The sequence below is a fragment of the Hyla sarda genome, chromosome 10, assembly GCF_029499605.1.
Source record: "Hyla sarda isolate aHylSar1 chromosome 10, aHylSar1.hap1, whole genome shotgun sequence".
NCBI lineage: Eukaryota > Metazoa > Chordata > Amphibia > Anura > Hylidae > Hyla > Hyla sarda.
The window spans coordinates 57,715,267-58,003,624 of NC_079198.1; the positions used below are offsets into that span (position 1 = coordinate 57,715,267).

A 288,358-nucleotide genomic window follows, 5' to 3' on the forward strand; every position below is an offset into this window, starting at 1 on the left:
CACCTTTCTGGATATACTCCAGAATGTAAGACTCTAGAACCGACTGCTTGACTGGGGGAAGAACTCTTGTTTGCACATACCGGGAAGGAGGAATTGATACAAGATCTATTGAATAACCAACTGAAATTATTCTCAGGACCCAAGGATCCTGAATAAGTAGAGTCCAAGCATCTAAAAAATGATGTAGGCGACCGCCTACAGGAATATGGGGGGCAGGATGGGAAACTGGAGAGGTCAACCCGGCAGGGAACCCAGAGCTTCCTAGAAGCCCATAGTCAGAGTCTTCTCTCCTTGGGACCACGGGAGCGCTTACCGCCCCGGCGTTGATTACCCCACTCCTTCTGGGGTCTAGGTTGGGCAGTTGATCTGTCCCCAAAACGCCTGCCCCGACCGCGAAAGGACTGCTGAGGAAGGGACTTTCCCTTCTTGTCAGACAGGCCCTCCATTATGCGGTCCAACTCTTTACCAAACAAAATGCCGGGTTCATAGGGCATACTACAAAGAGTATGCTTGGAGGAGTTGTCAGCCTTCCACGGCTTTAACCAGAGAGGACGACGTCCGGCGGAAGACAAGGCCATAGTTTTAGAAGCCAGTTTTAGCTGCTGTATAGCAGCATCGCAAAGAAAATCCATGGCCAGATTGGCCGTTTTGAAGGAGGCCAAAATTTCGTCTCTAGGGACCCCCTGGTCTAAATCCGCCTGAATGGAGGAGAGGCGAGTCTTCAGGAAGTTTGCCACTTCTGAACTGGCAATAGAGACTGAAGCTGAGGCAGCTGCTGTCGAGTACGAGCGCCTAAAAGCGCAATCAGCTTTTCTGTCCATTGGATCCTGGAGGGAAGACCCATCCTCTGAAGGAACCAAGGTTCTCTTGGACATTTTAGCAACAGCAATGTCCACTTTGGGAACAGAGCCCCATGAGGCCAGCTGATCTTCCCTAATGGGAAACATGGTCTTGAAACGTTTGGACAAGACCGGGCCTTTTTCAGGCTTTTTCCATTCTGTCTTAAGTACAGACAATAGGGTCTCGTCCGCTTTAAAGGCCCTAGGCCCCCTAGAGGCGGAGGAGGAAGCTTCCCCGGGATCAACATCCTGGTCCCCCGACCTGATGGATCTCAAAAGTCGCTGGGTTTTTTCCAGCGGAAAAAAATAAGGGATGGTCTCTTCCTCATCGGAAGAGGATGATGTAGGATCTTCTTTATCCGGTCCCATAGATACATCCATTCTAGGAGGAGAGGCTGGTCTGGGACGTTTCTGAGCAACAGCTTGCTTTAATTCCTCAATGGATGCATGCATAGCAGACATATTCGTGGAAACCCACACATACATATCTTGCACAGTAGGTTCCGCCAGATGGGAGGGTAGAGTCTTGGCCCTACAAGGTGGACATCTAGAAAATTCATAAGAATCTTCTAGCGGAACCCTACAATCATGGCAAGCGAGGTGTTTCCGCTTGGAGGTCCTTTTTCCAGGACCTTCACGGTCAGCGGAGCCTTCCGTAGACATAATCTGAGGAAGATATTGATATTACTATTAAGCAAGCTCAGAGAAAAAAAGATTCATAAAATCTAAAGCAAAGAAGACTACCAAAAAGCAGCAAAAGCGCGAGTGAAAAATAAGTCACAGTACTTTCCGCAGGGACAGTACAGGCCTAAGGTCACAATCTCAAAGACAGATACGTGGACAAGCCAAAGCATCTGGACTCAAAGAGACTGAGCTGCACTCTGGAAGGGATTAAATACCCTTCAAAATTGGCGCCTAAAGGAAGCTCCGCCCACTAGGGCGGAGCAACCTGAAAATAGTTTATTCTAATAAGAAAATGTAATTATCTAAAAAGTGACTGGAAGAGAGAAAACCCCCCGCCTGGGGAAACAATCTCTACATAGGAAAAGTTGTTCTTTCCTCTCATGCCCCCCTTTTTTTTTTTTTTTTTGAAAAGAAAAAAGGAGGGGAAGTGATGTAAGACGCCGCTGACGTTACTTCCGCCGGCCCGAGATGCGGGGCTTAGCCGCACATAGAGAGCCGGGCCGGTGGGCGGAACCTCAGAGCCAGGTCGGCATCAGAGGGAAAGCAAAGGAGAGAGCCTGCCCGAAGGTGAGCAGAGCTAACTATAGATTTATTCCCCACAGCCGCAGAAGGCTGTTCAAGGGGAGCCAGTAACTGGCAGTGAAAAAAAAGAGAGAACACCTCCTAAGCACGGAGGGTCACCATCTGTCCCACTGTCCGGGAGGACAGAAAAAAACACAAGGGGACAGAGGGTGACCCCTCCTTTATACAGGGTATAGTGGGTGTGGTTTGCTAATTAGTTTATTAATCAATAAAAATTCCATCTGTCCTACCAGTTCGCGGGGGGTAGAATACCCCATCTGTGCTACTGGTTAGGACGTAAGGGAAACAGGTTTTACTTACAAGATGGGTGAAGTCAGTGATTTACAAAGTGATATAACTTTTGCTTCTGCATTTAAAACACAATACTTTTTCTACATGGGACTTCTCCTTTAACTTCATGTAGCAGAATTTACAAGCTGAATTTATTTTCTGGATTCTGCATGGAAATACTGCAGTATGAACATAGCCTAAGGCCATGTTTGCACGACAGCATTTCCGGGTGGAATCCGGCAGAAAAATTCCATTTGGAAATTCCTTTGCAGGATGGGATGGGATTCTGCTTCACCATGCACATGACGGAATTTCGGCGGGAAACATTTACTATGGAAATTCAAATTCCAGACTGCGCAGAAGGAAGAAACATCTTTGGAATCTGTGAGCAGATGCATTGCTGGCTATGACTATCATCGCATTTAGAGCTTTTTATTTTTTGCTTACGCTGGGTGCACAAAATGTCACACATGCACTTTTTTTTGCAACTTTTGTGGGTACACAAAAAGTACCAAACAGCCTTACCTAATCAACTTTTAGTTTTCCCTTTGCAGGGTTCACACATTTATTAAGTAAGAATGTCACACATGGGCATGAAAAAAACTCAAAAAACTTGTAGACCTAGTTTACAAAACTGCCTTTGGAGAGCGATGTGAGTTTTTGTTCAGAAAAGTCGCAAAGGAGAGGAGTGAGTGACAGCTGCAGTCCACAAGATTGTATGCATCCAATGCTTTAGCTACAGCTGGAGCTCAATGGAGCTCAATAAATTAGTAGTGCTACAAAAAGTTAGTGATGCTCCAGGCTTAAATGCATGGTTCTCCTTAACGTGCAGGGTTTTACAATGGCTTTCTACTTGGCCGCCCTATTGGATAAATACATCTAACCACATATTTTCTTGATATTTTGCTTCTAAACCCCCACCCCAAAAAAAATAAAAATAATTTGCTGCAGTCAAAGAAAGGCCTTTGCCGAATACTATTGATTCTGATACACTTGCTCCCCACCTCTGCTTCACCAACAGCCTGGGGATGTTTACCCATGAGGCCACCTCAAAGTTTTAGAAACCCTGCATTGGAACATTACAGTTTTAGTGACTCCCTTACATATTGCTGTTATTCCAGTTTGGTACCATGACACTATTAAAGGGGTACTCCACTGCTCAGCGTTTGGAACAAACTGTTCCGAACGGTGGAGCCGGATGTCACGCCCCCTCCCATAGACTTGCATTGAGGGGGCGGGGTGTGACATCATGAGGGGGTGGGATTATGACGTCACACGCTCCCAGCGCCAGCTCCAGCGTTCAGAACAGTTTATTCCAAACGCTGAGCAGCGGAGTACCCCTTTAACCGAATACAGCAGATATATCCTGTTGGAGGTCTTCTGGCAGATGTATACGCTTGGAGAATTTCCTGATGTATACTGCTAACACCTCTGACAGTAGCATAGGTTTTAAAAAAAAAAACATTTGTATGTATATGTGTATGGACGCCTTTGTACAGAAAAGCCCAGTAGACTACGTTTTCCTTTTATGACAAAATTACACTCTTTTGGCATCCATTGTGTCTATAAGACCCTATGGAAATGTCTTGCTAAATGTTTTAAATGCATCAGATACAAGTATGTCCTTATATTATATCACATTTATTACTATAGGTATTTATAACTCCTGGTTTGACCATGTGAAAGGATGGATGTAAATAAAGGACAATAGCAACTTTTTATTTTCATTCTGGGGTAATATGATAAAACTAATATAATAAAATGAATGTTGTCACAGATTTGGACAGTATATTCTCTCCTTTAGCCTGTTTAATGTTAAAGGGGTACTCTGGTGGAAAACAAATGTTTTCTAAAAAAAAAAAAAAAAAACTGGTATCAGAAAGTTAAAAGATTTTTAAATTACTAAGATTTAACCTCTTAAGGATGTAGGGTGTACCTGTACGCCCTACGCCCGATCCCGATGTTTAAAACGGGGTCACGCCGTGACCCCACATCACACCGAGTCGGCCCTGGGCTAATAGCGTGCGACACTGATCGCCGCATCTGAAAGTGAAAGTAAACGCTTCCCGACAGCTCAGTTAGGCTGCTCAGGACATCGCGATAAAATCGCAATGTCCCAATTGGCTAGGACACAAGCGGAGGTCTCCTTACCTGTCTCCGTGGTGTCCAATCGGGGTTTGATTGCTCCAAGCTTGAGCTACAGGCTTGAGCAATCGAGCCCCTATCTCGCTGATCCATGCAAAGCTATGGCTTTGCAGGGATCAACATAAGTGATCAGTGTGTGCAGTGTTATAGGTCCCTATGGGAGCTATAACACTGCAAAAAAAAAGTGAAAAAAAAAGTTAACAAAGATCATTTAACCCCTTCCCTAATAAAAGTTTGAATCACCCCCCCTTTTCCCATAAAAAAAACAAAACTGTGTAAATAAAAATAAACATATGTGGTATCGCCACGTGCAGAAATGTCCAAACTATAAAAATATATTGTTAATTAAATCGCACGTGGCGTATGCGCAAAAAAATTCCAAAGTCCAAAATAGCGTATTTTTGGTCACTTTTTATATCATGAAAAAATGAATAAAAAGCGATCACAAAGTCCGATCAATACAATCATGGTACCGATAAATACTTCAGATCACGGTGCAAAAAATTAGTCCTCATACCGGCCCGTATGCGGAAAAATAAAAAAGTTATAGGGGTTAGAAGTTGAGAATTATTAACATATACATTTTCCTGCATGTAGTTATGATTTTTTTCCGAAGTACGACAAAATTCGCACTATATAAGTAGGGTATCATTTTAACCGCATGGACCTACAGAATACAGCTAAGGTATTATTTTTACCGAAAAATGCACTGCGTAGAAACGGAAGCCCCCAAAAGTTACAAAATGGCATTTTTTCTTCAATTTTGTCGCACAATGAATTTTTTCCCGTTGCGTCCTTAACCCCTTAAGGACTCAGGGTTTTTCCGTTTTTGCACTTTCGTTTTTTCCTCCTTACCTTTTAAAAATCATAACCCTTTCAATTTTCCACCTAAAAATCCATATTATGGCTTATTTTTTGCGTAGCCAATTCTACTTTGCAGTGACATTAGTCATTTTACCCAAAAATGCACAGCAAAACGGAAAAAAAAATCATTGTGCGACAAAATCGAAAAAAAAACGCCATTTTGTAACTTTTGGGGGCTTTCGTTTCTACGCAGTGCATATTTCGGTAAAAATTACACCTTATCATTATTCTGTAGGTCCATACGATTAAAATGATACCCTACTTATATAGGTTTGATTTTGTCGCACTTCTGGAAAAAATCATAACTACATGCAGGAAAATTTATACGTTTAAAAATGTAATCTTCTGACCCCTATAACTTTTTTATTTTTCCACGTACAGGGTGGTATGAGGACTCATTTTTTGCGCCGTGATCTGAAGTTTTTATTGGTATGATTTTTGTTTTGATCGGACTTTTTGATCACTTTTTATTCATTTTTTAATGGTATAAAAAGTGACCAAAATACGCTTTTTTGGACTTTGGAATTTTTTTGCGCGTACGCCATTGACCGTACGGCTTAATTAATGATATATTTTTATAGTTCGGACATTTACGCACGCGGCGATACCACATATGTTTATTTTTTATTTTTTTTACACTGTTTTATTTTTTTTATGGGAAAAGGGGGGTGATTCAAACTTTTATTAGGGAAGGGGTTAAATGACCTTTATTAACACTTTTTTTTTACATTTTTTTTGCAGTGTTATAGGTCCCATAGGGACCTATAACACTGCACACACTGATCTCCTATGCTGATCACTGGCGTGCATTAACACGCCTGTGATCAGCATTATCGGCGCTTGACTGCTCCTGCCTGGATCTCAGGCACGGAGCAGTCATTCGTCGATCGGACACCGAGGAGGCAGGTAAGGGCCCTCCCGGTGTCCGATCAGCTGTTCGGGACGCCGCGATTTCACCGCGGCGGTCCCGAACAGCCCGACTGAGCAGCCGGGTCACTTTCACTTTCACTTTAGAAGCGGCGGTCAGCTTTGACCGCCGCTTCTAAAGGGTTAATGCCGCACATCGCCGCGATCGGCGATGTGTGGTATTAGCCGCGGGTCCCGGCCGTTGATTAGCGCCGGGACCGACGCGATATGATGCGGGATCGCGGCGCGATCCCGCTTCATATCGCGGGAGCCGGCGCAGGACGTAAATATACGTCCTGCGTCGTTAAGGGGTTAAGGGGTTAAAAATCTTTTTCCTTCCAGTACTTAGCTGCTGTATGCCCCACAGGAAGTTGTGTAGTTCTTTCCAGTCTGACCACAATGCTCTTTTCTGCTCTGCCCATGTCAGGAACTGTCCAATGTAGGAGAAAATCCCATAGCAAACCTCTCCTGCCCTGGATAAGTGTGGAGCTCTGCTCCGTGCCGGATTACAGCCATCACCCCCCCCCCCTCCCATAGACATTAATGGAGGCGGGCGTGACAACCACAGCTGCCCGAATTCTAGCACAGCTGACATTCTGAAAATAAAATAACTATGGTGAGCCAGGTTGGAGATTGTGGCAAGGTTTTGGGTTTGGGTAGGGCGGCTGCAGGGATAAGATGTCTATGGGCGGAGTACCGATCATCAGTGTAACCTGTTGGTATGACAGGTATTGCAGGTACCACTGATTATAAAACCTACCCCCGATCCATGGTCTTATTAGCCTGCCACCTTCCGCTGGATAATCTTCTTTAATCCAGCGGCAGACTTGGTGCACGTCAGGAGCAAGCTGACTTCACCACTGCAAGCAGGCTTGGGGAAGCAACAGCAGTGATGTCAGCATGCTTCTGCTGAAAACCGAGTCTGTCACCACTTTACAAATGATAACAGATGAACGGTACCACGGATCAGGGGTAGGTAAGTATCATTATAATCAGTGTCACCTGCATTACCTGCCTGTACCAACGGGTTAGTGTGAGTGACACTGATGATAGTTTCTCTTTAACTTCTACACTCTACCCACCCCATCGTTAATTATGCGGTAGTGTGCAGTCCTACTGTATATGGACCTTTGTATTATTTGATGAAAGGATGAGTAAAGCCCACAATACATGTTTTATACATGTTTTATAAAATCTACACATGCAATTAATAGTTAAAGTAGTTATGGATACACCTATAATGCTAAGAAGGCTAATATAGGAATCAGGAGTCAACACTTGAGGGTTCTACTTCTAATGCAAAGCCACTAGCTGAGTATTTTATGGGTTATCTAGCACATGAAGAAATACAATTTGGCATGTTTGCCATTAAATAATGTGATAAACTGCACTTAAATGGAACAAACTGGAATGCCCAATCAACGCAAAAAGGGGGCACCAAACACTTAATTATGGAGGTGACAATGTTTAAAGCAAAAAGATACTCAGATAAAAATCAGAAGTGTTCATTGTTCACACTGTTCACATTGTGCTGACACTGTCATTATTCCTATTAAATACTTCTTTGCCACAAGAGAGTACAAAAATGTGAACACAAATGGCAGTATTACAGAAAATATTGAGTGTCTACAAAAAGCATCCAAATGTGAGCCATTCAATTAGACCCTACGGGGTACCAGAACTCATTCTGTAGATCCATTAGGTCTCCTTTTGCTGTATATCTGTAATGAAACATCAATTATGCTTCACATACCGTTGTGTAGGGCAGGGAAGAGTGAGCCCTAAACTGATCCTTATCCACTTCTTACTTGCTCAACCACCCTATTGGTGGCTAACAACTGGGCACCGGTCCCTTCCTAGCTACAGTGCAACCTGTAGATAAAGAAAAAAGGAGAAAAGGCCCAAAGAGGCGCCTAGTGCATTACCCTAGGAAGAGAGTAGCACCCCACAAAAAGTGGGGGTAAGTCGGGGGTCTGATAGGTGGCCGCTCACCTGGAGCATATATTGCATACGCATATAGTCTCAAATTGAGGTGGTGATGTGGGAGTCCGTGCAGGCCCGCAGGTCTCAGGATGGCTCCAAAGGAAATCCTGGGAGTGAACTGATACAGCAAGGGAAAAACAACCTTTAGCCAGGCGCTCAGAGATCCAAATGATGTCACAACCAAATCTTGGAAGTGAGTGAAGGTTAAAGCTTTATTGGTAGATAACAACAACGCGTTTCGGGGTTAGCATACCCCTTCTTCAGATTAACAGATTAGTACAATACAGTAAAACAGAAGGCTTTTTATACACATGGCAATTGAAAACAAAATGGTGGCAGGATCACAGAGTCAGAGTGGTAAGTACTGAGAAAACATTTATGGAATCCAGTATATGGATATTGAGTGCTTTAATTGGCTTTAACATTGGTTACCTATCAATAGGGGACCAGTAATTCCCAATAAAAGAAGGAATAGTGTGCTTAATTTTTATATATTCAGCACGGGTTTTATTTCTCTGTCCGGTTCAAAGACCGGAAAGAGGCTTGATACGCATTCTGCGGCGGCATCGCTCTGCGCTCCACAATAAACATTGATCGCGTGTCTCCGCTCTGTTAGTAAACAGAGCAGAGATGCAGCGTGTGTGGAACCAGGGACGCTTCGCTAGGGAGCGGGTCTCTGGAGTGTTACAGAGCGAGTGCGCGGCTTTGCACTGCTCTGTTTGTGTGTGGCTGGAGAAAAGCAAAGGAGAAGCAAAAATGGTTTATCCTTTGAGATAAACAGTTAGATGCATAGTTATTACTGGGAGGATTGTGGTGTCTTGAATGAAGTGCGTTATTTAATAAGCAAATGTAATAAATAAATAAAGTGAAAGTAAAATTAGGCTGTCAGGGCACATAGGATAGCAATGATAAACCACATTCAAACCGTACAATAACACATCACCTGCAAATTCACTCTATTCCTTCAAACATCCCACAAGATCTATTGGCACTCATAGAAGACAAACCATCCCCACCCATGCTACCCTCTGGACATTTTGATTCTATAACAGAGCTATCCTCAGAAGATTCTCTTCTTACCATTCATGACGCCATCTCCCCAACTACCAACTAACTATCTGATTACCAATTTTACACTCCCCTAACAACCAACATTCCTCCCGATCATTCATTCAATACAATTGATACCACAGTTTTTTTATGCCTTCCTCCGACCATTGCATCCCCCTTTCAGCCAAACCAAACTCTAACTACGACAGAACAAATTCACATAGCCCCTGCTCTAAAAACAAAAATGAAAAGAAAAAAATCAGAAAGAGAGGATGTAGAAGTGGACAAGCCCAGAGAGAAAGAAGAAAAAAGAAAAAGAATATCGCCACCAAATCCACAGATCTAAATGCAGTCAAAATTTCAATTTATCTTCCCATTCCCTGTCGCCTACAGAAAGTATAGTATTAAAAAGAGGCCTGTCGTTTTGCCCTACCAATAATTCAAACGAATTTCAACTTTTTCTTGACCTACACACATTCAATAGAAAACTTACAATCAAGCGCCATTTCAATATGGCAGATCATCCAACAAATTCATCAGATCCCGCCAATCCCGTTCCCCCTTCTGATCCCACAGATTCCCCTCTTCCCACCATTAACCCCTCCGACCCACCCCCCTTCCATACCAATCTACGACCTAAATCTAGATTTTACCCCCTCCACCATAGGGGTAACTACATTGACACTTTTTTCACATTGGTAGCCAAAGACTTTGAGCAACTAAAATCACAATACACCAATTCTAATCTCTCTGGCAAAGAAAAATATGCCCTAAAACAATTGTCTACCAATGATAATATAGTTATTAAGCCCACTGACAAAGGGGGCGGAATTGTTATTTTAAACAGAGATTACATTACTGAGGCTTCGAAACAACTAGCAGACACCATTTTTTTTATAAAGAATTATCTTTTAATCCCACCATCAAGTTCAGTGCTGAACTGAAAAATTTAGTCACTTTCTACTTTGACAGAGACATTCTTAAAAAACAAGAAATGGAATATATTTTAACTCCTTGGGGACGGAGCCCATTATGACCCTAAGGACGGAGCATTTTTTGCAAACCTGACCCCTGTCACTTTAAGCATTAATAACTCTGGGATGCTTTTACTAACAAATTTGATTCCAAGATTGCCTACTTTATATTAGTGGAAATTTTTGTCGATACTTGCATCATTTCTTGGTGAAAAATTCAAAAATTTCATGAAAAATGTGAAAATTTTGCATTTTTCTAACTTTGAAGCTCTCTGCTTGTAAGGAAAATAGACATTCCAAATAAATTATATATTGATTCACATATACAATATGTCTACTTTCTGTTTCCATCATAAAGTTGACATGTTTTTACTTTTGGAAAACATCAGAGGGCTTCAAAGTTCAGCAGCAATTTTCCAATTTTTCGCAAAATTTTCAAAATCAGAATTTTTCAGGGACCAGTTCAGGTTTGAAGTGGATTTGAAGGGTCTTCTGGTTAGAAATATTCAAAATATTCAAAGTATTCAAAATGACATTCAGTAAGTGTGTTAACCCTTTAGGTGTTTCACAGGAATAGCAGCAAAGTGAAGGAGAAAATTCAAAATCTTCATTTTTTACACTCGCATGTTCTTATAGACCCAGTTTTTGAATTTTTACAAGGGGTAAAAGGAAATCCTCTCAAAATTTGTAACCCAATTTCTCTCGAGTAAGAAAATACCTCATATGTGTATGTCAAGTGTTCGGCGGGTGCACTAGAGGGCTCAGAAGCGAAGGAGCAACAATGGGATTTTGGGGAGTGAGTTTTTCTGAAACGGTTTTTGGGGGGCATGTCCCATTTAGGAAGCCCCTATGGTGCCAGGATAGCAACCCCCCCCCCCACATCGCACACTATTATGGAAACTGCACCCCTCAAGGGGTACGGTGAGCCTTAACACCCCACAGGTGTTTGACAACTTTTTGTTAAAGTCGGATGTGTAAATGAAAAAAAATAAATTCACAAAAATGCAGGTTTTTCCCCAAATTTTACTTTTTTACAAGGGGTAATAGGAGAAAATGCCCCCCAAAATTTGTAACCCCATTTCTTCTGAGTATGGAAATACCCCATGTTTGGACGTCAAGTGCACTGCGAGCGAACTACAATGCTCAGAAGAGAAGGAGCGTCATTGAGCTTTTAGAGAGATAAATTGTTTGGAATGGAAGTCGGGGGCCATGTGCATTTACAAAGCCCCCCGTGGTGCCAGAACAGTGGACCCCCCCACTTGCGACCCCATTTTGGAAACTACACCCCTCACGGAATGTAATAAGGGGTACAGTGAGCATTTATACCTTACTGGCATTTGACAGATCTTTGGAACAGTGGGCTGTGCAAACAAAAAAATTTAATTTTTAATTTTCACGGATCACTGTTCCAAAAATCTGTCAGACACCTGTGGGGCATAAATGCTCACTGTACCCCTTGTTACATTCCATGAGGGGTGAAGTTTCCAAAATGGGGTCACATGTGGGTATTTATTTTTTTGGGTTTATGTCAGAACCGCTGTAAAATCAGCCACCCCTGTGCAAATCACCAATTTAGGCCTCAAATGTACATGGTGCACTCTCACTCCTGAGCCTTGTTGTGCGCTCGCAGAGCATTTTACGTCCACATATGGGGTACTTCCGTACTCAGGAGAAATTGCGTAAAAAATTTTGGGGGTCTTTTTTTCCTTTTACCTCTTGTGAAAATAAAAAGTAAAGGGCAACACCAGCATGTTAGTGTAAATTAATTTTTTTACACTAACAGGGTGGTGTAGACCCCAACTTTTCCTTTTCATAAGGGGTAAAAGGAGAAAAATCCCCCCAAAATTTGTAGTGCAATTTCTCTCGAGTACGGAAATACCCCATATGTGTCCCTAAACTGCTTCCTTGAAATACGACAGGGCTCCGAAGTGAGAGAGCACCATGCGCATTTGTGGACTAAATTAGGGATTGCATAGGGGTGGACATAGGGGTATTCTCAAACAGGGTGCCTCCAGCTGTTGCTAAACTCCCAGCATGCCTGGACAGTCAGTGGCTGTCCAGAAATGCGTGGAGTTGTTGTATTGCAACAGCTGGAGGCTCCTTTTTGGAAACACTGCCATACAATAAGCTTTACATTTTTATTGGGGGGGGGGGGGGGAGTGTAAGGGGATGTATATGTAGTGTTTTACTCTTTATTAGGTGTTAGTGTAGTGTTTTTAGGGTACATTCGCACTGGCGGGTTACGGTGAGTTTCCCGCTAGTAATTTGCGCTGCGGCGAAAAGTTTGCCGCAGCTCATACTTGAAGCAGGAAACTTACTGTAAACCCGCCCGTGTGAATGTACCCTGTACGTTCACATGGAGGGGGGGCAAATCTCCAGCTGTTTCAAAACTACAACTCCCAGCATGTACTGACAGACCGTGCATGCTGGGAGTTGTAGTTTTGCAACAGCTGGAGGTACACTGGTTGGAAAACCTTCAGTTAGGTTCTGTTACCTAACTCAGTATTTTCCAACCAGTGTGCCTCCAGCTGTTGCAAAACTACAACTCCCAGCATGCACGGTCTGTCAGTACATGCTGGGAGTTGTAGTTTTGCAACAGCTGGAGGCACACTGGTTGGAAAACCTTCAGTTAGGTTCTGTTACCTACTTCAGTATTTTCTAACCAGTGTGCCTCCAGCTGTGGCAAAACTACAACTCCCAGCATGCACGGTCTGTCAGTACATGCTGGGAGTTGTAGTTTTGCAACAGCTGAAGGCACACTGGTTGGAAAACCTTCAACTAGGTTCTGTTACCTAACTCAGTATTTTCCAACCAGTGTGCCTCCAGCTGTTGCAAAACTACAACTCCCAGCATGCACGGTCTGTCAGTACACGCTGGGAGTTGTAGTTTTGCAACAGCTGGAGGCACACTGGTTGGAAAACCTTCAGTTAGGTTCTATAACCTAACTCAGTATTTTCCAACCAGTGTGCCTCCAGCTGTTGCAAAACTACAATTCCCAGCATGTACTGATCACAGAAGGGCATGCTGGGAGATGTAGTTATGCAACAGCTGGAGGTACGCAACTACAACTCCCAACATGCCGAGACAGCTGTTTGCAGTTTTGCATCATCTGGAGTGCTACAATTTAGAGACCACTGAACAGTGATCTCCAAACTGTGGACCTACAGATGTTGCAAAACTACAACTCCCAGCATGCCCAGACAGCAAACAGCTGTGTGGGCATGCTAGGAGTTGTAGTTTTGGAAGATCTAGAGGGCAGTATAGAGATCACTGTGCAGTGCTCTCTAAACTGTAGACCTCAAGCTGTTGCAAAACTACAAATCCCAGCATGCCCACACAGCAAACAGCTGTCTGGGCATGCTGGGAGTTTTAGTTTTGCAACATCTGGAGGGCTACAGTCTAGAGACCACTATAGTGGTCTCAGACTGTAGCCCTCTAGATGTTGCTAGGCAACTCCAGGCTTCCGTCGCATCCAGGGAGCCGTCCTCTTCTGCCACACGCCACCTGCAGATCTCCGTCGCCGCCCGCCGATCACTCTCGCTCCGCTGCCCCCGGACGGGTAAGTGATCTTCGGCGCCGCTCCTCTTCGTTTTCCCCGTTCTGGCCCGCCTATTGTGGGTGGGCAGGACGGGGAAAACAAAAGTAAACCCCCCCGCCCCCGATCTGCTATTTGTGGTCGCGTCTAGACCACCAATAACAGGGACAGGAGGGGTGGCACCTCTGCCACCTCACTCCTATCGCTAAAGGGGGATCGTGGGTGTCTTAGACACCCACGATTCCCCTTATATTCCGGGTCACCGGGTCACCATAGACCCGTAATGACCCGGAATCGGTGCAAATCACAAGTGGGAATTCACTTGCGATTTGCGCCGATCGCCGACATGGGGGGTCTAATGACCCCCCTGGGCATTTGCACAGGGTGCCTGCTGATAGATATCAGCAGTCGACCCGGTCCGGCAGGGACCGAAATTCCCACAGGCGTATGGATACGCCTTTTGTCCTTAAGTACCAGGACGCAAGGGCGTATGCATACGCCCTTCGTCCCCAACAGGTTAATCCCAGAACCTGCCCTCCCCATTTTTTACTATCCACCTAAAGTACACAAAGACCCAGTTCACCCTCCTGGAAGGCCAATTAAATTCGGTATTAATTCTATTACCTCAAACCTGTCTCATTACATAGATATTGTCCTCCAAAGATACGTCGTCACTCGGGAGTCCTACCTGAAAGATACAACAGATTTCATCTCCTCTATCTTACAATTCAAATGGGAAAAACACTTCATATTTGTAACGATGGACATTTCTTCACTTTATACAATTATTGATCCTCAATTAGGTTTAAATGCCATCTCATTTTATTTGGAAAACGATAAGATCATACCCACTGACCAAAAATCTTTTGTTCTAAAAGGAATAGAGTTTATTTTACACCACAACTATTTTACATTTTTTAAATCGTATTTATTTAGAACAGAGAAGTACCGCAATGGGCACATATTTCGCGCCATGCTTCGCAAATCTGTTTGTAGGGCATTTTGAAGATACTGTAATGTATACCCACCCCCATTTTACTCATTGTATATACTACAAATGCTACATTAATGATATTTTTATTATATGGGATGGTTCACCCTCTGACCTTTTAGAATTTTTTCAATCTCTCAATAATAATGAATGGGGACTTACTTTTACTCATGATTTTTATTCAAACAATGCAGAGTTTTTAGATGTTTGTGTTTTCCATACTGAGGATAATGTTCTTAATACCAGGACTTTTTTTTAGAAGGTGGATAGCAATAGTTATTTAGATTTTAGAAGCTGTCATTACAAGAAATGGCTCCAGAATGTACCGTTCGGCCAATTCAAACGCATCCGCCGTAACTGTACCCTAAAAACAGATTATGTCTCACAGAGCGAACTACTGGCTAACAGATTTCAAGCGAAGAAATATCCGAATAACATTGTAATTTCCGCTAGAATGAGAGCAAACCAACTGACACAGTCTGACTGTCTCTCAAAAAAAAAACACTCACAGTTGACACCTCACAAGAAAGAAAGTGCTATAACTTCATCACCACCTATTCTAGTAACAACAAAGATATTACATCCATACTCGCCGAACATTGGAATATCCTTTTGAATGATCCTTTTTTACAAAAAACCCTGCCCTCAAAACCGAAAATAACCTTCCGACGAGCACGTTCTTTAAAAAACATCCTTGCTCCAAGCAATTTAAAAACTCTACAAAACAAACCCTCCTCCAACTTCCTACAAATAATTGGCTGCTTCAAGTGCATTCATGTACGTTGTAAATGTTGTTCAAATTTAATGCACCTGACAAAAGAATTTCACTCCGAGACCACCAAAGAAGTATTTCCCATCAAATCACACATAACCTGCGAATCCCACTATGTTATATATCTTTTACAATGTACATGCGGCCTACAATACGTAGGCCGCACAACATAATGTTTAAGAAACCAGATCAGTAAACACTGCAGCAATGTGGTGCAATACCAGCTTCATAGTGTGTCGCGCCACGCCTCCATATACCATGAGGGTAATTTTTCAGAATTCAAAGTACTAGCCATTGAACAGATAAACAAGGATGTCCCCCAGCGTTTTAATATGCTCAGACACGGGGGAATTTTGGGATCTTTAAACTACGTACATTACAACCCCTTGGTCTTAATGAATTTATTGAGAGTAACCTATAAACAAGTTTTACTACCGATCTAATATTACCTTTTTATACATACATATTCTATTTTTTTATATATATTTTCCTTTTTATGCATTTATATTTATAATTTATAATATATTGCTATAAGCTATATTATTTATTTCAGATATATATGTGTATATATTTATGTACTATCTGAATCTGTATATGTGCATGTATATATATTTATATATTTAAATACCAACACCTACTGCTACAATTAATGTATTTATCTATGAATTAAGTTATATACCGTATATATCCATATTTATCTATTTTTATATACTAGCCATATTTAACTCTATGTGAACTATGCCCCTTTTAATATTTTTACATTAATACCCCTCTATAAATTATATATATAGATGGACTATGTTCCCTTTCAATGTGCCATTTTCATCATGCCCATAATATCATTGCTATCCTATGTGCCCTGGCACCCTAATTTTACTTTCACTTTATTTATTTATTTATTACATTTGCTTATTAAATAACGCACTTCATTCAAGACACCACAATCCTCCCAGTAATAACTATGCATCTAACTGTTTATCTCCAAGGATAAACCATTTTTGCTTCTCCCTCGCTTTTTTCCAGCCACACACAAACAGAGCAGTGCAAAGCCGCGCACTCGCTCTGTAACACTCCAGAGACCCGCTCCCTAGCGAAGCGTCCCTGGTTACACACACGCCGCATCTCTGCTCTGTTTACTAACAGAGCGGAGACACGCGTTCGATGTTTATTGTAGAGCACACGGCGATGCCGCCGCAGAATGCGTATCAAGCCTCTTTCCGGTTTTTGAAATGGATAGAGAAATAAAACCCGTGCTGAATATATAAAAATTAAGCAAACTATTCTTTCTTTTATTGCAAATTACTGGTCCCCTTATAGGTAACCAATATTAAAGCCAATTAAAGCACTCAATATCCATATACTGGATTCCATAAATGTTTTTTCTGTACTTACCACTCTGACCCTGCCACCATTTTTTTTTTCAATTGCCATGTGTATAAAAAGCCTTCTGTTTTACTGTATTGTACTGATCTATCAATCTGAAGAAGGGGTATGCTAACCCCGAAACGCGTTGTTGTTATCTACCAATAAAGTTTTAACCTTCACTCACTTCCATGATTTGGTTGTTACATCATTTGGATCTCCGAGTGCCTGGCTAAAGGTTGTTTTTCCCTTGCTGTATCAATAACTACAGTGCAGGCAGTTTCATAGTCAACTTAATAAACAAGTACTTTACAGGTCAGGGACAAAGTCAATAAACCAGAATACATAGTAGCACAAAAAAGACATAAACATAGAAACATAGAATGTCGGCAGATAAGAGCCATTTGGCCCATCTAGTCTGCCCAATATTGTACTTGTCCCTACCGTATATGAAGGATAGCCTTATAGCTATATCTTATATGAATGATAGCCTTATGCCTATCCCATGCATGCTTAAACTCCTTCACTGTACTTGCAGCTACCACTTTTGCAGGAAGGCTATTCCATGCATCCACTATTCTCTCGGTAAAGTAATACTTACTTATATTACTTTTAAACCTTTGCCCCTCTAATTGAAAACTATGTCCTCTTGTGGTAGTTTTTCTTCTTTTAAATATCTTCTCCTTGTGTTTATTCCCTTTATGTATTTAAAAGTTTATATCATATCCCCTCTGTTTCGTCTTTCTTCCAAGCTATACACGTTAAGGTCTTTTAACCTTTTTTGATAAGTTTTGTCCTTCAACCCATGGACTAGTTTAGTAGCCCTTCTCTGAACTTTCGCCAAAATATCGCTATTCTTCTGGAGATACGGCCTCCAGTACTGCGCACAATATTCCAAGTGAGGTCTCACTAGTGCTCTGTACAGCAGTATAAGCACTTCCCTCTTTCTACTGCTAATACCTTTCCCTATACACCAAAGCATTCTGAATTTCCCGCTGCCCTATGACATTATCTGCCTACCTTTAAGTCATCTGAAATAATGACCCCTAATTCCATTTCCTCAGATACTGAGGTTAGGACTGTATCACATTCTATACTACTCTGCCCGAGGGTTTTTACGTCCCAGGTACATTATCTTGCACTTATCCACATTAAACTTTAGTTGCCAGAGTTCTGACCATTTCCCTAGTTTACCCAAATCCTTTTCCATTTGGCCTATCCCTTCAGAAATATCAACCCTGTTACAAATCTTTGAGTCCTCAGCAAAAAGACACACGTTCACAATATCACTGATAAAGATATTAAACAAAATGGGTCCCAGTACAGATCCCTGAGGTCCCCACTGGTAACAAGACCTTGCTCTGAATACACTTTATTAATTACAACCCTCTGTTGTCTGTCCCTCAGCCACTGCCTAATCCACTCATCAATATGGGTGTCCAAGCTCAAGGACTGTAGTTGAATGATAAGTCTTCTTTGTGAGACAGTGTCAAAATTCCCAAAGTCTAGGTAAGCGATGTTTACTGCACCTCCAACATCTATTATTTGAGTCACCCTAATCAATAAGACCTGAAGTAAACCCATGTTTTTCATCTTGCATTCTATGGGAATTTAGAGGTTTCACAATCCTATTCTTTAGTAGGGTTTCCATTAATTTCCACACTATTGATGTCAGACTTCCTGGCCTATAGTTGACCGATTCCTCCTTATGAATCGGGACTACATTTGCTAACGTCCAATCTTCTGGGACAACTCCTGTTACCAGTGATTGGTTAAATAAATATGTTCATGGCTTTGCTAGTACACCGCTAATCTCTTTTAGTATCTTTGGGTGTATCTCTTCAGGCCCCTGTGACTTATTTGTCTTAAAGGGGTTATCCAGGCAAAAACTTTTTTATGTATATCAACTGGCTCCAGAAATTTAAACAGATTTGTAAATTACTTCTGTTAAAAAAAATATTAATCCTTTCAGTACTTATGAGCTTCTGAAGTTAAGGTTGTTCTTTTCTGTCTAAGTCCTCTCTGATGACACCTGTCTTGGGAAACGCCCAGTTTAGAAGCAAATACCCATAGCAAACCTCTTCTAAACTGGGCGTTTCCCGAGACAGGTGTCATCAGAGAGGACTTAGACTGAAAACAACAACCTTAACTTCAGAAGCTCGTAAGTACTGAAAGGATTAAGATTTTTTAATGGAAGTAATTCACAAATCTGTTTAACTTTCTGGAGCCAGTTGATATATATATAAAAGTTTTTGCCTGGAATACCCCTTTAACTTTAGAAAACAAGGAGAACCTCTTCCACTGTAAAGACACATTATTCAAATGATTTATTAGTCTTTAACCCTAATGGAGGTCCTTTTCGTCAATTTCCTTCTGTAAAAACTGAACAGAAATATTTATTGAGGCAGTCGGCTAGTCCTTTATCCTCTTCTAAATATCTTCCTTCCTCTGTTTTTAACTTAGTTATTCCTGGTTTAAAATTTCTTTTTTTCTTTTCATCTCTCTCTCTCTCTCTCTCTCTCTCTCTCTCTCTCTCTCTCTCTCTCTCTCTCTCTCTCTCTCTCTCTCTCTCTCTCTCTCTCTCTCTCTATGTATATATATATATATATATATATATATATATATATATATATATATATATGAAGAATGTCGTATCTCCTTTCTTCACTCACTTAGCTAGTTTTCCTTTTGCCTGTGCTTTAGAAGCTCTTATAACTTGCTTGGCCTCTTTCTGCTTAATCTTGTAGATTTACTTATCTTCACTGCTTTTTTAAAAAAATGTAACATAATTACTGAATGGTAGCTTTTAGATTTTATGAATTTGACCATTTCTGAGGAGTATCACAGTGGTCTCTTCCTTTTTTTGCTTTTAGTGACAAGCCTAACACAATTATCTGTTGCCTTTAATAATGCATCTTTAAAGGAATCCCATTTCTCCTGGACTCCATTGAAACTCTCAGTCTGATAGGTAGTCTAATCATAGTATCAGAAATTTGGTATCAGGAAGATAGCGTGCAGACAACAGCCTAAGAACCAACACAAGATAAACAGCAGATATGAAATATGAACAGGACAGGTAAACTAGGAATTATATTTGGTGAGATATATATATAACTCAAGGATATGCAAATACTAGAGTGACAAATATAAATGCACAAAGACTGATAGATCTGAACACGGACCAAGAACAGGCTACATCGAACTAATACAAAACTAGATACAAAATAAACTGACTCCTATGTTAGGGACAAAGCACAGGAAATGGATCCAACCATAGGAGAACCCGGATAACACCACAAACAAAAACTCATGAAGAGACATAAATACCAAATGCAAATAAACTCCAAGCTAGGGGACACATCACTGTGTGAACAGGATCTAACCTTGGAAGAAACTCAAAATCTAAAATACATCTAAACACGGGTACAGATATGAAACAGATACATAAAAGCAGGTGTGAACACACACCAATAGAGAATGCATAACAAGATACTAACAGGATAGACTAAACCCGACCAGGTACACATAGTAACAAGAATATCAGAATATATAACAAGGCTAAAAGCATAACAGGACAGAAAGCCATGGCAAATACAAAGTGCACACACAGACAAGGGGAGACTAAAAATCAGCAGCACTGGATACAAGCTGCGCTAGGATAAAATAGCCTGCCCGCTGAGCTCACTGGCTAGAATCTGTAACTCTTGCCAGACCAGGAAGCATCTAGCACAAACTAGCCGGGTACAGACATTACAATACATTGGTTCCATGCTCCACCTCTAGAGGAGGGATGTACAACTTCCAAGACACAGAAGAAAATGCCCTTGGTGTCCCCTCTATGTACCTCCCAGATGGCTCTGCCCACAGGTGTACATGTTCTGTTCTCTATATTACAGATATGATCCATAATTTACCTTCTATACTACCTCTTGGTCTTGCCAATATATTGAGAATAAAGCAGGTAAGGGGACTGCTTGAAGATACTCCTCGTCCGGCTGTATACTCCAAGCAAACAGGAACAGCAAAATAGGACCGGAGCAGGAGAGGAACATCACAAATAGGATTTACTGTTTTGCCAACTGCAAAGCCAAGGGTGTCATTTACCTTTGCAATTGCACATGTAATTAAACAATATATTGGCAACATGTCAGCCAGCAATATAAAAGTCTTCCAATTATTTTGATCGAGGACAAGAGTGGTGACAGAAGATAATAGATAAACACATGTGGTATCCCGGCACCGGATTGCATCCGTTGCCTTGTGGTGAGGTTCCCAAAGTCAGAGTCCCTAGGTGTAGGTGGGGTCCTCATCCTTAGCTTGCCCCTTCTCACCCCTTTTGTAATTAAAATTATTTAAATTTAATGTGTATATATTTGTATAGTAATTGTACTTACCAAGTTAGTGTCGCGGGACCTGCGGGTCACGTGATGCGTTCCAAAGACTCTATGGTTTCTGTGTATAGGACCTTTGGAGGAAGTCAGGTGTTCACCCATCAGGCTATGTAACGGTGAGTGACAGCTGACCATGGACCAATCCAAAAAGGCCCCGCCCCTGCCCATATAATGGCACGGCGGCTGTGGTTTGCTCTCTTGTTCCTGGGCTGTTGACAGGTGCTGTCATCAGTGAGTTTAGGCCTGAGCCTTGCTGCGACGGCTGATCTTTACTAAACTATGAGTGTAATCAATCCCTACGCACTCTGCAAGATCACCGGACCATATCTAACCCCTAAATCCGGATGTATCTTCGCAAATTACCCGAAATTCAGAGACTTATATAAAAAGTCAAGGTCCGCAACAACTGTCAGTCACTGAGGTTTATGGAGACTGTATTAATGAGACTGTTACTGTTCATTGGATGTACCGCAAGTCTTTAAGTAAAGTTTATTCAAGTTCAAGTTCAACTACCTTGTGGACCTTCACATTATATGCATGCACCTATCGTTACTGGGAAGGGCGGAGATAGGCCGGAGAATTACCTCAGTATACTAGCCCTCGGCCTGGCGTCACGAGTGATAGGGTTAACCCCTGATATACTGAAGCAACACCCTGACCACACTACCCCTACCCCAGAGGCCTACCACAAAGCCTTTTTGGCGTTGCACGAACAGGATTCGGGTGTGTGCTTACTACAGTTGCCACTAGGGAAAGTGTACTCCCCCCCAGAAAACAAACTTTATTAATGTGCTGTAATCCGTGTTGTTGTGTACGGGAGCGATGTCCGTGGTGCACCATGCAAGTGGGCCACGAGAAAAGTAAGGGGGGGGCGAAAATTTATATGCAACTAAGATGTGTAAACTGCGCAATGAGTTCATGCTGCGATCCTCTGGAAAAGTGCGCGAAGAAGGCCCGCGCTGCGCCACGCCCCGCCCCTGGGCGTGGCTGTCAAGTTGCTGTGTCACAGCCGAAAGGGAACTTGGAAATACAGGAGTCGTTTCTGGATGGACCGGAAGTTGGGGCTGCACCGCTGAGGTCCTTCCTGCCGTCCGCCATTTTGGGGAAGCCCACTATAAAAGACACCACACAGAGCAACCTCTGCAGTCTGCACAAAGAGCCGGAGAGTACAGATATGGTGGAGAGCAGCGTTCCACGTGGTGAAGATGGCAAAATGGCGCCGGAAGAATGAAAAGTAGAGACACCTGGAGGTGCATCGCCGGTGAGATTGTCCCCTCACCACAGGACTTGGGGATCGGAGGAGTCTACAGTGAGTACCCTGCCAGAGGCGGCCTATTCTTCCTCCTCCAGCCCTGAAGCTAAAGTTCCTCTATCTGATTTGCCAAGTGCACGACCGTGCTCACCAAAATTGCCGCAATGGGTGTTTGGAGATGAGCTGATCGAATATATGCACAAGGTACTTCAACCATTACCTGGGAAGCCATTCCCACCAATCCCAACTGCAGAAAAAGAAAGGGCCCATCAAGAAGCCGAGCTGGCCGAATTGATGGAAAAGCTAAAGGCCCGACATAAAGAACTCTACGCCCCCAAGCACGTGCATTTGCCCCATGAAGAGAAAGTACGGTGGCAAGAAAACAACAAAGAAATGGAGGCATTGTACATCCGTAAATGGGATCACCCCCGAGAAGGGGAGGAGCCATTGGAGAGAAGAAGAGCAACTGTGGCCAAGTTCGACAAGGTCAGAGGTTATGGGACACTCCTCGACTGCCACACTGGGCAGACCATCCTCGTAAACCGGCGAGCAGTACAAAGGCCATATCTTCATAAGAAGTTCTACACCTTGGAGGTGGGTGAGATTGTAGAGTACACCCCCGTCCAGAGCCTTTGTGGAGAATGGGCTGCAGCGGTCACCAGACCAACAGCCCCAACACAGCTTCCCTTACAATATTTTCCGTCAACTGATTGGGAGTCCGATCCCTTCAACTTGAGGCCGAAAAGGTCTGCTTCTAAAGCCTCCACCAGCGTACCCAAGGAGGAGGAGCCTCAACAGCCAAGATCATCTTCTATGTACAGAAAAGAGTCAAGTTCACCATCTTCTGTGCACAGCAAAAAGTCAAGTTCATCATCTTCTGTGTCCCGCCAAGAGCCAAGTCCTGCACAGGATCAGGAAAGTAGGCCAAAGTTGCGGCCACCAAAGTCAGTACCTAGACCCTCTCGGAGCAGTGGGAGTTTGTCTGTCCCCAAGGTACCAACATATGTACCTAGGCCCTCTCGGAGCCATGAGAGTTTGCCTGTTCCTGAGGTACCGACGAAAGGGTCATGGGTCCATCCTAGTTTGGAGATGGTACTCAAGCCCTTTTGCCCCACTTTGATCCTGGCTAGAAAGCCTGTGTCCTCTTCTAATGCTGCCATCCACCACTCCATCCTCACCAATGTGGTGTGGCAAAGCTATTTCTATTCTACACCTGCCCCTGATGTTGGAAGGTATAGGGGAACCAGGAGAGGCACAACAAGAGTAAAGAAGAATATCATCTGAAGAGACATTAAAGTAATGTCAGATTGTTTCTTGTGTTAACCACTTTTATTTTGCAGCAACCAAGTTCAAGAATTGTGCCTAGCAGGACTGTGCTAAGATCGTTTCAGTTTAAAGTTCAGCAATGTAACCACTAAGCTTGTGCCTGACTATTAAGTCAAGAGACTCCTAGCCAGTAGGAGATTCATTAAGGACTGTACCCGACTGAGTTGTGGTTAAGGCCGTGTTTACCTTTCACTTTAATTGGACTCCTAGTGTAGGTGGACTGCTGATCCTTACACACCACTTTGTATATTTCCCTTTAATTGGACTCCTAGTGTAGGTGGACTGCTGATCCTTACACGTCCATTTTATGTATACACCAGCAGCTTCATAAGAACTCTTATGCTAAATGTTGCACTTATCAGGTGAATGCGCCTGAACCCTGTTGGAGTGTTGATGATTGTGTAAATTGTATAATGGATATGTATATGGTTTTTGTACACAGGAAAGTATCCTCGTGTCTGTGTACATAAAAAATAGGTAAGGGTTGTACATAGAAAGATAGTCTAATGTCTATGTACATAAAAAGTGAGTCAGAGTTGTACACAAAATATGTCAGTGTGTTGCACGTGTACACTCAAAACTAAAAACGTAAATGATTCTTGTACATACAAATGTACAAAATGCTAAAGGTGTTTAGTAGTTGCTGAATAGGTGACACCCCGGCTCCTCCGAGGGTAGTATTATTGCTGTCGCCCATTGCTAGCACCTCAACAAAAATAATAGGGAAGATTACCCTTAAAATAGTACTTGCACACATAGTACTCTAGATTAATCACTTAAATGTACTACTTCAATATATTTCAGTACATACACAAAAATAAAATATATCTCACTTAAGAAAACACTTTAGGAATTGTAGCCTATTGTAATTCAATTCCTGCCACTGTTAGGTACACTTCTTCTTCTCTTTCTTTGCGTGTGTGAGATGCTCTACCTGACCAGTAGGTGCTAACAAATGAAACATGTAATTCTTAAAGTAACCTAGGTAGGTTATGGGAAGTGCTCTAGGGGTAAGTAGCATGTAGCCAATAGACCCTAGTAGCCAATCTTACTGTGACCTAGCTTCCGGCTAGCCAGTATACCTTATGTGTACTAACAGGAAACTCATTGTTGGCAAATAAAATGTGTGAGATAATAAAATTGTTTAGTCAGCTTGAAACTAAAGGTATAAAGAGCTGTGCTAATGTTTAGTTAGCCTCATAAGGATGGGTAGAGAGCTAATAAAAAGTCTTAGGAACTAGAAACAAAATGTTAGATAGCTGCCTAATTGTCTAGTAAGCTTTAAAATGTATAGTAAGCTTAATAAAAATGTTTTAGAAGCTAGAAACTAAAGATCTAAATAGCTTCATAATTATTTAGATAGCTTCATAATTGCTTAGATAACTTCATAAGTGTCTTAGAAGCCTTCTTAAATGTCTAGTAGGATTACTAGTCTACAAAATGTTTAAATGCCTAGACAATGTCTAGTAGGTTTAAAAGTACCTAATGTGTATAAAAGTTTGTCAGGATATAGATTCTGTCTAGTTAGAGATCCTGCTTAAGTCTGTCCTAGTTCCTCTTCCTTAGGGGACAGGCATCGGGGGTCGACTTATTTTAAGTAAGGGGGTTTGTGGTGTCCCGGCACCGGATTGCATCCATTGCCTTCTGGTGAGGTCCCCAAAGTCAGAGTCCCTAGGTGTAGGTGGGGTCCTCATCCTTAGCTAGCCCCTTGTCACCCCTTTTGTAATTAAAATTATTGAAATTTAATGTGTATATATTTGTATAGTAAGTGTACTTACCTAGTTAGTGTTGCAGGACATGCGGGTCACGTGATGCGTTCCAAAGACCATATAGTGATCCATGCTCATGATCTTCAAGTTCAGATGGTTTAATAACAATATTGTTACCCTACAGTGTTCTAAAACCTTACACCCTGTTGATAGAGGGGAGATCCTCAATTTCCTGTGTAACTGCTTGGAGAACAAAAAAAAATAAAAAAAATAATTTTCCAGTCCTCAGCCTGCACTTAGGGCTGGTTCACACTACAATTTAGCAATACAGGAACCGGATCTGGCTGGGGGGGAAGCGAAAACAGGTGCTCCCGTATCCCAGCTGGACACGGCCCGTATGTAATGCATTTCAATGAGCCAACCGGAGTCAAACGTTGACTCCAGTCGGCTCATTTTTGCCTCGTATATGGTTCTCTAGCAGGACCTAAAACCGTGTACAGTACAGGAACGCAGAGCAAAAGGAGAGTCAAAGGAAAAGCCAAATCGATAAATCAAGCAGGTGTCCAGTAAGCAGAAGATGTCAGCTAAGGTATAACCTTTTATAGACAATTAACTGATCACTGCTCCTAGCTTATATAGGCAGGTGATCAGGGATACACCTCCCTGATAGGTAGCAGAGCTGAAAACCACACCCAGACGACACAGGTGAGCTTCAAACAGCTCCAGACCAACTAGAATCATTTAACTCTTTGTGTTCGACCAGAGCCAGATGTTACAGTGACATTTGTTGAAGTCTGTTATTAACAATTTTTCGAAGAGTAAATCTACTATATCACACAGTAGAGCTTAGAGATCCTCTATACTACACCACACAGCAGAGCTGGCAGATCCTCTATACTACACCACACAGGAGAGCTGACAGATCCTCTATACTACACCACACAGGAGAGCTGACTGATCTTCTATACTACACCACTCAGGACAGATCCTCTATACTACACCACACAGCAGAGCGGACAGATCCTCTATACTACACCACACAGGAGAGCTGACAGATCCTCTATACTACACCACACAGGAGAGCTGACAGATCCTCTATACTACACCACAAAGGAGAGCTGACAGATCCTCTATACTACACCACACAGTAGAGCTGACAGTTCCTCTATACTACACCAAACAGGAGAGCTGAGAGATCCTCCATACTACACCACACAGGAGTGCTGACAGATCCTCTATACTTCATCACACAGGAGTGCTGACAGATCCTCTATACTTCATCACACAGGAGAGCTGACAGATCCTCTATACTACACCACACAGGAGAGCTGACAGATCCTCTATACTACACCACACAGGAGAGCTGACAGATCCTCTATACTACACCACACAGTAGAGCTGACAGATCCTCTATACTACACCACACCGGAGTGCTGACAGATCCTCTATACTACACCACACAGGAGAGCTGACTGATCCTCTATACTACACCACACAGGAGAGCTGACAGATCCTCTATACTACACCACACAGTAGAGCTGACAGATCCTCTATACTACATCACACAGGAGAGCTGACAGATCCTCTATAATACACCACACAGGAGAGCTGACAGATCCTCTATACTACACCACACAGTAGAGCTGACAGATCCTCTATACTACACCACACAGTAGAGCTGACAGATACTCTATACTACACCACACAGGAGAGCTGAGAGATCCTCTATACTACACCACACAGGAGAGCTGACAGATCCTCTATACTACACCACACAGTAGAGCTGACAGATCCTCTATACTACACCACACTGGAGAGCTGACAGATCCTCTATTCTACACCACACTGGTGAGCTGACAGCTCCTCTATACTACACAACACAGGAGAGCTGACAGATCCTCTATACTACACCACACAGGAGAGCTGACTGATCCTCTATACTACATCACACAGGAGAGCTGACAGATCCTCTATACTACACCACACAGGAGAGCTGACAGATCCTCTATACTACACCACACAGGAGAGCTGACAGATCCTCTATACTACACCACACAGGAGAGCTGACAGATCCTCTATACTACACCACACAGGAAAGCTGACAGATCCTCTATAGTACACAACATAGCAGAGCTGACAGATCCCCTATACTACACCACACATGAGAGCTGACAGATCCTCTATACTACACCACACAGGAGAGCTGACTGATCCTCTATACTACACCACTCAGGACAGATCCTCTATACTACACCACACAGGAGAGCTGACTGATCCTCTATAATACACCACACAGGAGAGCTGACAGATCCTCTATAGTGTTGAGCGGCATAGGCCATATTCGAATTCACGAATATTCATCATATATTCGCGAATATTCGCATATTCGTTATATTCTCGTTTATTTTCGCATATGCGTAAATTCGCGTATGCGAAAATTAACATATGTGAATATTAACATATACAAAATTAGCATATGCGAAAATTCGCATATGCGAAAACTAGCATATGCGCATTTTCGCATATGCGAATTTTCGCACGCCAGTCTCACACAGTAGTATTACAGCCTTCTTTACACCACACAAGCTGGAAGCAGAGAGGGGTGATCACTGTGATGTGTACTGTGAAAAAAAAATAAAAAAATAAAAAAAAACGAATATTCGTAATTACGAATATATAGCGCTATATTCGCGAAATTCGCAAATTCGCGAATATGCGATATTCGCGAATAATATTCGAATTGCGAATATTCGTGAGCAACACTAATCCTCTATACTACACCACACAGGAGAGCTGACTGATCCTCTATACTACACCACTCAGGACAGATCCTCTATACTACACCACACAGGAGAGCTGACAGATCCTCTATACTACATCACACAGGAGAGCTGACAGATGTTCTTTATTATATCACACAGGGGAGCTGACAGATCCTCTATACTACACCACACAGGAGAGCTGACTGATGTTCTTTACTATACCACACAGGGGTGCTGACAGATTGTATCTACTGCACCACATAGCAGAGCTAACAGATTTTTTATGCACTACCACACCTACTGTACAGGAGAGCCAACAGATCATCTACACTAAACCACACAGGGGAGCTGACAGTAACTCTCTAGTACAAGAATAGGAACTCCTGTCATTTGATAGGAGTCCCTGCTCCTGTATGTATTTTCCATGGCATCTTATTCTATCCATAGCTAATGTGGACTTGCTGATTTGGGCTGATGTGTGGTTTACAATTTGAGTGAAGACACTATAAAATGATGATTGCAGAAGACAGAATATAGTTAGAAGGAGAACATAGTGGAGGGAAGACGAAGTAGCAAATCAAACAGAGGGGCAGATAGGTTAGAGAGTGGTCTGAACATAATGGTGGGTGGAGAGGAGTCCTTGTGGGGGAGGTTAAGAGCAGTGGATAACGGGATCCATATGTCACATATAGAGATGAGCGAATCGAAGTTGACGAACCCAAATTCGTTACGAATTTCCTGAAAAATTTGATTTGCAACGAATGCGAATATCGCTGCAATTCGATTGCGCAAATCGCTTCATTAAACTTCATTTTACAGCCCTCCAGGCTTTTGGAGACCTAAAATAGTGGATCCACGTGTGAGTACATGGGGCAGGGGATTACGGGAGGGCGGGAAACAGCGGCGGGAATGAAGGTAGACGAGATGACCCTGAATCACATGTGAGATGCAGCCTATCAGTGTTCACTGACCCCTGTGATCTCACAGCCCTATATAATCGGCAATAAAAACCAACGACCTCCAGACCAGTGGATAGTAGGGCGCTGAGGGACCAGGCAACAGTTGAAGCAATCAGCTTTATTCCCAACATGCAACGCTTTTCCCGCTAGTGCGCTTCATCAGGCATCTATATAATCGACAGCCATCTTGCCTCTCTTCATTTCGTCTATGCACTCAGAGATAGAGAGAACGGGACTGCGTGTGTCCGACTAGCTTATACCACAGCGTTTCACTGCAACTGCTAGTCACATCAGCATTGGGGAAAATCAGGAGTGCAGAGTGCTTTGCTGTTCACACTGAGAAGGATCATTAATAGCTAAACCTCCTATTCACGTTATTGAGCATTGCAGCAGAGAAGGGCAGATAGCTGTCAGCTGCCTCATACAGATCAACAAGCTGCCTGAACTTTATCAACCATCTTACCACCTAATTTTTCTGCGCAATTCAGTATTTTTTTTGCTCCAGAAATAATCTGCTGCTCAGAATTGTGTGACAGAGTTCAATTTACGGTTTAATCCCTGTATTTATTTTTTTTTTTTATTGTGGTGCTGCACTGTTGGGTCCTGCTGCTGGTCACAAATACGTTCTTTTTAAGCGGACTGTAGTGCATTTGTCTGCCCTCATACATGCATAACACATGCCTACATCAAAGCAGTCTACTATTCTGTATCTGTAGCAAGACTAGATACAGGGAAAGTCCTGACTCCTGGCAAAAGTAATCACCTGCGCATATTACTGCCCTCATCAGTGCATACCGCATAGGTACATCCAAGTATTGTACCATTTAGTACCTGTTAATCTGTCAAGGTGCTCCATACTGTCAAAGTCCAAACAATAGTATTCACCTGCTGGTGTTTTACAAAAATACTGAGTTTTTTCTGCGTATAGTTGTGCATATTACTGCCCTCATCAGTGCATGCCGCATAGGTACATCCAAGTATTGTACTATTTAGTACCTTTTAATCTGTCAAGGTGCTCCATACTGTCAAAGTCCAAACAATAGTATTCACCGGCTGGTGTTTTCCAAAAATACTGAGTTTTTTCTGCGTATAGTTGTGCATATTACTGCCCTCATCAGTGCATACCGCATAGGTACATCCAAGTATTGTACTATTTAGTACCTTTTAATCTGTCAAGGTGCTCCATACTGTCAAAGTCCAAACAATAGTATTCACCGGCTGGTGTTTTACAAAAATACTGAGTTTTTTCTGCCTATAGTTGCGCATATTACTACCCTCATCAGTGCATACCGCATACTTACATCCAAGTAGTGTACCATCTTGTACCTGTTAATCTGTAAAGGGCTAACATACTGTGAAAGGACAGCCATAAGTAATCACCTGCTGCTGTTCAAGACAAATACTGTAATACCCTCATAAACGCAATAAGTATGTCAGGCAGAGAAGTGCCAGGACGTGCACAGAGGCCTGAATACTTCAGGCAGAGTTGGCAGCAGACTTGGGGCGAGTGGCAGCAGGAATCGCAGCGAGAGGCCTGAGCTCCCGTTATCAGCCAGCGGTCGTGTTCCGACCAGCAACCCATCTGCCGTTGTCGATTGGTTAACACGCTCATCCACATCATCACAAGTAACATCTGACACCCCCAGTCAACAGTCGGTGGGTTCCTTAGACACAACCCTCAGTTGGCATGGCCCGGGAGCAGTCCCTGTCCTCCCATTGCCTTTGTCCTATGCTGTTCCCTCTCCTAGAGAAGTATCTTATGCTGTGGGTTCTGCTCCACTATTTACTGAGGACGATCTAATAGAGGACAGTCAGCAGCTACTGGACAGCCAAGAAGGGGAGGAGACATGCGCCGCTTGCTCCGCTAGGCGGCCAAGTAGTGATGCGGAGAGTGACGTGGGAGGCGGTGTTGCAAGTGTTCAGGGTCCTGAAGCAGACACTGTTGGGGAACCTGAGGAGGACATCAGTGATGTGCACACACCTGTTGATGATGATGAAGCCGATCGAAATTGGGAGCCGGGTGCAGAAGGGGCTTCATCATCATCAGGAGAAGAGAATTGCAGGTTGCCCTTGAGGCAGCAAGGCGGTAGCACGGTTGGTAGTCAGCGTGGTGGCAGGAGTGGAAATTCAGGAGCCAAACCTGCCCGGGGGAGACCACCTGCTTCGCGGCAGCCTACCTTTCCGGGAGGTAGTGAAACAGGGGTTCCTGGAGACGGTGCCAATAGCATTCAATTAGTGCGGACTGCAGGTTGGAAAATCAGCTACTCGGCGGTGTGGACATTTTTCCTAAGGCATCCGGAGGAGGTTCACGTAGCCACATGCAAGATCTGTCGGCAGAAGGTGAAGCGTGGGCAGGGTCCCAATGTCGGCACCACGGCCCTGTGTCAACACATGCTTTGCCACCATAAAGCGGCCCGGGAGACCCGTGGCTCCGATGTAGTGGTCCAGCCTGATGCATCACCCAGTGGCCATCTGCTCCCTCCTTCATCCAGCCAAGGCTCCACCACCTCAGCCGAAGGGAGCTGTGTGTCAAACCCTCCTTCTGTCACTCCTGCTTCTCCCGCTTTTAGTCAGCCATTCCACCAACAATCCATCGATGAAGCCATGTCCAAGAGACAACAGTATGCGCCCACTCATCCAACGGCGCAGAAGTCCAAGTTGCTGGTGTTGCAGTCCCTCCCTTTTCAAGTGGTGGACTCTGCACCTTTCAGAGAATTGATGGCTTGTGCCGAGCCGAGATGGAGAGTCCCAAGTCGTCCTTTCTTTGCGAAGAAGGCAGTACCAGCCCTGCATAAGTTTGTACAAGAGAAGGTGGGCCAGTCCTTGAGCCTGTCGGTGTGTTCAAAAGTGCACGTCAGCGCCAACGTGTGGAGTTGTAACTAAGGGCAGACACAATACTTGTCTTTTACAGCCCACTGGGTAAATGTGGTTCCTGCACAGCCACAACAGCAATTTGGACAGGTCACACCGCTTCCTCCTCCACGCTCACGCTCTCAGGCAGTTGATCTTGTTACAGTGTGTGACGCCGCCTCCTCATCCTCCACCGTGTCCTCGGCCTCCACTGCACGTCCAAATCTCGGTGACCTTTCATCGTACCATGTGTGTAGGGCACGGCGGTGTCAAGCTGTTCTTCACATGGTTTGCCTTGGCAAACGGAGTCACACAGGGGAGGAACTGCTAAAGTTCATTCGTAAAGAAATCAGAGAATGGCTTACTCCACGAAATCCGGAAATGGGAACCAAGGTGACCGACACTGGGAAGAACATCGTGTCCGCACTGCTAGAATAAAAAATAGAGCAGGAAGCGCTCCCTAGTGCGATACCGTAAGGTGTAAAGGTAAAGCAGAATGTGAATGTGCGCTTACCAAGTCGGGTTGTACTACGTCCAAGTACAACCATGGATAAGAGTGCATAGAGTGTGAAGTTCCAGCAGCCGCTCCACCTTTCACAGACAACAGATCCAGACCAATATCCTCCAAAATGGGCAGAGTCAGGAAGGCGCTTAAAACCGAGGTGAGGGTAAAACTTCTACTTTATTCCCATAATGCAACGCGTTTCGCGGAAGTTCCGCTTCATCAGGCACTGCGACAAGGAAGTGTGAAACATGCACTCTGCATGGCACACGTGTTGAATCTGGTTGTCAAGCACTTCCTCAAGTCTTCACCCCATTTGCAAAACATCCTGAAAATGGCAAGGAAACTGTGCATGCACTTCAGCCACTCGTACACCGCCAAGCACACCTTCCTTGAGCTGCAGCGTCAGAACGGTATCCCACAACATAGTCTTATTTGTGACGTGGCCACATGTTGGAATTCCTGCCTCCATATGTTGGACAGACTATACGAACCAGGAAAAACCATCACCAATTTCTTGATGATCCAAGCAGATAGGAGTACTCCCCTGTGTAACTTCAATGTGAACCAGAGGCAGCACATACGTGACACCTGCCGTTTGCTGAGGCCCTTTGAGGAAGCCACATTATTTGTAAGTCGCCTGGATTATGCCATGAACGACGTAATTCCACTCCTACATTTCCTACAACAAATGATTGAAACCATGGCTGGTCACGGCAATGGAGACTTTGTGCCTACATTTCAAGGCTACATGAGCCCTGTGGGGGCTGAACTGGAGGAGGAGGATGATGAGGGGCAGAGCGGAGCACAGTTTAGGTTGGATGAGATGGCCGGTGTTTCTAGTCATTAGACAGGAGAGGAGGAGCAGGAGCAGCCAGAGGAGCTGGAGGGTTATGAGGAGGGCAGAGACAGAGGAGCCAGACACACCGTGGCAGTATGCAGTGGAGATGGAGGCAGGTAGTCCCTCCGAGTCACTGGTGCAAATGGCACGATGCATGCTCAGTTGCTTACTAGTGACCCCCGAATTGTAAAAATTCGTCAGCAGGATGACTTCTGGATCTCCACTTTATTAGACCCTCGCTACCATAACAGAATGGGGGGCTTTTTTACACCCACTGAGAGGGAGGACAAACTGACCTACTACAGAGAGACTCTACGTAGTCAGTTGGCCGATCGGCCATTTGATCCATCCACTCGCAGGTCTGACTCGGGGGGCCCTCTGCCCTCACCTTCCACTGCCATGGCTGCTGGGGAGTTGAGGGGTGGCAGGAGCAGTACCAGCTCAATCAGCAGCAGCCTGAGTCTACAGTCGCTGATGAGTAGCTTTCTTCACCCGCATAGTGAAGCAACTCATCAGCAGCAGGTAGACATGGAGCAGGACCTGAACCAGCAGGTGGTGGCATACCTTGACATGACCACGCCAACAATCATTGAAGATCCGCTGGACTTCTTGATTTATGGCCGCAACTAGCAGAGTTTGCCCTGGAAGAGCTGTCCTGCCCGGCCAGTAGTGTGCCATCAGAGAGGGTGTTTAGTGCGGCCGGGGCCATAGTCACCCCAAGGCGAACTCCTCTGTCCACTAAAAATGTGGAGAGACTGACGTTTGTCAAGATGAATCAGGAATGGACCAGCCAGGATTTCCAGCTACCAATGCCAGCTGCCTCAGAGTAGATTGACCAATATTCTACACCAACATTTCTTTATTATGGTTGGCTATGAAACCCTCTTGGGTTATCACTTAGGGTTATGAAACCCTCTTTGGTGCTGCCATTGCCTGCTCCTGGCTCATCCTGTTTCTTTCAGGAACTACTTGCCTCACTGATGCTTCTGGCCTTGGCCCTTTAATTTTTGGATGTTTAGCAGTAGCTAAATACATGCTTAATGCAAATTTCAACATTGATCTTTAAATGTAAGGGGTTATGAAACCCTCTTGGGTACTGCGAATGACTGCTCCTGACTCATTCTGTGTCTTTCAGGAACTACTTGCCTCCCTGATGCCTCCGGCCTTGGCTCTTCAATTTTTGGATGTTTAGCAGTAGCTAAATACATGCTTAATGCAAATTTCAACATTGATCTTTAAATGTAAGGGGTTATGAAACCCTCTTGGGTACTGTGAATGCCTGCTCCTGACTCATCCTGTATCATTCAGGAACTACTTGCCTCACTGACGCTTCTGGCCTTGGGCCTTTAATTTTTGGAAGTTTAGCAGTAGCTAATACATGCTTAATGCAAATTTCAACAAATTAAATTCTTTAAATTCTCGGCACTCTTCCAGGGCCTTCTCCTACCCCGCCGGGGCCGATCCGAGGACCTCACTAAACCATCCAATCGGTAGTAGAGACATGCGGTGTGTACAAAGGGCAGGGACTAAATGAACCCGAGCTTATGACCCGCACTTAGTTGTGATTCTTCTTTCCTGGCAAATAATTGCAATCCCTGATCCCTATCGCAAACGGGGTTCAGCGGGTTACCCGCACCTGTCAGTGAAAGATAGACACATGCTGGTCCGTTCAGTGTTTTGCGCGTGCAGCCCTGGACATATGAGGGCATAACACACCTGTTATTGCTCGATCTTGCGATTGATCGTGCAATGTAAGGGGTTATTGAAGCCTCTTGGGTACTGCTGATGCCTACTCCTGACTGCTCCTGTGTCTTTCAGGAACTACTTGACTTCATGATGCTTCTGGGCTTGGGCCTTTAATTTTAGGATTTTTGAAATACATACATACATGCTTAATTTAAATTTCAACATTTATGGTGCAATGTATGGGGTTATTAAACACTCTTGGGTAGTGTTTTTCAAATGTTCTGATAATTAGTAATAAACTTGAATTTTCCAGAATAATAACCATTACACCATTGAACGCTTGTTGCTTGTGATTTTGTAAGTAAAATTTTCAACAACAAAAAAAATACGGAGAGAGATGAACTCTGCTTCTTTATTTCATAAAAAATTCTTTTATAGAAGAATGTCTTTTGGTGGTCCACCGTCCTGCATTATAGAGTCTTCTGGACTCTTGGATATGCGCTTGTTCTTAAACAAAGGTACAAAAACAAAAAATGGCTGGTCAGGGCTATGGAAACGTTGTGCCTACATCTTACGGCCACATGAGCCCTGTGGGTGCTTGTGAGATTAGGTCCTTTGTACCCACACGGCTGGGTCTGGGACACAAATTTCTATTTAAATTTCAAATAAAAAAAATCACACATTTCAATGGTCTCCTTATGCTGCAGCCAACTTCAGGCCGCGTCATTCTGGTAATATATAGAGAGCACCCGCTGTCCTAAATTTTTGTTAAAATTTTTTGTCAAAAATGTTTGTCTTTTTTATTAGGGATTGTGAAGCTTTGGTGCGCACTCATGCATCAGCCAACTCCAGCCTGTGTCATTCGGGCAATATATGGTTTACTGATGCCGCTGCTGGGTCTAGGTCTGGAAATTTCAAATTTTCTCATAGGTAGCACCCGCTATCCAAAAGTCTTCTTCATAAATTTCTACAATTGTGTTTTTTGGGGGGAGATTGTGAAGCCCTGGTGTATACTCATGCATCAGCCAACTCCAGGCTGTGTCATTCAGGCAATATATAGGTAGCACCCGCTGTCCTAAATATTCTTAAAATTTGTTTAAAAATTGTTGTTTTTGCTTCCTGTTACACTCTGTCAGCCCGTTGGTCCTGTGACAGTGTGCTACTCTGCCTCCACATCCTCCACTGTGTCTTAAGGCTCCACTGCCCGGACAAGTCTCAGTGGCCCTTCAGTATACCATATGTGCTGGGCACGGCGGTGTCATGCTGTTCTTCACATGGTTTGCATTGGCGAAAAGTCTTGGAAACAATGGCTGGTCAGGGCAATGGAGACGTTGAGCCTACATCTCACGGCCACATGAGCCCTGTGGGGGCTTGTTGGATTTGGACCTTCGTACCCACACGCTGGGGTCCGGGACACTGAAATAAAAAATATGATCGCGCTGCTGGGCCTGGGTCTGGGAATTTAAAATTTTCTCATAGGTAGCACACGCTATCGAAAAATCTTTTTCAAAAATTTCTAAAATTGTGTTTTGTTTTTTTTTGGGGGGGGGGGGGGGGGATTGTGAAGCCCTGCTGCGTACTCGTGCATCAGCCAACTCCAGGCTGTGTCATTCAGGCAATATATAGTTTACTAATGCCGCTGTGGGGCCTGGGTCTGGGAAATTCGAATTTTCTCATAGGTAGCACGCGCTATCCAAATTCTTTTTCAAAAATGTATAAAATTGTGTTGTTTTTTTGAGGGGGATTGTGAAGCCCTGCTATGTACTCGTGAATCAGCCAACCCCAGGCTGTGTCATTCAGGCATGTGAGGGCTTGTTGGATTTGGTCCTTCGTACCCACACGCTGGGGTCTGGGACACTGAAAGTTTGTTTTAAATTTCAAATCAAAAAATGATGGTGCTGCTGGGCCTGGGTCTGGGAATTTCAAATTTTCTTATAGGTAGCACACGCTATCCAAAATCTTTTTCAAAAATTTCTAAAATTGTGTTGTTTTTTTGGGGGGGGCGGGGGGGTTTGTGAAGCCCTGCTGTGTACTCGTGCATCAGCCAACGCCAGGCTGTGTCATTCAGGCAATATATGGTTTACTGATGCCCCTGTGGGGCCTGGGAATTTCAAATTTTCTCATAGGTAGCACCCACTATCCAAAATCTTTTAAAAAAAAATCTAAAATTGTGTTGTTTTTTGGGGGGAATTTTGAAGCCCTGCTGTGAACTCGTGCATCAGCCAACTCCAGGCTGTGTCATTCAGGCAATATATGGGTTACTGATGCCGCTGTGGGACCTGGGTCTGGGAATAAAAAATTTTCTCATAGGTAGCACCCACTATCCAAAATCTTCGGTTTAAATTTCTTAATTTATCTTTTAATCTTAGGGATTGTGAAGGTCTAGTGCCTACTCATGTTGATGGCAACTCCGGGCTTTGCCATTCATCCACTATATGGTCTCCTCATGCTGCCAACACCTCCACACTGTATCATTCAGCCACTATATGGTGTCCTCATGCTTCAGCCTCATCCAAGCTGTGTCATTCAGCCACTATATGGTGTCCTCATGCTGCCAAAACCTCCACTCTGTGCCATTCAGCCACTATATGGTCTCCTCATGCTGCCAACACCTCCACGCTATGTCATTCAGTCACTACATGGTTTCCTGACACTCATGCCACCACCAGGCTCTGTCATTTTGCTGCTCTGCGGCAGTGATTCTAAAAGCGATGGCGGTAATCTGCATGTTATTCTGAATAAAAGTATTATTTCACTATCCCACCACACTCTATATGCGTTTTAGAACACAGCAAAGTGTTCTATACCCCTATAGAGGCTGTATGTAGGCTAGAAATAGCCTTTTTAATATAGATTCGCGACGAAAAAATTCAGATTGAAACAAACTTTTTCGAAAAATTCGGCCAATCGGCTGAATCGAATTTTTGAAAAGTTCGCTCATCTCTAGTCAGAAACCACTCAATAAATTCCATTGCTGATACGGAGTGTGTAAAAGTAGATGGCAACATAAAGTGTATGTTCACAAATACCAGACGTCTAGCAAGCAAAATGGGGGAGCTTGAGGAGTTGATACTGAAGGAATACATTGATATAGTTGGGGTCACTGAGACATGGTCGACTCCTCACATGACTGGGCTGTCAGTTTATGCTGTTGTGCAAGGATAGGATAAACAGGAAAGGTGGAGGAGTATGTCAATATAGAAAATGTTCTGAAAGTCAGTATGAATGATGCAATAGCATTGGTACAGTGAGCATTTATACCCCACAGGTGTTTGACGAATTTTCGTTAAAGTTGAATGTGAAAAAACATTTTTTTTTTTACAAGAGGTAATAGGAAAAAGGCTCCCTAAAATTTGTAACCCCATTTCTTCTGAGTATGGAAATACCCCATATGTGGATGTAAAGTGCTCTGCGGGTGCACTACAATGCTTAGAAGAAAAGGAGCAAAATAGTTTTTTGGGAGAGAGAATTTGGCTGGAATTGAAGGCCATGTGCGTTTACAAAGCCCCATGGTGTCAGAACAGTGGACCCCACCCCCACATGTGACCTAATTTTGGAAACTACACCCCTCACGGAATGTAATGGAATGTAATAAGGGGTGCAGGAAGCCTTTACACCCCACAGGTGTCCAAAAGATTTTTTGAACAGTGGTCCGTGAAAATAAAAAAATGTAATTCTTCATTTGCACAGCCCACTGTTCCAAAGATCTGTCAAACGCCAGTGGGGTTTAAAGGCTCACTGCACCCCTTATTACATTTCGGGAGGGGTGTAGTTTCCAAAATGGGGTCACATGTGGGGGGAGGTCCACTGTTCTGGCACCATCAGGACTTTGTAAACGCACATGGCCCCCAACTTCCATTCCAACCACATTCTATCTATAAAAGCACAATGGCGCTGCTTTCCTTCTGAGCCCTTTAGTGTACCCGCAGAGCACTTTATATCCACATATGGGGTATGTCTATAGAATGGTACTACGAATTTTGGGGGGATTTTTCTCCTATTACCCATTTTGAAAATGAAAAATGCGGGTTAGCACCAGAATTTTAGTGATAAAAATAAAAATTTTCATTTTCAATTCTAAATTTAGCGAAAATTCATCAAACACCTGTGGGGTGTTAAGGCTCACTGTACCCATTTTTACATTCCTTCAGGGGTGTAATTTCCCAAATAGTGGGCCATGCGGGTTTCTCTACTGTTCTGGCACCTTGGGAGCTTCCTAAATGAGACATGCCCCCCAAAAACCAATCCGCAAAATTTGCTCTCCTAAATCCCATTGTCGCTCCTTCCCTTCCGAGCCTTGTAGTGTGTCAGCAGAGCACTTTACATCCACATATGAGGTATTTCCTTACTTGAGAGAAATTGGATTACAAATTTTGGGGGGCTTTTTCTCCTTTTACTCCTTGTAAAAATGAAAAAAATAAAATAACCACAACTTCCAGCATACATACATTGTAGTTTTGCAACAGCTGAAGGTTTGCTCCCCCCCCCCCCCCAAGTGAATGTACAGGGTACATTCACACGGGCGGGGGTTTACTGCAAGTCTCCCGCTACAAGTTTGAGATGCTGCAAATTTTCCACTGCAGCCCAAACTCCCAGCGGGAAACTCGCTGTGAACCCCTCCTCCCCGCAATGTTTCCTAAAACCACTACACTACCACAAAATAAAGAGTAAAACACTACATATACACTACACCCTTACACTGTTGCCCCCCTTCCCCCAATAAAAATTAAAAACGTCTTGTATGGCAGTCTTTCCAAAACGGAGCCTCCAGCTGTTGCAAAATTACAACTCCCAGTATACCTGGACAGCCATTGACTGTCCAGGCATGTTGGGAGTTTTGCAATAGCTGGAGGCACCCTGTTTTGGGGAAAACTGATGCACAATATTTTTGGTGGAGGAGGCAAGTGTAACGCTTGTATCCAGGTACACCCCTATGAAAATCCCTAATTTAGGCCTCACATGCGCATGGCGCTCTCTCACTTCGGGAGCCCTGTCGTATTTCAAGGCAACAGTTTAGGGCCACATATGGGGTATCTCTGTACTCAAGAGAAATTGTGTTAAAAACTTTTGAGGGGCTTTTTCTCCCCTTATGAAAAGGTAAATTTGGGGTCTACACCAGCATGTTAGTGTAAAAAAAATTAAATTTTTCTTAATAAACTTTTCTTAATAAACTTAATAAACTTTTCATTTTCATAAGAGGTAAAAGAAAAAATGTTGTAACACAATGGGGTTTATTTACTAAGAGTGGAGTGTAGGTTACTTTGTGGGTTTTGATTTCTGACTGGTATTTTACCACGGTATTTACTAAGGTTTCCTTACATTTTGCACTTTTCCCTACGTTTTCCTTTTTTTTACAACTGTTCTGATCTGTCGGGTTTTCCTCAGCTCAAATCCACCACAATTTCTGTGGAAACCATAGTAAATATGTTGGGATTGATCAAATCTGTCGGGTCCACGCCCCTTTTGTTGGGACCATGCCCACTTGACCCCATGGTCACTCCCCTTTTCAGTTTTTTTCTTGTAAAATGGAGGGTTTTGTTTTTTTTGGGTTGCAAATTGTGTCGCAAGGGATGTGCGACACAATTTGGGCGCAAAACCAGACAAAAAAGTCGACATCACGTTAGTAAATAAACCCCAATTTCTTCCAAGTACCCCATATGTGGATGTAAAGTGCTATGCGGGCGCACAACAAGGCTCAGGAGTGATAGCGCACTATGTACATTTGAGGCCTAAACATGTGATTTGCACAAGGGTGGCTGCTGGTTACAGTGGTTCTGACATAAACGCAAAAAAAAAAGTGACCCCATTTTGGAAACTACACCCCTCACGGAATGTAACAAGGGGTGCAGTGAGCATTTACACCACAAAGGTGTCTGACAGATTTTTGGAACAGTGATCCATGAAAATGAAAAATGTAATTTTTCATTTGCACAGCCCACAGTTACAAAGATCTGTCAACCGTCAGTGGGGTGTAAATGCTCACAGCACTCCTTGTCACATTCCATGAGGGGTGTAGCTTCCAAAATGGGGTCACATGTGTGTATGTTTGTGTGTGTGTGGGGGGGGGGGAGGGGGTCCACTGTTCTGGCACCATGGGGGCTTTGTAAACGCACATGGCCCCAGACTTCTATTCCAACCAAATACTCTCTCCAAAATCCCATTCTGAGTATTGTAGTGCACCCACAAAGCACTTTACATCCACATATGGGGTATTTCCTTAATTGAGAGAAATGGGGTTATGTTACTGTAACCCTTGTTACATTCCATGAGGGGTGTAGTTTCCAAAATAGTATGCCATGTGCAATGTTTTTTTCTGTTCTGGCATCATGGGGGCTTCTTAAATGAGACATGCCCCCAAAAACCATTTCAGCAAAATTTGCTTTCCAAAAGCCCAATGTCGCTCCTTCCCTTGTGAGCCCTCTGGTGCACCTGAAAATCACTTTGCATGCACATATGAGATATTTCCTTACTCAAGAGAAATGGGGCTTCAAATCTTGGGGGACATTTTCACCTATTACCCTTTGTAAAAATGAAAAATTTGGTGTAACGCCAGCATTTTAGTGAAAAAAATCTAATTTTTCATTTTCACGTCCAACTTTACTGAAAATTCGTCAATCACCTGTGGGGTGTTAAGGCTCACTGTACCCCTTGTCACGTCCCTTGAGGGGTGTAGTTTCCAAAATATGTGGGTTGTTTAGTGCTGTTCTGGAACCATGGGGGCTTCCTAAATGAAACATGCCCCACAAAAACCTTTTCAGCAAAATTTGCTCTCCAAAATCCCATTGTCGCTCCTTCTCTTCTGAGCCCTCTAGTGCATCCATAAAGCACTTTACATCCCCATATGAGGTATTTCCTTACTCAAGCGAAAATATTTTACAAATTTGGGGGGCTTTTTCTCCTTTTATCCCTTGTAAAAATAAAATAAATATGGGTCTACAAGAACATGTTAGTGTAAAAAATGAAGATTTCGAATTTTCGCCTCCACACTACTGCTATTCCTGTTAAACACCTAAAGGGTTAACAAACTTTCTGAATGTCATTTTGAATATGTTGTGGGGTGTAGTTTTCATAATGGGGATCCATTATGGGGTATTTGTAACATAAAGACCCTCAAATTCACTTAAAAACTGAACTGGTCCCTGAAAAATTCTGATTTTGAAATTTAGGTAAAAAATTGGAAAATTGCTGCTATACTTTGAAGCCCTCCAATGTCTTCAAAAGGTAAAAATTATTATTAATGCTTATAGTGACAGTGGTCAGATGTTCAAAAAATGCTCTCATCCTTAAGGTGAAATGGTCTTGGTTGTAAATGAGAGAGTGGTTGTAAATGATTTGTACTCAGATGGTCCCTGGTTATTAGTGGTGTACCCCAGTGTTCAGTAATGGGCATTCTTTTGATTAAAGTGTACCTGTCATTAGCAAAAGTGTTTTATAAATGTATAAAATGTATAAAATTTGTATATTTTTGTCCCTGCAGCTATATAGCCTTTGTGTCTCTGTGTAGTGTCAGTGGGGTGTGGATGATGTAACAATCAGTTTGTGATGCCAGGGTTACATTAACCAACCACGTTTCAAGGTTAAGACAATTCTCCTGGTACAAGTGCTGGAGACAATGATGACCACAGATGCAGGGTAACAGAAAACGGTCTTTACTTAGGTAGGATAGATGGCAATAGTAGCACTGATAAACATTGCATAATACAAAATGGTAGAATAACACAACAAGAAATACCCTTGAGCAGTGGGCCCAGAACAGATACAATTGTAGTGCCCGAGGCAACATTTACCGGACAGGACAACATCCTGTACTGGGACACATCTGTGAGGAGACCAAATACAGGAAGTGTGGATAGACAAGCAGGGCTTTGTGCAGAGGAAACTCTATGACATGCTCCTGGCTCACATAGCAGGATGATTGACAAGCCAGGAGCCTGAAAAGAGCCCGGCTTGTCTGGCCCTCACTTCCTTTTATTTTTCAGAGACACAAAGACAATAGCTGCAGGAACAGCAATTATTCACTCAAAAAATATACACATTTTGTAACCAATGTATATTACAAATATACCTGTACATATAATGGTATTATTTACATTATATACATATATTTTTTTTGCTAAGGACAGGTACAATTTATCTTATTTATTAATAATATTGAGGATGGGATTAACAGCTCTGTTTCTATCTTTGCAGATGACACCGAGCTTTGTAGCTCAATATGGTTGATAGAAGACGTGCATAAGTTACAAGCCGACTTGGACAGACAATGTCTGGGCATCGATATGGCAAATGAGGTTCAATGTGGATAAATGTAAAGTTATGAATCTGGGTACAAAAAAATCTGCATGCATCCTATGTCTTTAGGGGTGGGGGGTTGAACTGGGAGTCACTGGTAGAGAAGGATCTGGGTGTACTTGTAGATCATAGACTACAGAATAGCATGCAATGTCAGGCTGCTGCTTCTAAGGCTAGCATGATATTGTCCTGTATCAAAAGAAGCATGGACTCATGGGACAGGGACATAATACTCCCCCTTTATAAAGCATTGGTACGGCCTCACCTGGAATATGCTGTTCAGTTTTGGGCACCAGTTCATAAAAGGGACGTTGTGGACAGGCCCGTCGCTACAGGACAGGCAAACAAAGCAATTGCTCGGGGCCCCGAGCTGGCTGGGGGCCCCCGAGCAGGGCCGGTGCTTGCCCGTCCTGTAGCGACGGGGCAATTCCCCCCATCACTATTAAGGACATCCCTGTGTCACGAAAAATATTTTCGGGACACAAGGATGCCTCGGTTACCTCTGTGCTGCCGCTGGCCCCGCGTTAACTTTAAAAACGCAGGGGCCGACGGGAAGTAGCGCACGCAGGGACGTCACTGACGTCCCGTGCATGTGCCCATGGCAACAGAGCGGTGAGGAGGAAGCGCGAGCATGGTAGGTAAGTGACCAGCGGGCAGCAGCAAGTCATCTTTAGTATTCCGACCACCGCTCCGGGGTCACGATCATAGGCTATGGGCCATAGCAGTAGATCGTGACCCCAGAGCGGTGGTCGGAATACTGAAGTGGGGCAGTAAACAGACATACAGCCTACAGCCATACACTGTATATGGCTGAAGGCTGTATGTCTGTGGGGGGGACATACTGCACCTATTGTGGGGGAGCTATACTGCACCTAATGTGGGGGAACTATATACTGCACCTTAGGGGGGGAACTATATACTGCACCTAATGTGGGGGACTATATACTGCACCTAATGTGGGGGATTATGTACTGCACCTAATGTGGGGGACTATGTACTGCACCTAATGTGGGGGAACTATATACTGCCGGAGGAAGCACGCAAGTCGTGCGAAATAGAGCTCGGTCGTCTATCACTGTCCCCCCACCAACCTCTTCCGATGAATATGTGTATGTGAGTATGCTTCAATAAGATACTTTCTGCTGAAATCTGGTGAGTGGCCGATGTCTTCCTTACCTTCTTCTTATGAACATAATTGAATTTGACTATATACATCAGAGCACCGCCACCAGCACCATCTGCTACATCCAGATCCACTACCAGCACAGGCTCCTAGTTCAGATGCTTCACGCAGTGCAGTGTTACCGCTTCTTTGAGAACTGAACTATATACTGCACCTAATGTGGGGGACTATATACTGCACCTAATGTGGGGGAACTATGTACTGCACCTAATGTGGGGGAACTATGTACTGCACCTAATGTGGGGGACTATATACTGCACCTAATGTGGGGAACTATATACTGCACCTAATGTGGGGGACTATGTACTGCACCTAATGTGGGGGAACTATACTGCACCTAATGTGGGGGAACTATACTGCACCTAATGTGGGGAACTATACTGCACGTAATGTGGGGGAACTATACTGCACCTAATGTGGGGGAACTATACTGCACCTAATGTGGGGGAACTATACTGCACCTAATGGGGGGACTATATACTGCACCTAATGTGGGGGGACTATATACTGCACCTAATGTGGGGAACTGTAGTGCACCGAATGTGGGGAACTGTCCTGCACCTAATGTGGGGAACTGTACTGCACCTAATGTGGGGAACTATACTGCACCTAATGTGGGGAGAACTATTCTGCACCTAATGTGGGGGGAACTATACTGCACCTAATGTGGGGGTAACTATATTGCACGTAATGTGGAGGGAACTATACTGCACCTAATTTGGAGAACTATACTGCACGTAATGTGGGGCTATACTGCACCTAATGTGGGGTAACTATACTGCACGTAATGTGGGGGAGCTATACTGCACCTATTGTGGGGAACTATACTTCACCTAATGTGGGGGAGCTATACTGCACCTAATGTGTGGGATCTATACTGCACCTAATGTGGGGGGAACTATACTGCACCTAATGTGGGGGTAACTATACTGCACCAAATGTGGGGGGAACTATACTGCACCTAATGTGGAGAACTATACTGCACGTAATGTGGGGGAGGTATACTGCATGTAATTTGGGGGAGCTATACTGCACCTATTATGGGAACAAAACTGCACCTAATGTGGGGGAGCTATACTGCACCTAAAGTGGGGGAGCTACACTGCACCTAATGTGGGGGAGCTATACTGCACCTAATGTGGGGGAGCTTTACGGCACCTAATGTGGGGGACTATATATTGCACCTAATGTGGGGAACTATATACTGCACCTAATGTGGGGAACTATATACTGCACCTAATGTGGGGAACTATATACTGCACCTAATGTGAGGAACTATATACTGCACCTAATGTGGGGAACTATATACTGTACCTAATGTGGGGGAGCTATACTGCACCTAATGTGGGGGAGCTCTGCTGCACCTAATATGGGGGGAACTGTGCTGCACCTAATGTGGGGGGAACTGTGCTGCACCTAATGTGGGGGGAACTGTGCTGCACCTAATGTGGGGGAACTGTGCTGCACCTAATGTGGGGGAACTGTGCTGCACCTAATGTGGGGGGAACTGGGCTGCACCTAATGTGGGGGCCTCGTATCGACGTTCGCTCACATCACGCTCCCAGAATTCAAGGTCCAGCCCTAGAACGTGACGTGCGTGAACATCAAGGGGGGCTCTATGTCCATTTTGCTCGGGGCCCCCAAATTCCTTCAAACGGCCCTGGTTGTGTAGCTGGAAAGGGTGCAGAGATGTGCAACTAAACTAAGAAGGAGAATGGAACATCTTAGTTATGAGAGAGATGAAATTAATTATGTTTATTTAGTCTTGAGAAGAGACATTTAAAGGGGTACTCCCGTGGAAAGCATTTTTTAAAATCAACTGGTGCCAGAAAGTTAAACAGATTTGTAAATTACTGCTGTTAAAAAAATCTTAATCCTTCCAGTACTTATCAGCTGCTGAATACTACAGAGGAAATTATTTTCTTTTTAGAACACAGAGCTCTCTGCTGACATCTTTGTCCATTTTAAGAACTGTCCAGAGTAGGAGAAAATCCCCATAGCAAACATATGCTGCTCTGGACAGTTCCTAAAATGGACAGAGATGTCAGCAGAGAGCACGGTGGTCATGATGTCAGCAGAGAGCACTGTGTTCCAAAAAGTAAAACAATTCCTCTGTAGTATACATACCCTAAATAGTACTGGAAAGATTAAGATTTTTTAATAGAAGTAATTTAAAAATCTGTTTAACTTTCTGGCACCAGTTGATAAAAAAAAAAAAAAAAAAGAGTTTTCCATGGGAGTACCCCTTTAACCCCTAAAGGACCAGGCCAATTTTCACTGTAGGACCAGAGCATTTTTTGTACATCTGACCACTGTCACTTTAAGCATTAATAACTCTGGGATGCTTTTACCTTGCATTCTGATTCCGAGAAGTTTTTTTCGTGACATATTGTACTTGTACTTGTACTTGTACATATATGTTAGTGGTAAATTTTTGTTGATATTTGCATCATTTCATGGCGAAAAATTCCAAAATTTGATGAAAAAATTGAAAATGTTGCATTTTTCTAACTTTGAAGCTCTCTGCTTGTAAGGACAATAGACATTGCAAATAAATTATATTTTGATTAACAAATACAATATGTCTACTTCATGGTTGCATAATAAAGTTGACATGTTTTTACTTTTGGAAGAGATCAGAGGGCTTAAAAGTTAAGCAGCAATTTCCAATTTTTCACAACATTTTCAAAATCTGAATTTTTCATGGACCAGTTCAGAATTGAAGTGGATTTGAAGAGCCTTCCTATAAGAAATACCCCACAAATGACCCCATTATAAAAACTGAACCCCTCTAAGTATTCAAAATGACATTCAGTAAGTGTGTTAACCCTTTAGGTGTGTCACAGGAATAACAGTAAAATTAAGGAGAAAATTCAAAATCTTCATTTTTTACACTCGCATGTTTTTGTAGACCCAGTTTTTGAAATTTAAAAGTAGGTAAAAGTAGAAAAATCCTCTTAAAATTTGTAACCCAATTTATCTCAAGTAAGGAAATACCTCATATGTGTATGTCAAGTGTTCGTCGGGCGCAGTAGAGGGCTCAGAAGGGAAGAAGCGACAATGGGATTGTGGAGAGTGAGTTTTTCTGAAAAGGTTTTTGGGGGGCATGTCACATTTAGGAAGCCCCAATGGTGCCAGAACAGCAGAACCCCCCCCCCCCACATGGCATACTATTTTGGAAACTACACCCCACAAGGCACGTAACAATGGGTCCAGTGAGCCTTAACACCCCACAGGTGTTTGATAACTTTTCGTTAAAGTCGGATGTGTAAATGAAAAAAAAAATTCTCACTAAAGTGCAGTTTTTTTTCCCAAATGTACCATTTTTTTTTATAAAGGATAATGGGAGAAAACACCCCCCAAAATGTGTAACCCCATCTCTTTGGAGTATGGAAATACCCCATGTTAGGACAGAAAATGCTCTGTGGGGGAACTACAATGCTCAGAAGAGAAGGAGTCACAGTTGGCTTTCGGAAAGCAAATTTTGCTGAAATGGTTTTTGGGGGGCATGTCGCATTTAGGAAGCCCCTATGGTGCCAGAACAGAAAAAAAAAAAAAACACATGGCATACTATTTTGGAAACTACACCCCTCAAGGAACATAACAAGGGGTACAGTGAGCCTTAACACCTCACAGGTACTTCACTACTTCTTGTTAAACTTGGATGTGTAAATAAAAAAAAAAGATTTTTCACAAAATTTTTCCCCAAATTTTACATTTTTACAAGGGGTAATTGGAGAAAATTAGCCCCAAAATTTGTAACCTAATTTCTTCTGAATATGAAAATACCCCATGTGAGGACGTCAAGTGCTCTGCTGGCGCACTACAATGCTCAGAAGAGGAGGAGCGCTATTGAGCTTTTGAAAAGGGAATTTGTTTGAAATGGAAGTCAGGGGCCAAGTTACATAGTTACATAGTTACATAGTTAGTACGGTCGAAAAAAGACATATGTCCATCAAGTTCAACCAGGGAATTAAGGGGTAGGGGTGTGGCGCGATATTGGGGAAGGGATGGGATTTTATATTTCTTCATAAGCATTAATGTTATTTTGTTCCAGGAATGTATCTAATCCTGTTTTAAAGCTGTTAATTGTTCCTGCTGTGACCAGTTTCTGAGGTAGACCGTTCCATAAATTCACAGTCCTCACGGTAAAGAAGGCGTGTCGCCCCTTGAGACTAATCTTTTTCTTCTCCAGACGGAGGGAGTGCCCCCTCGTCCTTTGGGGGGGTTTAACCTGGAACAATTTTTCTCCATATTTTTTGTATGGGCCATTAATATACTTATATACGTTTATCATACACGTTTACAAAGCTCCCCGTGGTGCCAGAACAGTGGACCCCCCCACATGTGACTCCATTTTTGAAACTACACCCTCACAGAATTTAATAAGGGGTGCAGTGAGTATTTACACCCCACTGGCGTCTGAAAGATCTTTGAAACAGTGGACTGTGCAAATGAAAAATTACATTTTTCCTTTTCACAGACCACTGTTCCAAAAATCTGTCAGACACCTGTGGGGCGTAAATGCTCACTGTACCCCTTATTACATTATGTGAGGGGTGTAGTTTCCAAAATGGGGTCACATGTGGGAGGGGTCCATTGTTCTGGCACTATGGGGCTTTGTAAACACACGTGGCCTTCAATTCCGGACAAATGTTCTCTTCAAAATCCCAAATGGTGCTCCTTCTCCTCTGAGCATTGTAGTGCGCCAGCAGAGCACGTTACATCCACATATGGGGAATGTTCTTATTAAGAAGAAGTGGGGCTACAAATTTTGGGTTTTTTTTTTCCTAACACCAGCATTTTAGTGAAAACATTTTTTGTTTTTAATTTTCCCACCCAACTTTAATGAAAATTTGTCAAACACCTGTGGGTTGTTAAGGCTCACTATACCCCTAGTTACGTTCCATTGGGGGTGTAGTTTCCAAAATGGGGTCACGTGTTTTTTTTTTTTTTTTTGCGTTTATGTCAGAACCGCTGTAAAATCAGCCACCCCTGTGCAAATCACCAATTTAGGTCTCAAATGTACATAGTGCGCTCTCACTCCTGAGCCTTGCTGTGCATCCGCAGAGCATTTTACGCCCACATATGAGGTATTTCCATACTCAGGAGAAATTGCGTTACAAATTTTGGGGGTCTTTTTTTCCTATTACCTCTTGTGAAAATGAAAAGTAAAGGGCAACACCAGCATGTTAGTTAATTTTTTTTTTTACACTAACAGGCTGGTGTAGACCACAACTTTTCCTTTTCATAAGGGTTAAAAGGAGAAAAAGCGCCCCAAAATCTGTAGTGCAATTTCTCCCGAGTACGGAAATACCCCATATGTGGCACTAAACTCTTTCCTTGAAATACGACAGGGCACCGAAGTGAGAGCGCGCCATGCACATTTGAGGAATAAATTAGGGATTGCATAGGGATGGACATAGGGGTATTCTACACCAGTGATTCCCAAACAGGGTGCCTCCAGCTGTTGCTAAACTCCCAGCATGCCTGGACAGTCACTGGCTGTCCAGAAATGCTGGGAGTTGTTGTTTTGCAACAGCTGGATGCTCCGTTTTGGAAACACTACCGTACAATACGTTTTTCATTTTTATTGGGGGGGGACAGTGTAAGGGGATGTATATGTAGTTTTTTACCCTTTGCCGCAGCTCATACTTGAAGCAGGAAACTTATTGTAAACCTGCCCGTGTGAATGTACCCTGTACATTCACATGGGGGGGGGGGGGGGGGGACCTACAGCTGTTTCAAAACTACAACTCCCAGCATGTACTGACAGACCATGCATGCTGGGAGTTGTACTTTTGCAACAGCTGGAGGCACACTGGTTGGAAAACCTTCAGTTAGGTTCTGTTACCTAACTCAGAATTTTCCAACCAGAGTGCCTCCAGCTGTTGCAAAACTACAACTCCCAACATGTACTGATCGCCGAAGGTCATGCTGGGAGATGTAGTTATGCAACAGCTGGAGGTACGCAACTACAACTCCCAGCATGCCGAGACAGCTGTTTGCTGTCTGGGCATGCTGGGATTTGCAGTTTTGCAACATCTGGAGGGCTATAGTTTAGATACCACTGCACAGTGATCTCCAAACTGTGGCCCTCCAGATGTTGCAAAACTAGAAATCCCAGCATGCCCAGACAGCAAACTGCTGTGTGGGCATGCTAGGAGTTATAGTTTTGCAACATCTGGAGGGTTACAGTGTAGAGACCACTGTATAATGGTCTCAAACTGTAGCCCTCCAGATGTTGCTAGGCAACTCACTGGCTTCCGTATGATCCAGGGAGCCAGCCGCACGACATCGCCGCTCGCCGATCTCCGACACCGATCGTCGCCCGCAGCCTCGCCCGCAGGGTAAGCGGACGTCAGCGCCGGTCTGCTTCGGTTTCCCCGTTCTGCCCCGCCTATTGTGGGGGGGCAGGACGGGGAAATAAAAAGTTAGCCCCCTGCCCCCGATCTGCTATTGGTGGTCGCGTCTTGACGACAAATAGCAGGGATAGGAGGGGTGGCAACCCTGCCACCTCAATCCTATCCCTTCAAGGGGATCGTGGGTGTCTTGGACAACCACGATCACCCTTATTTTCTGGGTCACCGGGTCACCATAGACCCGTGTGACCCAGAATAACCGCAAATCGCAAGTGTGATTTCACTTGCAATTTGCGCCGATCGCCGACATGGGGGGTCTGATGACCCCCCTGGGCATTTGCGCGGGGTGCCTGCTGATCGATATCAGTAGGCACCCCGGGGACCGAAATTCCCTCGGGCGTACAGGTACGCCCTTGGTCCTTAAGTACCAGGGAGCAAAGGCGTACCTGTACGCCCTTGGTCCTTAAGGGATTAAGGGGAATATGATCAACGTGTATAAGTATATAAATGGCCCATACAAAAAATATGGGGAAAAACTGTTCCAGGTAAAATCCTGCAAAAGACAAGGGGGAAGTCCCTCTATCTGAAGAAGAAAAGGTTTAGTCTCCAGGGGCGACACACATTCTTCTTAACCATAAGAACTGTGAATTTATGGAACTGGTAACAACAGGAACAGTTAAGGGCTTCAAAACAGGGTTAGATACATTCCTAGAACAAAATAACATAAATGCATATGCAGAAATATAGAATTCCCTTCTCTTCATCTCCTTGGTTGAACTTGATAGACATTGTCTTTTTTCCACTATATTATGTTACTGTGTAACTATATGTTTTGTGACAGTGTGGCAAGGAAAGGGTGTATTAAAAGGAAGTCAGACAGTGTAGTCTGGGCTCTCCCCAGAAGACAGCAAGGAGGCTTTTGGAGGGAGGAAGGGGTCCTTGTGAGGAACACACAGCCAGGGCTGTGAGTGACACCTGCAACAGTGAATGGATGGTCTAGGATTTTTGTTTGTTCCTGTCTTATGTTTTTTATTTATCCTGCAACCTGTCTAATAAAGCTGTCGAGGAGCCAGATTTGCAGAAAGGACTTGCTGTTTTGCCGGTTTATTGTGAAGAAACGTGTCATGTGGCTGTGTCTAGGATGATCCCAGAGCTATCCACAGGGTGAAATCCTTACAGTCTTGATATAGTTTATTATAGGTAACCTTTGTGGTTTGCATATATTAGTTTGAGTTAACTGTGTTTACTGATCGATGAGGTATGCAATATCTTTGAATTGGAGTCTCTGCTCCTGTATAGCTCCAAATTAGCTATTTAATCTAAGATGAATCTGCCGGCCAATTCGAGCGGATCCTCCCTAAACAAATTTTGGGTTTTCTTATCTTAATAACTATAGGTTGGGAATTTGTAGCCTAGACACATTTTGGTTGCAGGCTTGAGGGCAGTGCTATTGCAAGTTGTGAATAGGGTAAAACACCTAGTAATTTATTGAGTTGACTCTTTTTGACCATGCTCTTTTGTCTTTTATGAAAAACTAGCTGAGTACCCAGCATTGCTTGGTTTTTCCTACCTAGTCCTTGTGGGGGAGAAAAAGCAATATAGGAGGAAGTACTTGTCCTCATATCTGATCCTCATATCCAAACCTCATATCATGTCCTCATTTCCAGACCTCATATCCCGTCATCATATCCCAATCTCATATCCCTTTCTCATCTCCCGCCCTCATATCCTGTCCTCATCTCCCGACCTCATATCTCATCCTCATAACCTGTCCTCACATCCGTCCTCATATCCCGACCTCATATCCCGCCCTCATATCCTGACCTCATATCCCATCCTCATCTCCTGTCCTCATCTCCCGACCTCATATCTCATCCTCATATCCCGTCCTCATATCCTGTCCTCATCTCCCGACCTCACATGTCATCTTCATATCCTGTCCTCAGGTGGGGCTGAATTGTGATGAAGAGATTGTAGGCCAAAAATAGAAGGAGGTGTGGTTTTGTGAAAGAGGGCGTAACTTTAAAGCCGGACCAATGAACAAATGGGTAGAAAATAAAAGGGGTGTGGCTTAAATGGTGGGTGTGGCTTTGTAATATGGGGTGTGGCATGTAGAAGGGGTGTGGCATGACTGACACACTCACCAGGAGATGCAGAGTGGAGCTTGTGGAGCAAGGTACTGGAAGTCCTATCTACTTGCAAGGAACTTAATACAAAAACCCCATCCTTCACATAAAGGGGTAGGTTAGGGTTAATTTAATTATCAGATATTTTTATTTGACATAAAAGTAACATGTGTACAAAGTTTCATCAAAATATCTCCAGCCATTTGGAAGTTATGCTGGAACATACATTTCCTATAGACTTGCATGGGGCTTTAAACAAAAACCCTGACACTCACAAACGGGGGTGGGTAAGGGTTAATTTATTTATCCTCTGTTTGTAATTGACATATAAGTAACATGCACCAAGTTTTATCGAAATTTGTTTGGAAGTGATGCTGGAACAAACATATATATAGAAAAATGTGGCGACCAGGTGCTACCAAACTTTACTTGATGGCGATAGACTGGGAAGCCACAAGATTATGTTGGCACATCTAGAGTCCATTACTTGTTTGGAGAATGTGCCAAGCCTTGGGGCAGAAAAAGTACTGAAGGAAATATAATGCCTTTCCAAGATTGTTAAGCTAGGTGTGTCAAGTCTAGGAAAACTGTGTGAAAATAGTCTTTCAAGTGAAGTGCTTTGTTCTGAACCTGGATTTTTATGGAATTGTTTTTGGAAATGATTCCCCTACCAGGGCTGGTGCAAGGATTTTTGCCACCCTAGGGAAAAGCAAATTTTGCCACCCCTTGACCACACCCATTGGCTCCACCTATTGACCTGCCCCACTTTAGTACTCAGGTGACACACTGTAACAAACCCCCTCCTCATGTAATCACCTTACTACTGGTGTGGCACACTATAATAAACCCCCTCCTCATGTAATCACCTTACTACTGGGGTGACACACTGTAACAAACCCACTGTTCATGTAATTATCTTACTACTGGGGTGACACACTGTAACAAACACTGTAACAGCAGTCACGCCCCCTCCCATAGGTTTTCATTGAGGGGGCAGAGCATGACTTCACACGGGGGAGGAGCCGTGACATCACGATACTCTGGCCCTGTGATCATGATTCATCAGACCTGGAGCGATGTTTGCTCCGGAGGCTGATGATAGCGGGGGGTTTCATGAAAGATTGTGGGGGTCCCCAGCGGCGGGACCCTCGCCAACAGCCATCTTATCCCCTATCCTTTAAATAGGGGATAAGATGTCTTAGGGCTGGAGTACCCCTTTAATACTGGGATGACACTGAGGTGCAGATTTCTTCACACACAGCACAACAGCAGTGGCTGTGCAGGAATCATGTGACCTCCACTTCAGCTCAGCCCCGCCTCCTCCACAGCATCACCAAGGGTCCTTCAGAAACCAGCTCTCCTATCCTGCATGATGAAGCTCCGCCCCCAACATGTATTTGGTGACATGATGTGACATCTTCTAAGGTCGTTCACCTTTAGCATCCAGTTGGCCTGGCCGGGGGAGCAGGCGGAGGCATAATTCTAGGGTTGGTCCAGTAGGACTGAGCCCTGGATAAAGGTGTCGAGGAGGAGCATGCAGTAGTAGTGCTGCGCTGGCTGCTCTATCTGGCTGTCTGGAGCGCAGCACTATCATATAATAATTACTGTGTATGTGATGTGACTGTGCTGTGCTCCTGACAGCCAGATAGAGGAGCCAGCACAGCACCGCCGCCGGCGATCTCATGCAGGGTCCAGGCAGCCGCCTATTTTGACTATGGTTAGAGTCGGCCATGCCCTCTAGTCCTTCCCACTCCAGTACAGAGTTCTTGTTGACCTATGTTGGATTTATAAGTGCAGTGGTCTCCAAACTGTGGACTGTGAAATGTTGCAAAACCACAACTCCCAGCTTGCCTGGAGATGATGGGAGTTGTAGTTTTGCAACAGTTGGATGGTTCATAGTTTGGAGACCTCTGCATTAGTGGTTCAGTCTGTACTAAAGAAGCAAGAAAACTACATGAGCCTGGTGTGGTTTAGTCACCCATTAGAATTCTGCACGGACATTCCGCAGCAGCAGAGTCCCATTGATATCAATTGGATTCTGCTGCACTCTTCACATGGCAGAATTTCTACACCATGTTTCTGGTGCAGAAAATCAAATTCCGGTGTCTGCAGAAATAGGTTTGTCTATTCTTTCTGCCGAGTCTGCACGGAAATGCATTGCCATCTTTAAGACGGTGCATTTCAGAGCAGTCCTAGTATGTTCTGTCGGGGGAATTTTCCGTGAGGACATGCTCGTGTGTGAACATAGCCTTACTATTTTGATGCTAGAGTGCACAGACTAGGAACGCTTCTTAAGTGGAGTATTTAATTTATAGCACGTGTTATATACTGAAAAGTGCCTGTGCAACTTACCTGCTATTGTTTATTTTGGACTACATGAAGCCAAGTTTGAACTATTAAACCCATGAAGCCTTTGAAGTGTCATTGCCAGCCATGCTCCACATGCAGTATACATAGTAAGATGTTTGTTCACAGGTTATAGTGCAGCCAAGTTATACAGATGAGGCACAGACAGGATTAAATGTTCAAAGGTCATGTTGTCATTTATGATTTTGTTTTTTTTTTGCACAGTATCAAATGTGAGAAGTTGCAAAAGTGACAGAAAGATACACACAATCCAGCACAAGTAATGTCTGTCCATTGTGTTTTACAATAAAATAGTATTTTACTGTTTCTGTCACCGTCAGTTTGTATTAGCCTTTGTTCTAACAAATCTTATGTGCAACTTGTCACAGTAAAGGCCGGGTTCACACGGCAGGATTTCTGCACTGAATTCTTCATGTAATTCTACATAAAAAAATCATGCATGAATATATAGCCAATAAACTTTACTGGGATCCCGCTGACCCATTTACACAGCAGACTTTCTACTGACCCATTTACACAGCAGGCTATAAATTCATGCAGAATTCAGTGCAGAAATTCTGCCATGTAAACCTGGCCTACGGATAGGGGATGAGATGTCTAGGGGCGGAGTACCCCTTTAAAGGGATACTCCCACCCTAGACATCTTATCCCCTATCCAAAGGATAGGGATAAGATGTCTGATCGTGGGGGTCCCGCCGCTGGGGACTTGGCATTATTGCATGCGGCACCCACCTGTTTCTTCACCGGAACCGCTGGAGGGTCTGAGTTGCTACTACGGGAACGGAAGTCCGTGACGTCAGGACTCCGCCCCCATGTAACGCCACGCCCGTCCCCTCAATGCAAGTCTATGGGAGGGGGCGTGACAGCCATCACGCCCCCTCCCATAGACTTGCATTGAGGGGGAGGGCATGACGTCATGAGGGGGCGAGGCTATGACGTCACAATCTCCCGGCGTCGGCTCCAGCCTTTGGAACAGCCTTTGGAGTACCACTTTAACTCCTTAACGACAATGGACGTAAATGTATGTCATGGTGACGTGGTACTTAAAGCACCATGACGTACATTTATGCGCCGCCATGGTCGCGAGCACCGAAGCGGTGCACGCATCATGCGCGTCAGGTCCCAGCTGCTATCAGCAGCCAGGGACCCGTCGGTAATGGCGGACATCCGCGATCGCGCGGATGTCCGCCATTAACCCCTCAGATGCCGTGATCAATACAGATTACGGCATCTGCGGCAGTGCTGTACTTTGAATGGATGATAGGATCGCCCACAGCGCTCCAATCATCCAGCATGGCGGCCGTAGGTCCCCTCACTTGGCTCCGGCCGTCTCCCGGGTCTTCTGCTCTGGTCTGAGATCGAGCAGACCTGAGCAGAAGATCACCGATAATACTGAGCAGTGCTGTGTCCTATACATAGCACTGAACAGTATTAGCAATCAACTAATTGCTATGAATAGTCCCTTATGGGGACATAAAAATTGTAAAAAAGAAAGTAAAAAAATGTAAAATAAAAAAGTAAAACAATTTAAAAAATTCCCTCTCCCAAAAAAAAGTTAAACGTCCGTTTTTCCCATTTTACCCCCCAAAAAGCATAAAAAAATTAATAAATACACATATTTGGTATTGCCGCGTGCATAAAAGTCTGAACTGTTAAAATATATTGTTAATTATCCCATACGGTGAATGGCGTGAACGTAGGTGAATGGCGTAAACGTAAAAAAAAAAATCCAAAGTTGCAGCTTTTTTGTCACATTTTATTAAAAAAAAAAATGTATAAAAAATGTATAAAATGTAAAACCTAAGCAAAAGTGATACTGACAAAAACTACAGATCATGGCGCAAAAAACGAGTCCTCATACCGCCCCATATACGGAAAAATGAGAAAGTTATAGTTGGTCAAAATAGGGCAATTTCAAACACACAAATTTTGTTAAAATGTTTTGAGATTTTTTTTAAGCGGTACAATTATAGAAAAGCATATAAGATGGGTATCATTTTAATCATATTGACCCACAGAATAAAGAAAAAATGTAATTTTTACCGGAAAGTGTACAGCGTGAAAACAAAACCTTTCAAAATTTGCTAAATTGCGGTTTTCTTTTCAATTTTCCCACATAAATAATATTTGTTTGGTTGAGCCGTACATTTTATGGTAAAACAAGTGATGTCATTACAAAGTACAATTGGTGACGCAAAAAACAAGCCCTCATATGGGACTGGGGATGGAAATATAAAAGAGTTATGATTTTTAGAAAGCGATGAGGAAAAAACGAAAATGCAAAAATAAAATTGGTCTGGTCCTTAAAGGGGTACTCCACCCCTCGACATCTTATCCCCTATCCCAAGAATAGGGGTTAAGATGTCAGATCGTGGGGGGCCCACCGCTGGGGATCCCCGGGATCTCGGCTGCAGGACCCACCTGTTGCGGCTTCAGGAAACGCTGGAGGCTTCAGCTCCCGACCACGGTGACGTGAGACTGTGACGTTACAATGCTCCGGCCCCGTGATCGACAGTAATCAGACCCGGGGACTGATTTTAACGGGGGGCAGCGGGACCCCCGCGATCAGGCATCTTATCCCCTATCCTTTGGATAGGTGATATGATGTCTAAGCGCCGGAGTACCCCTTTAAGGCCATAATGGGCCTGGTCCTTAATCCCTTAACGACGAAGGATGGCTGGAACCCGTGGCTAATACAGGACATCACCGATCGCGGTGATGCCCTGTATTGACCCTTCAGACGCGACGATCAAAGCTGACCGCCGAGTCTGAAGCGAAAGTGAAACTATCCAGCCTGCTCAGTCGGGCTGTTCGGGACCGCCGCGGTGAAATCACGGTGTCCCAAACAGCTTACAGGACACCGAGAGGGACCTTACCTGTCTCCACAGTGTCTGATCGGCGAATGACTGCTCTGTGCCTGAGATCCAGGCAGGAACAGTCATGCGCCGATAACACTGTGTGAAAGATCAGTGTATGTAATGTTATAGGCCCCTATGGGAGCTATAACATTGCAAAAAAAAAAAGTGTTAATAAAAATTATTTAACCCCTTCCCTAATAAAAGTTTGAATCACCCCCTTTTTCCCATAAAAAAAAAGTGTAAATAAAAATAAACATATGTGGTATCGCCGCGTGCGAAAATGTCCGAACTATAAAAATAAAATTAATTTTATTAGTTAATTAAACCACACGGTCAATGGCATACACGTAAAAAAATGCCAAAAGTAAAAAAAAAGCTTATATTTGGTCACTTTTTATACCATTAAAACAATTAATAAAAAGTGATCAAAAAGTCATTTCAAAACAAAAATGGTATCGATAAAAACTTCAGATCACAGCGCAAAAAATGAGCCCTCATACCTCCCTGTACGTGGAAAAATAAAAAAGTTATAGGGGTCAAAAGAGGACATTTTTAAACATATAAATTTTCCTGCATGTAGATATGATTTTTTCCAGAAGTAAGACGAAATTAAACCTATATAAGTAGGGTATCATTTTAACCGTATGGACCTACAGAATAATAGTAAGGTGTCATTTTTACTAAAATATGCACTGCATAGAAATGGAAGCCCCCAAAAGTTACAAAATAATGTTTTTTCTTCGATTTTGTCGCACAATGATTTTTTTTTCCGTTTTGATTTTTGGGTAAAATGACTGATGTCACTGCAAAGTAGAATTGGTGATGCAAGAAATAAGCCATAATATGGATTTTTAGGTGGAAAATTGAAAGGGTTATGATTTTTAAAATGTAAGGAGGAAAAAACAAACATGCAAAAACTGAAAAACCCTGCGTCCTTAAGGGGTTAAAGATAGACCATAGTCTAAAAAAAACTGTGGTGCTGTAATCGCAGCCATTTCCAGTTAATATATATATATTTGTGTCTCTTGGTGAAAATATCTTTCATACTACTTCACTGCTCTTTTCTTTCTTGTTTCACGTCTTTTCTTATTTTTCCCCAGTGTGAAATATGATAGTTTTGGAATGTGGTGGCGATCCTTTGGGTTTGTGCCTAGCAGGCTACATAAGTGCTATCAGTTGTGAACAAAACCCCCTGTTTATGGTATGAGAACACTGATCACATGACTGAGTTCTTTCATAGATAAGAGAGAGAAGTGTTTCTCAGAACCAGACGACCTGCTGAACGTAAGTACATGGAACCCTTCAGTAAACGTGTACAGTTAAGTAGATAAGATATAGTAAATATATGTGGTGTTGTTGTGCATAGGATTGTTCAGTGCTATGGAAAATCATTTAGAAAGTATATACCTATCATTGTTTAATTTAGTGCTATAAACAGTTACATATATTCTGGAACTTCTTCACAAAGATGGGGGTTTCTGCAGAATTATGTCACTGAACTATAGTTTATTTTAATGCATAGTCTTTTACAATGTACATGAAGCTGTTTTATTCCCTACTTGATCATTTGAAATGTAATTCTTGTTGGACAATATATATAAAGAATACAACCTTCATGTAGAATAGCAATGCACACTAATGAGAGCAGAATCTGTGCAGTCAGTTGAATGGAAGAGAAGGTGGTAAATATACAGAAATAACAAAAGATGGTATATATATATATATATATATATATATATATATATATATATATATATATATATATATATATATATATGTATACACAGCAATTACAAAAATAAGAAAATCCTTTGTTTGTAAGGAACACAATGAAGTGTATTGAGTATGTTTTATATTTGTTTGAAGGATGTGGCGATGATAAACAAGGATGTCAGGTGAATCTAGATATATAAAACTAAATGTGTATGTATGTTCCAGCTTAACTTTAATAAGGCTGGATATATTTTAATGAAAATGTTACTTAATTGTTAAATTGTAGTATAGATGATGTCCCATGCAAGTCTATGGGACTTCTGGTACATATTCTGATAAGGTTACTTTCAGGCTGCAGAGATTGCCTAGGACTTTTGAAAATTCGGCCACAGGACCAACGTGATGGTAGAGTATGATTTAACTGCCAGGCATTCAGGTGCAGAGAATAGTTATTGCCAGGATGGGAAATGAGGTAGGGATATGAGGATAGAATATAAGGTCAGGATCTCAGAGTTCATTTTTGGAATGTGAGAACTATAAGGCTAACATATTGTGGTAGTTACAAATTAAGACATCGCAGATGCTCATGTTGTACTGTTATGTTGCAAACAAAATCTTTTATTGTATTTGTGACAGGAAAGACCTTTAATATTATCGAATATATTAATTTTAACACATCATACATTGTTTATTTATTTTCCTGTGCAAGTTGTCAGCTGCAATACATCGACTGCACCTCCTTTGGTCTTGTTAAATGGTCTGACATTAATATGAATGTCTGCAATAAGTGTAGATGATGTAGTTGATTTTGGTACAAGGCATAAAAAGAGTTAGCTCATTGTAAAATGAAAATTACCTGGGATTATAGCTGTTTATTATAGAATGCAAAGGTGAATGACAGAATGGAATGCCCATAGACTATAATGGAAAAATTTGATGTGGAGTCTTAACCATTTAACATATGAAATAAATCTTTAGCAAGCATATTGTTTATATTTAGTGGGATTGTTTAAAATTGAGATTTAGAGGGATCATCATTGGTTTCTATAAGATGACAAGGGGAATGACACAATGGAATGCCCATAGACTATAATGGGGAAGCACAATAGGATTTAAAGTATGAACCATTTAACATATCAAATACATTTTAAAGGTTACGGACCCACACACAGGGCAGCAGCCCTGTGTGTGCAGTGAGTTTTGGAGGCGGGGCTGTGCATCAAAGTCACGCAGGCTCGGCCACACCTCCAAAACTCACTGCACACCCAGGGTTGCCACCAGAAAGCCCTATGGGGGAGATTTATCAAGACCTGTGCAAAGGAAAAGTTGTGCAGTTGCCCATAGCAACCAATAGTATTGCTTCTTTCATTTTGCAGAGGCCTTGTTAAAAATGAAAGAAGCGATCTGATTGGTTGCTATGGGCAACTGGGCAATTTTTTGATACATCTCCCCCTATGTGTATGGTGATTGGGGTTTTTGCAGCGTATTTTGCGCAGTTTGAAATAAGCTGCGTAAACGGTATGTGGGACCGTACTCCTAAAATGTATTTGATATTTTAAATGGTTCATACTTTTAATAAAATTTTGCTTCCCATTATAGTCTACAATGTACACAGTAAAGGATAATTTCCTAAATAACACAGATTTACATGCAAATTAGCTCATTTTTTACTTCCCATTATACAGGGTGGGCCATTTATATGGATACACCTTAATAAAATGGGATATTTAAAGCCTCCCATTTTAATTTCCTAAATAACATAGAGTTATGTGGAAATTAGCTCATATTTTGCTTCCCACTATAGTCTATGAGCATTACATTGTGTCATCCCCCTTGTCATTTCATAGTAACCAATTATAATCCTACTAAATCTTAAAGGGGTACTCCGCCCCTAGACATCTTATCCCCTATCCAAAGGATAGGGGATAAGATGTCAGATCGCCGCGGTCCCGCTGTTGGGGATCCCTGGGATCCCCACTGCGGCAGCACGCTCTCATTACAGCACAGAGAGAGTTCGCTTTGCACGTAATGACGGGCAGTACAGGGGCCGGAGCATCGTTACGTCATGGCTCCGCCCCTCGTGACGTCACGGTGCGCCCCTTTCCATACAAGTATATAGGAGGGGGCGTGGCGGTCGTCACGCCCCCTCCCATAGACTTGCAATGTGCTGTAATGAGAGCGCGGTGCCGCAGCGGGGATCCCAGGGCTCCCCAGCAGCGGGACCGTGGCGATCTGACATCTTATCCCCTATCCTTTGGATAGGGGATTAGATGTCTAGGGGGGAGTACCCCTTTAAAATATTTATTTGACATGTTAAATGGTTCAGACTCCACATCAAATTTAGCTTCCCATTATAGTCTATGGGCAATCCATTTTGTTATTCACCTTTTCATTCCAAATTTTTCTTCCCATTATAGTCATTGGGCATTCCATACTGCCATTCTCTTAGTATTCCATAGAAAATAGTTATAATACCAGGTCATTTTCATTTTACAATGTGCTCCTCTACCCGGAGAACACTTGTGGTAAAGTTTAATTTCTGAAATAACATAGATTTACGTGGAAATCAGCTCTTATTTTACTTCACATTATACTCTATGGGCATTCCATTTTGTTATTCCCCTTGTCATTTCATAGAAACCAAATATGATCCCACTCAATCTTAATTTTAAATAATACCACTTAATTTGAAGAGTATACCTGCTAAAGATTTATTTGATATATTAACCCCTTAAGGACCGGGGGTTTTTCCGTTTTTGCATTTTCGTTTTTTGCTCCTGGCCTTTAAAAAATCATAACTCTTTCAATTTTGCACCAAAAAATCCATATGATGGCTTATTTTTTGTGCCACCAATTCTACTTTGTAATGACATCAGTCATTTTGCCCAAAAATCGACGGTGAAACGGGAAAAAAATCATTGTGCGACAAAATTGAAAAAAAACCCCGCTGTTTTGTAACTTTTGGGGGCTTCCGTTTCTACGTAGTACATTTTTCGGTAAAACTGACACCTTATCTTTATTCTGTAGGTCCATACGATTAAAATGATACCCTACTTATATAGGTTTGATTTTGTCGGACTTCTGGAAAAAATCATAACTACATGCAGGAAAATTAAAACGTTTAAAATTGTCATCTTCTGACCCCTATAACTTTTTTATTTTTCCATGTATGAGGGCTAATTTTTTGCGCCATGATCTGAAGTTTTTAACAGCACCATTTTTGCATTGATAGGACTTATTGATCGAATTTTTTTGCGCGCACGCCATTGACCAAGCGATTTAATTAATGATATATTTTTATAATTTGGACATTTCCGCACGCGGTGATACCATATATGTTTATTTTTATTTTATTTACACTGTGTTTTTTTTTTTTATTGGAAAAGGGGGGTGATTCAAACTTTTAATAGGGGAGAAGATAAATGATCTTTATTCACTTTTTTTTTCACTTTTTTTTTTGCAGTGTTATAGGTCCCATAGGGACCTATAACACTGCACACACTGATCTTCATCATTGATCACTGGTTTCTCATAAGAAACCAGTGATCAACAATTCTGCCGCATGATTGCTCATGCCTGGATCTCAGGCACTGAGCAGTCATTCGGCGATCGGACAGCGAGGAGGCAGGAAGGGGCCCTCCCGCTGTCCTGTCAGCTGTTCGGGATGCCGCGATTAGCCGCGGCTATCCCGAACAGCCCGACTGAGCTAGCCGGCCACTTTCACTTTCACTTTTAGCAGCGCGGCTCAGCTCTGGGTTCTCTGGGAGCTAAAGGGTTAATAGCGCGCGGCGCCGCGATCGGCGCTGCACGCTATTAGAGGCGGGTCCCGGCTTCACTATGACGCCGGGCCCGCCATGATATGACGCGGGGTTACTGTGTAACCCCGCGTTATATCAGGAGAGCAGGACCAAGGGCGTACCTGTACGCAATTGGTCCTTAAGGGGTTAAATGGTTCAGACTTTTCATCAAATGTTGCATCCCATTATAGTCTATGGGTATTCCATTCTGTCATTCACCTTTGTATTCTATAATAAACAGGTAATTTTCATTTTACAATGTGCTACTCTCCCTGGAGAACACTTGTGGTAAAGGATAATTTACTAAATAACACAGATTTATGAGCAAATGAGCTCATATTTTACTTCCTATTATACTCTATGGGCATTCCATTCTTTCACTCCCCTTGTCATTTCATAGAAACCAATTATACTCCCACTCAATCTCAATTTTAAATAATCCCACTGAATATGAAGAATATGCCTGCTAAAGATTTATTTGATATGTTAAATGGTTTAGACTCAACATCAAATTTTGCTTCCCATTATAGTCTATGGGCATTACATTTTTTCATTCTGCAGAAAACAGTGATAATTCCACTTAATCTAAATATTAAACAACGTCGCTGAGTTTGGAGAATATGTCTGATAAAGATTTATTTGATATGTGATGTCAAATAGTTTCCGCTCTGGCCCGTTATTCTCTATGGGCATTCCACTTTCCTGTTAAAGTCTATGGGCATTCCATTGTGTAATTCCATTTGTTATGTCCCCCTTGGGAGCCCTGTTGCCGTTCTGAGACTTGTTGTAGTTGAATGAATGAATTCTGGTAGCTATGGTCCTGCTAATATACTGTAGCTTTCTCCGCAGGGGCATAACTTTCCCACTAGTAGCAGTAGGCCTCTCCTCAGTGCACACGACACACAGCACACCTGAGCCAAGCTGTTGCTCAGGAGCCACACTAGAGTGAACTGATTGGACTGAGTACCAGCAGTGGACTGACTAAGGCTAGGTTCAGACTACAGAATCTCTGGGCAGAAAATTTCCGGAGATTCCGAGTGCGACCAGCGCTGACTGAATCAGTTGGCGCTAGGACCGCGCGGACACTGCAGTCTCCAATAGACTGCAATGTGTTCCGCGCGGATTTCCGCCTGAAGAAAGAGCAACGCCATTCTTCAGGCGGAAATTTCCAAGCGGATTTCCGTTCACAAATTCCGCTTCACAAGTTCCGAAGTGTGAATTTGTGAACAGAAAATCATTCACTACACTATACATTTTAGCAAGCGGAATTTCCAGCTGCAATTTCAAAGCGGAATTGCAGGCGGAAATTCCGTAGTCTGAACCTAGCCTAACTCCTTCCCTGTACCTCACTATACAGGGGAGAATTTTGGGGTCTCTTTGGCAGGCAGGGTCACATGGGGTTCACCGCAGAGTTTCATGGGTAACACTCTTAAAGACAAAATAACATGTTAAACATATATACATGAAACAATAACAACATTTATTTAGGAAAAAATATTATTCTTTTATTACAATAAATAAATAAATATTCCATTAACAGAACCTCAGTGGGCCCAACACCTTGTGCTGCCAGGCTGCCCGAGACAGTCCAAAACCACAGGACATCACACTTATACTACTTTATAAATGATAAAGGAATGCTGGTTCATTATACTATAAATGTGGGATGATCTTGTTTTTACTTGTTGCTTGTTTACACTTTGCACATTCATTACTGTTAGATTATTTTCTGAGATAAATGTTTTAACCTTTTGGAATATGACAATTTGTTATTTTTTTAATCATTTTGTATTCAGTCAGTGTGTTCTTTTTAGGCTAAGTTTCCACTTGTTTTTTTCTCTGGCAGTTTTTGGAATACTACCACTGCAGTTTTTAAGCCAAAGCCAGAAGAGAATTCAAAAGAAATAGGACATATAAAGGAAGAACTTACACTTCTCCTCCCTTATTGATCCACTTCTGACTTTGGCTCAAAAACTGCAGTGGCAGTATTCCTAAAACTGCCAGAGAAAAAAAAAGTGGAAACTTAGCCTTACTATGCTTTGTAACACAATTGTAGCAGCTACTTGCATGCATGTGTTTTGTTGCCTAGAAAGTGATTGGCTGACATTCACTTCTTATTCTCACCTTGTTTATGCAAACTACAAACGTGAAAATATGTAAAGATTTGAATCAATACCGTGTTCACACTGTGTGTTTTTGTTGCTTTCTGTTTTGCTTGATGAACGCTCATGTCTTTCAATGAGTTTACCAATCAAACAATTTCATGTAAAAAATGCAACAAAAACACACATTATAAAAACAGCCTAGGGCTGGAATTCCACTGAGGCTTTTTTTTTGCAAAAACGCCATAAAAAACGCCAGTTTTCCCGCACAGCGTTTTTTCAGCAAAAAAAACCCTCCAGCGTCCAGATGTTAGCTGCAAGTCAATAATAAACTGCAAAATGCCAGATCAACCTGGCGTTTTTCAGTTTGGCATTTTTTTAATAGCAGGTAGCATGAAATACATGATCCCGACACACTGTGATTTATCCTGACATGCTCAGGTGTTTTATAGAAAACATAGCTTTAACCCCTTGCGCAAAACACTGGGTTTATACGGCTCTGCGGCACGGACCCGTGGCTAATGTTGGCCATTGCCATTGCGGCAGATCTAACTCTTTAGATATGGCGATCAAAGTTGATCGCCAGGTCTAAAGTGAAAGTAAAAGCTTCCCAGCTGCTCAGTCGGGCTGACCATCGCGGTAAAAACGCGATGTCCCGATCAGCTAGGACGCATCAGGAGGGTGCCTTACCTTCCTCCTGCGCGTCCGATCAGCGATTGATTGCTCCAAGCCTGAAATCCAGGCTTAAGCAATCAACCGCTGATAACACTGATCAATGCATTGCAATGCAAAGGCAGTAATCAGTATATTGAATCAATGTACTGCATGTTATAGTCCCCTATGGGAGCTATAACATTGCAAAAAAAAAAAGGTGAAAAAATAAAAAAAAACATTAATAAAGATGATTTAACCCCTTCCCTAATAAAAGTTTGAATCACCCACCTTTTCCCATTAAAAAAAACTGTGTAAAAAATAAATAAAAATAAACATATGTGGTATCGCCACATGCATAAATGTCCGAACTATAAAACGAACGGTCAATGGCGTACACGCAAAATAATTCCAAAGTCCTAAATAGCGTATTTTTTGTCACTTTTATACCATTAAAAAATAAATAAAAAGTGATCAGAATGTCCAATCAAAACAAAAATGATATTGATAAAAACTTCAGATCACGGCACAAAAAATGATCCCCCATACAAACCGGTACGTGGAAAAATAAAAAAGTTATAGGGGTCAGAAGAAGACAATTTTAAACGTGTAAATTTTCCTGGATGTAGTTATGATTATGATTTTTTTCAGAAGTAATACAAAATCAAACCTATATAAGTAGGGTATCATTTTAATTATATGGACCTACAGAATAAAGATAAGATGTCATTTTTACCGAAAAATGTACTGCGTAGAAACGGAAGCCCCCAAAATTTACAAAATGGCATTTTTTCTTCCATTTTGTCACACAATGATTTTATCTTCCATTTCGCCATAGATTTTTGGGTAAAATGACTGATGTCATTACAAAGTAGAATTGGTGGCACAACAAATAAGCCATCAAATGGATATTTAGGTCCAAAATTGAAAGGGTTATGATTTTTTAGATGTAAGGAGGAAAAACGAGAGTGCAATAACGGAAAACGCTATGTCGTTAAGGGGTTAAAATGCCATCAGGAATGGGGAATCAGTAATGTGAAGCAGACCCTGCTCTCTGCCCTGCCAGCCCTGAGTGACGGGTCTCTTTATATGCATATTGAAAGAGACACAGCACTCAGAGCCAATGGGTCAGAGATCAGTCGCGGAGAACCACACCAAAGACTACTTGCTCCAGTCCTGGCGGATTTTTTATACTTCTGTGAAAAGAATGACCATTTCAGAATAAATCAAAGTATAGTGTCAGGATTGTGCACTGTGTCTCATGCTGCTGTATGACAGACAGATGCCAACGGGTGAAGATTGTATTGGAAATCTCCACCAACTATGAGCTGAGGCGATTTCTGGGACAGTCACATGGGGCAGCCTCACATGTGTTAGTTTTATCGAGATGTGTGCACCTCTTGATAAATCCAGTGAAATCCTGCCCTGGCGAGAGATTGATTTACAGTCTTGAAGAATTCCCCCCTTCGTGTTTATTTGTGCAGAACATAAAAATTTAGCAAAGTTGTATTAGAGTTGACTTGAATGAATGTAAATCCAATCTGATAAATAACTGGATATTTAACCCCTTAACGACAATGGACATAAATGTACGTCATGGTGACGTGATACTTAGCGCACCATGACGTACATTTACGCGCCGCCATGATCGCGAGCACTGGAGCGGTGCTCGCATCATGCCCGGCAGGTCCCGGCTGCTATCAATACAGATCACGGCATCTGCGGCAGTGCGGTACTTTGAATGGATGATCGGATCGCCCGCAGCGCTGCCGCGGAGATCCGATCATCCAGCATGGCAGCCGGAGGTCCCCTCACCTGGCTCCTGCCGTCTCCCGGGGTCTTTTGCTCTGGTCTGAGATCGAGCAGACCAGAGCAGAAGATCATTGATAATACTGATCAGTGCTATGTCCTATACATAGCACTGAACAGTATTAGCAATCAACTGATTGCTATGAATAGTCCCCTATGGGGACATAAAAAGTGTAAAAAAAAACAGTAAAAAAAATTTTTGTAAAAAAATGTGAAAACTCCCCTCCCCCAATAAGAAAGTAAAATGGTAAAACTTCAGTTTTTCCCATTTTACCCCCAAAAAAGCGTAAAAAAAAAATTTATACACATATTTGGTATCGTCGCGTGCGTAAAGGTTTGAAATATTAAAATATATTGTAAATTATCCCGTACGGTGAACGGCGTAAACCTAAAACATTTTTTAAAAAGTCCAAAGTTGCAGCTTTTTTATTCCAAAAAAAATGTATAAAAAAATTTATAAAATGTAAAACCTAAGCAAAAATGATACTGATAAAAACTACAGATCATGGCATAATATTTGTTTGGCTGCGCCATACATTTTATGGTAAAATAAGTGATGACTCAAAAAACAAGCCCTCATATGGGTCTGTGGATGGGAAATATAAGAGTTATGATATTTTTGAAGGCGAGGAGGAAAAAACGAAAATGCAAAAATAAAATTGGTCTGGTCCTTAAAGGGGTACTCCACCCCTAGACATCTTATCCCCTATCCCAAGGATAGGGGATGAGATGTCAGATCGCGGGGGTCCCATCGCTGGGGACCCCCGGGATCTCGGCTGCAGGACCCACCTGTTGCGGCTTCAGGAAACGCTGGAGGCTTCAGCTCCCGACAACGGTGACGTGAGACCGTAATGTCACAATGCTCCGGCCCCGTGATCGACAGTAATCAGACCCAGAGCGAACACGCTCCGGGGACTGATTTTAACGGGGGGCGGCGGGACCCCCGCGATCAGGCACCTTATCCCCTATCCTTTGGATAGGTGATATAATGTCTAAACGCCGGAGTACCCCTTTAAGGCCATAATGGGCCTGGTCCTTAACCCCTCAACGACGAAGGATGGCTGGGACCCGTGGCTAATACAGGACATCACCAATCGCGGTGATGCCCTGTATTAACCCTTCAGACGCGACGATCAAAGCTGACCACCGAGTCTGAAGCGAAAGTGAAACTGTCCAGCCTGCTCAGTCGGGCTGTTCGGGACCGCCGCGGTGAAATTGCGGTGTCCCAAACAGCTTACAGGACACCGGGAGGGACCATACCTGCCTCCACAGTGTCCGATCGGCGAATGACTGCTCTGTGAATGACCGATCGGCGAATGACTGCTCCTTTGGATAGGGGATATGATGTCTAAGCACCGGAGTACCCCTTTAAGGCCATAATGGGCCTGGTTCTTAACCCTTAACGACGAAGATGTATATTTACGTCCTCCACCGGCTCCCGCCATATGCCGCGGGGTCAAAATAGGGCAATTTCAAACATACTAATTTTGTTAAAATGGTTTGAGATTTTTTTTTAAGCAGTACAATTATAGAAAAGCATGGGTATCATTTTAATCATACAGAATAAAGAAAACATGTCATTTTTACCAGAAAAATGTACAGCGTGAAAACAAAACCTTCCAAAATTTGCTAAATTGCTGTTTTCTTTTCAATGTTCCCACATAAATAATATTTGTTTGCTTGCGCCGTACATTTTATGGTAAAATAAGTGATGTAATTACAAAGTACCATTGGTGCCGCAAAAAAACAAGCCCTCATATGGGTCTGTGGATGGAAATATAAGAGAGTTATGATTTTTAGAAGGCAAGGAGGAAAAAACGAAAATGCAGAAATAAAATTGGTCTGGTCCTTAAGGGGTTAAATAAAAAAAAATTATAATATATATATATATATATATATATATATATATATATATATAAGGAATGAAGCAGCACTCTCAAGCGGAAACCAATCTGTGGGTGCGGGCAAGCTCGGGGACCCCGATCCTGGGTCCAAAATTCACAGAAAAAAAGAAGGCAGCTGCAGCACACCAGAGTATTCAAAAATGAAAAATGTGTTTTATTCCAGCTAAAACATAAAACAACGTTTCTGTGGTCTCACACCACCTTTCATAGTGAATAGCCAATGTTTAACCTCTTCAGGACATAGGCGTATGGATACGCCCTGCATTCCGAGTCCTTAAGGACCGAGGGAGTATCCATACGCCCGTGGGAATTCCGGTCCCCACCGCTAGCCGGTTGGGCACCGGAGCCGGATGCCAGCTGAAATCGTTCAGCAGGCATCCCAGCATATCGCCCAGGGGGGGTCATTATGCCCCCACATGTTGGCGATCGCCGCAGATCGCTGGACATTTCAGTCCAGCGATCTGTGGCGATTCCGGGTCAATCGGGTCTCTAGTGACCCGGTGACCCGGAATTACTGGCTGTTCGGGGCCGTCTCTGATGGCCCCGAACAGCCAGAGCCTGCAGGGGTGAGGTGGCACTGGTGCCACCTCACGATCGCCCTGATTCGTCGGCCGGATTACTGGCCGACCAATCAGGGCGCCTGCTGCGGGTGTCACTCCCACACCCGCTCCGCCCCTCTTCCGGAGGACGTGAGCGGGTGCGGGACGTGCACCCCGGGTGCTGGGGACCCCGATCCCCGGTGTCAATGTTGGGATCGGGGCCCCAGGAGCAGCGGCGGTGGTGGCGACGACGAGGGACTGACCTCATGCGGCTGGATCGTTGGAGGTGAGTGACAGCCTCCTGCTGTTGCTTAGCAGGAGGCAGACCACCACAACTCCCAGCATTCCCTTATGGGCATGCTGGGACTTATGGTTTTGCAACAGCTGTAGGCACATTTTTTTTATGGAAAAGTGTACCTTCAGCTGTTGTATAACTACAACTCCCTGCTTGCACAAACAGCTAAAGTGCATGCTGGGAGTTGTAGTGGTGCACTACAACTCCCAGCATGCCCGTTGGCTGTCGGTGACTGCTGAGAGTTGTAGTTTTGCAACAGCTGAAGGCACACTGGTTGTGAAACTTAGAGTTTTTTTTTTACCTAACTCAGTGTTTCACGACCGGTGTGCCTCCAGCTGTTGCAAACTCCAACTCTCAGCAGTCAATGTACACCATGCACCGTACATGCTGGGAGTTGTAGTTTTGCAACAGCTGGAGGCACACTGGTTGCGAAACACTGAGTTAGGTCACAAACTCAGTGATACATAACCAGTGTGCCTACAGCTGTTGCAAAACTAAAACTCTCAGCATGTACAGTCTGTCAGGGCATGCTGGGAGTTGTAGTTTTGGATGTCCCCCCCCCATGTGAATGTACAGGGTACACTCACATGGGCGGAGGATTACAGTAAGTATCTGGCTGCAAGTTTGAGCTGCCGCAAATTTTCGGCCGCAGCTCAAACTGCCAGCGAGAAACTACTGTGAACCCCCGCCCGTGCGACTGTACCCTAAAAACACTACACTACACTAACAAAAAATAAAATAAAAAGTAAAAAACACTACATATACACATACCCCTACACAGCCCCCCTCCCCAATAAAAATGAAAGCGTCTGGTTCGCCACTGTTTCCAAAACGGAGCCTCCAGCTGTTGCAAAACAACAACTCCCTGTATTGTCGGACAGCCGTTGACTGTCCGGGCATGCTGGGAGTTTTGCAACAGCTGGAGGCACCCTGTTTGGGAATCACTGGCGTAGAATACCCCTATTTCCACCCCTATGCAAGTCCCCAACTTAGGCCTCAAATGCGCATGGCGCTCTCACTTTGGAGCCCTGTCGTATTTCAAGACAACAGTTTAGGGCCACATATAGGGTATCGCCATACACGGGAGAAATTGTGTTACAAATTTTGGGGGGTATTTTCTGCTTTTACCCTTTTTAAAAATGTAAAATTTTTGGGAAAACAAGCATTTTAGGTAAAAAAAAATTTGTTACGTTCCCCGAGGAGTCTAGTTTCCAAAATGGTATGCCATGAGTTTTTTTTTTTTTTGCTGTCCTGGCACCATAGGGGCTTCCTAAATGCGGCATGCCCCCAGAGAAAAATTTGCTTTCAAAAAGCCAAATGTGACTCCTTCTCTTCCGAGACCTGTAGTGCGCCAGCAGAGCACTTTTCACCCCCATATGGGGTGTTTTCTGAATCGGGAGAAATTGGGCTTCAAATTTTTAGGGGTATTTTCTGCTATTACCCTTTTTAAAAATGTAAAATTTTTGGGAAAACAAGCATTTTAGGTAAAATTATTTTTTTTTTTTTTACATTTGCAAAAGTCGGGAAACACCTGTGGGGTATAAAGGCTCACTTTATCCCATGTTACATTCCCCGAGGGGTCTAGTTTCCAAAATGGTATGCCATGTGTTTTTTTTTTTGCTGTTCTGGCACCATAAGGGCTTCCTAAATGCAACATGCCCCCCAAAAACCATTTCAGAAAAACGTGCTCTCCAAAATCCCCTTGTCGCTCCTTCCATTCTGAGCCCTCTACTGTGCCCGCCGAACACTTTACATAGACATATGAGGTATGTGCTTACTCGAGAGAAATTGGACTACAAATAAAATTTTGTCCTTTTACCCCTTGTAAAAATTCTAAAATTGGGTCTACATGAACATGTGAGTGTAAAAAATGAAGATTGTGAATTTTCTCCTTCACTTTGCTGCTACAACAGATACCATCAGCAATACTTCTTTTTTAGGGGTAACCTCCACTTCAAACGAAAACCCACCTGTCAATGTGGCCGCAGACACTGCCGGAGGCACAAAAACTCGTGCCCAGAAGACTCTGAAACCATCACAAGCCAAATTGAGCTTAAAAAAAAAAAGAAATAACTTTTCCTTCATCTACGGTAAATATTTCTTCTGTTCCCTTAACTGTACCCCAATTAGAACTTTTATCCAGAGGACTTAGCTTTTGTCCGAATAACAGAACCGATTGGTTCCAAGTTGAACTGGACTTAATACAATTCTTTCGTAGACTGAAACTAAAAGTCTGTTTTTGTCAGAATCTCATGTCAAATAGTGTTGAGCGGCATAGGCCATATTCGAATTCGCGAATATTCGCGAATATATGGACGAATATTCGTCATATATTCGCGAATATTCGCATATTCGTTATATTCTCGTTTTATTTTCGCATATGCATATATTCACGTATGCGAAAATTAGCATATGTGAATATTAGCAATGACAAAATTAGCGTACGCGCAAATTCGCATATGCGAAAATTAGCATATGCTAATTTTCGCATATGCAAATTTTCGCACGCCAGTCTCACACAGTAGTATTACAGCCTTCTTTACACCACACAAGCTGGAAGCAGAGAGGGGTGATCACTGTGATGTGTACTGTGAAGAAAAAAAAAACGAAAAAAAAAAAAAACGAATATTCGTAATTACGAATATATAGTGCTATATTCGCGAAATTCGCAAATTCGCGAATGTGCGATATTCGCGAATAATATTCGAATTGCGAATATTCGCGAGCAACACTAATGTCAAATAATGTTTTCGTTCCATCTGACAGTACTTCTATTGATATGCACAGGCCCGGAATGGCCTACCGGGATACTGGGAATTATACCGGTGGGCCGCTGGGCCTGGGGCCGGATTAACGTAGGGGCTCCATGAAAATAGGTCCAGCGGGCTCAGGGCCGGTTTTGCCTATAGGGCACCGCTCTGCCTGTAGCCGCAACTGCCCAGCAAAGCTCATATAATATCCCCGTCCCATGTTTGAGGAGCGCGGCAAGCGAAAAGCCACACGCTCCAGCCCAAAACATGCCCTGCTTGCCGCGCTTCTCAAACATGGGACATGTTAATACAGGAGCGGAGCAGGGCTGAGAAACCGCAAATCTCCCTCCCCGCCCCCCGCATCACCCTACCGCCGCGCTCACCATTCTAATTGGCCGGCACTGGAGGACGAGTGACGCCCCTGACGCTGCGCAGGGGGACGTCACTCGTCATCACCGGAGCGCGAGCCCAGCTGTGAGACGTGCTGCTTCCTGCCTGCCCGCTGCCCTGACTGATCTGAGCAGGTGCGACGGGAGGGGGGACGGGACGGGGGATTAGTGGAGTGGGGAGTTAAGTAAGTCGTCGTGGGGTGGGGGGTTAATTAAATCGTACAGGGGTGGGGTGGAGGGGTTAATTAAATCGTACAGGGGTGGGGAGTGTGTTAAGGAAATTGTTCAGGGGGCGGGAGGAAGAGGGTGGTGGGGGGTGTTAATTTCATTAAACCTCCCCTGCCTCCTCATGTAATCTCCTTACTAGTAGGGTGACACACTGTAACAAACCTCCTCATGTAATCTCCTTACTACTGGGGTGACACACTGTAACAAACCTCCTCATGTAATCTCCTTACTACTGGGGTGACACACTGTAACAAACCTCCTCCTCATGTAATCTCCTTACTAGTGGGGTGACACACTGTAACATACCTCCTCCTCATGTAATCTCCTTACTACTAGGAGAGTTGTTGAGTCCCTTTATCTAATGCTATAATGTGTGATACTGTATGCTATACTTGTGTAAGGAGAGGAGGTTTGTTACAGTGTTTCACCCCAGTTCTAAGGAGATTACATGAGGAGGAGGTTTGTTACAGTGTGTCACCCCAGTAGTAAGGAGATTACATGAGGAGGAGGTTTGTTACAGTGTGTCACTTCACTTTCGCCTAGGGCGGCAAAAATCCTTGCACCAGCCCTGAGCGGGCTGCACAGGCGGCCTGCATAGGCCGCCTAACACCGATGTTAAATTTGTTAGCAGAAAAAGAGGGCCGGCCCTGCACTGTCCCAGGCCGGCCCTGCTTCTTACTTACGGCCCTGGGTGGTCGGCTGCCTGGGAGAGGCACTTTGAGCTTCGGCATGGCGCATTGCTGCGCTTAGACGTGAGGTCACGTAACCGTGGGGGTGACGTGACCTCACGTCTAAGCGCAGCAGCACAACGTTGGAGTTCACTGTGCCACCGATCAGTGCGCCCGCCACCCTGGCTGCTCTCTCGTACAGAGCCCCGCTTGTCCTCAGTGTACAGAGCCCCGCTTGTCCTCAGTGCACAGAGCCCCGCTTGTCCTCAGTGCACAGAGCCCCGCTTGTCCTCCGTGCACAGAGCTCCGCTTGTCCTCCGTGCACAGAGCCCCGCTTGTCCTCAGTGCACAGAGCCCCGCTTGTCCTCAGTGCACAGAGGCCCGCTTGTCCTCAGTGCACAGAGGCCCGCTTGTCCTCAGTGCACAGAGGCCCGCTTGTCCTCAGTGCACAGAGCCCCGCTTGTCCTCAGTGCACAGAGCCCCGCTTGTCCTCAGTGCACAGAGCCCCGCTTGTCCTCAGTGCACAGAGCCCCGCTTGTCCTCAGTGCACAGAGCCCCGCTTGTCCTCAGTGCACAGAGCCCCGCTTGTCCTCAGTGCACAGAGCCCCGCTTGTCCTCAGTGCACAGAGCCCCGCTTGTCCTCAGTGCACAGAGCCCCGCTTGTCCTCAGTGCACAGAGCCCCGCTTGTCCTCAGTGTACAGAGCCCTGCTTGTCCTCGGTGTACAGAGCCCTGCTTGTCCTCGGTGTACAGAGCCCTGCTTGTCCTCGGTGTACAGAGCCCTGCTTGTCCTCAGTGACTGCACCTAATGTGGGGAACTGTTCTGCACCTAATGTGGGGAGCTATATTGTACCTAATGTGTGGGAACTGTACTGCACCTAATGTGGAGAGCTATACTGCACCTAATGTGGGGGAACTCTACTGCACCTAATGTGGGGGAACTATACTGCACCTAATGTGGAGAGCTATACTGCACCTAATGTGGGGGAACTCTACTGCACCTAATGTGGGGGGAACTATACTGCACCTAATGTGGAGAGCTATACTGCACCTAATGTGGGGGAACTCTACTGCACCTAATGTGGGGGAACTATACTGCACCTAATGTGGGGGGAACTATACTGCACCTAATGTGGGGGGAACTATACTGCACCTAATATGGGGGGAACTATACTGCACATAATGTGGGGAACTATACTGCACCTAATGTGGGAAACTATACTGCACCTAATGTGGGGGAACTATACTGCCAGCCTAATGTGGGGGAACTATACTGCACCTAATGTGGGGGGGAACTATACTGCACCTAATGGGGGGGAACTATACTGCACCTAATGTGGGGAACTATACTGCACCTAATGGGGGGGAACTATACTGCACCTAATGTGGGGAACTATACTGCACCTAATGTGGAGAGCTATACTGCACCTAATGGGGGGAACTATACTGCACCTAATGTGGGGGAACTATACTGCCAGCCTAATGTGGGGGAACTATACTGCACCTAATGTGGGGGGGGGGGGAACTATACTACACCTAATGTGGGGGGGGGGGGGGGACTATACTGCACCTAATGTGAGGGGAACTATACTCTACCTAATGTGGGGGGGAACTACACTGCACCTAATGTGAGGGGAACTATACTGCACCTAATGTGGGGAAACTAATATGTTTTAAAATGCATGATTTTACCTTTTATGAGCAAGAAAATGACGATGTGCTGGTATAATGACGCAACACTATGGGTCTGGTATGTAATTTTTTCCAGGGCTGGTTTTCACACCCAGTCCGGCCCTGGATATGCAACATGACAGTTTTGTGTTTTCCGATTTTGACTTGAAAACAACTAGTAATTTCACTCCCTCACTACAGTGCAGTGCGATTGACACGTTCTGCAGTCTAGTGAGGCAGGAACTGGCTCAAATCAGAGATACGACCGATACTCACATACACAAAAATCTTACTTTCTCACAACGTGATGCACTGAAAACCCTGAACCATGATCACGATTTGGTGGTTAAACCGGCTGACAAGGGCGGAGCCATCGTGATCATGGATCGGGGACAATATTTACGTGAAGCCGAGCGTCAGCTCAACGATACATCTATGTAGTTTCCATTAAGTAGAGATCCTATTCAAACAATAACAATAAACTGTCCTTGATGATGCACTGGAAACATGCTTGATTGACAAAGTTCTATATGATTATTTACTTGTCACACACCCGATGATTTCTATGTTGTATTTGCTCCCAAAGATCCACAAGTCACTGGTGGATCCCCCAGGCAGGCCCATTGTTTTGAGTCGGGATCCATTACTAGTAATTTGTCGATCTTTGTGGAGCTAATTTTACGTCCCTACGCTGTTCATGCCAGATCGTATCTTTGGGATACGACCGATTTCTTAACAAAGATCGAACAACTCACAATTCCACCTGGTGTCATTATTGCCGTCCTGGACGTTGTCAGCCTGTACACCTCCATCCCCCATGATGGGCGTGTCCAGGCTGTATGTTCCAGTGTGGCCCCGGATTTCACCACGGCGAAAGCCAATTTCATTATTTCTCTCTTGGAATTGGTTTCACGGAACAATTACTTTCTATTCAATGATTGCTTTTACCTCCAGACATCCAGCACCGCCATGGGCACGAACGTGGCGCCCACCTATGCCAACAGGTTCATGGCGGTGCTGGAAGAAACACACGTCTATGTGTCCAATACTCCAGCCTTTTGTTTTCTTGTCTGGAGGGGTGACTCTAAACAATTGGAGAATTTTCACAAATATCTTAATTCCGTAAGTGTCCACATCAAATTTACACTTAACTCCTCCACCACGTCTATCCCTTTCCTTGACACACTAGTTCGGGTGGTGGACGACCATCTCACCACCGAGCTGTATGTCAAGGAGATGGATAGCAATTCAGTTCTTCACTTTGACAGCTTTCATCCACGTCCAATGGTACGCTCGCTCCCAGGCAGCCAAATGCTCCGGGCTCGACGTATCATTGAATCGGTGGACATATTGGATTCCACACTTAACAAAATGGCAGATAATTTTTCTAAACGTGGTTACCCCTCAAAACTTCTACAGTCGGAGAAATCCAGGGTGATGCAATTAGACCGCCACACCCTTTTGCACCCCTCTCCAAAACAAACTTAAGGGACTCTGATTCCATTTGTGTCCACATTTAATTCTCATTCTAAAAAAATTGGTACTACTCTTAATAAATACTGGCATCTACTAAAATCTAGTTTTACTTCCATTCCTGAATTTTATTAGGAACGCCCCTTGTTATCATACAGACATTCACCGAATCTTCGTGATAGCCTGGTTAAAACTGACATTTCACTTAACACTCCCACACAGAGGTATTTGACTGTTTGCAACAAGGGTTCGTATCCATGCTGTCGGTGCGTGAACTGCCGGTACATGATCAAGGGACCAGAGTTCACTCACCCACGGACTGGTAGGAAATTTAAAATATCACATTATCTTACATGCACCTTGGACTTTGTGGTTTACGTCTTGATCTGCCCATGTGATCTCCACATGGAGACCACATGGGACTTCAAGACTAAGATCAACCAGCATCGGTTCAGCATCCGGAGGGGACGCACCAACCTTCCGGTCGTGAAGCACTTCTCGGATGCGGGTCATGGGGAGGAGGATCTTCGTTTTGTACTTGTTGACCATATATATCCCTCCACTCATGCGAGGTGGAGATCGAGTCAGTATACTGAAACGTAGAGAGATCAGATGGATTCACAATTTACAATCTCTAAAACCCAATGGTCAAACGTCGATTTTATTGTAACTTCACAAATTTATAACGCTTGACCTACCAGATGTTCTGTTGGTGTCACCTGAGCAATCGTTTTTCAATGCATGTGAATTCTGACATTTTATTGTAGTGAAAGACATTTAAAAAATATTTCTCTTTGTCTTTTTCTCTTTCTCTCCCTCTTTTCAGGGCTCGAGGGAACCAACAGCAGGACTGAACAGCCTAACATACATTTCAATATGCAATATTGTACTAATATTGCGGTTTTTGTCTTTTTCTCCGTGTCTAAGGGCAACAGGAGCGATATTTTGCTTCATTGGTTAAAGCTGTACACACTTTAACATTCCAGTTCCACATACATGTCCCCTTCTTTTTTCCCCTCCTCTTTTGCTTGCTGATAATATTTGATTTTTGTCCATACATAAACTTATTTTTCTTTCTACATTTTTTTCTTTTTCTCGTTTCTACTACTTAAAATTTTTTTTTACATATTTTCTTTGTTTGTACAAAAAAAAAACTTTTCTCTTTTTTACTCCGTTAAAGTTTTATATCTCTTACTATTTTGTTCTCAGTAGGATCTACTTAAATATATGCTACCAAGATGCAATTCCCACCGAGTGACTGTGTACATGCTAGTAGTGGCAGTCCATACCCCCTGTGGGGGGTGACCTGTACACCCTTGGACCCTTCCACAGTCAATGACCCCCTGGGAAATTCCTCCCGCGTGGTCTCTGACGTCGGGTCTGCTTCCGGTCTCCAATGTGAGTTTGGAGGACAGTTTCCTCGGGGAGGTCAGGACATTCAGTGCCACAAGTATGCCTCTTGCCTGGATGGATCGTGGTTTTGCATCAATAAATACTGATACAATAATATGGCCATGTGAATGATGTGCCTTAGTGAATAACATTCACTGAGATTAAAATATAGATTGCATATCTATGAGCTTTTTTTTTAAAATTTTTTGTATTTTTTTGTATTTTACTACCTTTATTTTGTTATGACTACCTGCTATTTTATTTACTCTTCCTTTTTCATTTACTTTTTTCTACTCCTTGTTTCCTTATCTACATCTTCCATTTCACATCACTCTTCAGTTCTCATTCACACTATCAACATTGTGACATTCATTCTTTCACATCCCCTCCACTGCCCTTACTTAACATGTCCTATTTTATTCATGCACACATTTACGCCTGCGTGCAGACACATACACACTTTCTATCACTTCCGGGTTCGGCCGCTCCGATCACGGGTCCTCTTGACACGTGACCACACTCCGCACCGGATGTTTTTCTCTATACAGCACCACCAAGGTGAGGTTCCCGTGTACACTTTGTTCCCGGTGCATTGCCGTAGAATGAGATTTGCCATAGAATGAGATGGTCCGCCTCCATCACATCCTATTGGCTCACTCTTGTCACGTGACATATTTAAACGTCACGCATCGATGCGCACAAGCAGTGTCAGTTTGGCTATCACAGGGAGAGGATCTCCTCTCCCTGTGATAGCTGAAGCTGCACGGAGCTCTCATTGCCTCTGTGGCCCGACAGAAGTGCACACATTTACGCAGCTCATACGGCTGGCTCATATACATTTACTGTTGATCCACAGGGCTATCGGGATCCCTATGCCCGATGGCGCTGTCATCAGTGTGCGTCCCCGCGAGCGCCCCACGCCCGCAGCTCTACTCCCCGTCCCGTTAACGCTCAGGGAGCGGAGAACAGAAAGTAGAGCATCGGGCGCAGGTTAAGTTATTTGCGTAGTGCTGCGCATGCGCAGTACTACTTTACCTGCGCCCGATGCTCTACTTTCTGTTCTCCGCTCCCTGAGCGTTAGCGGGACGGGGAGTAGAGCTGCGGGCGTGGGGCGCTCGCGGGGACGCACACTGATGACAGTGCCATCGGGCATAGGGATCCCGATAGCGCTGTGGATCGCTCCCTGAGCGTTAACGGGGGGACGGGGAGTAGAGCTGCGGGCGTGGGGTGCTCGCGGGGACGCACACTGATGACAGCGCCATCGGACATCGGGATCCCGATAGCGCTGTGGATCAACAGTAAATGTATATGAGCCAGCCATATGAGCTGCGTAAATGTGTGAGCTTCTGTCGGGCGACAGAGGCCATGAGAGCTCCGTGCAGCTTCAGCTATCACAGGGAGAGGAGATCCTCTCCCTGTGATAGCCAAACTGACACTGCTGTGCGCATCGATGCGTGACGTTTAAATATGTCACGTGACAAGAGTGAGCCAATAGAATGTGATGAAGGCGGACCATCTCATTCTATGGCAAATCTCATTCTACGGCAATGCACCGGTCATATGACTATAGTGGTTCACGCGAGAGTTGGAAGGCCGGGTCCCGTGACTCAGAGATCTACCTTGCTATTGGTTACTCGCTCCTCCCTCCCACATACACGGAAGTACTCCATTTATTTACTACACACATGAGCCCGACATGGCGTGGGCTTTGTTTACTAATACAGGCTGACCAGCCCTGACGCCGTGGTTTTCCCCGCCCTGTAAGTTAATTACATACTATTACCAGCTGCTATAATTATGCATATTTTACTGATTTTTATATCTTTGCACTGTATGGGGACACTTGATTCCCTTATAATGCACTCTGACACTTTGTAACACTATGATGATTTATTTTATGTTTGGAATGCAATGTAATGCATTCTCTAAATCTTAACTATTTGTATTAATTATGTTGTAATTGAACTGATGCTTGTATCACATGTTCATGCCTATTTAAACATTGGCTATTCACTTGCACTATGACTTGAGAAAGGTGGTGTGAGACCACAGAAATGTTGTCTTATGTTTTAGCTGGAATAAAACACATTTTTCATTTTTGAATACTCTGGTGTGCTGCAGCTGCCTATATATATATATATATATATATATATATATATATATATATATATATATATATATATAGTGTTATGGGTGTCTGGGGAATGTACTAGACAACAAAAATAAAATAGCAACAGGAAGTATGGTTGGTGCAAAGCCAAACAGGCATTCTGAATTAGTTCCTGAGAAGTTTAAACAGGGATGGGAAAGAAGGTTTTCAAACTATGCCCATTGTGTGGGATATAAAATAAATAAATCTGAGCTGCAGCATGACTATCCGGCCTGGAAAGCACTCGGGCCCAATGTGTTATACCGCCACTCAGCGAATCCCTCATGTTAGAAGAAGTGATGCTGGATTTTGCCTCTATGGCTGCAGAAGTATTGCCTGTTAGACAAGTGCAATTTGTTTCGTAACGAACACGGAAGAAAACAAATTTTCCCGTTTTTGGATGTTCGTTACGAAAAGAATGCACGAAAAAAATAAATCACAAAATCCCGAAAAAGCATACGAATACGAATATACAGTTAACGAATGCATTCGTTAACTAACGCATAGCAAATATACATGTTAACGAACAACGAATGCATTCATTATTAGTATACCGAATGTCAGGGCCATGCTGCCGGATAGCAGTTGAAGCAGCCCGGCAGGTTCACTCACCTTTCCGCGCTGCTCCGGGCCTTCCTCTGGTGGGTTCTGGGCTGGTCCGAGGCCTTCATACGGGTCTCCCTCTGACGTTGTTATGACGCCATTGCGCACGCCGTCCCATCATCCAATAGGAACGGCGTGCGCAGCGACGTGATGACGTCGCTACGGAGGCCCAGTAAGGCCTTGCGGCAGACAGCGGAGGACCGGAGAAGACCAGGAGAGCCCAGCAGAGCCCAGCGGAGTACCGAAGAGGACTAGGAGAGCCCAGCGGAGGCCCGGGGACACCATCGGGAGCAGCGGGGACAGGTGAGTAGGATTTTACTTTTTTACATTGCATGAATCCCTCAACATACGAATTACAATCGTATGTTGAGGGATCACTAGACATGTACAGAACCAAAAATCTGAATTAACGAATGCATTCGTTGTTTTTAACAAATGCATCCATTTTTTAAACGAATGCATCCGAAAACAAAAAAAACATTTGCGGATGCATCTGAAAACCGAATATGACGAATGCACAGCATTCCGAATATTCACAGAACCGAAAATTTTAAGAAAACAAAAACGAACAAAACGAAAAACAAAATTTTTGGTTCTGCACATGTCTATTGTCTGCCAGGGCAAGGCTAGTACTCAAATTGTCTCTTTAGATACTAATCAATTGTAAACTCTGAGTTGCCATTTTGGAGATGCTCTGACCAAGTCATCAAACCTTCACAGTTTGGCTCATGTCACTCAGTTCTGTACCCTTACCCATTTGTCTTGTTTCTCATAGATCTACTACTTACCTCATAAAACTTGTCTTTACTCACTGTCCCCATTGGGTTTTAAATCAACCTATGGCATTGTAGGAAGAAACTCAAACTCAATGCAAAAACGGAAAATATACTAATTCCATGAATAGGCTGTCCTTGGTTGGTTTTGAACCCGCTACCACACCATTATAGGGTAACAATGCTAATCACTCAGCCACTGTACACAATCATTATGCTGCAATAATGCACGCGCACACCGGCCCTTATTTACAAAGAGTGGAGTGTAGGTTTCTTTGTGGGTTTTAATTCCTTACAATTTATTTCCCACAGTATTTACTAAGGTTTCCCTACATTTTCCACTTTCCCTACACTTTGCTTTTTTTTTTTTACACATGCTCTGATCTGTCGGGTTTTCCTCAGCTCCAATAGACCACATTTTATGTGGAAACCTTAGTAAATATGTTGGGTTTTTGTGAAAATGTCCGGAACACGCCCCTTTTAAGAGACCATGCCCCCTTTCACTGATGGTCACACCCCTTTTTCAGGTTTTCTTAGCAAAATGGAGAGTTAGTCGGGGTTTTTTCAATTCTGGCGCAGAATCTGGCGCACAACCCGACAAAACATGTCGGGTTTTCAATAGTAAATGAGGGCCACCATGTCAGTTTTTTCTGTAAAGGCTGGAATTGGAATTTATGCGCCAGATGTTTCTGCAATGGAAATTCTCCTGTGTGCACGGTGCAGCAAAATCGCATTGAAAAAAATGAAAGTCTGCTGCAACAGAATTTCCGAGCAGAATTTTTTTGCCGAATTCCGCTCATAAATTTCACTGTCTGAACATAGCCTTAAAAGGGAAACTGACATGCTGCTAACCCACACTAAACCCAATACACTGAGTTATGAGGCAGGCAAGTAAAATGATGTTATACTTACTAAAATTGGTCCAGCTGTTTTCTAGATATTGCCCCCATTGCTAGTATGCAAATTAAATATTGACCGCAATGGAGGTGGGAGCCAGCTTGTGGAGCTTCCCTGCCTCTATCCTGCTTGCCACCCTCTGCCCCCCTATACTCTGCGTATCCATTGTACTTCGTTCTCACATTACTAGGACTTAGCCTTAAAATCTTAGTAAATCTGGACTAGTTTTCTGTCCTGTAGATCTGTTTTATCCCAAAAATGAAGAAGTCATGGGGTGGGATTTATCATTGTCTTTAGAGCTATTTTTGTGTGTATATTTGTTTTACAGTTGGTGCATCTCAGGCTCCTTGTTGAGACTTTTTTGTTTGCACTTAAAAAAAAAAAAAAGTGTGCAGACAACTGAGACTTAAAAAAAAAAAGTTTTTAATCAAAAAACACCAAAAAGTCTCATAAATAAACCAGCCCAGACATAACTTAGCTTTTTGGTGTGTGTGTGTGTGTGTAGAGTCAAAGTTCAGGAAATGTGTACCTGCACAAGATTAATCAAATGCCTTGTGGCCATTTAACCTGTTGGGGACGGACGGTGTACAGGTACGCCCTCGCGTCCTGGTATTTAAGGACAGCGGGCGTAGCTGTACGACCTCCGTTTTTCTGATCACCACCGCTCGCCAGGTGGTGATCGGACCAGGATGACTGCTGAGCTCTATTAGAAGGCATCACGTGGCAATTCTTAGGGGGGGGGGGGGGGGGGTCCTGTGACCCTCCCCCATATCGGTGATTGCTGCAAATTGCAGGTCAATTTAGACCGGCTATTTGCAGCGATTCCGGGTCAATCGGGTCACTGGTGACCCGATTGCCCGGAAAATAATAGTGATCGGCTCGGTCAGAGATAGCTCCGACCATGCTAAAGGATAGGAGCGAGGTGGCAGTGGTGCCACCTCCTCCTATCCCCTGCCATAGGTCGGTCAGGACTAACCAACCAATGGCAGTTGGGGGCTGGGGGTTAAAGTTTATTTCCCCCGCTCTGCCCACCGATTGAAGATCCGGGCAGAGCGGGGGGAACAAGTGCGGTGAGGGGGGTGGGCATGGCCCACTTACTGGCGGCGGCAGCATCATGGAGCAGCGGCAGCAGCAGAGACATGCGACAGGAAAGTGTGGCGGTGGGGGAGGCTGCAGTGAAGATCGCTGGTAAGTGATCTTCACTATGGCCTTCTAATAGTTGCAAAACTACAACTCCCAGCATGCTCAGACAGCCAAAGCCAATAGGACAGTCTGGGCATTCTTGTAGTTCTTGTACTCCCAACCTGCACTGGCAGACAAGAGGCATGCTAGGAGTTGTAGTTTTGTAACATCTGGAGGGCTACAGTTTGGAGACCAGTTAGGTCTTCAAACTGTTCTTCTCCAGTTGTTGCATAACTACAACTCCTAGCATGCCTCTTGTCTGCCAGTGCAGGTTGGGAGTTGTAGTTTTGCAACAGCTGGAGGCACAGGGGTTGGAATCACTGAGCTAGAGTCTTTTTCCTAACTCAGTGGTTCCCCACCAATGTGCCTACAGCTGTTGCAAAACTACAACTCCCAGCATGTACAGTCTGTCAGTGCATTCTGGGAATTGTAGTTTAGCAACAGCTGAAGGTTTGCCCTCCCCTCCTCCATGTGAATGTCCAGGTTACATTCACATGGGCAAGAGTTTACAGTGAGTTTTCTTCTACAAGTTTGAGCTGCGGAAAGTTTTCCGCCGCAGCTCAAACCCCCAGCGGAAAACTCACTGTGAACTCCCGCCTGTGTGAATGTACCCTAAAAACACTACACTACACAAAATAAAAAGTAAAACACTACGTATACACCTCATTACACGTCCCCACCCCTTCCCCCCAATAATAATTAAAAATATCTCATGCGGCAGTGTTTCCTAAACTGAGCCTCCAGCTGTTGCAAAACAACAGCTCCCAGTATTGCCGGACTGTACTGGCCGGCTGGGAGTTTTGCAACAGCTGAAGGTACCCTGTTTGGGAAACCCTGCCGTAGGGATTTGGTGGAGACAAGCGCAGGGTCCGCCACTATTGCAAATTCCCAATTTAGGCCTCAAATGCGGATGGCGCTCTCTTACTCCAGAGCCCTGTCCTATTTCAATGCAACAGTTTAGGGCCACATATGGGGTATTTCCATACTCATATTTTTGGGGGATTTTTCTCCTTTTCCCTTTTATGAAAAGGAAAAGTTAGGGGCTACACCTGCAGGTTAGTGTAAAAAAAAAATTTAAACTTACATGCTGGTGTTGCCCCATATTTTTCATTTTCACAAGAGGTGAAAGGAGAAAGAGACCCCCAAATTTTGTAATGCAATTTCTTCCGAGTACGGAAATACCCCATATGTGGACGTAAAATGCTCTGCGGATGCACAACAGGGCTCAGGAGTTAGAGTGCCATGTACATTTGAGGTCTTATTTGGTGATTTGCACAGAGGTGGCTGATGTGATCCCATTTTGGAAACTACACTTTTGAACAGTCATCCTACATTTTTGAACAGTCGTCCGTAAAAATGAAAAACAAATTTTTTTATTTGCACAGCCCACTGTTCCAAAGTTCTGTCAAACGCCAGTGGTGTAAATGCTCACTGCATCCCTTTTTACATTCCATGAGAGGTGTAGTTTCCAAAATGGGATCACATGTGGGGGGGTCCACTGTTCTTGCACCACAGGGGGCTTTGTAAATGCACATGGCCCCCGACATTCCAACCAAATTCTCTCTCCAAAAGCCCAATGGTGCTCCTTCTCTTCTGAGCGTTGTAATTCGCCGGCAGAGCACTTTATATCCACATATGAGGCATTTCCATACTCAGAAGAAATGGGGTTACACATTTTTGGGGACTTTTTCTCCTATTACCCCTTGTGGAAATGAAATTTTTATTTCTTTTTTTTTTTTACAGTTTTGGCATCATGGGGGCATCCTACATGCAACATGCCCCCCAAAATTTGCTCTCCAATAGCCCAATGTTGCTCCTTCCCTTCTGAGCCCTCTAGTGCACCCACAGAGCACTTTACATCCACATATGAGGTATTTCCTTACTTGAGAGAAATGGGGTTATAAATTTTTAATACATTTTTTCCTATTACTCCTGGTGAAAATGAAAAGTTTGGGGTAACACCAGCATTTTAGTGTTAAAAATTTAATTTTTCATTTTCACGTCCCACTTTAATGAAAGTTCCTCAATCACCTGTGGGGTATAAATACTCAATTTACCCCTTGTTACGTTCCTTGAGGGGTATATTTTCCAAAATAGTGTGCCATGTGTGTGTGTGTGTGGGGGGGGGGGGGGTTACTGTTCTGGCATCATGGTGGCTTCCTAAATGCTATATGCCCCAAAAAAACATTTCAGCAAAATTTGCTCTCCAAAATGTCATTGTCGCTTGTTCCCTTCTGAGCCCTCAAGTGCACCCACAGAGCACTTTACATCCACATATGAGGTATTTCCTTCCTCAGGAGAAAATACTTTACAAGTTTTGAGGGGCCTTACTTTTACCCCTTGTAATAATAAAAATAAAAATGGGGCTACAATAACATGTTAGAGTAAAAAATGGACATTTTGATTTTTCTCCTCACCTAAAGGTTTAACAAACTTTTTTGAATGCCATTTTGAATACTTTGAGGGCTTCAGTTTTTATATTGGGGTCCATTATATGGGATTTCCAACAAAAAGACCCTCATATTCACTTCAAAACTTAACTGGTCCCTGAAAAATTTAGATTTTGAAATTTTCGTGAAAAATTGGAAAATTGCTGCTATACTTTGAAGCCCTCTGATGTCTTCAAAAAGTAAAAACATGTTAACTTTATGATGCCAACATAAAGTAGACATATTGTATATGTGAATCAACATGTAATTTATTTGACATGTCCCTTTTCCTTACAAGCAGAGAGCTTCAAAGTTATAAAAATGCTACATTTTCCAATTTTTCCTAAAATGTTTGAATTTTTCACCAAGAAATGATGCAAGTATGAACAAAAATTTACCACCAACATAAAGTAGAACATGTCACGAAAAAAATCACAGAATCAAATTTATAAGTAAAAGCATCCCAGAGTTATTAATGCATAAAGTGATAGAGGTCAGATTTGAAAAAAAAAAGCTCCTGTCCTAAGGGTCATAATGGGCTCCGTCTCCATGGGGTTAATAAATGTGGTGCTCCAAGACATTATCAGTACACAAAAAAAGGTGTGTACAATGATGAGCAAAGTCTGCTTGCTACCTAAGCCGATTAGAGATGAGCGAATTTACAGTAATTTCGATTTGTTACAAACTTCTCGGCTCGGCAGTTGATGACTTATCCTGCGTAAATTAGTTCAGCTTTCAGGTGCTCCCGTGGGCTGGAAAAGGTGGATACAGTCCTAGGAGAATCTTTCCTAGGACTGTATCCACCTTTTCCAGCCCACCGGAGCACCTGAAAGCTGAACTAATTTATGCAGGATAAGTCATCAACTGCCGAGCCGAGAAGTTTGTGACAAATCGAATTTACTGTAAATTCGCTCATCTCTAGAGCCGATCTCTGCCTTCCCCAGATTGTCCTACAGAGCTGCTGCCTGGATCAAGTAACAACAAGCGGCTATAGACTGTGGCTGTTGTTAGTGACTGCAGTACAGAGAAAACAGGGAGCAGAAGGACAGGATTTCCTATGCTCATTTCTACATTATCTGGATGCCATCTACTTTACACATGCCTGGCTGACCTAAGTACAAAGTGCAGATTTAGGAATGGATGGCACAGTAACCTCACTGCAAATAATCTATATATATATGTAAAACTCAATGGGGGGAATTTATCATTGTATATAGAGCCGTTTTGTGTCTATTTTTTTGGCCAAAAATATGCGCAATTTTTTTCTGCGCCTTTTTTTTGCGCAAATTTTGATAGAATTCTTCACCACCTTTTCTACGGTTAAGTTTACCATAGAGCATTTTCTACTGTAGAATCAATTTACTAACTGCATTTTTTTCCCCGCAAACAGCATTTTCTTGCGCAAATATACACCACCTCGGAGAACACGTACCAAAGTGTCTATTTTGGTACAGTAAGGACTGCTACTTCCATCATGGACAGACTCTGCCCATGATGGGAGTTGTAGTCCAGGGGCTGAGGTGCAGTTCACAGCAGGTCATTATCCAGAGATCCGCTGTGATCTGCATTTATTAACTGTTGAAGTCGGCGGTACATGCGGCTACACAGCAATGCCACCGGCTTCTGTATACTTCATAATTCATAATCCCCGCCTCCGGAACACGGGAGCTCTGATTTGTGAAAAGCTATTAACCAATCAGAGCTCCTGTCTACTGGCTGGGATTATGAATTATAAGAACTGTATATAGGAGTCGACGTGAAATGCAGTGTATACGCATGTACCGCCGACTTGTATAGTCAATAAAGGCGAATCAAAGCAGGTCTCTGGAGAATGATCTGCCCCTCTGCCCTTGGACTACTACTCCTATCATGGGACAAAGTCTGTCCCATGATGGGAGTAGTTGTACCGCGTTGCTGCTGAGGTATGGCACTTGCAGATCCCCCGGCTGCGGGACATTTTGAACTTCTACTCCCATCATGGACAGACTCTGCCCATGATGGGAGTTGTAGTCCAGGGGCTGAGGTGCAGATCGCATCGGTCATTCTCCAGAGACCTGCTGCGATCCGCATTTATTAACTGTAAAAGTCGGCGGTACATGCGGCTACATCTCGCTGCCACCGGCTTTTATATACATTGTCATAATTCATAATCCCCGCCGCCAGGAGAGGGGAGCTCTGATTGGTCAATAGTTATCCACCAATCAGAGCTCCCGTCTCCCGGCGGGGATTATGAATTATGACAGTGTATAGAGGAGCCGGTGGCAGTGCAATGTAGACGCATGTACCACAGGATTTTTAATTTAAATGCGGATCACAGCAGATCATTCTGGAGATATGCTGCAATCCGCATTGCATAATGCCATTGATGGTGGATTGCGCAATGGTCCTTCGCGTATTCTGCTGTTTATAAATGGCATTCAGTTAACCCGGCGATGCGCGGCATCGCACAGGTTAACTGGCAGAAGTCTCGCTGTTTCCAGCAGGGGACAACTTCTGCAACACCCCCCAGGACCATCTGTCGATGGTCCTGGTCAGCGATCACTGTGATTGGTCCCCGTGGACCAATCACAGTGAATGAGCTGACTGGGGGGGTAAAGTTCATTTCCCCTGCTCTGCCCGCCGCTAGAAGTCCGGGCAGAGCAGGGGAAGATGATGCCAAGAGCTGCGGCGGGGACCGCGGCACTTACCAAGTACCGGCGCGACAGTGGGGACCAGCGGCAGGCTCAACAGCTGGAGGCAAACGGGTTGGCGGCTGCGGCGGCAGGTCATTGGAGGAGGCGGCGGCGGGATCTGCATAAGAGGCAGCAGTGAAGCTCTTCACTGCTGCTTCTGGTAGTTTCAAAACTACAACTCCAGGCATACCCAGACAGCCTTTGGCTGTCTGGGCATGCTGTGAGTTGTAGTTTTGGAACATCTGGAGGGCTGCAGTTTTGAGACCACTGTGCAGTGGTCTCCAATCTGTGCTCTTCCAGATGTTGCAAGGCTACAACTCTCAGCATGCCCAGACAGTCCAGGCATACTGGGAGTTGTAGTTCTGTAACATCTGTCCCTTCAGATGTTGCCGAACTACAATTCCCAGCAGGCCTTGGCAGTCTGGGCATGCTGAGAGTTGTAGTTTTGCAGCATCTGGAGGTCTACAGTTTGGTCTCCAAACTGTTCTCCAGTTGTTGCAAAACTACAACTCCTTCGGGTGCCTGGGCATGCTGGGAGTTGTAGTTTTGCAACAAGTGGAGGCACACTGGTTGGGAAACATTGTCTGTTTCCTAACTTAGTGTTTCCCTACATATGCGCCTCCAGCTGTTGCAAAACTATAACTCCCAGCATGCACTCACAAACCGTACATGCTGGGAGTTGTAGTTTTTCAACAGCTGGAGGCGCACGGGTTGGGAAACACTGAGTTAAGAAACAAACTCTATGTTTTGCAACCAGTGTGCCTCCAGCTGTTGCTTAACTACAGCCCCCCCATGATGGGAGTTGTAGTTTAGCAACAATCGGAGGCTCCCTGTTTAGGAACACGCTGCATTATGTGCGCTCTTCCCAGGGGATACGTGATTGCAGAGGACTACGTCAGATTCGGTGGACTGCGACGATGACCAACATTTTTTTTAAATTTCAATAAAATGGTTAACAAGGGCTGCGGGGGATGGTTTTTTTTAATAAATTTTTTTTCAATGTGTCCGTGTTTTTTATAATTGAATTTTCAGGGTTAGTAGTGGAAGCTGTCTTCTAGACGGAATCCATTACTATGCCGGGGCTTAGAGATAGCCCCAAAATCAGCTAGCGCTAACCTCCAATTATTACCCCGGTACTCATCACCACAAAGGTGCCGGGAAGAGCCGGTACCAACAGGCCCGGAGCTTAAAAAATGGTGCTCCTGGGCCTAGGCGGTAACAGGCTGGCGTTATTTAGGCTGGGGAGGGCCAGTAACAATGGTCCTCCCCTACCCTGGTAACGTCAGGCTGTTACTGGTTGGTTGGTATCTGGCTGATACAGAAAATAGGGGGAACCCTATGCGTTTTTTTTTTTTTATAAATAACTAAATTTAAAAAAAAAATGTGTGTGGTTCCCTCATTTTTTCAGTATCAGCCAGATACCAACCAAGCAGCAACAGCCTGATGTTACCAGGGTGGGCGAGGACCATTGTTAAACTTAAAATATAGGATAGTTAATTTAACTCTTAACTTCCCCCATTTGTGATGGTAGGGTTTTTTGTTTAAAGTCCCATGCAAATCAATGGGAAATGTATGTTCCGAGATAGGAGGTCGAGATAGGAGGTCGAGAAAGGAGGTCGGGATATGAGGACGAGATATGAGGACGAGATATGGGGTTGGCATATGACAACAATATATGAGGACAGGATATGAAGTCAAAAGCTTCCTCTGTTGATTTTCCTCCACAACAAGGATTAGAAAGGAAAAACCGGGCAACGCCGGGTACTCAGCTAGTATATAATAAAATAGGCTGCATTCACATCTTGTTTTTGCAATACGGTTCCCGTATTAGGTTTTCTTGTAGGTCTCAAACCGGACCGAACTGTATACAACCGTGTACAATCGTATATACCTCTGTATGCAGGGGCGGACACAGACAGCAGAGGGCCCCTGTGCAAAGAATGTGCCTGGCCCCCCCCCCCCCCTCCCCCAGCACTGTGCCCCCTCATGTACATAGACCCCACCGGGGGGCCTCCACTTACCCCGCGCGTGTAGTGTAGCCACTTGCCTTGTCCACCACAGGTGGATGGAACGGCCCACCTGGTGGGCTCCGGGTGGCCCCTGTCCCTCTCAGTGTGCGGCCCAGGCCCCGTGAGTACTCCCCCAGGTCAGCCTGACCCGTATCTAGCTGGGAGGCAGAGGGCAGTGCTCCCCTTTACATTCGCACCCCTGGACTTAGCACGACACTCCTTGGCACCCCCTGGTTCCTTGGCTTCTTATCCTTAGTGATAGAAGTGACTTACAGGCAGGGCCAGACTGGGACAAAAAATAGGCCAAGGCATTTTAAAATAAACAGCCCATTTTTATGGTGGGGGTCTGACTCATGGGACCCCCACCAATCACCTTGGTTCAAGCAGCTCCCCAGATGTTGGAAAGCTGTAACTCCCATCATGTCTGAAGTGACTACAGCTGATGGGACAGTCAGGAGACTACACAATGATATCAGTGACTACAGCTCTGATGGGACAGTTAGGAAAATACACAATGATATCACTGACCTGAGTGACGTCTTCTCTGTTGTCTTTACTTTTCTTCTTCCTCTGGTCCAGACACCAGGATTTCTTCCATCTTCTCTGCAGAGTCTGACACCTGGACATCATTGGTTCCTTCATTTGTCAGTAGATCCTCATCCTCTGTATGATGACAATAATCATTATAACCTTGCCAAATACTGTACCCCCTGAATATAATACTGCCAACCACTGTACCCCCTGAATACTGCCAACCACTGTACCCCTGAATATAATACTGCCAACCACTGTACCCCTGAATATAATACTGCCAACCACTGTACCCCTGAATATAATACTGCCAACCACTGTACCCCTGAACATAATACTGCCAAATACTGTACCCCTGAATATAATACTGCCAAATACTGTACCCCTGAATATAATACTGCCAACCACTGTACCCCTGAATATAATACTGACAACCACTGTACCCCTGAATACTGCCAACCACTGTACCCCTGAATATAATACTGACAACCACTGTACCCCCGAATATAATACTGCCAAATACTGTACCCCTGAATATAATACTGCCAACCACTGTACTCTATCAATATAATACTGCCAACCACGATACACCACTGAATCACCCCATACACCCCACGCACTCCATCCTCAGTCTCCTCATCACCCCATATACCCCACGCAACCCATCCTCAGTCTCCTCATCTCCCCCATACACCCCACACACCCCATCCTCAGTCTCATCCCTCCATACACCCCACACAACCCATCCTCAGTCTAATCATCACCCCCATACACCCCACGCACCCCATCCTCAGTCTCATCACCCCATACACCCCACACAACCCATCCTCAGTCTAATCATCACCCCCATACACCCCACGCACCCCATCCTCAGTCTCATCACCCCATACACCCCACACAACCCATCCTCGGTCTTCTCATCACCCCATACACCCCACACACTCCATCCTCGGTCTCCTCATCACCCCCATATACCCCATCCTCAGTCTCCTCATCACCCCATACACCCCACGCACCCCATCCTCAGTCTCATCACCCCATACACCCCACACAACCCATCCTCGGTCTTCTCATCACCCCATACACCCCACACACTCCATCCTCGGTCTCCTCATCACCCCATGCACTCCATCCTCAGTCTCCTCATCACCCCCATATACCCCATCCTCAGCCTCCTCATCACCCCACGCACCCCATCCTCAGTCTCATCACCCACATACACCCCACGCACCCCATCTTCAGTCTCATCACCCCATACACCCCACACAACCCATCCTCTATCTCCTCATCACCCCATCCTCAGTCTTCTCATCACCCCATACACCCCACACACCCCATCTTCAGTCTCCTCATCACCCCATACACCCCATCTTCAGTCTCCTCATCACCCCACACACCCCATCCTCAGTCTCCTCATCACCCCATACACTCCATCCTCAGTCTCCTCATCACCCCATACACCCCATACACCCCATCCTCAGTCTCCTCATCACCCCATACACTCCATCCTCAGTCTCCTCATCACCCCATACACTCCATCCTCAGTCTCCTCATCACCCCATACACCCCATCCTCAGTCTCCTCATCACCCCATGCACTCCATCCTCAGTCTCCTCATCACCCCATGCACTCCATCCTCAGTCTCCTCATCACCCCATGCACTCCATCCTCAGTCTCCTCATCACCCCATACACCCCACACACTCCATCCTCAGTCTCCTCATCACCCCATGCACTCCATCCTCAGTCTCCTCATCACCCCATACACCCCATCCTCAGTCTCCTCATCACCCCATGCACTCCATCCTCAGTCTCCTCATCACCCCCATACACCCCATCCTCAGTCTCCTCATCACCCCATGCACTCCATCCTCAGTCTCCTCATCACCCCCATACACCCCATCCTCAGTCTCCTCATCACCCCATGCACTCCATCCTCAGTCTCCTCATCACCCCATGCACTCCATCCTCAGTCTCATCACCCCCATACACCCCACGCACTCCATCCTCAGTTTCCTCATCACCCCCATACACCCCACGCACTCCATCCTCAGTTTCCTCATCACCCCCATACACCCCACGCACTCCATCCTCAGTTTCCTCATCACCCCCATACACCCCACGCACTCCATCCTCAGTCTCCTCATCACCCCATGCACTCCATCCTCAGTCTCCTCATCACCCCATGCACTCCATCCTCAGTCTCCTCATCACCCCATGCACTCCATCCTCAGTCTCATCACCCCCATACACCCCACGCACTCCATCCTCAGTCTCCTCATCACCTCATACACCTTAAGCACCTCATCATTATTAAACCCCACCCCCAGTCCTTCTCATCAACATTGAACCCCCTAATCACTACACCCCTGACCCCCCTTCTGGTCCTCCTTATGAACACTACGCTCTGCCAGACCCCAAATCCTTCTTATCATTACACCACCAACCTCTTCAACACCCATCCTGTCCTCTTCTTCATCATTACAATCCCCTCCCCCCACCGCCCTGCACCCGACCGTCACTCTCCTCACCTTATCTGCTCAGTGATGCGGCCGTGTGAGGCGGGAGGGTTTGCTGCTCCTGTCGCTTCTGCCGGGGTCAGAGGACATGACACGTGACGTCAGGGGCTTGGAACAGACGTGCGTGCCTGCGCGGGGCACGTCTGTTCCCATCACCCCCCGCGCCTGTCTGTCTATCCCGGCCGGTTTAAAGGTAAATTACTGCTGTCAGCGGCAGGTCCGGGACCTGTTGCTGCAGCATATAGTATGAAGTACTGGCAGGGGGCCCTGCAGGGGCCCAGACTGTGAGGCCCAGGCTGTGACCTGGGCCACTAGGTGGGCCCCCTAACACGCTGGGCCCCTGTGCAGCCGAACCGGCTGAACAAGTGATATGTCCGCCCCTGTCTGTATGGTTTTAAACCATATACAGTTTGAAAACGGATGTCCGGTTGCATACGGTTTAATATATTTTTGGGGAAAAAAAAAAGATACGGTTTTATGTTTGTCCTTAATTAAAGTTCTTCTTGTTCTATTTTTGGGAAGAACTTTCGGCGTGCACTGTGCAAACTGCAAAACCGTATTGGGCAAACCGGATGGAACCGTACGCAGATATGTAGACACACATACATACAAAATACGTATACGGGTTGTATTCGGTTTTTCACCCGGACATAAAACCATAGTAGACTACGGTTTTGTGTATGGGGAAAAAAAAAAATGGATGAAACTATAAGTGATGCAAAACGTACACAATCGGATGCCACGGTTGGCATACGGTTTTCTATGAAATGTCTATACATACGGTTTGCAATAACGAGATGTGAATGCAGCCATACATGATCATCTGTTATGCTGTAAGTACAGTGACACTATAAAACCACACCCAATGTATTTTGAAGCAGCTCAAGGAGGGGGGCGTATGCTTTTCTTGAAAGTAATAATATTATTCGGTGTTCACATATTCTATTTATTTTTTTGTTAATAGTGTTTTATTGAGTGTGGGTTTTGCAGTGTAATTAGCATTACCAGGCTTAATCTGATTGTTTATGGCAAAGAAAGACTAACGCAAAAATCATGTTTTGCCAGGTGTTGCTCATAAACCCTCAGTTCAAAAAATGTATGAATTTATTTCAGTGTGTTTTGTTTGCTGTTCTCATATAACAAGTATAATTTTTGGGAAGGTTCTTTGATCCTGATTTGATTGCTATATTTAGAGATGGGAGAGATTTGTTTCTTCATAGTATAAAATATTTGGATCACAGGATATTACTTTCCTCTGGATCGGTGCTGTAAGAAGGTAGGTACTACGTGATGAATGGTTCTCTCTTCTGACATTCATGCTTAGTTACAATATTTTTGTTTTGTAGGATATGTGGGTAGCTAATCTATATTCTTCATGTTTGTACTCGATGAAGCATTGCCAGAAGAACAATCTGTGTTTCTGTTTTCTGCCTCAGTAATAACTTTGGATCTTTCACTAATACGATTTGAACTTTGTTCTATACTTTAGTTTGTGTTGAAGTTGAGAGTTATAGGTCGTGTAACACATTTAGACAAAGGTCTCCAGCGAGAGTGCACACATTCCCCCTGCATTTTTTCTGGTTTTGGGGGGGAAAAAAAACAAAGATTCCATAAGGGCTTAAACGCACATCCTTTTCCTGATCCGGGTCCTAAGTAAGTCTGCTTTTATTTCTTTATATGTTATATGTTTATCAGGAAAGAACGGTTTATGTTGCGACAATAGATGCATAAGTAAAAGGAAAACTTAATTGGTTACAGTGCCATGAAAAGTCTACCTGCACTTACTATTCTGCGCAAAAATAAAAACCTAACCATGTGTTGCCTTTTTTGGTGCATTTTTTGCAGTGTTTCTCATGTTGCATATGTAATTCAAAGAAAAGTCACTGAACCCCATGATCTATGAACCGGATGATTTGCGGTAGCAACATTATTAAGAAATAAAATGCTACCAATATGGAAAATGATGTGTGAACATAGCCTTGACCCTTAAATTACACAGCCTGTTTTGGGCTTAAAGGGATACTCTGGTGGAATATATATATATTTTTTTTAAATCAACTGGTGCCAGAATGTTAAACAGATTTCTATTAAAAATTTTTTTACCCTTCGAGTACTTATTAGCAGCTGTATGCTGCAGAGGAAATTCTTTTCTTTTTTAATTTCTTTTTTGTCTTGTTCACTATGCTCTCTGCTGACACCTGATGCCCATATCAGCAACTGTCCAGAGCAGGAGAAAATCCCCATCGCAAATCTATGCTGCTCTGGACAGTTCCTGACACGGACAGAGGTGATAAGTACTAATAAGTACTGAAAGTATTACAATTTTTAAATAGAAGTCATTTACAAATATATTTAACTTTCTGGCACCTGTTCATTTAAAAAAAAAAAAGTTTTCCACCAGAGTACCCCTTTAATACCAGGGCCAATTTTCATTTTTGCATATGTGTCCTTTTAACCCCTTAAGGACCCAGCCCATTTTCCCCTTAAGGTACCGGGCATTTTTTGCACATCTGACCACTGTCACTTTAAGCATTAATAACTTTGATGCTTTTACTTTTCATTTTGATTCTGAGATTGTTTTTTCGTGACAAATTCAACTTTATGTTAGTGGTAAATTTTCATTGTTTCATCATTTCTTGGTTGAAAAATTCCAAAATTAGATGAATGTGAAAATGTTGCATTTTTTTTTACTTTGGAACTTTCTGCTTAGAAGGAAAATGGACATCCCAAATAAATTATATCTTGATTCACATATACAATATATTTAATTTATGTTTGCATCATAAAGTTGACATGTTTTTACTTTTGGAAGACACCAGAGGGTTACAAAGTTCAGCAGCAATTTTCCAATTTATAACAAAATCTGAATTTTTCAGGGACCAGTTCAGTTTTGAAGTGGATTTGAAGGGCCTTCATATTAGAAATACCCCATATATTACCCCATTATAAAAACTGCACCCCTCAAAGTATTCAAAATGACATTCAGAAAGATTTTCATTTTTTTTACACTCGCATGTTCTTGTAGACCCAGTTTTTCAATTTTTACAAGGGGTAAAAGGAGAGAAATCACCCTAAAATTTGTAACCTAATTTCTCTCAAGTAAGGAAATACCTCATAAGTGGATGTAAAGTGCTCTGTGGGTGCACTACAAGGCTCAGAAGGGAAGGAGCAACAATGGGATTTTGGAGAGTGAGTTTTTCTGAAATGGTTTTTGGGGGGCATGTCACATTTAGGAAGCCCCTGCGGTGCCAGCATGGTGCAAAAAAAAAAAACACATGGCATACTATTTTGGAAACTACACCCCTCAAGGAACATAACAAGTGGTACAGTAAACCTAACACCCCACAAGTGTTTGACGACTTTTCGCTAAAGGTGGATGTGTAAATAATCTTTTTTCCACTAAAATGTTGGTGTTTCCCCAAATTTTACACTTTTACAAGGAGAAAATGACCTCCAAAATTCGTCCAACTTTAACGAAAATTCTTCAAACACCTGTGGGGTGTTAATGCTCACTATACCCCTTGTTACGTTCTGTGAAGGGTGTAGTTTCCAAAATGTGGTCACATGGGGTTTTTTCTTTTGGGTTTATGTCAGAACCGCTGTAACGATCAGCCACCCCTGTACAAATCACCTCAAATGTACATGGCTCTCTCACTCCTGAGCCTTGTTGTGCGCCCGCAGAAAATTTTACGTCCACATATGGGGTATTTCCGTACTCAGGAGAATTTGTGTCCTTTTACCTCATGTCCTTTTACCTCATGTGAAAATGAAAAGTATGGGGCAACACCAGCATTTTAGTGTAAAAAATAAAAATTTTATTACAACAACATGCTGGAGTAGACCCCAACTTTACCTTTTCATAAGAGTGAAATGAGAAAAAACCCTCCAAACTTTGTAGTGCAATTTCTCCTGAGTATGGAAATACCCCATGTGGCCCTAAACTGTTGCCTTGAAATATGACAGGGCTCCGAAGTGAGAGAACGCTATGCGCATTTGAGGCCTTAGTTAGGGATTTGCATAGGGGTGGACATATTACACCAGTGATTCCCATACAGGGTGCCTACAGCTGTTGCAAAACTCCCAGCATGCCTGGACAGTCAATGGCTGTCCGGCAATACTGGAATTGTTGTTTTGCAACAGCTGGAGGCTCCGTTTTGGGAACACTGCTGTACCAGACATTTTCATTTTTAATGGGGGGGGGGGGGGGGAGGGGTATTTGTATATGTAGTGTTTCTTTTACTTTTTGTTATGTGTTAGTGTAGTGTAGTGTTTTTAGGGTACATTCACACGGTCAGGGGTTTACAGCGAGTTATCCACTGGGAGTACATTCACATGGGGGGGGGAGGTTATATCCAGCTGTTGCAAAACTACCTTTGGCTGTCCGTGCATGCTGGGGGTTGTAGTTATGCAACAGCTGGAGGCACACTGGTTGCAAAACACTGAAAGTTTGTTACTTTGAGTTTAGTAACAAACTTTGTTTCACAACCAGTGTGCCTCCAGCTGTTGCAAAACTACAACTCCCAGCATGTGCGATTTGTCAATGCATGCTGGGAGTTGTAGTTTTGCAACAGCAGGATGCACACTGGTTGCAAAACACTGAGTTAGGTAACAAACTCTGTTTTCACAACCAGTGTGCCTTCAGCTGTTGCAAAACTACAACTCTCAGCATGCACTGACAGCTGAAGGGCATGCTGAGCGTTGTAGTTTTTGCAACAGCTGGAAGCACACTACTATAGCTCCCAGCATGCCTTTGGCTGTCCATGCATGGTGGGAGCTGCTGCTATGCAACAGCTGGAGACACAATTTTTCATAACTATACAACTAAAACTCCCAGCATGCCCTTTAGGTGTGCATCCTGGGAGTTGTTGCTAGGCAAAAGCAGGAGTCAAACAGCGCTTACCTCCTGCTGTTAGATCCCTCTCCTGAAGACCGCTGGGACCGCCGCCACTGGGGACCAAGTTGCCATTGGGGACCGCAGCCACACCGAACCCCAGGTAAGCCTCCCCACATCTTTCACAGTCCGGCCAACTAATCACACCGATCATGAGGTGGTATTGGTGCCACCTCACTCCTGCTCGGCAAGGGTGATTGGTGCCGACTCGGACTGCACCAATCACCCTTTTTTTCCGGGTCACCGGTGACCCGATTGATCCGGAATTGCTACAAATCGCTGATTTGAATTGACCTGCCAGGCATTTGCTCAGGATGTCTGATGAATGATTTCAGCAGGCATCCCCTTCTGGTCCCCGCCCGGTGCGTGGTAAATAGTGTTGAGTGGCATAGGCCATATTCGAATTCGTGAATATTCACGAATATATGGATGAATATTCGTCATATATTTGCTAAATTCGCATATTCGTAATATTCTCGTTTTATTTTCGCATATGCGAAAATTCGCACGCCAGTCTCACACAGTAGTATTAGAGCCTTCTTTACACCACACAAGCTGGAAGCAGAGAGGGATGATGTGTACTGTGAAAAAAAAAAAAAAAAACGAATATTCGTAATTACGAATATATAGTGCTATATTCGCGAATATTCGCGAATTTGCGAATATGCGATATTCGTGAATAAAATTCGCATTGCGAATATTCGCGAGCAACACTAATGGTAAGGACCCAAATTCCCACGGGTGTACAGGCATGCCCTGGGTCCTTAATTACCAGGGGGCCAGGGCGTACCCGTACGCCCTAGGTCCTTAACCCTTTAACGACGCAGGACGTATATTTACGTCCTGCGCCGTCTCCCGCGATATGAAGCGATATGTGCCCGAGATCCAGGCAGGAGCAGTCAAGCGCCGATAACGCTGATCACAGGCGTGTTAATACACGCCTGTGATCAGGATGAGAGATCAGTGTGTGCAGTGTTATAGGTCCCTATGGGACCTATAACACTGCAAAAAAAAAAAGTAAAAAAAAAGTGTTAATAAAGGTCATTTAATTCCTTCCCTAATAAAAGTTTGAATCACCCCAATTTTGCCATGAAAAAAAATAAAACAGTGTAAATAACAATAAACATATGTGGTATCGCCGCATGCGTAAGTGTCCAAACTATAAAAATATATCATTAATTAAACCGCACGCTCAATGGCGTACACACAAAAAAAATTCCAAAGTCCAAAAAAGCGTATTTTGGTCACTTTTTATACCATTTTTTATATAAAAAATGAATAAAAAGTGATCAAAAAGTCCAATCAAAACCGATAAAAACTTCAAATCACGGCACAAAAAATGAGCCCTCATACCGCCCTGTACGTGGAAAAATAAAAAAAGTTACAGGGGTCAGAAGAGGACATTTTTAAACGTATAAATTTTCCTGCATGTGGTTATGATTTTTTCCAGAATTACGACAAAATCAAACCTATATAAGTAGGGTATCATTTTAACCGTATGGACCTACAGAATAATAAGGTGTCATTTTTACCGAAATATGCACTGGGTAGAAACGGAAGCCCCCAAAAGTTACAAAATTGCGTTTTTTCTTCAATTTTGTCGCACAATGATTTTTTTTTCCGTTTCATCGTGAATTTTTGGGTAAAATGACTGATGTCACTGCAAAGTAGAATTGGTGACGCAAAAAATAAGCCATAATATGGATTTTTTGGTGGAAAATTGAAAGGGTTATGATTTTTAAAAGGTAAGGAGGAAAAAATGAAAGTGCAAAAACGGAAAAACCCTGAGTCCTTAAGGGGTTAAGGGATTAGGAAACATTACTTTTTTATTTTCCCGATCTATTTTTTTTCTTTCAGCAATTAACTCATTTTACCATAAAATGTATGGTGCAAGAAAAATTAATAAATAAAATAAAAAAATTGATTATGGAATCTAAAGGGTTAATGGCAGACATAGCCATTATTGCCAATGCACTTCATTGACTGTTTGCTTATTGTTTTTATGGGACTTTTTGGGATATATATAGATATATATATAGATATAGATATCTATATACATACACACACACACACACACATATACATACAGTCATGGCCGTAAATGTTGTCATCCCTGAAATTTTTCAAGAAAATTAAGTATTTCTCACAGGAAAGGATTGCAGTAACACATGTTTATTCGCTTTGTGTGTATTGGAACTAAACCAAAAAATTTGGGGAAAAAAAGGAAATTTGACATAATGGCCCTCATTTATTATTGCAAACCCGGCATGTTTTGTTGGGTTGTGCGCCAGATTCTGTCGCATTGTGCCAGAAATTCTGTTTGCACCAGAATTTGCACCAGAATTGAAAAAAAAAACGACTAACTCTTAATTTTGCTAAGAAAACTCGAAAAGGTGTTCCCAACATTTTCACAAAAACCCAACATATTTACTAAGGTTTCCACAGAAAATGTGGTGGATTTGAGCTGAGGAAAACCCTACAGATCAGAGCATGTGTAAAAAAAGCAAAGTGTAGGGAAAGTGGAAAATGTAGGGAAACCTTAGTAAATACCGTGGAAAATAAATTAGTAAATGAGGGCCAATGTATGGACAAAATTATAGGCACCCTTTCAAAATTGTTTCAAACATGTGATGCTCCATTAAACTCACCTGAGGCAAGTAACAGGTGTGGGCAATATAAAAATCACACCTGAAAGCAGATAAAAAGGAGAGAAGTTCACTTAGTCTTTGCATTGTGTGTCTGTGTGTGCCACACTAAGCATGGACAACAGAAAGAGGAGAAGAGAACTGTCTGAGGACTTGAGAACCAGAATTGTGAAAAAATATCAACAACCTCAAGGTTACAAGTCCATCTCCAGAGATCTAGATTTGCCTTTGTCCACAGTGCACAACATTATCAAGAAGTTTGCAACCCATGGCACCGTAGCTAATCTACCTGGGTGTGGACGGAAGACAAAATTTTATGAAAATGTGTCAATGCAGGATAGTCTGGATGGTGGATAAGCAGCCCCAAACAAGTTCCAAATATATTCAAGCTGTCCTGCAGGCTCAGGGAGCATCAGTGTCAGTGCAAACTGTCGATATTTAGATGAAATGAAACGCTATGGCAGGAGACCCAGGAGGACCCCCACTGCTGACACAGATATAAAAAAGCAAGACTACATTTTGCCAAAATGAACTTGAGTAGGCAAAAATCCTTCTGGGAAAACATCTTTTGGACAGATAAGACCAAGATAGAGCTTTTTTGGTAAAGAACATCATTCTACTGTTTACCAAAAACGGAATGAGGCCCTACAAAGAAAAGAACACAGTACCTACAGTGAAATATGGTGGAGGTCCAATGATGTTTCGGGGTTGTTTTGCAGCCTCTGGCACTGGGTGCCTTGAATGTGTGCAAGGCATCATGAAATCTGAGGATTACCAATGCATTTCAGGTCGCACTGTACAGCCCAGTGTCAGAAAGCTGGGTTTGCGTCCAAGATCTTGGGTCTTCCAGCAGGACAATGACCCCAAACATAAAGCACCCAGAAATGGTTAGCAACAAAAGCGCTGGAGAGTTCTGAAGTGGCCAGCAATGAGTCCAGATCTAAATCCCATTGAAAACCTGTGGAGAAATCTTAAAATTGCTGTTGGGAAAAGGCGCCCTTCCAATAAGAGAATAAAGAGTGGTCCAGCATTCCGGCTGAGGGGTAAGAAGCTTATTGATGGTTATAGGAAGTGACTGATTTCAGTTATTTTTCCCCAAAGTGTGTGCAACCAAATATTAAGTTAAGAGTGCCAATAATTTTGTCCAGCCCATTTTTGGAGTTTGGTGGTACATTATGTCCAATTTGCTTTTTTCCCTCCCTTTTTTTGTTTATTTCCAATACACACAAAGGGAATAAACAGGTGTATAGCAAAACATGTGTTACTGCAATCCTTTTCTGTGAGAAATACTTCATTTTCTAGAAAAATTTCAGGGGTGTCAACATTTACGGCCATGACTATATATATATATATATATATATATATATATATATATATATATATAGGAAAAGTAGGGTGGGCTGCACCTCAAAGGAGTGTGAAGATAGGTGCACGCAGCGGTTGGTCCCAGGTCCCGGGTCCTTATCGCTAGAAGAACAGATTTGCTGCAGCACACAGAGTAGTGACAAGTGGTTTATTTCATTCCAATTGCTACGTTTCAACCGCACATGCAGCCTTTTTCAAGCACAAGTGAACAGTGACCATAGAACAAGTTATATATGGTGTTCAATAAAACATCAATTACATAATTAAGTGTTACAAATGTATAAAAAAAACTTACAATAAAAGTGTACAGGAGATACAGTACATATGGTATCATAATTAGGTGGGTATATAATATATGTACCCATAAAGTGCATAACAGTGTATATAGAATATACATATAAAGTGCATAATAGGTTAAATAGTGCACCAGGTGAAAAATAATTAATCAAACAAATGCAGGAAGGAGAGTAGGCGGAATCTCGAGGCACTCACCCAATCAGAAAGAAGAACGTATAGATATCCTATAGACATCATCACACCCGCATAAAAAGCGGCGTGGTATAATGTATGTACAGCGGCATTGCGACACAGCAGCAGCGCGCGCTTGTCGCTGTACTTCCGGGAATAGGGCGGCAGCCAATGGGATAACGCCACGTAGGTCCACATGATCAAAAGAAGGATGACGCCCCATAGAGTCACGTGACTAGAGAGATGTTCACGTGACATACACGGACGCGCCTGCGCACAGTAAAGAGAGAAGAGCCTAAATCTAGTAAGTAAACAGGCGCCATCTTGTAAATGGGCAAAAGTAAGGGCAAAATAGAATTACTAAAAAATAAAAAAATAAATAAAATGTGGAGGGATGATATAAGTTATATGTAAAATGAAGGGGGTCAGCGCTATAAATGCAGACATAGTAAAGCAACAGTCATTCCTGCACATAAGCCCAAAATATCCCGTGGGACTAACACTCCCAGCACACCTCGTCATCTACTTACATGGCGACAAATGTGTCACCCGTCGGACCCCCCAAGGTCAACTTAATGTACCGCAGGACAGTCCAACAGGTGGGAGAGAGTACCACACCTGGGACAATAGCAATCTTAAGGGTAGTGCAAATGCAGAATCAGTCACACACACAATAGCGCGTAGACCCAGTAGTTGACTTATCAAGCCAGAGAGTATCTTTATTGGGAACAAGTATTACTCCACATGAAAGGAGAAAAAATAAAAAAATTAGGGAAAAAAAATTAAGAAAAAAAAAAAATTTTAAATTTTTGAAATTTTTTTTTTTTTAAAAATCTTTCAAAAACATTTTTTGTGGCTCAAACACAGGAAAACCATTGGCTGTCGTACATAATCCGGAAGTAATGAGTAAAGAATTACAATATGGTTTTAAACAGAGTGAGGAATACTGGTGGTGTCTTCTTAATCCGTCGACTCTCCATTACTGCAAAATAAAAAGAAATAAAAAAAGTATTAATACAAAGCAAAAAAAAGGTCACATTGTACTGATTCAAATAGAAGGTAGCCGTACTATAATATGACAGGGAGAGTTTATCTAGCATTATAAATGTCATTAGAAACGGTATAATCTACATTGAGGCCAGTTGGACATAAAGATTTTAATTTAAAAATCCATTCCAATTCTTTCCGTTTTAGTTTGCCCACTCGATCACCCCCTCTTTTTAATGGGGGGATGTGGTCGAGTAGGGCAAACTTGAGGTCTCTTTCTGTATGGTGAGCCTCCGTAAAAAATGTCTAGAGACAGGAAGATCAAGTCTCTGCTTTCGTATTGTGTATCTGTGGTGATTGAAGCGTGTCTTAAAGTCCCATTTCGTCTCCCCCACATAGAGGAGGCGACATGGGCACATCAAGACATACACCACAAAGTCTGAAGTACACGTAAGGTAATGGCGCAGTTTAAAAGACTGGTTAGTTGTGGGGTGTACAAAGGTCGGACCCTTGAGCATATGAACACAATTTATTCTGAACAGATAAATATTTCTGGGTAGGTCTACACAAAGATACATCTGATTTCACAAGTTTGTCACGCAAATTACCAGCTCTGCGGTATGAAAGAAGAGGGGGACAATGAAGTTCAGGTATGCCTGGATGACTACGTGTTAGTAATTTCCAGTGTTTGTTGAGAACACTGGAAATGCGGCCTGACATATTTCCAAAGGTGGATACAAAGGCAATGCGTGAAGAGGTATTAAGTAATCTCTTGTCATAAATCAACGAATGTCTATCCATAGTAAGTACTTTCTTTTTACTTTCTTGAAGAAGGGGCAAGGGATAGCCCCTCCTACGAAAGTTGTTAACCATCGTGTTCAAAGTTGGTTCCAAGTCGTCAGTCTCAGACATGATGTGCCTTGCCCGAATCATCTGACTCGTGGGCAAGGACCGCACCATCGATCGAGGGTGGCAACTGGTATAGTGGAGTACAGAGTTAGTATCAGTCGGTTTTACATAGAGACCGGTGGTCAGTCTACCATCCCTAACGTAGACCATTATGTCTAAAAATTGTACATTGGAGGTTGAGGAGGTAAGAGTAAATTTGATATGGGGGGAAATAGAATTCAAATAATCAAAAAAAGCCTGTAACTCAAGATCAGAACCAGTCCAAATCAAAAAAATGTCGTCTATGTATCTCCACCACCCCAGCAAAAAGCTGGAATGGTGGGATACATAGACGAACTGTTCCTCGAGCACGGCCATGTACACGTTGGCATACGTGGGTGCCACATTCGTGCCCATGGCCGTGCCCGAGGTTTGTAAATAATAAACATCATTGAACAAAAAATAGTTGTTGCGTAAAATTAAATTAATCAATGTAATAACAAAATCAACCTTGTGAGGGGATAATACACCAGTGATGGTGGACCTGACTGCCTCCACACCTCCATGACTGATTCTGCATTTGCACTGCCCTTAAGATTGCTATTGTCCCAGGTGTGGTACTCTCTCCCACCTGTTGGACTGTCCTGCGGTACATTAAGTTGACCTGGGGGGGTCCGACGGGTGACACATTTGTCGCCATGTAAGTAGATGACGAGGTGTGCTGGGAGTATTAGTCCCACGGGATATTTTGGGCTTATGTGCAGGAATGACTGTTGCTTTACTATGTCTGCATTTATAGCGCTGACCCCCTTCATTTTACATATAACTTATATCATCCCTCCACATTTTATTTATTTTTTTATTTTTTAGTAATTATATTTTGCCCTTACTTTTGCCCATTTACAAGATGGCGCCTGTTTACTTACTAGATTTAGGCTCTTCTCTCTTTACTGTGCGCAGGCGCGTCCGTGTATGTCACTTGAACATCTCTCTAGTCACGTGACTCTATGGGGCGTCATCCTTCTTTTGATCATGTGGCGTTATCCCATTGGCTGCCGCCCTATTCCCGGAAGTACAGCGACAAGCGCGCGCTGCTGCTGTGTCGCAATGCCGCTGTACATACATTATACCACGCTGCTTTTTATGCGGGTGTGATGATGTCTATAGGATATCTATACGTTCTTCTTTCTGATTGGGTGAGTGCCTCGAGATTCCGCCTACTCTCCTTCCTGCATTTGTTTGATTAATTATTTTTCACCTGGTGCACTATTTAACCTATTATGCACTTTATATGTATATTCTATATACACTGTTATGCACTTTATGGGTACATATATTATATGCCCACCTAATTATGATACCATATGTACTGTATCTCCTGTACACTTTTATTGTAAGTTTTTTTTATACATTTGTAACACTTAATTATGTAATTGATGTTTTATTGAACACCATATATAACTTGTTCTATGGTCACTGTTCACTTGTGCTTGAAAAAGGCCGCATGTGCGGTTGAAACGTAGCAATTGGAATGAAATAAACCACTTGTCACTACTCTGTGTGCTGCAGCAAATCTGTTCTTTATATATATATATATATATGATGTAACCAAACATGCGCAATTCTGACGTTTAGTATTTTTTTTTTACGTTTATTCCATTTACAGAGAGGGATCATAAATGAGATGACAACATGTTAATGACATGTTAATATTCCAGGCAATTCTGCGTGTGGTGATAACAAATAGGTTGTATGTTGTTTTTTTATGTATTTTGATTTGTAAAATCGGAAAAGGAGGCAGATTTTTATGTATTTTCTAAAAACTTTTTTATAATTTTTTGTACTGTACAATGCAAAAAAAATAAAAATAAAAACAGCAACCAGCACTCAGGAGTTCATCAGATGGAACACAACGTCACATGACCTGTATTCACTGTGGAATGCAAACAAAAATATGCGCTCCACAAGAATAGGTTCAAAGTGGATCGAAGGCAAAAAGAGGGGAAATACCAAGGGAAAACTAAAATAATATAGAATTATGCTAATGCACTTACTATACAACATATATTTACCATACATATATTGAATAATATATAAAACAATAAAATATATTGAATAGTGTATGGCTCAAATGTATTTTGCCAACACATCATTAGATATCCAAACAACATTATTTAAAGTAAGTCATTATCAAAAATTATTATAATTATAAATGTACAAATGTAAATAATACATGGTCAGTACTAAAAGGTAACGTGACAAAGTGGCACTAAAAAGTCTGCCCTAAAGTTTCATTTAAACCCTGTGGGGGTAGAGTTCCCATCCTAAATATCCAGAACATTTCCTTGTGGGCTAATAATTTAAAATAAATTTCAATACTCTCTATGGTGTGACATTCAGAACATTAGGGTCCCTATTGTGTTCTTATGGATCTTGGGTAAGAAATAAAAATACGCCATCTCCAGATTCTGATTGATTATAAAATTCCTTTCTGTTTTTAGAATACAAGGGTCTTGTAAGGCTTGGTCAATAAAATGTAATAAATTAAATGTATTATATTCTTTAGTGGGATCCTTCCCAAGTGTACAATAATATTTGCTGTCCAAAAGTATTCTACAGGCTTCTTCATGATAATATTCATAGTCCATAAGAATCAGACCGCCCCCTTGTCTGTTGGTTTAATTACCATGCTCTCATTTTCCATCAAGTTTTTCAGGGTTGCCTTTTGAGCTCTACTGAAATTCCTTTTGTAAACATATTTTTCTTTGCTTAGATTTTTTAACCTCTTCAGGACACAGGGCGTATGGATACGCCCTGCATTCTGAGTCCTTAAGGACCGAGGGCGTATCCATACGCCCGTGGGAAATATGGTCCCCACTGCTAGCCGGTTGGGGACCGGAGCCGGATGCCTGCTGAAATCATTCAGCAGGCACCCCAGCACATCGCCCAGGGGGTCCTGAGACCCCCCATGTAGGCAATCGGAGAAAATTGCATGTCAATTCAGAAATGCGATTTTCTCCAATTCCGGGCTGATCGGGTCTCTGGTGACCCGATCACCCGGAAAATAGGGCTGATCGGAGCTGTCAGCAACAGCCCCGATCAGCCTAAGGGATAGGAGTGAGGTCGCAAAGCTGCGATCCCCTCCTATCCCCTGCCATTACTCAGAACGGAGTTCTGACCAATGGCAGCGCAGGACAGGGGGTTGCCATGGCAACCCCCCGTTCTGCCCGCCCCTGGATGTCGAGGGGATCTGGGAAGAAGATGGAGGCCGTACTTGCAGGAGAAGATGCCTGGGGACCTGGGATCTTCGCTGGAGCCTGCTGGAACAGGTAGGGAATCGACAGTGTGGGGGGGGGGGGGGAATTGAAAGTGAAAGTAAATCGATCTTTACTGTGGCAACCACAAGGAAGGCCAAACTGCAACTCCCAGCATGCCCAGACAGCAAAAGGCTGTCTGGGCATGCTGGGAGTTGTAGTTCCGTAACATCTGTCCCTTCAGATTTAGCAATTTTCATGAAATTTTTGAAAATTGCTGCTCTACTTTAAAGGCCTCAAATTTTTTCAAAAAGCTAAAATATGTCCATTTTATGATGCCAACATAAAGTGGACATATTGTATTTGTGAAGAAAATTTTTTTTTTTTTAAATATCCATTTTCCTTACAAGTAGAGAGCTTCAAAGCTAGAAAAATGCAAAACGTTCAAAATTTTCATGAAATTTTGGGATTTTTCACTAAAAAAGGATGCAATTAATGCCGAAAATTTACCACGAAAATAAAGTAGAATATGTCACGAAAAAAAACAATCTCAGAATCAGAATATTCGGTAAAAGCTTTTTCGCGTTATTAATTCATAAAGTGACGGTGGTCATAATTGCGAAAAAGGGCTCAGTCCTTAAGGGGTTAAAACTGAAAAAATGCTATTATAAAAAGTCTCCACGTACAGGCCCTTGCTCCCTGTAGGGTAGAAGGTAGATCTAGGTTTTAAATCTGTTGTAATTGGGTCTTGTAAAATAGCCTCTGTTAATTCCTCCAAATCCACATATATTATCCATAGCATCCTGATTTGTTATTATGGGGATTTGATTATTTATCCCACCCATTTTCTTAGAGTACCTGTCATCAAAAAAACCTTTGATATTTTGTATATTACTGTATTCCAAACAACTTTCTAATTTCATGTATTTAATTATTATTATTATTTTTTAATTCTATGTGTATTTTCATTTTGAAAACCCACTAGGGTTCTCCCTACATGTCCCAGCCACAAGTCTCTTATAGAGTTCGGACTCATGTAGGCCTGGAGTCCAGGGCCAGACTGGGACCAATAATAGGTCAGTGCATTTTAGACTAAGCAGCCCATTTTAGTCATGGGTGTGGTTATGTGAAGGCGGAGCCACAAAAGTGAGGGGCCAAATGTCAATCATAGTTGGGTATAACAGAGCACATAACGAAAACATTTTTTATATATCTCTATATTGAGACCAATATTACCAATAATACAATTAACAATAATACAAGGAGAAATATTGAGGGGAATTAATCAAGCTATTTAGAACCATTTTCAGTCTAAAGTTGTCACACAAAAAGTCTCAGGTCACTTTCCATGCGACTTTTGCTTTTGATCATATTTGAAAGTGAACCACCATTTGCAGTGCTTTAGACTAGTTTTATGCAGTAGGCACTGATTCATTTTGTGCGACTTTTCTCTAAAAGTTGCAAAAAAGTTGCAGAGGCCTAAACTCATTTACTTTAGCCCTGTAAAGCAGTCTAAGTGGGTACCATGGGCATAGGAGCCGCTAAATTCATCAAGTGGCGTGCGACTTTTGATGAATTTGGCGCAGGAAGGTAACATCAAACGCAACTTTTCTGCTCAAAAATAGTACACATACTAGATAACAATTGATGACTTACCCTAATTATTACCATACATATAACCATAATACTGTTACTGGCCAAATCCTGTATACTGAGACCAGTATTACCAATAATACCAGTATACAAGGAGGAATATTATCACCATACATATTACCATCATACTGTTACTGACCAAATCCTGTATACTGAGACCAATATTACCAATAATACCAGTATACAAGGAGGAATATTATCACCATACATATTATCATCATACTGTTACTGATCAAATCCTGTATAATGAGACCAGTATTACCAATAATACCAGTATACAAGGAGGAATATTATCACCATACATATTACTGTCAATCAGTGTATAGCAGCCATGTCCTGAGTGTCACACTATTCTACAACAAAGTTACACTTTTATCTAATAGTGATACCTCCAAATTGGTGCTCGCTGCAGACTCTCTCACCCTCCTTGTGATTCCTCCAGCAAAATAGTGAATAGTATAAGGGTGTATTCACACCATGTTTTCGCAATACAGTTCCCGTCTCAGGTTTCTGATGAAAAACCGATTACTCAAAACCGGACTAAACTGCATCAAAATGTGTGTACAAATACGGTTTAAAAAATGATGTCCGGTTGCATCCATTTAAAAAAATAAAATAAAAAGTATACGTTTTAAACTTTTCACTCCATTATGAATAACGTTTCACTTGTTTGATTGAAATTCCAAGAAAAAAAACTGTGCAAAGTCAAAAACCGTATGGTGAAAACTGGATGGAACTGTATGCACACGCAGTTCTGTACGGTTCCCATTGACACTGTTAAAAAAAAAGTATACGGTTTAATACAGTTTTTCACCTGGACCAAAAACTGTGGTCTACGGGAAAAAAGCTGACAAAACCTTACAGGATGCAAAACGGACACAACCTGATGCATCTTTTGGCATATGGTTTTCAATGGAGAGTGAATGCATACGGTTTTCAATACGGTTCCATGCGGTTTTTACATTGAACTGTATTGCAAAAACGTGGTGTGAATGCACCCTAATACAGAAAATACCCCGGGTCAGTACAGGATAAGTAATCTAATGTATGTACACAGTGACCCCACCAGCAGAATAGTGAGTGCAGCTCTGGAGTATAATACAGGCTATAAGTCAGGATTAGTACAGGATAAGTAATGTAATGTACGTACACAGTGACTGCACCAGCAGAATAGTGAGTACAGCTCTGGGGTGTACTACAGGATATAACTCAAGATAAGTAATGTAATGTTTGAAAAACAGAGAGGTCTGGAGAAGAACAGAGGGGTCAAGGATGGACAGAGGGGTCTAAAAGAAAACAGAGAGGTCAAGGATGGACAGTGGGGTCTGGTGGAGAACATAGGGGTCTGGAGGTGTCCAGAGAGGTCAGAGTTGGACAAAAGGGTCTGGTAGAGGACAGAGGGGTCACGGATGGACAGAGGGGTCTGGCGAATTACAGAGAGGTCAGGAATGCAAAGAGGGGTCTGGTGGAGTACAGAGGGGTAAAGGGTGGACAGAGGGGTCTGAAGAAGTACAGTAGGGTTTGTGGGGGTGTGGCATGTCACTGGGTAGGGTTTTTTCCCCCAGAATTTTCCCTTTATGTTGTCCTTGCTGTCAGGACCTTACAGTGAGGACAATACAGAGGGAGCAGATAAAACACAACTGCCATTAAAGTTTTTTATTAGCACAGATTAGCATTTTAGTCGAGACCTGCATAATACAGACTCTAGTATTACCCCCTCTGCTTAATACAAACCCCAGTAAGAACCCCCCCATATCGCCGCCCCCCCGCATAATTCATAGACAGACCCCAGAATCACCCTCCCTAGTTGTTCATTCTTCCTTTTGTTCTCCATCTGGCTTGGATCTCAATGAAGAGTTCTCCCAGTTATGACTTGCAGAATCTTACAGACACACATTTTAGGTTCTTTTCCCCAGCACCATCCCCACCTCTATACAAACTTCCCATCAATATTGTCCAGTTTGTGCCCCCATACACACATATTGCCCCCTCATATGCGTGCGCATAGCCTCCATAACCCTTTAAGGACTCAGGTTTTTATTTTTGCACGTTCGTTTTTTCCTCCTACATAGTAACATAGTTCATGAGGTTGAAAAAAGACCAGAGTCCATCAAGTTCAACCTATATCCCTACTGAGTCCCTACTGAGTTGATCCAGGGGAAGGCAAAACCCTCATACTAGAGGTAAAAATTCCTTCCCGACTCCAAATATGGCATTAGAATAGATCCCTGGATCAACCTTCTGTCCCTATAAATCTAGTATACATAACCAGCGATGTTATTACTCTCCAAAAATGCATCCAGACCCGTTTTGAACTCTTTTACAGAGTTCACCATGACCACCTCCTCCGGGAGAGAATTCCACAGTCTCACTGCTCTTACTGTAAAGAACCCCTGTCTGTGCTGGTGTAGAAACATTCTTTCCTCTAAACGTAGAGGATACCCCCTTGTTATAGATACAGTCCTGGGTATAAATAGATCATGGGAGAGATCTCTGTTATACATAGTTATATCTTTCTTGTACACTGGTGTCCAGTACTGTACACAGTATTCTATGTGTGGTCTGACTAGTGATTTGTACAGCGGTAGAATTATTTCCTTGTCATGGGCATCTATGCCCCTATTGATGCCCCCCATGATTTTATTAGCCTTGGCAGCAGCTGCCCGACACTGGTCACTACAGCTAAATTTACTGTTAACTAAGACTCCTAAGTCCTTTTCTATGACAGTCGTCCCAAGTGTTCTCCCATTTAATACATAATCCCAGCCCAGATTTTTCTTCCCCATGTGCATTACCTTACATTTATCAGTGTTGAACCTCATTTGCCACTTCCCAGCCCAAACCTCCAACCTATCCAGATCCATTTGTCCTCTATAGTGTTTACCGCTTTACAGAGTTTAGTATCATCTGCAAAGATTGTTATTTTACTATCCAACCCCTCTACAAGGTCATTAATAAATATATTAAACAGAACAGGACCCAAGACGGACCCCTGTGGTACCCCACTAGTAACAGTCACCCAATCAGAATAAGTACCATTAATAACCACCCTCTGTTTCCTATCACTGACCAGTTACTTACCCACTTACACACATTGTCCCCCAGCCCGATCCTTCTCATTTTATGTACGAACCTTTTATGTGGCACTGTATCAAATGCTTTGGAAAAATCCAGATATACGACATCCAGCAATTCCCCCTGGTCCAGTCTGGAGCTCACCTCCTCATAAAAGCTGATCATGTTAGTTTGACAGGACCGATCCCTCATAAAGCCATGCTGATATGGAGTCATACATTTATTTGTATCAAGATATTCCAAAATAGCGTCTCTTAGAAAACCCTCAAACAATTTACATACAACAGCGGTTAAACTAACAGGTCTATAATTCCCGGAGTCACCTTTTGTTCCCTTTTAAAATATTGGTACCACATTTGCTATGCGCCAGTCCAGGGGAACAGTCCCTGTTGCTATAGAGTCCCGGAATATTAAAAATAGGGCTCTGTCTATAACATTACTTAATTCCTTTAGAACACGGGGGTGAATGCCATCCGGACCTGGTGATTTGTTTGTTTAGATTTTTTGTAGGCGGCACTGTACTTCTTCCTGGGTTAGACAGGTGACCTGTACTGGGGAGTTTACCTTATCTCGCTGTATTTCACCTGGCATTTCATTTTCCTTGGTGAATACAGTGGAGAAGAATTTGTTTAATATATTTGCTTTTTCCTGATCCCCGTTTATAATTTCTTCCTCATCATTTTTTAAGGGGCCCACACTTTCATTTTTGACCTTTTTGCTATTAATATAGTTAAAGAACATTTTGGGGTTAGCTTTACTCTCTTTGGCAATGAGTCTTTCTGTATTTATTTTTGCAGATTTTATCAGTTTTTTTACGTATTTTACATTTTTCTCTATAGCTTTTTAATGCTTCTTCGCTGCTGTCCTGTTTTAGTATTTTAAATGCTTTATTTTTGTAATTTATTGCCCCTTTAATGTTATTATTTATCCATATTGGTTTTCTTTTATTTCTGACCCTCCTCCCCTTCTAAAAGCCATAACGCTTTACATTTTTCACCTACATACCCATCTGAGGCTTGTTTTTTGCACCACCAATTGTACTTTGTAATGACATCAATCATTTCACCACTAAATCTATGGTGAAACAAAAAAATATTTGGGGATGAAAAAAAAAATGATTTTGTAATTTTGGAGGCTTCTGTTTCTACGCAGAGCACTTTTTGGTAACAATGACACATTATCCTTATTCTGTAGGTCCGTACAATTAAAGTGATTCCCAGTACATAAAAGTTTTGTTTTAATTTACTTACCTACTTTACTATTTTATTTTTTACAAAAAAAAAATAATTTTTCCGTATACATGGATGCATATGGGATAATTTATTGCGTATCAATTCTGTAGTTTTTATCAGTACCCTTTTTGTTTTTGAGGGACTTTCTGATTTTCTTCTGGTATATGAAGTGACCAAAAATGCCCAATGCTGGTATTAGTTTTTCTTTTTTTAACGTGTATGCTATTAACCATGCAGTTTAATTAACGTTATATATTAATAGTTTGGACATTTATGCAAGCGTTGATATAACATATGTTTATTTACATTGTTTTAACCTGTTAAAGGAAAACAGTTTCACGTTAACCCCCACTAGCGGGTGAACAGGAGACTGATGCATGGTCTCTGACTTATATACATACCTGCAGTACGGTGCCCGGTCTCTCTGAAAATCTTCTACTGTCTTCTCTGAATTGCGCACTTGAGGCGTGCCACTGGCTGGATTTGGATATTAATGGTTGCTGGTCACGTGAGCACATGTGCCTACTGAGTGCTCAAGTGACCAGCTATCATGAATATTCAAATCCAGCCGGAGGGGCTGCCTCCAGCGTGCAATTAAGAGAAGACAGAAGAGGATCTTCAAAGGGACTAAGCCCCAGACTGCAGGTATGTATATAAGTATGAGTACATGGGAATAAGCAACCGCTCATGGCCAATATATCCGTCACTGGATGGATTAACCCCTTCCCGCTATGGGATGTATGCATACATCCCAGCATCCAACACGTTCGCGCACTGGAACGTATGCGTACCTCTTAGCGATCTCCTGCACTGCCGCGGGTAGCGCAGGAGATCGGCGGCGGGACCCAGCTGTTAATCATAGCCGGAGTCCTGCCACAGCTGCCGGAGCCGCGATCGCGCTGGTCCGGGCAGCATTAACCCCATAGATGCCGTGATCAATCCTGATCACGGCATCTATGGTGTTGACAGGTCTCCCCTTTTCACCAATGGAGGTGCCGCGATACGATCGTTACGTTGGTTGCTATGGCAATAGGAGGTCAGATAATGACCTCCTGTCTGCCTGCTGAGGAAGCCTGTGAGATCCAGCCACATCCAGATGCAGCTGATCGGGTCATACTGTGCTGCAGTGTAAAAATTTTATAAAAAGTTCTTCAATAAAAGTATGAAGTGAAAAAAAAAAAGATCAAAAACACAAATCATGTACATAATAAGTATTGCCATGTCCGTAATGACATGTACTATTAAACTGTAATGTAAAGTATCCCGTACGGTGAACGATGTAAAAAAAAAAAAGCGAAAAATTCGCCAATTTTGGTACAAATAGCAAAGTAAAAAAGATCAAAACGTAGCACGTATTGCAAAAATGATACTAATGAAAAGTACAGCTCATCCCGCAAAAAATATAAAAAACATAGAAAGCTAGATAAAATGGGTATCGCCATAATCGTACTGACCCACAGAATAAATATAACATCACTTTTACTGCACAGTGTAAACCATAAAAAAAAAATTTTTAAATGCCAGAAGTGTTCCAGTTTTTCACAAAAATTGCTGCATGTGTCAGCAAAAATGCACCACTTATATAAAGTACCGTATATGCCGGCGTATAAGACGACTGGGCGTATAAGACGACCCCCAACTTTTACAGTTAAAATATAGAGTTTGGGATATACTTGCCGTATAAGATTACCTCTTCTACCGCGATGTACAGTACCTTATAGTACAGTACCTTATACCCCACATTAGGTCGGCAGCATGTTGCCCCACATTAGGTCGGCAGCATGTTGCCCCACATTAGGTCGGCAGCATGTTGCCCCACATTAGGTCGGCAGCATGTTGCCCCACATTAGGTCGGCAGCTCCCCCCCCCCCACATTAGGTCGGCAGCTCCCCCCCCCCACATTAGGTCGGCAACTCCCCCCCCCACAATAGTAGGCAGCTCTCCCCCCCCCAGAATAGTAGGCAGCTTCCCCCCCCACAATAGTAGGCAGCTCCCCCCCCCCACAATAGTAGGCAGCTCCCCCCCACAATAGTAGGCAGCTCCCCCCCCCACAATAGTAGGCAGCTCTCCCCCCCCCCACAATAGTAGGAACCCCCCCCCCCACAATAGTAGGCAGCTCCCCCCACAGACATACAACTTCCAGCCATATAGAGTGTATGGCTGGAGGCTGTATGTCTGTGTACTGCCCCCCACAGTGTTCCGGTCACCGCTCCTCCGGCCCGGGGTCACAATCTACTGCTATGGCCTATGGACCAGGGACCAGAGGAGAGGTGATCGGAACACTGTAGATGACGCGCCGCCGGTCACTCACCAGGCCCCGGCCGTGCTCGTCCTCCTCCGGTCCTCCTGCGCCTCTATGGTTATACGCACGGGACGTCACTGACGTCCCGTGCGTACAACCATAGAGCGGTGGAGAAGCGCAGGAGGACCGGAGGAGGACGCGCGGCGGGCGGAGAATGGTAAGTGACCTGTGGACATCCTTATGTCCCAAAAAGATTTTAGGAATACTTATGATTATCGTGCCGGCTCCTGTGTGCGGCTGCAGGCGGGGGCCGGCCAGAGCATGTAAAAACTAATTCATGAATACTAAAAACCAGGGTGCCTCCAGCTGTTGTGAAACTACAACTACCAGCATGCCCGGACAGCCTTTGCCGGTCCGGGGATGCTGGGAGTTGTAGTTTCACAACAGCTGGAGGCACCCTGGTTTTTAAATATACAGTTATTAGTTTGTACATGCTCTGGCCGGCCCCCGCATGCAGCCGCACACAGGAGCCGGCACGATAATCGTAAGTATTCCTATGCCGGACCCCAATACCCGGCGTATAAGACGACCCCCGACTTTTCAGAAGAAAATTCGGGGTTAAAAAGTAGTCTTATACGCCGGGATATACGGTACAATATGTCATGAAAAAAGGATATCAGAATCGCTCTGCTCAGAAAAAGCTTCTAAAGTTATTACCATTTTAAGGGACACATGTCAAAAAAAAAAAAAAAAAAAAAAAAGCCTAGTCATTAAGGTAAAAAATTGTTCCGCCCTTAAGGGGAAATCTTGAAGGGAGGGAGGGGGTTGGGTAATACCGTATATATACTCGAGTATAAGCCGAGCTTTTCAGCACAATTTTTCGTGCTGAAACACCCCCCCCCCCCCCCCCCTCGGCTTATACTCGAGTGAACTCTCCGCCCTCAGTGGTCTTCAACCTGCGGACCTCCAGATGTTTCAAAACTACAACTCCCAGCATGCCCGGGCCTTCGTCATCATCCAGCCCCCCCCCCCCCCCTTTAGTTTTGTACTCCCCTCCGCTCGGCGGGATGTTCGGGTGAGCTGGTCCGGGCCATCGGTGCTGCAGGACCGTCCGGTGGGGAGGGATATTCATTCCGGACTGTCCATATTCACCGGGTGGGTCTCTTCTCCGCGCTTTGTGCCTGGCCCCGGAATAATGATGTTGCCTTGATGACAACGCACAGGGACGTTCACGTCTCACCCGAACAGCCCACAGCTCACCCGAACGTCCTGCCGAGCGGAGGTGAGTACAAAACTAAAGGGGGGAGGGGGGCTGGATGATGACGAAGGCCCGGGCAGTGGTCTTCAACCTGCGGACCTCCAGATGTTTCAAAACTACAACTCCCAGCATGCCCGGACAGCCGATGGCTGTACGGGCATGCTGGGAATTGTAGTTTTGGAACATCTGGAGGTCCGCAGGTTGAAGACCACTGTTAAATCAGACATTGACAAGCGGTGATGATGAAGGGGGTGGTGTGGGATGATGACAGGGTAATGATGAAGGGGGGGATGATGATGAAGGGGGGATGATGACGGGGGTCTGGATGATGACAGGGGGGGGGGATGATGTATTTCCCACCCTAGGCTTATAGTCGAGTCAATAACTTTTCCTGGGTTTTTGGGGTGAAATAAGGGGCCTCGGCCTATATTCGGGCCGGCTTATACTCGAGTATATACGGTAGTCCCCATTCATACTGCATTTCTGCAGTATAGGTGTCCGTTGTCATGTCATAAAAGGGATGCCAATGTATACAGTCTCATTCAGAAATGAATCGAGCTGCTACAGAATACATCAGCATCATTTTTTTTGACATGATGCTGACGGATACCTCTAACACTGCGGAAACGCAGTATGAACGGGATGAAGTGTAGGTCACATAGAGAGCATCCGCAGCATATTTCACACCGCGGAATCCCCTGGCAATCACAAGGGCGAGATCACTGCTCAGCGTGTCCGCTCATGACAGCTGACGGGAAATCCACCGCTATGAGTGGACACACAAAGCTACCCAGCCACAGCAGGGAGCTTATTATTGTGACTGCTGACGGGCATCCGCAGCATGTAATATGCTGCGGATGTGCGCCGTGTGATCCTACACAATTATACATTTTTATTTTTCATTATATTTATTTAATAAATGTATTTTTAGTTTTTATTTTGACACTTTTTTACATTATTTTTTTTTACACGTTTACATATTTTTAATATTATTATTTATTTTTTTACACTTTTTTTAATGCTTTGGAATACTTAGAATTCCAAAGCATTGCAGTTATATGCTGCCTGCTAGTTTTACACCGACACGTCCTGACAGGCAATAACCGGGGCAGACCTGGGGGTCCTTGTAAAGACCCCCGGCTGCCCAGGTAACATGCAGTACCCCACGATCATTGCAGGGTGCTACAGGAGAGAGACAGAGGGAGCCCCCTTCCTCTGTCAAAACTCTTTACAGCTCACGGTCGCTTCTGACCGCAGCTGTAAGGGTTTTAATTGCCAGGACCTAAAGTTTTCTTCCCTCCCTCTGTCAAAACACAGCCCGCGGTCACTTCCAACTGCAGCTGTAAGGGTCAAACTGCCGGAACCAAAGTTTACTTTGGTCCTGGAAGTGCGGGAGGGTCCCAGCTGTGTGTTTCAGCTGGGTCCCTGCTGCGATCTCTTAGGTGCACTGGGCAGCACCCACGAGAACCATGGATGTGTTTACTAGTCCTGGTGCAGGAATGTGCATCCTATCTGGACGTGTATACACGTCCATGGTCGTTAAGGTGTTAATTTTTAAAGAGATAGGATTAAATACGTAGAACATTAATGAATCATACTAAGAATATCTGAGTAGGTACAACTACATTACAGAAAATAGTTTTATTTTACAACAATGGTTAGTTCAATATCATATGTTATTACACCAAATGATATAAAGGATGGGACAATCTAATATCTGGATATATTACATGGAGGGGACTTGTATGAACCCTCCAGCCCCTACTAACTAACTAGTAGGACATATTTAAGATATAAAATCTATGGTATTAAATTTGGAGGAAATACTTGTGTACATCTTTAGGTACATTACCATGATTATCTTCTCACTACTTTTAATACATTTGGAGGAATACTTAAATATGTTTCCTTGTGGATATATTTGTATTCTGTCAATTAGATGGTGAATGACTATGCCTTATGTATTATATGTATGCATTAATATGCACAGAACACGCCCCGTTCTCTGCAGTAGAAGGGAGAACTTTCCGCAATTTAGAATTTAACATCTCAAATACAAGATTAGGAAAGATCTTTCACAGTACGTACTAATTGGTATAATTTTCATCCACATTATAAAAGTATCACAATCAAATAAGAACTAGTCCACTGCCAGATATATACGAGACCTCTAACTTACGCCCTTGGTCCAGCTCCCGTGATATAACGCGGGGTTACACGGTAACCCCGCATCATATCACGGCGGGCCCGGTGTCATAGTGAAACCGGGACCCGCCACTAATAGCGCGCGGCACCGATTGCGGCGCCGCGTGGCTAAAAGTGAAAGTAAAATGTGCCGATTTGCTCAGGGAGCTGTTCGGGATCGCTGCGGTAAAATCGCTGCATCCCGAACAGCTATACTTCAGGAGGAAGGTCTCTTACCTTGCTTCCTGAAGTCCGATCGCCGATTGAATGATTCAAGCCTGAGATCCAGGCTTGAGCATTCAATCGCCGAAAACACTGATTGATGCATTACTAAGGAGATGCATCAATCATTGTTAAAGATCAGTACATGCAATGTTATAGCCACCCATAGGGGCTATAATATGGCATAAGAAAAGTGTAAAAAAATCATTAAGCCTTTCAATGATCCCCTTCCCCTAATAAAAGTTTGAATCACCTGGCATTTCCAAGAATAAAAAAAAAAAAAAAAAACTGTGTAAATAAAAAGTAAAAATAAACATATGTGGTATTGCCGCGTGCGGGAATGTCCGAATTATAACAATATACCACTTTTTAAACCGCACGTACAATGGCGTACGCGCAAAAAAATTCAAAAGTCCAAAATAGCGTATTTTTGGTCACTTTTTATATCATGAAAAGATGAATAAAAAGCGATCAAAAAGTCCGATCAATGCAAAAATGGTACCGACAAAAACTTCAGATCACGGGCCCTCATAGCCCCCTGAAAATGGAAAAAAAAAAAGTTATAGGGCTCAGAAAATGACAATTTTAAACGTATACATTTTCCTGCATGTATTTATGATTTTTTTTCAGTAGTAATACAAAATCAAACCTATACAAGTAGGGTATCATTTTAATCGTATGGTAAGATAAGGTGTAATTTTTACAAAAAAATGTACTACCTAGAAATGGAAGCCCCTAAAAGTTACAAAATGGCATTTTTTCTTGAATTTTGTTGCACAATTATTTTTTTTCCCGTTTCGCCGTAGATTTTTGGACAAGATGACTTATGTCATTACAAAGTAGAATTGGTGGCACAAAAAAAAGCCATCATATAGAATTTTAGGGGAAAATTTTATGTTACGATTTTTTTAAGTTAAGGAGGAAAAATAGAAAATGAAAAAACGGAAAAAGCTCCATTCCTTAAGGGGTTAATGGGAAAGAGAAGGAGAAGATGTAATCATAGGACCCTTGTATAGATAGTTACCTTACAGTCATATTGCTGCATCTGAAAGGACCTTTCTGGCTCCTCGTGGCCTCTCAGGTAACTTCCAGGGGAAGGCTTATTGTCCCGTGAGAACTATTATGCCTCATGGCGCTTCCTTGCAGGCGAAGACCATTATTCATGAGAACTTATGCTTGCTTCTGCTCTACCCCTTCTCTTTGGCATGGGGATATTTAGGAGCCGGCTGTTGTGAAGTATGCCCCTAGGTATGAAAACTCTTGACTAATAGGGACATAGACAGCCTCCCTTCGGGGTAGTGACAATCATTCATTCTAGGTGGCACCACAAATCATGCGGGACCATAAGCTGACAACATCAAGTAGTTAAATTTTCACTTAATAAAAATATCAGAAGAGAGGATAATTTGACCTTGGAACAACTATCAACACCATATTGTTTATAGCTAATGTCTGACTATGAAGGGCATTGTAGCTGGGACCTATAGAGAAACCCCAAACAGACCCCCAGACTCTTTGCTTCATTCTGAACTAGTCAGAATGCATGACAATGTAGTAGAGCATTCAGTGGTTCCACTACTTGCGCAAAGTGTTGTATGAAGTGGCGATAATAGCCAGTGAACCCAAGGAGGCTTCGAACCTCCCATATGGTGGTTGGTGTAGGCCAGTTCTTGACTGAAGTCACTTTTTCGGGATCTGGCTGGACTCCTTCCACGCTTACTACATGGCCAAGGTACTGGACTTTAGGCTTTAGCAGAAGGCACTTTGATGGTTTTGATCTTTAGCCCGTGCTGTATCAGTTTGTCAAAGACGTCAGATGCTTTAGGTGTTCTTTATAAGTTTTTGAATAGACAATGACATCGTCTAAGTACAGGAGAATGCTTTGGAAATTCAGATGGTCAAGATGCTGAAAGATAGGCATAGGCCCATTGGAGTTGTGAATGTCGTTTTCTCTTGGTCCTCTGGTGCCATGGTTACCTGCCAATATCTGCTGGTTAGGTCCAGAGTGGAGAAATAAGCAACAGAGCCCAACACTGTGAGTGATTCTCTGTGGCAGGGGGTACGCATCCTTGTGCATAATGTTATTACGTTTGCGGTAGTCCTCGTAGAATCGCATGGTCCCCTCCTTCATCTTGACCAACACGAGTGGTGCAGCCCATGGACTCTGGCTTTCCTGTATCACATCGGCCTCTTTCATTTCAACCAACATTTTCTTCATGTTCTGGTACATGGCTGGTGCCACCGGCCGTATCTCTCCTTGATGGGCAGATTTTCGCCCGTATCAATCCAGTGTTGTATTAGGGAGGTTTTCCCAAAGTTAGTAGGATGTTTGCTGAATGCCTGATGATGTATTTTTGCCACATTAAATACACCATTAACTTGATCCGGAGGAGTGGGAACATCTCCTACGTTAAGTTGCACCCACCAGGGTTCTGGACTGGTCCTGTTTTGATCTCCTGTGGCGGTACTCATTTGCTGCTTGGTGATTAATCACTCCTTTAAGATGTCCTCGGGTTGGAGGAAATAAAGCTGTGCTACAGAGGTGAACTTGCCTAAGATAGAGGGAGCGTGTCATCCAGATTCACAAATCTGACAGGAACACGTCCATTAATGACAGTGACTAAGCTCCTAGCAGCTCTTACAAGTGGGTGGCTCTCTGATTGGATAGGCTCAAGGAGAGCTTGGTAATCCCCGTTGTTCAGACTGGGACAGGCTTTTACACCAAAGTATAGTCTCTGTGTTGGGTTGTAGTACCACCGACCTTGCGTCTTGAATGTGGACTCGACAGATCTCTCCTTTCTTGTTAATGATCTTCTGCTTAGCCTTTAATGCCTTCGGGTCATCTTGCAGGGCCTGTTTGTGAGTGGAAGAAGCAGTGGGGAGAGAAGCACGCAATGCATCCATCATTTTCATGAAACTATTCCTCCTAATATTCATCCCCAAAATTAATTCTGCAGCCCCCTCATCATTTTCATTTGTTACAATTACACCTTTCCCAGCAAACACATTACTTCCCACCTGGACTGTGGGTTTCCAATACCCATGGCAGGGTATAGGTTGCACTTTAGTCGCTAACAGACTGAAATCAACATCAGATGTGGCACACAAATTACCAGAGTCCCAAAGTTGGTAGAACACTCTTGGGGATAGTTGCGACCCTGTGTCCAGCAACGCTTGTAAGGGTACGCCCTTAACAACTACAGTTATCTTGGGGCAGGGTGCGATGTAGTGGGACAGCCCTCGACCTCAGGGGCAGTCCATTTAAAGCACAGCACTGGCTCTTCCAATGGCTGGGTTTCTGACAATAGGTGCAATAGGATCTACTGCTCCCAATATTTTGGTCTGGGGGGGTACGGCAGCTTAGCTGTCTGGGGGCTGGTTCGGCCCTAGGGGGCTGGTCCCTTGACAACAAGGACCCTCTTGAGGATGGGGTAAGCTTCTAAATTGCTTTAATTCATGCTTGATCTTGCCTCATATGCTGGAACACCGTGACTGAGGCGACAGCTTGTGGGGTTTGAGTCAGGGGCGGAGCAGGAGGTCAGGTAGGGCAGGTGTGGCAACAGCTTCTAGGGGTTCCTGACTTGGGGTAGTGGCACTAGTGGCATCCACCAACTCTGATTCTACCACCTAGAAAGCAAGTCTTAAATAAGGGGAATGGGATAACCGAGTTCTGGGCGGCAAGCATTTTTAGTTGGGCCTTGTCCCACTTGGCATATACACGTCTATTAACCAGTCCATCAAGACTTTGTTCCCTCTATCGAGGGGTATCCCATCTAACTTCTGGATAGTGTCAAAAGCATTCTAAAGTTCTACTGCATACACTCTCAGGCTTTCACCTGGCTTCTGTCATCACTCGTAGAATCGCAGGCATACCGCAGGTGGTGCTCATGTTTCAAACAGCCGAGGTAAGAAGATCTGGTCAACAATCTCCTTTGAAGATCTGGTTGACAGTCACCTTGTCCTTTGCAGGCCAGGTACGGAATTCTTTAGTGCTGGTCTCTGTAGCTGACCCACCAATAACTGCACCTGTTGGTTTCAAGGGAAATTGTAGAATTCTGAGATGCTCTGAAACTTTCCTTTAATTCCCACAGGGTGAAAAGATCTCCGCTGTAGGTGGGCAGCCCAGAGTTTCCCATGAAGCCCTGTGTAGGAGCAGCAACTGTAGTAACAGCTAGAATATCTGGGATGCTGGCAGCAGCTGAAGACGTGGCGCTGGTAGCCAGAGCAGATGGTGCACTTGTCACCGGCGGTAGTGTGGCGCTTGTGCCCGGTAATCCACTGGTGCTTGCTTCAGACATACTGGCATTTTTAGATAAGGTACAGAGTTTATGGCTATAGTGGTTTGGGGGTGCTCCTCCTCTGTTCTGCAGGTACTGGGCAGCACTGACTTGTTGACTGACAGCTGCAAGCAATAGCGGGAAACACAGTGACAGTCGCAGAGTTAATGACTGATTCGGGCACCGGAGGCCCTTCACAGCTCTGTGCTCACTGGTTCATCCCAGTAGCAGAACAGTCCCGGAGGGTGATCAGGGCAGCCGCAGGATTTTCAAGATGGCGGCTCCCAGGAATCTTCCTGTAGGGTCCAGCTGTGAAAATCTTCCTCTGTGGAACACAGGGTGGCACTTTTGGCTCCTCCTTGCTCTTAGGAAGGAGGAGTTGCTCCTGGAGGTTGGTGGTGGGTGGAGCCTGGACTTTGGTGTCCTGGATCTCCCATGTGCGCCAATTAACCATTGCAGGTACTGCAGGAACTTTGGTGGTACAGCTCGCACCCAGAATTCACGGATTTGCAGACAATATGGCCGACAATACGCTTTTCTTCTCCCCCTCTTTTTCAATAGCGCCTCTTGCAATAAACACTTCTAAAGACAAAGTTCCGTATAGCAGAAATGGTGCATAAATTGTTGCACGCTCGTGCGCTTTTTACAGTATAGACACATTTCAGACTAGGGGGTTTCACTGTGAATAAGGCACACACTGAAATCCTGTTTGTGATGCCAAAAATGCATGTGGTGACCATGGGGAATTGGACAGACTGTGGCACATGACTCGCGGTGGTTAGATGTATCACTTTGTGACACCAGGGCACCGTTAACCTACACGGTCTGAGGATAGGACAGCTTCTCCTGGGCCAGGTGTGGGATAATAAAAACACTGATGCCAGGTTACGAATAACTGTCTTTACTGAGGCAGGAGTAGTTTATACAATCCTCTCAGTGCAGATTAGAGTGGAGGAGATGCAGAGTAATCCTTTGGAGCCCTGTAGGCTTGCTGTGACTTGTAGTACTTTATACACACTTGGCTTTACTTGTTGCAGGCTTGGGACTTTAGACTTCCTTTTGAGGCCTCCCAGGCTAACTAGGGTTCTGATAGTGTCCAATTAACGGGTATGAACTAGCACTGTGTGGCCCATAAACTCACCTGCTCTTGTGCTCACAGATAGGAATTCCCTACTCCTACTGAGCAGTGAACACTTGCATAATAGTGTGGTCGCTTGATTGAAGATTTTCTTTAGGCTTCCCTTGAATCACCTCACACTCTTGCTGTCTCTTCTCCACACTGCAGCTGACACTGAGCTCTGCACTCCACACTCCTCACTTGGAGTAGACATTGACTTAAAAGGGGTACTCCGGTGGGAAACTTTTTTTTGTTTATGCCAGAAAGTTAAAGGGTTATTCCAGGATTTTTTTTTATTTTATTTGACTATGCTAGAGGGGCTGTAAAGTTAGTGTATTTCATAATATAGTGACAGTACCTGTGTGTGACGGTTTTCTCACAATTCTGTGATTTTCACTCCAATATTTATTTTTACCAGCGTACAAAAATGACTGTTGTCTCAGATTTTTCCCAGGTTGCAATGCGGCTGAGACCTGAGACTCACTAGTCAGCTGATGACAGGGAGCCTGTCTGCTTCAATGGGTGGAGGGATCGCTTGGTGGGAGAGAGATCAATCTGTAACTAATGCAACAGCTGTAGGCACCCTGATTGAAAATCACACTGATTTGTATGGATGCAGCTCATTTATGTTTCAATGGGTGTTGTGGCTGATGTGTGGGAGGGAGGAAGATGGAATTGTGGGATTTGTAGTCAAAAAAAGAAAAGTCAAACAGGAAATACTAGTTCACAAACAGCTAGCCACAGTGTTATGGTAATCTCACAACATAGCCATTTAGCCCCAAGACAAGCGCAGATCCTTCCTAAGCATGTCCATTACTGTCTGCCAGGTACGTACTAAAGTCACCTTATGGGGGTTAACCCCTTTAAACAGATTTGTAAATGAAAAAATCTTAATCCTTCCAGTACTTATTAGCGGCTGTATACTACAGAGGAAATGCTTTTCTTTTTGGATTTCTTTTCTGCCATGACCATCTCTGCTGACACCTCTGTCCATGTCAGGAACTGTTCAGAGCAGGAGAAAATTCTATATCTATGGTGACCCGGTGACCCAGAAAATAAGGGGGATCGGGGTTGTCCAAGACATCCACGATCCCCCTGAAGGGATAGGAGTGAGGTGGCAGGGGTGCCACCCCTCCTATCCCTGCTATTGGTCATCTAGAAGTGATGACCAATAGCAGATCGGGGGCAGGGGGTTAACTTTTGGCTTCCCCGTTCTGCCCACCCACAATAGGCAGGGCAGAACGGGGAAACCGACAGAGGGCCACATATGGGGTATATACCTGCTCGGGAGAAATTGCACTACAAGTTTTGGGGGGGCTTTTTCTCCTTTTACCCATTATGAAAAGGAAAAGTTGGGGTCTACACCAGTCTGTTAGTGTAAAATTTTTGCCCCATATTTTTTATTTTCACAAGAGGTAAAAGGGAAAAAAAAGACCCCCAAAATCTGTAACGCAATTTCTCCTGAGTACGGAAATACCCCATATGTGGGCGTAACATGCTCTGCGGAGGCACAACAAGGCTCAGGAGTGAGAGCGCACCATGTACATTTGAGGCCTAAATTGGTGATTTGCACAGGGGTGGCTGATTTTACAGTGGTTCTGACACAAACGCAAAAAACATAGATACCCACATGTGACCCCATTTTGGAAGCTGCACCCCTAATGGAACGTAACAAGGGGTATAGTGAGCTTTAACACCCCACAGGTGTTTGACGAATTTTCATAAAAGCTGGATTTTCGTAAAATGCTGGTGTTACCCTAAATTTTTCATTTTCACAAGGGAAAATAGGAAAAAAGCCTCCAAAATTTGTAACTCCATTTCTTCTAAGTAAGACCATACCCCATATGTGGATGTAAAGTGATCTGCGGGCGCACTACAATGCTCAGAAGAGAAGGAGTGCCATTGGGATTTTGGTCCACTGTTTTGGCACCACGGGGGGCTTTGTAAACGCATTTGGCCCCTGACTTCCATTCTAAACAAATTCTCTTTCCAAAAGCTCAATGGTGCATCTCCTCTTCTGAGCATTGTAGTTCACCCGCAGAGCACTTGACGTCCACACATGGGGTATTTCCATACTCAGAAGAAATGGGGTTACAAATTTTGGGGGTCATTTTCTTCTAAAATCCCTTATAAAAATTTAAAATTTGGGGGGGAAAAACAGCATTTTAGTGAAAAAATTATTTTCTTCATTTACACATACAACTTTAACAAAAAGTTGTGAAATACCTGTGAGGTGTTAAGGCTCACTGTACCCCTTGTTACGTTCCTTGAGGGGTGTAGTTTCCAAAATTGTATGCCATGTGGTTTTTCTTGCTGTTCTGGCACCATAGGGGCTTCCTAAATGCAACATGCCCCCCTAAAACAATTTCAGCAAAATTTGCTTTCCAAAAGCCAAATGTTACTCCTTCTCTTCTGAGCATTGGGGTGCGTTCACACTGCGGAAACTCGCTCGCTGAATTCCGCAAGCGGAGATTCAGTCTGGCGGCCGCCGCCGCTGGTGCTTCGGCGCTAGGGCCGCAGGGCACTGAGCCGTCACCATTGACGGCTATGCAGTGCTCGCTGACTTCTGTGCAAAGAATGAACATGTCCGGAATTGTCCGCGGAGACCCATTCACACTAATGTTAAGTTCACACCGCGGAATTCTGCTCGCGGGAATTCCGTAGTGTGAACGCACCCTTGTAGTTCGCTCGCAGAGCATTTTACGTTCTAACATGGGGTATTTCCATACTCAGAAGAGATGGAGCTACCTTTATAAAAATTGTAAATTTGGGAAAAAACTGCACTTTAGTGAAATTTTTTTTTTCTCATTTACACATCCGACTTTAATGAAAAGTCGTCACACACCTGTGGGGTGTTAAGGCTCACTGGACCCCTTGTTACATGCCTTGAGGAGTTTAGTTTCCAAAATGGTATGCCATGTGTTTTTTTTTCCTCCTGTTCTGGCACCATAAGGGCTTCCTAAATGTGACATGCCCCCCCAAAAACCATTTCAGAAAAACTCACTCTCCAAAATCCCATTGTTGTTCCTTCCCTTCTGAGCCCTCTACTGTGCCCGCCGAACACTTGACATACACATATGAGGTATTTCCTTACTCGAGAGAAATTGGGTTACAAATTTTGAGAGGATTTTTTTCCTTTTACCCCTTGTAAAAATTCAAAAACTGGATCTACAAGAACATGCAAGTGTAAAAAATGAAGATTTTGAATTTTCTCCTTCACTTTGCTGCTATTCCTGTGAAACACCTAAAGGGTTAACACACTTACTGAATGTCACTTTGAATACTTTGAGGGGTGCAGTTTTTATAATGGGGTCATTTATGGGGTATTTCTAATATGAAGGCCCTTCAAATCCACTTCAAACCTGAACTGGTCCTTGAAAAATTCAGATTTTTTAAATTTCGTGAAAAATTAGAAAATTGTTGCTTAACTTTGAAACCCTCTGATGTCTTCCAATAAGGAAAAACATGTCAACTTTATGATGCAAACAAAGTTGACATATTGTATTTGTGAATCAAAATATATTTTATATGGAATGTCTATTTTCCTTACAAGCAAAGAGCTTCAAAAGTTAGAAAAATGCAAAAGTTTAATTTTTCATAACATTTTGGAACTTTTCACCAAGAAATTAAGTATCGACAAAATTTGGCCACTAACATAAAGTAGAATATGTCACTAAAAAACATTCTCGGAATCAGAATGAAAGGTAAAAAGCATCCCAGAGTTATTAATGCTTAAAGTGAAAATAGTCAGATGTGCAAAAAATGCTCTGGTCCTACAGTGAAAATTGGCCTGGTCCTTAAGGGGTTAAAGGATAAGTCTCATGCATAAAAACGTTTCCCCTATCCAAAGAATAGGGGATAAGTTTAAGATTGCGAGGGGTCCGAGCGCTGGGGCCCTCCGCGATCCCCTGTACGGAGCCCCTGTGCTGTAGCACAATAACCAGGAACGCGTCACGACCCCCTCCCAAAGCGGAGGCCACCATGCCCCCTCCATTGTAGTTATATGGGGGAGCCGATCGGCAACCTTCGGCTCTCCCATAGAGCTTAATGGAGGGGGCGATGAGGCCTCCGCTTCGGGCGGCAGCACAGGGGTTGCCCCTACATTAAGCTCTACAGGAGAGCCGAAGGTTGCCGAATGGCTCTCCCATAAAAATATATGGAGGGGGCGTGACGACCTCCGATCTAAACCTTATCCCCTAACCTTCAGAGAGGGGATACGTTTTTATGCATGAGACTTCTCCTCTAATAACTCCTCCCCCTGCACTATATATGGCCTAGTTAGGGGGGGGGGGGCTCCCATTGGGCAATCAGGGTCACATGGGTACTCTGGATCATACCTCCTTATAGATATTCTTTACAATTCTTAAGGGTACAGTGCAAAACAATATAAACCTCAGCAGCAGGGCCTAGTGCAGGCACCTGAAGCAATGTTTACCTGACAGGACCCACTCCGGTACTGGGACACTAATATATATATATATATATATATATATATATATATATATATATATAGATAGATAGATACAGACAAAGAGTAAGTTATCGCGGTGGGATGGTCCAAGCTTTTTGACCGCCGGTGGAGACAAATTTGCGAGCTAAGTGCCTCACTATTTCATAGTTTCACATGTGCATCTATTACACCATAGCTGTATAGCTCTCCATGTTTTAACTGCATATTCATGTTTCATCTATATCTTTGTGCTGGCAGTGTGCTGCTGCATTCTTCTGTTACTAGATAGATAGATAGATAGATAGATAGATAGATAGATAGATATTGTAGGGAACAGCTCACACGGTGGAGGTCGGCAATGACAATATTCACACAGGCAGTTGGTTTTGAATGTCTCAGAGGATGTGTAAGTGATTTTCAGCACAAAGCACAGTGCAATCAAAACAACAAAAACCTAAGCCTGTGTGGCTCTAACTAAACATACTGAGGGCCTAATGTTTGGCTCCAAGCAAACTCACAAAAGTGTCCATAGAATGAAGTTCAGACCTGGTGGGTTTTAGCTGCAGTCCTGTTTGGGGCTGTTTTCTCCCCTGACTCTCCAGCAATCAGCAGACACCCAACCTCACCTGAGGACACCTTGAAATAGGGAAACCCATAGTGGACTATGGGTGTGGACTGGAACACTCCCACATCCAACCTGTCCTCCAGTCCAGGAAATCCAGCCCATGAAACTTAAAGGGGTTATCCAGGAAAAAACTTTTTTTTATATATCAACTGGCTTCAGAAAGTTAAACAGATTTGTAAATTGCTTCTATTAAAAAAATCTTAATCCTTTCAGTACAACCTTAACTTCAGAAGCTCATAAGTACTGAAAGGATTAAGATTTTTTAATAGAAGTAATTTACAAATCTGTTTAACTTTCTGGAGCCAGTTGATATATATATAAAAAAGTTTTTTCCTGGATAACCCCTTTAACAAGAGAACCGTAGCAGACTATGCTCCGCTAAAGCAGCATATCCTTCCAGATATTCTATATCGTACCTGGCTGAGAAAACCAGGTGAAATATACACCCCATCCACCACTTTCGTGTACACTTTACCTCGTGCATATATATCAGACCCCTAATCACACATGTAAATGAGGGGGGGTGGGGTGTTATCCAAAACAAAAACAGTAGTGTACATCATACTCAAGAGACCGCAATCGGTCATACATATAGTGTAAGAGAGAACAGGCATTTACTTGTGTGATTAGGGGGCTGATATATATGCACAATGTTACACTGTTTACTCTGCTTGAGAAAGGCTCTATTGTCGAGCCGAAACGTTGCCTGCACAGATGTGTGAATAAACCTTCACTATTTTTCACTTACAAGTTGGAGTGCCGCTTCCATTTTCTCTTTATATTTCATGGGAACTGGTCTATTCCCGGAGCTGTACACCCACGGGGATCTGGAATCCAATAACACGGTGCTCCTCCACACCCTTTTTTATACTGTGTGTATATATATATATATATATATATATATATATATATATATATTCCTTTAAATGGGTACAGAAGAGAGGAAATTATTATAGCTGCAAATCAGGGCCCAGTTCCATATTAACCTGTTAAGGACAATGGACGTGCGCATACGTCCTAGCTCCCTGGTACTTAAGGACCAAGGACGTACGCATACGTCATGGAGAATTTCGGTCCCCGCCGCGCGCTGGGCAGGGATCGGACCAGGATGCCTGCTGATATCAATCAGCAGGCACCCGGCGCAAATGCCCAGGGGGGTCATCAGACCCCCCCCATGTCGGAGATTGGCACAAATCGCAAGTGAATTCACACTTGCGATTTGCGCTTATTCCGGGTCATACGGGTCTATGGTGACCCAGAATATAAGGGGGATCGCGGTTGTCTAAGACACCCCTCCTATCTCTGCTATTGGGCGTCAAGACGCGATGACCAATAGCAGATCGGGGGCGGGGGGGTTAACTTTCGCTTTCCCCGTCCTGCCCACCCACAATAGGCGGGGCAGAACGGGGAAACGATAGAGGACCGGCGCCGAAGATCCACTTAGCCATCGGCGATGGCAGCGGGCAGCGATCGTGGTGGCAGCAGGCAGCAGAAGAGGATGGCTATGCGGCTCGCTGGATCCTACGGAAGCCGTTGAGTTGCCTAGCAACATCTGGAGGGCTACAGTCTGAGACCACTATACAGTGGTTCTATACTGTAGCCCTCCAGATGTTGCAAAACTACAACTCTCAGCATGCCCAGACAGCTGTTTGGGCATGCTGGGAATTGTAGTTTTGCAACAGCTGGAGGGCTACAGTTTGGAGATCACTTTGCAGTGATCTCTTAACTATGACCCTCTAGATCTTGCAAAACTACAACTCCTAGCATGCCCAAACAGCTGTTTGCTGTCTGGGCATGCTGGGATTTGTAGTTTTGCAACATCTGGAGTACCACAGTTTGGAGATCACTGTGCAGTGGTCTCTAAACTATAGCCCTCCAGATGTTGCAAAACTGCAAATCCCAGCATGCCCAAACAGCAAACAGCTGTCTTGGCATGCTGGGAGATGTAGTTGCGTACCTCCAGCTGTTGCATAACTAAATCTCCCAGCATGCCCTTCGGCGATCAGTACATGCTGGGAGTTGTAGTTTTGCAACAGCTGGAGGCACACTGGTTGGAAAATACTGAGTTAGGTAACAGAACCTAACTGAAGGTTTTCCAACCAATGTGCCTCCAGCTGTTGCAAAAGTACAACTCCCAGCATGCATGTTCTGTCAGTACATGCTGGGAGTTGTAGTTTTCAAACAGCTGGAGGTTTGCCCCCTCCCCATGTACAGGGTACATTCACACGGGTGGGTTTACAGTAAGTTCCCTGCTTCAAGTTTGGGCTGCGGCAATTTTTCGCCGCAGCGCAAACTCCTAGCGGGAAACTCACCATAACACGCCAGTGCAAATGTACCCTAAAAACACCACACTACACTAACACATAATAAAGGGTAAAACACTATATATACACCCCCTTACACTGTCCCCCACCCCAATAAAAATGAAAAACGTATTGTACGGCAGTGTTTCCAAAACGGAACCTCCAGCTATTGCAAAACAACAACTCCCAGCATTTCCGGACAGCCACTGACTGTCCAGGCATGCTGGGAGTTTAGCAACATCTGGAGGCACCCTGTTTGGGAATCACTGGTGTAGAATACCCCTATGTCCACCCCTATGCAATCCCTATTTTAGTCCTCAAATGCGCATGGCGTTCTCTCACTTCAAGGAAACAGTTTAGGGCCACATATGGGGTATTTCCGTACTCGGGAGAAATTGCACTACAAATTTTGTGGGGCTTTTTCTCCTTTTACCCCTTATGAAAAGGAAAAGTTGGGGTCTACAGCAGCCTGTTAGTGAAAAAAAATTAAAATTTTTACACTAACATGCTGATGTTGCTCCATACTTTATATTTTCACAAGCGGCAAAAGCAAAAAAAGACCCCCAAAATTTGTAACACAATTTCTCCTGAGTACGGAAATACCCCATATGTAGGCATAAAATGTTCTGCGGACGCACAACAAGGCTCAGGAGTGAGAGCGCACCATGTACATTTGAGGCCTAAATTGGTGATTTGCACAGGGGTGGCAGATTTTACAGCGGTTCTGACATAAACACAAAAAAATAAATACCCACATGTGACCCCATTTTGGAAACTGCACCCCTCATGGAACGTAACAAGGGGTATAGTGAGCCTTAACACCCCACAGGTGCTTGAAGAATTTTCATTAAAGTTGGATGGGAAAATGAAAAATATATTTTTTTTCACTAAAATGCTGGAGTTACCCTAAATTTTTCATTTTCACAAGGGAAAATAGGAAAAAGGCCCCCAAAATTTGTAACCCCATTTCTTCTGAGTAAGAAAATATCCCATATGTGGATATAAAGTGCTCTGCTGGCGCACTACAATGCTCAGAAGAGGAGGAGCGCCATTGGGATTTTGGAGAGAGAATATGTCTGAAATTGAAGGGCATGTGTGCTTACAAAGCCCCCATAGTGCCAGAACAATGGACCCCTCCCACATGTGACCCCATTTTAGAAACTACACCCCTCACGTAATGTAATAAGGGGTACAGTGAGCATCTGTGCCCCACAGGTGTCTGACAGATTTTTGGAACTATTCCAAAGATCTGTCAAACGCCAGTGGGGTGTAAATACTCACTGCACCCCTTATTAAATTCTGTGAGGGTTGTAGTTTCCACAATGGGGTCACATGTGGGGGGGGTCCAGTGTTCTGGCACGACGGGGGGCTTTGTAAACACATATGGCCCCTGACTCCCATTCCAAACATATTCACTCTCCGAAAGCTCAATGGCGCTCCTTCTCTTCTGAGCATTGTAGTGTGCCAGCAGAGCACTTGACGTCCACACATGGGGTATTTCCATACTCAGAAGACATGGGGTTACAAATTTTGGGGGTCATTTTCTACTATTACCCCTTGTAAAAATTTTAAATTTGGGGGGAAAAGCAGCATTTTAGTGAAAAAAAAATTCATTTACACATCCAACTTTAACGAAAAGTTGTCAAACACCTGTGGGTTGTTAAGGCTCACTGTACCCCTTGTTATGTTCATTGAGGGGTGTAGTTTCCAAAAGAATATGCCTTGTTAGGTTTTTAATGCTGTCATGCCACCATAGGGGCTTCCTAAGTGTGACATGCCCCCCAAAAACCATTTCAGCAAAATTTGCTTTCCAAAAGCCGTGTGACTCCTTCTCTTCTGAGCATTGTAGTGTACCTGCAGTGCACTTGACATCCACACATGGGGTATTTCCATACTCAGAAGAGATGGGGTTACAAATTTTGGGGGGCATTTTTTATTATTACCCATTGTAAAAATGTAAAATTTTGGGGAAAAGCAGCATTTTAGTGAAAAAAAAATCATTTACACATCCAACTTTAACGAAAAGTCATCAAACACCTGTGGGGTGTTAAGGCTCACTGTACCCCTTGTTACATTCCTTAAGGGGTGTAGTTTCCAAAATAGTATACCATTTGTTTTTTTGGTGTCCTGACACCATAGGGGCTTCCTAAATGTGACATACCCCTAAAAACCATTTCAGAAAAACTCACCTCTCCAAAATCCCAGTGTTGCTCCTTCCCTTCTGAGCCCTCTACTGCGCCCGCAGAACACTTTACATACACATATGAGTTATTTCCTTACTCAAGAGAAATTGGGTTACAAATTTTAGGAAGATTTATCTGTTTTTACCCCTTGTAAAAATTCAAAAACTGGGTCTACAAGAACATGCGAGATTATGAAGATTTTGAATTTTCTCCTTCACTTTGCTGTTATTCCTGTGAAACACCTAAAGGGTTAACACACTTACTAAATGTTATTTGGAATACTTTGAAGGGTGCAGTTTTTATAATGGGGTCATTTATTGGGTATTTCTAATATGAAGGCCCTTCAAATCCACTTCAAACCTGAACTGGTCCCTGAAAAATTCTGATTTTGAAAATTTTGTGAAAAATTGGAAAATTGCTGCTGAACTTTATAACCCTCTGATGTCTTCCAAAAGTAAAAACATGTCAACTTTATGATGCAAACACAAAGTAGACATATTATGTATGTGAATCAACATATAATTTATTTGGAATGTCTATATTCCTGATAAGCAGAGAGCTTCAAAGTTATAAAACTGCTACATTTTCAATTTTTTCATCAAATTTTGGAATTTTTCACCAAGAAATGATGCAAGTATCGATGAAATTTTACCATTAACATAAAGTAAAATATGTCACGAAAAAACAATCTCGGAATCAGAATGAAAGGTAAAAGCATGCCAGAGTTATTAATGCTTAAAGTGATAATGGTCAGATGTGCGAAAAACACTCTGGTCCTTAACCCCTTAAGGACCGGGGGGTTTTCCGTTTTTGCATTTTCGTTTTTTGCTCCTTGCCTTTAAAAAATCATAACTCTTTCAATTTTGCACCTAAAAATCCATATGATGGCTTATTTTTTGTGCCACCAATTCTACTTTGTAATTACGTCAGTCATTTTCCCCAAAAATCTACGGTGAAACGGAAAAAAAAATCATTGTGCAACAAAATTGAAAAAAAAAACACTGTTTTGTAATTTTTGGGGGCTTCCGTTTCTACGTAGTACATTTTTCGGTAAAAATAATTAATTAAATTAAATATAATTAAAATGATACCCTACTTATATAGGTTTGATTTTGTCGTACTTCTGGAAAAAATCATAACTACATGCAGGAAAATTAATACATTTAAAATTGTCATCTTCTGACCCCTATAACTTTTTTATTTTTCCGTGTATGGGGTGGTATGAGGGCTAATTTTTTGCGCCATGATCTGAAATTTTTAACGGTACCATTTTTGCATTGATAGGACTTATTGATCGCTTTTTATTCATTTTTAAATAATTTTTAATTAATTATATATTTTTATAATTCGGACATTTCCGCACGCGGTGATACCATATATGTTTATTTTTATTTACACTGTGTTTTTTTTATGGGAAAAGGGGGGTGATTCAAACTTTTAATAGGGGAGGGGTTAAATGATATTCATTCACTTTTTTTTTCACTTTTTTTTGCAGTGTTATAGGTCCCATAGGGACCTATAACACTGCACACACTGATCTTCATCATTGATCACTGGTTTCTTATAGGAAACCAGTGATCGACGATTCTGCCGCATAACTGCTCATGCCTGGATCTCAGGCACTGAGCAGTCATTTGGCGATCGGACAGCGAGGAGGCAGGTAGGGGCCCTCCCACTGTCCTGTAAGCTGTTCAGGATGCTGCGATTTTGCTGCAGCTATCCCGAACAGCCCACTGAGTTAACCGGCAGCTTTCACGTTCGGTTTTAGCAGCGCGACTCAGCTCTGAGCGCGCGGCTAAAGGGTTAATATCGCGCGGCGCCGCGATCGGCATTGCGCGCTATTAGCGGCGGGTCCCGGCTTCACTATGACGCCGGGCCCGCCATGATATGACGCGGGGTTACCGTGTAACCCCGCGTTATGTCATGGGAGCAGGACCAAGGACGTACCAGTACGTCCTTGGTCCTTAAGGGGTTAAGGCCAAAATGGGCCTGGTCCTTAAGGGGTTAAAGTGTATCTGTCATGACTTTCATGCTGTGTGAACCATGTTCAGTCCCCAATATTTTCTCCCTGCTCCTCCAGCCTTGATTGATAGATCTCTTCCCATACCTAAAGAGATCTATCAATCAAGGCTGGTGCTGGAACAGTATCAACAAATTCATTAAGGAAAAGATTTGCACTGTCAGCAGCAGCGAAACTCCAGGAGTGTGCTCCTGCAAGCTCTGCCGGCATCCTGACCTGTCGCTGTGCGCTGCGCAATGACGAGTGACGTGGTGTTGAGGACTTCACTAGTCAGCGCACAGTGACAGCGCAGGACGCCGACAGTACCGGAGCCTGCAGGAGCGCACCCCAGGAGAGGGAAATATGAAAGCTGGGGATGGGGAGGGAATCGGTCGACGGCGGCAGGACTCTGACCCCGCTGAAGCCGTTGTAGTTACATGATTTAAAGCGGCCGCTTTAAATCATTGAACCACAGCCGCTTTTGCAGGGCCAGAAAGAGTTTATCGGCGTTTAACACGCAGATAGACTTTAAGCTAAAAGTATTACACCAATAAATATGGTATACAAGTTTTCCTGGAATTGTGTCTTGTGTGACTATGGAAATCCTTACCACACAATGCTGTGATAGGTGAATCAAAAGGGGCCAAATGCCTTCCTTGAAAATATAATATAACAAATTATAAATACTAGATTTATTGAGTTAGGACGTTGATCTGAGGAATAATTCTGATCGCCATATTTTGATTGGGGAAAGGAAATTTCTGTCTTATAAAGGTTTTTTGCCTTCCTCTGGATACTTACATTAGAGTTATAGGTTGAATTTAAAGGGGTACTCCGGTGCTTACACATCTTATCCCCTATCCAAAGGATAGGGGATAAGATGCCTGATTGCGGGAGTCCCACAGCTGGGGACGCCCGTGATCATGCACACGGCACCCCGTTTGTAATCAGTCCCCGAAGCGTTTTCGCTCCGGGACTGATTACGGTCGACCGCAGGGCCGGCGGCGTGTGACATCACGCCTCCGCCCCATGTGAAGTCATGCTCCACCCCTCAATGCAAGCCTACGGGAGGGGGCATGATAGCTATCCTTTGGATAGGTGATAAGATATGTAAGCACCGGAGTACCCCTTTAAAGGACTGTTTTTTATTTTTTTTATTTATGAACTATGTAACAAGGTTTTTCTTTTTTGTATATTTCCTTTTAGGTGAAGAAAATGTCTGTTTCTTACGTTCAATACAATGGGATCCTTTTCCCTCAAATGTCAATCTCGGAAGATTTTGCATCTGTGGAAAATGAATTTCAAGTTCGGGATGATGACATCTTTAATGTTACATATCCTAAATCAGGTAAGCTACATTAAGCTCTATCTATACACTTTGCTTATAAAAAATGTAATTTAAAGTTTACCCACAATGGACATTTATCACCTTTGCACAGGATAGATAATACATGTCTGACAAGGCACCATTGCTGGAATCCTTCACAGATCAATTAAACAGGGGTCCTGAGCCCTCCATGCCACCTCACTACACAAATATAGTATGGAGGATTTTGAATGGAGTGGTAGTTGAGTATGCACCCTGCTGCTCAGTTCAATGAGTTCATTGTCTTTAGAGCTATTTTTGTGTGTAGATTTGTCTCACATTTGGCGCAGCGCAGCACCTCAGGCACTTTTTTGCACCTTTTTGATTTATACTTTTTTTTTCAAGTGCGTACAGGTGTACAGAACAGCTGTTAAGGTTAGTCTTATGCAGTGGTAATGAATTTATCAATTCAGACGTTTTGTGAAAAGGCGCAAAACCATCGAAAAGTCTCACCAGCTCAGCTTTGTGAAGAGTGAAATTTCGGAAAAATGTGTACCTCCACAAAATGTATCAAATGTCCTGCGACCATTTAATATATTTGGTACTCCTACACATTGCCAGCACACACAAAAAAAAAAAAGTGTATAAAAATGCTTCACTTACACCTACAATGATGAATGCCTCCATATGTCTGTAGAGCTGACTGAAAAGACTTTGAATAGAGTGGATCCTTGTATGCTTAAGTGCAGCTCTGTTCAACTTTTTCTTTTCCATGCACATGGTTATGACCTGGACAGTCAATCCTCATTATCTTCTGGTTCTTGAATAGCATGTGTCACCCCCTAATGTGTCAGCTAGTTGCTCCCACACTCTTACTGTCTCTCTCAGACTCTACTGGCTCTCCTATATCAACACCTTAGAGGCCTTACTGTGATTGCACGTTTGGTCCTTTAGCTCTACAGGTCCCACCTCTAGAATACAGACACCTCACAGCAGCTAACTCTTGATTTTTCTTCTCCACAGTTTTTCTCAGGCTTTAAAGGGGTACTACCGTGCTGACAACTTATCCTCTATCTAAAGCATAGATAGGCGATCTCGCACGCAGCACCCCGCTCTCATCAGGCCCCGGAGCGAACATCGCTCCGAGTCTGATGACTGCCGATCACGGGGCCGGAGTATTGTGACATCACGGCTCCGCCCCCATGTGATTTCACGCTCTGCCCCCTCAATGTAAGTCTATGGCAGGGGCGAGACAGCTGTCTCGCCCCTGCAATAGACTTGCATTGAGGGGGTGGAGCGTGACATCACACGAGGCGGAGCTGTGACGTCACGATCACCGGACCCGTCATCAGACCCGGAGCGGATGTTCGCTCCGGGGCCTGATGACAGTGGGGTGCTGCGTGCGAGATCGCAGGGGTCCCCAGCGGCGGGACCCCACACGATCAGGCAACTTATCCCCTATCCTTTAGATAGGGCATAAGTTGTCAGCATGGTAGTACCCCTTTCATTACATCACCGCTAGGGTACAGTTAGACAGTGGGGACAAACTGCCAGCAATAACAGTACACAACATGACACCTACATCTATTTAAAGAGGTTTCCCAGGGAAATGTTAGAGTTTAGTATGTGCCTTCCCCTGCATTAAAACAAGAAAAGACATACTAACCTCCCAAGTTGTCCCGGGGGTTGCAGCTGTCAGATCTTCCAGTCAGTACTCCTGTGTTGTTTCTCTTTCTGCTGACATCCTGATTAGCCAGTCACAGAACTGAGTGGGTGAGCAGGACATCACCAGAAGCTGGCAGAAGAGGAGCACAGTGCAGACTGGAGAATCTGATGGCTGCAGTGCTGGAGGAGTGGGGAGGTAAGTATGCAGTCTTTTATAGTTTTAATGCAGGGGTAGGCCTATACTAAAATATAACATTTCACTGGAAAAGTCCCAGTAATAAAACACGTACCACAGAATTCTTTTGCATCAACCATCTGTTTATCTAGAAATCTTTAAAAGTACATACATATATTAAAAATATTCACCCAGGTGTGGTCAGCAGAATATTAAGCAAACACAGGATTCCTTCACTCCGTACAGAGTCTTTCAGTTCCCAGCCATTTCCTCAGCGTTCACCGCTGGCTGAGCATTGTGACCCTGTACTCCAGCACCAGCAGTAACATTTCAAAGGCTTCCTTCTTCTTTGTCAGGTTGCTTGACAAAGAAGGCAGAAGCCTTTGAAAGATTGCCGCTGGTACTCGCGGGAATATAAAGTCACAACGCTCAGCCTGCGGTGAACGCTAAGGAAATGGCTGGGAACTGAAAAACTCTGCGGAGTGAAGAAATCCTGTGTTTGCCTAATGTTCTGCTGTATTCACCTTGGTGAATATTTTTGATATATTTTTGTATTTTTAAAGATTTCTGTATAAAGAGAATATTGGGAGAGAGAATAAATGACAGACCTGTAAAAAAGTTACACCTTGGTGTGAAACTGCAGTGGTAAGGAAAGGGAAGTAGATTTTATCTGCTGCACTCTGACAGGTATCAGATTCCAGGAAGGAAACCGATTTGGATAAGCGAACATACAAGCAAAAAACGTGCCATCGTCCACGGCAGCACAGCTAACTCACAGGAGCTTCGGACCAGTACCCCAACACAGCCTGAGAACTCTCTGGGGAAATGTTGGTGGACCTGAGGAAGGCACTAGCCAGTGCCGAAACACGTCGTCCTTACCGTAAACAATAAATTGTACGTTGTCCTGTGCTGGCCTGAGTCTTTATTTGTGTTCAAGTTTTGAGCAGCGCCTCCAAGACCATTTTTTTCTTGGATAAAGAGAAGGTTGATGCAAAGGAATTCTGTGGTATGTGTCTTATTATTGGAAATGTTTGAGCACTGGAGTTGAGAGCCTCCAGCAGACACGCATACACCCATGCTGTTTTAACATACCCATCTTACATATGTAAATGATTTCCCTGGAAAACCCTTTTAAGGGTTCAACTACTAGCCTCAAGTGATAACTGTATTGATATACTTAATGCTCAATCTCTACGTGCTGAACCTAAGAAGCTAACACCTCACTCACAGACAGCACACAAAAAAAATATCATGCAGCAAGAATCTACAAAATTATATTGGACATAAATACACATCAAAATATATACAAGGACAAACAATTAAAAACACAAAAAAACGCAAATATTTGGGTAACCCTAATACTAGAGGGGGGCAAAAAGTGCACCCCTTTAGCGGGCACCAACCCTGTATGTAGAATAAATGAGTAAATTTCCACTGGTTCTGAGGTAGTAATGCAAACAAGTGTGGTGTCTCTCAAAAAATAATGTAACGATGCAGATACTAAATCATTAAGGATACCCCACAGATGGACAACCTACCCAAAAATAATCCCTATCACAGGTATACGCTGTACTATAAATGCTATGATTCAATAATCACTATAAAAGCACAAAAAGGGAAGTATGGATACAGGTAGAAACGCCACCAGAGATACAAAGAGACAAGTAGAGCACAGTTGGAGAGACAAAAGCAATGGTCATATACTTTTGGTGACAGGGGGGTGCAAGGAATTCTTATCACTTTGTGATGCCAAGGCACCGTTAGCCTACACATGGTCCAAGGTGGAGACAGCTTCTCCTGGGGCAGACATGAGGGTAAGAAACACACCAACTTCTGGTTATGGATAACTGTCTTTTACTGAGCAGGTGCAGATGGTATTACACACAGTACGGAGCAGAGTAGAAGGAGTGCCATGTAACCCTTTGGGAGCTGTAGAGACTGTAGATTTCCCATGCAGACTAGGGTTCTGACAAGGTCCAATTACTATCACTGCCGGAGCTTGACTCACTGCTGTACAGGGGAACACTTGCAGAATGGTGGGGCTGAATTAGGAAGATATTTTCTTAGGCTTCCCTGTAGATTCACCACACATGACTTCCACCACCTTTCCACACTGGAGCTCAGCACTAGTCTGGAGCAAGACTGGGGCAACTCCTCCCCCACTACACTATATACCGAGCAATTTAGGGGTTCCCATTGGACAGACAGGGTCAACTGGTTTACACTGCTTCTCTCTCTCTCTCTTAAAGGCATAGTAAACAGACAACATAATATACAGTGCATATGGAAGATATAATAAAGTGCATGAACATGATCAACATAACAGACACTTTCACAGTGGGCCCAACACATGTGCAGCAGGCATGCCCGAGGAGATCTGCTGCCCACAGGACAGCCTCTGGTGCTGGGACACCACATACTCATCATAGATGGGTGCCCACTCTGAAGCCCCATGCATTTTGTCATCAAACCGGTGACTTCCTCAGTCTCTACATGCTGTCTATGTCTGTCTAGTCTATCTGTGAGTGTTTTTAGCATTTGATAATGGAAGTATTTATGGTTTATTGCAGAATTCTGCCCATTGAGCATTTTAGTCCTGTTGTCAGATATGTTCTTCAGTCTATGTTGTCCTGTTAAGTGTTTGTTGTTTGCGCTTTTTCTGGGTCATCCTGCAAGACTACTACTCCCGTCAGCCCCCAAGACTACTACTCCCAAGACAACTCCCAATAGTGAGTTGTCATTTGTTTTTACTTAGGACATTTGATACAAGTTTGTATGAATTTCACACATGACTGAGGATTGCTCCCACTTTTCTGCCCTACTATAAGTTCTGGGGGTATCCTAATGCTGGGGGCCATTGTTAGGACTCAGAAAAGGTGACTGCTAAAGGAAAAAATGGGTTTTGCACTCTTGTGACCCATCAGCATTATTACAACCACAGCAGGCAGCATTGTTAGGCTGTAGCAGGGGAGTCCCTTTATGTTTAGTAGTATGTGTACTACAACTGCTACAATTTTTCTGCAGTGCATATTTGCCCCCCATTCTGCTGTGTTTGGCAAACTTACTTTTATTCCAGGTCAGTACAGAATTCTTGCTGCAAATTTTTTTAAGTCTTTTAAACCCATTACATCATCCGTTGTATTTTATCTAAATGTTGCAATAATAAAAAGTTGTTATGCAAAAATTTGTCATTATGTTTTTTAATACCAATATGATAGGTACTACATGGATGATTGACATTTTAAGCCTTATCCAAAAGAATGGAGACCCGACATGGACTAAAACTGTACCAAATTGGGATAGGGCACCTTGGATTGAAACCCCTGGCAGTGTTGAAAAGCTGAATCTAAGCAAACAATGCCCACGTCTTATTACCAGTCACTTGCCCATACACATGTTTATGAAATCATTTGAAGGCTCCAAGGCAAAGGTAAATTATTCCCCAACATTTAATAATTCTATAATATAATAAAGTTGATAAATAAAATATTTTAATAATATAATTAATATTGTATATAGCGTGGGTCTCTAACTGGTGGACCAGGTTTGAACTGTGGCCACCTTAGTCCGGACTAGCAAACTGGGCTGGATTATAAGGAGGTCATCCTGGGCCTTCATCTCCAGCTGGTTCAGGGAACTGGCAAAGGGGGCATCCATTATCCCAGCATTTCATTGCATCTGTTTCTTTAAGACATTAATACAATGGAATAGCGTGCTGGCCAAGGTAAAGGAACACATGGCTCTCTGTCTGGTTGCTTGGTGCTTCCACTATGATGCAGATGGTACAAATTGTGCTGGCTTCATCATGCTGCTCTGGCCAGGCCAGATAAGAAGAAGCCAGAGAAGTGGAACAATGAGGGACCAGGACAGGTGAGTATTCTCAGAGGGACATTTTCTCCAACCAGTGGCTCTCCAGTTGTTGCAAAACTGCAACTCCTATCATCCATTCTGTTAGTGGATAAAGGGAGTTGTAGTTTGCAAAAGCTGTTTGGGAAAACATGTTTTAAGGGCACACTCCAGTGGCATGGCTCATTAGGGGTGAACTAGTATTTCATTAGGGGGCACTGTGCCACAGATCATTAGTAACAGTGAACATAGTTCATTAGGACAGACAAGGATCCAAAAATCTCTGGGCAGCATACTGCTGTATTGTTGAAACAGCTGGAAGGAGTTGGAGGAAGGGGGCCTGGGCCAAATGAAGAGGAAAAGGGAAGGTGTCCAACTTCAGTCAGAGAAGACATCGGCCCAGATTTATCAATCTGCCGGAAATCAAAACTGTTTGGTTTTATCCAAAACAACCAATCACATATGTCAAAGGGGTATTCCGGGCAAAAACATCTTGTCCCCTATCGAAAGGATAGGGGATAAGATGTCTGATTGCGGGGGGCTTGCCGCTGGGAACCCTGCGATCTCCCTGCAGCAGCCGCCTGCATTCTATGTGTAGCTGCGTCTGCAGTTTCGGAAACCGCCGGTCTTCCGAGATGGGGACGTGACGTCACGCTACGCCCCCTCCATTCATTTCTATGGGAGGGGGCATAACAGCCACAACGTTCCCTCCCATAGACATGAATGGAGGGGGCGTGGCATGACATCACGTCCCCGTCTCAAAAGCCCGGCGGTTTCAGAAACTGCAGACGCAGCTACGCATAGAATGCGGGCTGCTGCAGGGAAATCGCAGGGGTCCCAGCGGTGGGCTCCCCCGCGATTAGACATCTTATCCCTTATCCTTTCGATAGGGGATAAGATGTTTTTGCCCGGAATACCCCTTTAGCGAGCTCTTGGAAAATAAAAGCTGAACTGTGATTGGTTACTATGGGCAAAACCCTGCAGTATTGATTTGAGATAGATTGGTAAATCTAGGCTATCTCTGTGAGTTACTGGATGTAAATGTTTATTTTGCCCCTGACTGTGTCTGATGAGTTCTGTAGTACCTGTATAATCTGAATGATCTCTGGGGCCTTTCTACTTTTTCTACTACTGTTGATGAGAGTCTCTGTACATAATGTCCATACATGCTCTATAAATCTGATGAACAGGATAACTTTTGGACTTGCTTGAGATAAGATTCACTTGAGTTAAGATTCATTACCTTATGAATATACCTATGACTATAACAAAATGACTTATTCTTATGACAATACCTCTTTCTTTTTTTTCTTTTTAGTAGGTTTAACTATGTACTATGCCCAATTAGTGACTAAGCATATAAGAGACATAGCTGACTATACATCTCTGTCTGACTAGAACATTTCATGATATTGGACTATGACATCACACATTATGAGTTGCAGTACTCATACATTTGATTAGTACTATGGTATATCTGACTATGACTGACATTTGAGTGAATATTAGAGTATTACTGACATGGTATGCATAGTTACGACAATGCTTATACACACTCTTTGACATTATATCACTGTTTATTTTTGTCATTAGACATGACATTATACCACTTTTTATTTCTGCTATTAGACATAACATGATCTACCTGAGGGGACTTAAGAACTGTACAGAACCGTGTTCTGTATCGGGACACCACTCATCTCAGCATAGCCTTAACACTGTTCCTGTGACACTTTCCTTAAAGGGGTACTCTGCCCCTAGACATCTTATCCCCTATCCAAAGGATAGGGGATAAGATGTCTGATCGCAGGGGTTCCGCCACTGCAGCACCCCAGATATCCAGTGCACTGAGCGAACTTCGCTCTGTGCTGGATGACTGGCGATGCAGGGCGGAGGCTCGTGACATCACAGTCATGCCCCACTCGTGACATCACCATCACGCCTCCTCAATGCAAGTCTATGGGAGGGGGCGTAAGGGCTGTGATGTCATGAACTGCACGATCTAAATGAACGCTGGGTGCAGCAGTGGTGGGACCCCCGCGATCAGACATCTTATCCCCTATCCTTTGGATAGGGGATAAGATGTCTAGGGGTGGAATACCCCTTTAAGTAAAAGTAGTTAAATACCACTGGTATATAAAAACCTTTGGAAGCAATTACAGTCTCCAGTCTTCTTTGGTATGATGCCACAAGGCTTGCACACCTAAGAGTTTTCTGTCATTCTTCTCTACAAATCCCCTCTGTCAGGTTGGATGGGGACCATTGGAGACAGCCATTTTCAGGCCTCTCCATAGATGTTTGGCTGGATTAAAGGGAGGGCTCTGGTCACTCAAGGACATTCAGAGAGTTGTCCCTAAGCTTCTCTTGTGTTGTCTTGGTTGTGAGTTTAGGATGAACCTTTGACCCAGGGCACTCTTGATCAGGTTTTTATTAAGAAGATCTATATACTTGCTTCAAGCTCCATTCAGCTTTACCCTCAACCCTTATCTCTCTTTCCCAGTTGCCAGAAAACACCACCACAGCATGATGCTGCCACCACCATGCTTTGCATCTGGTTTTTACCAGACATGATGCTTAGAATTAAGGCTAGAAAGCGAAATTTTGGTTTCATCAGACCAGAGAATCTTCTTTCTTGACTGAGAGTCCTTTATGTGTTATAGCAAAGGGTGTGAACACTATGTCAATATGTCAAAATTATATTAGTAAAACAATTCTGTTTTCATTTTGTCATTATGGGTTGTTGAGTACAGAATGGGATGTGTGGGGGGGGGGGCATGATTTCTTTCTTCTTTTTTTTTTTTTTTAGCACAAGGCCGCAACATGACAAAATTTGAAAAAGTGAAAGGGACTAAAAACTTTCCAAAGGCATTTCACCTCCTATTGAAAGCTACTGTGTATCGCGCTATATAGGTATACAGGGGGATGCATTGCAGCAGCTTCCCATAGTTTTTAATGGGATTCTGCTGCACCATTCACATTGTAGAATTTCTGTGGTAGACATTCTGCCATGGAAATTCTGAATTTCAGTCTCTGAAGAATGAACATGTTCATTGTTTTTGGTGGAATACAGTTTGGAATACATTGCCGTCTATGGGGACCGAAAATGTCTATGCGGTTCTAGAAACTGGCTGCTCTTGTGGATGGAGATGGTCACATCTTGGTTGCTGGAGACAGTAGAACCTAGGTTCCTCCTCCTGTGAAAAATGTGTCTCTAGGAATAAAAAAAAAAAGATATGGCCTTTGGTGTCTTTCTCGATTCACCATATGAGTGACATGAGTCTCCATCTTTCGTCTTAACAGAGATGAAGTTGTGAAGTAAAGGTGTACCACGTGATGTATGTAAGAGATTTGAGTGCCCAAGTTCTGGCTCATGTTAGACACATTTATACTGTAAATGTAAAAGATTTCACACAGTGGGGAACAAAACAACATGAGAAATGTGCCCCACACTATTGAGAAATTCCCCACAGGGTGATACATAAATGAATAGGGAACTATGCAAAATATATATACACGCTGTTGTTGTTTTTTTTTTTTGCATAGTGCCCTAGTCATGTATGTGACACATTGTTATGACAATAGAAGCAGGGATTAGGGTAGGTATGAGTGTAACTTTTTTTCAATGCTGTTTAGCTTCCTAGTTGAAGTGCCTAAAATTAAACCAATAAAAAGAAAGCTCAAGAATCCACAAGGTGCATCCTAAATGTTAAAGGTGTATTCCACCCCAAGACATCTTATCCCCTATACTAAGGATAGGGGATAAGATGTCTGATCACGGGTGTCCAAGCGGCCGGATTCCCCGCTATCCTTAGTATACTAGATAAGATGTCTAGGGACTGAGTACCCCTGTAAGGAAAGTGTTTAAATCAATTAGCACACATGGGTCCTAACAATGGATCCTAATACCCAGATACCCCTAAAACTTATAGAAGGGCAGAATGGTTAGATCCATTATACAAGCTTTTACACAGGTCTGAAGCTTAAAACAAGACAACTCACCATGGTTTTCAGTTGCTGATGGAAGTAGTAGTCCCGCAGGGATTAGTAATTGTCTCCAGAAGGGCTCAGATAAGTGGAACAACAAATACATAACAGGTCAATACAGACTGGAGGAAAAAACAAAAGTGCAAAAACAGAAAAACCCTGAGTCCTTAAGGGGTTAAAATAGCTTTTGATTTCAGTAAATATGCTGCAAACACAACAAATGACAATTTTCAGTTCTTTACAACCTATAAAGTGTTTTGAAACTTACTGAACGTAATAATTTGGGGTACTTGAGGACCGTGCTTGAGAAACACTGTACAGAAAGCTAAAGTAGCAAAGACTAACAAACAATGTTTCCAGCACTTTAGGCTAGCCATTTGGTCTATAACCTAAAACAAGCAGAACAATAACCGGGTAAGGATTAATTACTGCAGTAGAAACTAACCCTGTTGCCAGCAATGATAAAAACACAGAAAGAAAAGAAATGGTGGAACAGGTCCTGCCATACTTGAGAGCACAATAGTTTCTTTGTTAGCATCAGCCAAACATCATCAGAATAGTGCCTTAGGCCAGGGCTCTAAAAAAAAAAAAATCCAGTAAGGTAAGTAAATATATATATATTTTTTTCATATAGGGTCTGATAAATGGAGAATAGCAGCTGTAAAGGATCTCCTAGAGCTCTAAATGGTACAAAGGCGCGCAACTAAACTGATATGGGGCATGGGACACATTAGTTAAAGGGATATTCCGGTTTGATTGCAGGGGTCCCTCCGCTGGGACCCCCGAGATCTCGGTGCAGCCCCCGGCATTCTGTGCCGGGCACTGCCTCAGAGACTGAAATGCGATGTCACGGCCATACCCCTTCGTGATGTCACACCATTCATGTCTATTGGAGGGGGCGTGACTGCAGGACCCCTCTGACCATACATCTTATTCCCTATCCTTTGGATAGGGGATAAGATGTATAAGGCCAGAATACCCTTTTAACCACTTAAGGACCATGGGCGTACAGGTATGCCTTGACGCCCTGGTGCTTAAGGACCAAGGGCATACCTGTATGTCTGTGGGAATTTCGGTCCCCGTCGTGCGCCGGACGAGGACCGGACCGTGATGACTGCTGATATCTATCAGCAGGCATCCCGTGCCAATGACCAGGGGGGTCCTGAGACTTCACCACTGGCGATTTGCGGCTATTCTGGGTCATACGGGTCTCCGGTGACCCGTAAAATAAGGGGATCAGGGTTGTCCAAGACACCCCCGATCCCCCTGAAGGGATAGGAGGGAGGTGGCAGGGGTGCCACCCCTCCTATCCCTGCTATTGGTTGGTCAGAAGCGATCAACCAATAGCAGATAGGGGGCGGGGGGATTAAAGTTCGGTTCCCCTGTTCTGCCCACCTTCAGTAGTCCAGGCAGAACGAGGGAACCGATGGTGACCGGCACCAGAGGTCCACTTACAAGCGGCGGGTGGGGATCGGCGGCAGAGGGTGGCAGAGAACGGCGATGCGGCTCCCTGGTGCAGCGATGACGTGCGGCTCCCTGGTGCGACGAACCTACGGAAGCCGGTGAGTAGTTGCATAGCAACATCTCGAGGGCTTAGAGTTTTGAGACCACTATACAGTGATCTCTAAACCGTAGCCCTCCAGATGTTGCAAAACTACAACTCCCAGCATGCTCAGACAGCTGTTTGCTGTTTGGGCAGGCTGAGATTTACAGTTTTGCAACAGCTGGAGGGCTACAGTTTGGAAATCACTGTGCAGTGGTCTCTATACTGTGGCCCTCTAGATCTTGCAAAACTACAACTCCCAGCATGCCCACACAGCAGTTTGCTGTCTGGGCATGCTGGTATTTGTAGTTTTGCAACATCTGGAGGGCCACAGTTTGGAGATCACTGTGCAATGGTCTCTAAACTGTGCTCCTTCAGATCTTGCAAAACTACAAATCCCAGCATGCCTAAACAGCAAACAGCTGTCTCGGCATGCTGGGAGTTATAGATGCGTACCTCCAGCTGTTGCATAACTACATCTCCCAGCATGCCCTTTGGCGATCAGGACATGCTGGGAGTTGTACTTTTGCAACAGCTGGAGGCACACTGGTTGGAAAATACTGAGTTTGGTAACAGAAACTAACTGAAGGTTTTCCAACCAGTGTGCCTCCAGCTGTTGCAAAAGTACATCTCCCAGCATACACGGTCTGTCAATGCATGCTGGGAGTTGTAGTTTTGCAACAGCTGGAGGTTTGCCCCCCCCCCCCCCCCATGTACATGTACAGGGAACATTACACGGGCGGGTTTACAGTGAGTTTCCTTCTTCAAGTTTGAGCTGCGGCAAATTTTCCGCTGCAGCACAAACTCCTAGCGGGAAACTCACCGTAAACCCCCGCCAGTGCGAATGTACCCTAAAAACACTACATTACACTACACTAAGACATAATAAAGGGTAAAACACTACATATTGTATAGCAGTGTTTCCAAAACAGAGCCTCCAGCTGTTGCAAAACAACAACTCCCTGCATTTTCAGACAGCCACGGACTGTCCATGCATGCTGGGAGTTTAGCAACAGCTTGAGGCACCCTGATTGGGAATCACTGGCATAGAACACCCCTATGTCCACCCCTATGCAATCCCTAATATAGTCCTCAAATGCGCATCGCGCTTTCTCACTTTGTAGCCCTGTCGTATTTCAAGGAAACAGTTTAGGGACACATATGGGGTATTTCCGTACTCGGGAGCAATTGCACAACACATTTTGGGGGTCTTTTTCTCCTTTTACCCCTTATGAAAAGGAAAAACTGGGGTCTACAGCAGCCTGTTAGTGAAAAAAAAAAATTTACACTAAAATGCTGATGTTGCCCCATACTTTTTATTTTCACAATATTTCACAAGAGGTAAAAGGAAAAAAGACCACGTGTGTTTACAAAGCCCCCATAGTGCCAGAACAGTGGTCCCCCCACATGTGACCCCATTTTGGAAACTACACCCCTCACGTAATGTAATAAGGGGTACAGTGAGCATTTACTCCCCACAGGTGTCTGACAGATTTATGAAACAGTGGTTCGTAAAAATGAAAAATTTTATTTTTCATTTTCACAGCCCACTGTTCCAAAGATCTGTCAAACGCCAGTGGGGTGTAAATGCTCACTGCACCCTTATTAAATTCTGTGAGGGGTGTAGTTTCCAAAATGGGGTCACATGTCAGGGGGTCTTTCTGAATGTCATTTTGAATACTTTTTAGGGGTGCAGTTTCCATAATGGGGTCATTTATGGGGTATGTCTAATATGAAGGCCCTTCAAATCCACTTCAAACCTGGTCCCTGAAAATTTCGTGAAAAATTAGAGAATTGCTGCTGAACCTTGAATCCCTCTGAGGTCTTCCTAATGTAAAAACATGTCAACTTTATGATGCAAACACAAAGTAGACATATTGTATATGTGAATTATTATGTAATTTATTTGGTTTATCTATTTTCCTTACAAGCAGAGAGCTTCAAAGTCAGAAAAATGCTAAATTTTCACCAGTTCACAAAGAAATGATGCAAGTATCAACAAAAATTTACTACTAACATAAAGTAGAATACGTCACAAAAAAACATTCTCAGAATCAGAAAGAAAAGTAAAAGCATCCCAGAGTTATTAATGCTTAAAGTGACAATGGTCAGATGTGCAAAAAACGCTCTGGTTCTTAAGATGAAAATGGGCTTGGTCCTTAAGGGGTTAAGAGTAAATAAATTAAAAGAAGGTAATGGCAGACGACGCATTCACCGCATCAGTTGATAAAAAGCCAGTTTATTGAATCCAGGGTCTGAGGAAGCGTACCATAGTACACGCGCAACAGCTGTCACCCATTTGTACTACAAGAGACACGTCATGCACCTTATCTGGATTTCTATCAACTGATGCAGTGAGTGCGATCCTATCTTCTCTACCATTACCTACTTTCTGAACTGTGTTCCTATGTACTGGTACGCACCCCACATCAATATATTCGGTGCAGGAAAGAAGAAACAAATGGCTACTCACTCTCATTCACGGCGGTTTATTTACTAGCGTGAGTGAGCCGGAAGAAGCGTGCAAACGCGAAACGTCGCTCCTGCTGTTACGTGCCTGTCTGTCTTTTGCACCTGTCGTTTTGAAATAAACCACCGTGGATGAGAGTGAGTAGCCGTTTGTTTCTTCTTTCCCGCACGGATTATACAGCTACTGTCTCTATTGAACTGAGCAGCACTCACACAGTCTCTTCACCCAGTTACGGTAGCAGTGCATCATTCTAGGGGTTGTATGTGGATCTCGGTTAGAATCAAGGTGGTTGTGCTGACTTGCTTTTTCTCTTGTTCCACATCAATATATCATTGCTGCTATATTTATTGTACACTGAAAAGGAAAGGCATAACTCATGGCTGGAGTGCCGACCACTGTGACTGTTGCTGCTTTAAATTAAAAGAAGAGTCATAAGAATTGAAGTTTGAAGGGATATGATCAACTTAAGTGTATAAATGGATTGTACAAAAACTGAAAAACTGTTTTAGGTAAAACCCCCTTGTCAGGATCCGGACTGGTATGCGGAGAGGACACGGGTGGTGGATCCTCTGTGTCAGTGAGGTGATGGCGTGGGCCGTACCAGGGGAACAGAATCTAAGGGGTTACTGGTTTTCACCAGAGCCCGCCACAAAGCAGGATGGACTTGCAGCGGCTGGTAACCCCCAGGTCGTTCCACCCGATAGCGACTCAACCTCACTGACAGCTGAGAAAGGCGCGGTACACAAGGACAAGGCAAGAGCAAGGTCGGACATAGCAGAAGGTCTGGGCAGGCAGCAATGGTTCGTAGTCAGGGGCAACGGCAAGGGTCTAGATACACAGGCAATGGAACACACAGAAACGCTTTCTCAGGGCACAAGGCAACAAGATCTGGCAGGGACAGGAAGGGGAAGTGGGTTTATATAGCGTAGGGAGTGTTAGGAACTAATTGGGCCAGGCACCAATTAATGGTGCACTGGCCCATTAAATCTGAGAGACCCGGCGCGCGCGTGCCCTAGAGAGCGGGGCCGCGCGCTCCGGGTCTGAGCAGAAGGACGGGGCCGGTGAGTGACACGGGATGCGACCCGCGGGCGGGCATGTCCCGCCACGGGGATCGCATCCCCGTCGAGGGACACAGAGCAGCGCTCCCGGTCAGACTCGCTGACCGGGGCGCTGCAAGCAGGGAAGTGACGCTGCGAGCGCTCTGGAGGGGAAGCGGGGCCCGGAGCGCTCGGCGTTACACCCCTCAAAAGACAATTGGGCACTCCATTCCCCTGGAGAATTATTTTTTTATGGTCTGGTTTGGGTTGTGAGCTAATTTTGCTCAGAGTCAGCTCTGGGGTCTGAATTATTTAAAGAAATAATCAATAATGAAAACATGTCATTTTTATCGTAAAGTGTACAGCATGAAAATGAAATCTTCCAAAATTAGCAAAATTGCTGAATTTTCTGCTTAAAGTTCAAGTTCTAGCCAAAGCGAACTTTTATCAAAGTTCTGAAGAAACTCTGGCTCTACAGGTTTGATTTCCTTATCTGTGTTTACAAGTACTTAAAGCGCACCTGTCTGATCCTACAAAAAACTGTTATATGTTACTCAGCACCTATTCCTGATCGTGTACATGTAATTTTCATGTATCCCCGATATTTCACAAAAAAATAGCATATTACAGCTGCTTAATGAGGGTGTGTGTCCATCTCTTGCCTGCACTGTAATGACTCCTCCCCCTCACTCACTCTGCTGACTCCCTTGTTGCCTTCAGCTGTGTGCCTACAGCTTTTGCAAAACTACAACTCCCAGCATGCCCAGACATTCTTTGACTGTCCAGGCATGCTTGGAGTTGTAGTTTTGCAACAGCTGGCACATGTTTGGAAAACTCTGTGTTACAGCAGTGTTGCTGCAGGCTATGTTCCTCCTGCAGCCTTGCCAATCAGCCATCTCATGTCCATGACCCTTGGACACGTTCATGCTGCTGTAGGACTCATCAGTGTTCCAGGAGCTATGGGGACCTCCAGTGGTGGGATTTTCAAAGACAGTTTTCTTTAATTAACCCGTTAACAACCACGGATGTAAATGTACACCCTGGCTTGGCGGTACTTCATGCACCAGGACGTACAGTTACATCCTGTGTATGACTGCGAGCATCGGAGCGGTGCTCGAGTCATACACGGCAGTTTCCGGCTGCTATCAGCAGCTGGGGATCCGCCGGTAATGGCCGACATCCGCGATGGCGCAGATGTCTGCCATTAACCCCTCAGATGCCATGATCAGTACAGATCACGGCATCTGCGGCAATGCTCATGTTAAAACGATCTGCCGCAGCGATCTGATCATCTGTAATGGCAGACGGAGGTCCTCTCACCTGCCTCCATCCATCTCCTGGCACCTCCTCCTCTGGTCTGAGATCAAGTAGACCAGAGCAGAAGATCCCCAATAATACTGATTAGTGCTATGCTCTATGCATAGCACTGAACAGTATTAGCAATCAAATGATTGCTATAGATAGTCCCCTATGGGGACATAAAAAGTGTAAAAAAAAGTGAAAAATTTTAAAAATAAAAGTAAAAAAATGAAAAATCCCCTCCCCCAATAAAAAAGAAAATTGTCAGTTTTTACATTTTACCCCCAAAAAGCGTAAATTTTTTTAAATAAACATATTCGGTATCGCCGCGTGCGTAAATGTCTGAACTATCAAAATATAATGTTAATGATCCCATACGGTGAACGGCGTAAACTTAAAAACATCCAAAAATGCAGCTTTTTTTGTCACATTTTATTCCCAAAAAAATTAATAAAAAATTATCTAAAAGTTTTATATATGCAAATGTGGTATCGATAAAAAGTACAGATGATGGCACAAAAATTGAGCCCTCATACCTCCCTATATACGGAAAAATTTAAAAGTTATAGGTGGTCAAATAGGGCAATTTTAGATTACTGATTTTGTACAATAAGTTTTAGATTTTTTTTCAGTGGTACAAAAATATAAAAGTATCTAGCCATGGGTATCGTTTTAATTGTATTGACCCATAGAATAAAGAACACATGTCATTTTTACCGTAAAGTGTACAGTGTGAAAACGAAACTCTCCAAATTGTGCAAAATTGTGGTTTTCATTAAAATTTTGTCCCTAAAAAATTTTTGGGGGGGTTTGCCGTACATTTTATGGTTACAAAGTACAATTGGTCGCGCAAAAAACAAGCCCTTATATGGTTCTGTAGATGTAAATATAAAAGAGTTATGGATTTTAGAAAGCGAGGAGGAAAAAAACGCAAAAAATTAAATTGGCCTGGTCCTTAAAGTTAAATGGGCTTGATCCTTAAGGGGATAAATATGAATTGTTTTTTAAAGAAGTATATTAGAAAAACTATTGTTTTGCCAAGATGTAGAACATTTAAAATGTTTTTTATATCTAACAGTGCCCATTTAAGTATTAGAAGTTTCACCAAAATAATAATTTTTTTTTTTTTTACAGGGATTCCTCAGTGCTTAAAAATTCAGTGCTTAGGAAATCCTGCAAGGTCAACCCTTCAATTATTTCTTGTGTAATGCTGCATTTTCTCTGTCTTGGTAATTTATGTTCAGGGACTTTTCCCCTGATATTATTAATTCTAGAACACTGTATGAATGAGAAAGTGGGTTTAAAGGGGTACTCCAGCCCTGAGACATCTTATCCCCTATCCAAAGAATAGGGGATAAGATGTCTCACCGTGGGGGTCTCGCCACTGGGGACCTCCGCAATCTTGTATTTGCCACCCACCTGTTTGAGCTGCACGCTGCAGTGCCAGCTCACAAACAGCCGGGTGGCGACCGCGAGGCCGGAGTATCATGATGTCACAACTCTGCCCCCATGTGACGTCACCCCCCGCCCCCGATATGCAAGTCTACGGGAGGGGGCGTGACAGCTACGGTGAGACATCTTATCCCCTATCCTTTGGATAGGGGATGAGATGTCTCAGGGCCGGAGTACCCCTTTAAATAGATAACATAAGTCAAAAACTATTATAATAAATATAAACTAAGAAACCAACAGACTGGCAGAGGGGGAGAGAAGATGCTGTCTATGAGGACACACAGAGGGACATAACAGCTGATCAGCAGGATTTCCATTAGTTTTTGTGGCAAATTATAATCAGCCTTGAGCTAAAAAAAGGAGCAGAAGAAAAACAGAAAGTAGACTCCTTATGACTTAGAGGACTCTACTAAGCTGATACAATATTTTATTTTCATACAATTTGATAATTCATGTCATGTTTCAGATGATAAGGATGAACTTTGGGAGAAGGGTTCTTGTAATTTGAATTCCTCTGTAAGAGAAGGGTATAAGAGTGTCTTTCTGGCCTATGATATGTATAATCTGATTATAAGTGAGTTACTGTCTGAACTAAAATACTTTTCCATTTAATATATTTGTTGTTTTTTTTTGTTTTTTTTAAGGTCATTTATACAATCAGAAATCCTAAGGATATTGCAGTATCCCTTTATTATTTTGCCAAAATGAGTGCATTCTACAGAGAACCAGAGAGTATGGATACTTTTATTAAATACTTCTTATCCAAGGACGGTGAGTAGTGAAAGCTAATGCGACATTCCATATGTTTAAATAGTGAATATAAGTCATTAGTTTATCATAATTTATCTCTTCTAGTGCTGTATGGATCCTGGTTCAATCACATCAAGGGATGGCTGGAACTGCAGGGAAAAGACAACTTTATGTTCCAAACCTATGAGGATCTTAAGCTGGTAAATCCTTAATATAAAACAGTTTAGATGAGGAGAAAACAGTCATAAACTAATTTTCCCCTACCTTTTCCTGTGTATTTTCCCCAGGGGGTTTAACTAGGACATTTATAGTATATTCACAGGATATGTCAGATATGTCTGATTAATCCTGTATGAGTACAATCTCTGCAATCCCAACTAGGGGAACTGGTTCTATGGCATCAAGTAGGAAAATAATTGGAGAAAAAAAAGAAAACAAACTATTCAGTCCTGTGCATCCCTGTGCATTCTGGTATTTGGGAGTTACAGAAACAGCTGAGCCAGCAATTCTAAGTCAGTGGCCATCTCACTAGTAAAACCACTGTCATAGGACACCCCCTTTGCCTTATAATTCCTGAGATCTCTATCATTCCAACTGTCAATAATGGGGGAGATTTACCAAAACCTGTCCAGAGGAAAAGTTGCTGAGTTGCCCATAGCAACCAATCAGATCGCTTCTTTCATTTTTCAGAGGCCTTTTCAAAAATGAAAGAAGCGATCTGATTGGTTGCTATGGGCAACTCAGCAACTTTTCCTCTGGACAGGTTTTGATAAATCTCCCCCAATGCTGTTGCTTGTAATCTGTAACCATTCTATCCCTGCAATAAAACTACTCATTGACTTCCTGGTAAGTTTGTGGTAGTGTTGTGCTGTTCATTCTCATTTTCTGATTCAATCTGAGACTATACTTTTTATTACAGTAACTTGGTCATGTGATCACCAAACGGACTCTCCAAACCTTCCAGTGGTTAAAGGGGTACTTCACCAAAGGATAGGGGATAAGATGTCTGATCACAGGGGGTCTCGCCGCTGGGACTGACCCATGATCTCCGTGGAGCACCTGGTGTTCTGAAAGTTATTTTCAGAATGCTGGTTTTGGGCAGCTGTGGTCTTGACATCACGCCCCTTCTCATAGAAATAACACGACCACGGCCGCCCAAACCCAGCATTCTGAAAATAACTTTCACAGAGATTGTGGGGAGGGGTCCCAGTATCCTTTGCTGCACTATACTAACACAAAAAAAAAAATTCTGGAATGCTTCTTTAACCCCTTCCCGCAGAATGGCATATATAAACGCCGGGTTGTGCAGTGCGCTCGCGCATCCCGGCAGCATCGCACGGGTTAACTGGCAGAAGTCCCGCTGTTTCCAGCAGGGGACAACTTCTGCTTCACCCCCAGGACCATCCATTGATGGTCCTGGTCAGCGATCACTGTGATTGGTCCATGTGGACCAATCACAGTGATCTGGGGTGAAAGTTCAGATCCCCCGCACTGCCCGCCCCTGGAAGTCGGGCAGAACGGGGGACGAAGGCTGCAGGGGCTCGCAGGGACCTGCGGCACACGGGGGGAACACGTGGGGACCGGCGGACTTACCTGGCGGGACCGAGGAGCAGCGGCAGGACCGAGGAGCAGCGGCAGGACCGAGGAGCAGCGACGGGACCGGCAGGTAAGTATGTAGTCCTCAGAGGCAGCAGTGAAGATCTTCACTGCTGCTTCTAGGAGTCTGAAAACTACAACTCCCAGCATGCCTAGACAGCCTTTGGCTGTCTGGGCATGCTGGGAGTTGTAGTTTTGCAACATCTGGAGGGCCCCAGTTTGGAGACCATTGTATAATGGTCTCCAATCTGTGCTCTTCCAGCTGTTGCAAAACTACAACTCCCAGCATGCACTGACTGTCCAGGCATGCTGGGAGTTTTAGTTAAGCAACATCTGGCCCTTCAGATGTTGCCGAACTACAACTCCCAGCATGCCCTTCAGCTTTCTGGGCATGCTGGGAGTTGTAGTTTTGCAACAGCTGGAGACACACTGGTTGGGAAACATTGTTTCTAACTCAGTGTTTCCTAACCTGTGTGCCTCCAGCTGTTGCAAAACTATAACTCCCAGCATGCACTAAAAGACCATGCATGCTGGGAGTTGTAGTTTTGCAACATCTGGAGGGCCCCAGTTTGGAGACCATTGTATAATGGTCTCCAATCTGTGCTCTTCCAGCTGTTGCAAAACTACAACTCCCAGTATGCACTGACTGTCCAGGCATGCTGGGAGTTTTAGTTCAGCAACATCTGGCCCTTCAGATGTTGCCGAACTACAACTCCCAGCATGCCCTTCAGCTGTCTGGGCATGCTGGGAGTTGTAGTTTTGCAACAACTGGAGACACACTGGTTGGGAAACATTGTCTGTTTCTAACTCAGTGTTTCCTAACCTGTGTGCCTCCAGCTGTTGCAAAACTATGACTCCCAGCATGCACTAACAGACCATGCTGGTTTGCAACAGCTGATGCAACCCCCCCAAGCCCCCCCCCCCCCGCCCCGCCACCCCCGTGAATGTACAGGGTACATTCACATGGGCGAGGCTTTTACAGTGGGTTTCTCGCATCTTGAGATGCAGCAAATTTTGCGCTGGGAAACTCGCTGTAATCCCCCGCCCATGTGACTGTACCCTAAAAACACTACACTACACGAATACAAAATAAAATAAGAAGTTAAAAACACTACATATACACATACCCCTACACAGCCCCCCTTCCCCAATAAGAACGTCCGGTACACCACTGTTTCCAAAGCAGAGCCTCCAGCTGTTGAAAAACAACAACTCCCAGTATTGTCGGACAGCCGTTGACTGTCCAGGCATGCTGGGAGTTTTGCAACAGCTGGAGGCACCCTGTTTGGGAATCACTGGCGTAGAATACCCCTATGTCCACCCCTATGCAAATCCCTAATTTAGGCCTCAAATGCACATGGTGCTCTCACTTTGGAGCCCTGTCGTATTTCAGGGCAACAGTTTAGGGTCACATATGGGGTATCGCTGTACTCGGGAGAAATTGCATTACAAGGTTTGGGGGGCTTTTTCTTCTTTAACCCTTCATGAAAAGGAAATGTTGGGGTCTACACCAGAATGTTAGTGTAAACATTTTTTATTTTTTACACTAACATGCTGATGTTGCCCTATACTTTACATTTTCACAAGAGGTAAAAGGGAAAAAAGCCCCCCAAAATTTGTAACGCAATTTCTCCCGACTACAGAGATACCCCATATGTTGGCGTAAAGTGCTCTGGGGGCGCACAACAAGGCCCAGAAGGGAGAGCGCACCATGTACATTTGAGGTGATTTGCACAGGGGTGGCTGATTGTTACAGCGGTTTTGACAAACGCAAAAAAAAAAAAAAACCCACATGTGACCCCATTTCGGAAACGACACCCCTCACGGAATGTAATGAGGGGTGCAGTGAGAATTTACCCCCCACAGGTGTCTGACGGATCTTTGGAACAGTGGTCCATGAAAATGAAAACTTGTACAGCCCACTGTTCCAAAGATCTGTCAGACACCAGTGGGGGGCAAATGCTCACTGTACCCCTTGTTACGTTCCTCAAGGGGTCTAGTTTCCAAAATGGTATGCCATGTGTGTTTTTTTTTTGCTGTTCTGGCACCTTAGGGGCTTCCTAAATGCGACATGCTCCCCGAGCAAAATTTGCTCTCAAAAAGCCAAGTATGACTCCTTCTCTTCTGAGCATTGTAGTTCGCCCATAGTGCACTTCAGGTCAACTTATGGGGTACCTCCATACTCAGAAGAGATGGGGTTACAAATTTTGGGGGGTATTTTCTGCTATTAACCCTTGCAAAAAGGTGAAATTAGGGGGGAAACACACATTTTAGTGGAATTATTTTTTTTTTTACATATGCAAAAGTCGTGAAACACCTGTGGGGTAATAAGGCTCACTTTATTCCTTATTACATTCCTCAAGGGGTCTAGTTTCCAAAATGGTATGCCATGTGTTTTTTTTTGCTGTTCTGGCACCATAGGGGCTTCCTAAATGTGACATGCCCCCCGAGCAAAATTTGCTCTCAAAAAGCCAAATATGACTCCTTCTCTTCTGAGCATTGTAGTTCGCCCATAGTGCACTTCAGGTCAACTTATGGGGTACCTCCATACTCAGAAGAGAAGTGGTTACAAATATTGGGGGGTATTTCCTGCTATTAACCCTTGGAAAAATGTGAAATTTGGGGGGAAACACACATTTTAGTGAAAAAAAATTTTTTTTTTACATATGCAAAAGTCGTGAAACACCTTTGGGGTATTAAGGCTCACTTTATTCCTTGTTATGTTCCTCAAGGGGTCTAGTTTCCAAAATGGTATGCCATGTGAGGGTTTTTTGCTGTTCTGGCACCATAAGGGCTTCCTAAATGCAACATGCCCCCCAAAAACCATTTCAGAAAAACGTACTCTCCAAAATCCCCTTGTCGCTCCTTCCCTTCTGAGCCCTCTACTGTGTCTGCCGAACACTTTACATAGACATATGAGGTATGTCCTTACTCGAGAGAAATCAGGCTACAAATATAAGTATACATTTTCTCCTTTTACCCCTTGTAAAAATTCAAAAATTGGGTCTACAAGAACATGCGAGTGTAAAAAATGAAGATTGTGAATTTTCTCCTTCACTTTGCTGCTATTCCTGTGAAACACCTAAAGGGTTAAAATGATGACTGAATGTCATTTTGAATACTTTGGGGGTTGCAGTTTTTATAGTGGGGTCTTTTGTGGGGTATTTCTAATAAGAAGATGCTTCAAATCCACTTCAAACCTGAACTGGTCCCTGAAAAATAGTGAGTTTGAAAATTTTGTGAAAAATTGGAAAATTGCTGCTGAACTTTGAAGCCCTCTGGTGTCTTCCAAAAGTAAAAACTCGTCACTTTTATGATGCAGACATAAAGTAGACATATTGTATATGTGAATAAAAATTTTTTTTATTTGTAATATACATTTTCCTTACAAGCAGAGAGCTTCAAAGTTAGAAAAATGCAAAATTTTCAAATTTTTCATCAAATTTTAGGATTTTTCACAAGGAAAGGATGCAAGTTACCACAAAAATTTACCACCATGTTAAAGTAGAATATGTCACGAAAAAACAATCTCGGAATCAGAATGATAACTAAAAGCATTCCAGAGTTATTAATGTTTAAAGTGACAGTGGTCAGATGTGCAAAAAACGCTCCGGTGCTTAAGGCCAAAATGGGCTTGGTCCTGAAGGGGTTAAGGAACCAAAAATATTTGTCAGCTGTAAATCTTACAATCAAAGTAAGTACATGGATTAAAGACTCGTCTTTAGTAACTATGGGGTGATAAATCAAGACTGTAGCTGAGGAAAAGTTGACCAGTTGCCTATAGGAACCAATCATATTGCTTCTTTTATTTTCAGAAGGTAGAAGAAGTTATCTTATTGGTTGTTATGGACAACCGGTCGACTTTTCCTCTGCACAAGTTTTGATGAATCTCTCCCTTCATACTCAGGCAGCACAGGACAATGAATAGCTTTATTGAGTATTGGGGACAACGCGTTTCGGCATTCACTAATGCCTTCCTCAGCTCCACTTCTCCTCAGAATGTTCCGCAATAATAATGATCAGAGTGGTAGTAATACAACAGGCTGGACTAGATTAAAACAAGAGGTCTATAAAAAATATTGGGCATAAAAACTTTTTGTATAAAAATTATATATAAGAAAAGACAAAGATGGAAACAAAAGGGGTGATCGTTAGATGAATGAAATAAAATGTGCAATAAAATATAAATTATGGGGCAAATAGAATGGACACAAATAAAAATAAAGTTTAAAAATAAAATAACGCAAGTTAAGCTGAATGGAAGATACATAGTTGTTGATGTATATAAAAGCAGCATGATGTCCCAAATGGTTATATACAGTGGGGATCAAAAGTTTGGGCACCCCGAGGAATGATGGAAAAATCTCCAAAAGGCATCAAATTACAGATTAGACATTCTTATAATATGTCAACAAAAGTTAGATTTTATTTCCATCATTTACGCCAAAAAAATGGCGTCTGTAAAAGTTTGATAAAAACGCCAGAATAGAAAACAAAATGCAGGGAAATTCAGTGGTAGTTTTTCAGGCGTTTTTTTTTTTTTTTTTTAAATTGCCCCCAAAAAACGCCATAAGAATAAAAAGTGGAAACTTGGCCTTATACATGAGTTTTGAGACTTATTTCATTGCTGCTTTTCAAAGAACCTGTACAAAACTTTTTTTTTTAAAGTTTGTCAAACCCACCGAACTGAACTTTTGTAAAATTATTTATATACCGGGAATAGAATTATAGAATATGAACCAATCCTTAAAGGTACATAAAAAGAAAATAGATATGAAGCAGAAGAAGAATAGATTATAAACATATCATAGAATAATTAATGAGAATAATTTATGAAATATATATAGATATTGTAGAGATTTGTCGCAGGGTTCTTGTGCAAGACTCAATTATTCAATAATAAGACTAACTAAAATATAATTTCTTTTTACGTACCTTTAAGGACTGGTTCATATTATATAATTCTATTATATAAATAATTTTCCACATATTTTTAGGCCTATTTAGGGTATAGGCAACACCAGTCACCTTGGAAATGTTTTTCCGCTATAGTGAGCTACTATTTTTTCTATTTTGAACCTTTGTAAAGTTCGCTCAACTCTGATTCTAAAGTAACTTGGATATAAGCGCAATTAGAAAACAGAAAGTGACAAACATTTTAAGATAAAATTTCTGTTTGTAAACTATGTCATGCCTTGTTCTCTCTTCCTGTTTTCACTACAGGACCTGCGAGGAAGTGTGGTAAAGCTTTGTAAATTTCTTGGAAAGGAGTTAAAGGACAAAGAAGTGGATTCTGTAGTTGAAAATGTTTCTTTTAATAATATGAAAGAGAACACTATGTCTAATTTCACTCTCCTTCCAGCTGGTTATATGGATCATGAGAAAAGTCCATTTATGAGAAAAGGTAAAACATGTTTTTATCACAATAGGAACCTTATATAATATACTAAAAATCTTAACACTTTCAATTTTGCACCTAAAATGTCATATGATGGCTTATTTTTAGCGGCACCAATTCTACTTTGCAGTGACATTAGTCATTTTACCAAAATTAATTGTGCGACAAAATTGAAGAAAAAAACATAATTTCTTAACTTTTGGGGGCTTTGTGGGCTGTTTATTTTTATTTACACAGTTTTTTTTTTAAATGGGAAAAGGGGGGTGATTCTTACTTTTATTTGGGAAGAGATTAAATCATCTTTATGAACTTTTTGTTCACACTTTTTTTTTTGCAGTGTTATAGCCCCCCCCAGTGGCTAATACAATGCACACAGTGATCTGCTACACAGATCATTGCCTAGCATTGACACGACAAAGATCAGTGTCATTGTCGGTCGATTGCTCAAGCCTGGATTTCAGGCTTGTAGCAATCAATTGCCGATCGGACGTGACGGAGGCAGGTAAGGGGACCTCCACTCGCGTTCTAGCTGATAGGGACATCGCGATTTCACCGCAATGGTCCCGATCAGCCTGACTGAGCTCCCGGGAAGCTTTCACTTTCGACAATCGGTGCTGCACGCTATTAGCCCCCTGGGGCCGACCCGGTATGGCGTGGGGTCACGGTGTGACCCCACGTTATATACCGGGACAGGGGGCAGGGTGTACAGGTATGCCCTGCGTCCTTAAGAGGTTAAGATTTTCATAGAGAAGTAATTTACAAATCAGCTTAACTTTCTGGAGCCAGTTGATTTAAAAAAAATAGTTTTCCACCAGAATACCCCTTTAGGGTACGTTCACACATACAGGATCCTGCGCAGATTTGATGCGCAGGATTTGAAACTGCAGATTAGAAGCTGTGCTCAGTGCATACGTGTGAACAAAATAATCTGGGTGTAATGGTGGAGGAGGAAGAGGAAAATCCAATGTCAGATAACAGGGGAGGAGACAAAGTAAATTCTCCATCATATCTCACTGTTTTAAACCAAGAAAAAGTGCAGTGCCACCTTAGTAACATAAAAACACACAAATCACCGGGCCCAGATGGCATCACTCCCAGGGTTTTGCAGGAATTAAGTACCATGCGAGATAGACCCTTATTCCTAATTTTTTAAGATTCTATAATGTCAGGGATTGTTCCACAGAACTGGTGCTATGCAAATGTGGTACCAATATTCAAAGAGGGGTCAAAAATGGATCCTGGGAATTATAGGCCTGTAAGTTTAACATCTGTGGATAAGATTTTTGAGGGTTTTCTGAGAGATGCTTTTCTGGGATATCTTAATGAAAATAACCTGACACAGCAACAACATGGTTTTATGCAGGATTGGTCCTTTCAGACTAATCTGATCAGCTTCTATGAGGAGATCAGTTATAAATTGGACCGGGGTGAAGCTGTGGATGTTATATATCTGGACTTTTTTAAGGTGTTTAATACTGTGCCACACACAAAAGGTTAGTACATAAAATGAGGATCCTGGGACTAGGGGATAATATATTTAAATGGGTTAGCAACTGGCTCAGTGATAGGAAGCAGAGGGTAAAAACCAATGAAACTTACTCTGGATGGTTGACAGTTACAAGTGGGATACCGCAGGGGTCAGTACTAAGTCCACTTATTTTCTGTATATTTATTAATGACCTTGTAGAGAGATTACAAATTAGAATTTCTAAATTTGCAGATGACACTAAACTGGGTAAGGGGATCACCAGAGGATGATAACATAATATTACAGAAGGATCTGGGGAAGCTGGAGGCTTGGGTACAGTCATAGCAAAAGAAGTTTAATGTGGAGAAATGCAAAGTTATGCACTTAGGCCATGAAAACAAAATGTGTAATTATGTGCTAAGGTAAAACTTCTAAACTTCTACCGGAAAAAAACTTGGGGTTACTGGTGGCTGGTAACCTCAGCTTTAGTGATCAGTGCCTGGCAGTGGCTGCCAAGGCTAATAAAGTCATGGGATGAATCAAGAGGGGGATAGAGGCTTGTGACATAGTTTTAGGGATATAGTTTTGCCTCTGTATAAATCTCAGACCACATATGGAGTATTGTGTCCAATTTGGGCACCTGTTTATAAGAAAGATATGGCTGAACTGGAGAGGGTGCAGAGGAGGGCAACAAAGATAATTGATGGTATAGGAGGATTACAGGACCAAGACAGGTTATCAAGCTTGGGGTTATTTAGTTTGAAGAAAAGCCGTCTTAGGGGCGATCTGATTACAATGTACAAATATATGAATGTACAGTATAGAGATCTTTCTAGTGATCTTTTTATACCTAGGCCGGTAACTATGACAGGGAGGCATCCTCTACTTCAACAGGAAAGAATGTTTCTCCATCATCACAGAGATTCTTTACTGTAAGAGCAATGAGACTTTGGAACTGTCTGCCACATGATGTTGTGATGTCTGAAACACAAAACAATTTCAAAAGGGGCCTGGATGTTTTTCTTGAGAGTGATAACATTAGAGGTTATGGATAGTAGATTTATGGGGATAGAATGTTGATCCAGAGATTTATTCTGATCGCCATATAGGGATTGGGAAGGAATTTTTCCTCTGTAATGGGGCAATTGGCATCAGCCTCATGTTTTTTTTTTTTTTTTTTTGCCTTCCTCTGGATAAACAGAGAAGTGTTTTAGGACTCTTATCTTTTTCAACCTTACAAACTATTCTACTATTGTTGTCTCTTTTGATTCTCCACAGGAATAGTTGGTGACTGGAAAAATCATTTTACGGTGGCTCAAAATGAATATTTTGACAAGATCTATAAGATGAACATGCAAGACTTCAGCGTGAAGTTTCCTTGGGATACAAACACACATTAATGACATGGATTTAGCAGCAGGCATTACAAGAATAAAAAAAATATATAATTCCTATATTGTGATAATAATTGGTTACTATTTATAACTGTTTAAAATCTATCACCTATTAAATCACAGTGAAATAAATACATTTAGCTTTAGAATTAAAGATGGAGAATCAGCCATGTTTATTATTAGGGTGAATCTTAAAAGGATATGCTTAATTTCTTAAATGTACCAATGTACCTGAATGTAATAACTCCCTCCCCATTTTGTTTAGTTTGCAGGCTTGTCATCATCATTAACACCAGAACAATGCTTAGTGTAACCCATTTCTTGCCATACGGCTGTGGTTTCTTTTGTTTTTGCTCACATAACACATTGTAAACCCAGTACATCAATATCCTTCTTCTCCCCACACATGTCATCTGCAATACTGTATCATCCCTTAGCACAGTGTCAGACTTTTCCTTCTAGTGTACTTTGTCCTCCACTATGTCATGGCATAGTGTAGAGAAATAGGTACAGACCTGTGACTGGCCAGAAAAGTAAGGAAAAAAAGTAATTATGTAAGTACTGCTAAAAACTAACCAAGCTCTGGTACTGGCCCTGAAAAAGAGAAAATAAGAAATACTTGTTTTCTATTAAGAAAATTCACTGCGGCTCAATAGCAGCAGTAAGAGCAATAAAATCACATAGACACTAATCTGAAGTGTATTTTTTTTAGACAGTATTTTTATCGAAATGCACGCACAATTTTTAAAAGTTTTTTTACAGACAAATACGCTTTAAATACATAAGAGTTAGATGCAGTTTGTGCATTGATACTACACAGGCAACAGCTGACAGCTGTGGCTCGTGATGGAAGGTTCCTTTTTTATTTTACTTGATAGGGCATGTTTACAAAAATCCCCCCCAAAAAACAGATTTTGTCTATATAAACATGCCTTTTAGCCAAGTTTACCCAGTTTGCAGTGCTGCAAACCTAGACATAGAATAGCAATGGGACGGATACACATGAAGCTACGTGATGAGGTTTGTCATACTATTTAAAATATGGCATCTACTTATATGCAATATGTGCTTATTCCACTATAAATTGCACATATAGCCTGTTCATTATATAGCGGGGCAAAAAAGTATTTAGTTATCCACCAATTGTGCAAGTTCTCCCACTTAAAAAGATGAGAGAGGCCTGTCATTTTCATCATAGGTATACCTCAACTATGAGAGACATAATGAGAAAAAAATCAATAAAATCACATTGTCTGATTTTTAAAGAATTTGTTTGCAAATTATGGTGGAAAATAAGTATTTGGTCAATAAAAAAAGTTCATCTCAATACTTTGTTATATTCCCTTTGTTGGCAATGACAGAGGTCAAATGTTTTCAGTAAATCTTCACAAGGTTTTCACACACTGTTGCTGGTATTTTGGCCCATTCCTCCATGCAGATCTCCTCTAGAGCAGTGATGAACTTTCAACTCCCTCCAAAGGTTTTCTATGGGTTGAGATCTGGAGACAGGCTAGTGTAATCTTCTTCTTGCTCAGTGTAATCTTCCAGCATAAGAAAGTGGGCATTTCCCAGCAGGCATGACATCACTGAAGCCTGGTGGGGGCCACTTCCGCTCTCGCATCGTTGCAGTGCTGTGATGAATAGAAGACATTGAGCTCTGTGCATTTTTCAGTGATGCTCCTGGCATGTTTCAGTGAAGCTCTTTGCAGCTGTCAATCAAGCTCAGTGCAGAGAAACACTTCCTGAGTTTGGACTTCTGCCAGGCTGGGAGGAGACCAAACTCACTGTATTTATTGCGGCAGGGAACAGAACAGAGCAAACTAGTGGCCATTTTTTCTATTACATTTTAAACATATTTATGTTGATCATTTTTAAAGCAAGTGAATGGGAAAGTGTCTGCTAATTACCCAAGGAACACTATACAGGTGACAGGTACTCTTTAAATTAATTGGTGCAAGAAAGTTACTTAAAATACTTTTAAGTTGGTGTATACCCTTAATGACATTGTGTCATTTTTTCCAATATATTTCCAATAATTATTTATGTACAATCAATTTATGTACAATTTTCGTAATAAACTATGACGTTTCTGGGCTTTGCATTTCTGGTGCTGTGTATATGGTGTGTGTGTGCGTATATACATTTTTATAAATATTTTATTATGTATGATACTCTGCTATAATGTACTGTAGTTAGTGCACAGCCTGTATAAAAGTGATTAATGTTGTGTCCCCTCAAAATAACTCTACACAGCCATTTATGTCTCCTCCTTTGCAACTAACAGTAAGTACACCCCTGGGCGAAACGGAAATGTAAAAATTGGGCCCAGAGTGGAGTTCACCATAGCTTTGCAGGTTGCCGCTGGAGTCCTCTTCCACTCCTTTATGTTGACACCATGGAGTTGGTGAATGTTAGAGGCCTTTCATTTAAGAATGCCCTACAGATTTTCAATAGGGTTTAGTACTGGAGACATGCTCCACCAGTCCATTACCCTTACTCTCAGCTTCTTTAGTAAGTCAGTGGTAGTTTTGGAGGTGTATTTGGGGACATTATCATGATCGCATACTGCCCTGTAGCCCAGTCTTCAAAAAAAGGGGATTATGCCCTGCTTTAGTATGTCACAGTACATATTGGCATTCATGGTTCCCTCAATAATATGTACCTCTCCAGTGCCAGCATCACTCATGCAGCCCCAGACAATGACACTTCCACCACTATGCTTGGCTGTAGGCAAGACACATTTGTCTTTGTACTCCTCACCTGGTTGCTTCTCTAATTTCTTGACACCATCTGAACCAAATGAGTTTATCTTGGTCTCATCAGACCTCAGGACATGGTTCCAGTAATCTATGTCCTTAGTCTGCTTGTCTTCAGCAAACTGTTTGGGTTTTTTCTTGTGCATTATCATTAGAAGAGGCTTCTGGGAGGATAGCCATGCAGACCAATTGAATACAGTGTCCGGCGTATTGTTTGAGCACTAACAGGCTGACGCCCCAACCCCTCATCTGCTGCAGAAATGCTGGCAGCACTCATACGTCTTTTTCCCAAAGACAATCTCTGAATATAACACTAGGCACAAGCTCTCAACTTTTTTGGTTTACCACGACGAGGCTGTAGCAGTGTACTTACTTTTGTTGCCAAGGCTTAGATATGATTGCATTAATGACTATGTGTTGATGAGCAAAATTAACCACTGTGATACAGGCTTTGCACTCACTCCTTCATTTCTTCAGTGTTGTCACATAAAAAGATAAAATAAAATATTTACAAAAATGTGAAAGGTGTACTCACTTATGTGAGACATATATTCCAATTGATTTGTTTACAAAAAATATCAATTTTGGCACGATAAGTATCAACCACATTTTCGAAGAGCTTTGTGCTGTGGTTTACACTGTTCATCATTTTATCAGTTTATTGTCTGCTTTACATGATATTTTCAAAGGGGTGAGAGTCCACCACCAGTTTCACACCAGCTTTTTGATAGTGTAGAAATCACAGAAATGGTTGTAGTTTTATGGTTTGTTTGTTTTCTTAGTTTTTTTTTTTTTTTTGGGGGGGGGGGGGGGGTAAGGTGTTATTTAAGTAATCATAAAAAAATAATAATAATAATTATAAAAAAATTTATTAAAATAATTTTTTTTTTTTTCTTGGTCACTGCACCTGCTCTCACATTTACAGTGGGGATCAAAAGTTTGGGAACCCCAGGTAAAAATTTGTATTAATGTGCATAAAGAAGCCAAGGAAAGATGGAAAAATCTCCAAAAGGAATCAAATTACAGATTAGACATTCTTATAATAATATATCAACAAAAGTTAGATTTAATTTCCATCATTTACACTTTCAAAATAACAGAAAACAAAAAAATGCCGTCTGCAAAAGTTTGGGCACCCTGCAGAGTTAATATCTTGTACTGCACCCTTTGGCAAGTGTCACAGCTTGTAAATGCTTTTTGTAGCCAGCCAAGAGTCTTTCAATTCTTGTTTGAGGTATCTTTGCCCATTCTTTCTTACAAAAGTCTTCCAGTTCTTTGAGATTTCTGGGCTGTCTGTCACGCACTGCTCTTTTAAGGTCTATCCATAGATTTTCAATTATGTTGAGGTCAGGAGATTGTAAAGGCCATAGCAAAACCTTCAGTTTATGCCTCTTGATGTAATCCCCCGTGGATTTCGAGGTGTGTTTAGGATCATTATCCATTTGTAGAAGCCATCCTCTCTTTAACTTCAGCTTTTTCACAGATGGCATCAAGTTAGCATCCAAAATTTGCTGAAATGTTATTGAATCAATTTTTCCTTCTACTCGTGAGATGTTCCCTGTGCCACTGGCTGCAATACAACTCCAAAGCATGATTGATCCACCCCCATACTTAACAGTTGGACAGAGGTTCTTTTCATTAAATTTTGTTCCCCTTCTTCTCCAAACGTACCTTTGCTCATTCTGGCCAAAAAGTTAAATTTTAACCTCATCGGTCGACAGAACTTATTTCCAAAATGCATCAGGCTTGTATATATGTTCATTTGCAAAGTTCAAATGCTGGTTTTTGTTGTTGAGGACGTAGAAGAGGTTTTCTTCTGATGACTCTTCCATGAAGACCATATTTTTACAAGTATCTCTTTATAGTGGAATAGTGTACCACAACTCCAGTGTCTGTCAGATCTTTTTGGAGGGATTATGCAGTCAAACGTGGGTTTCGAATTGTTTTTCTCACAATCCTGCGAGCTGTTCTGTCTGATATTTTTCTTGGTTTTCCAGATCTTGCTTTGACTTCCACTGTTCCTGATGACTGCCATTTCTTAATTACATTCCATACAGAGGATATTGACATCTGAAAACGTTTTGCTATCTTCTTATAGCCTTCTCCAGCTTTGTGAGCGTCAACTATTTTCAGTTTCAGATTTCTAGACAACTGCTTAGAAGAACCCATGGTGCTGATTGTTGGGACAAGGTCAGATGAGTCTGGGCATTTAAAACCTTTGAGATTGACATCACCTGGTCTTCCCAGATGATGATTGAGAACAATCCATGACAGGTCTAAGCTTTGCAAAGGGGCAGTGGATGCCATACATTCTGCAGGGTGCCCAAACTTTTGCAGACACCATTTTTTTGTTTTTTTGAAAGTGTAAATGATGGAAATAAAATCTAACTTTTGTTGACATATTATAAGAATGTCTAATCTGTAATTTGATGCCTTTTGGAAATTTTTCCATCTTTCCTTGGCTTCTTTATGCACATTAATACAAATTTTTACCTGGGGTGCCCAAACTTTTGATCCCCACTGTATATGGTCTCCTAATCCTGCCAACACCTCCACACTGTGTCATTCAGAAACTATATGGTCTCCTCATACTTCAGCCTCATCCAAGCTGTGTCATTCAGCCACTATATGGTCTCCTCATGCTGCCAACACCTCCACGCTGTGTCATTCAGCCACGATATGGTCTCCTCATGCTGCCAACACCCCCACGCTGTGTCATTCAGCCACTATATGGTCTCCTCATACTGATGCTACCTCCAGGCTCTGTCATTGTGCCGTTCTGCGGCAGTGATTCTAAAAGCGATGCCGGTAATCTGCATGTCATTCTGAATAACAGTATTATTTCACTACCCCAGCACACTCCATATGCGTGTTAGAACATAGCAAAGTGTTCTACACCCCTATTGAGGCTCTCTGTAGGCCAGAAATAGCCATTTGAAAATAGATTCGCCGCAAATGAATTCGGATCGAAACAAATTTTTGAGAAAAATTCGGCGAAACGGCCTAATCGAATTTTTCAAAAGTTCGCTCATCTCTGGTGATGACACAAGGGGGTGGAGTTGTGACATCACAATACTCTGTGCCCATGGTTGTGACTCTTTAGACAGGGAGCGATCATCGCTCCGTGCACCTGAGACAGGTGGGAGCTGCATGAGAGATTGACATCTTATCCCCTATCCAAAGGATAAGATGTCTTAGGGCCAGAGTCCAGATCCAGAGTCTAGTCTCGGGAGGGGCACTATCAAAGTATTGTGCGGTGGTCAACACGCCCCCTCCTATAGACTTGCATTGAGCGGGCATGGTGTGATGTCACAAGGGGCATGGCTGTGACATCACAACCCGCCCAGCCCACACCCAGAGTTCAGAACAAAATGTTCCGAATGCTGGGGCAGTGGAGTACCCCTTTAAGTACGCAGCATAGTTCCTCCACAGTAGGTAGGCAGCATAGTTCCCCCACAGTAGGTAGACAGCATAGTTCCCCCCACACTAGTTAGGCAGCATAGTTCCCCCACACTAGATAGGCAGCATATTTCCACCAGACTAGGTAGGCAGCATAGCTCCTGCACACTAGGTAGGCAGCATAGTTCCCACACACTAGGTAGGCAGCATAGTTCCCTCACATTAGGTTGGCAGCATAGTTCCCCCCGCCCATTAGGTTGGCAGCATAGCCCTCCTCACATTAGGTTGGCAGCATAGTTCCCCCCACATTAGGTTGGCAGTATAGTTGCCCCCCCCCATTTGGATGGCAGTATAGTTCCCCCCCCCCCACAGTAGGTTAGCAGTATAATTCCCCCACATTAGATTGACAGTATAGTTCCCCCACATTAGGTTGGCAGTATAGTTCCCCCACATTAGATTGGCACTGTATAAAAATGAAAAAAAGACAGAGCTCTCATAGGGCAGTACGTTTGCACCAGATGTAAATATTTAAAGTGAGCGGTATATGCAATAACCACTCACCTTGCCTGGTTGCATTAGGCATGCAGCAACCTGGATTGTCTCGGTGTGGAAGTAACGGTGCAGCCGTCCAGAGATGTCGAGGAGGTGGCAGCCTCACTCGATAGTAGATAATTAGGATAGAAGGGGAAAAAACTCTGGATCCTCGGCGCCACCCGTTGCAATAAACTTCAGAAGTCACTGGTACAATTAAAATTTTCTTTATTCACCTATGTCAGACGCGTTTATCAATGACCTTGGTGCTTATACAGACAATGTAAAATAACAGTTTTATATAATAAAAGATGGACGCCTTAAACGTTGTCAGGTGGTACTTAAGATCTGTCATAGACATGCGTTTATGTAGCGCTGCTAACTGAAGTGTGTGGCTTCCACATCAGTAGTTCATTCATAAAAAAATACTCTAACATAGTAAAACATATGATAATATTAAAAGATACTTTTAGTTTCAATTTCCAGGTGACTACCTACTCTTAGTTCCTAAGATCCAGGAGCAGCTTCTCTATATAATTTTGTTACACTGTTTATGAATGTCGGCATCAACTGAGCTTCCATACCCAGAGCGGCGGCTCTGATGAGCTTGATGTTTTTAGAAAAAGAGGAGGAGGAGGAGCCGGCTCCCGACGGAGCAATACCGATGATAGCGTGTTCTGAGTTACAGCTTTGCTGCACCCGTTTTCAAAGTATAATAGTCTTAGTCTTATTATTAGTGATCTACAAATGAAGATCTGATACACTCCGTGGAGGGACGGCTAGCGTCAGAAGAGGAACGATATCGCTGTGTTTTGATGTCATAAGCCATTGTGCTCTCTTGGAATACATTCTTTATACTTGTTGTATTCCAATGTTCTTAGACATGTTTTTTTCCCATGGGGAAGTTCCCCATTGTTGAGGGCTACAGAGCTGAAAAAGGTCTTAGTTATGGAGTTTTTATGTCGGGGGAAGTCACGGTTGTTGATTGTATAGAGCTTTAGTGCGGTTTTCCTACTCTTGGGGACTGCAGCGCTGCTAAATGTTCAGTTGAAATATGAATTTATTTGTATATTATATGAATGTATGTGGTGTAGTCATGAATGATATGAATGTATGTATATCTGAAATAACAAGTGTAATGAGATGCATTGTCGTGTTAGGTATATAGTATGGGTTTCATTTTGGATATGCGTATATGAGCTATTAAATTTCTATGTTCGATGAGTGTTAGATGTGATTAAGCTGGAAGAAATATAATGAATGTTCATGTGTACTATCATATTATATGCACATATAGGGTGTGGTTATATAAGATTAATGAATGTCAATCTATATGTAAATGAAATATAAAGATTGTGTGACTATGTTGGTGTTGCTACGTAGTGTATATGGTATGGGGTGCATTTATAAACTAATGTGTATATATTATCAATTTATGCGTTTCTATGTTATATATATATATATATATATATATATATATATATATATATATATCTACACATATAAATATATGTATATTAGTATATTGGAATATGTTTCCTAAAATTGAATTGGAGGAATTAAACGGATGTGTTGGCAATTTATTTATACATTATCGATGTTCTCATTTAATCCCAGAGGAGAGAGCGTGTTCATTTTGTAGATCCAAAATGATTCTCTTCTGCATAGGCTGCCAAGCCTATCGTTGTGGTCCTCTGGTATCTGCTCAATTGCAGTGATCTTGAAGTCCTCAAACTCATTGTTATGCTTTTCGGTTGCATGTTTGGATACACTATGTTTTAGGAATTTATGTGTAACATTAAATCGGTGACCGCTCATGCGGTTTCTCAGCGTTTGCGATGTCCGTCCAATATATTGCAACTGACATCCACACTCAATCAGATATATTACATGCGTGGAATTACAATTGAGTCTGTCCTTTATCGTGAATTTTTCACCTGTTTAGTTACTTATGAAAGTTTTTGCGCCATGATTGATATTTCTGCAGAGTTTGCATGTTTTTAGTCCGCACTTGAAACATCCATTTTGATGGAAGTCTCCATTGTTCTTTTTTTGTTGTTGTTTCTCTCCTCTGAGTTGGCTTGGGGCCACCATATTTTTTATTGTTTTTGCTCTTCTATATGTGTATCCTGTTTTTTTTAAAGCTGTTCCTTCAGAATTGGACCTTGTAACATAATTTTCCAGTGTGTTTCCATAATTTTATTTATTTTTTGTTTGTCTGCGGAATAGTCAGTTATGAAGTTGAATTTATATTTTCTGGATTCTTTTTCTCTGTTTCTTGTGTCTCCGGGTTTATCAGAAATTTAGGTTAATGCGTATGCTTTTCTATAAGCATCTTGGACTATTTTTTTTAGGATAGCCTTTCTCCATTAGCCTATTTTTTATAACCTTACTTTGTGACACGAAATCCGTTGTTTTCGTGCAATTTCTCCTAAGTCTGTAGAACTGACCAAAAGGGATGTTCTTCTTCCACTTGTGATAGTGGCAGCTATTATACTCCAACAAACTGTTACAATCAACGCTTTTGAAATAGGTTTTCATGATAATTTCCGACCCTTCTGACATCAATTCCAGATCCAGGTACTCTATAGATTTCGGATTGCGTTTTCCTGATAGCGTTAGATGCCACTCATTCTGATTCAGGTAATTGGTGAAGGCCTCAAATGATTCCCCAGTGCCTACCCAGATAAATAGTAAATCATCTATATATCTTTTGTATAAGAGTATACTATCACTCCATTCGCGTGCATGGTATATAAATTCCTCTTCATATGCTCCCATATATAGATTCGCGAAAGATGGGGCAAAGTGTGTCCCTATAGCTGTGCCAGTTGTTTGTCTGTAGATCTTCCCTTCGAAACTGAAATGGTTATGCGCCAGTATAAATGCTATACTTTCAGTAATGAAGTCCCTTTGTTTCTGTGGCATTTTCTGATGTTTCTCAAGTGTGGATCTTATCACATCTATTCCCTTTTGGTGAGGGATATTGGAAGCCACACACATCAGTTAGCAGCGCTACATCAGCACATGTCTATGACAGATCTTAAGTACCACCTGACACTGTTTAAGGCGTCCATCTTTTATTATATAAAACTGTTATTTTATATCGTCTGTATAAGCACCAAGGCCTTTGAGAAAGAGGTATCCTAAACCTCGAAACGCATCTGACATAGGTGAGTAAAGAAAATTTTAATTGTACCAGTGACTTCTGAAGTTTATTGCAACGAGTGGCGCCGAGGATCCAGAGTTTTTTTCCCCTTCTATCCTGTTCACATTAGGTTGTCAGTATAGTTCCCCCTACATTAGGTTGTCAGTATAGTTCCCCCACATTAGGTTGGCAGTATAGTTTCCCCCACATTAGGTTGGCAGTATAGTTCCCCCACATTAGGTTGACAGTATAGTTCCCCCACATTAGGTTGTGGTTCCCCCACATTAGGTTGGCAGTATAGTTTCCCCCACATTAGGTTGGCAGTATAGTTCCCCCCACATTAGGTTGGCAGTATAGTTCCCCCACATTAGGTTGGCCGTATACTTTCCCTACATTAGGTTGGCAGTATACTTCCCCCACATTAGGTTGGCAGTATAGTTTCCTCCACATTTGGTTAGCAGTATAGTTCCCCCCACATTTGGCAGTGGCCACCCCCCCCCCCCCCCCTAGATCCGCCACTGGCCGGTGTATCCCTTTAAAAACATCTGGAATTAACAGGTACTGTTGTCTCAAAGAAAACAGTAAGTAATGCACTCCAGTGCTATGGCCTACATGCACAATTTCCATGCAAGACTCCATTGCAGAATAAAAAGCATGTTAAAGGGCATTTAAAGTTTGCTGTACAATATTTGGAAAAGCCAATGAAAGACTGGGAGAATATAGTTTTTCAGATGAGAGCAAAATTGAACAGTCTTGATGCCATGATACACACCATGTTTGCAGGAGAAATGGCACTGCACATGACCCTTAAAACACCATACCAATAGTGAATTTTGGAGGTGGGAACATCATGGTGTTGGGCTGCTTTTCAGCAAATGGTACTGACAAACTTTACATAATTGAAAGTAGGATGAATGTGCAACTTTACCAAGACATTCTTGACAAAATCTTCTGCCATTCACCAGGTTGATGGAGATAAAACAAGGGTGGACATTTCAGCAGGACAATGATCCTAAACACACAGCCAAGGAAGCTCTCAAATGTTTTTAAAGAATGAAAAGAAAAGCAAGCTTCTACAATGGCCCAGCCAATCACCTGACTCATGATTCAAAGAAAAGGCTGATGGAACCTTTAACCCCTTAAGGACCCAGCCCAAATATACCTTAAGGACCCGGCCATATTTTGAACATCTGACCACTGTCACTTCAAGCATTAATAACTCTGGGATGCTTTTACCTTTCATTCTGATTCCGAGATTGTTTTTTCGTGACATATTCTACTTTATGTTAGTGGTAAAATTTTGTCGATACTTGCATCATTTCTTAGCAAAAAATTCCAAAATTTGATGAAAAAATTGAAAATTTAGCATTTTTTTTTACTTTGAAGCTCTCTGCTTATAAGGAAAATGGATAGTCCAAATACATTGATTCACATATACATTATGTCTACTTTATGTTTGCATCATAAAGTTTACATGTTTTTACTTTTGGAAGACATCAGAGGGCTTCAAAAGTCAGCAGCAATTTTCAAATTTTTCACTAAATTTTCAAAATCGGATTTTTTCAGGGACCAGTTCAGTTTTGAATTGGATTTGAAGGGCCTTCATATTAGAAATATCCCACAAATGATCCCATTATAAAAACTGCACCCCTCAAAGTATTCAAAATGACATTCAGTAAGTGTGTTAACCCTTTAGGTGTTTCACAGGAATAACAGCAAAGTGAAGGAGAAAATTCAAAATCGTCATTTTTTTTACACTCACTTGTTCTTGTAGACCCAGTTTTTGAATTTTTACAAGTGGTAATAGCAGAAAAAGCCCCTAAAATTTGTAACCCGATTTCTCTCAAGTAAGGAAATACCTCATATGTGTATGTCAAGTGTTCGGCGGGCACAGTAGAGGGCACAGAAGGGAAGGAGCGACAATGGGATTTTGGAGAGTGAATTTTTCTGAAATGGTTTTTGGGGGGCATGTCACATTTAGAAAGCCCCTTTGGTGCCAGAACAGCAGAAAACACCACATGGCATACCATTTTGGAAACTATACCCCTCAAGGCATGTAACAAGGGGTCCAGTTAGCCTTAACACCCCACAGGTGTTTGACAACTTTTCGTTAAAATCGGATGTGTAAATGGAAAAAAAAAATTCACACTAAAATGCAGTTTTTCCCCAAATTTACCATTTTTACAAAGGACAATGGGAAAAAAAGCCCCCCCCTCCCAATTTGTAACCCCCTCTCTTCTGAGTATGGAAATACCCCATGTTAGGACGTAAAATGCTTTGCGGGCGAACTACAATGCTCAGAAGAGAAGGAGTCACATTTGGCTTTTTGAAAGCAACTTTTGCTGAAATGTTTTTTTGGGGGGCATGTCGCATTTAGGAATCCCCTGTGTTGCCAGAACAGCAAAAAATACCCACATGGCATACTATTTTGAAAACTACACCCCTCAAGGAACGTAACAAGGGGTCCGCTGAGCCTTAACACCCCCCAGGTATTTGACGACTTTTCGTTAAAATTGGATGTGTAAATGAAAAAAAAAAATTTTTTTACTAAAATGCAGTTTTCCCCCCAAATTTAACATTTTTACAAGGGCTAATAGGAGAAAATGACCCCCAAAATGTGTAACCTTATTTCTTATGAGTATGGAAATACCCCATGTTAGGACGTAAAATGCTCTGCTGGCAAACTACAATGTTCAGAAGAGGAGGAGCGCTATTGAGCTTTTGGAAAGAGAATTCGTTTGGAATGGTAGTCAGGGGCCATGTGCGTTTACAAAGCCCCCTGTGGTGCCAGAACAGTGGACCCCCCACATGTGACCCCATTTTGGAAACTACACACCTCACAGAATTTAATAAGGGGTGCAGTGAGTATTTACACCCCACAGATCTTTGGAACAGTGGGCTGTGCAAATGAAAAATTTAGTTTTTAATTTTTACGGACCACTGTTCCAAAAATCTGTCAGACACCTGTGGGGCATAAATTCTCAATGTACCCCTTATTACATTACATGAGGGGTGTAGTTTCCAAAATGGGGTCACATGTGGGGGGGGGGGTCCATTGTTCTGGCACTATGGGGGCTTTGTAAACATACATGGCTTTCAATTCCGGACAAATTTTCTCTACAAAATCCCAATGGCGCTCCTTCTCTTCTGAGCATTGTAGTTCGCCCGCAGAGCACTTTAAATTCACATATGGGGTATGTTCTTCCTCAGAAGAGATGGGGTTACAAATTTGGTGGGGCTATTTTTCCTATTTTCCCTTGTGAAAATGAAAAATTTAGGGTAACACCAGTATTTTAGTGAAAAAATATAATTTTTTTCATTTTCCCATCCAACTTTAATGAAAATTCGTCAAACACCTGTGGGGTGTTCAGGCTCACTATACCCCTTGTCACGTTCGGTGAGGGGTGTAGTTTCCATAGTTTCCAAAATGGGGTCACACATGGATATTTTTTTTTTTGCGTTTGTCAGAACCGCTGTAAAATCAGCCACCCCTGTGCAAATCACCAATTTAAGCCTCAAATGTACATGGTGCGCTCTCATTTCTGAGCCTTGTTGTGCATCCGCAGAGCATTTTACGCCCACATCTGGGGTATTTGCATACTCAGGAGAAATTGCGTTACAAATTTTGGGGGTCTTTTTTTTCCTTTTACAGCTTGTGGAAATAAAAAGTATGGGGCAACACCAGCATGTTAGTGTAATTTTTTTTATTTTTTTACACTAACAGGCTGGTGTAGCCCCCAACTTTTCCTTTTTACAAGCGGTAAAAGAAAAAAAAGACCCCCAAAATTTGTAGTGCAATTTCTCCTGAGTGCGGCGATACCCCATATATGGCCCTAAACTGTTTCCTTGAAATACGACAGGGCTCCGAAGTGAGAGAGCGCCATGCGCATTTGAGGACTAAATTAGGGATTGCATAGGGGTGGACCTAGGGGTATTCTACACCAGTGATTCCCAAACAGGGTGCCTCCAGCTGTTGCAAAACTCCCAGCATGCCTGGACAGTCAGTGGCTGTCCAGAAATGCGGGGAGTTGTTGTTTTGCAACAGCTGGAGGCTCCGTTTTGGAAACCCTGCCGTACAAGACGTTTTTTATTTTTATTGGAGGGGACAGTGTAAGGGGGTGTATATGTAGTGTTTTACCCTTTATTATGTGTTAGTGTAGTGTAGTGTTTTTAGGGTACATTCGCACTGGCGTGTTACGGTGAATTTCCCGCTAGGAGTTTGCGCTGCGGCGAAAAATTTTCCGCAGCCCAAACTTGAAGCAGGAAATTTACTGTAAACCCACCAGTGTGAATGTACCCTGTACGTTCACATGGGGGGGGGGGGGGGGGGGCAAACCTCCAGCTGTTTCAAAACTACAACTCCCAGCATGTACTGACAGACCGTGCATGCTGGGAGTTGTACTTTTGCAACAGCTGGAGGCACACTGGTTGGAAAACCTTCAGTTAGGTTCTGTTGCCTAACTCAGTATTTTCCAACCAGTGTGCCTCCAGCTGTTGCAAAACTACAACTCCCAGCATGTACTAATCACCGAAGGGCATGCTGGGAGATGTAGTTATGCAACAGCTGGAGGTACCCAACTACAACTCCCAGCATGCCGAGATAGCTGTTTGCTTTCTGGGCATGCTGGGATTTGCAGTTTTGCAACATCTGGAGAGCTACAGTTTTTAGACCAGTGCACAGTGCACATCTCCAAACTGTGGACCTCCAGATGTTGCAAAACTACAACTCCCAGCATGCCCAGACAACAAACAGCTATGTGGGCATGCTAGGAGTTGTAGTTTTGCAAGATCTGGAGGGATATAGTTTAGAGACCACTGTATAGTGGTCTCAAACTGCAGCCCTCCAACTGTTGCAAAACTACATATTCCAGCATGCCCAAACAGCTGTCTGGGCATGCTGGGAGTTGTAGTTTTGCAACATCTGGAGGGTTACAGTTAGAGACCACAGTCTCAGACTGTAGCCCTCCAGATCAACTTACCGACGGGAGCCGTCCTCTTCAGACGCACGTGACGCCGCCAGCCGATCACCGTCACCGCAGCCTCCGGATCGTTAAGTGGACGTCGGCGCCCGGTCCCCTTCGGTTCCTGGTTCTGCCCCGCCTATTGTGGGTAGGCAGGATGGGGAAAACGAAAGTTAACTCCCCCACCCCCCGGTCTGCTATTGGTCGTCGCCTCTGACGATCAATAGCAGACCAATAGCAGGGATAGGAGGGGTGGCAACCCTGCCACCTCACTCCTATTCCTACAGGGGGATCGTGGGTGTCTTAGACAACCGCGATCCCCCATCTATTCCGGGTCACCGGGTCACCGAAGTGTGAATTCACTTGCGATTTGCGCCGATCACCAACGGGGGGGGGGGGGCTGATGAACCCCCTGGGCATTTGCACGGGGTGCCTGCTGATTGATATCAGCAGTCAGCCCGGCCCGGTCCCCGCCCGGCGCACGGCGGGGACTGAAATTCCCACGGACGTATGGATACGCCCTGGGTCCTTAAGTACCAGGACGTCAATTCGTATTCATACTCCCTAGGTCCTTAAGTGGTTAAGATTTTAAAGACTGTGTCACATAATGGGCGAAAATCACACCAGAACATATAAAACAAAAACAGACAAAGAAGGTGCTATCTGGTGCCGCTACCTAGGGAGATGTAAGGTATAGAGAAAGGCAGATCTACTGCTTCCCTTAAGGTGCTGGGCTCAGGGATAAACACTGAATTTTGCATATAAGACAGAAGGTATATCATCCAATATCTGCCAGAAACCAGACCACTCACAATGATGGCCACTTATAGGTAGATTAACTTATAGTGATCCACAGCAACGCACACACTATTTTTGTACGGCACTCCCTTTTGCGTTTCAAGAGTAGCCTTTTCTCTTTGTCAGGTCCTCTTTGTCAGGTCCTCTTTGTCAGGTCCTCAAATAATGAAAGCTACATTAAAATGCGTTGCCAGAGTAAAGATTTTACCAGTTTTTATATTATTTGGTGTCCGTGATATATATTTTTAACCTTTTCAGGACGTAGGGCGTATGCATACGCCCTGCATCCCGAGTCCTTAAGGACGTAGGGAGTATGCATACGCCCTTGGGAATTCTGGTCCCTGCCGCTAGCCAGTTAGGGACCAGACCGGGATGCCTGCTGAAATCATTCAACAGGCATCCCAACACATCGCCAGGGGGGGGGGGGTTCCGGGGGCGATCGCAGAAAATCGCATGTCAATTCAGACATGCGATTTCCTGCTATTACGGGCTGATGGGGTCTCTGGTGACCCAATCGCCTGGGAAATAAGGATGACCCGATCATCCTGAGCAGGGCCAGATTAAGGCTGCCATAGAAGTTGTAGTTTTGTAACAGGGGAAAGTCACAGATTGGGCAACAATTTCACTCATGATCACCTAGTTAGAAAGAATACACAATTATATAATGGCTCACAGGTGACGTCTTCTCTGTTGTCTTCCATTTTCTCCTTCATCCGGTCCAGATGGGGTGGTTGCTTCCAGCTAAATATTCCTCTGTAGAGTGTGATGCTCAAACATCATTGGTTCCTCACTTTGTCAGCAGATCCTTATCCTGTATATGAAAAAATTATCAATATGAGCCTGTTAGACACAATTACACACTGTACATGCATGCATCATATACACACACATACTGTACACAATACATACTGTACATGCATTATTTACACACAGCACACATACTGCACACATTACATACTGTACATGCATTATACACACACACAGAACACATACTGCACACATTACAGACTGTACATGCATTATATACACAAAGCACACATACAGCACACATAACATACTGTACATGCATTATATACACACAGCACACATACTGCACACATTACATACTGTACATGCATTATATACACACATCACACATACTGCACACATTACATACTGTACATGCATTATATACACAAAGCACACATGCAGCACACATTACATATTGTACATGCATTATATACACACAGCACACATACTGCACACATTACATACTGTACATGCATTATACACACAGCACACATACTGGACACATTACATACTGTACATGCATTATATACACACAGCACACATACTGGACACATTACATACTGTACATGCATTATATACACACAGCACACATACTGCACACATTACATACTGTATATGCATTATATACACAGCACACATATTGTACACACTACATACTGTACATGCATCATACACACACATACTGTACAAATTACATACTGTACATGCATGCATTATATACACACAACACATACTGCAAACATTACATACTGTACATGCATTACATACACACACAACACACATCCTGCACACATTACATACTGTACATGCATTATTTACAAACAGCACACATACAGCACACATTACATATTGTGCATTCATTATATAAACACAGCACACATACTGCATCCATTACATACTGTACATGCATTACATACACGCATCACACATACTGCACACATTACATACTGTACATGCATTATATACACACAGCACACATTCAGCACACATTACATACTGTACATGCATTATATACAAACAGCACACATACTGCACACATTACATATTGCACATGCATTATATACACACAGCACATATACTGCACACATTACATACTGTACATGCTTTATATAGACACAACATACATACTGCACACATTACATATTGTACATGCATTATATACACACAGCACACATACTGCACACATTGCATACTGTGCATGCATTATATACACCCAGCACACATACTGCACACATTACAAACTGTACATGCATTATATACACACACAACACACATCCTGCACACATTACATACTGGACATGCATTATATACACACAGCACACATACTGCACACATTATATACTGTGAATGTATTATATACACACAGCACACATACTGCACACATCACATACTGTACATGCATTATATACACACACAACATACATCCTGCACACATTACATACTGTACATGTATTATTTACACACAGCACACATACTGCACACATTACATACTGTGCATGCATTATATACACACAGCACACATACTGCACACATTACATACTGTAAATGCATTATATACACACACACAACACACATCCTGCACACATTACATACTGTACATGCATTATATACACACATCACACATACTGCACATATTACATACTGTACATGCATTACATACACACAACACACATCCTGCACACATCACATACTGTACATGCATTATATACACACAGCACACATACTGCACACATTACATACTGTAAATGCATTATATACACACAACACACATCCTGCACACATTACATACCGTACATGCATTTACACACAGCACACATACTGCACACATTACATACTGTACATGCATTATATACACACACAACACACATCCTGCACACATTACATACTGTACATGCATTATTTACACACAGCACACATACTGCACACATTACATACTGTGCATGCATTATATACACACAGCACACATACTGCACACATTACATACTGTACATGCATTATATACACACAGCACACATACTGCACACATTACATACTGTAAATGCATTATATACACACAGTCCACATACTGCACACATTACATACACACAGCACACATACTGCACACATTACATACTGTACATGCATTATATACGCACAGCACACATACTGCACACATTACATACTGTACATGCATTATATACACACAGCACACATACTGCACGCATTACATACTGTAAACGCATTATATACACACAGCCCACATACTGCACACATTACATACTGTACATGCATTATATACACACAGCACACATAATGCACACATTACATACTGTAAATGCATTATATACACACAGCCCACATTACATACTGAACATGCCTTATATACACACACCACACATCCTGCACACATTACATACTGTACATGCATTATATAAACAGCACACATACTGCACACATTACATACTGTACATGCATTACATACACACAACAGACATCCTGCACACATTACATGCCGTACATGCATTATATACACAGCACACATACTGCACACATTACATAATGTACATGCATTATATACACCCACAACATGCATCCTGCACACATTACTTACCGTACATGCATTATTTACACACAGCACACATACTGCACACATTACATACTGTACATGCATTATATACACACACACAACACACATCCTGCACACATTCCACACTGTACATGTATTATTTACACACAGCACACATACTGCACACATTACATACTGTACATGCATTATATGCACACAACACACATACTGCACACATTACATACTGTACATGCATTATATACACCCAGCACACATACTGCGCACATTACATACTGTACATGCATTATATACACACAGCACACATACTGCACACATTACATACTGTACAGGCATTATATACACACATTACACATACTGCACACATTACATACTGTACATGCATTATATACACACACAACACACATCCTGCACACATTACATACCGTACATGCATTATTTACACACAGCACACGTACTGCACACATTACATACTGTGCATGCATTATATACACACAGCACACATACTGCACACATTACATACTGTACATGCATTATATACACACAGCACACATACTGCACACATTACATACTGTACATGCATTATACACACACAACACACATCCTGCACACATTACATACTGTACATACATTATTTACACACAGCACACATTACATACTGTAAATGCATTATATACACACAGCTCACATACTGCACACATTACATACTGAACATGCATTATATATACACACCACACATCCTGCACACATTATATACTGTACATGCATTATATAAACAGCACACATACTGCACACATTACATACTGTACATGCATTACATACACACAACACACATCCTGCACACATTACATGCCGTACATGCATTATATACACAGCACACATACTGCACACATTACATAATGTACATGCATTATATACACCCACAACATGCATCCTGCACACATTCCACACTCTACATGTATTATTTACACACAGCACACATACTGCACACATTACATACTTTACATGCATTATATACACACACAACACACATCCTGCACACATTCCACACTGTACATGTATTATTTACACACAGCACACATTACATACTTTACATGCATTATTTACACACTGAACACATACTGCACACATTACATACTGTACATGCATTATATACACACAGCACACATACTGCACACATTACATACTGTACATGCATTATATACACACAGCACACATACTGCACATATTACATACTGTACATGCATTATATACACACAGCACACATACTGCACACATTACATACTGTACATGCATTATATACAAACAGCACACATACTGCACACATTACATACTGTACATGCATTATATACACACACAACACCCATCCTGCACACATTCCACACTGTATATGTATTATTTACACACAGCACACATACTGCACACATTACATACTGTACATGTATTATTTACACACATCACACATACTGCACACATTACATACTGTACATGCATTACATACACACAACACACATCCTGCACACATTACATACTGTACATGCATTATATACACACAGCACACATACTGCACATATTACATACTGTACATGCATTATATACACACAGCACACATATTGCACACATTACATACTGTACATGCATTATATACACACCGCACACATACTGCACACATTACATACTGTACATGCATTATTTACACACAGCACACATACTGCACACATTACATACTGTACATGCATTACATGCACACACACATACTGCACACATTACATACTGTACATGCATTATATACACACAGCACACATACTGCACACATTACATACTGTACAGGCATTATATACACACATTACACATACTGCACATATTACATACTGTACATGCATTATATACACACAGCACACATACTGCACACATTACATACTGCACATGCATTATATACACACCGCACACATACTGCACATATTACATACTGTACATGCATTATTTACACACAACACACATCCTGCACACATTACATACCGTACATGCATTATTTACACACAGCACACAATGCACACATTACATATTGTACATGCATTATACACACACAACACACATCAGGCACACATTACATACTGTACATGCATTATATACACACAGCACACATACTGCACACATTACATACTGTACAAGCATTATATACACACAGCACACATACTGCACACATTACATACTGTAAATGCATTATATACACACAGTCCACATACTGCACACATTACATACTTTGCATGCATTATATACACACAGCACACATACTGCACACATTACATACTGTACATGCATTATATACACACAGCAAACATACTGCACACATTACATACTGTACATGCATTATATACTGCACACATTACATACTGTACATGCATTATATACACACAGCACACATACTGCACACATTACATACTGTACATGCATTAAATACACACAGCACACATACTGCACACATTACATACTGTACATGCATTATATAAACACAGCACACATACTGCACACATTACATACTGTACATGCATTATATACACACACACAACACACATCCTGCACACATTCCACACTGTATATGTATTATATACACACACAACACACATCCTGCACACATTACATACTGTACATGCATTATATACACACAGCACACATACTGCACACATTACATACTGTACATGCATTATATACACACAGCACACATACTGCACACATTACATACTGTACATGCATTATATACACACAGCACACATACTGCACACATTACATACTGTACATGCATTATATAAACACAGCACACATACTGCACACATTACATACTGTACATGCATTATATACACACACAACACACATCCTGCACACATTACATACTGTACATGCATTATTTACACACAGCACACATACTGCACACATTACATACTGTGCATGCATTATATACACACAGCACACATACTGCACACATTACATACTGTACATGCATTATATACACACAGCACACATACTGCACGCATTACATACTGTACATGCATTATACACACACACAACACACATCCTGCACACATTACATACTGTATATGTATTATTTACACACAGCACACATTACATACTGTACATGCATTATATACACACACAACACACATCCTGCACACATTACATACTGTACATGCATTATTTACACACAGCACACATACTGCACACATTACATACTGTGCATGCATTATATACACACAGCACACATACTGCACACATTACATACTGTACATGCATTATATACGCACAGCACACATACTGCACACATTACATACTGTACATGCATTATACACACACAACACACATCCTGCACACATTACATACTGTACATGCATTATATACACACAGCACACATACTGCACGCATTACATACTGTAAACGCATTATATACACACAGCCCACATACTGCACACATTACATACTGTACATACATTATTTACACACAGCACACATAATGCACACATTACATACTGTAAATGCATTATATACACACAGCCCACATTACATACTGAACATGCCTTATATACACACACACCACACATCCTGCACACATTACATACTGTACATGCATTATATAAACAGCACACATACTGCACACATTACATACTGTACATGCATTACATACACACAACACACATCCTGCACACATTACATGCCGTACATGCATTATATACACAGCACACATACTGCACACATTACATAATGTACATGCATTATATACACCCACAACATGCATCCTGCACACATTACTTACCGTACATGCATTATTTACACACAGCACACATACAGCACGCATTGCATACTGTACATGCATTATATACACACACACACACACAACACACATCCTGCACACATTCCACACTGTACATGTATTATTTACACACAGCACACATACTGCACACATTACATACTGTACATGCATTACATGCACACAACACACATACTGCACACATTACATACTGTACATGCATTATATACACACAGCACACATACTGCGCACATTACATACTGTACATGCATTATATACACACAGCACACATACTGCACACATTACATACTGTACAGGCATTGTATACACACATTACACATACTGCACACATTACATACTGTACATGCATTATATACACACACAACACACATCCTGCACACATTACATACCGTACATGCATTATTTACACACAGCACACATAATGCACACATTACATACTGTACATGCTTTATACACACACAACACACATCCTGCACACATTACATACTGTAAATGCATTATATACACACAGCCAACATACTGCACACATTACATACTGTACATGCATTATATACACACAGCACACATTCTGCACACATTACATACTGTACATGCATTATATACACACACACACACATTCTACACACATTACATACTGTACATGCATTATATACACACACAACACACATCCTGCACACATTACATACCGTACATGCATTATTTACACACATCACACATACTGCACACATTACATACTGTACATGCATTATATACACACACAACACACATCCTGCACACATTACATACTGTACATGCATTATTTACACACAGCACACATACTGCACACATTACATACTTTACATGCATTATATACACACAACACACATCCTGCACACATTACATACTGTACATGCATTATTTACACACAGCACACATCCTGCACACATTACATACTGTACATGCATTATATACACACACAACACACATCCTGCACACATTACATACCGTACATGCATTATATACACAGCACACATACTGCACACATTACATATTGTACATGCATTATATACACACACACATCCTGCACAAATTACATACTGTACATGCATTATATACACACACACATCCTGCACAAATTACATACTGTACATGCATTATATACACACACATCCTGCACAAATTACATACTGTACATGCAATATTTACACACAGCACACATACTGCACACATTACATACTGTACATGCATTATATACACACACACACACAACACACATCCTGCACACATTCCACACTGTATATGTATTATTTACACAAAGCACACATACTGCACACATTACATACTGTACATGCATTACATTTACACAACACACATCCTGCACACATTACATACTGTACATGCATTATATACACACAGCACACATATTGCACACATTACATACTGTACATGCATTATATACACACAGCACACATACTGCACACATTACATATTGTACATGCATTATATACACACAGCCCACATACTGCACACATTACATACTGTACATGCATTATACACACACAGCACACACACTGCACACATTACATACTGTACATGCATTATACACACACAGCACACATACTGCACACATTACATACTGTACATGCATTATATACACACAGCCCACATACTGCACACAATACATACTGTACATGCATTATACACACACAGCACACACACTGCACACATTACATACTGTACATGCATTATACACACACAGCACACACACTGCACACATTACATACTGTACATGCATTATACACACAGCACACATACTGCACACATTACATACTGTGCATGCATTATATACACACACAGCACACATACTGCACACATTACATACTGTACATGCATTATATACACACAACATACATACTGCTCACATTACAAACTGTACATGCATTATATACACACAGCACACATAACATACTGTACATGCATTATATACACACAGCACACATACTGGACACATTACATACTGTACATGCATTATTTACACACAGCACACATTACATACTATACATGCATTATATATACACAACATACGTACTGCACACATTACATACTGTACATGCATTATATACACACAGCACACATACTGCACACATTACATACTGTACATGCATTACATACACACACACACAACACACCTCCTGCACACATTACATACTGTACATGCATTTTTTACACACAGCCCATATACTGCACACATTACATACTGTACATACAATATATACACATACAGCAGACATTACATACTGTACATGCATTATATACACACACAGCACACATACTGCACACATTACATACTGTACATGCATTATATACACACACAGAACACCTACTGCACACATTACATACTGTACATGCATTTTATACACACAGCACACATACAGCACACATTACATACTGTACATGCAGGGGCGTACCTAGAGCATTTGGCACCCGGGGCGGACCCTTTGTTTGGCACCCCCCCACACACACGCACCCCCCTTAATTACACCCCCTCCCTCCCCTCCCCCCAGGAGCGGACTGCCAACACTCGGGGCCCCCAGACCAAAAAAAAGTCAAGGGCTCCTGCTAGGCTCTGCAGTTCGTCAATCTTCTGCCACGCCCTTTTTCCACCCAAATCCCACACATAATAAACGGAAATTTATATATGTAAGAAACACTTTAACGTAGGTAAATTTCCATGACCAATAATACTGGTATACAAGGAGTAAATATATACCACCACACAATAACTGGATAATACAGCCATACTGTACTGAATAAAACCACAATACACAGACCAGTATACTATAAAGGATCTGTATACAATATAAGTGATTATATACAGGACCATATGGGGGTAGATATCAGCTGTACACAGGATGTATATACCATATAAGTGATTACAGGTACATTTTGGGACTCACAATTACGTCTTTTCTGATCAGCAGCGTCCTCCTTCCTTTTCTTCTCCGTCCGGATAAGACCGCCATGTGGATCTCTTAACATCTGCAGGAAAAACATGTCAGACTCTGCATATTTTCAGTGCCCTCCCCTCCTCTACACAATCTTCCCATCTATAGGCCCACAAACTGTAATAATGCCCTCCTTGGTTTCCTGCACAGTAAAAGGGCAGGTAGGTAGGTAGCCAGGTAACCCCCTCTTTCCCATAGGTATATGCAGAGTTACACCCCCCTCTTTCCCATAGGTATATGCAGAGCTACGCTACACCCCCCTCTTTCCCATAGGTATATGCAGAATTACACCCCCCTCTCTCCCATAGGTATATGCAGAGCTAAACACCCCACCCCCTCTTCCCCATAGGTATATGCAGAGCGACACTCCCCCTCTTTCCCATAGGTATATCTAGGGCTGGGCGGTATACTGGTTCATACCGAATACCACATTGTTTTGGCAGCACGATATGAATTTTCCCCCATACCGCAATACCGGTTGGGCCCCTCCCCCTCGGGAATGTATTATCAGCCTAGCACAGCGCTGTCCCCACATCGGGGAACTAATCCTATGTTACCCGCCAGCACTGTTCTACTCCCCCCAATTAATGATCAGCCCAGCTGGGTACTACTCACATATGCCAAGCACTGCCCTCCTCCTCTTTGTTGGGGGCTGCCAGGTGCTGGAACTCTATACTGTACGCCAGAGGTCTCCAACCTGCAGACCTCCAGATGTTGAAAAACTACAACTCCCAGCATTCCCAGACAGCCGGCGATGGAACTCTCTGTACGCCAGTGATCTCCAACCTGCGGACCTCCAGTTGTTGCAAAACTACAACTCCCAGCATGCCCGGACAGCCAACGGCTGTCCGGCCATGCTGGGAGTTGTAGTTTTGCAACAGCTGGAGGTCCGCAGGTTTGAGACCACTGCTGTACGCTGTATACCTATGCCCGGGCTGCAAAAGATACTGAAAATAAAGTTAACTCACCCACGTCGGCTGCACGCTGGGGACGGAAACGCTGGACAGCCGTCAGCCTATCACCGGCCAGAGCGATGCCCTGCCCTGGCCAGTGATAGGCTGAGCCCACTGTCATGTATGAAGCGGGCTTCTTACATGACAGTGGGCTCAGCCTATCACTGGCAGGGGCGGGGCATCGCTCTGGCCGGTGATAGGCTGACGGCTGTCCGGCGTTCCCGTCCCCAGCGTGAGGCCGACGTGGGTGAGATAAAAGTATTTTTTCCTGTATCTTTTGCAGCCCAGGCATAGGTATACAGCGTACAGCAGTGGTCTCAAACCTGCGGACCTCCAGCTGTTGCAAAACTACAACTCCCAGCATGCCCGGACAGCTTGGGAGTTGTAGTTTTGCAACAACTGGAGGTCCGCAGGTTAGAGACCACTGGCGTACAGTGAGTTCCATCGCCGGCGGCCCCCAACAAAGAGGAGGAGGGCAGTGCTTGACATATGTGAGTAGTACCCCGCTGGGCTGATCATTAATTGGGGGAGCAGAACAGTGCTGGCGGCTCACATGATTTTGGGGGGGGGGGAGCCGAACATGATAGGGGGGGGGGGGGCAGAACAGCGCTGGCGGGTCACATGATTTTGGGGGGGGGGATACCGTTATATACCGTGGAACCGCGGTAAGCTTAAAAATACCGTGATACACATATATGGTCATACCGCCCAGCCCTAGGTATATGCAGAGCATCCCCCCTCTCCCCCCCTTCCCTATAGGTATATGCAGAGCACCCCCCCTCCCCCCCTTCCCTATAGGTAAATGCAGAGCACTCTCCCCTATAGGTAAATGCAGAGCACCCCCCCTCTCCCCCCCTTCCCTATAGGTAAATGCAGAGCACCCCCCTCTCTCCCCTTCCCTATAGGTATATGCAGAGCACCTCCCCTCCCCCCTTCCCTATAGGTAAATGCAGAGCAATTACATACTGTACATGCATTACATAGACACACAACACACATCCTGCACACATTACATACATTATATACACACAGCACACATACTGCACACATTACAAACTGTACATGCATTATATACACACAGCACACATACTGCACACATTTCATACTGTACATGCATTATATACACACACAGCACACATACTGTACATGCATGATATACACACAGCACACATACTGCACACATTACATACTGTACCTGCATTATACACACACAGCACACATTACATACTGTACATGCATGCTTCATACACACACATAGAATAGATCAGTGGTTCCCAACCAGTGAGCCTCCAGCTGTTGCAAAACTCCAGCTCCCAGCATACCCAGATAGCCTTTGGCTGTCCAGGCATGCTGGGAGTTGTAGTTTTGCAACAATTGGGGGCACACTGGTATAGATACACAAATGCACTTTATATAGTCATCCACAGTAGTAACACACACAGGCACAGTACATAGACATACACATGTGTACACACATTTATATATCCACACACACATGCTTATACACATATATACATGCAGGGACACCTACTTTAGTCAGGCCCCATGTTGTACAGCCTCTGCGGTGCTCTCATTCCCTCACAGCTCTATGCTCTCCTCCCCTCCTCCTGCTCAGACGCAAAGAGTCCGGGGCTGAGGGAAGATACCAAGTGCAGGGGGGGGGGGGGAGGGAAGGGCACGATTGTAGTGTGGTGAAAAGAACTCCAAAGCTGCAAATGAATTTATTTATTTTTTTATTTCAGACAACCGGGGGCCCTCTTGTTTGACTGGGTGCCCGGGGCCCGGAGCACGAGCTCCATAAGCACCATTGTTAATCCGGCCCTGATCCTGAGGGATAGGAGCGAGATTGCAGTGCTGCGATCTCCTCTTATCCCCTGCCATTAGTCAGAAATGAATTCTGACCAATGGCAGCGCAGGACAGGGGGTTGCCATGGAAACCCCCCGCTCTGCCCACCCCTGGATGTCGGGAAGAACGGGGAGAACGGGGAGAAGATGGCGTCCGGTACCTGACGAGAAGATGCGATGGGGCCCGGTGGAGACAGCGGAGATCAGGTAGGGAGAGGACGGTGGCGAGAGAAGGAAGGTGGCAGTAAAGCGATCTTTACTGCTGCCCTTCTATTGGTTGCCAAACTGAAACTCCCAGCATGCCCAGAATTTTCAACATTTTCATGAAATTTTGGGATTGTTCACCAAGAAAGGATGCAAGTAACGATGAAAATTTACCACTAAAATAAAGTAGAATATGTCATAAAAAAAACAATCTAAGAATCAGAATAATCGGTAAAAGCATCTTAGAGTTATTAATGCTTAAAGTGACAGTGGTCAGAATTGTGAAAAAGGGCTGCGTCCTTAAGGTGAAAATGAGCTGCGTCCTTAAGGGGTTAAGCGCCAACCAGCAAGTGCTGTACAAAAAGATTTTTTCCTAGCACTATGTACAAAATCACACCAGAGCAATGCATTCTCAGTAAGCTGTTATTCCTGCGTCATTTCACATTATTACACATACCTTATTTTCTGAACTTATTTGTTTCAGTTTCTTTGTATGTATGGATTACTTGAGTTGTTACCAACATCTGGTGAAAGTTCCATGTCAATAGCATCTTTAGTGAGAAAAATATTGACGCGTTCAATACTTATTTCATCTGCTGTATAAGTGACTCCTATCTAGACACAGGGGAGTAAATATGGCAGCTTCCAGCCATGCTTGCTGAACCTTCCTCCCACCAGTCAGGATTCTCCCTGCACTCTATTTGTCAATCAATCTTGACTGGACAGAGGATGATGTGGAATGTTTAAAGGGGTGCTTGGAGCGGGCGGCGGGGGGGGGGGGGGGGGGGGGTGACATCATGCCCACATCCACTTTCTTGGGTTGTCTCTTCCCGTTGCCCTTGGTAATGCCACCCAGTGTTTTTTTTTTTTTTGAAGCAGGCCAAACATACGCACTGTTCCTCAGACACACATGCTCCAATCTTGGTCTTTGGGCCTAGGAAACATTTTCACTGCCGGAGTCATGGCAGTCATGTGTTGTGATGGAAGACAGGCAAAAGACAGGTTGCTCACTGCATACAATGGGCTCCATAGACTTTTTTAAGAGTCCGTCTCCTTCTGTGAGGAGAAGAGACAAAGAGAGAAGCGCTTAGCTGATCACTTCTACTTACTCTTATTGGTGGGGTCTCACTAGGACTGTGACTGGCTAAAACCATTGGCATATCACTGACATGTTAGATTTGTTTATGACATTGACACATAGTTATGTACCACACAAAAAATATCATATAGCGTGATATAGGAACTGGTTTAGGGGAGGGGGCCTTCAGGTTTTCCTCAAGAAGCCCCTGTCCGCATCCATTTAACTGTATACACATCTAAATGACACTGGCCCCCCCACTGAACACGAGAATGGAGGAATAAAGGTAATGGACTGGCGTAGCATTCATTGTCTCTGGAGAGGCACTGCTCCCTAGACAATAAATAAGTAGAGTCGGCTGCTTATGTTCAGTGTTTTATGAACAGCAGTGGAAGAATATTAAATATATGAAGGAGGGTAGGTCTGCTTGGACGCGGCTGATAGTGTGGATAAGGGCATGGCTGAGGGCTGCTGCACGTCATCTTCTATGTTTTATTTGCTTTCAGTAAAAGTAGGGAGGTATGCTATATGATTTATTTCAATGACTTAACTTGATGATTGCCAATGGCCTTATTGTAATGCCCTATAATTGAATATACTGAGGAGGAGGCAAGCAGTGATAGGGGATGGGGATTCTGGGTAATTTCTCCCACCCTGTGGGCACTGGCTGCTCATTTGCATATATGAAAGAATGCAAATTATTCATCTCACAAGCAGGAGTTCACAAACCTATAGGTAGGACTGAGAAGATACCTTTAACATCTACCCGTGGATGTGATTAACCCCTTAAGGATGCAAGGTTTTTCCGTTTTTTGCATTTTCATTTTTTCCTCATCACCTTCTAAAAATCATAACGCTTTGAATTCTGCACATAAAATTCCATATGATGGCTTATTTTTTTGCACCACCAATTCTTCTTTGCAGTTACATTAGTCATTTTACCAAAAAATCCACGGTGAAACGGTAAACAAATTCATTGTGAGACAAAATTGAAGAAAAAATAGCATTTTGTATCTTTTGGGGGCTTCTGTTTCTACGCAGTGCATTTTGTGGTAAAAATGACACCTTATGTTTATTCTGTAGGTCCATACGATTGAAATGATACCCTACTTATATAGGTTTGAATTTGTCGTACTTCTGAAAAAAATCATAACTTCATGCAGGAAAATGTATATGTTAAAAATTCTCCTCTTCTGACCCCTATAACTTTTATATCTTTCCGCATATGGGCCGGTATGAGGGCTAATTTTTTGCACCATAATCTGAAGTTTTTATCGGTACCATTTTTGTATTGATCGGACTTTTTGATCGCTTTTTATAAATTTTTTCATGATATAAAAAGTGACCAAAAATTCACTATTTTGGACTTTGGAATTTTTTTTGCGCGTACGCCATTGACCGTGCGGTTTAATTAATTATATATTTTTATAATTCGGAAATTTTTTGCACACGGCGATACCACATATGTTTATTTACACAGTTTTTTTATGGGAAAAGGGGGGTGATTCAAACTTTTATCAGGGAAGGGGTTAAATTACCTTTATTAACTTATTTTTTTTACTTTTCTTTTTTGCAGTGTTATAGCTCCCATAGCTTTGCATGGATCAATGTTATAGGTGGTCGATTGCTCAAGCCTATATCTCAGGCTTGGAGCAATCAATCGCCAATCGGACGCAACAGAGCAAGGTAAGAGGACCTCTGCTCGCATGCTAGCTAATCGGGGCATCGCAATTTTATCGCGATAGTCTCGATCAGTCTGACTGAGCTACCGGGAAGCTTTCTCTTTCATTTTGGATGCGGCAATCAACTTGATCGCCGCGTCTAAAGGGTTAATAGCTCGCGGCACAATGATAGGTGCTGCACGCTATTAGCCCAGGGTCCCGGCTATCAACCCGGTATGACTCGGGGTCATGGCATGACCTCGTTTTAAATACCGGGACCAGGTGTAGGGCGTACAGGTATGCCTTATGTCCTTAAGAGGTTGAATCCACTGTGTGAAATGCGCTTAATATAAATCTGTGGTCATTTTGACACCCAAAAAATTTAAGGATCCATCTCATATCCAAAGTCATTTATAGTGAACTCTGGTTAGCAGTGAATTCAATTCCAGTGAGCATGCTGGGTGATGTGGTGCCACAGCCTTGTCACAGATCACAGGCATGAGGAGCCCCACACATAATCTCTGCTCCAAGAAGGCTGTAGAAGGTTTCTTGGAAAGTATAAGAGTTAAAGGTACTCATAGCCCCAAAGTTACTCTTTTTCAATGGGCACAAGCTGTGTATTTAATTGCTCCAGGTGCCTGTAAGAGGTGTATTTGTCTCTGGTTCCCATCTTGGCTTTAAGTGATGTTAGTTGCCTCTCAGAAGTTGATCCTTTTTGCATATTATTCTGTTATTTCATTATGACTTTGTTCCTCAGTACCTCTTGTCTGATGAATTGGTGCTTTTGTAGTTTTCTTGGGTATTTGACATGAATTTCTGGCTGTTCTTTTTCGGGTTGTTATTCTAAGTGTTTTGTATATGTTAACCCATTGTTTCCCGACCATTTCTCCCTGACCTGTACTGTATTGTTTAATGTTCCTGACTTGTGCTGCCCCTGCACGTATATAGAGTAGGGACCATCCCCAGGTTGTGGATCTGCTGCTTAGGGTGGTTACACGAGTAGGCAAGGACAGTGGATCTGGGTGATATCTGGAGCGCACTGTTCCCTGTAACAGTTCTATATGTAACAGTGAATTGTATTTCTAAAGGAGCTCTACAATACCCAACGGCAGGATGTAGGCAAACGGTTATACCAACTTTAGCCATTGTTTCATATGCTTGGGTTTCTTGATCATTGTTTGTAACAAAAAAAAAAAAAAAAAAAAAAAAAAAGACTACTGTATTTTTAATAAAGAAAAAAAATGTGCTGTCTACATATGGGTGTCTTTAGTTTATCTAATATGTTTCAAGGCAATTATATGGGTCGGACATTGTCTATAGGGTGGGTATTATAAGTAGCACTAGACCAACAGTTTAAAAGGAGAGATAATTTGCATAATTTTTATGACTGTGCATTCCCTGAAAGGTTCACACATTATTTCAGTGAGCATTGGTTAGCATCTTTAGCCAAAAACAGTGGCTGTAGGATATTTGTTTAGCTTTCAGACAACTTCAGAGCCTGAGACTTGCCCCATGGCTTACGGGATCTGAAGAAGGATGTACCATTCAAGTCTATGGGACTTCTGGAAAAATCTCTCTCCTGATCGAGCTATTCCTGGGGCAAGTAGTTTACACAGATATCGTCGCTGGGACTATCATCAGAGATATGCTTTAGGTCTATTTGTCGCCTGTTCACTTGCACCAAACATAAGGGTTCAATGTGTAATACAGGTGATTTACCAGTGAAGGCTCATTCTAATTAGTCGGTTCTTCCAGCTATTGACACGTCTGACAGATCTGGACTGTCTGTAGTATTGTATGTTGAGTCTGGTTTCAAGTTACAAATGGTCCAGAAAAGACCATTGTATGTTGAAACTAGTGTATGTTGAGGCCATTGTAAGCTGAGGGATCACTGTATAAATATGGGTCTTCTTCTGGGACACTTTGACTTCCTTTGTGTAGCTGTGGGGTTTATGTATAAAAAGTGACCACAGTGGGAAATTCCTTAAATTAATCTTTGTAAATTGTCTAATTCTTGCTACTTTTACACCAAGCAAGGTTAATCCACTCATGTTGTCTATACTGATTAACCCCTTAAGGACTCAGGGTTTTTCCGTTTTTGCACTTTCGTTTTTTCCTCCTTACCTTTTAAAAATCATAACCCTTTCAATTTTCCACCTAAAAATCCATATTATGGCTTATTTTTTGCGTCGCCAATTCTACTTTGCAGTGAAATTAGTCATTTTACCCCAAAATGCAAGGCGAAACAGAAAAAAAAAACGCCATTTTGTAAATTTTGGGGGCTTCCGTTTCTACGCAGTGCATATTTAGGTAAAAATTACACCTTATTATTCTTTAGGTCCATACGGTTAAAATGATATCCTACTTATATAGGTTTGATTTTGTCGCACTTCTGGAAAAAATCATAACTACATGTAGGAAAATTTACACGTTTAAAAATGTCATCTTCTGACCCCTATAACTTTTTTATTTTTCCACGTACGGGGCGGTATGAGGACTCATGTTTTGCGCCGTGATCTGAAGTTTTTATCGGTATGATTTTTGTTTTGATCGGACTTTTTGATCACTTTTTATTCATTTTTTAATGGTATAAAAAGTGACCAAAGTACGCTTTTTTGGACTTTGGAATTTTTTTGCGCGTACGCCATTGACCAGACGGCTTAATTAATGATATATTTTTATAGTTCGGACATTTACGCACGCGGCGATACCACATATGTTTATTTTTTTTACACTGTTTTATTTTTTTTATGGGAAAAGGGGGGTGATTCAAACTTTTATTAGGGAAGGGGTTAAATGACCTTTATGAACACTTTTTTTTTTTACATATTTTTTGCAGTGTTATAGGTCCCATAGGGACCTATAACACTGCACACACTGATCTCCTTTGCTGATCACTGGCGTGTATTAACACGCCTGTGATCAGCATTATCGGCGCTTGACTGCTCCTGCCTGGATCTCAGGCACTGAGCAGTCATTCGCCGATCGGACACCGGGGAGGCAGGTAAGGGCCCTCCCGGTGTCCGATCAGCTGTTCGGGACGCCGCGATTTCACCGCGGCGGTCCCGAACAGCACGACTGAGCAGCCGGGTCACTTTCAGTTTCCCTTTAGAAGCGGCGGTCAGCTTTGACCGCCGCTTCTAAAGGGTTAATACCGTACATCACCGCGATCGGCGATGTGTGGTATTAGCCGCGGGTCCTGGCCAGTGATTAGCGTCGGGACCGATGCGATATGATGCGGGATCGCGGCGCGGGACGTAAATATACGTCCTGCGTCGTTAAGGGGTTAATATATTGGGATGATCCGTCTTGGGGATTAGCTCTGGGATCGTCCTGGACCACACCACAGGATGCGTTTCTTCTCAATAAACCAGCAAACAAACGCTTATAATGCAAATCTGGCACCTTACCAGTTTTATTAGACAGGTTGCAGGGAAAGAAATAAACAAAAAGCAGGAACAAAACAAAATCCTAGACCGTCTGGTCACTGACTAAACAGATCAGTTTGTCCTGACTAACAACCGCTGAGCTTCCCTCAGCCGGTTAAACATATGTCCCCTGCAACCGTCTACTCACAATTCATGTCGCTCTCTTTAAGCCACTCATAGCTCGGGCTGTGTACTCCTCAGCAGGCTCTGTCTCTTCCCTACAGCCCACATGCTGTCTCCTAGGAAGAGCCCACATTAGACTCAGTCTCCATCTCATATACACCTCCCTTTCCTCCTGCCTCATTACTTAAGAAGCAGGTGAGAGCTTCTGCAGGGTGAGTCAAGGAAATACACCCTTTCCTTGCCACATATATATATATATATATAACTGATAGAAGATGTTCAAAATATTAATCAATGAGGGTGCAAACCCTGGGACCCCCAGCAAGGGAAAAGGACTATGGCCCATTTAATGTGCACCTAGGCCCCTGTTTTCCCAGGTGCCTCCAGCTGTTGCAAAACTACAACTCCCATCATGCCCAGGGTACCTTTTGCTACCTGGGAATGATGGGAGTTGTAGTTTTGCAACAGCTGGATGCACACTTGTTTGAAAACAGTAATCTAGTACAGAAGCCGGTTCCTCAGATCATCGAGTTTGTCGCCTGTTCACGTGCACCTTACATAAGGGTTCTATGTGGAATCTGCCTCTGAATTGTTCATTTTTTCTTTTCTATGCCCTAATAAATCCTAAAGGGTTAAATGGTTGAGAGGAATGTATTGCCTTTCAGTTAACTTTTAGGGTGTGTTCACAAGGCGGAAGTTGTGCAGAATATTTTGCACGGACATTCTGCTGCTTGATTTCTTTGGAATTCTGCTGCATTGTTCACACAGCAGAATTTCCACGCCAGATGTTTCTGCCGTGGATATTCCGTTTCTGGCGTCTGCAGAAAGAAAAGACATGTCTCTTCTTTCTGCGGATTCTGCAAGGAAATGAAATGCCCTCAATGAGATGTTGCTTTTCTGAGCGGTCCTGGCACCCACCGGATTAGTTAAGTGCAGAATGTCCACACATGTTTTCCGTGCGGACATTCCGCACGTTTTCCGCCATGTAAACACGGCCTTAATGGTTAGCACTGTTGCCTTGCAGCACTGAGGTCCTAGGTTCAAATCCCCCTAAGGACAACATTTGCATGGAGTTTGTATGTCCTCCACGTGTTTGCATTGGTTTCCTCCCACACTCCAAAACATACTGATAGGTGAATTTAGATTGTGAGCCCTAATGGGGACAGGAACCAATTTGAGTGTACAGTGCTGCGGAATCTGTATGTGCTATATAAATAAAGTATCATTATTCTTATTATACACTGTATTGTATATTGTGATTATGTATTTTTTATTTTTTTAGGTTTTTTTTTTGTGCCGTCTGCCATAAACCTTATTGTATTTAATCCAATAAGATTAGTCACTCATAAACTCATGTTATGTCTTCTGCTGAGTTTTGGAATTTTAGTAATTTAATCTTCTGCTATACGAACTCTGTGATGCTTTAACCTCTTAACGACCACGGACATAAATGTAAGTCCAGGTTTGGCAGTACTTCGCGCACCAGGACATACATTTACAGCCTGTGTATGACCGCCGGTAATGGCCGACATCCGCGAACGCGCGGATGTCTGCCATTAACCTGTCAGATGCCGTGATCTGTAAAGATCACAGCATCTGCGGCAATGCGCATAATAAAATAGACGATCGGATCGCCCGCAGAGCTGCCGCGGCGATCTAATCATCTGTAATGGCGGACGGAGGTCCCCTCACCTGCCTCCGTCCATCTCCCGGCATCTCCTGCTTTGGTCTGAGATCGACCAGAGAAGAAGATGACCGATAATACTGATCAGTGCTATGTCCTATGCATAGCACTGAACAGTATTAGCAATCGAATGATTGCTATAAATAGTCCCCTATGGGGATATAAAAATCCCCTCCCCCAATAAAAATAAAAATTGTCCATTTTTTCCATTTTACCCCCAAAAAGCGTAATTTTTTTTATAAACATATTTGGTATCACCGCATGCATAAATGTCCAAACTATCAAAATGTAATGTTAATGATCCCGTCCGGTGAATGGCGTAAACATAAAAAAAAATTAAAAGTCCAAAAATGCTGCTTTTTTTTGTCACATTTTATTCGAAATAAAATTAATAAAAAATGATATAAAAGTTTTATATATGCAAATGTAGTATCGAAAAAAAAGTTCAGATGACGGCGCAAAAAACAAGCCCTCATACCGCCCTATATATAGAAAAATGAAAAAGTTATAGGTGGTCAAAATAGGGTGATTTTTGATTTCTGATTTTGTACAAAAAGTTTTAGATTATTTTTTAAGCGGTACAAAAATATAAGAGTATCTAGCCATGGGTATAATTTTAATCGTATTGACCCACAGAATAAAGAAAACATGTCCTTTTTACCATAATTTGTACAGTGTGAAAATGAAACCCTCCAAAATGTGCGAAATTGTGGTTTTCATTAAAATTTCCTCCCTAAAAAAATTTTTTTTTTGGGTTTGCCGTACATATTATGGTAAAATCAGAGGATTCATTACAAAGTACAATTGGTCACGCAAAAAACAAGCCCTTATATGGGCCTGTAGATGGAAATATGAAAGAGTTATGGATTTTAGAAGGCGAGGAGGAAAAAACGAAAATGCTAAAATAAAATTGTTCTGGTCCTTAAGATGAAAATGGGCTTAAAGGGGTTAAAGAATTATAGTAAAAAATGCTTTTACTCCTTAAAGGGGTATTCCGCCCCTAGACATCTTATCCCCTATCCAAAGGAGAGGGGATAAGATGTCAGATCGCCGCGGTCCCGCTGCTGGGGACCCATGGGATCCCCGCTTCGGCACCGCGCTATCATTACAGCACAGAGCGAGTTTGCTCTGCACGTAATGATGGGTGGTACAGGGATCGGAGCATCGTTACGTCACGGCTCCGCCCCTCGTGATGTCACGACCCGCCCCTTGCAATACAAGTCTATGGGAGGGGGTGTGGCGGTCGTCACGCCCCCTCCCATAGACTTGCATTAAGGGGACGGGCCGTGATGTCACGAGGGGCGGCACCATGACGTCACGCTGCTCCGTCCCCCGTATCGCCCGTCATTACGCACAGAGCAAACTCGCTCTGTGCTGTAATGATAGCGCGGTGCCGCAGCGGGGATCCCGGGGGTCCCCAGCAGCGGGACCGCGACGATCTGACATCTTATCCCCTATCCTTTGGATAGGGGATAAGGTGTCTAGGGGCGGAATACCCCTTTAAGTAATGATTTGGCTAATAGAGAGAAATTGTTATAAATGCAATTCCCTGCTAGACAAGTTCAGGCTTTCCTCCTAAAATGAACTATTGCTGTGAATGACAAGTTCAGCTCTGCTACATCTGTATCAATAAACATGAGAAAAACCTGCATTGACACAGTGACAGTGAGATCACATAAACAGTGGCTCAGAGAAACGATACCGCACAAAGGATGAATGCTGGCAATAATGTGTAGGAGGAACTAGATCAGCCATTGGCTGCACAAAGCATGTGATACTGTGTAATGCTGCAGAAACGAAACTCTGTGGAAAGGAAGGGGAAAGGTGCTGTTAGGAAGAGCCCTGCCAAGATTCATTCTGACCTATGGAGAACCTGCGAGTCCTTGTCTAGACGGTAAAGTATGGGAATGGTATACAAAATGTAAGTAGCATTCCTGTTATATTTCCTATTATCGTCTTTGTGTAAGGAGTTGAATGACAACCTGTGTTCCCTTGTGAGTTTCGTACATCTAGTACAGTGCTCCCTCAAGTTACAATGGGGGAGTTTTATCAAAACCTGTGCAGAGGAAGAGTGGTACAGTTGTCCATAGCAACCAATCAGATTGCTTCTTTCATTTTGCAGAGGCCTTGTCAAAAATGAAAGAAGAGATCTGATTGGTTGCTATGAGCAACTGGGCAACTTTTCCTCTGGACAGCTTTTGATAAATCTCCCCCAATATGAATTGCTTCCAGGACGACCATTGCATGTTAAAACCATTGTATGTTGAAACCATTGTATGTTGAAACCATCGTATGTTGAAACCATCGTATGTTGAAACCATTATATGTTGAGATCATAACTGTATGGAAACCTGGTAATTGGTTCTGTAGCTACCAAAATGTCATCCAAAAATAGGAAAAAAGTGAGGATTAAACAAAAATAAGTAGATAACTAATATAAAAAAAAGCTAGAGCATACATATAAAAGTAAGAAAGACCTGCTGGGAGCTGTAAATCACTGGCTATGTCAGTGTTTCCCAACCAGGGTGCCTCCAGCTGTTGCAAAACTACAACTCCCAGCATGCCCGGACAGCCTTCGGCTGTCCGGGCATGCTGGGAGTTGTAGTTTTGCAATAGCTGGAGGCACCCTGGTTGGGAAACGCTGGTCTATGTAGAGGACAGGAGCTTCTTCAGGGTCCTGTACAGTACACACAGTGTCCTAAAAAAGTAACATGGAGCCGTCCTTACCTGGTGTACAATGGAGCAGCTAACTGTGGCACAGGTAAAGAATAGTACAGAACATGTAATACCTCCCTGTACTGTAGGGGGCACTACCAGTCAGTGCATACACTTCAGTAATGCAAGTGTTTTACCAGTGAATGCTCATTCTAATTGGTCAGTTCTTTCAGCCATTGACACGTTTCACAGATCTGGACTGTCTGTAGTATTGTATGTTGAGTCTGGTTTCAAGTTACAATGGTCCAAAAAAGACCATTGTATGTTGAAACTATTGTATGTTGAGGCCATTGTAAGTTGAGGGATCACTGTATAAATATGGGTCTTCTTCTGGGACACTTTGACTTCATTTGTGTAACTGTGGGGTTTATGTATAAAAAGTGACCATAGTGGGAAATTCCTTAAATTAATCTTTATAAATTGTCTAATTCTTGCTACTTTTACACCAAGCAAGGTTAAAGGGGTAGTCTAGTGGTGAAAAATGTATCCCCTATCCTAAGGATAGGGGATACGTTTGAGATCGTGGGGGGTCCGACCGCTGGGGCCCCCTGCGATCTCTCTGTACGGGGGCCAGTCTCTCCGGCCACCGCACGAAGTGGCTGCCGACACGCCCCCTCAATGCATTGCTATGGCAGAGCCGGAGATTGCTGAAGGCAGCGCTCCGGCTCTGCCATAGAGTTGTGTTGAGGGGGCGTGTCGGTCGCCGCTTCGTGCGGAGGTCGACACGCCCCCTTCCCGCGGCCTGTCAGGGCCCCGTACCTGAGATCGCGGGGGGCCCCAGCGGTCGGACCCCCGCGATCTGCAACTTGGGGGATAAGTTGTTCACCTCATGGCCAGGCAGCCTTGGAATGATGGGAGTTGTAGTTTTGCAACAGCTGGATGCACACTGGTTTGGAAACAGTAATCTAGTACTTCAGCTGGTTCCTCAGATGATCGAGGTCTTGGGGTTCGGATGCCCACAACCCCCTATAATTCATGACTGCACAGGTGAATATAGATAAAGGGGGGAAATAATTATTTGCATAGATTATGATGATGTTTCTTATATACGGTAATGTATTTGGTTAGCTTACATGTGACAAATCACATATTGTTCAATACATATGTCCCAAATGTGTATACAGTGACCCCCCGACATACGATGGCCCCGACATATGATCAAATCGACATACGATGGCCACTCAGAGGCCATCGCATGTCGATGTCAGCATCGACATACGATGCTTTTTTATGTCGGGGCCATCGCATTCAGTGCTATCCGGCAGCGCAAAATGCTTAAGCTGCTGCCGGATAGCAGCTTAATGTTCCCCGTGTGGCGCGGTGAGTATTACGGTACTTACCCCTCCACGATGCTCCGGGGTGCCCTTCGGGTCCAGCGCTGGTCCTCCGATGTCTTCTCGGCCCTCTCCGGTGGCGTTAATACGCTGCTGCGCACATCGTCCCATCATCCAATAGGAACGGCGTATGCATCGGCGTAATGATGTCGCTACGCAGGCCCAGTAAGGCCTTGCGGAAGACAGCGGAGGACCGGAGAAGACAGCGGAGGACTGGAGAAGACCAGGAGAACCCAGCAGAGGACCAGAGAAGACCAGGAGAGCCCAGCGGAGGCCCGGGGTCACCATCGGGACAAGTGAGTACAGCTTCCTATACTTTACATTGCACGAATCCCTCAACATACCGTATATACTCGAGTATAAGCCGACCCGAGTATAAGCCGAGACACCTAATTTCAACCCAAAATCCCAGGAAAAGTTATTGACTCGAGTATAAGCCTAGGGTGGGAAATACATCATCCCCCCCTGTCATCATCCAGACCCGTCATTAACATCTTCATCATCATCACCGCCTGTCATCATCCAGACCCTCATCATCATCACCTGTCATCATCCCCTTGTCATCATCCCACACATCCCCCCTTCATCATCCCCTTGTCATCATCCCACACATCCCCCTTTATCATCCCCTTGTCATCATCCCACACATCCCCCCTTCATCATCCCCTTGTCATCATCCCACACATCCCCCCTTCATCATCCCCTTGTCATCATCCCACACATCCCCCCTTCATCATCCCCTTGTCATCATCCCCAACCCCCTTCATCATCCCCTTGTCATCATCCCACACACCCCCCTTCATCATCCCCTTGTCATCATCCCACACACCCCCCTTCATCATCCCCCCCCCTCATCATCCTCTTGTCATCATCCCACACACCCCCCCCCTTCATCATCCTCTTCTCATCATCCGCCCTCAGTGGTCTTCAACCTGCGGACCTCCAGAGGTTTCAAAACTACAACTCCCAGCAAGCCCGTGCAGCCATCGGCTGTCCGGGCTTGCTGGGAGTTGTAGTTTTGAAACCTCCGGAGGTCCGCAGGTTGAAGACCACTGCGGCCTTCAACATCATCCAGCCCCCTCTCACCCCCTTTAGTTCTGAGTACTCACCTCCGCTCGGCGCTGGTCCGGTGCTGCAGGACTGTCCGGTGAGGAGGTGGTCCAGTGGGATAGTGGTTCCGGGCTGCTATCTTCACCGGGGGCGCCTCTTCTCCGCGCTTCCGGCACGGAATAGAGGCGTTGCCTTGACAACGACGCAGAAGTACGTTGGCAATGAACGCACCTCTGCGCCGTTGTCAAGGCAACGTGACTATTCTGAGGCCGGGCCCGAAGCGCTTAGAAGAGGCCTCCCCGGTGAAGATAGCAGCCCGGAACCACTATCCCACCGGACCACCTCCTCTCCGGACAGCCCTGCAGCACCGGACCAGCGCCGAGCGGAGGTGAGTACTGTACAGAACTAAAGGGGGTGAGAGGGGGCTGGATGATGTCGAAGGCCGCAGTGGTCTTCAACCTGCGGACCTCCGGAGGTTTCAAAACTACAACTCCCAGCAAGCCCGGACAGCCGATGGCTGCCCGGGCTTGCTGGGAGTTGTAGTTTTGAAACCTCTGGAGGTCCGCAGGTTGAAGACCACTGCGGGTGGAGAGTTCACTCGAGTATAAGCCGAGGGGGGGTGTTTTCAGCACGAAAAATCGTGCTGAAAAACTCGGCTTATACTCGAGTATATACGGTACGTTGGATTCGACAAACGATGGCTCGTTTGGAACGAATTACCATCGTATGTTGAGGGACCACTGTATGCTTTTGAACTAGAAAACATAGGTGACAGGATAAGGCTCGGTGCACATCACGTTTTTGCCATTCTGTTTTCAATCCGTTTTTTGAAAGAAAACCGTATGGCAAAAAAACGGATGGAACAGTATAGGAAAAAGTAAACCATATGCGTTTTTAAACTGTATGCTGTTTTTAAAAGTGCATACAGTTCGAGCTTTTAGCTCCCCCCTGCCGTATGCGCTCCCGTATGGGAGAAAACGTAGTGTGAACCCAGCCTTACTTTTTCCCATACTTTTCCATCCGTTTTTTTGGCATACGGTTTTCTTCAGACAAATGGATTGAAAAAAGTATGGCAAAAACGTGATATGAACCCAGCCTCAGTCTACTCCATGATTGAGTCAACTATTAGTTAAAAAAAAAAAAGCCTAATTTTATAGATCTTGTACCAAGTAGATGGAAAGAACAGCATTGTGGCACAAATGAATGGTGGTCACTGGTACCTCTTAGCATCCAAAACCAGTCAGTTCTACACCACTGGGAGCCAACCCTTAAAATGTCTTCACTTTAGGTACTACAAACATCTAAGGCACAAACTCAACTGGAAACTTTTTAAGAACTGTGCTTACGTTTATGTGGATGATCCGTAACTGTTTAGTAAATGTACCTGTTGGACCGCTCTAATCTCTGGACTGAGTGTTCAGACCTGGGCCATTAATGAAAACAAGCAGGGAGATTGAGATTGCAAGTCTGCCATGGTCATGTCACACAGAGCCATGAAATAACGTAATAAACATATAGGGGGTATTTATCATTTTTACCTGTTGTCAGTTTCTCTTTACTTGTTTTTTACTTTGGTTTTAATTTATCATTTGTCGCATGTCCTTTATTAACTTTGGCGCATACCATATTCTTCCTTTGGTATGTGTGTTTTCCATGTCAGAATATTGTAGGCTGTGATTTGCACCAAACAGGCATCAAAAACAGGCAAATTAGTGCAAAAATACAATTGGCGCAAATGATAAATGACTGACCACTGCAAAAATCATACACAGGACCGTCAAAATCCTAGCAAGTTTACAAAATGACAGTGTAGAGTATGCGCCAAACTTTGGCGCAAAAAGACACTGCGACAAAAAAAATTGCCAAATATACGCAATAAAAGACACATAAATCCGTTGATAAATACCCCCAATACTTCTTCCAAATGGTTCTCCTGATCAGTCAGGGTCTGAACATTTAGATCCCAGCTGATAACATTTTTAAATATGTCTCTATGGAATATGGAAAGTTTTTATAAATTACATGTACCATTTAACCTCTTAAAGAGTAGCTCCCACCATCCAATTTTTTTTTCTGTCCCTGCCTATTGCCAATATATCCCTAACCCCCACCCTGCTTTTAATTTTTATTATATTAAAAATGCCTTTTATCTGCCTGGCAGTGTGCTCACTACCAGGCAGACTTCCCCAGCAGGCACCACGTCACTGATGCCTGCTGGGGGGGACTTCCGCCCTTAGTTCATCTACACAGGGTGCCTCCAGCTGTTTCATCACTACAACTCCCAGCTTGCCCTGACATCTATTGGCTGTCAGGGCATGTTGGGAGTTGTAGTATTGAAACAGCTGGAGGCACCCTGTGTAGATAAACTATTAGTTAGTTACATGCGGCGCTAGCCCGTCCCCTCCGTCTCCCTCCCCCCCATGCCATACCCTGTCCCCTCCATCGCATACCCCCCTCCCGCACACCCAATTCCCTCATTACACTTACTGCAGAGTCCGGCAGCGGGCGTGCAGGGACAGCGGCGGCGACGAGGTGGCGGCAGCGGTGGCGATGTGCGGGAGGAGTGGCCTCCCAGCCAGTGGCCGGGAAGCCAATGCGCTCGCTCCCTGCCTGTCTGATTGACAGGCAGGGAGCGAGCGCAGGCTGAATGAAAAAGGACCGATGCCCGGCCGCATCAGTCCTTTTTTAGGCGTGACGTCACGCCAGGCTGCAGCCGGCCACTAGGAGGGAGACCCGTTTTTCAAATGTAAATTACACAATTTTAATAAAAAAAATAAAATAAAAGTATATTGGAGATATGTTGTAGTACATAAGTACTACAACAGATCAAAAAATAAAGTTGGTGACAGTGCCCATTTAAGGACGCAGGGCGTACCTGTGCACCCTGCGCCCAGTCCCGGTATATAACAAGGGGTCACGTCGTGATCCCGCGTCATACTGGGTCGGTCCCAGTGGCTAATGATGTCCGGCACCGATCGTTGTGCCGCGCGCTATTAATCCTTTAGACGCGGCATTCAAAGTTGATCGTCGCATCGAAAATGAAAGTGAAATCTTCCCGGCAGCTCAGTCGGGCTCATCGGGGCAATGATCTGTGTAGCAGATCAGTGGGTGCAGTGTAATAGCCACTAGGAAGGAGGGGGGGAGGGGGGGGGGCTATAGCAGTGCAAAAATAAAGTGTAGAAAAAAAGTTAGTAAAGGTCATTTAACAACTTCCCTAATAAAAGTTTGAATCTCCCCCATTTTCCCATAAAAAAAAAAAAATGTGTAAATTAAAATAAACATATGTGGTATCGCCGCGTGCGGAAATGTCTGAACTATAAAAATATATAATTAATTAAATGCACGGTCAATGGCGTACGTGCAAAAAAAATTCCAAAGTCAGAGTATTTTTGGTCACTTTTTATATAATGAAAAATGAATAAAAAGCGACCAAAAAGTCCTATCAATATAAAAATGGTACTGATATTCCTGCATGAAGTTATGATTTTTTTTTTTTTAGAAGTAATACAAAATCCAACCTATATAAGTAGGGTATCATTTTAACCCCTTAAGGACCCAGCCATTTTACACCTTAGGACCCGGCCATTTTTTGCACATCTGACCACTGTCACTTTAAACATTAATAACTCTGGAATGCTTTTAGTTATCATTCTGATTCCGAGATAGTTTTTTCGTGACATATTCTACTTTAACATAGTGGTAAAATTTTGTGGTAACTTGCATCCTTTCTTGGTGAAAAATCCCAAAATTTGACAAAAAATGTGAAAATTTTGCATTTTTCTTAGTTTGAAGCTCGCTGCTTGTAAGGAAAATGGATATACCAAGTATTTATATACAATATGTCTACTTTATGGTTTCATCATAAAATTGACGTGTTTTTACTTTTGGAAGACACCAGAGGGCTTCAAAGTTCAGCAGCAATTTTCCAATTTTTCACAAAATTTCCAAAATCACAATTTTTCAGGGACCAGTTCAGGTTTGAAGTGGATGTGAAGGATCTTCATCTTAGAAATACCCCACAAATGACCTCATTATAAAAACTGCACCCCCCAAAGTATTCAAAATTACATTCAGTCAGCATTTTAACCCTTTAGGAGTTTCACAGGAATAGCAGCAAAGTGAAGGAGAAAATTCACAATCTTCATTTTTTACACTCGCATGTTCTTGTAGACCAAATTTTAGAATTTTTACAAGGGGTAAAAGGAGAAAATGTATTGTTATTTTTGTAGCCCAATTTCTCTCGAGCACATACCTCATATGTCTATGTAAAGTGTTCGGCGGGCGCAGTAGAGGGCTCAGAAGCGAAGGAGCGACAAGGGGATTTTGGAGAGTACGTTTTTCTGAAATGGTTTTTGGGGGGCATGTTGCATTTAGGAAGCCCCTATGGTGCCAGAACAGCAAAATCCCCCCCCCCCATGGCATACCATTTTGGAAACTAGACCCCTTGAGGAACGTAACAAGGAATAAAGTGAGCCTTAATACCCCACAGGTGTTTCACGACTTTTGCATATGTAAAAAAATATATTATTTTTTTCACTAAAATGTGTGTTTCCCCCCAAATTTCACATTTTTGCAAGGGTTAATAGCAGAAAATACCCCCGAAAATTTGTAACCCCATCTCTACTGAGTATGGAGGTACCCCATAAGTTGACCTGAAGTGCACTACGGGCGAACTACAATGCTCAGAAGAGAAGGAGTCATATTTGGCTTTTTGAGAGCAATTTTTGCTCTGGGGCATGTCGCATTTAGGAAGCCCCTATGGTGCCAAGGCAGCAAAAAAAACCCACATGGCATACCATTTTGAAAACGGGACCCCTTGAGGAATGTAACAAGGAATAAAGTGAGCCTTAATACCCCACAGGTGTTTCACGACTTTTGCATATGTAAAAAAATGTTTAATTTTTTTCACTAACATGTGTTTCCCCCCAAATTTCACATTTTTGCAAGGGTTAATAGCAGAAAATACCCCCCAAAATTTGTAACCCCATCTCTATTGAGTATGGAGGTACCCCATAAGTTGACCTGAAGTGCACTACGGGCGAACTACAATGCTCAGAAGAGAAGGAGTCATATTTGGCTTTTTGAGAGCAAATTTTGCTCGGGGGGCATGTCGCAGTTAAGAAGCCCCTATGGTGCCAGGACAGCAAAATAACCCCCCATGGCATACCATTTTGGAAACTAGACCCCTTGAGGGACGTAACAAGGGGTACAGTGAGCATTTACCCCCCACTGGTGTCTGTCAGATCTTTGAAACAGTGGGCTGTACAAAATTTTTTATTTGCACAGCCCACTGTTCCAAAGCTCTGTCAGACACCAGTGGGGTATAAATTCTCACTGCACCCCTCATTACATTCCGTGAGGGGTGTCGTTTCCGAAATGGGGTCACATGTGTTTTTTTTTTTTTTTTTTTGCGTTTGTCAAAACCGCTGTAACAATCAGCCACCCCTGTGAAAATCACCTCAAATGTACATGGTGCACTCTCCCTTCTGGGCCTTTTTGTGCGCCCCCAGAGGACTTTACACCCACATATGGGGTATCTCCGTAGTCGGGAGAAATTGCATTACAAATTTTGGGGGGCTTTTTTCCCTTTAACCTCTTATCAAAATGAAAAGTATAGGGCAATTTTTTACACTAACATGCTGGTGTAGACCCCAACTTCACCTTTTCATAAGGGGTGAAAGGAGAAAAAGCCCCCCAAAATTTGTAAGGCAATTTCTCCCGAGTACGGCGATACCCCATATGTGGCCCTAAACTGTTGCCTTGAAATACGACAGGGCTCCGAAGTGAGCGCGCCATGTGCATTTGAGGCCTGAATTAGGGATTTGCATAGGAGTGGACATTCCCAAACAGGGTGCCTCCAGCTGTTGCAAAACTCCCAGCATGCTTGGACAGTCAACGGCTGTCCGACAATACTAGGAGTTGTTGTTTTGCAACAGCTGGAGGCTCCATTTTGGAAACAGTGGCGTACCAGACGTTTTTCATTTTTATTGGGGAGGGGGGCTGTGTAGGGGTATGTGTATATGTAGTGTTTTTTATTTTTTATTTTATTTTGCGTTTGTGTAGTGTAGTGTTTTTAGGGAACAGTCACACGGGCGGGGGATTACAGCGAGTTTCCCGCTGCGAGTGTGAGCTGCCGCGCAAAATTTGCTGCATCGCAAACTTGCAGCCTGATATTCACTGTAAGCCCCCTGCCCATGTGAATGTACCCTGTACATTCACAGGGGGTGGAATCTCCAGCTGTTGCAAAACTACAACTCCCAGCATGCACAGTCTATCAGTGCATGCTGGTAGTTATAGTTTTGCAACAGCTGGAGGCACACGGGCTGGGAAACACTGAGTTAGGAAACAGACAATGTTTCCCAACCAGTGTGCCTCCAGTTGTTGCAAAACCACTACTCCCAAACATTCTCAGGCATGCTGGAAGTAGTAGTTCGGCAACATCTTTAGAGCCAGATGTTGCCGAACTACAACTCCCAGCATGCTTGGTGTTGTAGTTTTGCAACATCTGGAGGACTACAGTTTGCAGACCACTAATACAGTGGTTCCCAATCTGTGCTCTTCCAGATGTTGCAAAACTACAACTCCCAGTATGCCAAAACTGTCCAGGCATGCTGGGAGTTGTAGTTCTGCAACATCTGAAGGGCCAGATGTTACAGAACTACAACTCCCAGCATGCCTGGACAGTAAGGGCATGCTGAGGATGTGTAGTTTTGCAACATCTGGAAGGGCACAGTGGTCTCCAAACTGTGGACCTCCAGATGTTGCAAAACTGCAACTCCCAGCATGCCCAGACGCCAAGGGCTGTCTGGGCATGCTGGGAATTGTAGTATACAGGGTCCAATTACAGCAATGCATGTTACCTTACGGCGACATGCATTGCTGTAAAGGGCCCGACCGCGGCTGAAGAGGAACTCACCTGTCGCCGCTATCTTCATCGCCAGGGTCCTGGTCCCCAGCACTCCCCCGTCCCCCGCCGCGTCCTCCGGTCTTCCTCCCGTCCTTTCCGGACTTCCAGGGGCCGGGTAGGGAGGGAGGAAGTAACCCCCCCCCCCCCCCGACGGATAGCAGGGAATAGGAGGAGGTGGCAGGCTTGTCACCTCGCTCCTAGTCTCTAGCATGGTCCTGGCTGTCTGTGACAGCCGGGATCATGCAAAATTACCGGGCGGTCGGGTCCCAGAGACCCGATCAGCCCAGTATCGCCGCAGATCGCAAGGGCGATTTCCCTTGCGATTTGCGGAGATCGCCGACATGGGGGGCCTACATGGCCCCCCTCGGCGTTTGCCCTGGATGCCTGCTGAAGCATTTCAGCAGACATCCACTTCCGATCTCTGCCCGGCGCGCGGCAGGGACCGGAAAATGCCAGGGCGTAAGTTTACGCCCTGGGTCCTTAAGTACAAGGGCGCCAGGGTTTTAAAATTACGCCCTGAGTCCTGAACAGGTTAATCGTATGGACCTACAGAATAAAGATAGGGTGTTATTTTTACCAAAAAATGCACTGCATAGAAACGGAAGCCCCCAAAAGTTACAAAATGGCATTTTTTCTTCAATTTTGTCACACAATTAATTTTTTTGCCCCGCTTTGCCATGAATATTTTGGTAAAATGACTAATGTCACTGCAAAGTAGAATTGGTATCACAAAAAATAAGCCATAATATGGAATTTTAGGTGCAAAATTTAAAGCAAAATTTTTGAAGGTGATGAGGAAAAAATGAAAATGCAAAAACGGAAAGACCCTGCGTCCTTAAGGGGTTAAGGAGGTATCAATGTTTGTTAATAATTTGATTTATATGATAGGTCGTTTCTTGGTATATTGTGACAGATTGTATTCAGTCAATAATATGATTCCTATTGCTCATGAGCCCTCTAGTGATAAAACAAAGTAGCTGCTCTGAATCTATCCTGTTATCCACTTGATGCCACCTGGTGGTAATGATTGTAATCATCCTAGGACTATACACTACATGCATTTGCTAAATGAAAATGTTATTCTATTTTTCTGTTTAATTGGACAGGATTAGGCCGAGATAATTATAATAGCTGTCTCTAGTTTATTTTATTCTACATATTAACAAATATGTTTTTAGGTGTTAATAAATAAATGATAGTATGATTTATAATAATTAGCAATTGTATCTATGTTGACATACTATAATTGGGATAATAGTTAATGATTCCTATTATGCGAAGTATATATATATATATATATATATATATATATATATATATATATATTAGGGATGTAAGAAAAAATCGATTCTCGCGATAATCGCGATTTTTTCATTTGCCGATACAGAATCGATTCAAAATATTTTTGAATCGATTCTTTTAGGGATGTGGAATTTTTATCTGCGGACGCCCGGAACAGCATGTCATGTCCTGGGCATCAGGAGATAAAAGTTCCACATTTGTGGAGCCGGGCAGGCCGGATCTGACATGGCGTCGCTCTGGGTGTATGGAGCGGGCTCCGACTCGTGCCCGCTCCGTACTATGCGACCCCCGGCTGATTTCAGTAGCCGGGGGCCGCCGCTAATAGCCAGCATGCGGCAATCGCCGCGGCTGGCTATTAAAGGAGTACTCCGGTGCACACTTTTCTCATTTTATCCTATCCAGGCTGCAAAATAAAATAAAACGCACTTTATCTTACCTGCCAACGAGCCCCCGGAGCTCCGGTACAGGTGTTGGGTCCCCGGGCTGTATTCTTCTTACTTCCTGTTAGTCCGGCACGTCACATGGAGCTTCAGCCTATCACTGGCCGCAGCGATGTCCCGCCTCCGCTGGTGATAGGCTGAAGCTCCATGTGACGTGCCGGACTAACAGGAAGTAAGAAGAAAACAGCCCGGGGACCGAACACCTGTACCGGAGCTCCGGGGGCTCGTTGGCAGGTAAGATAAAGTGCGTTTTATTTTATTTTGCAGCCCGGACGGGATAACATGAGAAAAGTGAGCACTGGAGTACTAGATCGCCACTGTCAAAGCTGACAGCGGCGTCTATTGGGATCTATGAATGCTCCCAGGTGGGCGATGTATCGGGATATATCGCGATGTATCGTCACCTAGACGGTATCGCGATATATCGGGATATATCGAATCGCCACACTGGTATCGCGATTCGAATCGAATCGCCAAATTCTTGGCGATTCACACCCCTAATATATATATATATGTATATAACACTCAACGTGTGTGTATGTATGTATGTATGTATGTTCCACAAAAACTTTCAAACGGCTAAAGATATTAACATGAAACTTGGCACATGTTACTTATATGTCAATAACAAACATAGGATAGGTAATTTAACCCTTACTCACCCCCATTTGCAAGGAGCGGGGCTTATGTTTAAAGTCCCATGCAAGTCAATGGGAAATATATGTTACTGCATAACTTCCAAACGGCTGGAGATATTTCGATAATACTTGGTCACATGTTACTTATATGTCCACTTAAAATATAGGGTATTTACTTTAACCCTTAACTACCCACATTTGTGAGGGTGTTTTTTTTTGTTTAAAGTTGCATGCAAATCAATGGGAAATGTATGTTCCCATATATTTTCCGTACAGCTGGAGCTATTTCAATACCTGGTACACATATTATGGGTCGGGATGGGAGGTCAGGATAGGAGGTCGGGATAGGAGGTCGGGATATGAAGTCGGGATAAGAGGTCGGGATAGGAGGTCGGGATAGGAGGGCGGGATAGGAGGTTGGGATAGGAGGACAGGATAGGAGGATGGGATAGGAGGACGGGATATGAGGACGGGATAGGAGGTCTGGATAGGAGGTTTGGATAGGAGGTCGAGATAGGAGGACGGGATAGGAGGTCAAGGTAGGAGGTCGAGATATGAGGACGGGATAGGAGGACGGGATAGGAGGTCAGGATAGGAGGTCGAGATAGGAGGATGGGTTAGGAGGCCGAGATAGGAGGTCGAGATATGAGGACGGGATAGGAGGTCGGGATAGGAGGTCGAGATAGGAGGTTGAGATAGGTCGGGATAGGAGGTCGAGATTGAAGGACGGGATAGGAGGTCGGGATAGGAGGTCGAGATAGGAGGACAGGATAGGAGGACGAGATAGGAGGATGAGATAGGAGGTCAGGATAGGAGTTTGAGATAGGAGGACGGGATAGGAGGACAGGATAGGAGATCGGGATAGGAGGACAGGATAGGAGGACGGGATAGGAGGTTGAGATAGGAGGATGGGATAGGAGGTCAGGATAGGAGGTCGGGATATGAGAATGGGATATGGGGTTGGGCTATGACAACAATATATGAGGATGGGATATGAAGTCAAAAGCTTCCTCCTTTGTTTATTTTCCTCCCCAACAAGGATTAGGAAGGAAAAACCGGGCAACACCGGGTACTCAGCTAGTATATATATAAATACCGGAATAGTTGCAGCACTCCCAAAGTAATGCATGTGGGTGCCAAGCGTCCTAGGTCTGATCGAGACCCCCTAAGATATCCAGCAAAGAAATGGCGCAGCACTCCAAGGATATATCCCCCCAAAAAACTGTGAGTTTATTCACCACATGTTACCAACAGCAACGTTTCATCTCAACACTAGAGCCTAGCTAGTGTTGAGCTGAAATGTTGCTGTTGGTAACATGTGGTGAATAAACTCACAGTTTTTTTTGGATATATCCTTGGAGTGCTGCGCCATTTCTTTGCTGGATATATATATATATATATATATAATGATTTGTACTACGGAATTCTGCACCATCTTAATGGGGTATGAACAAACCAGCAACATATATATATATATATATATATATATATATATATATATATATATATGTTTTTTTATAAAGTAATACCCCTTTAAACTGATAAATACTCGTTACTCCTAATATTCCTTACTGAGGCAGTTTTCAGTCAGGTCCCATAACAGGAGTACTCTAGTTTACTAAAAATCTGTCTAATCACAGGGGGTCTGACTGCCTCGGCTCTCTGCATAAATAGAGCTGCGTCGACCACAGCACAAAGTGTTGAACGACACGCCCACTCCCTGTATCTCTATGGTAGAGCCAGGGAGAAACAGCGCTTAGTATATCTCTGTCTTTCCCATATAGATGCATGGAAGGGACGTGTTGACTACCGCTTAGTTCGCTGGTCGACATAGCTCTTTTCATGCAGAGAAACGGGGCGCCATGCAGGAGATCGCAGGGGGTCCGAGCAGTCAGACACTTATCATCTATCCTTTGAATAGTGGATAAATTTAAGTAAACCGGAGTCTGGTTTTGAGGAATCTGTTTTTCATTAAAAACCTGATACGGGAATTGTTTTGCAAAAACGTGGTAATGCACCCTTATATGTTGAAATTATTGAATGAAAACCGACAGCTGGTTTACCCGCACTAAACCCAATACACAGTGATATTGTGCAGATGAATCAGATTACAGTGAGGTTTCACTTAGCCAGATCCCCAAGCTGGTTCTGTAGATGCCTGTTGTATCAGCCTTCCTTGCTAATAGCTGGATAACCACAGTGGATCCAGGTAAGTTATACCTCATTGTAATCTGGTTCACCAAAACTATAACTGCATGTTTTTGATTTAGTCTGGGTGAATCGGCTGTCAGTTTCCCTTTAAATGGGCACTGTCAGATACAAAAACTTTTATATGTTGTACATCTTGGCAAACATTAAAGGAGTTGTCTGGTGAAAAATAAGTCCTATCAGACAGGAGAGAGCACAGAGGAGTACTATCCGACAGGAGAGAGCACAGAGGAGTATTATCAGACAGGAGAGAGCACAGAGGGGTCCTATCAGACAGGAGAGAGCACAGAGGAGTACTGTCAGACAGGAGAGTGCACATAGGAGCCCTATCAGACAGGAGAGAGTACAGAGGAGTACTATCAGACAGAAGAGGCCACACAGGAGTACTATCAGACAGGAGAGAGCACAGAAGAGTACTATCAGACACAAGAGAGGACAGATGAGTCCTATCAGAGAGGTGAGAGCACAGAGGAGTGCTATCACACAGGAGAAATCACAGAGTAGTACTATCAGACAGAAGAGAGGACAGAGGAGTACTATCAGATATGAGATAACACATAGGAGCCCTATCAGACAGGAGAGAGCACAAGAGTACTATCAGACAGGAGAGAGCTCAGAGGAGTCCTATCAGACAGGAGAGAGCACAGAGCAGTGCTATCAGACAGGAGAGAGCACAGAGCAGTGCTATCAGACTGGAGAGAGCACAGAGGAGTCCTATCAGACAGGAGAGAGCACAGAGGAGTCCTATCAGACAGGAGAGAGCACAGAGGAGTCCTATCAGACGGGAGAGAGGACAGAGAAGTCCTATCAGACAGGAGAGAGCACAGAGGAGTCCTATCAGACAGGAGAGAGCACAGAGGAGTCCTATCAGACAGGAGAGAGGACAGAGAAGTCCTATCAGACAGGAGAGAGCAAAGAGGAGTCCTATCAGACAGGAGAGAGCACAGAGGAGTACTATCTGACAGGAGAGAGCACAGAGGAGTATTATCAGACAGGAGAGAGCACAGAGGGGTCCTATCAGACAGGAGAGAGCACAGAGGAGTACTGTCAGACAGGAGAGTGCACATAAGAGCCCTATCAGACAGGAGAGAGTACAGAGGAGTACTATCAGACAGAAGAGGCCACACAGGAGTACTATCAGACAGGAGAGAGCACAGAAGAGTACTATCAGACACAAGAGAGGACAGAGGAGTCCTATCAGAGAGGTGAGAGCACAGAGGAGTGCTATCACACAGGAGAAATCACAGAGTAGTACTATCAGACAGAAGAGAGGACAGAGGAGTACTATCAGATATGAGATAACACATAGGAGCCCTATCAGACAGTAGAGAGCACAAGAGTACTGTCAGACAGGAGAGAGCACAGAGCAGTGCTATCAGACTGGAGAGAGCACAGATGAGTCCTATCAGACAGGAGAGAGCACAGAGGAGTACTATCAGACAGGAGAGAGCACAAAGGAGTACTACCAGACAGGAGAGAGCACAGAGGAGTCCTATCAGACAGGAGAGAGCACAGAGGAGTCCTATCAGACAGGAGAGAGGACAGAGAAGTCCTATCAGACAGGAGAGAGCACAGAGGAGTCCTATCAGACAGGAGAGAGCACAGAGGAGTCCTATCAGACAGGAGAGAGCACAGAGAAGTGCTATCAGACAGGAGAGAGCACAGAGGAGTACTATCAAACAGGTGAGAGCACAGAGGAGTATCATCAGACAGGAGAGAGCACAGAGGAGTACTAGCAGACAGAAGAGAGCACAGAGGAGTACTATCACACAGGAGAGAGCACAGAGGAGTGCTATCAGAGAGGAGAGAGCCTAGAGGAATGCTAGCAGACAGGAGAGAGCCCAGAGGAATGCTAGCAGACAGGAGAGAGCACAGAGGAGTCCTATCAGACAAGGGAGAGCACAGAGGAGTGCTGTAAGACAGGAGAGAGCACAGAGGAGTGCTATCAGACAGGAGAGAGCACCAAGGAGTACTATCAGACAGGGGAGAGCAAAGAGGAGTGCTATCAGACAGGAGAGAGCACAGAGGAGTGCTTTCAGACAGGAGAGAGCACAGAGGAGTACTATCAGATAGGAGAGAACACAGAGGAGTGTTATCAGACAGGAGAGTGCACAGAGGAGTACTATGAGAAAGGCGAGAGCACAGAGGAATACTAGCAGACAGGAGAGAGCACAGAGGAGTACTATCAGACAGGAGAGAGCATAGAGGAGTACTAGCCCACCCTCACTTACTGGACTTTGTCCTGTGCTTCAGCTTGGACAAAGCCATGATTTTATAAGCCATGATTTCTGTAAAAAGGAATACAAATTTTCTGATGAATTATATTAGAAAGGTTAATGTTTTGCCAAGATGTATAACATATAAAACGTTTTTGAATCTGACAGTGTCCATATAAAGCTGTTTTACATGCCTTAGAAATGAAATGAAGAGTTTGGAAAATTTACAATGGCAAATGTGACAGAATGCTGGTAAAAGTTGCAAAAAATACAAAATGCAAGGTTTGCATCAGATTCAATACCTGTTTAATACACTTTTTTGCTCCTCATAGGTTAACGTTTTGCTCCTCATTTTGCCCCATTGTTATCAGCTGTTCTTGTTTGTTGTGATAAATTCAATAGTTATAGTGATGAAAGTTTACAATGACATTTATGACTCTATATATTTTTTTCTTTCTTCTCTTCCACCACTTAGACATACATTTCTTTATTTCGTCAACTGAGACATGGATGACATTCTGAAGTCAGAGATTTTCATTGTTGTATATGAGCAAAAAGATGGTGTTTCATTTGAAGAATTTGGGGGACTTTTTCGTCAGATCCATGGCTATTATCTTAACCTTTCAAAATATGGTTACTCCTCACTGAGGAGCTTGCTGAATGACATGAAAGATTTGGTTGAGATAAAAATTACAAAAGGACATCAAATGATAAGATGTAAATCACCCTCCAGACATCATGTGGTAGTTTCACATGGAAACATGGTCCCAGGGCTTTCAAGTGCTTTACCTTCATCTGGACCTTCTCCAGGTAGGAACCAACATTATAACTTAAAAGGAATGTGTCATCAGAAAATGTCATATTGTTTAAATCAGGTTTTTATGTTAACCATATTTTTAACCCCATTTTGGCCTTAACCTCTTAACCTCTGTACCTACACGCCCTGAGCCAGGTCCCGGTGTGAAAAACCGGGTCGTCCTGGCTGCTAACGATAGCTGAGACCCTGGGCTAACAGCGTGCAGCACCGATCGTTGTGCCGTGCGCTGTTAACCCTTCAGATGCGGCGATCAAAGTTGACCGCCACGTCTGAAAACGAAAGTAAATGCTTCCTGGCAGCTCAGTCAGGCTGATCGGGACATCACGATAAAATCACGATGTTCCGATCAGCTGGGACGCAGGCAGAGGTCTTCTTACCTGACTCTGCGGCGTCCAATCGTCGATTGATAGCTCCAAGCCTGAGCTACAGGCTTGAGCAATCATTCCCCTATCTGACTGATCCATGCAAAGCTATGGCTTTGCAGGGATCAGCATAGGAGATCAGTGTGTGCAGTGCTATAGCTCCCTATGGGAGCTATAGCACTGCAAAAAAAAAAAGTAAAAAAAAAAGTTAACAAAGGTCATATAACCCCTTCCCTAATAAAAGTTTGAATCAGCCCCCTTTTCCAATACATTTTCCTGTATATAGTTATGATTTTTTTCAGAAGTGCGACAAGATCAAACCTATATAAGTAGGGTATCATTTTAACCGTATGGACCTACAGAATAAAGATAAGGTGTAATTTTTACCAAAAAATGCACTGCGTAGAAAAGGAAGCCCCCAAAATTTACAAAATGAAACTTTTTCTTCAATTTTGTTGCACAATGATTTATTTTTCCGTTGCACCGTGGGTTTTTTGGTAAAATGACTAATGTCACTGCAAAGTAGAATTGTTGGCGCAAAAAATAAGCCATCATATGGATTTATAGGTGCAAAATTGAAAGCATTATGATTTTTAGAAGGTGATGAGGAAAAAATGAAAATGCAAAAACGGAAAAACGCTGAGTTCTTAAAGGGGTACTCCGCCCCTAGACATCTTATCCCCTGTCCAAAGGATAGGGGATAAGATGTCAGATCACCACGGTGCCACTGCTGGGGATCCCCGGGATCCCCGCTGCGGCGCTGCGCTATCATTACAGCACAGAGCGAGTTCGCTCTGCACGTAATGACGGGCAATACTGGGGCCGGAGCATCGTTACGTCACAGATCCACCCCTCGTGATGTCACGGCCCGCCCCTTTCAATACAAGTCTATGGGAGGGGGCGCGGCGGTCGTCACGCCCCCTGCCATAGACTTGCATTAAGGGGACGGGCCGTGATGTCACGAGGGGCGGAGCCATGACGTCACGCGGCTCCATCCCCTGTATCGCCCGTCATTATGCACAGAGCGAACTCGCTCTGTGCTGTAATGATAGCGCAGTGCTGCAGCGGGGATCCCGGGGATCCCCAGCAGCGACACCGCGGCGATCTGACATCTTATCCCCTATCCTTTGGATAGGAGATAAGATGTCTAGGGGCGGAATACCCCTTTATGGGGTTAAAGAGGTACTCCACTGGAAACATCTTATCCCCTATCCAAAGGATAGGGGATAAGATGTTAGATTGCGGGGGTCCCACTGCTGGGGACCATGCCATCTCCCGCTCGGCACCCATGTCATTTGATGCAAGATGCGAACTCTGCTCCATGCCCAATGACTGTCAATGCAGGTATGTACCAGCCATCACGCCCCCTCCTATAGACATGAATGGAGGGGGCGTGGCATGATGACACAAACGCAGAAGCTGCAAGCTTCAGTGTCCGTAAAGCCACAGCTGCCTGCCCGGAGTTCGCGGGGGTCCCCACTGGCAGGACCCCCACGATCTAAAATCTTATTCCGTATCCTTTGGATAGGGGATAAGATGTTTCAAACGGAGTACCCCTTTAAGGACCAGGCCAATTTTTGTTTTTGCACTTCCATTTTTTTATTCCTCCCCTTGTAAAAATGCCTTCAACTTTGCACCTACAGATCCATATAAGGGCTTGTTTTTTGCGTCACCAATTGTACTTTGTAATGACATCACTTATTTTATAACAGTATCTGCGGCAAAACAAAACAAAAAAATATTTGTGGGGTGAAATAATAAAAAAAACACAATTTTGTAATTTTGGGGGCTCCCATTTCTATGCAGTGCACTTTTCGGTAAAAATTACACCTTTTCTTTATTCTGTAGGTCCATACTTACAAAGATAACCAATTTATATAGGTTTTATTTTATTTTACTACATTACTTTACATGCACCAACATAGTATGCTGAAAATTGTCCTCTTCTGACCCCTATAACTTTTTTATATTTCTGCATACAGGGCTATATATCATTTTTTGCACCATGATCTGTAGTTTTTATCGATACCATTTTTTGCTTTGATGGGGCTTTTTGATTGCAATTTGCGGCTATTCCGGGTCAATCGGGTCTCTGGTGACCCGGTGACCCAGAAAAAAAGGGTGAATGGAGCTGTCCGAGACAGCCCCATTCAACCTTACCCAGCAGGAGTGAGGTGGCACGGGTGATCATGACCAAGCTGGGTGGTGATCGGGACGGCGATCATGGCGGCGATCGGGGCCGGCGGGGGTCTGCTACCTGCTCTGGTTCGGCGGGGGTCCCCTCTGGTGCGGTGGCGGCGACAGGAGCAGCAGGATCGGTGAAAGCAGTGGTGGCAGTCCCGGCGGCAGGATACAGCAGGAGGTGAGGCCTGTTCAACTCCTGCTGTTGCTTAGCAACAACTCTCGGCATGCACAGACTATCAAAGGGCATGCTGGGAGTTGTAGCAGTGGGCCTCCAGCTGTTGCAAAACTACAACTCTCAGCATGCCCTTCGACTGTCAATGCATGCTGATTGTTGCAGATTTGCAGCAGCTGGAAACACATTTGTTGTGAAACCGAGTTTGTTACGTAAGTTAGTGTTTTGCAACCAGTGTGCCTCCAGCTGTTGCAAAACTACATTTCTCAGCACGCACTGAGAGACTGTACATGCTGGGAGTTCTAGTTTTGCAACAGCTGGAGGCACACTGGTTGGGAAATCCTGAGTTAAGTAACAAACTCTTTTTCTATGAAAAAGTGTGCATTCAGCTGTTGCATAACTACAACTCCCAACATGCACAGACTAACAAAGGGCATGCTGGGAGTTGTAGCAGTGTGCCTCCAGCTGTTGCAAAACTACAATTCTCAGCATGCCCTTCGACTGTCAATGCATGCTGATTGTTGCAGTTTTGCAACAGCTGGAGGCACATTGGTTGTGAAACCGAGTTTGTTACCTAACTCAGTGTTTTGCAACCAGTGAGCCTCCAGCTGTTGCAAAACTACAACTCCCAGCATGCACTGAGAGACTGTACATGCTGGGAGTTGTAGTTTTGCAATAGCTAGAGGTTTGCCCCCCCCCCCATGTGAATGTACAGGGTACATTCACACAAGCGAGTTTACAGCAAGTTTTCTGCTGCAAGTTTGAGATGTGGCAAATTTTCCACCGCAACTCAAACTCCCAGCGAGAAACTAATTGTAAACCCACGTGAATGTACCCTAAAAAGACTACATTACACCTAGACCAAACAAAAAGTAAAACACTACATATACATATATCCCTACACAGTCCCCCCCCCCCCCAATGAAAAAAAAAAAAAAAAAACGTCTTGTACAGCACTGTTTCCAAAATGGATCCTCCAGCTGTTGAAAAACAACTCCCAGTATTGCAGGACAGCCACTGACTGTTCATGCATGCTGGGAGTTTTGCAACAGCTGGAGACACCCTGTTTGGGAAACACTGCCATAGGGTATTTTTGTGGTGGATTCAATTCCCCAATTTAGGCTTCAAATGCGCATGGCACTCTCTCACTTCAGAGCCCTGTCATATTTCAAGGAAACGGTTTAGGGCCACATATGGGGTATCTCCGTGCTCGGGAGAAATTGCGTTACAAATTTTGGAGGGTAAAGTTAGGGTCTACACCAGCATGTTAGTGTAAAAAAATATATATATTTTACACTAACATGCTGGTGTTGCCCCATACTTTTAATTTTGACATTGGTAAAAGGAAATAAAGATCTCCAAAATTTGTAACACAATTTCTCCTGAGTACAGAACTACCCCGTATGTAAGCGTAAAGTGCTCTGTGGGCGCACAACATGGCTCAGGAGTGAGAGCATGCCATGTACATTTGAGGTCTAAATTGGTGGTACATTTGAGGTCTAAATTGCACAGGGGTGGCTGATTTTACAGCAGTTCTGACATAAATGCAAAACAATAAATACCCAAATGTGACCATTTTGGAAACTACACCCCTCACGGAATGTAACAAGGGGCATCGTTAAAGTTGGATGTGAAAAATGCTGGTGTTACCCTACATTTTCACAAAGGAGAATAGGAAAAAAGCCCATCAAAATTTGTAGCCCAATTTCTTCTGACTAAGAACATACCCCACATGTGGATGTATGTTGCTCTGCGGGCGAACTACAATGTTCAGAAGAGAAAGAGCGCCATTGGGCTTTTGGCAAAGCCCCCATAGTGCCAGAACAGTGGACCTCTTCCACATGTGACCCCATTTTGGAAACTACACCCCTCACGTAATGTAATAAGGGGTACAGTGAGCATTTACGCCCCACAGGTGTCTGACAGATTTTTGGAACAGTTGTCTGTGAAAATGAAAAATTAAATTTTTCATTTCAACAGCCCACTGTTCCAAAGATCTGTCAAATGCCAGTGGGGTGTAAATACTCACTTATTAAATTCTGTGAGGAATGTAGTTTCTAAAATGGGATCACATGTGGGGTCCACTGTTCTGGCACCACGGGGGGCTTTGTAAATGCACATGGCCTCCCACTTCTATTTCAACCAAATTCTCTAACCAAAAGCTCAATGGCGCTCCTTCTCTTCTGAGCATTGTAGTTCGCCCGCAGAGCACTTTACATCCACATATTGGGTATTTCCATACTCAGAAGAGATGGGGTTACAAATTTTGGGGGGCATTTTCTCCTATAACCCCTTATAAAATTGTAAAATTTGGGGGAAAACCAGCATTTTAGTGAAAAAAAATTAATTAATACATCCGACTTTAACAAAAAGTCGTCAAACACCTCTCGTGTGTTAAGGCTCAGCGGACCCCTTGTTACGTTCCTTGAGGGGTGTAGTTTCCAAAATAGTATGCCATGTTGTTTATTTAATTTTTTTTGCTGTTTTGGCACCATAAGGACTTCCTAAATGTGACATGCCCCCCCAAAAATCATTTCAGAAAAACTCACTCTCCAAAATCCCATTATCGCTCCTTCCCTTCTGAGCCTTGTAGTGCACCCACAGAGCACTTGACATACACATATGAGGTATTTCCTTACTCGAGAGAAATTGGGTTACAAATTTTAGGGGTCTTTTTCTCCTTTTACCACTTGTAAAATTTGTGAATTTGAATTTTCTCCTTCACCTTGCTGCTATTCCTGTGAAACATCTAAAGGATTAGCACACTTTCTGAATGTCATTTTGAATACTTTCGGGGGTGCAGTTTTTATAATGGGGTCATTTATGGGGTATTTCTAATATGAAAACCCCTCAAATCCACTTCAAAACTGAACTGGTCCCTGAAAAATTTTGATTTAGATTTTTGTGAAAAATTGCAAAATCGCTACTGAACTTTGAAGCCCTCTGATGTCTTTCAAAAATAAAAACATGTCAACTTTGTGATGCCAACATAAAGTAGACATATTGTATTGTGAATCAATATATAATTTATTTGGAATATCCATTTTCCTTACAGGCAGAGAGTTTCAAAGTTAGAAAAATGCTACATTTTCATGACATTTTGGGATTTTTCATCAAGAAAGGATGCAAGTAACGCCAAAAATTTACCACTAACATAAATTAGAATATGTCACGAAAAAACTATCTCGGAATCAGAATAATCGGTAAAAGCATCCCAGAGTTATTAATGCATAAAGTGACAGTGGTCAGAATTGCAAGAAAGGGCTCAGTCCTTAAGGTGAAAAAGGGCTGAGTCCTTAAGGGGTTAAAAGGTGAAACTAATATATGGGAGAGACTCATTACATACAAAGCAAGCCGTGATTTGTTATACTTGTGATGATCATGAAAATCTCAAAGCCCCTCTCAAAGCACTTCATGCTTTCTTTCCTTTTAAGTTGCATTAAGGAAATACAATGAACTTTGATTCAAATTTTTCCAGTGTGCAATTTAACATTATATTTTTATAGGTTGGACATTTACATTTATTTATATGCTTATGTTTATTTTTGGGGTAAGCAAAAATACCCCAATTTTAGGTCCGGTTGTAAAAGCGCATACGGCGCAAAAATGAGCCGACCGGACCGAACGTTTCACTCCGGTCGGCTCATTGAAATGAATGACATACGGGAGCGCATACGGTGACATACGGGAGCGCGAGCTTTTAGCTCCCCCCTGCCGTATGCGCTCCCGTATGGGAGAAAACGTAGTGTGAACCCAGCCTAAGCCATATCACAGTTCCATGGCTGACAGATTTCATTGCTGCATAGATCTAATAGTAGCCCACCTCTATATTCTCATTCACTCTAGTTATGTTTATTTTTGATTACATTATTTTATTTAACCCCTTAAGGACTCAGGGTTTTTCCATTTTTGCACTTTCGTTTTTTCCTCCTTACCTTTTAAAAATCATAACCCTTTCAATTTTCCACCTAAAAATCCATATTATGGCTTTTTTTTTGCGTCGCCAATTCTACTTTGCAGTGACATTAGTAATTTTACCCAAAAATGCACGGCGAAATGGAAAAAAAATCATTGTGCAACAAAATCGAAGAAAAAACGCCATTTTGTAACTTTTGGGGGCTTCCGTTTCTACGCAGTGCATATTTCGGTAAAAATGACACCTTATTATTATTCTGTAGGTCCATACGGTTAAAATGATACCCTACTTATATAGGTTTGATTTTGTCGCACTTCTGGAAAAAATCATAACTACATGCAGGAAAATTTATACATTTAAAAATGTAATCTTCTGACCCCTATAACTTTTTTATTTTTCCACGTACAGGGCAGTATGAGGACTCATTTTTTGCGCCGAGATCTGACGTTTTTATCGGTATGATTTTTGTTTTGATCGGTCTTTTTGATCACTTTTTATTCATTTTTTAATGGTATAAAAAGTGACCAAAAATGCGCTTTTTTTTTAATTTGGAATTTTTTTGCGCTTACGCCATTGACCGTGCGGTTTAATTAATGATATATTTTTATAGTTTGGACATTTACACACGCGGCGATACCACATATGTTTATTTTTATTTTATTTTTTACACTGTTTTATTTTTTTTATGGGAAAAGGGGGGTGATTCAAACTTTTATTAGGGAAGGGGTTAAATGACCTTTATTAACACTTTTTGTAACTTTTTTTTGCAGTGTTATAGGTCCCATAGGGACCTATAACACTGCACACACTGATCTCTTGCACAGATCACTGGCGTGTATTAACACGCCTGTGATTAGTGTTATCGGCGCTTGACTACTCCTGCCTGGATCTCAGGCACGGAGCAATCATTCGCCGATTGGACACCGAGGAGGCAGGTAAGGGCCCTCCCTGTGTCCTGTAAGCTGTTCGGGACGCTGCGGCGAACAGCCCGACTGAGCAGCCGGGTCACTTTCACTTTCACTTTAGAAGCGGCGGTCAGCTTTGACTGCCGCTTTTAAAGGGTTAATACCGCACATCGCCGCGATCAGCGATGTGTGGTATTAGCCGCGGGTCCCGGCCGTTGATGAGTGCCGGGACCGACGCGATATGATGCGGGATCGCGGCGCGATCCCGCTTCATATCGCGGGAGCCGGCGCAGGACGTAAATATACGTCCTGCGTCGTTAAGGGGTTAAAACATGGGAAAAGGGGAGTGATTCAAACTTTTATTAGAGAAGGGGTTAATTCACTTTTATGAACTCTTTTTTTTTACTTTTTAAATAATTTTTTTTAGTGATTGCATAAACTGTTCAATGCTAAGCTTTGGCTCAGCAGTGATCAGTTTTATCAGTGCTCTACTGCCATAACCTCCCATGGCTGGCAGGGACATCAGAGCACCGATCGGACGGCGAGAAGGCAGGTAAGGGCCCTCCCGCCATCCACTCAGCTGATTGGGACCAGCGATTTTACCAGAGAATGCCCAGTAACATCTCCAATTAATCTAATGGGAAAGGTCCTGTCTATTGTGATCTATGGTCCATGGTTGCTCCTGTAAAGTATTTCAATAAATGCTGTTAAAAACAGCTCAGGCAAGATGGCAGCTCCCATAACATTGCACAAAAATTAAATAAAAAATATACAATCAAATAATATAAACAGAAGTTTCAGTATCTGTCTCTAATCAGGAAACAAATTCTAGGTGATACTTTTCTTTTAAAATGGCACTTTTGTTTAAAAGGGCTTTCATTTGTTACCAAAAAGTGGCTTGTTGTCCCAGGAAAAAACGGTTTTAAAATCTTGGCCACAAGGTGTCTCATCTCTATGCAATGTGCTTGCGCTCCAGTTTCTGACATCAGGGGCAATTTGGGAGTGGAGGGTCCCAGAGCTCATGGGCTGTGTACCTGCAAGCTGAGCCTGTGTGCTAAAGATGATCCAGCCTATACCTTAAAGGGGTACTCTGGCACTTAGACATCTTATCCCCTATCCAAAGGATAGGGGATAAGATGCCTGATCGCGGGGGTCCCGCCACTGGGGACCCCCTGTGATCTTGCATGCCACACCCCGTTAAAATCAGTCCCTGGAGCATGTTCGCTCCGGGTCTGTTTACTGTCGATCACGGGGCCGGAGCGTTGTCCCCAGCGGTGGGACCCCTGCGATCAGTCATCTTATCCCCTTTGGATAGGGGATAAGATGTCTAAGCTCCGGAGTACCCCTTTAAGCCTATGTTCACACAATGGAATTTCCATGCAGAATTCTAATGCGGAAGATTCCGCAGCAGCAGATTCCCCATGGTATCAATGGGATTCTGTTGCGCTATGCACACATCGGAATTTTCAAATTCCAAATCCAGAGTCCACACGGAAATGCATTGCTGTCTATTTCTGAGTGCTCAGCTGTCAGGTTAATGTCCGCATGGAAATTTTCAGTGCAGACATTTGCTCACATAGCCTAAAGGCAGGGCTGGCGTTAGGGTGGGGCAGATCAGGCAATTGCCTAGGGCCACCATCCCCCAGGGGCCCCCTGTCGGCTGCTCAGAATAGTCGTGCGCACGGGGTGTGCCGGGTGTGCCTGGTCACACCCTAATCAAGCCCAGGGGGGGATCCGCGGCCACCACTGAGCAGTCCGCAGGGGGCCCCCATCACATTCTGGACATCCCTGTGTCCCAAAAGATATTTTCGGGACACAAGGATGTCTCGGTTACCTTTCTGCGGCGGCCCCTGCGTTAACCTTAAAAATGCAGGGGCCGCCGGGAGGTAGCGCACGCAGCCATTCATGTTCCCATAGCAATGGAGGAGCAGCGGATCATGGAGGAGGACGTGTTCCCCCAGCCGGAATGGTAAGTCACCACCACCAGCTGGCAGCACGTCCTCTTCAGTGTTCCGAGCACCGCTCCTCCGTTCCCGGGACCTACTGCTATGGTCTATAGGCCATAGCAGTAGATTGTGACCCCGGATCCGGAGGACCGGTAGTCGGAGCACTGAAGTGGGGCAGTACACAGACATACAGCCTCCAGCCATACACTGTATATGGCTGAAGGCTGTATGTCTGTGGTTGAACTATACTGCACCTAATGTGGGAAACTATACTGCATCTAATGTGGGGAGCTATACTGCACCTTATGTGGGGGAACTGTACTGCACCGTATTTGGGGGAACTATACTGCACCTAATGTGGGGGAACTATACACCTAATGTGGGAGAACTGTACTGCACCTAATGTGGGGGAACTATACTGCACCTAATGTGGGGGAACTATACTGAACCTAATCTGGGGGAACTGTACTGCACCTAATGTGGGGAACTATACTGCACCTCATGTGGGGGACCTATACTTCACCTAATGTGGGGAGCTATACTGCACCTAATGTGGGGGAAGTGTACTGCACCTAATGTGGGGGAACTATACTGCACCTAATGTGGGGGAACTATACACTTACAAACACACTCACCTGGCCGTACGTGGTTTCTTATTTCCTGTGGCGGCAGGGACTGCGGAGGAATGTCACTTTTGCCATGTCCCCTGTCAGTCCCGGCCACAGGCTCACTGTTTTATAGGCACCGGTGCCATTTTAGAACAGTGAGCCACAGCGGCAGGGCTGGCCCTGCCTGGACAGGCCGTGGCGGCTAGCTGCTTTAGCATGGGGTTAAAGGGCTAGCTTCTTTGGGCCCCCAGGAATGACAGGGCCCAGGGCAGCTGCCCCTTTTGCCCCGAGTTAAAGACGGCCCTGGCAAGGACATAAAAACACTGTGAGAACTGGAACACACAAGGCTACCAGGTGATATAACTGTAGACGAGTAAACAATTGTTATTTTTTTATGTGTATATACAATATGAAATCAGTATAAAGTAAAATAATGGTTGTATAGTTTGTATAGGGAGTTGTATAGTTTGCACAATGTCATTTTATTTGCTATGTATATTTTAACTATGTAAATTAGATCAAATATTAAATATAATTAATTTGATTTTGTCTGGTAGATCCTGTTGTAAGGAAAACTGATCAAGAACAACTTACACAGAACCGTGTAAAGGTAAACACTAGACCTCAGAAATAAGAGCTTATTACAGTATTTTGGCTGTATGAACTGCTTACACAGAATTGCCTATATATATTTACTAATGCTCCTCAATATTTACAATATTAATAACTATGAGCTGGGGAGGTACACTTTTACACTTTAGCCTACTATTGAAAGTCAGACTTTTTGCAATGGTTTCAAAGTCGCTTTTGACCTTGTTGCTCATAAAGAAGAAAAGGGTTTCCAAGGCATTGAATGCATTCCATGGTTCTGATAGTTCCTTTTGATCTTTATCTTTATATAGGCATAGTATAAAATGCAGTATTCAACCTCTAGGGGTCTTTTTTCAAGCCAATGTCATATTACAACATTGACTTTATAGGGTCCTGCAAGGTAGAAACCTTGCTTTCTTATATTTTGCCTAAATAATGGTTAAGTTTGCATTTTTGTCTGGTGTCTTGGCCTTAAAGGAGTACTGCAGCCATAGACACTTATCCCCTATCCGCAGGATAGGGGATAAGTGTTTGATTGTAAGGGGTCCAACCGCTGGGACCCCCGCAATCTCCTGTATGGGGACCGGCACTGTAGCTGCTCTGCACGGCCAATGCTTGTGTTGTCGACCCCACTAAGGGGTCGGCAGACACCCCCCTTCTTTTAGCTCTATGGGAGAGGCGGGGATGCATGAACACTGCATCTCTGCCTCTCCCATAGAGATACACGAAAAAGAGCGTGTCGGCCAGGGCTCCGTACAGTAGATCATGTGGGGTTTCAGCGTTCGGACCCCCCCACAACGTTATATTAGACTGCAGTTCTCCTTTAAAGGAGAACTCCGGTATGGGGGAAAAAAAAAAATGTAGCCCCTATCCTAAACATAGGGGATAAGTGTTAGATTGCGGGGGGTCCGACAGCTGGGGCCCCCTGCGATCTCCTGTACGGGGACCCGGCTCGCTCCTGCTCAATGCAGGAGCCGAGCGTTTTCGACCACAGCCGAAGTTGTGGCCGACACTCCCCCTCCATTCACTTCTATGGGAGGGCCGGAGATTGCCGAAGGCAGCACTCCGGCCCTGCCATAGAAGTGTATGGAGGGGGCGTGTCGGACGCAGCTTCGGCTGTGGTCGAAAACGCTCGGCTCCTGCATTGAGCAGGAGCGAGCCGGGTCCCCGTACAGGAGATTGCAGGGGGCCCCAGCTGTCGGACCCCCCGCGATCTAACACTTATCCCCTATGCTTAAGATAGGGGATAAGTTTATTTTTTTTTTTCCATACCGGAGTTCTCCTTTAAGGACACAGACAATTATTTTTCTCCTCACCTTCTAAAAATCATGAAATAAAAAAGAGAACAAGGATGCGCTCTGTAGTGTGACACCGAGGGATAAAATAGATAACGCACTGTGTGAATTGCGCTTACCAAAGGAGGTTGTACTGCGTTCAAGTACAACCATGGATAAAGGTGCAATACAGGGCGGCCTCTGCAGCTACTCCACGCTGATAAAATCCAAATAAAACCAATTTCTCCAAGCAACAGGGCGGGATGAACAGGAGCGCTGAGACCAGGTACTAAGGTAAAAAGATTTATTTCCCACAATGCAACGCAGCTTTTCGCGGTGACCTGCTTCCTCAGGCATATCAGAGAGTGTTTAACAAAGAGTATATATAGGAAAAAGGACTTAACCCCTTCATGGGAAAAAGTAAAAACTTAACCTTTTCAGGGGAGAAGCCCTTTTTACCTAGAACATCTAGATACATGGAATACATGCTATAAAGACATAATAATACATAATAATACATGATTTTTATATAAAAAAGATGTATATAAAAATATATATAAATATATGAAAAACAATAAAAATCAAGTTTGCTGATGAGCTCAGCGAGCGTTTTCAAGTGTCTCATTGAGACCATCAGGAAACAAAGTGACTAGTGAAAAAATCCAAAAGGACTCCGTATTATTTAGTTTCTGTATACGGTTAGGAATATGAATTGGGGTAGTTTCTAAAATAATAAGTTTTAAAAGGCTGGTACATTTATCATGTTTTAAAAGTAAATGTCAGGAAACACTATGTAAAGAACAACCTTTTTTGTTATTAGATCTATGTTTGTTCATACGTGACCGCTCCGTCTGAATCATGACTCTTTTATATTTTCTGACCCATGTGAGGACATCTTTTTTGCACGACCGATTGTACTTTGTAATGACATCACTCATTTTACCATAAAATGTACGGCAAATCCCAAAAATTATTATTTGTGTGAGGAATTTAAAAAAGAAAACTACAATTTTGCACATTTTGGAGGGTTTCGTTTTTATGCTGTACACTTTACAGTAAAAATTACATGTTTGCTTTATTCTTTGGGCCAATACGAATAAAATGATACCCATGTTTACATACTTTTCTTTTATTGTACTGCTTTTAAAAAACGTAAACTTTTTCACAAAATAAGTAAGTTTAAAATTGCCCTCTTTTGATCACCTATAACTTTCAAATTTTTCCATATACGGGGCTATATGAGGGCTAATTTTTTGCCCGTGATCTGTTGTTTTTTTTGTATCACTTTTGTGTATATCTGAGTATTTGATTGCATTTAATTAAATTTTTTTTGGAATGTGATGTGACCAAAACAGAGCAATTTTGGGCTTTCTTTTTTTCTTTTTTTTTACGTTTACATCGTTTACTGAACGGAATCATTTACTTTTATATTTTGATAGTCTGGACATTTACGCAGGTGCAGTACCAAATATGTTTATTAATTCTTTTTTTTTAATGCTTTTTGGCGGTAAAGTGGCAAAAAGAGGTGATTGACATTTTTATTGGGGGTGGGGCTTTTTAAAACTTTTTTAAAACTTTTTTACTTTTTCTTGCTTTTTTTTTTGTACACTTTTTATATCCCCAATCAATAGATTGCTAATACTGTTTAGTGCTATGCATAGGCATAGCACTGATCAGTATTATCGCTGATCTTCTCTAGTTCGATGTCAGACCAGAGAAGAAGATGATGGTGGCCGGAGGGGCCACCATCTTGGCTGATCTGATCCCTCCGGCCAAAGGTGATCCCCATCAGCCATTTAAAGCACTGCATTGCTGCAGATGCCATGATCTGTATTGATAGCAGTCAGGACCTGCCGTGCATGATGTGAGCACTGCTCAGGTGCTCTCGTCATGTATAGGACATAAATATACATCCTGGTGAGCTAAGTCAATGCTGATGTCACAGTTAATTTGAAAGGAAGCTTTAATTGTGAAGTGCAGAGGAATTGCACTGCTTGTGTGTTATACTTTTAGGTTTAATTGAAGTAATACTTTAGTTTCACTGTGAGTCATGTGTGACTCCATGTGGATAGTGCTGGTGCAAGGATTTTTGCCACCCTAGGTGAAAGCTAATTTTGCCGCCCCTTGACCGTACCCATTGGCTCCGCCCTTTGATATGCCCACCCTTAATACTGGGTGACACACTGTAACAAACCTCCTTGTCATGTTATTACCTGACTTCTGGGTTACACACTGTAACAAACCCACTCCTCATGTAATCACCTTACTTCTGGGGTTACACACTGTAACAAACCCACTCCTCATGTAATGTCCTTACTACAGGGGTGACACAGTGTAACAAACCTCCTCCTCGTGTAATCTCCTTACTACTGGGGTAACACACTGTAACAAACCTCCTCCTCTTGTAATCTCCTTACTACCGGGGTGACAATCTGTAACAAACCTCCTCCCCAAGTAATCTCCTTACTACTGGGGTGACATACTGTAACAAACATACATTATAGAGACAGTAGTGCTGGCTAGGCTGGTGCTTCGGATGAGTGGCAGGTGCTTCAGATGCTGTCCGGCTACTAACTTTTTTTGCAGCGGGCAGAGCAGCGCCCCAATCAAGAGGGCGCTGTAGGCAGCTGCCTATTTTGCATATAGGCAGTACCGGCCCTGCATGTGGACCCAGTCTAGAGCTCAGTGCATGGCATCCAGAAGAGTTAGAGGTCTCAATAATAGATATTTACTTTATCACTTCTAGCCTTTGTATCATTATGATATAAACTTAAAAGAACATTTTTTTCTCAGCAGGTCAACAGCACCAACTCTGCAACAGGCAAAAAGGATAAAGAAAAACCAAAACACACATGCTCTCCACCTGTCAAAAACACCAGTCCTGCAGTAAACCATAAGAACAGCCCTCTACCTGTAAAATGTGGAATTACATCAAATGTAAAGACTGCTACAAATAATATGACAACAAATAGCAGTAGCTTTTGCCTGCAGGTGAACAGCACAAACTCTGCATCAGGCGAAACATCTAAAGAAAAACCCAAACCTTCATGCAATATACCTTCCAAAAACACCAATCCTGCAGTAAACGATAAAAAGCGCCCTCTACCTGTAAAATGGGGAATTAGATCAAATGAAAAGACTGCTACAAAAAATAAGACAACAAATAGCAGTAGCTTTTCCCTGCAGGTGAACAGCACAAACTCTGCATCAGGCACAATATCTAAAGAAAAACCCAAACCTTCATGCAATATACCTTCCAAAAACACCAATCCTGCAGTAAATCTTAAGAACAGCCCCCAACTGGTAAAATGTGGATTTTCATCAAATGAAAAGACTGCTACAAAAAATGAAATAACAAATAGTCATAGACTTTCTGGACTTTCAATCTCCAAACCTCTACTGGCAAGTCCAGCTGGAAATGTGGCTGCTACATCTGATGCTACAAGGACAAATAATGTTTCTGAAACAAGACAAGAAAGTAATTACACATTTTCAAATCCTACACTAAAAATAAATGTAACCCACTTACAAAATAACAGATCTGCCAATGCAGGAGCTATAGAAAACAAGGTATTTACAGCAACAAGTGGACCAAACAAAAATGCAGATTTGCTGCCAACTCCCAAAATGCCAGCAAAATTCAGTCCATTTGATTTCAACTCCAACTTACAGATTGCCCAGCCGGGAGTGCCACCAATAATGTCATACGCATCTGTCTGTGCACATAACATTAACAACAATCATTTCAATCGCAATGGACAGCAATGTACTCCAAATAATGTGAGATTCAATATAGGCAACAGGGTTAATTCTGCCAACGTTACACAGTCTCATTCTAGAGCAGAACCTAGACCCTCAATACCGCAAAGCTCTGTTATTAAAGAGAACATTCAAGGGCTACTGACTGAGCATGCTAATGGACTTTCAATTTTTCAACTACAAAAAATATATCTATTTAAGTATCGACAGCCACTGAAATTCAGAGGTTCAGCTACACTGAAACAGCTCCTGATGGAACTAAAGGATGTTGTGAAGACAGAAGGTGTAGGTGTTCAAATGCTTGTGTTTCCAGCTCCAGCTCAGAATATTCAAGTCACTGCAGCCAGTGGAGATCATGGTAATTCTCTTAAGTCCAAGACATACAAGTATATATCATAGGGGCTATGGAGCCCATGGAGAGAGGGGTCCAGTCCTGATTGGTCTCAGGGATCACGGAAAAGGGGGGGAAACACAAATCGTTTTTCTCCTGGCATGCAAAAATGGGCTCATATTGGGGGACTCCATTTGATATTTGTCACAACTGGGCTACTATAGGTGTACAGCTCAGGATATATATCTATCTATTTACAGAACTGCTTATAATTCTAATGAATTCTGTTTCTTGTATATCCCTGTGTTGTTAACCCCTTGGGGACGGAGCCCATTATGACCCTAAGGACGGGAGCATTTTTTGCAAAGCTGACCACTGTCACTTTAAGCATTAATAACTCTGGGATGCTTTTACTTATAAATTGGATTCCGAGATAGTTTTTTCGGGACATATTCTACTTTATGTTAGTGGCAAATTTTCATCGATACTTGCATAATTTCTTGGTGAAAAATGCAAATATTTAATGAAAAATTTGAAAATGTTGCATTTTTCTAACTTTGAAGCTCTCTGCTTGTAAGAAAAATAGACATTCCAAATAAATTATATATTGATACACATATACAATATGCCTACTTTATGTTTCCATCATAAAGTTGACATGTTTTTACTTTTGGAAAACATCAGAGGGCTTCAAAGTTCAGCAGCAATTTCCAATTTTTCGCATAATTTTCTAAATCAGAATTTTTCAGAGTTCAGGTTTGAAGTGAATTTGAAGGGTCTTCTGGTTAGAAATACCCCATAAGTGATCCCATTATAAAAACTGCACCCCTCAAAGTATTCAAAATGACATTCAGTAAGTGTGTTAACCCTTTAGGTGTTTCACAGGAATAGCAGCTGGAGAGTGAAGTGAAGGAGAAAATTCAAAATCTTCATTTTTTACACTTGTATGTTCTTGTAGACCCAGTTTTTGCAAGGGGTAAAAGGAGAAAAATCCTCTAAAAATTTGTAACCCAATTTCTCTCGAGTAAGAAAATACATCATATGTGTATGTCAAGTGTTCGGCGGGTGCACTAGAGGGCTCAGAATGGAAGGAGCGACAAGGGGATTTTGGAGAGTGAGTTTTTCTGAAATGGTTTTTGGGGTCATGTCCCATTTAGGAAGCCCCTATGGTGCCAGGACAGCAACCCCCCCCCCCCACATTGCACACTATTATGAAAACTACACCCCTCAAGGAACGTAACAAGGGGTACGGTGAGCCTTAACACCCCACAGATGTTTTACAACTTTTTGTTAAAGCCGGATGTGTAAATGAAAAAAAAAAAATTTCACTAAAATGCAGATTTTTTCCCCAAATTTTACTTTTTTACAAAGGGTAATAGGAGTAAATGCCCCCCAAAATTTGTAACCCCATTTCTTCTGAGTATGGAATTACCCCATGTTTGGACGTCAAGTGCACTGCGAGCGAACTACAATGCTCAGAAGAGAAGGAGCGTCATTGAGCTTTTAGAGCGATAATTTGTTTGGAATGGAAGTCTGGGGCCATTTACAAAGCCCCCGTGGTGCCAGAACAGTGGACCCCTCCACATGTGACCCCATTTTGGAAACTGCACCCCTCACGGAATGTAACAAGGGGTACAGTGAGCATTTACACCCTACTGGCGTTTGACAGATCTTTGGAACAGTGAGCTGTGCAAACAAAAATATTCCATTTTTCATTTTCACTGACCACTGTTCCAAAAATCGGTCAGACACCTGTGGGGCGTAAATGCTCACTGTACCCCTTGTTACATTCCATAAGGGGTGTAGTTTCCAAAATGGGGTCACATGTGGGTATTTATTTTTTGGGGTTTATGTCAGATCCGCTGTAAAATCAGCCACCCCTGCGCAAATCACCAATTTAGGCCTCAAATGTACATAGTGCACTCTCATTCCTGAGCCTTGTTGTGCGTCCGCAGAGCATTTTACGCCCACATATGGGGTATTTCCATACTCAGGAGAAATTGCATTACAAATTTTGGGGGTCTTTTTTCCTTTTACCTCTTGTGAAAATAAAAAGTAAAGGGCAACACCAGCATGTTAGTGTAAAAAAAAATTTTTTTTACACTAACAGGCTGGTGTAGACCCCAACTTTTCCTTTTCATAAGGGGTAAAAGGAGAAAAAGCCCCCCAAAATTTGTAGTGCAATTTCTTTCGAGTACGGAAATAAACTGTTTCCCTGAAATACGACAGGGCTCCGAAGTGAGAGAGCACAATGCGCATTTGAGGACTAAATTAGGGATTGCATAGGGGTGGACATAGGGGTATTCTACGCCAGTGATTCCCAAACACGGTGCCTCCAGCTGTTGCTAAACTCCCAGCATGCATGGACAGTCAGTGGCTGTCCAGAAATGCGTGGAGTTGTTGTTTTGCAAGAGCTGGAGGCTCCGTTTTGGAAACACTGCCGTACAATACGTTTTTCATTTTTATTGGGGGGGGGGGGGGGGCAGTGTAAGGGGGTGTATATGTAGTGTTTTACCCTTTATTATGTGTTAGTGTAGTGTTTTTAGGGTACATTCGCACTGGCGGGTTACGGTGAGTTTCCCTCTAGGAATTTGCGCTGCGGCAAAAAATTTGTCGAAGCTCATACTTGAAGCAGGAAACTTACTGTAAACCCGCCCGTGTGAATGTACCCTGTATGTTCACATGGGGGGGGCTAATTTCCAGCTGTTTCAAAACCACAACTCCCAGCATGTACTGACAAACCGTGCATGCTGGGAGTTGTAGTTTTGCAACAGCTGGAGGCACACTGGTTGGAAAACCTTCAGTTAGGTTCTGTTACCTAACTCAGTATTTTCCAACCATTGTGCCTCCAGCTGTTGCAAAACTACAATTCCCAGCATGTACTGATCACAGAAGGGCATGCGGGGAGATGTAGTTATGCAACAGCAGGAGGTATGGAACTACAACTCCCAGCATGCCGAGACAGCTGTTTGCTGTTTGGGCATGCTGCGATTTGCAGTTTTGCAACATCTGGAGTGCTACAAGTTAGAGACCACTGAACAGTGATCTCCAAACTGTGGACCTCCAGATGTTGCAAAACTACAACTCCCAGCATGCCTAGACAGCAAACAGCTGTGTGGGCATGCTAGGAGTTGTAGTTTTGCAAAATCTAGAGGGCAGTATAGAGATCACTGTGCAGTGGTCTCTAAACTGTAGACCTCCAGCTGTTGCAAAACTACAACTCTCAGCATGCCCAGACAGCAAACAGCTGTGTGGGCATGCTGGTAGTTGTAGTTTTGCAACATCTGGAAGGCTACAGTCTAGAGACCACTATAGTGGTCTCAGACTGTAGCCCTCTAGATGTTGCTAGGCAACTCACCAGCTTCCGTCGCATCCAGGGAGCTGTCCTCTTCTGCCGCACGCCGCCTGCTGATCTCCGTCGCCGCCCTCCGATCACCGTCACTCCGCTGCCTCCGGAGGGGTAAGTGATCTTCGGCGCCGCTACTCTTTGTTTTCCCTGTTCTGGCCCGCCCCCGATCTGCTATTGGTGGTCGCGTCTAGACCACCAATAGCAGGGATAGGAGGTCTGGCACCCGTGCCACCTCACTCCTATTGCTTCAGGGGGATCGTGGATGTCTTAGACACCCGCGATCCCCCTTATATTCCGGGTCACCATAGACCCGTAATGATCCGGAATCGGCGCAAATCCCCCTTGGGCATTTGCACGGGGTGCGTGCTGATAAATATCAGCAGTCACCCCGGTCCGGTCCCCGGCCGGCACGCGTCCTTTTTTTTTTTTTAAATAAAGTTTTTATTCTCAGAAGCATACAGTACATGACACTGTAACAACATACAAGGATTTGTACAAAACTTCATGACAGAGAGTCCGTGGATGTCACTCGTCTTAAGTAACGACATCAACCTTCTGTATGGAACTTCTGCATTTTCCAATATAGTGCTTTTTAACATAGCAATGTTATCAATCAACAACAGAAAAAAAAAAACTAAATAAAAAAGAGGCAAAATACATTTCCCCACATAATGTGAAAAAAAAGAATGCATGGATACAAAAGAACATCTGTGTCATATGCTGACACTCATACACATCATAGACTAGCACACTGCTCATGTTTCAGTGTGTGACATTACCAGCAGGCCCATCAGGTGGGAGAGCTAGATTCCCCAATGTTCCCTTCAAAAGTTCCAGGCTGTACCATGTGGTAGATGCAAAATATGTCACTATCCTGTGTCGCTCACTCTCGTCTGGTAGATAGTGTAAATAGGCCCTCCATTTCTGGAAGAACTTTTTAGCGTGCAACTCAGAATTCCGTATAGCTAGTAATAATTCCCTATGTACTATACAGTGCAGTTCCTTCAGTATTTCAGCTATAGTAGGGAGCGTGGGGGTAAGCCAATGTCTAAGTAGGCACAGCTTGGTGACCAAAAGTAAGATATGTATGCTCTTAGTCAGTTTTCCTCTGTCTGGAGGATTCGATTCTCGTGCAGGTAAATAATGAAATAGATATGGTTCCGGTGAGGGAGGGAGCCCAAGGCTCCAAATTGTGAGAATTAATGACCTGACGTCGTTCCATAACTCACGTACCTGTGGGCATTCCCATAGACAATGCCACAGATCTGCTCTAGGTAAGCGACATGTGGGACAATGATCCAAGTATGGAGGGGGAGGGGGAGTGCCTTTCCAGTTGAATGCATATGTTGCTTTATGAATGATACGCCAGTGTATTTCTTGAAGCTGTGAACTCGGAGTAGAATTGCCTACCGCTAAGAGACCTTCTCGTATATGTGACTGTAAATCCGGGTCATCAATGTGGGTAGACCATTTTACAAGTGCCTTCTCTTCCGCCCCTCTTAACACTACATCCCTGATGTTTGTGTAGATGAGTGATAAGGATTTATGACTTGCGGAGGTACCCATGAGCGTGAAAAATTTCCCTCGTTTTTCTACTGATCTATAGTTTCGGACCAGACTGCCAAAATATGAACATAGCTGATTATAGAACCAATGATGTGAGTTTGGAAGAGCATATTTCTCTCTAAAGGCCTCCCAACTTAAAAGAATCCCATCTCTATTGTCAAGAAAATCCCCAAAAGAAGTTACACGTCTGTCCTCCCATATCTTACGAACTGGGTTACTGAAGCAATGTTTCAACGCTGGTGCATGCCACAAACTATAGAATCTAGAGAGGCACCATGGTAGTCCATATGATTTTCTCAACGTCTTCCAGGTGGCCAGAGTATCACTAAATAAAACGTTTTTCCTTATCTGAGATGGGATATCTCTGTAGGGGAGATGAAATAGTATTTTGAGATTACCTATAGAACATAGCTCCTCCTCCAATTTGGTATTTGAAAAATAAGACGTGTCAAATATCCAGTCCCGCACATGGCGAAAAACAGCCGCTAAATTATATAGACGTACATTAGGAATACGTAATCCCCCCGACCCCTTCGCTAAACACAGAGTGTCGTATGCTACCCTAGGCCTTTTATTGGACCAAATAAATTTCGTAAATATGGCCTGCAATTTCCTGACATCGACATGTCGTAGAAGCAGTGGAATCGTCTGTAGCATATATAAGAGTTTAGAGAAACTCATCATCTTTATGAGCTGTGTTCTACCTGAGAGGGACAAAGGTAGTTTGCTCCAGCGTCGCAGTTCCCTGTCTATTTTGTTAATGAGTGGGGGATAATTTAAGTTATAAAGTGACAGAGGGGTACGTCCAATCTTAATTCCGAGATAGGTGATATGTTGTCTGGCCACCTGGACTGACGGAACCTGCAGAGGCAAGGACGGGGTATTCCCCAAGAACAATAATTGACATTTGTCCACATTAACCCTGTAACCCGAGTATGACCCAAACATATCTAGAGCCTTAAAGACCTCTCCCAGTTGTGTCTCCGGCTGACTCAAATACAACAATGTGTCGTCTGCAAAGCAGCTAATTTTTACCTCGGTGGATCCCACTCTAATTCCCCGATACACCTGGGTCTGTAGGAGGTATTGTGCCAATGGCTCCAAAGTTAAATTGAAAAGGAGGGGCGATAAGGGACATCCTTGTCTTGTACCTCGCTGGAGGGGGAAAGGAGCAGAGAGAAAACCTGGCAAATGTACCCTAGACACCGGGGCAGAATAGAACGCCCTTAAAAAGGATCTAAATTGTCCCTGGATGCCAGCTTTGTCTAATACCATGTCCAGCCAGGCCCAGTCCACGCGGTCAAATGCTTTTTCCGCATCCAATGCTAACAAAGCCGGGACCTGGCTGGAGTAAGGCTGTGAAGTAACCGCTCCCTGCACCGCCAGAACAGTTCTAATATTGTAAACCGCTGCTCTATTTTTAATAAAACCTACTTGGTGGGGTCCAATTAGTTTGTGCATGACCAAAGCTAATCTATCTGCGAGCAGCTTAGCTAGAATTTTTATATCCACATTGATTAGCGATATTGGGCGGTACGCACCTGGCATGGAAGGGTCCTTACCCTCTTTATGTAGAACCTTTATGTAGGCCATGTTGCTCGATTGTGGCAAATGACCTGTGGATAGAATAGTATTATAAACATTTTGCAAGGGTACACTAAGCTTATCTTTTAAGATTTTAAAGAACTCTCCAGAATATCCGTCTGGACCTGGAGCCTTTTGGTTTTTCAAATTTGTTACTGTCGATTCTATCTCCTCCACAGAGATAGGGGCATTGAGGATGTTCTGCTCATCTATGTGTAGGGAAGGCAGGGATAGAGTGTTTATAAAGGAGGCAGCCCCCTCCTCATCTATATGTTGCTTGGAATATAATTGTTGATAAAAATGACCCAGAATGTCAGCTATGTCCTTAGGGTTCTTCTTTAACACACCTCTCTCATCTATCATTGGCTTAATGGGCGTCACCCTCCTTTGTCCCCTTGCCAAATTCGCTAATAGTCTGCCAGACTTGTTGCCAAATTTATAGAATTCAGCCGCAAATCTGTCAGAGCGGAAAGTCTCTAATGCTGCCTGGGAGGCCTCAAAACCACGTTGAGCTTGTACCCATATCTCCTTATTAGACTCTGTCGGTGTAGACAAAAATTCCGTGTAGGCCTGTCTTAAAGTGTTTGACACACGTGAGTATTGTTCCGAAGCCCTCTTCTTCTGATGAGTAATATACGCTATTGTCTTCCCCCGCAGAACTGCTTTACCTGCCTCCCAAAATAAGAAGGGTTCAGACATATGTTGGTTGTTGTTATCACTATACTCTTCCCACCAGTGTTTTAACAGTTGTGTAAAGTGTTCATCTTTTAGTAGGTACGATGGAAATCTCCATACCCAATCAGTACCCTGAGGATATGAGTCTAGTAGGTTTAAGGACACCGGGGCGTGGTCTGATATCACAATGTCATGTATTTGGGTGTTAGTGGTCTGGGGCAGAAGTGTCTGGGAAAGAAAAAGATAATCTAGTCTCGACCACGAGTGGTGTGCGTGGGAAAAGTGAGTAAACACCCTGTCAGTCGGGTTATAATACCTCCAGGAGTCAATCATATCAGTAGTTTGTGTGAGGTTCTGTAGAAATAACTCCTCAGACGAGGTAGTGATCGCAGTGCTGCGTCTCCTATCTTCTGATGTGCGCATCACAGTATTAAGATCTCCCCCGAGTATTTTGTATATGTTATTGTCTGCTCTGAGGCGCGCACTCAAAGTATCATAAAAGGTCTGTTTACCTATATGTGGGCCATATGCATTGTAAATACTATATAAGCGACCCCCCTCTTCTAGTACCATATGTTGTAGCATACCTCCTGAGTCTTCCCAATGTGAGTGGACAGACTGAGCTAATTTTTTATGCAGCAGGATTAAAACACCACCTTTTCTCTCAACTGCCGGAGAACCTATTACTGCCCCCACCCACCTCTTCTGAAGGCGTATGAAGTCCTCAGTAAGTAGGTGGGTCTCCTGGAGAAGCGCCACATCAGCCTTTAATTTTTGCAAATGCCGAAGTACTAGTGACCGCTTTCCAGGAGACCGCAATCCTTTTACATTCCACGTTACTACTTTCATTACTAAATAATTTGCATTAAAAGGATAGAAATGCAGTTAAAGACTATATAAACAACAAGGTAAGCAGTATACCAAAAGCAACATGCACAAGTATCACAGACGACACGACTTGCATAGCATGGGGGAATGGCCTCACAGAACAGTAACATGAAACCGAATAAATAACAACAAGACTGTAACAATAAGAACCATCTTGGCTCTAAGAGCCCTAGCGAGGTAAGTAAAGTCAGGACTTCACTTCTTCCACGGACCATTAGCGGATCCTCGCACTTCCGCATATACGATGTATCTATCAGTTGGCAACCTGACCCTTGAGGACGGGCCCCGACCATAAGCGTCCGTATGGACTCAGTAAGAAGTGTCACAAGATAAGAGAAACACGGGATAAGAAGAGATGCAGGGAGGGAGGAGCAAGGGGGAAATCGAGATGAGCAGAGAAAGAGAGAGAGAAAGAGAGAGAGAGAGAGAAAAAAAAAAAAATTATAATAATAATAATAATAATAATAAAAATAAAAATGAAAAATATGAAAAAAGGGGTAACAAATTGTCTCGGAGATTGTATGCAGAAACGTTCCTCGTCCAGGGAGAATAATAATAGGGAAACAGAGATCCGATAGTCCCTCCATAGTTCCTTAGTAAGGAGAGATGGTCTTCATTCATAGAACAGTCCAATATTCCAGAAGAGAGACAAGAGGACAGCTCACTCCATGCTTTCCAAGATCAGCGGCGGGCTTTTGTGGCGGCGGCGTTTGTGCTTCTCTGTCTCAGAATGGGACTCCACTACCTCCCGTAGGCGTAGCGATGCCAGCGCTTCATCAGGTGAGCGATATATCTCCATAGAACCATCAGGCTTAAAAATTTTCAGGATAGCCGGGTATTGTAATACAAATTTTCGCTGCTGTGCCACCAACTGGGAGCATATTGTGGAAAAGGCCTTCCGTTTCTTGGCCACCTCAGCAGAAAAGTCATTGAATAAGAGTATACGGAGACCTCTAATCATTAGTGGAGTAGTCAGTTTCTTGTAAGTTGTCAGAATAAGAGTTTTTTCGGCGTAATTAAGATATTTGGCGATCACCTGTCTCGGTTTGGATTCAGCTGTAGTGGTAGTAGAAGGAAGTGTGTGCCGCAAAGGTCCCAGTCTGTGGGCCCTCTCCACTGAGCATTTGGCCGATAGCCCCAGCGCCGTTGGCAACTCTTCAGCGCAGATTATATGCAATATATGACCTGGAATGGACTCAGGAAAACCCACTAGCCTAAGGTTACTCCTTCTGGAGCGATTTTCCAGGTCATCCGTTTTCTCCTGGAGCGCTGCTGTAAGTTTCTGAGATTTATGTAGTTGCTGCTTCGTCATCATTATCTCTCCCTCAGCCACATTTAATCTCTCTTCAAGTTCAGCAATTTGAGAGGAGTGACGAGAAACCTCCCCCTGTATGGCTGACAGGGAGGACGTTATAGTGGAATCCAACTGTTGTTTTATGTCAGTCAGCACTAATTTAGCCACTTCAGCCGCCAGAAGTGTGGCCAGAGTTTTAATAGAGAAAGGCAGTCCTGGGATAAGACTGTTGTCAGTAACAGGTGGCAGGGGGGCCGGTATCTCCTGCTGTGTCAGTGGGGCATTCTGTCCCGTTACTCCCGTTGTGGCGCGCATCTCCGCCATCCTACCTCCACCTCCCTCCCCCACGGCCTGAGAAGGAGATCCCGCTCTCTGACCTTGTCCGTCCCCGCCTCGGGAGATAAAACGATCCATCTTGTTCCCAGGAGCGTGCAGAAGATAGTGCAGCTATTCAGAGTCCCTGGATGTGCAGATATGTGCGGCGGGTAACGGGTGAAGGTAGCGGTGCGGACGGAGCTCTGTCTGAGCACTCCTTACATCCGTGCGCCGGAACCGGAAGTGGCACGCGTCCTTAAGTACCAGGACGCATACGCCCTTCGTCCCCAACAGGCTAAAGCCTTGGTGGTGTTTAAGGTTGATAGAGTAATGATAAGCAGTATTATACAAAAAAAAGTAGTGACTATTTACTGCATAATAAACACACTGAAACACTCCCAGGATAGTGAAAAATCTATAAAATGTGTTCCATTAAAACATGTACAGATGACATTTTGGCTCACTCCTGAGTCTTTCTTAGCCTGGGGAATGAGAGAAAATGTTGTTTAAACATTTTTAACCACTTCATGACCCGGAATATTTTGATTTCTGGCTCACGTTTTTTTCCTCCTCGCCTTCTAAAACACCTACATTTTTTTTTCAGTGACAAAGTAGTATTAGGGCTTATTTTTTGTGGGACAATTTGCACTTTTCATTGGCACACTTTATTTTATCATGTAATATATTATGAAGCCATTGCTTTACATTGATCCATGTAATCTGCGCTCAAATACTAAGGGCTGCCTAAGGCACCATTCAACAATTGCCGATCCATAGAAGCCCGAGGAGTACAGATAAGACCCTGGACTTCCACAACAACCCACCGTCACCCTGCGATTACATTACGGAGAAGCGATGGACCCCTAGACAACAGGGATTACCAGCAATTCAATGTTTAAATGCTGTGATCGCTATTGATCATGGCATTTGAAGGGGTACTCCAGTGGGAAAAAAATTTCTTAAATCAACTGGTGCCAGAAAGTTAAACAGATTTGTAAATTACTTCTATTTCAAGATCTTAATCCTTCCAGTATCAGCTGCTGTATTCTACAGAGGAAGTTCTTTTCATTTTGAATTTCTTTTCTGTCTGACCACAGTGCTCTCTGCTGACACCTCTGTTCCTGTCGGGACTGTCCGGAGCAGGATAGGTTTGTTATGGGGATTTTCTCCTGTTCTGGACAGTTGCTTAAATGGACAGAGGTGTCAGCAGAGAGCACTGTGGTCAGACAGAAAAGAACTATAAGGTTTAAGATTTGTAAATAAAATTAATTTACAAATCTGTTTAACTTTCTGGCACCAGTTGATTTAAAAAATAAAATGTTTTCCACTGGAGTACTATTTAGATGATGGACATCGGAGCGATCTCCGATGTCCGTCATTACCAGCATATGTCAGCTGCTGATAGCAGTGAGCATCTGCCGGTATGGAACAGACCTGACTCGCGGGCAAGCCCCATATTCCCCTCACCCAACCCCTGACATGCATGTGCGTCATGGGTTGGGAATGGGTTAATGGAATACATTTTCAAAAAATGTATATCTTTTTCACACTCCTGGGAAGGCTGTGGTTTGCTTTTTGTAGATACCTTACCTTGGACTAACACTAGACTGGGTACATATACTGCTAGTACCCCCTTAACACTGCTAGTACCCGCTATTGGACGTATGCATACGTCCAGGCGAACTACACGTTCGCGCAAATGGACGTATGCATACGTCCAAGCGATCTCCTGCTCTGCCGCGGGCAGCGCAGGAGATCGCGGGTGGGACTCAGCTGTCAATCACAGCCGGAGTCCCACCACAGCTGCCGGGGCCGCGATCGCGCCGGTCCCGGCAGCATTAACCCCATAGATGCCGTGATCAGTTCTGATCACGGCATCTATGGTGTTTGCAGGGGGAGCGCTCTCCCCCTGCCCATCAATGGCGGCGCCGCGATAAAATAAGGGGGATCGGGGGTGTCCAAGACACCCCTCCTATCCCTGCTATTGATCGGCGGAGCGACCAACCAATAGCAGACTGGGGGCGGTTACCCCCCCCCCCCCCGCTATGCCCACCCATCGGTGTCCGGGCACAGCGGGGGGAACCGTGTAGTAGCGGCGGCAGCGGCGGTCACTTACCCGGCGGCAGCTGTGATCATGGCGGCGGTTGAGGTGAGTATGGCGCCGCGTATCCGGGAGTCTGTTGCCTAGCAACATCTGCAGGGCGACAGTTTAGAGAGTGGTCTCTAAACTGTAGCCCTCCAGATGTTACAAAACTACAACTCCCAGCATGCCCAGACAGCAGTTTGCTGTCTTAGCATGCTGAGATTTGTAGTTTTGCAACATCTGGAGGGCCACAGTTTAGAGACCACTGTCAGTGATCTCTAGCCTGAACCCCTTTAAATCTTGCAAAACTACAACTCCCAGCATTCAGGAACAGCAAATGGCTGTCTCGGCATGCTGGGAGTTGTACTTGCGTGCCTCCAGCTGCTGCATAACTACATCTCCCAGCATTCCCTTTGGCAATCAGTACATGCTGAGAGATGTAGTTCTGCAACAGCTGGAGGCACACTGGTTGGGAAATACAGAGTTAGGTAATAGGTTCTATTACCTAACTCAGTATTTTCCAACCAGTGTGCCTCCAGCTGTTGCAAAACTACAACTCCCAGCATGCACGTTCTGTCAGTGCATGCTGGGAGTTGTAGTTTTGCCCCCCCCCCCCCTCCCATGTGAATGTACAGGTTACATTCACACTGGCGGCGGATTACAGTGAGTTCCCCGCTTCAAGTTTGAGCTGCAGCCGCAGCTCAAACTCCTAGCGGGAGACTCAGTGTAATCCGCCGTCAGTGTGAATGTAACCTAAAAACACTACACTACACTAACATAAAATAAAGAGTAAAACACTACATATACACACGTACACTGCCCCCCCCTACCACCCCCCCTTCCCCCCCCCCAATAAAAATGAAAAACGTATCCTACAGCAGTGTTTCCAAAGCGGAACCTCCAGCTGTTGCAAAACAAAAACTCCCAGCATTTCCGGACAGCCATGGACTGTCCAAGCATGCTGGGAGTTTAGCAACAGCTGGAGGCACCCTGTTTGGGAATCACTGGTGTAGAATACCCCTATGTCCACCCCTATGCAAATACCTAATTTAGGCCTCAAATGCGCATGGCGCTCTCACTTTGGAGCCCTGTCGTATTTCAAGGCAACAGAATAGGGCCACATATGGGGTATCGCCGTACTCGGGATAAATTGCCTAACAAATTTTGGGGGGCTTTTTCTCCTTTTTCCCCTTATGAAAAGATAAAATTGGGGTCTACACCAGCATGTTAGTGTAAAAAAAAAACATTTTTGTACACTAACATACTGGTGTTGCCCCATACTTTAAAATTTCATAAGCGGTAAAAGAAAAAAAGCCTCCAAAATTTGTAACGCAATTTCTCCTGAGTACGGAGATACCCCATATGTGGGCGCAAAGTGTTCTGGGGACGCACAACAAGGCTCAGAAGGGAGAGTGCACCATGTAAATTTGAGGTCTAAATTGGTGATTTGCACAGGGGTGGCTGATTTTACAGAGGTTCTGACATAAGTGCAAAACAATAAATACCCACATGTGACCCCATTTTGGAAAATACACCCCTCACAGAATGTAATAAGGGGTACAGTGAGCATTTACACCCCACAGGTGTCTGACAGATCTTTGAAACAGGGGTCTGTGAAAATGAAAAATAAATTTTTTAATTTGCACAGCCCACTGTTCCAAAGATCCGTCAAATGCCAGTGGGGTGTAAATTCTCCCTGCACCCCTTATTACCTTCCGTGAGGGGTGTAGTTTTAAAAATGGGGTCACATGTGGGGGGGTCCACTGTTCTGGCACCACGGGGGGCTTTGGAAATGCACATGGCCAAATTCTCTCTCCAAAAGCTCAATGATGCTCCTTCTCTTCTGAGCATTGTAGTTCGTCCCCAGTGCACTTTACGTCCACTTATGGGGTATTTCCATACTCAGAAGAGATGGGGTTACAAATTTTGGGGGGTATTTTCTGCTATTATCCCTTGTAAAAATGAAAAATTTGGGGGAAAACAAGCATTTTAGTGTAAAATATTTTTTTTTTTTTTACATATGCAAAAGTCGTGAAACACCTGTGGGGTATTAAGGTTCACTTTACCCCTTGTTACATTCCCCAAGGGGTCTAGTTTCCAAAATGGTATGCCATGTGTTTTTTTTTCTGTCCTGGCACCATAGGGGCTTCCTAAATGCGGCATGCCCCCAGAGCAAAATTTGCTTCCAAAAAGCCAAATGTGACTCCTTCTCTTCTGAGACCTGTAGTGCGCCAGCAGAGCACTTTTCATCCCCATATTGGGTGTTTTCTGAATCGGGAGAAATTGGGCTTCAAATTTTGGGGGGTATTATCTGCTATTATCTTTTTTTTTAAATGTAAAATTTTTGCTAAACCAAGCATTTTTGGTAAAAAAAATAATTTTTTTTTACATATGCAAAAGTAGTGAAACACCTGTGGGGTATTAAGGTTCACTTTATCCCTTGTTACGTTCCTCAAGGGGTCTAGTTTCCAAAATGGTATGCCATGTGTTTTTTTTTTTTTTGCTGTCCTGGCACCATAGGGGCTTCCTAAATGCGACATGCCCCCCGAGCAAAATTTGCTCTCAAAAAGCCAAATATGACTCCTTCTCTTCTGAGCATTGTAGTTCGCTCGTAGTGCACTTCAGGTCAACTTATGGGGTACCTTCATACTCAGAAGAGATGGCGTTACAAATTTTGGGGGTATTTTCTGCTATTAACCCTTGCAAAAATGTGAAATTTGGGGGGAAACACACATTTTAGTGTTATTTATTTATTTTTATTTTTTTTCACATATGCAAAAGTCATGAAACACCTGTGGGGTATTAAGGCTCACTTAATTCCTTGTTACGTTCCCCAAGGGGTCTAGTTTCCAAAATGGCATGCCATGTGTTTTTTTTTTTTTTTTTGCTGTTTTGGCACCATAGGGGCTTCCTAAATGCAACATGCCCCCCAAAAACCATTTCAGAAAAATGTACTCTCCAAAATCCCCTTGTCGCTCCTTCGCTTCTGAGCCCTCTACTGCACCCGCCGAACAATTTACATAGACATATGAGGTATGTGCTTACTCGAGAGAAATTGGGCTACAAATTCAAGTATAAATTTTATCCTTTTACCCCTTGTAAAAATTCAAAAATTGGGTCTACAAGAACATGCAAGTATAAAAAATGAAGATTTTGAATTTTCTCCTTCACTTTGCTGCTTTTCCTGTGAAACACCTAAAGGGTTAAAACACTTACTGAATGTCATTTTGAATACTTTGGGGGGTGCAGTTTTTGTAATGGGGTCATTTATGGGTTATTTCTAATATGAAGACCCTTCAAATCCACTTCAAACCTGAACTGGTCCATGAAAAATAGCGAGTTTGAAAATTTTGTGTAAAATTGCTGCTGAACTTTGAAGCCCTCTGGTGTCTTCCAAAAGTAAAAACACATAAATTTTATGATGCAAACATAAAGTAGACATATTGTATATGTGAATCCAAAAAAAAATATTTGGAATATCCATTTTCCTTACAAGCAGAGAGCTTCAAAGTTAGAAAAATGCTAAATTTTCTATTTTTTCATCAAATTTGGGGATTTTTCACCAAGAAAGGATGCAAGTTACCACAAAAATTTACCACTATGTTAAAGTAGAATATGTCACGAAAAAACAATCTCGGAATCAGATTGATAAGTAAAAGCATTCCAGAGTTATTAATGTTTAAAGTGACAGTGGTCAGATGTGCAAAAAAGGGCTGCGTCCTAGAGGTGAAAATGGGCTGTGTCCTTAAGGGGTTAAGGGTCCTAGAAATCTAGGTTGTGCCAGAGACCTATCTCTTTTCTTTCTGTGGAGAGCTGTTCTGCATAATCTTTTCCCAGGGAACCTTTCTTTGTTTATAAGACTTGCTATGCCAGTTTAGCAGTCTCCTCAGTGCGACAATTTACTTCCTCAATGAGTAGGTTATATGTTTAACAGCTCAAATCAGTATATAATGTAAATTAATATGTAAACCTAAATTCTTCACTAAAGCTATCAGAGCCTATCCATTTAGTCTGGAACTAAACTGCTCAAAAAATAAAGGGAACACTAAGATAATAAATCAGAGATCTGAATGAATGAACTAATCATATGAAATTCTTTCGTTTTTACATAGTTGAATGTGCTGATAACAAAATCACCAAAAAATTATTAATTGAAATAAAATTTATCAACCCATGGAGGTCTGGATATGGAGTCACACTCAAAATCAAAGTGGAAAACCACACTACAGGCTGATCCAACTTTGATGTAATGTCCTTAAAACAAGTCAAAATGAGGCTCAGTAGTGTTTTTGGCCTCTACGTGCCCGTATGATCTCCCTACAATGCCTGGGCATGCTCCTGATGAGGTGGCAGATGGTCTCCTGAGGGGTGTCTTCCCAGACCTGGACTAAAGCATCCACCAACTCCTGGAAAGTCCGTGGTGCAATGTGGCTGTCAGGATCCGGACTGGTATGCGGAGAGGACACTGGTGGTGGATCCTCTGTGTCAGTGAGGTGATGGCGTGGGCCGTACCAGGGGAACGGAATCTAAGGGGTTACTGGTTTTCACCAGAGCCCGCCGCAAAGCGGGATGGACATGCAGCGGCAGGTAACCCCCAGGTTGTTCCACCCGATAGCGACTCAACCTCACTGACAGCTGAGACAGGCGTGGTACACAGGGACAAGGCAAGAGCAAGGTCGGACGTAGCAGAAGGTCAGGGCAGGCAGCAATGGGTCGTAGTCAGGGGCCACGGCAAGGGTCTGGATACACAGGCTTGGAACACAAAACGCTTTCTCAGGGCACTAGGGCAACAAGATCCGGCAGGGACAGGAAGGGGAAGTGGGTTTTTATATGAATGGGAGTGATTGACAACTGATTGGGCCAGACATCAATTAGTGGTGCACTGGCCCTTTAAATTTCATAGAGCCGGCACTCGCGTGCCCTAGAGAGCGGGGCCGCGCACGCCGAGACGTGACAGCCGGGGAACAGGACAGGTGAGTGGATTGGGATGCGACCCGCGGGCGGGCGCGTCCCGCTACGCGGATCGCATCCCCGCCGACAGTGACAGTGCAGCACTCCCGGGCAAGCGAGTCTGACCGGGGCGCTGCAGACAGGAGAACGCCGCGAGCGCTCTGGGGAGAAGCAGGGACCCGGAGCGATCGGCGTAACAGTAGCCCCCCTTTGGTCTCCCCCTCTTTTTGGGGCCCAGGAACCTATGGATGAGCTCCTTGTCGAGGATATTGTCTCCCAGGACCTCTCTTCGGGGCCACAATTCTCACAGTCAACAAGAATTTTTTTTTTACCTATGACAAACTTGGAGGTGAGGATTTCTTTTACCGCGAAGACATCTGAGGAGCCAGTGACAGTAGCAGGAACGGTGACCTAGGGGGAAAAGCGGTTAAGAACGAGAGGTTTGAGAAGGGAAACATGAAAGGAGTTAGGAATACGAAGAGAAGGAGGAAGATGAAGCTTGTAGGAGACAGAGTTGATTTGACATTTGACTTTAAATGGTCCAAGGTAACGTGGACCCAGCTTGTAGCTAGGAACATATTTGGCAGAGAGCCACACTTTGTCACCAGGAGCGAAGACAGGAGGATTTCTTCTCTTTTTATCTGCATGTCTCTTCATTCGACATGAGGCCAGTAGGAGCGACTTTTGAGTCTCCTTCCAGATCACGGAGAAGTCCCGGGTTACTTCATGCACGGCAGGAACTCCAGAAGAAGTGGGAATGGGGAGCGAGCCTGACCAGGGCGCTGCAGACAGGAGAACGCCGCGAGCGCTCCAGGGAGGAGCAGGGATCCGGAGCGCTCGGCGTAACAGTGGCGTTGGTGGATGGAGCGAGACATGATGTCCCAGATGTGCTCAATCGGATTCAGGTCTGGGGAACGGGCGGGCCAGTCCATAGCATCAATGCCTTCCTCTTGCAGGAACTGCGGACACACTCCAGCCACATGAGGTCCAGCATTGTCTTGAATTAGGATGAACCCAGGGCCAACCGCTCCAGCATATGGTCTCACAAGGGGTCTGAGGATCTCATCTCGGTACCCAGTGGCAGTCAGGCTACCTCTGGCAAGCATATGGAGGGCTGTGCGGCCCCACAAAGAAATGCCACCCCACACCATTACTGACCCAATGCCAAACCTGTCATGCTGGAGGATGTTGCAGGCAGCAGAATGTTCTCCACGGTGTCTCCAGACTCTGTCACATGTGATCAGTGTGACCCTGCTTTCACCTGTGAAAAGCACAGGGTGCCAGTGGCAAATTTGACAATCTTGGTGTTCTCTGGCAAATGCAAAACGTCCTACACGGTGTTGCTCTGTCAGCACAACCCCCACCTATGGATGTCATGGAGTCTGTTTCTGACCGTTTGTGGCCTGCTGGAGGTCATTTTTCAGGGCTCTGGCAGTGCTCCTCCTGCTCCTCCTTGCACAAAAGAGGAGGTAGCAGTCCTGCTGCTGGGTTGTTTCCCTCCTACATGTCTCCTGGTATTGCCTCCATGCTCTGGACACTACATTGACAGACACAGCAAACCTTCTTGCCACAGCTCGCATTGATGTGCCATCCTGGATGAGCTGCACTACCTCTGTATTATGCTACCACTATTGTTAAAGCACCGCCAGCATTCAAAAGTGACCAAAACATATGCCAGGATGCATAGGAACTATGAAGTTGTCTGTGCTCACCACCTGCAGAACCCCTCCTTTATTGGGGGTGTCTTGCTAATCGTCTATAATTTCCACTTGTTGTCTGTTCCATTTGCACAACAGCATGTTAAATTGATTGCCAATCAGTGTTGCTTCCTAAGTGGACAGTGTGATTTCACAGAAGTGTGATTGATTTGGAGTTACATTGTGTTGTTTAAGTGTTTCCTTTATTTTTTTTCAGCAGTGTACATATAAACTATGTTTGTTGGGAGTTAATACTTGTCATACTTATTGTAGGCCCCAAAAATGAATCACTATGTTTAATAGAATAATAGCATGATGTGTCTGCATGATGTGTAGGCCACAATTCAAAAGTTTCATCTCTACAGAAGTGCCAGTCTGGGAGAACAATGCTTGTCTCTTTAGATATTAATGGCTATTTAGATAAGACAGATGAGAGGGCTAGTTAGCCAGTCTTGTGAATGTTTTTCTGACTAGCAATTAATTACCCATTTGACTAGACAGAGGGATTCACACGTCCATGTGAAAGAGACCTCCATGGTACTCTTATCTCTCCAATAAATTTGGATGTCTAGGTAGGCCCCAAGATGTCTATGAGAATCCAGGTTTTAATTACTTATATATGTCAACAATAATCCCTGAATTTCTAATTTAGGGCTCCATACATCATGTGTGGAATGTGGGTTTGAAACCAACTTTGGACAGTTAACCCTTAATGGTAATGATGCTAATTGCTTATGCAATAGCACCCCCTAGTGTATGGGTAGTTATTACACGAACCAGAAATGCATTCTGAGTATTATAGTGATGTCAAAGTCCTTACCATATGTACACGCCCAGCCTACATTCATTGGGGAATTCCAATTTAGGAGGGTGTGTCTAACTAATTAAAACATCTGTTAAACCAGATGTTACACAAAAAGGAAGAGAGGCAAGGGAAAAAGAAAGACAGAAAGACAAAGAACTCTCTCCTACATAAAAGAAAGAGGTCCAACAAGGTGAAAAAGCCATGTGAGATCTCAGCAAGCCAGACTGATCACATGATACCAGACCAATGGCTATCCATGACGATGAGATGGGCCGTTCAGCTTTTCTAGGAACAGAAATTAGTTTCTTACATAGACTTAGTAAGAGACACAAAAATGGTATTCCATTTAATTAAGACTAATTTGATTTGTATAAAGTAAATGGAATTATACCATTTATATTGGCAAATTATTACATTAATTAATTATCTCCATATTGAGTTTACCCGTCTTAGGATGTTCTGTATTATAGATTCTAACTGCAGAAGAGTCTATTTTCCAGATCTATAAGAAAGCATTGAATAATTGCTTTATATATTGATAGAACTCCTACTCACCAAACTAAGTGTTATAATAAATTTCCCACACAGGAAACTTGCTTCAAGTTCTTCCTCCTACAATATAGTCTAGCAAGATCATATATCATTGCTATTTAATTGTCTTACCAAAGTCATGTTTAGAAAAAAGTCCAGAATGGGGTGGAAGTATTCTTCCATGTTTATATCCTTAGATGGATTTGCCCATTTTTGTAGTCATGGAATATGCAGTTGGTTAGAAGGGGGGCGGAGTGTATTTAGCATTCCATATTGATATGTCTATGATTAGATATTGCCCATCTTGATATCATGAGGTTTCCTCTGGACAGTGATATGTAACCTTTTTCTTATATGATATTCCTCGTCGCCATTCGATTGGTGCTCCAAGGCTACAGTTAGCGATGGCAGGCTGCAGGAATGAAGCACCAATAACAGTGAACATTGCTATGCTATAGCATAGCATTGTTCAATGTATTCAATCTAATGATTGCATATTATAGTCTTCTATGGGGGACAAAAAAAATTGTGTAAAAAATGTAGGAAAAAAAAGTTAATGTGATTATGGCACAAAAAGCCATTACACATCCCCATAGACGAAAAAAAGAAATAAAAAGTTATAGAGGTCAGAAGAGGACAATTTTAAACATTCTAAGTTTTTTAAAAGTAAAATAAAATAAAACTTGTATAATTTGGGGTATCGTTGTAAACGTATGGACCTATAGAATAAAGAGAACATGTAATTTTTACAAAAAAAAAGTGCACTGTGTAGAAGCGGTAGCCCCCTGAAGTTACAAAATGGCGTTTTTTAAATTGTTTTAATTTTTAAATTTTTTTTGTTTCATTGTAGATTTTGTGGTCAAATTTGTGATTTCATTACAAAATAAAATTGTTAGCGCAAAATAACAAGCTCTCCTATAGGTCTGTAGGTGGAAAAAGGAAAGTAATTTTTAGAAGGTTAGGATGAAAAAACGAAAATGTAAAAATGAAAAAAAATTCAAGGGGTTAAGGAGTCTTAAAACATAACTGGGCATTTAATAAGCCAGACCAGATATACCCAAGAAGGGGTGATTACCCATATGAGGACAGCTGTTTAAGTATGCTTGCCCCTCATCAATACAGAACAGGGTGGTAGCAGGCTGCAGAGAAACTATTGTTGTGGGACCAGATAGGTAATGTTACTTCTTGAGAAGAGTGCCATAAAAATGTTCCAACACTTTTTTAAGGAATTAAAGAGAATCTGACAGCTAGTTCACCCACACCAGCCCCCTTAATTATTATGCTAATGAAGATAGCAGGTGAGTGCTCTGATCTCTGTGTGCACACCCACTACCTTTATAAGCCTAATAATGAAGGGCACGGGGCCGACGGAGGATTATGTAGAGGGTGAGACAGGGGAACTCAGCCAGCTGGCTCCATGCCTCCAATGCGTGCTGGGACGCATTAGGAATGAAACTAATTACAAGCAGAAAGCAGTACTTAATGAACATATTCCAGTGAGTAACCCTCATTTTTGTGAGTAACTCACTCTTTCCCTGCACTATAAACCAGTATACTGGATTTAGTGCAGGTAAACTAACTGTCAGATTCTCTTTAAACACTGACTTGCAGATAAAGCTACTTTATACATATATCTGCATATGTCTTTATTTCTCTCTTTAAAAATAAACATTATGCCCTTAATCCCACAATGATAGGCCTCTCTGCAGCCAGCCAGCATCCTGCCCTGTACTAATAAGGGATAAGAACCCCCCAAAATGCTGACTACAGATGGGTAAACTCACCTTTTGGGGACTATCTGGCTTGGCTTATTAAATGTCCAGTCATGTTGTAAGGCTTCCTAATAGCTTTTTCTGCTAGTCAGTACGTGACTCTATCCCAGAAGGCAGCAGCAGAAAACTAATTTGCATATCCTTGTATCCCAAAATTGGATAGATAATTGGTAGACTGTATTGTGACTTCTGATGTTCATAATTTTGGTACAGAAAAGTAGTGGGTTAATCACTAGCATGTTTATGTTTTTCAGATGCTGCACTACAAGGTGATGTCTCTTTGCTTACTGAAATAGACTCCAAAAAGGAAGTTGCATTAAACCCACATTCCGTAGACTCCTTGAAAACACAGAATGATGAACTGCAAGAGGCTACACAATTGCCTCTCCATGATGGTCAAATCTTGGCCTCTGGACCATATCAAATAGATCCTATGGAAGGACATATCACAGAAGTAGTTAAAACAGAAAACACTCAACCAATTATGCAAAATATGCAAAGAGTTGAACGTATATCTTCTAATGCATTCCATGAAGGATCTCCTGAAGAAGCGCTGTCTGTTTCTGCATCAGATGCAGGAGTTTTACCTAACCAAATTAATGACAAACCTCAACACAAGACACCTCAATCAGAGCAAATGCACCATCAAATGAACAAGAGCTATGTCCGAGAGGAAATGTCATATCTATGTAAAAATGTAATTATGAAAGACACTATTGTCACAAATGGACCTTCAGAAATTGCACCTCAAAATTCTTATTCACATAGAATCATTTTACACTCTTCAAGTTTTTCATTTGTGATGGGACAACCAATAGATGGATCTCATAACAAAGCGAGTGAATTATACTTAGCTGACACAAGTTCTGTTACTGAGCAGAAGACACCATATCATAGCAACAACGTATTAAAAGGTCCAGAACATTCACAGCAAGGCCTACCTAGTGCTAAATCAAGTATTTTAGTGAAGGATTCAAAGCCACATCAGTTATCAAATCTTTATGTGGAGAACTCTGAGCACCCACTTTTGCCACTGCACAACTCAAGGAACACATTGAAAACCAACGAGCAAACAGAGTTTCCAGAATTACAGCAAAGGGAAGACTTCCAAACTGCAAAGAATTGCGACTTAACAGAATCTCCACCATCACATCCTAGGGATAATCTACAAACTGAAACAGTCCTTGTACAAACAGAGAAGCCATCTTCAATTCAAAAGGACAACTCTCAAATTAGAAAAACGGTTGAGCAAGCTGCACATTTACCTCTAAATAGACAAGAAAAGGCCCCCAATTCCCAGATTACAAATAATAGGAATGTTGTCTTGGAAGCTTCAGCCAATGAAAATACTCCAGATGCTCAAACTAAAAATATACCTGAAAAAAAATCACAACAGGAAGCAAGTCTGTCTCCACATACAAATGACTTGGGTGACGGAGAAAACACTCACAGTCAATATGTGCATGACACTGAGCAAGCTACACATATGTCCTCACATGTACATAAAGTGCCTGATACACATCAAAGCGAAACAAAGCAAAACGAATCCACTCTTCAAACAAAGCAGTTTGATGAATTTACTTCTCCTGAAATGATCCCTCAGAAAAGTCTTTTAACTCCAAGACAAGAAATTGCAGATCCCTTTCAGAACATACCCACGCAACCTGTCATTTCAGTCGCACAAAGTGAACTTCCAAACAATTTGGATTGCATTACAGACCAGGAAGACAATAATAAGACATGGCAATCAAGTCAGGAAGCGGCCTGCTGTATTTTATGAAACTCAAAATTTAAAAACCTGGATAACAAATTAATAAGTAAAAGTTTATCAGAAGAGTTCTACTAACACTACATACAGTAGGGACTGATAACTTGAAGCATCTCTGGCCATGATCAAATAATAAATTGAAAACTTTTTGTGGTATGGTATGTTTTATGTATATTTGTTTTAAAAATAAAGCAACAGCACAACTGTTGTACAACGACCATTAAAGAGGTATTCCAGGATTTTTTTTATTTGACTATGCTACAGGGGCTGTAAAGTTAGTGTAGTTCATAATATAGTGTCTGTACCTGTGTGTGACGGTTTTCTCACAATTCTTCTGTGATTTTCACCAAATATTTATTTTTAACAGCATACAAAATGACTGTTGTCTCAGATTTTTCCCAGATTGCAATGCGGCCGAGACCTGACTCACTAGTCAGTTGATGACAGGGAGCCTGTCTGCTTCAATGGGTGGAGTGATTGCTTGGTAGGAGAGAGATCAAACTGCAACTAATGCAACAGCTGTAGGCACCGTGATTGAAAACCACAGTTTTGTTTTGTTTCAATGGGTGGGGTGGCTGATGTGTGGGAAGGAGGAAAATTGAATTGTGGGATTTGTAGTAAAAAAAAAAGACAAGTCAAACAGGAAATACAAGTTCACAAAAAGCTAGTCACAGCATTATGGTAATCTCACAATATAGCCATTTAGCCCCAAGACAAGCACAGATCCTTCCTAAGCATGTCCATTACTGCCTGCCATGTACGTATTAAAATCACCTTATGGTGGATGATCCCTTTAACAAGAAAATATTAACTCAAACATAAAGTAAATATTGTAAAGTGAATATATGTATGTCCTAAATGTTAAAAGAGGTCATGATTAGAGTTGAGTGAACTTTTGAAAAGTTTGGTTCGCCGGACTTGCTGAACTTTTCGAAAATCGCAAGTTTGGTTCGGCTCGGTTTGACTTGAACAGACAATGAAATAAGTCCATAAACACTTTTATAACACTGTTTAACAGCTCTAACCCCCTGTCTAACACTGTTAGGAGTGTATTCAAGTTGTTTTAAAGTGTTTTTAAGGCTCAGTTATAGTGACATGCGGTAAACCATGGTAACTATTACAGCTTGCCCATTTTTTAGGCTTATTCACACCAAAATGAAGCAGCATAAAGTATCCCTGGTTGTCGGTAGATGCCGGTGGGTGTTAATATGCATACAGAGGCATGGAAAGACGCAGTGGCTTTTTTCAAGCAGGCCAAAAATTATCCCGTTTTGTGAATGATGGGTTGTGTATGTGTAGGCAGTAGGGTAATGGTGGATTTGTGTTGCTAGCAGTAGCCAGCGTACAGCAGGTGGTGGCTGACTGATGTTACTAGTGTACATCATGAGATGGCAGACTGATATCAATAGCGTACAGCTGAGATGGTGGACTGGTAGTAGCAAGAAGGTGGTGGTTTTTAAATTAAATAAAAAAATGTTTAAATGAAGCTTTTTAATTTTGAACTTTCAGTATGTCACAGTGGTTTACTGTAGGAAGTAATAGTACCCTTCATATAGCAGCAGGTTTAAAAACCATGAAAATGTATTTGAATTTGGCCAGCTAGGTTACCCAGGCCTGGCTGGCTGGAGGGAAGGAGGTTGGAATAGCAACCTTCAGCATGACACAATGGTTTACTGGAGGAATTTGTAGTTGTCTTTGTTAAGTAGCAGGTTAAGAAACCTTTAAAATTTTGCCCCAGCCAGCCAGGCGGCCCAAGCCTGGGTGGATGTAGCAGGTTTCCAAAAAAATTCTATTTGAATTTAGCCAGCAGCCCTGGCTGGCCACAGGGTGTTTGCAAAAGCAACCACAATCAATTAGAATTTTACCCCAGCCAGGTGGCCCAGGCCTGGCTGTAAGTTGCAGGTTTTCAAACAATCAATTTAAATTTGGCCAACAGCCCTGGCTGGCCGGAGGGTGTTTTCAAAAGCAACAACACTCAATTAGAATTTTGCATCATCCAGCCAGACGGCCCAGGCCTGGCTGGAAGTAACAGGTTTCCAAAAAAAATCTATATGAGACCACAGCAAGAGAGCAATACTATTGTTTGGCCATGTATTGCCCCTGGCTCTAGCTACTACTCCATGTAACAACTGTGGCATGCCCTGTTCTACACACAGACAAGTTCATGGAGTGGCCCAACCTCTCTGCCACATGATTATGTTAAACGGGGATGCTTTCTTTGCAAAATAATTGTTACTAGGTATATGCCCCTGGGCTGGGAACACCCCATTAGTTGCCTGAAGGCCGTGGAGTCACCAAGATGATATTGGACTTGGCCAGGTATGAATTGAGGAATACTACAACAGGGTGACTGGGAGAATACTGTTGTCTGCAGGACATGGATTCCTCAATGGATAACTGATGGGATCAGGGAGGAGGGCACAACACAGATGAGGCAAATTCTGAAAATGTGCTCCCTGTGGAAGTGGCTTGGCTGTTAGACAGTGGGCAGAGATCTGCTGGATCATCAGTAGCAGCAATAGCATTTCCTAATGTTGTGGGGCATCTCGACTGTCCCACACGGCCTTGTGGTGACGCTCCATATGCCTATGTAGAGACATATGGGGAGATTTATCAAAACCCGTGCAGAGGAAGAGTGGTGCAGTTGCCCATAGCAACCAATCAGATTGCTTCTTTCATTTTCCACAGGCCTCTTTAGAGGCCTGTGGAAAATGAAAGAAGCGATCTGATTGGTTGCTATGGGCAACTGCACCACTCTTCCTCTGCACAGGTTTTGATAAATCTCCCCCATAGTTCCTACACTCGGACCCTGGCCACGACTTACTTTCTGTTTGCAGAAACAACATATTGCCATGTTCTCTGCATCAGGTAAGGTAGGAAAGAAGTTCCACACATCAGAATATCGGACAGGGATTGAACCACCTGACTGTGCCCCTCCTTTGGATGTTTTGTTTAACACAACCAGTTTTTTTTTTTTTTTTTTGTTACTTTTATCCTTTTTGGGTGAATTTTCACCAACCTACATGTCAAATCTAAGTTTCAATTCTTTGAATGCTTTTTGTGTGGCAGAGATGACAGCACAATGAGTACTGAATGTGTTTGTGGAACAATATTAAATGCCCCAGAACTGTATTAACACTACAGGCTAGATACGTGTAACTTCAACACGCTTTTTACATGGCAGAGATGACAGCACAATAAATACTAAAGGTGTTTGCGGAACAAAATTAAATGCACCAGAACTGTATTCATACTACAGGTAGATATGTGTAACTTCAACATGCTTTTTGCATGACAGAGATGACAGCATAATGAGTGCCAAAGGTGCGTGCAAAATTAAATGCACCAGAACTGTATTAACACTACAGGTTAGATACGTGTAATTTCAACACGCTTTTTACATGGCAGTGATTGTCAGGATCCGGACTGGTATGCAGCGAGGACACTGGAGGTGGATCCTCTGTGTCAGTGGGGTGATGGCGTGGGCCGTACCAGGGGAACGGAGTCTAAGGGGTTACTGGTTTTCACTAGAGCCCGCCGCGAAGCGGGATGGACTTGCAGCGGCAGGTAACCCCCAGGTCGTTCCACCCGATAGCGACTCAACCCCAACTGACAGCTGAGACAGGTGCGGTACACAGGGACAAGGCAAGTGCAAGGTCGGACGTAGCAGAAGGTCAGGGCAGGCAGCAAGAGTCGTAGTCAGGGGCAACAGCAGGAGGTCTGGGTACACAGGCTTGGGAACACACTAAACGCTTTCACAGGGCACTAAGGCAACAAGATCCGGCAAGGACAGGAAGAGGAAGTGATGTTTTATAGGAAACACGGTAATTGGGCCAGGCACCAATTAATGGTGCACTGGCCCTTTAAATTTAAGAGAGCCGGCACGTGCGCGCCCTAGAGAGCGGGGCCGCACGTGCCAGGAGGACACAGAGGGCAGAGGAAGGTAAGAGGAACGGGATGCGACCCGCGGGCGGACTTGCGCCGCCACGCGGATCGCATCCCCGCCTGCGGCACTGTGGCAGCGCACCCGGTCAGAGGGACAGACCGGGGGGCTGCAGGAGTAGATACGCCGTGAGCGCTCCGGGATGGATGCGGGACTCGGAGCGCTCGGCGTTACAGTACCCCCCCTTTGGTCTCCCCCTCTTTTTTGATCCTAGGAACTTACGGATGAGCTCCTTGTCGAGGATATTGTCCTCGGGCTCCCAAGACCTCTCTTCAGGGCCACAATTCTCCCAGTCAACGAGAAAACATTTTTTACCTCTGACCACCTTGGAGGCGAGGATTTCTTTTACCGTGAAGACATCAGAGGAGCCAGAGACAGGAGCAGGAACGGTGACCTTGGGGGAAAAGCGGTTAAGAATAAGAGGTTTGAGGAGGGAAACATGAAAGGAGTTAGGAATACGAAGAGAAGGAGGAAGATGAAGCTTGTAGGAGACAGAATTGATTTGACTTTTGACTTTAAATGGTCCAAGGTAATGTGGACCCAGCTTGTAGCTAGGAACACGAATCGGATATATTTGGCAGAGAGCCATACTTTGTCCCCAGGAGCGAAGACAGGAGGAGTTCTTCTCTTCTTATCTGTATGTCTCTTCATACGAGATGAGGCCAGTAGGAGCGACTTTTGAGTCTCCTTCCAGATAACAGAGAAGTCCCGGGTTACTTCATCTACAGCAGGAACTCCAGAAGAAGTGGGAATGGAGAGGGGGGGCAGAGGGTGAGGGAGGGCCGTACATCACAAAAAATGGGGATTTGGCGGAGGATTCCGAATTTTTTAAATTGTACGAGAATTCAGCCCTGGGCAGAAGGTCGACCCAATCGCCTTGGCGGGAGGAGAAAAAATGTTGCAAGTAGTCACCAAGAATCTGGTTTAATCTCTACTTGTCCATTGGATTGGGGGTGATAGGAGGACAAGAAATTTAATTTGATCTTTAATTGGTTACAGAGAGCTCTCCAAAATTTCTACACAAATTGAACGCCTCTATCTGAGACGATATGCGAGGGAAGCCCGTGCAGGCGAAAAATGTGCAGAAAAAATTGCTTCGACAATTGTGGCGTAAAAGGAAGACCTGGAAGTGGAATGAAGTGTGCCATTTTCGGAAAACGATCAATGACCACCCAGATGACGGTATTGCCATGGGATATGGGAAGATCAGTAATGAAATCCATGGCAATTTGGGACCATGGTTGCTCAGGGACGGGCAAAGGAGTCCAGAAGGCTTCTGGCGAGGGGTTTTATCCCAGGCACAAATATTACAGGCCCGAACAAAATCAGTAACGTCACCCTTTAGTGTAGGCCACCAATACAGATGGGAAATGAGCTGGATGGACTTTTTAATGCCAGCATGACCAGCCAGGTGAGAGGAATGCCCCCATTTGAGGATCTTGAGGCGAAGGCGTGGAGGAACAAAAGTCTTTCCAGGGGGGGTTTGTCCCAGTGAGGCTGGAGCAGAGGAGATCAGGCACTCAGGCGGTACGATATGCTGCAGAGGGGTTTCAGATTCGGAGGCATCAGAGGAACGAGAAAGGGCGTCAGCTCTGACATTCTTGTCAGCGGGACGGAAGTGTATCTCGAAGTTAAAGCGGGCAAAAAACAACGACCATCTAGCCTGGCGAGGATTCAGATGCTGAGCGGACTGAAGGTACCAGAGATTCTTGTGGTCAGTGTAAATGACAATGGGGTGTTTGGAACCCTCCAATAGATGCCTCCACTCCTCAAGTGCTAACTTGATGGCCAGAAGTTCACGATCTCCAATGGAATAATTATTTTCTGCCGGAGATAAAGTTTTTGAGAAAAAAAACACAAGTAATGTTACGTCCGGTAGCTTTTTTTTGAAGAAGTATGGCTCTGGCTCTGACTGAGGAAGCGTCAACTTCCAGGAAGAATGGCTTCAATTGATCAGGTCTGGACAGCCCTGGTGCAGAGGCGAAGGCAGTTTTGAGACGATTGAAGGCCTCATCTGCTTGAGGAGGCCACGACTTAGGATTAGCATTCTTCCTGGTCAGGGCCACAATAGGGGCCACTATGGTGGAGAAGTGGGGAATAAACTGTCGGTATTAGTTGGCAAATCCCAGGAAGCGTTGGATAGCGCGGAGTCCAGAAGGGCGTGGCCAATCCAAAACCGCTGACAGTTTGTCTGGATCCATTTGAAGCCCTTGGCCAGAGACTAGGTAACCTAGGAAAGGAAGACTGTTGCATTCAAAGAGACATTTTTTCATTTAGCATACAGATGGTTTTCACGAAGTCTTTTGAGCACTTGACGGACATGACGACGGTGTTCCTCTAAGTTAGAGGAAAAAATCAAGATGTCGTCCAAGTAAACCACAACACAGGTATACAATAAGTCCCGAAAGATCTCATTAACGAAGTCCTGGAAGACTGCGGGGGCGTTGCAGAGCCCAAAGGGCATAACTAGATATTCAAAATGTCCATCTCTGGTTTTGAAAGCTGTCTTCCACTCATCACCTTTCCGGATGCGAATAAGATTATACGCGCTCCTTAAGTCCAATTTAGTGAATATATTTGCTCCGCGAAGACGGTCAAAGAGTTCAGAGATCAAAGGCAGGGGATAGTGGTTTTTGATGGTAATTTTATTTAAACTGCGGTAGTCAATACATGGTCGTAAGGATTCATCCTTTTTTGAAACAAAGAAGAACCCCACTCCAGCAGGGGATGAGGACTTCCGAATAAAACCTCTCTTTAGGTTCTCTTGGATATACTCAGACATGGCTTGAGTCTCTGGTGCTGACAGAGGGTAAATCCTACCCGGGGCGGAGTGGTACCAGGAAGGAGTTCAATGGGACAATCATAAGGCCTATGAGGTGGTAAGATCTCTGCTTGCTTTTTGCAGAAAACATCAGATAAGTCCTGTTAAGCCTTGGGAAGGCCCGGTAAAGGTGGAGCCTCAGGGATTTGACAAGTGGGAGCAGATGTGAGGCATCGTTTGTGACAAGAAGGACCCCAACTTTTGATCTCCCCGGCGGTCCAGTCGAGGGTAGGAGCATGACGTTGGAGCCACGGCAGGCCGAGAAGAACTTCAGAGGTGCAGTTGGGCAGAACAAAAAATTACATTTTTTCATGGTGCAGTCCAATGCTCATGGGCAGGGGTTCTGTGCGGTAGCGCACAGTGCAGTCCAATTTTTCTCCGTTAACAGAAGAGATATAGAGCGGTTTGACGAGACGGGTTACTGAGATGCTGAATCTATTAACAAAAGAGGCCAAAATAAAGTTTCCTGCAGAACCTGAGTCCAAGAAGGCCACTGCTGAGAAGGAGGAGTTGGCAGAAGGAGAAATCCGCACAGGAACAGTCAGACGTGGAGAGGCAGAATTCACACCTAGAGTCGTCTCACCCTTGTGAAGTAATTGAGTGTGTTTCTCCTGACGCAGAGGGTGGATAGGACAGTCTTTTAGGAAGTGTTCGGTACTAGCACAGTACAGGCACAGATTCTCATTACGGCGGCAAGTCCTCTCTTCTAGGGTCAGGCGGGACCGATCCACTTGCATAGCCTCCTCGGCGGAAGGCACAGGAACAGATTGCAAAGGACTTTGGAAGAGAGGAGCCGGGGAGAGAAATCGCCTGGTGCGAACAAGATCCTTTTTCCTATCGAAGTTCCTGGCGTCTTTCCAAGAAACGCATGTCGATGCGGATGGCCAAATGGATAAGTTAAGACAGATTTGCAGGAATTTCTCGTGCGGCCAGGACATCTTTGATGTTACTGGATAAGCCTTTCTTGAATGTCGCGCAGAGGGCCTCATTGTTCCAGGATAGCTCAGAGGCGAGAGTACGGAACTGGATGGCGTATTCGCCCACAGAAGAACTCCCTTGGACGAGGTTCAGCAAAGCAATCTCGGCTGAGGAGGCCCGGGCTGGCTCCTCAATGACACTACGTACTTCTGAGAAGAAGGACTGGATAGTAGCTGTCCCAGAGCGATGTGGCCCATGACAAGGCCTTTCCAGACAGGAGACTGACCACGAAAGCCACCTTAGACCGTTCAGTAGGGAATTGGTCCGACATCATCTCCAGGTGTTGGGAACACTGGGACAGGAATCCACGGCACTGTTTAGAGTCCCCATCAAACTTGTCCGGTAGAGACAGGCAGAAGCTGAGAGCAGCCACTCGCTGCGGAGGAGATGCAGGAGCTGGCGGAGGAGATAATTGCTGTAGTTGCGGCAGAAGCTGTTGCAGCATAACGGTCAGTTGAGTCAGCTGCTGTCCTTGTTCCTTGATCTGTTGAGATTGCTGGGCGACCACCGTGGTTAGGTCAGCGACACTAGGCAGCGGGACCTCAGCGGGATCTATGGCCGGATCTACTGTCAGGATCCGGACTGGTATGCGGAGAGGACACTGGTGGTGGATCCTCTGTGTCAGTGAGGTGATGGCGTGGGCCGTACCAGGGGAACGGAGTTTAAGGGGTTACTGGTTTTCACCAGAGCCCGCCGCAAAGCGGGATGGACTTGCAGCGGCAGATAACCCCCATGTCGTTCCACCCGATAGCGACTCAACCCCAACTGACAGCTGAGACAGGCGCGGTACACAGGAACAAGGCAAGAGCAAGGTCGGATGTAGCAGAAGGTCAGGGCAGGCAGCAAGAGTCGTAGTCAGGGGCAACAGCAGAAGGTCTGGGTACACAGGCTTGGGAACACACTAAACGCTTTCACAGGGCACTAAGGCAACAAGATCCGGCAAGGACAGGAAGGGGAAGTGATGTTTTATAGGAGACACGGTAATTGGGCCAGGCACCAATTAATGGTGCACTGGCCCTATAAATTTAAGAGAGCCGGCGCGTGCGCGCCCTAGAGAGCGGGGCCGCGCGCCGGGAGGACACAGAGGGCAGAGGGAGGTAAGAGGAACGGGATGCAACCCGCGGACGGACTTGTGCCGCCACGCGGATCGCATACCCGCCAGCGGCACTGTGGCAGCGCTCCCGGTCAGAGGGACAGACCGGGGGGCTGCAGGAGGAGATACGCCGTGAGCGCTCCGGGATGGATGCGGGACCCGGAGCACTCAGCGTTACAGTGATGACAGCACAATGAGTACTGAAGATGTTTGTGGAACAATATTAAATGCGCCAGAACTGTATTCATACTACAGGCTAGATACATGTGACTTCAACACACTTTTTGTGTGGAAAAAGCCTCACAAATACCTTTAGAGTAATGAAGGCATTTGTGAAAATCTATTATATTCACAACTGTGTTGAGAGGCCCTATAGATATATATAGTTGTCACTTGAATACACTTTGTGGGTGGGTGGAACAGATCAGTGCTACTCATTGGCTACTGTAGCTGGTGCAGGAGCACTATTATGGTCAAAAATCATTACTGTGTTGACTGGCCCTATAGGTATGTAGATGCCACTTGAATACGCTTTGTGGGTGTGTGGCACAGATCACTGCACTTCACTGGCGACTGTAGCTAGTTCAGGAACACTATTCAATCAGGTATATGCAGATAGGAGCATTGAAAAAGGATTTGGATTTGTGGTAGCAAAAGATGAGCCATTCAGAGGCTGTGATTAGGATGTTCCCGTATGTGCTGTTTGGGTGTATAGCAGCCCCTAGGATTCTTGTATGGGGATTGAATCCTGTTTACACATACAAGGTCTCTATTTTTAATCTATACTGTATGTATGTATGTGTGTATTTTCCAGCATCACTTCCAAACGGCTAAAGATATTAACATAAAACTTGGTAAACATGTTACAGTTATGGTTGTAAATGTTGGAACCCCTGTAATTTTTCAAGAAAATTAAGAATTTCTCCCAGAAAAGGATTGCAGTAACATATGCTTTGCTATACACATGTTTATTCCCTTTGTGTGTATTGGAGCTAAACCAAAAAGGGTAGGAAAAAAGCAGATTGGACATAATGTCACACCAAACTCCAAAAATGGGCTGGACAAAATTATTGGCACCCATAACTTAATATTTGGTTGCAATCACTGAAATAAGTCGCTTCCTATAACCATCAATAAGCTTTTTACACCTCTCAGCCGGAATGCTGGACCACTCTTCCTTTGCAAACTGCTCCAGGTCTCTCTTATTGACGTATGTTTGGGGTCATTGTCATGCTGAAAGATCTTGGACACAAAACCAACTTTCTGACACTTTACTGTACAGTGCGACTCAAAATCCTTTGGTATTCCTAAGATTTCATGATGCCTTGCAAACATCCAAGGCACCTAAAGCCGGAGGCAGCAAAACAACCCCAAAACATCACTGAACCTTCACCACATTTCACTGTAGGTACTGTGTTCTTTTCTTTGTAGGCCTCATTTCGCGTTTTTCAGTAAACAGTAGAATGATGTGCTTTACCAAAAAGCTCTATCTTGGTCTCATCTGTCCTCAAGACAATTTCCCAGAAGGATTCTGGCTTACTCAAGTTATTTTTGGCAAAATGTAGTCTTGCTTTTTCATGTCTCTGTGTCAGCAGTGGAGTCCTCCTGGGTCTCCTGCCATGGCGTTTCATTTAATTTAAATGTTGCCGGATAGTTTGCCCTGACACTGATGCTACCTGATCCTGCAGGACAGCTTGAAAATCTTTGGAACTTGTTTGGGGCTGCTTATCCACCATTTGGACTATACTGCGTTGACTCCTTTCATACATTTTTCTCTTCCGTCCATGCCCAGAGAGATTAGCTACAGTACCATGGGTTGCAAACTTCTTGATAATGTTGCGCACTGTGGACAAAGGCAAATCTAGATCTCTGGAGATGGACTTGTAACCCACCTGACCTGACACCCATAATGTGGTGGTGCACCATCTTGCTGGATAAACTGAGAGAACGTGCCAGGTCCGAGCATTCCTAGATGAACAGTTTCCTAGAAAGTGGATTGGTCATCGTGGGCCAGTTGATTGGCCCCCAAGGTCTCCCAATCTGACCCCCTTAGACTTTTAGCTTTGGGGTCATCTGAAGGCAATTGTCTATGCTGTGAAGATACGAGATGTGCAGCACCTGAAACTACGGATACTGGAAGCCTGTGCTAGCATTTCCCCTGCGGTGTTGCTATCAGTGTGTGAAGAGTGGGAGAAGAGGGTTGCATTGACAATCCAACACAATGGGCAGCACATTGAACACATTTTATAAGTGGTCATAAACTTGTAAATAACTCATGAAAGAATAAAGTTACGTTAAAACCAAGCACATCATTGTTTTTCTTGTGAAATTCTCAATAAGTTTGATGTGTCACATGACCCTCTTCCTATTGAAAAAACTAAAGTTGGATTCAAAATGGCCAACTTCAAAATGGCCGCCATGGTCACCACCCATCTTGAAAAGTTTCCCCCCCTCACATATACTAATGTGCCACAAACAGGAAGTTAATATCACCAACCATTCCCATTTTATTAAGGTGTATCCATATAAATGGCCCACCCTGTAGTTAGTAAATACATGTAGGCATAAAGTAGCGCATACTGTTCATTTAGCGGCGGGTTGTCATTTTTGAGATGATGGGTATGGGCATGGCCCCTACCTGTCTATTCCTACCAGGATATTGCAGAGACAGACGACAGGTGTATGTCCGCTGTTCTCAGAGGTTCCTCCCCGCATTAAGAGGGAATAGGAATACAAGTAAAAGGGAGGTGGGACGCCACACCTGGGAGTGATGTTTCTTACCACCTGACCCTCCATTGTACCTATTTAGCACAGCATGTTGATGTATTGAATTGTGAGCCAAGAGGAAGCGCAGCAGCGTGAAACAATTGTTGTTCGTATTTTGTGAACGCACCTGCGATTGTCCTGCTGTATGTGATTTTACTACCCCGGAATAATGAAGGACTTGGATATAAAGCATTGGCCCTCCTTTTCTTTGAACAAGTGGATTCAGAAAGAGCACACTGATTTGGAGGCTAACCGGGAGGGGGGACACTGACTTTGTATCAACCCTTCCCACAGTAGATTATAGGGGTACTCCGCAGCCCCAGCATTCAAAATATTTGGTTCCAAATGCTTGGAGCAGGCGGCAGGGGTCAAGATGTCATAGTCACGCCCCCTCGTGACATCACACCCCCTCAATGCAAGTCTATGGTAACCGCCATGCCCCGTTTCCTAGACTTGCATTGAGGGGGCATGGCGTGACATCATGAGGGGGCGTGGCCACAATGTCACCACCCCACCACCCGCACCCAGTGTTCTAAATGATCGCCGGGTGCTGCACAGAGATCACGGGGGTCCCAGGGGCAGGACCCCACTATCAAATATCTTATCCCCTATCCTTTAGATAGGGGATAAGATGTCTAGTATATGTTGTATATTGGAATATAAGTTGTATATTGGAATACACATGTGGATTCGATTTTATGTGATTTTGATTTTGATTTAATTATTTCCCTTGTATAGGGGATAAGTTGTTAAGTGCCGGATAAACCCTTTTAAACTGTTAATAGTCTGCAAATAGTATTTTTTTTGTGATCTACTCACACCGTACCTCCTTTTTTTACATCTATGAGTTGCTATTCTTTTGTGAACATGAGAGTTTGGGTTGGAAGGAGGTGGGAAAAACTTTGAGGTTATATTCTTTTTCAAGTAATTGAATGGTGAGGTTTTCACCAACTTTATAGTGAGGAACAAATCAAATGGGTATGTGCCCTATCAATAAGTCTGTCATTGCCTTGGCATGACCTGCAGTCACAGTGAAGTACCCATAGCAAACTATGAAATAAGTCTCTTACTTTTTTTTTTTATATCCTTATTTTTTTATTCCTTTATATCTCAATTACAACATTACTACTTCATCACATAGTTACAACCAGTATGATATTTTCACACGTTATTGAAAAAATTTACCCTCCATCCCTTCACAATTCCCAAATTTGGGTCCAGTGCTCTGTCTAACCCATATCACCCATTTTCATGTGTACTCTTTATGTTAATAGACCCCCATTTCTCTTCCCTTTCCCTTCCCTTAATTTATACCTGCAGAGACAAAAGAGGAAAAAATGCACCTGCTCCCCTAGTGTAATACTGTATTTATATATGGCAGTGGTAGCAAAAAACACACTTACCAAGTAGTGTTGCGCTCTGGGCAAAACACCATGCAGCATGTAAAACAATGGTTCGCTGTCAGCAGCCCGATCCTCCGGTCAAGTCCTCGACCACCGGTCCAATATCAGATAGAAAACAATAGAAAAATGGATCTCCAGCGGGCGCTTAAACAGCATGAATTAAGGATAAAGATGTTCAAAGATCATATAGCAATTTATTTAGGCACACAAAGCAAATAACTGCCTATAACATGTGATTTACCGTACCAAGCACACCAGTGTATATACTGCATTATGCACTCTATACATTTATCATATCTGGTATGCAGCGCATACCAGTCCTCACACAACAGCATACATGTGTAAGTGTGCTAATAACTTTCCGTGGCAGAAAATTTACGATACGGAGCACATTATAAATTAAAAAAAAAAATGTGCATTATGCATATAAAAATTCCATCATAGTTACACACATTAGCATGCACATATTATTTTACGGCATACACTGTAATATGTGTGTACATATATATATATATATATATATACATATATATATATATATATATATATATATATATGTGGGAAGCCTATCAGGCTGAATTTGTGGGAGGGGCTTTGGCTATTTAACATCCATCGGCCCCTCCCTCTGGGCGTATGCTGGGTTGGCGAAATTGCGGGGGTTCTTTCGTTGCGTACGCTGGGTCAGGTGTGTGGTGGTACAGGTAAGTGCCGGGTGACCGGCAGGTTTCTTTTACTGGGGCCCTGGTCTGTTGCTATTGCTCCCCTCGTTTGGCGGGCAGGCTCCGGCACCCAGCGTGTTATGTAGGCGGCGGTCCGTCGGTGCAGCGTGTGCCCGGGCTGGCCGCAGTGAACACGGCCTCTGGATCCAGCGGCAGCTGGCGGCATGGCAGGCGCTGGGAGACGCGACCCACGTGGGTCTCCCTGTGCCGGCGTCTCACGTGTAACACGGGGCTCTGAACGAGCGGAGTCACAGCATGCCAGTGAGCCGGCGGTATAGCTCCACGGATGGCCAGCAGGTGGCGCTGAAAAAAAAAAAAAAATGTGTGTGTGAGGAAATGTGTTAGGCTTACAGAGTGTATTGGTACCATGCAGTAATAAGGGGCTGGCTCATGGTGCACCGGTGTCAGGCCACAGTTCCTGACACATGCACTGTCGCAGACAAGGGGCAGCTTGTAAAGTTAATAATACGATAATCCATATTACTGTGGCTTCGGTTTAGGGGGGGGGTGGTCATGCATATCGGGGTACCGGGTCAGAGGCTTGGGGTAGTCAAGTAATTAGTGGGGTTGGGGTAGTTTCAGGCATAGGGGGGGGGGCTAGGGGGTGTCAGCATGTATGGGTCAGAGGTGGTAGGTGGCGCGTAAACCATATGGTTAGTACACTGTTAGTTTCTCTTGCAGATTAGGTGGGCTGTATCCAGTTAGGTGGTCGTTACGTTCCTGGTCATTGCAAACTTGGCTACGGTCAGTACCAACCGTACGGCGGTTGTTCATGTTATTTATTCACGTTTCACGGTGGTCATCACTTTCGCTAGCAGACGCTAGTTCACGTCATTTCAGTCAAATGCTTAATACTCCTGTTACATTAGTTAATGTTACGCACTGCTGCTGTTACACATAGGCCCTGAATCACTGTATATCTGACTCGACATGTCAGATAGGGTTCAAGGCGTCATTGCTACTGTCACGCATACAGAGCATTTCGTTTACACGGGTAGTGGTCACTGCGATCTTGACTCTTCTTCAAGGGTGACCACTTGCCTGCGGTGGTTGCTGACACGTCTTCAGAGCCATCGCTAGTTAGTTAGAAACGGTGCACACTGTAATCTTGACTCGCAGTCAGGAGGTGTTCACGGTTTAATTATTCATGACTATACGCGTCATGCACACGTTCTCGGTCAGACACACGGTCAGGCCTCGTTTCAAACTATTCAGGTGGTACTCTGGGTCGCACTGGCACTACGGTCAGCACTCTTGGGTTCGGCCACATTGCACGGGCAGTCTGCAGCTGTAAGCTAACATTAAGTATGTATTCGGTTGTTGGCAGGGTTACAGTCGATTTGCTGTTCGTTTCAGGCATCTTACTGTTGTGTTACAGTGGTGGTAAGGTCAGTCAGTACTCAGCAAGGGGGGTAAACGTTTCTCATATCTGGTGACTCACGATTACCGTTTGTTTCCCCGGCACCCGTTACGGCCCGGACAGGTCATGTCTCACGTGTCAGACATAGAGGACCCGATGTCCATCCCTGATACACCAGCTAGAAGCTCCGTGCGAGGGACGCCCTCCTCTGCAGCTTACAGGGCTTGGACGATCCCCGAATTGATGGAGGAGTTGCGCAAGAGAGCAATTCCATTTCCAGCAACCGCCCGAAAAGCAGAGTTGTACAAACTCCTCATGGCGGATCAGGGGGCTGGCGACAGTCAGGAGGGGACCTTGGGCCAGTCCACCCTCTCTGAACTGCATGCAATGATGACTTCCATGTTGGGCAGGCTGGATTCTCTGGAGAGAAGGGGCATTCAGGGGCCTCCAGCTCCAGCAGCATTGCAGGCGCCAACGCCTACACAGATGTCTGCCCCTGTTCCGGTAGGCAACCCAGGTAGGCGCTCTGGGCCACCAAGGGTGTCACCAGTCCATTTTGTCCCAGCGGCCCTGAGAAAGGACATACTGGAAGGGAAGGACATCAATTTGGCGGCCCTGTTGCTATCTGCCTTCGACGCTGAGGACACTAGAACGGTAGCGTGCGCTGACTTATCTGTTGTCCTTAAGAGTAAGGACACCAGGCTGAAACGGAAGCTAAATATCCACGAGTTTGTGATTGCCTTCAGCAAATGCAGGGAGGTGATATGCTCAGCCAGGCCGGAGCGCAGAGAGGAGCTCGACCTGTATTTGCTGAGGGTTACTGAATACGCATACAAATACGGTGGTACCCATTTCTACGATTATCATAGAAGTTTCTCAGCCATGGCAGCGGCGGCCTTCAGCCAAGATGGGTACCTCACGGACTGGAGCATCGAAGATTCACAGATGTTCTGCAGCCACTTCGCAAATCTCAAATTCCCCGCATGTGCCGCCTGTCAATCAATCACGCATACTACGGCGTGGTGTGTAGGGCTGGCTCAACAGGGCGAGCAGGGCGCCACCAGACCGTCCACTTCCACGGACAGTTTCAGCAGGTCCGCACCTTCCGTGGATAAGTTGGGCCGTCCAGTACTCTATCTCGGAGGCTCACAAATTTGTAACAACTATAACATGTCTTCGTGCAACTTCAGCAATTGCAGGTTATTACACGTCTGCTTCTACTGCTTCAGGGCACATCCGGGCTCTGCATGTAGGCAGAAAGGGCCAGCATGACTAGGCGGGGTACGTACCCCAGTCCTGGCCGCTCTGCTCGCGGATCACCCGGACCCAGATTGGGTCCAATGGTTGATCAATAGTTTTGATAGAGGCTTCCACGCCGGCATGGTCACACTGCCGCAGGCCACATTTGAATGCGACAATCTGCTGTCTGCCGTAAACGATCCCGCTGTGGTCACTGAATTAATAAATGCTGAGCTAATGAAAGGTTATATGATTGGCCCCTTGTTAGTTTCTCCATTCAGGTCTTGGAGGGTCAGTCCAGTAGGGGTGGTAACAGGCAAGTTCAATGGGAAAAGAGACTGATATTTGACTTGTCGGCTCCTCATGGGTCACTTGTCCCCAGTATCAACTCTCTCATTCCATCCGAGGAGTTTAGCGTGCATTATTCTTCCATAGACCAGGCTATTCAGGTCATCTTGGCGCTCGGCCCAGGGACTTGGATGGCGAAGGCGGATATCACTGATGCCTTCAAGTTGCTGCCATTGCACAGGGACCAGTGGCAATGGTTTGGGCTCAAATGGCAGGGGGCATATTACTTTGCTTCCAAGTTGACTTTTGGATGCAAGAGCAGCCCGTGGCTGTTTGACCAACTGGCCCAGGCATTGCACTGGCTGCTGGTTAATGTCTCTGGATGCAGCAAGGTCATCCATTATCTGGATGACTTTCTTCTGCTCAGTCGCCCGAGGGAAGAGCCGGACCAGTTGGTCAGATTGCTGAAACTGTTCACTGATATTGGGGTGCCAGTGTCTCCCAAGAAAACGGTCGGTCCAACTAAGTGTCTCACCTTTCTGGGAGTAATCCTAGATTCAGTCGCAATGCAAGTCAGCTTGCCCACTGACAAACTCAACCGTATCAGAGACACTATCCACAAGTACACGGTCTCCCAGGTCACGACCAAGGGCGAGTTGCAGAGCTTGCTGGGAATGCTGGCATTTGCTATGCGAGCAATTCCGCAGGGCAGAGCGTTCGTATCCAGAATATTGTCTTTGCTGCATTGTGTCCCTCATCAACACAGTAGGGTTTGGTTAGATTGCCAAGCCCTGGCTGACCTGAACATGTGGGATAGGTTCATGGCACAATGGAATGGGACGGCTATGTTTGTCCCGCCAGCCTCCGAGTTGTCCCCCAAGATCTGCACCGATGCGTCATCTTCCATCGGTTATGGTGCAGTGTGGGGCGGCAGGTGGATGGCGGGCCAATGGTCCAAGCAGGTATTGGCTCTGGCAGGCTTCAGCAGCACTTCGGCACTTTTTGAGGTTTCCCCATTGTAGCAGCTGCAGTGACATGGGGCGACAAGTGGTCAGGGCAGACGGTGGAGTTTCAGTGGGACAATCAGGCGACAGTTGCCATAGTCAACAAGGGCAGTTCCGGGCATGCTACTGTCATGTCATTCATGCGCAGACTAGTCTGGGTGTCCTTACAACACAACTTCAATTTTGTAGCCAGACACATACCGGGGGTAGACAACACGGCCGCAGATGCTCTTTCCAGGGCTAATTTCCATCTCTTTTCACAGGTGGCTCCGCAAGCAGACGCAGTAGGAACACAACCCCCTTGCCTGGCACAATTAATCTTGGACTGAATTATTACACACAGGTGGCCCGGGAGTTAATGTCGGACGCCTTAGCCCCCAATACCAGAAAGGCCTATCATGCAGCACACGACACCTTCAGGTCATATCTGTCGCAACATAGCATCCCCTTTTCTTACGACACCACTATCATTCTATCTTTTATCGGTTTCTGCCACTCTTCTCTGCACCTGTCTCATAGCACTATCAAATCTTACCTTTCGGGCATTCAGCATTTCATTTCTTTATCCCACCCAGACAGGCTATCTATCCTATCATCTCAGGCTGTCAAGGCTGCGCTCAGAGGGGTGGTGGCTCGTAGCGCCACAGCGCCACCTCTCAGGAAACCGATCAGCGGCGAGCTGTTCCGAGCCATGTCTGACGCATTAGCCAATAACCCGTTTGGCTTCGAGCGCAGTCTGATAATCAAATCTGCCATTTATCTAGCCTTCTATGGCTTCCTCCGGCCGGGTGAATTTTCATGTGTCAGGCGGGGAGCGACACATCCACAGAAGGCTCATTTAAGGTGGCAGGGTTCTTGGTTCGAAGTTTCACTGTCTGTCACAAAAACTTGTAGGTGGGGGGTGGTGGTTAAGTATTTTCCTTCAGGCAACAACTGGTGCCCGGTGGCGGTGTTGGCACAACTGGTTGAGTTCCTCCATGATAAGCCTCCGGAGTCGCCACTGTTGCCTGTCGGTGGGGGTGCTCTTACCACTTCTCTTTTCACATCGCATGTCCGCACGCTGCTTGGCAATTTAGGACACAACCCCAGAGAGTTCTCAGGTCACTCATTCCGCATAGGAGCAGCATCGGCGGCCTCCAGGCACAAGGTGTCTGTACATGTCATCCAGAAGTTGGGGAGGTGGCGTTCTGATGCATATACCACTTATGTCCCAGATCCCTCAAGGGAAATGGCAGAGGCATTTCAATTTTTGGCATTATAAATAAATGATACTTAATTACCCTAACTGGTGGTGTATTTTTGCCCTCTATAGGCGGACCCTCGACGCGGTTTTCAGGCACACCTCAACCGCTGTTCTATGTTATAAGTAGAGTTTTGTGTTAGGTCTTGGTAAATCTAGTTTCTTGCAGGTGGCCTTGGCAGGAGATAACAGGTAAGCCCATGCACGGTTCAAAGTCCTGACCACAATATATATATATATATATATATATATATATATATATATATATATATATATATATATATAGTATGTTACCCATCATTAGTGTTGAGCGGCATAGGCCATATTCGAATTCGCGATATTTCGCGAATATATGGACGAATATTCGTCATATATTCGCGAAATTCGCATATTCGTTTTTTTTGCACATATGCAAAAATATATTCGCATATTCGCAAATATTGAGCACTCCCTTCTTTATTGGTATAGGGAACTTTGACTAGTGCATTAACTCTGTGATTTTTTGCCCATTGAAACCAAGAGGCCCATTGTGGTCTATGTGGATCTCATAGCATGAATAATAGGAAGCCAAGCAGGCCCTTCTCAGCAGCTCAGTGGATGGGAGACCACCATGGGTTCGAGTCCCGGGGTGGGACGGAGTGTTACAGTGTTGTGGTTTAACTTTACTCTCCTGGAAACGCTGCTCACAAGGCCTCTGCAAAATGAAGGAAGCAATCTGATTGGTTGCTATGGGCAACTGCACAAATCTTCCTCTCCACTGGTTTTCTGCATATTTGTGAATATTGAGTCCTCCCTTCTTCAATGGTATAGGGAACTTTAACTAGTGCATTGACTCTGTGATTTTTTTCCCATTGAAACCAATAGGCCCATTGTGGTCTATGGGGATCTCACGGCATGCAAAACAGTAAGCTAAGCAGGACCGTCTTGGCAGCAAAATGGAATGGGAGACCACCACAGGCTCAAGCCCCCAGGTGGGACAGAGTGCTACAGTGTTGTGGTTTAACTTTACCTTCCTGGAAAAGCAGCTGAGTTGCCCATAGCAACCAATCAGATCTCTTCTTTCATTTTTCACAAGGCCTCTGCAAAATGAAAGAAGTGATCTGATTGGTTGCTATGGCCAACTCAGAAACTTTTCCTCTGGACAGGTTTTGATAAATCTCCCTCTATGAGGGAGATTCATCAAAACCAGTGTAGAGGAAGAGTTGTGCAGTTGCCCATAGCAACCAATCAGATTGCTTCCTCCATTTTTGAAAAGGCCTCCAGAAAATGAAGGAAGCAATCTGGTTGCTATTGGCAACTCAGAAACTTTTCCAGGAAAAGTTTCTGAGCTGCCCATAGCAACCAATCCGATCGCTTCTTTCATTTTGCAGTGGCCTTGTGAAAAATGAAAGAAACAATCTGATTGGTTGCTATGGGCAACTCAGCAGCTTTTCCAGGAAAGTAAAGTTAAATCACAACACTGTAACACTCTGTCCCATTCCGGGACACAAACCTGTGGTGGTCTCCCATTCCACTGTGCTGCCGAGATGGTCCTGCTTATCTTACTGGTTAACATGCCGTGAGATCCCCATAGACCACAATGGGCCTATTGGTTTCAATGGGCAAAAACTCACAGAGTTAATGCACTAGTCAACGGAGGACTCAATATTCGTGAATATGCGCATACAATTTTGCATGTGCGAGAAAAAAAACGAATATTTGTAATTACAAATATATAGTGCCATATTAGCAATATTCGCGAATTAAAATTCGAATTGCGAATATTCGCGAGCAACACTACCCATCATAGCCGCGTTTTAGCATGCCCTTCTTAGCGGCGCATATAACTCTAAACTATATTCCTGCCCAGGCAGCAATTGAACCTTCAACTGGTTCTATATATGCTGCCTTTCATTTGCTCTTCCCCTTGTTGCTACGGTCTAGCGCATAAAAACCTATGGTGCATATTACAGCATATTATATTACTTACCATAACTGCTTAAATAGCGCTTCCAACCTCATCGGTTACCGATGGTTATCCCCGGTAATCTCAGTTGTAATGCCTTACAAACATTGCGCTGCACCTGTGTTACACTTTCTTACTCCGCCCTGCTCCAGCTCATCTACAGTGTACACAGCACCCTTTATTCATAAAAACACAGTGTTCTTCATTCAAAAAAGAACTTACTGCTATAGTGCCGAGATACGTACCCTCGGCGATTCACGCACACCTGGTCTATTAAATGAGTTGGATCATAGCTGCGGTTTTATTAAATCATGAATATATTTTTTAACAAACACCTCTGCCTTTTATAGTAGTACTAGCTGAGTACCCGGTGTTGCCCGGTTTTTCCTTCCTAATCCTTTTTGGGGAGGAAAATAAACAAAGGAGGAAGCTTTTGACTTCATATGCAGTCCTCATATATTGTTTTCATATTCCGACCCCACATCCCCACCTCCTATCTCGACCTCCTGTCCTGACCTCCTATACCGTCCTCCTATCCCGTCCTCCTATCCCGACCTCCTATCCCGACCTCCTATCCCGTCCTCCTATCCCGTCCTCCTATCCCGTCCTTCTATCCCGTCCTCGACCTCCTATCCCATCCTCCTATCTCGACCTCCTATCCCGACCTCCTATCCCGTCCTCCAATCTCGAGCTCCTATCCCGACCTCCTATCCTGACCTCCTATCCCGACCTCCTATCCCTTCCTCCTATCTCGACCTCCTATCTCAACCTCCTATCCCGTCCTCCTATCCCGACCTCCTATCCCGACCTCCTTTCCCTTCCTCATATCTCGACCTCCTATGTTGACCTCATATCCCGTCCTCCTATCTCGACCTCCTATCACAACCTCCTATCCTGACATCCTATCCTGACCTCCTATCTCGACCTCCTATCCCGACCTCCTATCCCGACCTCCTTTCCCGTCCTCATATCTCGACCTCCTATCTTGACCTCCTATCCCATCCTCCTATCTCAACCTCCTATCCTGACCTCCTATCCAGACCTCCTATCCCGTCCTCCTATCCCGACCTCCTTTCCCGTCCTCATATCTCAACCTCCTATCTTGACCTCCTATCCCGTCCTCCTATCTTGACCTCCTATCCCAACCTCCTATCCAGACCTCCTATCCCGTCCTCATATCCCATCCTCCTATCTTGTCCTCCTATCCCGACCTCCTACCCGACCTCCTATCCCGACCTCCTATCCCGACCTCAAATCTCTTCCTCATATCCCGTCCTCCTATCCCAACCTCCCATCCCGTCCTCATATCCTGACTCGTAATAGGTGTACCAGGTAATGAAATAGCTCCAGCCTAATGGAAATTAGATGGGAACATACATTTCCCATTGATTTGCATAGGACTTTAAAAAAAAAAAAAAAACCTGACTCTCACAAATGGGGGTAGTTAAGGGTTAAATTAACTATCCTATATTTTAAGTGGACATATAAGTAACATGTGACCAAGTATTATCGAAATATCTCCAGCCGTTTGGAAGTTATGCAGTAACATATATTTCCCATTGACTTGCATGGGACTTTCAACATAAGCCCCGCCCCTGGCAAATGGGGGTGAGTAAGGGTTAAATTACCTATCCTATGTTTGTTGTTGACATATAAGTAACATGTGTGCCAAGTTTCATGTTAATATCTTTAGCCGTTTGAAAGTTTTTGTGGAACATACATACATACATATATACATACATACACACACGTTGAGTTTTATATATTGTGACGATCCGTCTTGGGGATTAGCTCTGGGATCGTCCTGGACCACGCCACAGGATGCGTTTCTTCTCAATAAACCAGCAAACAAACGCTTATAATGCAAATCTGGCACCTTGCCAGTTTTATTAGACAGGTTGCAGGGAAAGAAATAAACAAAAAGCAGGAACAAAACAAAATCCTAGACCGTCTGGTCACTGACTAAACAGATCAGCTTGTCCTGACTAACAACCGCTGAGCTTCCCTCAGCCGGTTAAACATATGTCCCCTGCAACCTTCTACTCACAATATCACTCTCTTTGAGCCCCTCATAGCTCGGGCTGTGTACTCCTCAGCAGGCTCTGTCTCTTCCCTACAGCCCACATGCTGTCTCCTAGGAAGAGCCCCCATTACACTGAGTCTCCATCTCATATACACCTCCCTTCCCTCCTGCCTCATTACTTAAGAAGCAGGTGAGAGCTTCTGCAGGGTGAGCCAAGGAAATACACCTTTTCCTTGCCACACTGCCACATATCCCCCCCCTTTGCTCAGACCACCGGGAAGGAGCACATGTATTTGAAAGGCAGAAACCATCTGCCTTTCCTTTCTCTTGGACAACTTTTGTCCCACAGTCTCTGAAGTCCTTGACTTTTTTCTTCCGGACTTTTACTAGCCACCAATTGCAAGTCTCTCAGTCACACCTCTCCAGTATCAGGTTCTTCACCCTGGTGTGGGCAGGGTTCTTGAAATTAAGGAGTGAGAGGACCGACGCTTCTAACCTTTGTCTTCTTCTGGCTTGCCGGACCTCTGCCTCAGAGAATCTTTCGGCCTCAGTGGCTTCACCAACCACGGTCTTGTTCTCTGTACAGTCAGAGGACCTCCAACATGGGTCCATCTCAGTTTCAACTTTAGAAGACTTCCCACCTGGTTTCACCGCAGTCTTGACTTCAGTGGATTTCTCACATGGTTTCACCTCATCCCTTCCAGCTTTCTCTTCAGGGGCACCAGCTTCCTCAGGTTTGGCTTCAGAGTCTTTGGCTCCTTCAGATTCTTGTGTAGAATCAGCTTCTACTACTGCAGCTTCTTCAGGCTTACTCTTCTCTTTACCTGTAGCTTCAGTTGTGCCATTCTCCTTACTCACAGCTTTTGAGGTTGACTCTGGTTTAGCTTTTGCTTCAGAGGATTTCTTCACCTCAGCATTACCTTCAGAATTTTTGGTCTGCTCAGATTCAGAGGATTTCCCACCTCTCTTCTCCTTAGTCTCCACTTCAGAGGATTTCCCACCAGGTTTCAGCTCAGTCCTAGCTTCAGGAGACTTCTTACAGGACTTCACCTCAATCTTAGCTTTAGATGACTTTTTCGCAATCAGAGAAAGCATAACTGTATCCTGTAACTTCGGCCCCAGAAGCCTTTCTTGAGCCAATTCCGCCATATCTTGGTCTCTGCTCTCTTTTAGGACTTCCTGGTCCTCTTCCTTTTTCTCACATTTTCGCAGCTTACACTGGAGCTTAGCGGACTTCATCCTCTCACTGTCAAGTAACTCTGTCAAGTCCCTGACAGTATCTTCCGAAGACAGCAATTGTTTCCTCAACTGTTCATTGTCCGCCAGCACAGCCACCTGCTCGTAGAGTTGCACTCCCAGCAAAACCAAGGCAGCTACGTGGGACCTTCTGCGCGTTTCATTCTGTGCTTCCAGGCTCTCTTTTAAGATCTTCATGTCATCTTCCAGCTTTATATATTTCAGCTGCTCACTCTTGAGTTGTGCGGAGATCACCTTCTCACTGTCCAGCAACTGTTTCTTGGACTTCACTAACTCATTGATAGATTTTCCACTCTCACCAATCTGTTGAGATAGATTTGAGATCTCCTGTTGCA

General features: G+C 43.5%; 2 protein-coding genes across 7 annotated transcripts; both read left to right on the top strand.

Annotated features, from left to right (window-relative positions):
* Positions 1-59,592: 59,592 nt before the first annotated feature.
* LOC130294084 (sulfotransferase 2B1-like) lies at positions 59,593-170,498 on the top strand. 3 transcript variants are annotated; one of them, XM_056543502.1, is made up of 7 exons: positions 59,593-59,707; positions 140,091-140,232; positions 145,249-145,460; positions 158,306-158,432; positions 158,517-158,611; positions 165,231-165,411; positions 168,152-170,498. In XM_056543502.1, exons 2-7 carry the CDS (start codon positions 140,100-140,102, stop codon positions 168,271-168,273), a joined length of 870 nt encoding a protein of 289 aa, XP_056399477.1. In that variant the 5' UTR covers positions 59,593-59,707; positions 140,091-140,099; the 3' UTR covers positions 168,274-170,498. The 3 variants fall into 3 exon arrangements, with proteins under 3 accessions (XP_056399477.1, XP_056399478.1, XP_056399479.1); XM_056543503.1 differs by lacking the exon at positions 59,593-59,707 and adding an exon at positions 73,180-73,323; XM_056543504.1 differs by lacking the exon at positions 59,593-59,707 and adding an exon at positions 111,122-111,140.
* Positions 170,499-206,724: 36,226 nt separating this feature from the next.
* On the top strand, positions 206,725-264,163 carry LOC130294091 (uncharacterized). Of its 4 annotated transcripts, none has more exons than XM_056543520.1 (5): positions 206,725-206,913; positions 224,278-224,612; positions 235,270-235,322; positions 239,371-240,694; positions 262,431-264,163. In XM_056543520.1, exons 2-5 carry the CDS (start codon positions 224,309-224,311, stop codon positions 263,954-263,956), a joined length of 3,207 nt encoding a protein of 1,068 aa, XP_056399495.1. In that variant the 5' UTR covers positions 206,725-206,913; positions 224,278-224,308; the 3' UTR covers positions 263,957-264,163. The 4 variants fall into 4 exon arrangements, with proteins under 4 accessions (XP_056399495.1, XP_056399498.1, XP_056399499.1 ...); XM_056543523.1 differs by having other exon boundaries at positions 239,374-240,694; XM_056543522.1 differs by lacking the exon at positions 206,725-206,913 and adding an exon at positions 207,167-207,250.
* The last annotated feature ends 24,195 nt before the right edge of the window (positions 264,164-288,358 follow it).

Excerpts from the sequence above, each read along its gene's own strand:
- LOC130294084 (XM_056543502.1), top strand. The coding sequence starts at position 140,100 with ATGTCTGTTTCTTACGTTCAATACAATGGGATCCTTTTCCCTCAAATG. Across the intron at positions 158,612-165,230 it reads CCTATGAGGATCTTAAGCTG|GACCTGCGAGGAAGTGTGGT; the intron begins GTAAATCCTTAA and ends TTTTCACTACAG. Across the intron at positions 165,412-168,151 it reads AAGTCCATTTATGAGAAAAG|GAATAGTTGGTGACTGGAAA; the intron begins GTAAAACATGTT and ends GATTCTCCACAG.
- LOC130294091 (XM_056543520.1), top strand. The coding sequence starts at position 224,309 with ATGGATGACATTCTGAAGTCAGAGATTTTCATTGTTGTATATGAGCAA. Across the intron at positions 224,613-235,269 it reads TTCATCTGGACCTTCTCCAG|ATCCTGTTGTAAGGAAAACT; the intron begins GTAGGAACCAAC and ends TTTGTCTGGTAG. Across the intron at positions 235,323-239,370 it reads TTACACAGAACCGTGTAAAG|CAGGTCAACAGCACCAACTC; the intron begins GTAAACACTAGA and ends TTTTTTTCTCAG.